Source organism: Miniopterus schreibersii (assembly GCF_964146895.1).
Source record: "Miniopterus schreibersii genome assembly, chromosome: 1".
In the NCBI taxonomy this organism is placed as follows: Eukaryota; Metazoa; Chordata; class Mammalia; order Chiroptera; family Miniopteridae; genus Miniopterus; species Miniopterus schreibersii.
The window spans coordinates 48428986-48717343 of record NC_138101.1 but is presented as its reverse complement, the minus strand read 5'-3'; the positions used below and the strand labels follow the sequence as shown (position 1 = coordinate 48717343).

The following is a 288358-nucleotide window of genomic DNA, read 5'->3' as shown; positions in this document are numbered from 1 at the left end:
CCTCAAATGATGTATTTCAGCTTTCCTCCAAGTCTGAAATGGCAGGTGGCAAAGCTCTGACCCCAAAAGAAAACAATTTGCACTGTTTGCGCTGGTGGGAGAATTCATGGAAGAATGGTTACTTTTGCGTCATGCTTCATAGGTACCATTAGAAATTACAGGGAACAGAAGCAAGGGAAAAGGAAAGTTGTTTGGTAGACAGCTCAGCATAGTGGAGCCTTGGGGACCTGAAGGCTGTGAATTCTAATTCTGACTTTGCTACTAATTTCCCATGAGACCTTGAAAGGATGCACTTAATATCGTAGAGCTTCTATTTCCTTCTCAGGAGAGGTGGGCCTGAACCTTTTCAATAAATTATTATGAAGTATGCATTTCATTCACACCCCAGAGCAGCCTATTACATGGGGTTATTCTCAAAAGGAGCAAATTAAAATTTTTCTAAGTATAATTAAGCTAAAAGACCAAAATATTAACATGATGGTAGATACATGTTTTACTTAAATCTAAACTTAAGAATGGCATTTTTTCCCAAAATAATCAAGCACCAAATGAGATGAAATGTCAAAGCTCTTTGAAGAAATATTAAGCACTATTCAAATATAAGGCTTTGTCATTATTATTACTAAGGGAAAAAAATTAATGTGTTCAATCCTGAAGGTGCATGTTATTCCCATCCTCCAACTAAGACTTTCATTTATTCCATATTTATTGATCAAGTACCTTTCTTGTGCTGGCATTAATTAGGCACTAAGAATGCAAAAGGGAACTGTAGCCAGATACAGAAGGACAAACACTGTATGATTCCACTTATAGAACTATCTAGAATAGGCAAATTCGTAGCAACAGAAAGTAGAAGAGAGGTTGCCAGAGGATGGGGGAGGAGGAGTTATTGCTTAATGGGTACAGAATTTTTGTTTCCAGTGACAAAAAGTTTTGGAAATGTATGGTGGTAATGGCTACACACACTGTGAATATACACAATGCCATTAAATTGTACATTTAAAATGATTAAAAAGGTAAACTCTATGTGATATAGATTTTACCACAATAAATTGAAACCAAAAGAAGAAGAGAACTGTACATGTTCTTTCTTCTTCCTAACAGTGAGAAAACTTCATGGACCTGGATCCTGTTGCTTTCTGCTCCCCAGGAAGTTTCCTCAAGTTCTTTATCGTTTTGCATTCTGACACTAAGAACCTACTTGATTCGGGGTTATTTCCAGAATATTGAGTATTATCAAACTTTCATTATCTTGGATGTTCACTGAAGCCCTCTTCTCACAGCTGAGTAAATATTCTTCCAACAGGAAGCCTGACAGATGAATTGTCTTGGCCCCAAGATGTATTTTCACGTCAGAACTCAGACAAGTGTGACAGTTTCTTCCTCCAAGCTCCTCTTTTGAATAGTTTAGCATGACTCAAACCTTTACCACCTTCCCTCACCTTCAGGATATTCTTTTCCAAGACAATTTGCCATTAATAAAGACTATCTCCTCACAAGAGAGGGAGTAGTGTGCTGGCCTGGAAAAGGGAGGTGGTTTAACTTGGAGAGCCAAGCAACACACTCAGGAAACCTGAATTCTGGTTCCAGCTCTATTCCTAATTTAACCATAAGACCAAAGCCTACCCTGCCAATTCCTCTCTATGGAAAAGAAGAGGTTATAACACCTCCTAAAAACCTCACTGTAATTTAACAAATCAACTCCCAAGGGAACATGTTATGAAAAAGATTTAAAGAGAGCAAAATTATTTTGGTACTTCAGGAATTAAATCACTTTGGTTGGGATCCAAAACTAATCCAATTTATACTATACTCTACTTAAAGTTATTAGTGTTAAAGTCAAGTTATTGAATTTAGGGTTTATTTAGCATAGTATTGACGGATGTGTTTGTCATGTCACTTTAAAAATATAATTTAGACATATTTTTATTTGTCAACCTCGTAATTTACCCTAAATCTCATCTTCACTTGCTCACCAAGTTCACTAATTTGCTGTTCTTTAAATTGATGCCTCACCCTAGGCCAGAGTTGTTCAACCTCCTCTCTAGTGACATTTTGAACAGGGTAATTGGAATAATTCTTTGTTGTGAGGACCTGTTCTATGTATAATAGGATGTTTAGCAGCATCCCTGGTCTTTACCCAAAAGCTGTGAAAACCAAAATGTCTCCAGACATTACCAAAAGTCCCCTGTGGGGCAATATTGCCAAAAACACGCTGCTGCCACCTCCCACCCCTCACCGCCAGCCCATGGAGAACCAGTCCTAGACCTTGTTTCTAGCAATATAACTAACATTAAATGACTACTTCTGACACCACCACGTTCAGCTCATTCATAACGCATTAATGGCCCCAGTCTTTCTCATCTGTCTTTCAGAACACCTCCTCTAGAGTAATTCCTGTTCAAAAGTCACATCTATATGTACAGCCCAAGCATGAGATATTCTGAACAGTATCTAAAAAAGATTCGGTACCTTAAAAGCCTCATTGTTCCTGAAAATGTTTATCTAGGAATGCCTAAAACAATTTTGGGGTAAGGCTTAGAGATGAGGCACAGATCAAATCAAAACTGACTAGAAACCTTACCAAAATCCTTTTAGAAAAAAAAAATACAAGTTGTGTAACCTTTTCAGAAACCATCACTCACTTCAAATTGTCTTAATCCAATTTCAGTGAGAATTAAAGAGCATGGAAATACTGCTTGTGTGTCAGGTCCTGTATCATAGCCCTCTTGAACTTTTCTAGCAAAAATGGATTCTTTTTATAAACCATTCTTGACTCTGTGTGGCAAACTTGTCTAATTTCAGTCTAACTAGAAATATTTTCCACATATTTTCTCCCTGACCCCAACACCAGCTTCGTAAATCTCTGATGGTCCTTGAGAGACTACAATGTGATTTAAAATATTGGAAAACTTGAGATTTCAGGAAACTGATGTAAGCTGTTTAATATTTACCCCTCTCTTTCAAATCTCCCAGACTGTCTAATGAGCTTTTCAGGGTGTTTCTTCCAATCGATTGCCAAGGTAAATATGGCCACATTTGAGGGAGGGAGAAAGACAGATATTTCTCTAATTCTGGGTGCTCTCCACCTCTGCCACCTGATTAGTCCTGCAAATGAGAGGAAACATCAATTTTGGGTGAAATAAGGTAACTCTCTTAGTTTTAAATACCATAACGATATGATCTGAGGAAGTACAATTTTTATTATACAAAAATAAATTATTTTGATGAAGTATCCATTGTGCTTTCCAAGGAAAGATGTAAGCAGACAAAAGTCTAGGAGCTAAAATTTCAATTCTTTGGTCTCAACTACCTATCACAAGGCATTAGCAAACAGGAGCTGGAACTGTGCTTAAGCCCAGACATGTATTGTTAAATGTGACATGCTCAATTTATCATTAGTTATGAAGTGCAAACGGATGAATACACATTCAATTTAGTTCAGCTGCTTTCTTCATTTATCACCCTCTTTCATCATCCATCATCTTCCCCCGCCCTTTTGATTTGAACAAATAACACACTTTCATAAATTTAATCTAATTAATCATAATTGTAAGGTAATGTTCCCTTAATGAACCATACATCTGATTTTATAAAGTTTGTTGCAATTTTAATAAAATGTGTTCCAGATAGAATCTAAAAATGTTCCCTTTGAAGCCCAACAACATAATCATTCCTCTGCCTAACTCATGTTTCTCAACTCTGTGCGGATGCATGGGCACGCACACACAACACTCACACGCAAGCACACTCTTCGTTCTGGGGTCGATGAAGACATAACAATACTGAGAGTCATTGGAGCGTGTTGGTCTTCTATGGAACAACTGTTTCAGTAAATTGGAAAGTGTTCGTTGTTTTACAAGATGAGATAGGAAGTTAAGAAAATTAATTACAGAGTAGAGAACAAAGTAATGAGGAATAAAAAGGATTCCTCTTCCATTATTATTATTATAAATATGAAGTCAGTCCTTGATGGTAACTACAAAGACCAGGACCAAAATATAAAGAAGGAATTGTCATTTGTGGGTAGTAAATTATGCTACAAATCCCAGAATCATCTCTTTCCAATATAACTTCAAAGAGAATCTCACAAGAGAGATGAGAGTCTAAAAACCGTTGTAATCACATAGTATTTCCCATATTTGTGCAGGTGGAATAAGATGAGCCTCCCAATTTGAATCTGCACAAGTTTTGGTTTAGGTGGCAAAGTGCCACAAGAACTCTTAAAGCCAGAAGAAACATTAAAACCATATTATTCAAATCCCCTGCTTTATAAATGAGTCAACTAAAGCCATAAGAGTTAAGAGACTTGCACAGGGTCACAGAAGTAGGTGGCAGTAGAATTAAGACTACAACACAAGCCCGTTGACTGGCATTCCTTCCACCAGTTCCTACTGGATCTTGCACTCCCTCCCATGGCACAGGAAATTCACAGGCCTCTTCCCTGTTTAATATCAGTTACTTTCTCTTTTGTATGAAGAACAAAAAGTGGGCACATTTTAAGAAGAAAAATAAAAAGCTCTTTAGAGCCCAGACCATAATGTTAATAGAAAGTAGCAATCTCATGGCCCTTTATAAGCCAAGTGTCACTCTGATGATGCTATCAGAGGGAAGAAAACCCTTCCATTGCATTTCTCATTGTCCTCTTGCAAAAGCTGAGTCACCTTTTTTCATGTGGGATTGTTGCCTCCAGCCACAGGGCTTTGATTTTCTGCTGGAGAAAAGCTTTTCTTGACTGACTAGCTACTCTTGACAGTCCTTCTCATGGGTACATGGTCTGCTTCTCCTCTGCAATCTCATTAAAGACCCTGGCACCACTGACCCTAGCTCTCTCCTTGTGTTCCGGACATTCTAGCCCAGAATATTTCTTAAATTCCCTTTCTCCACAGGACTGTGAGACGATGTCCAAACTGAAGAATTAATTAACACTAATATAAAGAATAAGGCCTACAGTCATCCCCTCACTTTATGGTTTAAGGGCAGAAACCATCTAATAGTCCTGACCTCCACCTTGGCAAAACGGTTCTCTGCCCTAACCCTAATTACAAATTTCACTCATTATCCACTTTGGAGCCGATCTCATTAGTGATCAATGCACAAGAAATCATCAGAAACTCACAAACAAAAACACTCGGACAAGCTAAGGTTAATTTCTTTTTAAATGAAAAAAAAAACACTGATAACAATCCTCTCATACATTGCTAGTAAACATTTAAACTGGCTGTCATCAGGCAGAGCAAAAGCAATGTAGTCATATTCACACAAGCTTTAAATTTTTGTAGACCCTTTGACAGAAAAACTCTAATTCCCATCATTTATTCTAACTAAATTTTCAATGTATCACTGTTTGAAAGTTTTGAACATCTTTAAAACAAAGTATTTGTGCCTATTTAAGATGGCATTGTAAAACAACGTTAAAAGACCTAAAGAGCCCGGCCAGTGTGGCTCAATGGTTGAGCCTCATCCCATGCACCAGGAGGTTGCTGGTTCAATTCCCAGTCAGGGCACATGCCTGGGTTGCAACTTGATACCCAGTAGGGGGCGTCCAGGAGGCAGCCGATCGATGTTTCTCTCATCAATGTTTCTATCTCTCTCCCCCCCCTTCTCTCTCAAATCAATAAAAATACTTTAAAAAAAAAAAAAACTAAAAAATATTCACAAAATATATTAGATAAAAAGGCTAATTAAAAGAACAATATTGCAGTACTATCTCATTTTTTAATTTTTTATGAATATTGCTTGTATAAATAGATTGGATAAGCATACACTGAAATGGCAGCTTTAACTATCTTCATGTGTAAGAATTGTGGAAATTATAATTCATTAACTGTGTGAGTTAAAATCACCTGTTTAATTTCCCCCTTCTCTGAAAGCAGGACTTGACCTATCTTATCTACTGTTATATTCCCAGTGCTTTGCATGCACCAAGAGAGTCATAATAGTTCAACAGCTATCTTTTGAGTGAATACAAGTGATTTTTATTTTCTTGTTTATGCTCATTTATATTATCTCAATTTTCTATAGTGAGAATGTATTCCTTTACAATGAGAAAACAAATAATTTGTACATTTTTATTGTTGTTGTTCCCAATGTCTGTTGCTATTCCCTTCAAAAGACTTAACTTTGGAATGCTTTCTTAGGAAGCAGTCATAATGAATGTCCCAAGGAAACTAGTGAAAACTTGGAAATCAATGGAAATTAGATGTAAAACTTACATATTTGCAAATCAGGTATCAGCACTGATAAGCATGCTTTAAAGTGTCTTTCTTTCAATCAATAGTTAATTGAACAGCTACTGTGTACTAATCATTCTAACGGTCCTCGGAATGGAGAGAGGAGATGAATACAGTGAAGAACAGAGTGAAAAACAACCTCCCGCCTCCAAGGAAATTACAAATTTTATTGAAAAAAAACCAAGCCTATAAGCATGTAATTCCATGTAAGACAGAATGAAATGTGATACAACAGAGCTATAAATTAAATGCCATGAAAGAAGAGAAAAGGGGGATTAAATGCAATTGTGTGGTGCGGAGGTCAGAGAAGGCTTCAAAGAGGGGCTGACACCCTTAAAAGATCCATAGTTAAATTTTGATAAATGGAGAAGGAGGAGGTCCTTTCTACATTTAACCTTGAATTAGAATAAAACTAATTCCCAATAGCCTGGCATTTAATCACTGTAGAATCAAAAGGCCAAGCGGACTCGCTAAACATTCAGGGACAGATTTTTTCTAACCCAGAGGGCATGCAGCAGCAACAACAAATTACAAACTTTGCCCCAGAGTTGGAAGCTTGTCCAGCACACACCTGCCCAGCCTGCAGTGGAGCAGCGACAGGTTCTGGGCATTCAATTTATTTTTTTCCAAAGCATTTATCATCACCTGATTAGCATATCTTTATGTGCTTGCTATCTGTCTCTCCTCACTAGAATGAAAGCTCCAAAAAGGCAGGGATTTTTATCTACTTTGCTCACCACTGTATCCCCAGCACCCAGAACAGTGTGTAGGACATGGCAGGCATTCATTAAATATTTGTTAAATCTGACTACCCTGTGGTGTGGTGTGGTGTGGCACATGCAAAGTATGCCACACTCTGGGGGAACACAATCAGGATCATCACTACCACACCCAGATGAAGGGCCAACTAAGATCCTAAATCTAAGATGTATGACCCCTGTGGATTTGGACTGTCAGATTCAGGACACTTCAGGGATGGAGTACTTTCAGAAGCTTCTAAGTTCACTGCCCTAGAAAAGACCTTGGAGAGTCTGGCTCATATCCCTCAGAAAACCCATAAAATTCATTCATTTCCTCCTTCATTCCTCCATGCTTTCATTTAAAAAGCACTTATTTTTTTTTTCCTGTATGAAGTATTATAATAAAGAATTTGTCTTTGTCCCAGGTTCCTGGGAGTTCCTACACTCTTGGAATCTCCCATGTGTCTTTCTTAGGTGAATCCCTGTACCACACCCGGGTTTATACTAAGGAAATTACTCAGGATGGGGCTGGTGGGGACAGAAAGACCAACCCTGTGCCTAAAAGGTTGGGGGGCTTTGAGCTAGGTGATATAAGCCCAACTTCCACAGAGGAAAGAAGGGTTAGAAACTGAGTTCAACTACATGGCTGATAAGTCAATCAATGGAACTCCAATAAAAACTCTGGATCCTAGCACTGGCCAGTGTGGCTCAGTTGGCTGAAGCATCATTCCATACACCAAAAGGCAGCAGGTTCCATTCCTGGTCAGGCCACATACCTAGATTGTGGGTTTGATCCCCGGTGGGAAACACGCAGAAGACAACTGATCGATGTTTCTGTTCCTTCCTCCCTCTCCCTCTCTCTCTCTTTCCCTCCCTCCCTCCATCCTTCCCTCTCTTTGAATATCAATTTTAAAATAATAAAAAATTAAAAATAAGCTCTTGTGTGAGCTTCCTGGTTGATGAACATATCAATGCACTAGAGGAATGATGCGTCCTGATTCCATGTGCCAAGGAACGAAAGCTCTGTTTGAAACCCTCCCAGACCTCGCCCTGTGTGTATCCTTTATAATCAAACTGTAATCATAAATACAGCACTTTCCTGAGTTCCGTGCGTTATTCCAGGGAATTATCAAAACTGAAGGGGTCATGAAACCCCCAAATTTATAGTCAATTGGTCAGAAGTGCAAGTGGCCTGGGGACCCCCAAACTTGTAGCTGCCATCTTAAGTGAGTGCAGTTTTGCTGGGTACTGTGCCCTTATCCTCTTACCTAACTCAGACCTAAAGAGTTTAAGGTACTCCCTCTTTATCGCCACTAAAAACCCAGGACAAAAGTAGAACATGGGCCCTCACTGGTGTGGCTCAGTTGGTTGAGCATTGTCCCATAAACAGAAAGGTCACCAGTTCAATTCTGGTCAGGATACATACCCAGGTCGCGAGTTTGATCCCTGGTCAGGGACAACCCACGTGCCTTAAATGATTGTTGTAAAGGAAGGAGAAGCTATTTGAAAAGTATGCTGTCAGATATGGGTTACTATACAGGGCTAGGCAAAAGTAGGTTTACAGTTGTTAGTACTGAAAAATGCATGCAGGTTATGATTATCGCAATAGCTTCACTTACTCAAAAGAATGTCACAATGGCACAGCAAATCTACTTTTGCCCACTCCTGTAATATACCCCAAGGAACTTGAGTGTGTTATTTTTTTTTAAGTTACTGCATATCTTATCCACTCATAAAGCCTTTTTCTACTACATGATCAAAATTTATAACATGTATTAAAGGTCAACAGATAAGACTGAAATTGCATTTTTCAGAAACCTTAGCAAAAATAAATTTGGAAGATTTAAGATGGAAACAATTGAGTGAGTCCTTGAGCACTTGTCTCCTTTGCTATAATATTTTGATAAAATTTTCAAGAAAAACTGGAAATGGGATTAATAACAAAGATATACTACATAATGAACAATTTAATATTAATCCTGTACACTTATATAATGCATCACTGTCGAGTTTCACACTGATTAATCTCTCTTCAACATTCTAACAATGCTAAGAGGCTTTTTAAATATGATGCCATAGACCCAGAAATTCTAATAATGTGCTCAATGTCACAGAGATAGCAAGTACCATCTGAAAACAGCTGACATTGGACAAAAATAGCTCTTATTTATGGAGTGTTTATTATGGGTCAGATACCACTCTATGCATTTCACACACTTAATTTGTCTAATGTTCCCCCAAACCCTATAAGGTAATACTGTTGCTTAACTATGGAACTTGAGAAAGAGAGGTTGGAAACTTCTTCATAGTCACACAGCTAATAAGTGATAGAACTAGGACTCAAAGTCAGAAATCCCTATGTCAACTATCCCCGAAAATGGAAACATCCATGAAGGAGTCCCTTGTTTCATTTCTAGGTCTTCAATAAGAGAAGAAAGGTTTCTGGACACATTTTTTTCCACATGTAATCATTATAATTCATGGTCATTAGTTACTCTTTGTTTTATACTTTAGTATAAAATATACTGTTCTATACATATAGTAGACTGCACCATATGAAGTTGCCGTTTTTATAGGGCAAAAAAAGGTAAAACATTAGCAATGTCATATGGTTCAGCCTAACACCATGTAGATTTTTGTGGTCTAGGCTACTGGCCATATATAGGGGGTCCCCAAAAATCTATTCACACACTTTGAATAATTGTAAAGGCAGCATTTATTAAAATACATTTCATTTTCAAAACTGAGCTATCAGCTGTTGAAGTATATACACATTTTTGGGGGGACACCCTGTATAATATTGTCTACATAGTTCTAAATACTAGCATACAAAATAATTTCTGACAAATATTTCTATATTAACTTCAAAGATGCTCCAGAGCAGCTATAGTGTCTTATTCATCTTTGTACCCCCGTACGGCACTTACCATAATACCTTCTACATTGAGCTTCTCAATGGGTGTTTATTAAATGGAAGGAGAATGTGGTTACTTATTTATTTCTATACCTTGTTCCTCAAAGGTTATAAGGTCTCAATTTGGAGACTAGGCCTCCCTCTAATAAGGATTTGTGATATCCAAAACTTGTACACAATAATTTTAAAAGAAATTTTTAAAAAAGAAAGATTGACATAGGACTAAACCACTTAGAAAGATTTGAGTCATAATCAGTTCAAAATTCCAAACTACCTTATCTACACAGAATGACCTGTCATTCTTTTTGTTTAACTAACTTCTATTTGCTTAAGTGTCCCAAGCTTCAGGATAACCAAATCAAGCTATCCCCTTGTCTATTCCTCTAGGGTTGGGGCCAACCTGGACTAGTCCCCAAGTCTGAGAAGTGGAAGACAAAGGTGGAAGGTATTGTTCACCCAGACTGAATTAACTCACAGAGAAGTTACAAAACATTGAAATATGGATGGTGGATTCAAGGATGCACAGGTAGATAAAAGGATGGGTGAATGAATGGATAGAGAAACAAATAGATGAATTATATTCTCAGTGAGGAGAAAGATGAAAAACAGGAAGACATGATGCCTGTCTCTAAAGTACCTATATTAAAGCATCCCTCCCTTAGCAAATTCCAATTCTGCTGAGCACATTCTCCTGCTAAGAAACAGGCTGAACCCTGATGATTACTAAATAAGAACATAATTAATTATTTCTTCAACTGAATAGTCCTGAATTCTACCACAAATCAATCAGTTCTTCTAGCCTAAGAAGCTCTGACTCTATTTTAGCTCAATGAAAACAAAATCAATGAAGGCCAATTATAGCCCATCTCGTTAGGGTATGCAAATGGTGTGCCATACAAATGTGCAGCCACTGCCCCTGGAGTCTCAGAGAAGGCTGGGGAGCGAACTATGAGCTGCTGCTGTCCCCTAGCTGTTCAGTCTGCACAGTACGACCACAGCTGGAGTCTGCAAGTGGGAGACCAAGGGTAGGCTTCCTTCATGCATTCCTTTAACAAATATGTATTCGGAGGCTCCTATACAGAAGGCACTGTGTTAGATCATCATTGTGCAGGGAGAAATTCTAGGCAGATACCTGATGTTCAAAGATATTGATCTACATTGTAGTGTAACAATATTCTGAATCTGAAAACTAGTTTCCTTATAATTCATAAGCTTGCAGCCTGAATGGGTAGTGCTCATAAATTTCTGAGCAAGGATAGCATATATGTCACAAAGGGCCAAGCAAGCCCTGTGTTGGGGACAGACACAAGGTTGATAAGCACACAACACTGAGGAGATGTAAAATCAAGTCACCTGCTCCCTAGGATTCCCTGACACCCACCACAATCCAGCCATGGGGCTGAAATTTCTACTATCACTCTTTGGGGCTAAGGGTGTGCATTTCTAGAGAGCTCTTAGTAAAATACAGAGACATCAGATGGAAAGAGTAGATCACCAAGCTACTGTTTCCTAAACTTCAGATATTTGGAAACCAAATCTCCACTTTTCCCATGTCATATTTACCATATGTCATTGAATCTAAAATGCTCTGATTGTTGATCCTTCTTGATTTGACTACAGGTGTCAACTGCAGGTTTACACCAACGTGAATGTACTGTCTGACCTAGCCCATGGGCATCTTAAGATGACACCAACTGCGTGATGCATGATTTCAGAGATGTTAAAATACTAGGGGTGGGGGGATTAAATCTTTAGAATCTTTGAAATAGAGTAATACTTTTCTCTTTAAATCAACTCACTTTTTATTTGCTTAATAAATTTCTCTTTAAAATAAAACTTCATCACTGCCTTAGAAAACCAGTATCACTGACATAAATAAAAAATCGCTCTGTACCTAAGTACAATGAAAACTGGAAAAATAATTTAAAATGCTAGCTAATATAATTAATCAAGGTATACCTTTTTATTTATGCCCCTTTCTAGTGTTATATATTTCAATACCAGAAAAGTCTAAGAAATAATTCTACCTCTCAAGTCTTTAAGCCTGAAGCCTATATTTGCTTTGTTAAAAAGGGAGATTAGCAATCGTTGAAGGATTAAAACCACACTAAGCACTAAAATGAAGCTTTCTACTTGTCTTAATTAGAAAGATTTGAGAAAAAATTGAAAAGGGAATCATTTTCACTTTTTATGATTCAATGTTATGAAATGCAGCATTTATATGCCAAATAAAATATTCTCCCTCATACACTAGTCAGTCCCACAGTGCCACTAGTTAAGAGACATTGAAAAACCACCATTAACCCCATGAGAAAGAGTTATCAGAATTAATAAACTGTCCATTTGGAAAGCCAAGTAAAGAATGCTAGATGATGGGACAGAGGAAAGGGGCATTGTAACAGGTATGCAGGAAGAAGCCAAAGACCATCACAAAGGAAACAGTCCAAGGGAAATATCAACATGAGGGAGGAGGAGGTACTAACTGCCAGGGAGGGGCCACATAAATGCCCTGGGCTTCTGGAAAAGAGATGCTCTGGGGGGGGGGGGGTGTCCATGGAAAAAGGAGACAATTAGAGTAATTAGCAATAGTAAGAAAAAACCTTGCCCATTTAGCAATTCCAGCATCGTACCAGAATTCCGAGTGAAATAGGCACCTGTTTATCATTGACTCCTATCCAAACATTGCTCCTCCACCGAATCAAGGAACAGAGAACTCTATGACAATAAAGGACAGCAAGTACAGTCAGCCCTTCACATCCTTGGATTCAACCAACCTCGGATTAAAAGTAGTATTTTCCATCCTCAGTTGGGAATCGGGGGTTGAAAAACCACATTTGGGCCCGATCAGGCGTGGCTCAGCAGTTGAGCATCGACCTAGGATCCAGGAGATCGCAGTTCGATTCCCGGTGAGGGCACATGCCGGGGTTGCGGGCTTGATCCCCAGTCGGGGGTTTGCAGGAGGCAGCCGATCAATGACTCTCTCATCACTGATGTTTCTATCTCTCTATCTGAAATCAATAAAGATATATTTTCAAAAAAAGAAAAAGAAAAACCACACTTGGTAAAGATACTGTTTTCATTCTTTGATTGGCTGAATCTGCAGATGAGAAACCCAAGACTCTACGCAGTTGACCCTTGACCAGCACAGGTTTGAACTATGCAGGTCCACTAATACCTAGAAATTTTTCATCCTATAAACAGAGGACATAAACTTACAGTATAGATAAAATATCAGAGTAATGTAAATGTATTTTCTCTTCCTTATGATTTTCTTAGTAACATTTTCTTTTTTCTAGCTTACTTTACTGTAAGAATACAGTATATAACATACAAAATATGTGTTAATTGACTGTTTATGTTATCAGAAAGGCTTCCAGTCAATGGCAGGTTATTAATAAGTTTTGGGAGAGTCAAAAGTTACATGTGGATTTTTGACTGTACGGGGGTCAATGCCCCTAATACCTGAGTTGTTAATGAGTCAACTATATATACTTAAGGACCCTGGATTATTACTAAGATTTTGTGGAACAATAAGCCTTTCATTCTGGTATTTAATCCCTATCAGTTTAGTTCTTTTTTGGTATAACTCTCTTAATAGGAATATATACCAACCCCCCAACCCTCTTATGCTCTTCTCTGGAAAACATGAAGAACAATTAGCCAGAAATGTTTTCAATAATCCTTCTTATACATTGGCTATTTTCTAAACAAAGCAACCCACTTCCTTTAGCCTAAAATATAACTACTGAGATACCAATCCCTTAAGATGCAAGGCCTGGGTGTTCCAAGTCAGTGTAACCTGAAGTTGGTATTCTTTTTTTTTTTTTTTTTAATATATCTTTATTGATTTCAGAGAGAGGAAGGGAGAGGGAGAGAGAGAGAAAAACATGATGAGAAAGTCATCATTGATCGGCGGCCTCCTGCGTGGGGATCCCCCAACGGGGGATCGGGCCCACAACCCGGGCATGTGCCCTGACTGGGAATCAAACTGCGATCTCCTGGATCCTACGTCAATGCTCAACAGCTGAGCCATGCCCAGGTGGGCTGTAAGTTGGTATTCTTAACCAAAATGACATAACCTTTTAACCTACCTTTAGTCTTTCTCACTTATTTTTTATTCCATTCATCATTTTGTGTTTCTTTCCTTAAACCTACTCATCTCTTTTAAATATAGTGATCAAAATTGGTAATTATATTCTAAATAATGGCTGATCAATGCAAGTGTATTCTTGCCCTTTTCATGTCATACTTCTGTTAATACAACTCTCAATCGTGTTCCCTTTTTTAAAATAATAGCATTACAAACTGCTGACTCATATTTAATTTATGGTCCACAATACCTCAGCCAATTATTTTAGTACCCTTGGATGTAAGTCACCAGGGCTTGCACATTTAGATACAAACCTCACTTATTTAAGCTGTCTTCCTCCAAGTCTTCTTTTCCCTTTTCATTCTCCTAGGGTATGTGTTACCTGTTTCCAGAGCCCCATTCATCTGACCACGCAGACAGGTTTTTTAAAAAGATATTAAATGCCCTGGCCTTTTGATGTCGTCACCAAGCCTCTTTCTTTCCTATCTAATTAAAGGACAACACTCTGCTTTAGTCTTTTCTTGCTCCTCATAGAGTAAAAAAAAAAATTTAAAAAAATAAAAAATGTTCTATTTCAACTGTGAAAGTTGCATCTCATTTCCTGCTTTAGTAATTCTGACCTTACTTTTATGAACCTTTCTATCGGTATTTGTCCTTGAAGCATCAACTTTCTCTGGAATTTTTTTTTTACTTCAGAAGCTCATGTGATTCCTTGATAAATCAGTTATATTTTTCCTGTCTTACCAACTCTTTTAGACATGTATGTGAACTCTCTTGCCCTTGACAAAGTTCTAATAATGCTCTTTAAGAAATCTAATCTCATGTTTAAGTAATTACTTGAAAAAGAGATGAAAGAAAGGAGCCCAGGTGAGCAGAAAGTTTCTTAAGAAAATACATCATGTATTACTGGAATTTCTTTTTTCCCAACACTGAGGAATATATGGTCACTTTTATTTGGAATATTTTCCTCCTTTAAGTCCTTAATACTTCCCTCTTCTAAAATATCCCAGAGGAAGATATTCCATATTATGTCCATCTACCCAATCCAAAATTTGTCCTTGCCACTCTTTATTCTGCATTTAAACTAAATTTTACTTGCCACCTGAGCCCATTTCCTCCTATCATGTCCTCAGCAGAGTAGGAATGAAAACTATAGTGTTACTATTCTTAATATAACCCCCAATTTTATTCAGTACAGTTCTGTGACTTCTCAGCATTCTCACTGCCAATAAATGTATTGGACTAATAAACCCATGCCACCTGGATAACTATAATAGCCCCAATTGTTGGCTTGCTGGCCTCTTTACCCCACCTACAACCTATTCTCCATACAATAGCAGAGTGATCTTTGGAAAATATCAATTACATCATATTGATCCTTTACTCTTAGTGTTGCTCTTAGTGTTCTGTTGGCTTCCCTTTAAACCCAAATTAAAATCCAAACTCTTTTTCATGGTCTACAAGGCCTTCCATCATCTGACCCCTGCCCACTCATCTTCCCGCTCATTTTGATACTTGAACCTTTGTACTTTGTCCCCTATCTGGAATACTCTTTCCCTTCACATCACTATCTGATTAAACATCAGTGCTCATTACATTCATCTTGACCTGCTTTATGTTTTTTCATTCCAATGCCCACAACCTGGCATCATACTTATTAAACTTATGTGCACTTGTTTAATATGTCCTCTTACTAGAAGATAGGTTCTGTGAAACCAGGGATTTTGCCTGTTCTGTATTTCCAGCAACTGAAACAGTGCCTGACATACAGCAAGTGCTCAAAAATAATTTTGGAATGGTTAAATGGTGAAATAATCCTTGATTTTTTTTACCTAGTAATTTATCACATTCCTCAGGGACACAAATTAAACATCATGATAAGACAAGAGTGCTTGGAACTCATGTCTTTGCTCCTATCAGAAGCCCCATCCGAATTAAAGAATCTGACTTTATAGTGATATTGCAGCTTGGAAATACCTGTGGTGGAACACTATTCTGAGTCTTTCACTGAAAGCTTACTGGGGGAAATAATTTCTAGGTTATCTACAGAAGAAAATCTTGCTTTGCCCCCTACTCTTTGCAAAGGTTAAAAAGGACAGCATTGATCAGGGTTCAGGAGGGGTAAGAAATTCTGAGTAAATAATCATTCTGGGTGGAATTATGAAACCTAGGAAAGCATGAGAGCATGCTAAATACTGAAAAGAAGGCTACAGAAAGGATGCTATTGGGAGAATGTGTTTCTTCTCTGTGTCCACAGCTACATTTTCCAGGGAATGAAAAACCCAAATTATAATCACAATGTGAATTTCATTTGAGATAGGGTCTAGTCTGGAATAAAAGCCTGACGGAGAAAAATTGTCTCTGATATCCATGGACTGTTTTGATAAACATTCTCATTTTAAAAGAAAAAAAAAAAGCTCAACTGTTAAGTCAAAAATATATTTTTCCAAATGTTTCACCACCATGAAAATTCAAAATGTGATAGCCCAGCCAGGTGTGGCTCAGCAGCTGAGCATCGACCTATAATCCAGAAGCTCAAAGTTCGATTCCCCATCAGGGCACATGCCCAGGTTGCGGGCTCAATCCCCAGTGGGGGGGGGGGGGGGTGCAGGAGGCAGCCGGTCAATGACTGTCTCATCATTGATGTTCCTATCTATCTCTCTCCCTCTCCCTTCCTCTCTCTGAAATCAATAAAGATTTTTTTTTTTAAATCAAGATGTGACCTATTTAGCAATTAATCATTCATGCATTCCATTATTCATTAAGAAATAGTCAACAAATAGTTGTTGCACTTACTTTGTCCTGGTACTGGAGAAACTGCATTCATGGCAGTGGGTGTAGGGGTAATGAGAGAGTTGAAAGGTGGTCCCTATCCTCATAGAGATTACAGGCTGTCCCATTGGTCTTTAGGTTTCAAACACTACTGCTCTCTCTCTAGTGCTCTTGTTAAAACAAGAGGTGATTATGACCCAAGCATCCACGAGTAGTCAAAAGGTCTAAAATAGAGAAACAATTTGGACATTTATTTGACCATGGCCAATGAAGAAGTGATAGTTTTCCAAGTGTATTACAAAATAAACAGTTCCATTAAATTCATTGTTAATACACATGCCTAATTATTTGGTCTCCAAATAATTCAGGTTCTGTTAGAGTTCACTGAAACTAGTCAAAGGACAACAATAAGCTGAATGTATGGTTATGCTTACAAATACACATTCTGTTCTTTCCATAAACATACAAAATCAAGCTTAACAGAGAAGAGAAAGCTGAAGCCTTCCCAATTTTCCACTGTGTAAACCACTGCAGTGGAAATAGATGGGTTAGCTCAAAATTCACTCTAACCTCTGCCTACCATACCTTCCTGCACTGCAGAAGCTGGAAAGATAAAAACATTTCCCTGGCTCCTTTGAAGTTGTGCTTGGGCAAGATCCAGATTCAAACCTGAGTTAAATGGGGAGAGACAAATTTGTTTTACTGGTATAGATATAGCAGGCAGATCATGGCTCAGAGCCTATGTTGGAGCCAGCTTCCAGATTTCTCAGTTTTGGCCCTCATAGTGTGTTTCTAAACCAAGAGTGGAAGCAGTGGCTTCCTGATCCCAGACTCACAGGTAAGGGAACGTGACCCTGGAACCAACAGCAAGCTCAGTGGCCTGATTCCCCAGCTTCCTGATTGTGCTGAAGTCACAGTTCCTTTGCCAGGCAGGTTTGGTTTCTCCTTTTGGTAGCAGTCCCTGGAGGGCCAGCTGGGGACTGCTCCTCCAATCCTTCCAACAATTTTATAAGCACACCTGTGTTAATACTCCTGCTTAAAATAACTTAAGTGGCTTCTCTTACATCCAGCAGAGCCATGAATGATAGAACCCTGAACCATAACTCTACCCATTTACTCTGGGGGTAAATCATTACAACCAGTAGCCTCTGCTTTTTTCTGTCTACAGAAAACATTCTCTGAGTCTTATCTAAACACTACTTTGCGTGGTATTTTAAGGGGTGTGGGGTTTTTTTACACTACTTTAATGACTCCTAAAAAAGAACATAAAATTCCTTTTATGTCTCCTTGTCCTCTCTCCTCCTCCATTTTTAGTCAGCGTCCATTTCCTGGGTCATGGTAAGCTCCTTGAAGTAGATCTGTTAATGCAAGGGTCATAAAAACAAGACGTGCCTTGAAAACATTGTGAGAGGGCTGGGTGGGGCAGGTGGGATTCAAAAAACTCCATTTTTCTCTTTACTAAAAATTATTTTGTTAGCCTGGCGGGGCATGGCTCAGTGGTTGAGAATCGACCTAGGATCCAGGATATCGGGGTTCGATTCCCCATCAGGGCACATGCCCAGGTTGCGGGGCTAGGCAGCTGATCAATGACTCTCTCATCATCGATGTTTCTCTCTCTCTCTCCCCCTCCTTTCCTCTCTCTGAAATCAATAATGATATGTTTTAAAAAAATAAAATAAAAATTATTATGTTAGAAAACTTTGCACCTGAGAAACCTCAAAATCTAGGGTTCTATACTTAGGGTTAAGACAGAACACTAACGATAACGTAATCAGGCCTTCCAATGCTGACTGAGAGAATGAGGCATTTAGTTCTTGGCAATTTTTAAATCAACCACCACCTTCCAGCATGTGCAGCAAAATCATCATGATCATCACAGCTCCTACCTGTTGAGAGCGTTGCTGTGGAAGACTATATGCTAGATCAACCAGCATTTCCAAACCTCAGTCACCCCTGAGACATCCTTTCCTTTCTATAAATGAAAAACCCGAGGCACAGAGAAAATTGTCCAGGCTTTTAACTCTGTCTATCTCTAAATACAATCATCCTTCCGGTCCATTCACTCACTCCATCATTTAGTAAAACTGTTCTGAGCACCCCCACGGGGCCCTGCTTCCCAGGGGCCAGGCCGCCCACGGGCGACCCGGGAGAGGAAGCGCGCACAGGTCAGACACAGCTGTAGGGCCCGCTCGCCTCCAAAACAGAAGAGGCCGCGCCGCCACTGGCCTGGCCTGGGGACCTGACAGCCATTTCTTCTCAAGAGCACCTTGCTTTGCTTCTGACCTTCGCGGTCTTGCTTTCTGTGCCTAAGTCTGCAACCCAGCACCGCCTCTTTCATGTAACTTCCAGTTCGTTATTGAAACTCTCTGAGCCGCAGTTCCCTGTTCCTTAAGATGAACACAATAAAACCACCTACCTCACGGGGGTTACCATAAGGATTAAACGCAAGATTGTACAGAGAACACTTAGGAAAGTGGTGGCAAACGCCCGAAGCAACCATTTGCTCCGAAGAGGCCCAAGAAGCGGGCTCGAGGGCTGAAGGGAGTCGAAGCTGCTCCGAGGGCGCCTCCCGGGATGCGCTCACCCGGAAGCGGAAGCGCCGGACAGCCGCGGCCAAGGGGCCGGTCGATGCCGGACCTGGAGCGGGCCGCATCCGGTCCAGGCCTGAGGTCCCGCGGAGTCTTCCCAGCCGGCCGCTTGCGCAGCCGCCTTCTAGCGGAGGTCGGGCGCTCCGCCGAAGGTGGGCCTCTCGGGCGCCCAGGAAAAGCTTTTGCGGAAAGATGCCGGGTTCAGATCAAAGGGAAGGAGCACGGTGCCGGAGAACGCCGGCAAGCAGCAAGGCAGGGCGCCCAGAAGCCCCGGCGGGTGGCTGAGGCCGGAGCAGCTCAGATTGACGCGGGGTTCCCCTGCCGCCTTCCTGAGCCCCCCAACTGGACGGTGCCCCCAAATCTGCAGCTCACGAAAACCAGGCGCCACAGCAAAAGGACATGACACCACCTCGCGCCCGTCGTGCCGGACGGAGAATCAGTGCCACCTGGCCAAGCGGACTTTACGCCGCCTGGGTGAAGATGGCGCCTGCAGCTGATGCTCACGCGGCCTGCCCAACCCTCGGGGTTTACCACTCACGGCTAATGTTGTTTTCTGGTAGGAGATGAGCGTAAATATTAGCCTTCTAAGCCGAGGATAACAAATTCAGCCCACTTTGTAGCAGGAATTTTAAAAGACGGAACAATTCCCAGTTCCCTTTGAATCCGAAAGAATCATCTTAGCGGCAGAACTCACCCGCGTGAGGATGAATTCGGGCCTGGGCAAGGTTTCCGATAAGGAGGGCATGGCATAAGTTGGCTTCCCCACCCAGGGCCGGTTCCACAGACGCGTCTCCCTCCTCCTTGAGCACAAGCCCCGCCGGAGCGGCGTCTGCGCGCTGCTCTCACCTCAGCCCGAGCCCCTGAGGAAGCTCAGCCCTCGACCCCAGGATGAGTCTCGCACATGCGGAAAGGCCGTGGAACTGCCACACAGAGAGGAGAAAAGCAGAACAGGTTGGGGTGGGGTTGTGTGGACAAGGGTGGTTTAGGTCGTGGCTGCGCCCTCGGTCAGTCTCTCACCGGCGCTGACGGCTGTCCCCGGTGTCGCGCTGCAGTGCCAGGCCCGGCCGCCTTCCGCCCGGGCCCCAGCGCGGGAGGGCAGGCCTCGGGTGGACTGTATTCCAGGGAACTCCAGGCTGTATCCGAGGAAGAAACTTACTATGTCTGAAGAAATCTTCCGTCAGAACTTTTTTAACATTGGTAGAATTTTAATTTAAAGGAATTTATCAAATGGATATTTTATGCTTTTAATAAATGTATTAGCTACAAATGGTTCTCATCATCATAGTACGTATCAATTAAAGGGATGGTTTTCGTTCAGGAGAAAAAGAAAATTGCACAAACTGATAAGAGGAAGAACTATCATGTGTTAATGTGTAATAAAAAATTAATTAAATGGCTATCCTGTTAATAATGATAACGGTCATAGCTACTATTTATTGAGTATTAACTAAATACCAGGAATTGTGTTAAATTGTTTACATTACCACACTTAATCCTAATAACTAAATTATAGTGAAGGAGTTGTGCTTAGTTTACAGATAAGAAAATAGAGGTTGCAGGGATTAAGTGGATTGCCCCAGTTTATAGAGCTAGAGGGAGTAGGAAAAGGGATTCCAGTAAAGGACTGTCTGTCTCTGCCCTTAACCTCACTCATTGACCATTGGTTGCTTTTCACACCTTTGTGACAGAAAACAAGATAGACACCCTGCACTCAACCATGCTTTCTCCTCTGTCAGTAACTGTAATCTGTGCCAGGCCTCCCTGTCCTGAGGCCCAAACTAGTGCACTACACGGCTCAATTCCCCAGGCCTCCTGTCTGAAGACCCTCACCCTACCAGCCTGGCCTCTCCACAGGTAGGACGCCTACTGGCCCAGTGCACAGTTCCTTTCCCTTGCATCCAAGGTTGCTTCAACCTGGACACACTTCTCAGATGTTACAGGGGTAACAATAATTTTCAATAAAGCCCGTTGCAGCTTTCAATAGAGCCAAGATTCATCTTAAATTGAGGACAAACTCTAAGGGGCTTCCTTGCATATTTTTATCTTAGATACACAGTAAACACTGAGTTATTTGCATAGCATTTCTGAACAACAACAGGTATGTTGCTTTCCAGTGGAAAAGGACTGTCTGAGCACGGATCACCTCCACTCAGAAGTGACCATTCCTTCCCTGTATCTCGTGGCCTGCGTGAGTGCTCCTCAGCTTGCAGCTGTGTGGAGACGACTCACCAGATCCCCCAGGTAGAAAGCTCATTGAGAACACATTTGTTTTGCTCATCTCCTGTCTTCTGAGAGACCCTCTTTACATAGGAAGTTCTCAAAAAAAAACAGTTGTGTTGAATTTTACCTTTCTCTCAGACAGAAACGAAGTCCAGAGAAAACCTGTCCTCTAGAGTAACCATCTCAGAGACATCCTGGGAACTCCCTCGGTTTGGGGCCACCCTCTTGTCTTCTCTAGCATATGTCCACCTACTTAAAGACCAGTCCTCCCCACCTGTCTGAGGGACTACTCCAGAGGAAAAACAAGATGATCGTACACAAACATTGGAACTGTTCCAAAACATAAAATGGAATCTAAAATGACAAGTGTAGAAACATAATTAGCTGCAAGATAAACTTAAAAAGATTTTTAGCCCTAAAGATACTTCTCTTCTACTTCCTTTTTTAAAGAACCTAATAGTTACATCATAACTATTGAAAGATACAATGGGAGGGGTGAAGTGATGGCAGAAAGAAGCGAGACCCTCAATGTGTACTGTAATCTCTTAGAACACCAATGTAATGTGAACTCAACTGCACCTGTATAATTTTAGCAGCATACTGTGCACATGTTTTAAAAAAATCAATTTTTCTTAAGAGCCAAAGGGTTAAGGAGAGGTCGCAGGCACAATTGGAGAGCCTAAAAGCCAGATATTATTTTTGAGAGACTATAATAGCCTGGTGATCAGTTCAAGAAAATCACAGTCATTCAAGATGATGTCTTACATGTACTAGCTTCTCTGTAAAATGAATTTACCTTTTCATTATTATTTACTGAGTGAGCCAGTATTTCATTTGTATGGATTTTATCCAGCAACTAGGGAGAAAAAAACACAGAGAATCTAATAAAAAGATGAAGCTGCTCTACAATATTTTGAGTCTGTATCCTGCCTTTTGAGGTCACGTTTCTGCCTTTTTTATGATGTTCATTTTAGAAAATGAAAAAAATTTGTACATATGGAGGTATGCATTTCATATATTCCAATTGACAGCAAATTCAACCTGACAAGTATGGAGACATACCTACCAGGAATGACAGCCACAAAATAAAAAATAAAATCACAACCTCACAGCAGGTTGGTCTCACTGGTTTATCATTTGAGTGATAATATGGAATCTTGTCTGCCTGGTTCAGACATTTCAGTTCTATCATTTCAGGATGGGTGGTGGGAACATAATACAGTTATATTTGACATGCTGTGCCATTTTTGATGTGGAAAGTTGAACCTTTAGAAGGCATGTTCCTAGCAAGTCTCCTCTTGAAAGAGACTTTCACTAAAACCCCCAACCTTTCCATTTCTCATCATTCACTGTTAAGTCCTAGGGTGTAGGGAGCTTCATGATTAAAAATCTTTATAATATCATTGCACTGTGCTGCCATCCAGGTTAGAGTTCATTAAAAAGTCTGTCTAAATTAAAATCTCTTATGCAATGATTTTACAACCTGTGCACCCCAAGTGGCTACAGAGTCACTACAAAGGGTCTGTGACTCTATTTTGGATTTTCCTAATTAACAGATATTTTAAAAATCTGGTTACTGAAAGCAATCCAAGTGTCTATCAGCAAATGAATAGATAAGCAACATGTAGTATACACACAATGGAATATTATTCTGTCTTTTAAAAGAAGGAAATTCTCCTGGCTGGGTGTGGCTCAGCGGTTGAGCATCGGCCTAGGATCCAGGCGATTGGGGTTCAATTCCTGGTCAGGGCACATGCCCGGGTTGCGGTCTCAATCCCCAGCTGATCAATGACTCTCTCATCATTGATGTTTCTATCTCTCTCTCTCCCTTTCCTTTCCTTTCTCTGAAATCGATAAAGATATATTTTTTTAAAAAAGAAGGAAATTCTGACACATGCTACAACATGATCAGACCTTGAAGATGTTATGCTAAGTGAAAGTGGAATAAACCACTCACAAAATATAAATACTATTATGATTCCACTTATTTGAGATAATTAGAGTACAGTAGTCAGATTCATAGAGACAAAAAGTAGAATGGTGATTGTCGAGGCCAGGAGCAGGGGAAATAAGGAGCTACTGTCTAATGGGTATAGAGTGTCAGTTCTACAGGATGAAAAGAGTTACGGAGCTAGATTGTGCTGATGGTTGCATTTATTATGACTTTATTTACTACCTGGACAGTACAATAAAAATGGCTAAGATAGTACCTCTTATGTCACGTGTATTTTACCACATTCAAAAATTGGAAAATATATATATAGCTACTATTGTATAAGGATTATTAAACTTTTTAACACAAAAACAGAGTCCTCATACTCAAAAGATTAGGAACCACCAGTCTAGTGGGGAAAGTATGGGTGGGAAGCACAGAACCTGAGTTTTTATCCTATCTCAGACACTACCTTTTGGAGCTTAAGCGAATCATTTGTCTTCTCTGTGCCTCAATCTCTGCATCGAATAAAGGAGGACAGGTGAAGAGAAGCTCATTGAGAATTTAAAAATAGCCTTCAAAGGAAATAGTTATGACTCACCCTACTTCCTGCCCCATTGCTACTAACCAGGGCTGAAGGTATCAACTTAACAATATTCATTTCTCGAGTAAATACCAAGTCCAACTGAAACCGTAATTATAAATCCCAGATTCATTGATTAGGGTTATTTATTTTAATCCTATCTCTGGTTGTCAATACTTGACCACACTGGGTTCCCTAACTCTTCTGCTTTGTGAGTGGTGGAAAGCTTACCTATCAAACGACATCGCTTACAGCATCCAAATACATGAAGCAGTCTTCCCTTTTAATCCATGAACCATCTAGGCGTCTGTACCACCCAGATCCAGAGCCATGGAGGCAGTCCCAAACCTTATAAGTCCATCAGGAGAGAGTCAACAATCATTCAGTACTCACAGCCTGCCTCAGTAGAGGTAAAACCTGGGCCATATGTCACCAGGTGGGGACATGGGAGAGTTGTTGGCTTCTTTTCCACACCAGCCATCACAAAATACCCAGGCTCATATACTTACTGCTGACTTCCCCTAATTTTGAGAAGTCAGGCTAAACCCTCACTCTTAGCTCGAGCAGAAAATAAAAGTTCAAGCTAAAATCAACAGTAAAACCTGCAGTAATTCTGAACAATAGCAGTCTTTGGAGCAACATAGCACCTGTCCACTTTAATTTAAAGATGAATTTCAGAAATTCAATACTAAAAACCTACTTGAAACCACAGCTCTGTGGCCCATCTTGATGGATATAAAATAGCATTATTGTTTGTATGAAATAACATTAAAGAGGAAAAATGGAATATAAAATGATATTTTTAGGACAAAGTGATTGATTGTAACTATGCAGAATGCTTATATGTACATTAGTAAAGATTGATTATTTTGAATAATAAAAATGGTTTAATATGTATTATTTCATTGCATTTTTTTAAGTTTGGAAGGACATTAGAATGGAAGAAATGGAGGCACAGAAAGATTCAATACAGCTTAAGTGGAAGCAGATTTAAACAAGTGACCTGGGGTAGTAGCCTGTAAAAATCTCCCGTAGAAACCTCTGACATCCTTGGGGCCGAAGGTTCATAGTTCAGTGGCCATCTCATTATCCGAATCCAGTGGGTGCCATCCTAGCCTCATGCTCCACCATCACCTTCATTGTCGTCTTTTTTTTTTCTCACTCTTTCCCAATCGCAAGCTGCAAGACGTTAGAGAAGTAATAGCAGAACCCTACTGGAAATGGGTAAAAAAAACCCAAAATGTCTGGACTGACAGTTTCCTCTCTTAGAGCTAGAGACACACAAAGCCCATCAGGAAGGAAGAGCCTCCGCTGTGCGTTAACGTTGACCTTCCTGGAGCAACGTGCTCTCTTTAGCTCCTACACATGTCTAATCACTAGGGAGTCATCTAGCTACACGAATTTTTCACATTTGTCAGCTAAATCAGCGCTCCAAATGCACAATGCAGCACTTAGAAACATTATGTGAATTTATTAAATTCTCTGGAGGACTTTGGGTCCATAAAGCAGTAAATTGATTACAGGGAACCGAGGCCATAATATTTTCATCAGCAACAAAAGCCGTCATGCTCCCATATTGTCCATGGCAAGTGAAGAGAAACTGTTCCTCACTTCACTTAAGCCAGCAGGCTGACAGTCACAAAGCAAGAGAGGAGAATGCTCTAGGATGCGCTAACACAATCCATCATTTAATCGGCTTCTTTTAGAATGCCAGCTTCCCAGTGCACCAGTTATAAGGAAAAACGTGAGAAATATAAATTTGCCTCTGAATGCTTCCAGAATTAGCCCTGAGATTATCTGCTCATCAGCTTTACCATGCAGTCGCCTCTTGATATTGCTATCAAAATGAGGAGCATCGGTAGCAAGCCAAGAGGAGATGGTGGGTTGATGGTGATGACATAATTTTGATACTAAACATCCTTATTTGTGATTTGTGACCATGTGACTGACTACCAACACCCCCTCCAAAGAGGGAAGGGACAAATGTAACATCTCCTAGGATGCCTAGGATGCCAGGAATTATTATAGGTGCTTTCCCATATGTTATCCAGTTTCAAGCGTTGCAACAACCTTATGAGCTAGGCATTATAATTCCTGTTTTTAAGTGAGAAAACCAAGGCTTAGGGGAGTTAAACAAATGGCCTCAAATCACAGAGATGATATGTGGTTCAGTTGGGATCTAAACCAACACTATATTTCCAAAGATATCTTTGCTCTATGACCCCACTTTGAAATATTTGCTGCTCATTTCTTCTAAAAAGTTTTGACTCTTGCAGAAGGTAATTGGGCATCTTTCTGCTGCTGCATGGGGCAACCTTCACCATCTTGAATCTTTCTGGACTATGAGGAGAAGGTAAATCTGGGGGTACTCTTGTTAGTGTCTTGGCACCAGAGGTGTCTTTTTTTTTTTTTTTAATATGTTTTTTATTGATTTCAGAGAGAGGAATGGAGAGGGGGAGAGAGAAAAAAACATTAACGATGAGAGAGAGTCATTGATCGGCTGCTTCCCACACGCCCCCTGCTGGGGATCGAGCCCGAAACCAGGGCAGAATGGATCCTTGATCTCCTGGATCATAGGTAGATGCTCAACCGCTGAGCCACGCAGGCCAGGCCAGAGGTGTTATTTTAGAGTCTTCGCCTCGATTATGACTTTGACCATTTCACTGGGTCTTTGAAACTTCTGTAGGCATCCTGGAAAAGGATCTGATTTTAAAATTCAGGTATGATGAGTGATAATATTTTCAAATCTATCACTAGATATAATAAACATCTAAAACGACCTTGGTTCTTCCCTCTGTAGTACAGGGACATAATCAGAGGGTCAGTAATTCTTACTCCTCCATAGCCTCCAGACTAGACAAGGTCTGTGAAGGAGGGAAGCAGGGACATTGTTGCAGAGAGAACCACAGATTTAGGGAGTGTTGACTCCCCTCCTCTCACCACAGCACTTGGACCAAGCCCCTTAGCCGTGATGGAGAAGTAACTGGGTCTTCATAAGGCCCCAAAACAGCTGGGCTAAAGGCTAACATGGAAGGGAGGGCTCTGTTTTATTCATTTGTGGATTCCCAGTGTTTGGCAGGCTGCCTGGTACACAGCAGACCCCCAATAAATGTTTATTAAATTCAAATGAAATATTAAGACAGCTCAGCAGTTTGTCAAGTTATATGAATCAAAGTATTAAGAGTTACTTTGTGAGCTGTTTTTAAATGTAGTAATTTGCAATCATAATTGTATTTCATCTGTGGTAATTCACAAAGCTAAGTCCAGCACTTCCCAGTTCATCTTAAAGCTATATATTCAAGCGACTCTTGATCCTGTAGCAAAAACTAACCATTATATCCATTTTTTTCCTAGCAGATGTGCCCATCCAGAATAGCCTTCCAAAACCAGGATTATCTAGGCCACACCAGGACATGTACTAAAAAAGGATTGTGTATTTCTTCTTCCCCATACTCTTGGCTGCAGTTGTCTGAATTGCAAAGACTTTATCTCCCTCTGACTTTTTTGCTTATGGAAGGGGGGGGTGGACCTATTGCTTCTCTGATGCTTAAAAAATCCTATCAATCCTTCAGAAACTAATCTAATCCATTTTGAGATTTATGTTGTGAACTCCATTTACACAGTCTAAACCCCCAAAGGCTCAGTTGCTACATGAAACAGCACCACCTACTGGCATAATTCCCACATTACACCCTCATACTCTCAGCCCTGAAATCCAATTAAAATTACCGAACTCTCTCCCTTTGGGAAACTTCGACAAGTAACGTCATAACAGAACCATTGAGAAAGACTTCAAACAATAAATGTCTTACTCTGTCCTATCCTCATAGAAACTACCGCCTGTTCACAATATTTATGTGTGTGTTTTTAAAAGGAGAATATCTGATCTCTACCTTTTTCTTGGACCACAAAATTGTAAAAGAAGTTTCCTTCAAGTGTTTCACCAATAGCAGATGGATTCTAAGCAAGCATCTCATGTCTTTGTGTTAGATGAGTTCACCAGTACTATTCTATGTGTATTACATTTATTTCTTACAAAACACCAAATCTAGCTTTAATAATAATTGTATATTTGGTTTTTTCATTGTAAACATTTACTTATTTCTTATCAGAACATTCATTCAACAAATTTTTTTTTTAAATATGTCTTTATTGATTTCAGAGAGAGGAAAGGAGAGGGAAAGAGAGAGCTAGAAACATCAATGATGAGAAAGTCTTTAATCGGCTGCAGCCCGCAACCCAGGCATGTGCCCTGACCGGGAATCGAACCCTGATGGCCTGGATCCTAGGTCGACGCTTACCCGCTGAGCCACGCCCAGCTGGGCACATTCAACAAATATTTACTGATTGCCTAGGCTTGGGGATACCACAGTGAACAACATGGATCTTGCCCCTTCCCACATAAAGATGATAACCGAGGGGAAAGAGTACACATCCCGCACAATGTCTTAAGTTTTATAACACAGGAAACTGAGGGTTGTAGGACCACAGAGCAAGGGTACTGACATAGTAAAGGGGATTCAAGGACAACCTTATAGCAGGTGTTGGTACCCTACCCATATCCCCTCAACCCACACTGAAAGTCACCTGTAGCTTCAATAGATAGTTCTAGTACACTGATGGTTTTCTACCTCAAGTACTGGTGTCTCCACAAAATGGGCCAGCTAAAAGTGCCAGGGAATTAACACCCCAAAGCAACCCTCAACCAGTGAGGGATAGGAGTTGGTAGATAAATACCCCAGCTTCCTTGCCCCACAATAGATCATTCTGAAGTGTATTCTACTCAGGTCCCCAGTGGAACATATGTAATTATTATGTTAATAGCACTGTTGGGATTTCAATAGTTTCAGTAAATAAATCCATAACTTTCCCACAAATGTTGTGAGATTATTAAGAAATAAGACCAGCCCAACTGGGAGTGGCTCAGGGGTTGAGCATCAACCTAGGATCCAGGAGATCTCGGTTCGATTCCTGATCAGGGCACATGCCCGGGTTGCGGGCCTGGTCCTAGGTCAGGGACAGGCAGGAGGCAGCCGATCAGTGACAACTCTCTCATCATTGATGTTTCTCTCTCTCTCTCTCCATCTCCTTTTGTCTCTCTGAAATCAATAAAGATTTAAAAAAAAAAAAAAGAAAGAAAGAAAGAAGACCAAAGACTAAGACTGAATATCACATTGTTAATATCGAAGAACATGGCTGTGTTTTCAGGCAAGTGGATTCCATTATGCTCAATCTAAGAATTAAACGATAGCAATCCTCCCCTGCCACCATTCAGTTTCACTTTCTGTGGTTTCAGTTACCAGGGTGAATTTCATCCTGAAAATGTCAAATGAAAAATTTCAGAAATAAACAATTCTTAAATTTTAAATTGCACAACATTCTGAGTAGTGTTATGCAATTTCACACAGTCCTGATCCCTCCCACCCGAGACATGAATCATGCCTCTGTCCAGTGTATCTACCCGGTATACCCACCCATGAGTCACTCAGTCACCCATGAGCCTTCTCAGTTAACAGATCAGTTATTAGAGATCGAATTCACATAACTTTTATTACACTATATTGTTATAACTGTTCTATTTTATTATTAGTTATAACTGTTCATCTCTTATAAATTAAACTTTATCATAGGTATGCGTGTTTAGGGAAAAACAGTGTATACAGGGTTTAGTACTATCCATGGTTTCCCGCATTCACTGGGGGTCTTGGAACATATCCCCCACAAATAAGGGGGGGACTACCATACTAACCTTCTAAGTCACAAGCACCTTTGGAAGGGGCAAGCCTCTGAGAGACAGGGCCTGTCCCTGGTGTCTTTACAGCAAAGAGTAGAGTAGAATGCAAGCTTCCCGAGGACAGCCCTGTTCCCAAGAAAAAAAAGGAGAGGCTGAACCATACAGTTCCTCCTTCCACATTCACCAGTCAAATAAGGGACTCTTCCTGCAGAAAGGAACCAAGAAAGGGGCAAAAAAGGCCCAAAGTATTATACTAAAGGAGCTCCCTTCACATAGAACAAAACATCCACAAAGGGAAAAAGTGTCCCCAACACCACCACCAGTGCTCCATCTCCTGTCACCAACACTTGAACATAGTTTAGCTGCTCAGTGACTCCCCCACAGCATCGCTCGATATAATAAATAAAAACAAAATGTTCTAATTTCCACAGTCTCAGTACTCTTTCCAAGTGATATTGGCCCCCAAATAAGGCCACTGTGATCAATTATATGAACAGACAATGATCATTAAATCAATGGTCTTTAAGAATTAATAAATGGATTTTAGTGAGGTGAGTACTGGTATTATCCTCACTCAGATCAGGAAACAGAGGCTTAGGTTAGAAAACTTGCAGAAGGTCACATAGATGTAAGAGTGGAGCTAGGGCCCGGCCGGGTGTAGCTCAGCGGTTGAGCGTCGACCTAGGATCCAGGCAATCGGGGTTCGATTCTGGGTCAGGGCACATGCCCGGGTTGTGGGCTCGATGCCTAGCATGGGGCATGCAGGAGGCAGCCGATCAATGACTTATCGTTGATGTTTCTATATCTCTCTCTCCCTCTCCCTCTCTCTGAAATTAATAAAGATATATTAAAAAAAAAAAAAAAAAGAGTGGAGCTAGGGTTCAAATCCTTGTCAATCTCATGCCAAAACCTACGCTCTTACGCACGACCCTATCGTTCTCCCATAATCATTAAGCTAACTGTATGTCTGGCACCAAGAGGGGAAAAACCAAACAGAAATGAGAAAGGAAGCAGGTCCTGGTGGCCCTGGGTCATGGATCTGGCTTCCGCAGCCTTGACTCTTACAGCAACTCCTTCAGTTCTGTGACAAAATCTCTTTTCTTGCTTAAGCTTCTCTGAAATAGGTTTTCTGTCACCTGAGGCCGAGAGAGAGACCTGTCGAATACACCAGGGCCTTGCCATAGCCAGATGATGGAACCTCCCCTTGTGGCATTGATTCTACGGGGAAGCATTTTCAAATCAAACAGCCTTACAGTCCTCATAAAGTTTTTAAACACAACCTTTCTGGCAAGTGGAAGAGGAGTTGAATTCAATACATTCATAATGCTGACCACAAGATGGCACCTAAAGCATTCTTTCAAAGACTTCTCAACTAGTCAGGATGATTACCAAATTCTAATGTCTTATTTATGCCCCATATAGATCCTACTTGGTTGCAAAATCCTTCCCTTCTAGTGATTCTGTATGTGTTCTGGTAGTTACGGAGTGCCTCAAGGAGCATCTCGCACTTAATGGTCTTCAGGGAAACCAAACTAAAATGTTGGACAGATGTTAAAAGGTGAGGTTTGGTCATTTCTTCTAGGATAACAGATCTATCTGCAATGTGTTCGGAAAGTTTAGTCATGCCCTGGAGTGTGGCGCACCGGAAGGTCAGAGGGTGGATTCCCCATCAGGGCACCTACCTAGGTTGCAGGTTCAATCTCCAGTCAGGGGGTGTAGGGGAGGCAACTGATTGATGTATCTCCCCCACATCAATGTTTCTCTATCTGTCTATCATCTATCTATCTATCTATCTATCTATCTAATCTACCTATCTATCATCTATCTATCTGTCATCTTACTCTCTCTCTAAAAATCAATTTTTAAAAGTATTAAAAAAAGAGAGAAAGTTTAGTCTTATCAGCATTCTGTACAACCACTGAGATCATCAAATCATGACATTAACCTGATTATCAGCCCTTTCTTTATGGCCAAACACAACTTTATATTATTTTTAAACTGTTTTCCTTGTTGACCACTTAGAGTCACAAGTTTATGTCCCCATCTTTAAACCAGATTTAGTGTCTACCAATTGGCCCAAGGAGTCTTCTTAAAACTTGCCTTCGGTTTTCAGTTACAACCTACTACACATAGGTGAACACAAAGACAGACTACATCTTACAGATTCTATCTTTGAATTGTGTTTTAATATGAGTTTATGAAAATGGAAGGACAACATCTCTTGAATAAAATACAAGGATTCTACCACCAGAATAAAAGTTTGTGAACCCTCCGTATCGGGAAAAGTCCTTCTTTGTTGCCCCTCCTTTGATAGTAAAACACCACCATCATGTGTTATACCCTGATCACAGCTCCTAATTTTCCTTTTTAACATTTGGCACAATGTGTAATTATACATTTCTATTTAACTATTTGCTTAATATTTTTCTCCCTCTATCTACAGTTACTATCTCCTGAGGGAGGAACCATACCACTATGTACTTAGCACCTATAAGAAAGACTAACACTGAATAAATACTTATTAAATGAATAAAAAAATGAGTGTCACGTTTCTAAGTCAATTTCCTGAATACAGAGAACTACTATAAAGCAGGTGCAATAGTTTATCAGATATGACTTATGTCCTGATAAACAATGGCAGGTACACAGAATAGTTCCAGAGTCCAATCCAGTCCCGGTTGGGAGAAAAGCCTTCCCCCGAGAGCCTGGGATCTGCACAGTCACCGGCATCCAACCCATTCCCAGCCCACACTCTGTTCTATCTAAGGAAGAGTCTAAGAAGTTTCGGGATCTACTCCCGTCCCAGCTAGAGTTCTCCCTAAACTCTTTTGGCCATGGATGGAACACACTTAACCTGGTCCCCAACCTGACATAGGACTCTTGGCCAGTTAACATCTTTCTAATCAATCTTTCTTTCCCACCTTTTCTCTCGGCACTCATTGTTTTCAGGGGACCTCAGTAAGATCTCCCACACTTTTATAACTGTTTAACCTGGCTCCAGATTAGCGTCCTCGCTGAAAAGGACTTTTTCTTTACAAATTCACATATGTACGAAAGTATTTCCATAGACTATGAAGACTGCCCACAACGAAAGGAATACCGAGAGGCCAGTGCTGCCGCTGTACCTGTTAGAGATATTTAGTTTTAGGCAATAAAAATTAACTCTGCCTTTCTCCCACATCCGTCTGATCTTCTGGAAACCTGTTCTCACTATCTCCCACACATTTCATGCTCTTCACTTCTCTAGGGCTCTGAACAGTCTCCTCTCCTCCGAGTGGCTGCTAACCTGTTTTCCACATCACAAGCAGCTACACATTCCTTACAACCCAGTTCACATCACCCCCTTACCTTGGGGCCACCCTCTGTTGTATTCCCCAAGCCACCTCGGCATAATGTAGCACCACACGTAACACATGGCACTCGTAGTAATCACGTCTGGCTCCCAGACTAAGCTGGAGTGTCTCCTGTCCTGGTACCTGCAGGAATGCTGTCTGCCAGCCTTGCTGAGCTGTTTCCTCTCGCGCTAGTTTTGTTGCTCACCCGGTTCGTCTTATCTTTCTTTGCTTCAAAGGCCTCTGCCCCCACCCCCCTGCATGCAGAAGTGTCTTGTGCGTCCCCCCTTCCCTTTGGCCACCATGCCCAGGCAGGTTCTCCTGGGTCCCCCTCACCCTCACTCCAAGGCCTCTCCGAGTTCCTAGTTGCCTCCGGTCTGTTCCAGGCCCCTGTTGGCGACTGTTCTGCGCAACTTCACGTGTGCACGTGGGTGAGCCGGGCAGATCCTGCGGGCACCGCCATGCCACCCCTTCTGCTCTCCTGCCCTGCACCACGTTAGCACGGGCGCGGGCGGGTCCTCTCTGCCCTGCAGCTCCCAAAGCTTATTGAAAGTGTCTCTCCTTCTCCATCTCCACCTCATGGCGCGGTGTAGGGGTCCCCTCTCGGGCACTCACTGGCATCAAAGCCTCGGTCATAGTCCTTCCCAGTCCTGGCTCCCCACCCAGCGCCTAGACTTTAATGCCTGTCAGACGGGAGCTGCTCCCACACCGTTACGCATCCTTTGCAGACTACAGGTAGAAAAGAACTCAGTGCTAAGGGCCCTTTTGCTCTCCCCAAAATCTGACTCTTCCAATAGGAATCTTGGTTTTCAATAAAATAATGAATGCTGCAATTTGTTTTTTTAAATCAATTCAGAATCTCACCTTTCACATTTTTCAAAGCCAGAACATTGAATGTTGCCAATAGGCAGGAGCTTAAGGGGCAACAAGAAAATTGCAAGGAAGAAAAGCATTTGCAATTTTGCCTTGCCACACTGGTCTGTGTGTTTCGTGAAGACTTGGAAATGGACAATAAAGGCAACTGGACTTGGTTTTCTGAAATCAAACAATGAGTTAAACTGGGCCAGCAGAAGTCTTGGGAACTAAATCTGGCAGCACTGAAGTTCAGTCAGAAAGACCTGGAGAGTTCACCTTTGTCTAACCCCTCACTACAAAGCTGAGGCACTGAAGCTTTGGGAAGGAGAAATGGGGAGATTAAATGGTTCACCTAAAACCACAGAAACCAACACTCTCTCTTTACTTTTAACTCAATCTATTCGATGCTTGCTCTATGCCAAGCACTGTGCCATCACTACATAGTTATTGTCTCATTTATTCCTCCAATACCACTGAGAACTGCTGTAATTAGGCTCATTTTATAAAGCAGTAACTGGGACTTACAGAGATGAATTGACTCACCCAACGTGATAGAGCTAGTAAATGGAAGGCCAGTTTTCAATCCCACGATATCTGATGCCAGAGCCCAGGCTGCTAACCAGGACCTACTGTATGTCAGACACCACGCTGAGAGCTCAGAATACATGAAAAACAAGATACCATACCTGACCCTGAGCTGCGGGATCTGCTGACAATACAAGCTACTCTGACTCTGCTGCTGTAGCCTGCAGTGAGGTTTCTGTCAAGTTAGGAACAAGGATTTCTCCTTTGAAATCTACTCAAGAGCAGCAACTCGCTCATAGGCAATGTCACTTAGTGCAAAGATCACAGGACTTACGGTCTGAAGACTCTGATTTTCATCTCAACTCTGCTACTACTTATGAATTAAGAGCCCTGGGTTGGCCTCTGTTCCCCATATGCAAAAGAATAAAATGCCCATCCTGATTACCTCACAGGACTATTGGGAATTTCAAAAATCATAGATTGAAAGCACTCAGCAAAAGGTCAAGAATTACTGCTAAGACTCATCTGAAGTCACATTGAATATTCTCCAACAAAAGTTTTCAAACATTTTCAGAAATGATTATAATCAGTTCATGGAAATTTAAGAAAATAAGGCACAATAGTGGTTAATAGTGGGAAGAGAAGATGGGGAAAAGAAAGGAACCACAGATAATGCCATAGCACTGGTCACATCCTGGCTCTTAAGTCGATCAGTAAGATTTCACAGGTGCTCAATTTATTAGTATGCTTTATATATTTATTGATTTATTGATTTATTGATTTCAGAGAGAGGAAGGGAGAGGGAGAGAAATAGAAACATCAATGATGATCGAGTCATTGATCGGCTGCCTCCTGCATGCCCCCTCCTAGGGACTGAGCCCAAAACCCAGGCATGTGCTCTGACCAGGAATCAAACCGTGATCTCCTAGATCATAAGTCAATGCTCAACCACTGAGCAATGCCTGCAGGCTATTAGTATGCTTTCTAACTTATATATGTAGTGCAGACATTCTTTTTTATGTGTTAAATATTGAATATTAACTGTTGGTACTTTTAACAAATAAAGTAAGGGATTACTGGGGGGGAAAGCTTTAAGGCAAGAGGTTAGAAATATGTAGACTCTCTGCAGGGGAACTTTTGTGTTTGGGGTTCTTTTATGGAGGGACCTTAAGGCCACACAGGTTTTTTTGGATGGAGAGGAGAAAAAACAACATATATAACCTACTAATTGCCTTAAACTTAGATCTCACCAGGTTTCAGGCTTAGAATAGTTTAGTGCTCACTTTCCCCTTTTGAATAGAAGACCATTTCTTCTTCCAAGGAAGAACTCTCATCTACTCTAGAGAGATATCATATTTGTCATAACTATAAATTTATTTGGAAGAACAACTGGGCTTTACACGGGCCATCTGGAGAAGTCAAATGTTTTATGTAAGCATGTGGGAAATTTCAGTGACAACATATGTAGCTAAATGAACTGTCTGCAGCACTGCCAAAAGGAGAAAACTCCATTACACATGAGGAAGGTATTTCAACAATCACCTCAGAATAAATACACGTTTATCTCTTAATTTAGCTAAAACATATGTAAGGGGTAGCTACGTTTCTTCTCAGTGTATTGACAACCAAATATACAGCCTCCGCAGAGAAATGCATTGGGCTCAACTCTGTGGGAACAACCTTGAAATTACTGCATTCATCCATCTAAGAAGTTTAAAGAAGTACATTTGCCTGCAACCTCCCTTGCTTTGCACCCCTTCCACTCCTCTTGTCGTGATTTCATGGAAGAGTATGAGACAGGAAATCAAAAGATCTAGTCCTACCTTTGTCACTAACTCACAGAGTGACCTCAGACAAGTCACCACTCTGTTTTAGTTTTATCCCCTCTCAAATGAAGAAATAATTTCTTCCCATTTATATCTTAGGGTTTTTGTGTGTGGGGGGAAACCATTAACACCTCATGATGGTATATTACAATTTAATAGGTGTTTCAAATAGATTGTTTCATTCAATCACAACAACTTTATCCCCATTTTATAGATAAGAATATGAATACTGTATTAGGGGAAAAGTAGAGCTACAAGAAATAAACCCCAAGAGTCAGGGGCTTGACACAATCATAATCCCCAATAATAATGCAGGTATTCCTGGTTCCCGAATAGCTTTCCTGCATGTGGTGATTAAAGAACCCATGCTCCTTCTGCCTGTGGCTTCACCAGGCCCTAGGACCTTAGCATCCTTTGCCCTCAGCTGGCAGACAGGCAAAAAGAGAGTGGAGAAGGGACACCGACTTCTTAGCAACCTCATCTTGGCAGTGACCCAAATAACTTCCATTTACATCTCATTGGTGAGAATCAGTTGATGGCTTTACCTAGATGCAAGGGGACACTGGGAAATGTAGCCCATGGCTGGCCAGCCACTTCTCAGTGATAATGTTATTCTGTGGAAGAGGGGGCATAACTCTATGGTGAATAGTTAATCATCTCTGCCATGACAGAGTGGTTCTGTAATTACCTCAGTGCTACACAGCTCATAGAAAAGTGTATTAGCTATCTATTTCTGAATAACATACCACAAACTCTTAAAGCAACACACATTTGTTTTCTCACAGTTAATCTGGGTCAGGAGTCTGGACGTGAGTTAGCTGGTCTCTGCTTCAGAGTCTCACAAAGCTGCAATTGAGGTGTTGACTGGGATGAGGTCTCATCTGAAGGGTCAACAAGGGAACGATCCACTTTACCACTTATATGGCTCATGGCAGCACTTGGTTCCTTGCAGCTGTAGGATTTATGGAGACTTCCTTCTTCAAAGCCAGCAATGGAGAGAAAAAGACTCTAGAAGGAGTAGGCTAACAAGAGAGAGTGAATAGACAATGTGATGTAAAACCTTTGCTATATTCTACTGGTTAGAAGCAAGTCATAGATCCACATATGCCCAAGGGGAAGGGATTACATGAAAATATAAATACCAAGAAAAGGATCACGGGGACACCTCCAAAGTTTGCCCATCACAATAAGAAACTCAAACCCAGATTTCCTGACTACAAATCCAGTGTTTCCTCCATTTAATCACTTTTCCAGCTATGGACTTCATAGTTCTTATCTGTAAAATGGGGATAATATTTGCATATAACATACTCAGTTGTTATATGAGAAACAGATGAAATAGTGGTTATGAATGCACTTTACAAGCTGTAAAGTACAATGTAAATTTAATGGGCAATTACTATTGTTGTTGTATCCCCTTGCTTCTGATATTTTTTTACTCTTCTTGCTCATCTAAATCCTACTCTTCTGCCAAGAACCATCTCATTGTTGCCTCCTCCATGAAGCATATGCATCAGTTGGGATTAGGTTCAGCTTTTTATAATAAGAAAATGAAACAATGGCTAAATAACATTGAAGGTAGAGCTGATAAGATAGATCCATAAAGTCACTGGGCCCCAGACTCCTTCCAGATCTCTGGTCTGCCTTGCCTAGAGTGTGGTCCTTGTCCTCAAGGTCCAAGACGGCGACTGGAGCTTCAGCCATCAAATCTCCAAACTAGGCATCTTCTGAGAAAAAATATTTTTATAGGTGATACTTCCCAGAAGTCTCACACAACACTTGGATTCATGTCCCTTTTATAAGAACCTAGTCCAATAGCTGTACCTGGTTCCAACAGAGCCTGGGGGATATACTTTTCAAATGGGTATGCTAATATCTTGAATAAAAGTGGGGTTTTGTTACTAAGAAGGTGGAAGAGAATAAATTTGGGGACCATAAAGTCTCTGCCATGGGATGTTTTGAAAACATTAAGAATACACATCTACCTAGAAGAAAAAGGGTAAGTAGGAATTTCAGTAGTTTGGAACCAGACTGTGGAAAGCCTAGAATTCCAGGCTAAGGAGTTGAACTTCATTTGGTATCTAATAAGAAACTATTCCATGATGAAGGTGGTATTCTCTGAAGCTCAATCGAATGGTGGCTTCAGACTTGGAGAATTTTAGTTCTAAGACTGTTGTAATCTAGCAAGAGGTTTAAAAATCTGGATGCTGCTTGACTGGTGATGACAGAGAAGAAGAAAATAAGAGAGATGATTTAAAGGAAGAATCCAATTATGTGTAGAAAGACCAACACTGGAAGATAAGCAGAGAACCACAGTCTCCCTCACCCCTATTTGAAATCAGAATTCTTAAAATGCCAACCACTGTAATGGCCAGCTACAAATCAGCCAACGTGGCAGGTTCCACATGCAGCCCCGGCATGAGGGGCACCATCATCCGGCCTCAGGAGCCTCAGGAGTCTCAGGAGCCTCAGGAGCCTCAGGAGCCTCAGGAGCCTCAGGAGCCTCAGGAGCCAGGGCTCACAAGCCTAACTCACGAAGCACGGTCCCTCTACCTCAAGAGGCTGTGGACATCCAGCTCAATATGAAAGAAAGATCTGCAGGCAACCTTAGGTCCTGCCCCGAGGTCACAACCTACAGACAACCAGAGGTTGCCCAAGATGGGAGATCAGCCAGGAGAGATACCCAAAGTGGGGGGAAAATTTGCTCCCACCCAATCAGAAGATTGTTAGAAAAGGTTCTATTTCAATGACCACTGAATGAATGAGTGAATGAATGAATGAATGAATGAACGTACATCCCTAAAGTTTTTGTTCAGAAAGTTGGGCTATAGAACAGGTGATTAATCTGTTCTAAGTATTTTGAACTGATGCCAGAAGACCCACTTGCTTAATTTTATCCATAAATATGACAATAGCAGAACAAAATCTCCTGAACTGGAATTTATTAAGAAGAGTAGAGAGAAGGAAGAAATTTAAACCCTGTGTCCACGTAGCAATTTCCCATTATTTAAAATAAAAAAATAAAAAAAAAGCTGCTAATATGACATTATTTACTTTCTTAGTAGAAGATGAAGTTGAACTTTTGGTCTCAGACTTTGGCTTATGTCTGTGAATTTTCTTCTAATGATGTAAGCAATTATTTGATGAGACCACTTTAGAAGGAAATGAGATCAGCACTAGGAAATAAATGGTTCTTACTACAAAGCAAATCTCATAAGAATTCACATATCCACTTAGAAATGCTTTTAAAAAACTGAACACTTAAAGAAAATTCTGATTTGGTCATCACTTCAATGATTACTATGCCTTTGTTAGCTGAATGGCTTGTGCTGCCGAGACACATGATTCTGATCCAAAACTACCTCAAGAACGTGTTAAAAATAGCAAACCAAAAATGAACTGAGCACAGGCAACCAAAGCCAGCCAAGTGCTGCAGGAGTCACACTATAAATAGAAGAAAAGAGAAGACTGAGAGAAAACAAGGTCAAAAAAACAACCAAAACATTTTCTTTAATACAAACTAAGATTCCCATGGCATGGTTAGAAAGTGGGCTACTCCTTACATTGTTTTACCGAGGCTGCCGTGGTTTACACGTTCCGAAACCTGAGAGCTGTTTTTCTGAAAAGCAGCATTCTCTCCTCACAGTGAGGGGGAGGGGGCTCACAGAAGAAATGCACTGCTACCTGCCATCTCCTGCTTCCCCAAAAAGTGGGGAACCTCTAATCCCCCTTTGAGAGTCTTTTGAAGTATCCCCTTGATGTTCAGCTGTCAGAATGGTGTGTCCTATGACAAAATTTACCACTCTGCAGCTTTAGACAAATTTGTGTATTTAGTCTTGAATATGGGGACTTCCGTCAGACTGCAGAGGGTAGAATCAAGTATAGATTAACAATGAGAGATATTCAGGGCTTCAAGTGCTTTTTTCTTCATCTCACTCCAAAACACGGGATGGAGACTTCTGGAATCTCTCCCACCGGTTCCCAAGAGTTTGCCTTAACTCTGCCCTGTCCCAAAGTGCCTGGCTGTCTGTCCTGGCTCTGACTGGAGATTTAGTGCTCTACAGCTGCTGAAAGAATTCATGTCTCCATGGACCCCATTGTCTGGGGCAACACCTCACATTGGCTTCTCTGCCTCAGACAGGAGTTCTGCACCAGGCAGGAAGCTACCAGAAGCTCCTGGGCACAGTTACCTGTCTCGGCTCGTCTCAGGTTTAATTACATTAATATTAATTAAGTTTAATGATTGATGCTATCCAAAAACCTACTCTGGGAGACATTTAGATTCTACCAATGTTCAGTACGCTCTGGTGTAGATATTTTGTGTTTAAACCATTAAAATTAGGTCTTACAATTGATAGAAGAGAAATTCCTTAAAATTGCATGTTCTTTGCTCTAAGGCTGTGCTTTAATTTTTGTCTTGCAGAGTCCTAGGATGTCATAGGTGCCCTAGGGAGTATCGGTAGAGGGAAAGGGAGATCAAGAGAATGGGGCTCTGACCTTTGCAACCCCATCCCTGATTCAATATTATGTTTTATGTATTACATTTTAAAGTTCTAAGCAAAATTTCATTTGGAAAAGAAAAAGAATTACTTAGGCCCTAACCAGGTAGCTCAGTTGATTAGAATGTCATCCCAACATCCCAATACATCAACGTTGTGGATTCAATCCCAGTAAGGGCCCTTATAAGAATCAGCCAATAAATACATAAATAAGTGGAACAACTAATCAATGTTTCTCTCCCTCTTTCTCTCATCAATAAATAGATAAAAAGAAGGGTTCTTAATAAATATTTTTTTTAAATCCCTCTGTCTACTCTAAAACACTGCATGATATTAGCTGTTTACTTCAAAAAAAGAAAAAGAAAAAGAAGAAAAAGAATTATTTGGCTAAAAAAGAAGTGCTTGTGTGAGAGTGTGGGTGGGTATGATGTATACATGTATGTGTATATAGAATGTACATACATATTTATACAACTATTTTTTTAGGACTGTTTCATTTGCAACACTATATAGCTGTAAACATAATTCACTCTAAATGCAAACCCATTTTAGCTTAAACGGGGAGAAAGGTTTTATCAACTGTTGTACCTGGACAGTCAAAGGTTTTCTGACTTCAGGCATGAATGAAAGGTGTAAAATTGTCATAAGCCCAGTTGGTTAGAGTCGTCCCGATACGCCAAGGTTGAGCGTTTGATCCCCAGTCAGGGAATCAAACCAGTGAATGCATAGATAAATAGAACAGCAAATCTATGTCTGTTTGTCTGTCTCTCTCTCTCAATCTCTCTCCTTTCCCCTCTCTCTCTAAAATCAATAAATTTTTTAAAAAGGATACTAAATCCAAACTATATCATAAGATGGGTCTCTCTTTTTCTCTCTGCTTCCTCTGTTCTTACTTCATTCTCAGGAGGTACTTTCCAGCAAAGATGACCCCCAGGATCTCTACAGTTCTTTCTATGTGCAATCTCATAAAAAATAAGAACCTATCTCTCTGCGACTCTATTGTTCTTTCAGAAAGGCTTCCTGACACTCTTGGGTCATATGTCCACCCTCGGACTAGAAGTCCTCTAACTGGCAAGCGTGTGGCAGAAGTCTCTTGTCCAATACTAGAACATGGCAATAAAAGGAAAAAATATGGGAATAAGAAAAGATAACATTTACCCACTGCATTATAGTAATGTCAGAACTTAATTTGTTTCATTATAGGTTTTTGTTGTGTTTTTTTTTTTTAATATATTTTTATTGATTTCAGAGAGGAAAGGAGAGGGAGAGAGAGAGATAGAAACATCAATGATGAGAGAGTCATTGATCGAGCCTGCAACCCAGGCACGTGCCCTGACCAGGAATCGAACCCCGATCGCCTGGATCCTAGGTCAACACTCAACTGCTGAGCCACGCCTGGCCGGGCATGTTTCATTATAATATCAGGCCTCAGTTCTCAAAATGAAACTTGAAAACATAGGCCTAAAACATTTAAATAGTCTTTGTTTATTAAAACTAAATTATAATTCATCCAGGAAAGTCACCTGGTTATTAAAATATTATATCTTTTTTTTTTTTTTAATATGTCTTTATTGATTTCAGAGAGAGGGAGGGAGAGGGAGAGAAATAGAAACATCAATGATGAGAGAGTCATTGATCGTCTGCTTCCTGCATACTCCCTGCTGGGGATTGAGTCCCCAAGCCAGGCATGTGGCCTGACCAGGAATTGAACCTCAATCTCCTGGATCATAGGTGGATGCTCAACTGCTGAGCCACACCAGCCAGGCTAAAAGGCTATATCTAAAATATGTATACAGTCATCCCTCAGTATCCTCAGGGGATTCTTTCTAGGACCGCCATGGATACCAAAATCCAAGGATGCTCATGTCCTTTAGTTGACCCTCTATACCCATGAGTTCTGCATCTGTGGATTTGACCAACCCCTAACCCAATGTATTTGGTTGGTTGAATCTGCAGATGGGGAACCTGCAGGTACAACAAAGGGCCAACCGTACTTATCTATGTGTAATATAAATGTAAAATTTAAAGTAAAGGTTTAAAAAAAGATACACTCTGCAACCACTAATCAAAAATAATAATAATAATAACTCTTCCCCTTCTTCTTCTCCTCCACCCTTCCTGAACAATTCAGTCCTAAAATCTAAGGTAGAGGGTTAGACATAGTAAGGAGGGCTTCCACACTGGTAGTGGGAAGTCCACAGTAGACCAGAACAGGTGTCAGAGCTTATGTAGGGTAAGGAGGATGTCCATGGAGGAAGGATGCCTGGTGCAGGGCATCAAAGCCCTAGTGGGATGAGATGACAGATCCTGTTCAAGATAATGAGGATATCTATATTGGGAGGGGACAGCCTGGTGTGGAGAGTCAGGCTTCACAGGGTGAAGGGGCATCCGTGTGAGGGAGTGGCCCCACTTGAGCAGGTTAAGAAAAGCATTGGTAGAAGGGGATGGTCCAGCATGAGCTGACAGAGACTGACTGGGAAGAGAAAACATTCATATGAGGGGGTAGTGACGAAGGCGATGAGAGATTGTTTCCAAATAAGTAAATATATCAAAGACAGGGTGCCAGATATCTGTCTGAGAAGGGACTTACAAATATAGAAAGGGAGGGGAGATTCAAGATGGCAGCAGATTGAGTGGAAGCTACACTGACGCTCTCCCAGGACCAAACTGGAATTACAAGTAAAATACAGGAAAACCACCCTGAATAATCAACTGTAACTGAAGACTAGCTGTAGAGCACCCTCATAACCAAGGAGGAAAAGTGTAGACTACAAAGAAACTGGTAGGAAGTGCGAAGGAACCAGAGGGCTGGCTGGGCTCCCACAGGCAGCAGCTGAAGATCTGGAGGGATACCTCAGCTGTTGGGGGTTCCCACTGAGAACTCTAGGGTCTAAACCCCAAGCTGTGCTCCCCAGCCTAGAGCATCAGGACTGAGAAAGGTACCCACATAACATCTGGATGTGAAAGCAGCAGGGTTTCTGTCTGCCAGGGAGAGACAGCTGGAAAGGCAGACACCCACTTAAAGAACCAATGCACAAAGTTTCATGTGCAGCCACTCACCTTGGGCTCTGGTGGAGGGAGGGCAGTGGATTAGAGCAGTGTGAGGAGAATCTGGGAGGCTGGCTGGGGGAATAGATCTCAGAGGGCACCCATATGGACCCCGGTGCTGAGTCATTCCTCCATATGGCAGAAGACATCTTTCTCAGGCAGACATTTGCCTTCCAAGGAGCTTTTGCCTGAGGGGGGAAGCAATTGCCCACCTGCTGGAAAACCTCTGGCCCCACCCTGTGGAGTTTCTACAGCCTGAGGCTCATTAAGAGAGACTGAATAACAGCCTCTGGGTGCTTTGAGTCTTTGCCTGATAGGCTTCTGAACCCAGGACATGGAAAAGCAGACTTTGTTGTACATCTTAGTCCTGTCCAATGCACCCAGCTTCAGCAGAGAAGACCTCAAGCTGAGGGTTGCTGATAGCACCAAACAGGGCACTCAGGGCCAGTCACAAACTGCATCTGACATTGGCCTGCACCAGACATCCTCCAAAAAGACTGAGAGTCCTAGAGGATCTACTTAATACATAGAAGCAAACCCAAACAGGCAGTCAAAATGGGAAGACAAAAAGACCCAAATGAAAGAACAAGAGAAGTCTCCAGAAGAAGAGCTAAATGAAATGGAGATAAGCAATCTCTCAGATATAGAGTTCAGAATACTGATTGTAAGAATGCTCAACAGCATGAAAAAAGATATGGAAACTATAAAGGAAATTAAGAATGACATAGCAGAAATAAAGAATACATTGGAAAGAATGAACAGCAGATTAGAGGAAGCTAAGGAACAGATCAGCGAATTAGAAGACAGGGTAGAAAAGAATTACTCAATCAAAAATCCAAAAAGAAGAAACAATTTAAAAACAGGAAGACAGTTTAAGGGAGCTGTGGAACAACATGAAATGTAACAATATTCGCATTATAAGAGTACCAGAGGAGGTCGAAAGTAAGCAAGGGTTAGAGAGCCTGTTTGAAGAAATAATGGCAGAAAACTTCCCTGACCTGTCAAGGAAAAAGTCACACAAATTCAGGGGACACAGAGAGTCCCAAGGAAGAAGAACCCAAAGAGGCCCATGCCCAGGCATAATTAAATTGCTAAAAATTCAAGACAAAAAGAGAATCTTAAAGGCAGCAAGAGAAAAGCAATCTGTTACCTACAAAGGAGCTCCCATAAGGCTGTCAGCTGATTTCTCATCAGAAACTCTACAGGCCAGAAGGGAATGGCATGAAGTATTCAAAATAATGCAAAACAAGGATCTGAAACCAAGAATACTCTATCCAGCAAGGTTATCATTCAAAATAGATGGTGAAATAAAGAGCTTTCCAGCCACACACACAAAAAAAGGCTAAACGAATTTATCACCACCAAACCAGTATAACAAGAAATGCTAAAGGGACTACTGTAATAAGTTGAGATAGAGAAAATAAGAAACATAGGCATAAAGAAATAAAATGGCAATAGATAAGCACCTATCAATGATAACCTTAAATATAAATGGATTAAATGTTCCAATCAAAACATAGGGTAACTGAGTGGATAAGAAAACAAGACCCAAATATATGTTGTCTACAAGAGACCCATCTCAGAACAAAAGACTCACACAGGCTAGAAAAACAAAAACATAAACTTCTGAAAGACTTTAAAGGAGAGATCAGCAGCAATACAGTCTTAGTAGGGGACTTTAACACCCCACTGACTTTACTGGATAGATCTTCCAAACAAAAAATCAACAAGGAAACAGTGACTCTAAATGATGCACTGGGTCAAATGGATTTAACGGACATTTTCAGAACATTCCACTCCAAAGCTGCAGAAAAGGCATTCTCCTCAAGTGTACATGGCACATTCTCAAAGATAAACCACATGTTAGGACACAAAACAAGTCTCTACAAGTTCCAGATGATTAAAATTATATCAAGTATCTTCTTGGACATTTACACAATGGAATACTATGCAGCTATAAAAACGAAGGATTCCTTACCCTTTGAGACAGCATGGTAGGACCTGGACAGTATCATGCTAAGAGAAATAAGCCAGTCAGAGAAAAGACAAGTGTTACATGATCTTACTCATATGTGGAATCTAATGAACAAAATAAACCTATGAACAAAAAAGATCCAGAGATATAGAAGAATGGAACAGACTGATGAATCTCAGAGGGAAGGTGGCGATGAGTGGGTGGGTGGGTGAGGAGAGATTAACATAAGAATTTATATGCATATATGCATAACCCATGGACACAGACAATACTGGGGTGAAGGACTCGGGGGAGGGGTCCAGGGTGGAGGGAATCAATGGGGGGAAAAGGGGGACATTTGTAATATTTTCAACAATAAAGATAAATTAAACATATATATATGTTTATATATATATATATATATATATATATATATATATATATCGAAAGGGAGGAAACTAAAGTTAATCTGTGGCATTGGACTGGAAATGGAGGTGGAGAGAATTCATTGTTTTTCAGATAGATAAGCAGATATAGTTGATGATGCTGCTATATAGAGACAAAAGTAAATATAGATGGTGTATGTGTGTATACATATATTCTCTAGCTCTGTCCATTAGGAAGGTCTGGGAGCAGCAACACCCCAGGAATAATATGCACACAGATCTTGGCTTCAAAATACCATTTTCCCCAGAAAGAAACCAGGGCTTCCTTAAGAAATGATTAATTTCAGGGCTGGGGAAGGGAAAGTAAAAATTGGGTCTGGGACATCTTGTGCCTATAAGCAATAACCTAAAATGATAGGTATATGTCAGAATGACATAGTAGTCAGCCAGAAGGGGTTCCCACAGACCAAATCTGGGGAAAATTCATGATCAAAATAAGTAAGGATGCTAATAGATTTTAATTCATTAAATGAAATAGGAAACCATAAGTCCATACTATTATAAATAATAAATAAATAAATAAATAAATAAATAAATAAATAAATAAATAAATAAAAGTATGAAGAGCAATGAGATACTTACAGTTTCAAAGTATCTCCCTCTAAATGACTCCTTATCCAGCAAAGGAAAAAAAGAGTAAGTTTACAGTGGAAAAGCCTGGCAGACACCATGTATTGTGGGCTGAACTGTGTCCTCTCAAAATTGAAGTCCAAACAGCCAGTACTTCAGAATCGAGCTGTACTTGGAGTTAGGGCCTTTAAAGAGGTGATTAAGGTAAAATAAAGTCATATGAGTGGGCTTTAACCCACTATGGCTGGTGTCCTTATAGGAACAGATCAGAACACAGAAAACTGACAGAGAGACAGGGATGTGAGGACACAGAAGATGGCCATCTGTAAGCCAAACAGAGAGGCCTCAGGAGAAACCAACCCTGCCGACACCTTTGTTTTGGACCCTAGCCTCCAGTGCTGTGAGAGAATAAAGTTCTGTAATTTAAGAGACCCAGTCTGTGGGATTTTGTTATAGCAGCCCTAATATAGCAACTAATATACCACCTTAAGTACCTAAAGATCCTCAGTAATGGGAGAAATAAAAGAATGTGCCACCTGGTAGGATGCAATGAAAGGAGCGCAGTATATCCCTTCTTATTCCTTCCAAAAATGTGTAACCTGGATCTAATCATGAAAAAACATCAGACCCATCCATATTAAAGGACATGCCCCAAATAACTGGCCTATAATTTTCAAAATTGTCAAGGTCATGAACATCAAGAAAGGATTGAGGAATGATTAAAAAACATTTACCCATTCATTTGGCAAATGTTTAGTGCAGCTTATGGTGTGGTGGGGAGTGCATAAAGCAAACAAGTATATAATGTTTGGAAACAAGTGCTAATGGGGGTGGGGAAGCAGGGTTAGGGGATAGGGAGTGGGGCTGCTACATTAGGTGGGCTGGGCAGGGAAATCTTCAAAGGAGAGGATATTTGAGCCAACAAATGAAACGGGAAGGGAGCCTCAGAAATACCTAGACCATCCTAAGCTCAAGTAACAAATGTCAAGACCCTGCAGCAGGAATTCTTGTTGGTTTCAAAAAAAGAACAAAAAGGCCAGAGTGTTAGGGGTGGTTGAGGGAGGGAAGAACGATAGAAATTAGGCTGAAGGGATGACCAGTGGCCAGGTCACAGCAAGGCCATGGGCATCGAGGTAAGGATTTGCTTTTCAGTGTGATGGAGTGATTGGTGAGTTTAAAGATGGAAGTGACATGATTCAATTGTGATTTAAAATAATCATATGAGCTGCTGTTTACTGAATAGACTATTTTAGAAACAAGAGCAGAGGCGGGGAAAACAGTTGGAAGATTCTTACGGTAGCCCATGTGAGAGGTGGTGGTGGCTTGGGCTCAGGTAGAAATGGTGGGGAGTAAATGGCTCTGAAAATAAGAACAGGAAATTTCAGAAGCAAGTAGTTCTGATAATAAACAACCCTCTCCTGTTGGGGTTTTTGTTGTTTTCTTTGATGGGGAAGGGGGAAGATGCCGGTGCAGGTACAAGGAATTCATTCACCTGCATTTTCCCTAACTTCACCAGAGATCACTTACTCGCCCTCCACAGCTCACTCACATGTCCCCCTTTCCACACACCCTTCCATCCCCAGCATTAAGCACTTCACCAGACTCCCACAGCACATTGATCCTGGGGGGGGGAGGCTTTGCCTCTTATTCTTGTGTTGAGTGGTGTTTGTCTCCGCTTCCAGATTCTAAGCTCCCCACCGTAAACGAAACTCTGGCTTTTCAGAACCTGCCTTACAAACAACCAGCACTGAACATTTTTCCCAGTTAGGAAATCTGAACTCTTTCCCTTGTGCCTGATTTAGCAACAACCAGATGTCAGGGCTGCCTGTATCAAAAGGTGGTTGCTATAATAAACAGGCCTAACCAAGGTCAAACGCTCGGTCGACTCAGCAACAAGCAATGTCAGGTGTGCATTCCATGGAGATTAGACTACTCCCTGCTCCCGGGCGCAGGCCCGATTCGGTTGATGCCAGCTGTAAAAGCAGCATGCTTTTCTGTCCTCTCCCTAAGGAGTGCTTAGGTATTTACTATCCCAGTCTTTATGAAAAAAATCAAAGGCCATTCGGAATCCCTTGCGATGGTTCTGTCCAAACATGTTTCTTGATGTTTTTCTCCACCTGCTTCGGAAGGTTTCCATAAACCCAGCTACTGTCATTGCTGTGTCTCCAGACCCAGAACAGTAATGGGCACATAGCAGGCACCAAATGTATAGGTTTTGCTTTGTAAACCTAGAAAAACAGTAATTTGAAAACTTACCCAACTCTAACCTGTGATTCCCAATTGGTTTTTATAATTGGCAAGGATGTGTCTTAATTATGTTAAAGGATACAATTTTCAAAGCTTCTTTACTTCAATACTTTTTTTTAATTCATATTATATTTCACCTTGAGAAGAGACTGACTCTTTGGTCCCACTCTTCTAGGCACCTCAGTCCCTAATTACAGCCTAAAGCTCAAAGGGATCTGAAACATTTTAGTTCACCAAGATAGAGCAAACATTCTATTTTCAAAGCTTTCCTGAGCATCTTATCCAGAAATAGAACCAAGAGACTATCAAGCAGTCAGAATTGCTATGTTTCCTACAGCTCCAAGAGGCACCTACCCATCACAGGCATTTTTTACCCTTATAGAGCACCATCAAAAGTATTTTTCATTGTTGTTAATCCTCACCTGAGGATATTTTTTCCATTGATTTTTAGAGAGAAGAAACATCAATGTGAGAGAAACACATCAATTGGTTGACTCCTGCATGCGCCCTGACCAGGGTTGGGGAGCAAACCTGCAACCCAGGTATGTGCCCTTGACCTGGAATTGAACCTGAGACCTTTCAGTGTGAAGACTGACACTGCAGAGCAGCACTGGCAGGGCTGTCAAAAGTCTTAATGGGCGTGGCCGGGCGTGGCTCAGTGGTTGAGCTTCAACCTAGGATCCAGGAGATCGTGGTTCAACTCTCGGAGAGGGCATATGCCCAGGTTGCAGGCTCGATCCCCAGTCAGGGATGTGCAGGAGGTGGCCAATCAATGACAACTCCCTCATCATTGATGTTTCTTTCTCTCTCCTTCTCCTTCCTCTCTCTGAAATCAATAAAGATTTTTTTTTTTTTAAACCTTTAGCAGGGTATTTAGTTTTCAAATTGTTATGATTCTAAAGGAGTTTTTGCTCTTTACATTAAAATGGCTCAGAGAAACTTTTTTAAATTTAGAGTTGTTGCTTTATAGAACTTTTTATTTCTACCAACATGTACCCACCCTCTTTCTAGATGGTTTTAAAAAATAATTTTGAATGTTTCCATTTACTAGCAAGAATGTTATGATTATTCAAACCAAAGACTGAGGGAAGCAAGGTTATCCTGGGGAGATAAGCAGAGCCGAGCAGAGGCCAGCTGCGGGCTTTCACCTTGAGGGCACTGGCTGAAGCAAACTTGAGCAGCGGTTTCCAGAACCTCAAAGGACAACTGACAAAGTTGAAGGCCTGGACCAAGGTGGGAAGTCTAACTAGACACTTTTCCATTGAAGGTGGAATCTAAAAGGGCAGCATCCTTTTAGAAGAAAGTAAAAATCATTCATCTCCCCACCCCACCCCCAAGATGCCAGCCAGGTAAATTGTCTGTGTCAAACCTTAAAACCTTAGTGCTAAGTGAAAGGGAAAAATAACTTTCCCCTAAGGACTTAAAACCACTTGGCAATTAAAATGCACAAATTACTTATGAACACAACGTAGATGAATTTCAAAAACATTATGCAGAGAATTCAAAATCACAAGATGGCCTTCATTGGGCTTTACAAGCTAAATTCTCACTATTTACACAGCTCAATAAATCTCAAGCCAATAATTTAAAGCCATCCCAGATTGATAGTGCCCTAGAGCAGAAGTAGGCAAACTATTCTGGGTGAAAGGTCAGAGTAAATATTTTAGACTTTGAGGGCATCCAGTCACTGTTACAAGTACTCAGCTCTGCTGTGGTGGTGTAAAACCAAACAGACCATGTGCTAACAAAGGCATGTGGCTGTCTTCCAACACAGTTTTATTTCCAAAAACAATCTGCTGATTCCTGCTCTAAAGGCCCGAATGAAGAGAAAATCCTTTGGATGACAGGTCATTATGAAAATTCTCTAAACACAAAGAAATAAGATTCCACCAATGAGAAGCCACAAGGGAAAAAAAGACTCAGACCCTCAAAAGGTGTAAGATTTTGGAATTGTTGGGAAAAATACAAACCCAATAAGCATAAGATGCTTCAAAGCTTACTTAAGAGTAAGCACATTTGTAAAAGGATCAAATATAATTCATATAAATGAGAAAAATAAAAACAAATTAAAAACTCAATGAAGAGATGTAACAGCAGATTAGATAGAGCTAAAGAGAGAATTCATGAAATGGTAAAACTGAAGATTTAAGTCTAGAGAAGCAAAGAATTGGAGGTGGGCAGTGGGGGGATTGAGCAACAAAGGGAAAAACTCATGGACACAGACAACAGAGTGGTGACTGCCAGGGGGAGGGGGGGTTGGGGGAAGTGGAGGAGGGTAGTGGGGGGTAAATGGTGATGGAAGGAGACTTGACTTGGGGTGTTGAACACACAATACAGTGTACAGATGATGTATTGTAGGATTGTGCACCTGAAACCTGTATAATTTTGTTAACCAGTGTCACCCCAATAAATTCAATACAAAGGAAAAAAAGATATCAACAGAATGACGAAAGCACAACATGTGCACTGAAGGGATAATGGCAAAGCACCAAGTTGAATATGCTTTGGCAAGTCTGCTTATGCAGGAAAACTTTCCTCTGGACTGTTCTTTGTACCAGACGGTGATCTAGGACTATTTCCCTGTTCTCTGAGTATATTTACTGTTTTATACGTGGCTGTTCATCTGATCTCAGAATGTGCCAGGATATTTCATAAGCCCTGGGAATTCCTAAAACCAGATATCGGTAAACAGCACCAGGACAAAGAATTGGAAAAGAAATAAAAAGGCAACCTCAAGGCTCAATAAATGAATCTGTGCAAAGGGTTAGATGAAAGGTCTTATCTAATGAGATTTTCTACCAAAGCCAGCCTACCTGTGATATCCCAGTACAGTTATAGAGGAACAGAAGACTCAGGAATACTAAACTCTAGGCACAATACTTCTAAAGTGGGTATAAAATATTAGGGAAGGAAAATACAAAAATAAAATTTCTAGGGAGCATAAGCTAAATCTGAACAGTATTTATTTACTAAAAACATGTTTTCAGTAACATGGCAATTCCTCACACTTGAAAGCTAGCTGTGTAAGTCAAAGACCTACAAAAGTTCTGGTTGAGATAGGATGAGATTTTTCCAGTGAATACATGATAGCATTATTGCTCTCACAGTGCTCTTGGAAAGATATATTTTATTGGCGTCCAAACAAAATAGACTTGCCAAAGCATATTCAACTTGCTTTGCCATTATCTCTTTAAGCTATATTGAATATAAAAAGTAATAAGAAAAAGGAACTCCTTCTGAGAAAAAATAAGACAGAGTTACCCCAACATATATATATTTGGATTTGCTGATTTTTAGTCAAGATCACCCTGGGTACAGTTTTGGGGGAAAAACTTAAAGCAAGAAGAAAGGAAAAGATGGGGGGTGGGAGGGTGGGAACAGCAGAGTAACTAACCAGGAAGGTAATCTGTTTGCAAATTTTCCTTTGGGATCAAATCCATCTAACTAGTTGAATCACCAAGTTGAATATGCTTTGGCAAGTCTGCTTACACAGGAAAACTGTCAGAATCTATACTGACAGTGCTGTGCCAGGCCAATCAAGAGATAGTTGCCTGAGTTCACCAGCAAAATAACTGAAGTCTGTGACTCTGCTGAAGACGGAGTCCACAGGGTCAGAGTCCAGATAACCAGGACAAAATAAAAGAAGAAAACAAGCTAAAACCAGCAGCTCATGCTCTCATTTCCCAGATGTTCCAGTTCAATGAAATCTAACTATGTCACTGAAATGAAAAACAATCATTGTAATGAGAAAGAATCTAACTTACTCAAAACCAAAAGATGGTAGGTGTGAGGGGGAAATAATGCAGAACACATTTAGAAATATAGAATTTATTTATATTCACCATAAGATAGTTTCACATTCTGTACATGGTTTCCAGAAAAGATATAATACTCTCAGAGTTTAAGATGGCATTATATTACTATCAAACATTGTTTATGCTGTGAGTCAAAAGCACTTATTTTCCACTTTAAAAAATTTAAGGCTCAGTTTCCAAAAGGTAATTTCACCACTTATTTTTCTGTTTAAGAAAAATTTTTCTGTTCTGAAATAAACTACAAAGTGGTGGAGGGTGAAGGGCAGTGCCACACACATCACTCATTCATACTCCCACAGAAAACACTAAATGTGATTTTTTTGTTGTAAAAGACTCCTATTTGAAATGTGTTTGGTTACAGTAGGTGGGACAGGCACTAGGTACAGATCTTTAGCATACAAACAAGGAAAACTAAACGTTATCACCAGTTGCTGGCTAAATGTATTTATTTGCAACTTACCTACATATAAATAAATGCACTCACACAGTAACTTGGACTCACCTCTCTTTGGTAAAGCTCACTAGATGGTATTTCTCTTCTAACACAGTAGTAAAAAAATATTAACATTTCCTTTTAGCTTTCAGATTAGATGGCCACAAAGTTGTCCTTTCTCCTAAATACTACCGTCCATTTTTCTTCTCAGCCTTGAAGGAGAACATAGCCATGATGGTAACCTCATCCCACTGTTTAAGAGGCTGACGGAAGTGTGAGGAAAGGGCATGAGAAAGCTAATCAGGAAAAAGAGTTTGGGGTATTTTATGAGAACTACCATATCAATGATTACAAACACAAAAGAGTTCCAAAAGTGTTTTCAAAGCATTTTTTCCTGTACAAATATTTCATTCAATCACCAATGACATAATCATCTTACAGAAGGCAGAATCTGTTTAAACTCAGTCATCTACCTTACAATCCAGGAGGCTAATGCTCTAACAACAAAAGTGCACCGATGGGTTCTGCCTCTGGCATAAGAGGTAGAGACAATCATCCTGTAGAAAAGATTAACAATAAAAAAAAAAAACAATAAAACAAAACAACACCCCCCCCAAACACACACACACACACACACACACACACGATCCCATTTCTAAGGGCTAGTTCTGGGAAGCCAAGCTTTATCTCCAGGGCCGCAATCAGTCTGACTGAGAGTTGAGAGATCCATTGCCAACGATCATCTTGCTGTAGTTCTTCTGTTGTTCTTCCCTGTAAGTGTCCTTCACTTTTGCTCTCTTCAGCCCACCATCCCTGGGAATAGAAAGGTGAATTAATAAGAGATACTCCGAACAATGGTTTGAAGGGTTACCTATCAATACATGCCGCATGGTTTGCCAGACGTATAAGCAGCTGGTCAGCAATGGGACAGAGAATCCTGGAATTTGGAAGCAGAATGACCCAGATTCCAGTCTCTGCTCTACCAACAACCAGAAATATGTCACTGTGAGGAAGAAACAATCGCTCTGAGTCATGGTTAAAATAAAGAGCAATGTCTCCGCTCAGTTTCTTCTTGAGGGCTGCTGAATTCAACACGGACACTACATTAAAACTAGAATTGTTTATCTATCTTTTTCCCCAAGGAGAGCAATATTTTTATTGTTGTTGTTTTTTCATCTAAGGGGCCTCTGTCTTACTAGAAAACCACAAAGACAAAATATACATATATAACAAATGGTGAGGTACTGAATATGTGTGAGTAATTTCCTTAAAGATAAATGAGTTAATCATTACTCAAACCTAATCCTATGTCTACCAACTTGTGTTTTCACTCACAGCACTATATTTCAAGTATTTACAAGAGACTCAGAATAAAACAAAAGAATAAGTTGCATTCAACTGGTAGGTAATGCCTATATAAGCAGCATTCCCTTAGCTCACAGCCTGTGAATCTTTGAACCCTCTCCAGGGTGGTGAGAGCACAGGCCTGCCTGCCGGGTTTAAGGACTCTGTGCGTGGCTTTCCTTCTTTGGAGGACACAAAGGAACAACAAATTGTAAGAGTTGGGAGGAGACTGGACTATCAGGGGCCACTCTCTCCCCCAATCAAATGTTTTTCATTTTAACCCCTGGGAGGGCGTCGACTGAGAACTTGCTTACTTTGTACTGTGCCTGTTTAATTTTAACCCAGTTAAGCACAAATGCTTACCAAATGCTCCCTGATAATGATGAATAAATCACAGGTTAGCCAGTGAACTCAGTGCCATGAAGACAGAACTTGACCTACAAACAGTGTTTAGGCACCAAGAGGCAATGTTCTAACCTCTAGAGGCAAACCTAAGACAGTAAGTACATCAGTGAGTCCTCAACTTAAAAATACACATTGGGCCACAAATCTTCCAGGGGGTCAGTTGTAGAAAATTTCCATGGAGGCTGTAAAGTGGCTTTAGGACCCCAAAATTGTCCACAAAAGCCTTTTATCCAAATGAGTCGCCTCAAACCACAGCATTTATGTGAAATCTGAATAGTAAAAACTAAGGGAGGGAGAGAGAGACAGAAGAAAGGCCATTCCTTCTTTCCTGAGGTCCAGGCCAAAAATGGCAAAATATCAAAGTTAGCAATGTTTGCCCTTGAGTATCCTGATGTTATTTTTATGCAATTCTCCTTCCCAAGCATCCAATAAACCTCACACTGCTCTAAGCAGCCCAGTTGTGACTTGCCACCCCCCTATAGACTTCAAAGTTGTACCCAGTTCCCCTTTGCAACGGCAGCAGATCTTAGTTCTTAAGGCAAGCAGCTGCCATATTTAAAAGCTAGTTTAAGATGATATAATTAAGTTTTCATTTAACCTAGGAGAAAACTGATCCAGACCTAATGGGTAAATGACAAATATATCTGGAAAGGTAGTGAGTCTATTTTCTTTTTAAAGAAGAGGCTAGGTAATTAAAAGTAACCTTTTATTATAAAATTGGCATATGGCCTGATAAAAGGAAATTGAAAAGTTCTGAGAATAATTTCTGACAGATTTCATTTAAGCCAATTTGACTGGGAGTTTGCCCTGTGGCTGACTCCCCTTGGCTGTTTTTGTCTCTCGAAGCTTTCTTTCCTTTCTGAGGCTACTGAGCCAAAGCTCCACACTTTTCCTAATTGCTTCAGGACAGAAGCAGGGCTGGGATGTCAACTATGAGGAAAGGAGTAAGTGTAGAGAACAATGAACTAGAAAGAAGAAACCAGTTCTACAATGACCATGGACCAGCAGGGCGTTTGTAAATCAAGGCATTGCAAACTAGGGCACTGGGAAGCCTGCCACTTCATGATGCTTCACAAATTCCAGCTTAGAGAGCATAATGAAAATGTTAGTCTTAACCTATCTTAACCCTAGGGCCAGTCAGTTGCCTTGAATCAAGAACTCATACTCTGGAACTGACACTCTGGGGTGGTCAGCCAGGAATTTAATCAGAAGCCACCAGAAGGCTTCGGCTGTCTTGATCTCCCATCAATCTCCCAAGCTTTGTTAATCAGCATAATGGGTTTTCACTACAGAAATTAGTGGCTTGTTAATTAGCATAATTAGTGGCATGTCCAACTTCTAATCCATGCTCTTAAAGACATGGATGTGTCCTTCTGGCTCTAATTCCTCCCTGCTAGCCATGTGCTAAACACACTGAGCAGAGCTGGGCAGCCGTCTTGGACCATAAAGTACAAGCCCATCGAGGACGGCAGAACAACACAAAATGAGCTACTGCACCAACCTGGACTGGCTGTGTTTACGGGAATGCGATAAACTTCTACCTTATTTAAGCCATTGTTACGCTGTATGAACCCCCATCACTGTCAGCTACACCTTCAGCGAATTAGCATATTAAATGACATTATTGAGTTTTTAATTAAAAAAAAGTGATAGTACTTCTGAAAATTTCTTACCAGGGAAGCTCAGTCAATCCTCCTTGTATAGCAATAGCAGACTTAACCCTGTTAGCAAACTGGACTGCATCTTCTCCTTCCTGGGGGGGGAAATCACAAATATATCCTGGGTAGGGAGTTTTCAATAATGCCATAAAAGGTCTCAAAATCATTCAGATTTATCTTAAAATATAAGATCTACATTTTAGCTCAAATACGTTTGAGTCTCAATCACAGCAAATATCATTTGTTCTATCAAGAAAATGCAGTGTTGTGTTGCTTCTTTTTTTTTTAACCAGGTGTACATTATTTATCATGCTTTTTACTGCTCTTATCCAAAATACAACATTCCATATCTATAGGTCCAATAAACTAACAGCAATTATAAAAGTTATTATGGAAAATAGTATCTGAATATAAAATGGCCTGATGTGAAGAGAACTAGTAGAAAGACTTTTGCAATTATTTTAATATTTTTATTGATTTTTAGAGACGAAGGGAGAGGGAGAGAAACATCTGTGTGATCAGAACATCCATTGGCTGCCTCCTACACACCCTCTGCCCCCAACCAAGGATTGAACCCACAACCTGGGCATGTGCCCTGACGGGGAATTGAACCCATAACCTTTCGGTGCACTGGAAGACATCCAACCAACTGAGTCACACAGGCCAGGGCAAAGAGAACTACATTTTTTTAAAAATTACTCATTGCTGAGAAAGTAGAAAGGAAGTCCAGCTCTAGCTGATGTGAGGAAGGGAGACACCCAGGTTTTCAGGTAAAGGTTTTCTCCCCTCTACCTGATTAAAACCCCAAAGACCAGCTATTGTTATCTATGGCCTACCTCTCTCGTCATGGGAGGCAAGTACCACACATCACAGACGATGGCCCAGCTGGTCATCATTCGAAGCAGGTAGCTCACCATGTTGTATTTACTACTGTTCCAAAAGGCATCACCAAACTGAGGGTTATACTGAGAAAAAGAAAAGAAAATATGTCACATTATGAATTAAGTGTTGGCTTCTCTTATCCAAGTCAATGTTTTCAAGGTGGCAGGCCAAACCTCTCTATTAGACCCCAAGAAAAAGAGAAGCTTTTTCCCTTGACAGAAATGATCAGAGGTAAACCAGTCCAGCAAACTCCTCAGACTACAGCCCAGAGCCCTGCATCAAGAGGCTGACTTACATGACTCCTTCTTATAAAATTTTGTAAGTTTATTTGAGCCAGACTGATGACATATGCTGGGTACATGACTCTCAGATGTCCATCACCCCACTTAACTGGAAGGTGGATGAGAGTGGGGACAATATCTGTGTTGCTTGTCGCTGACTGTGTCCCCAGTACTCGGGCTTTGGCCTGGCAGAAGTCCTCTGCTACATATCATGTACATATTAATAGGGAGGGAATGATCGAGTAAAAGGGGTGAAATGTAAACAGCTGCTGAATCTGAGTAAAGTATATTCAATCGCTCCTTATGCTCACCAATTTTTAATTTTAAAGTATATCAAAATAAAGTTACCAAGTAACTGCCCTTTTCTGGGGGAGGAAGAAGGAAATCTGTTTTACCTTAATTGCAACTGGATATATGGTTCCTCCAATTTCAAAGCTTCCCTTTTTAAACATCATGACTGAAGTATTGTTGATGCAAGTTCCTGCAGGGAAATGGGAGTTGGGGGAGGGGGGCATGAATATTTGTAAAAGCAACCATTTTTGAAACAAAATTTTTAAAGGAATTATTTTGATATAAAATAAATTACTCAAATCCTATCAAAATTACAGACATTTTACTACCATTTCACAAATCAATTTCTGCTTGAGTAGTAATTTGATAGTTCTAAACAGGTTTAATGACAAATTTTTGCTTTCTTACTGAATACTCTAGAGATACCACTTCTTCACAATAGGTAATAATTCTGCCACACTTAAAATAAGGACCTTGAACAAGTTATGGACAATACCTTTCTAAGTTCATTACCCAGAAATCACTTTTAAGATCTAAAAGGTACAACTTCCATCAGATCTCAAAAGCAAGCAGGGAATTATTGGTTCAGAGAAGGCCATCCCATTCCCCTAGGCCAGCAGATGGGGGCTAAGAATGCCAGTTCCAGAACAATCCAATTCCTCATACACTTCTGGTCCTTGTTATCAACTATAGCTTGGTAGGCAGTCTCCTTCTTACCTTCGGGAAAGATTAATATGGGTAATTTTTTCTTGTCAGCAATGTGTTCTTTTAGTCTGTAAAGAAAAATAAAGGGTCAAAATTCTACCTTTAAAGAGAGAGAGATGGGAACCCTCTTTCGTATTCTTTACACTCTACTAGCACAGACATAATGGTAAAGCAATATGAAGAAAAGAAATAAAACATAAGCAAAGGAAATAAACTCAAGTGGGTTCCTTTCTAAAAAAGTGTAAGGATAGCTGCACTATTTCAATTTCTCTCATCTCAAAGTAAGTGATTTTCAGTGCCTTCTGCCCACTCTTTAAAAAAAAAAGCTAGGAGCTCTGGAGACCCTGTGTCATGAGCTTTGAGCCCTTCCCCCTGTACCGTTACCACCCCATCTGAAAAATGGGAATATTGATTGCTAGACCTGTCTGCCTACGGCCAGTGAACATAGAAGACTCCTGAACTTTCCTAGGAAATATGCACCATAATAAAGCTGAGAAAAATGTAAAGTCTTCCAGGCTTGGTCCTGTCCTCCCTAGAGTCAGCCCTGTATTCCAACTGTTCACCAGAAGCCAGTGAGGCTGAGATATTAAGATTACAGTTGCCAGTGTTCAAGTACTTGGCTCACCTTCATGCCCATAGAAGCAATGACCAGAGTACCTTCAGTTAAAGGCCTCAGGCAGAAAGGTATTTCCCAAACAAAAGGTTTCTGGTAGCTTATCTCTGATCCTAAGTCCCAGAGGTTCCTTATCCCATTTCACAAAAAGATTAGCTGTGTGTGTCTCTGGATAGACTTAAGTGACAACAGTCTTTCAGCAAACAATCAACCTATTGATTGATTGATATAGTCTATTAATTCATTAAACAGTTACAAATTATTTAACTTTCTAGGTAGTAATTTTTAACTTTGAAAATTCAGTAACTGGACTATGCCTAAATCACCACAATACAAACTGATGGGCCTTCTAATCTCATCATATATCCCACTTTCCTACAGAATTAAATTTTTTAAAAATCTAGCTAAGACAGGTGGTACACCAGAAAGTCTACCAGAAATAGAGCTCCATATTTTAGCTTTAATCCTTAGCATTGCTCTGCCCTCTTTGGGGCAGAAAGGCAAGATTTATCAGATTTTATGATATGCCACTGGATACTGAGTAATGTAACTGCTTACCTCTTAGTAACCAGGTGTCGATCCTTCATTTCTGAGCGTTCAAACCAGACATGTGGACAAGCCTTGACCATAGCTCTCTGAATAACTCCCATCAACCCACCATGAACCTGGCCAACCTAGAAATGCCATCAGAAAAAGACAAAAATGTAAGTGTAAAGGCACAGCTGTCCAAAGAAAGTTTGTGTGTATTTAAGTAGGAGTAAGTTTCTATTCCCCACTCAGAGAAAAGATCTTCTACTTGACTAAGTTCTTAGTCTATACAAAGGACATGAATGGCCAGATATAAGCAAAAGGTATTCTTTAGTAACACCTTTGAATTTTAAGCTATGTTGCGAGAGTAGCTATTCTCTAGCTTTAAAAAGTAGAATAGTCAAGTTAAGAGAAATTCAAATTAAAACCACACTGAAATACTATTCCTCACCTATCAGATTGAAAAACATCCAAAAGCTTGACAACTTACTCTGAACCAGGGCTATGGGAAGTGGTCACTGTGGGACATTGCTTGCGATGGGAGACATTATCACACACTTGGAAGGAAATTTCGCAATATTTATCAAAACTGCATATACATTTATCCTTCAGCTCAATAATTCTACTTCTAGAAATATATCCTGAAAATAGACCATTTCACTCCAACAAAATGAAAATACATATGCACAAGGTTTTAATTGCAGCATTATTTATAATTGCTATATAGGAAACTAACTAAATGTCCAAACATAAGAAATTAGATTAATAAACTATGGTACATACACCCAATGGAGTATCATGCATCTGGTAAACGAACAAGGTTAAACTCTATTACTGATAAGAAATGATTTCCAGGAGACATTAAGTGAAAAGAAGCAACCTGTAAAGAGCAAATATAGTATAATACCTTTTGTATAAGACAGAAGGGGAAATATTCATATATATTTGTTTATCTCTACAAAAATAAAGAATAACCAAAAAGAATAAAGTTGGAATCCTACAAGGGTAGGAGAGAATGGGGTAGAATGGATGTTTCTATAAAAAGGGGGGAGAAAACAAAAAAAATTTATAGACAGTATTTGACCACACACCTTCCATTTTGGGTAAGGTAGTAAGGTGAACCACAAAATACCCTGAATTATTCTTACATTGTTTTTTATAGTAAAACAGGTGAAGCAATTCTGAAACAATTTTGGATGTACTATAGAATTGAGAAAATGAGTTGATATTGTTGGGAAACAGGATATTCACTGTGAAAAAAGGAAGACACAAATATAGATTGGGGAAAAGCAAGAAAAAAAACCTATGAATTGGATAAGTTTGTATAGACTCACATTTCCAATGTTACATCAACATTAGAAATAATATCAGAAATATTAAAGACAAATATGTTTAAAATAAATATTTTACATACATTTTTATAGAGACAGAGAGAAAGCCAGTATCTGAGAACACAAATAATAAAGCAAATGTTATCAATAGGTAAATGTGGATAAAGGGCATGTGGATGGTCTATGTAACACTCTCATTATTACAACTTCTTTTTAAGTTAGAAAATACTTCTAAATTTCGAAGGGAAAAAAAAAGTAGAGGTTTTTGTTTAGGAGGGGAAAAATTCTGAAAAGCCACTGAGATGGGATCTTGAACATCCTTAAGAGATATAGTTTATGTTTAGCCAAAAGAGGCCAAGTATGACCTCTGGAGGGTAGCAGTCCAGTTTCCTCCCACTTTTGCCCTCCTGCCTCTGAATTAAACCCAAATGCCTTTAGGTTTCTATCACTCAACTATGCTTTCAAAACCTTGGCTAATAAGATATTTGAAATGATACATGATCAAAAAGCATAGAAAATGCCAACAAAATTCTGAGGCCTTCAGTTGCAAGTGAGTTATGCTCCTCTTGTTGACCAGGACACTGAATGGATATGGCCTTGGAAACAAAGTCATGATTAGATAAGTCGGTTAAAATGCCCAAACCTCTGCTTTCTTATCTATAACAAAATCTCAGCCCTAATCTTACTGAATTAGGGAAGGTCACATATAATGGATATGAAAGTGCCTGTCCACATAAATGTAAGGAATTATTATAGGCACCCAGAGCTATGGTGGGGGCGTCTATCAAGGGTTGTTAACATGAGAGTCCCTGGAAGGGCTTTCTGGAGATCCATAAACATCTTGAAATTAGACACAGGATTTTATGTCTGTATAATGCACATGTATGTTGTAGTGGTTGTTTGTTTCCCTAAAAAAAAAAAAAAAAAGATATGTAACTATTAACTAATTCCTAAGCTAAAAAACATTAAGATGTACCAATTCCCAAAAGTCTTTGCAGAGAATTGGTTAGAGTTTTCTTAGATTCAAAAAGAGCCCAATAAGTTAGAGAAATTTAACAATGTATTACATATCTGAATTTATATTTTAGACAGAAGAAATAACTGGCAATAAGTTAGGAGTTTTGGGGGAGTTTTTTGTTAATCCTCGCCTGAGGACATTTTTTCCATTGCTTTTCAGAGAGAATGGAAGGGAGCGAAGGAGGGGGAGAGGGAGAGAAACATGGACCTGAGAGAGACACGTCCACTGGTTGCCTCCTGAAGGCGCCTCAACCTGGGCAGGGATGGAACTACAACCCAGGCACGTGCCCTCAACAAGGAATCAAACCCTAGACCCTCTGGTGCGCAGGCCGAAGCTCTAATCACTGAGCCCCACTGGCTAGGGCAAGTTAGGCGTTTTTACAAAGGCCTTCAAAACCCCCTCAGTGATTGTATAACCCGTGTATAGTCAAATACCCACACATGTGCCAGAACTCCCACTCTCCTACCCATAGCAGACACTTAATAATGGCTTCCTTCAAATGCCTCCCCAAGAAAGCACACCAACCGTGACTATCAGTCACTGGAGATGAGAAGTGGGAAGAAAAAAAAAATCCATCTGCTCTTCCTGAAACCCAAGCCACCACCAAGAGATATGAAAAGAAGATTCCCAGGACCCCTCTCCCACCATCACCAGCTTTGAGGCGTATCTTCCACCATGCAGGAAAGGACATAGTTAATTATCCTCCAAACTTCACCTGACACAGACATAAAGGAGATGGAGGAAATCTTGACAAGTTCTTAAGGACAACTGAATACACAGATTTGAAAAATGCCAGAAAGTGGTTCACCCCATGAACAAGTATTTGGAGGTGTTTGATTTCACTGTGGGCTTTGTGGTCTGTTGAAGGGTTTTCTTCTCTTTTCATTTTTCTTTTGTGGCTATAGACTGAGAAAGGCAATGTGGTATAAATATTTGCCTTTTTTGCTTAATCTTCATTAAAAGGATAGTTTGTTTTTTAAATTGCATATGACTCCCTGAAGGAAGACAGAACTAACTGGCTGGTAAGGGAGTCTCACAGCTCCAAGGAGAAAGACTTTAATCTCTGAAAATGTTACTAAACATCTCAGGGATTTTAGAAGCAAGAGGGAATCAACTTCATAAAGTCCTATCAAGCTCAAGTATGTCTGCATTTCAGTAAGTTAAATTTTTATTACCTTAAGTATGGTTATTTTTTTCTTTTTCTTGCACTATATATTCCTCATGCAAATATATTACATAACATATAGCTACAGTAGTATAACCCCGTCACTTTTTAATATAAAACTAACTTTCTAATTTGTGCGAAAATAAATTTAAAATTTGAGCAAGCCACAAAATATGCAACTACTTGAAATATCAATAAGCTGCTCTTACCATTGCATAGCATCCATCCGTTGTTAAAATCAAAACATCTATTGGGGAGGTATGGTTGGCAACACAAATGCCTCCCTTCTGGGGTCTGTACTGCCTGCAATTACAAACAATGGTAAATACTAAGCCTTGGAAAATGGCCACTATTTTGCAGAACAACATGTAGATTCATCCTATTTTGTTTTAAAAAGTCCATTAAAAAAATAGTTTGATGTATATGGGCCCACCTTAAACAGGTTGTCTCTAGGCTATAATGACTGGATTGGGAGTTAAGAGCATAGGAGAAGGGACCCCTGACTTTCCCTTTAGATATATTTATGTTATTTTTTGTAATAACCATATTTTCCTTTTATGATGAAAAAAATAATTTTAAAATATTAGACTGAATTACAAAGATTCCATAACTTGACCAAATTTTGTGATAAATTTCACTTATTTTATCATAAGCATTTTCCTATTATTTCAATCTTCATACACATCAATTTTAGAGGCTTCATGGTAATCCACAGAGTAAAATTACTGTAGTTTCCCTCTTCCCTCCTATCCCGCTACAACAGAAGTTGGCACACTTTTCCTATCTCAGGCCAGATAGTGAATGTTTGAAGCTTTGCAAGCCAGCCAATCCCTGTCAAAATTACAGGACTCTGCTGTTTTGGTACAAAGGCAGCCACAGATATGTAAATGAATGAGCACTGGCTGTGTTCCAATAAAACTTTATTTACAGAAAACAGATGGTAGGCCACATTTGGCCTGTGGGCCCATAGTTTAGTTTGCAGACCTCTGTCCTAGAGTTCAACCAGTATTGGACACTAATGAAGCAAAGCAGTTTTCTTTGAGTCTATAGAGAGAAGGAGACCAAATGCATAAATGTCTTCCTTAAAATAGGAAGCAATTCTATAAAAAAAATTATGAATTTCTCTCTATGTAATTAAAGCACTTTTTCTGTAGAAGGTAATTCCTCTGCTCACACTTCTTCCAAAGCATTTTCTTTTACTCCTCACCACAAAATTCATAGCCCAATCACAAAATCATATAATTTTAGAAACTGAAGGGGTCTTTTATGTTGGCAACACATGGGAAAGCCAAATATTAAAATGTTGCCCTTCCACAAATGAAGCAGAAGGACCCAGTCAGTAAAAACATTGGAGGCTTGTCCTGAACTTTTGAAACAATATTAAATGTAAGAGAGTTAACAGAAAAGTTAACAAAATTCCTCTTATTTAGCTAATAACTTTGCTTATCTACCTTTATCTTCTGTGACTAAGGATAAGGGAAGCAGAATGTCACACTCTATTTTAAGGCTTAGTTCTGGAATTTTAGAAGTGGCAGGACTGAGAATAGAGAGTAGGCCTCCAGATTCCAAATCTAGTCCCCCTTCAACCATACAACAGGCCTGTCATCTTCACCACTGTTTAAATCAGACAGACCCCATTCAAAATCTGACTGCCACTTACCCTGCAACCCTAGACAAACAACCCCAGAGCTTCCATTGCTTCACCTGTCAAACAGGATAACGGCTCCTTTCATAGGGCTGATCTCAAGAAGCACAGGCCCTGCCTACATACCACAAATGCCCAGTGATCAAGTGTCATTACATGTTAATTAGTATGTTCCTTCTGCAAACGGGTTGCTTTTGTGTATTCTGGTACCTGCAACACTCTAAGAAGTAGGGATGACCACAAAGGAAGTACTCCCATTTCACCTGTCAATCACACACTGAACTGACCTAGAGAAGGGCAGGCACAAAGCCAGCAGACACTCACCTGTTATGATAATGAATGGTCCCTGAGAGGGCTCGCACACAGATCCGGCAACAGGTCAGGTGGACCAGTTCACTCAGCCAGTTTTTGAAGCTGAAGGAAAGAAAAAACATTTTATTGTGCAGTTCTGGGCACTCCTAAGAAATAATACAATAAAAGCTTGAATGTGCTCCTTCACAGCAGCATCCTATGCTCTGAAACACAAGCACAGTTCAATTCTTATATTCTCATTAAGGTATTTAGGACAAAATGCTAAGGGAAAACAGCTTCCACCTGACTGGACTCTCATAAGCTCCTGATCAAGATAAGCTGAAGCCCAACCAGTGTGGCTCAGCAGTTGAGGGTCAACCCATGAACCTGGAGGTCACAGTTCGATTCCTGGTCAGGGCACATGCCCGGGTAGTAGGCTCAATCAATGATCCTCTCTCATCATTGATGTTTCTATCTCCCTTTCCCTTCCTCTCTCTGAAATCAATAAAAACTTATTTTTTAAAAAAGATAAGTTGAAGCTTTTTTTATCTCAATACTGTAACAATTTCCTACGGTGATGGAAAAAATAAAATAATAAAATAAAACAAATTACTCTCTTGCTGTCCTTGAGTTCCTCAGTCTTTTCTTTCTTTTCCCTTTGAAAAAAATCTTACGATTTATATGAAAGTATGATTGAAAATCAAATCAAGAATATTAATTAAGTAGGATTTTAACAAGTGTGCTGAGGGCATAAATTTGATGCATAGGAAATAAACAAATATTCTCTTTGTGGACATAGCTAAGAAAGGGACAATCCTATTTAGAGCTGGTGGAAGTAAACACGTCACCTGCTATCTGGAAGCTGCCCAACCAGTGTAGTTCCAATAACCAACAAACTGATCCCAATGAAAGCCAAGGTAACCCTGAAAAAGAAGAGAAAAACGTAATGCAAAAATTTAGTTGAATAGTAGGGGTAAAGGAAGATAACCTAACAGGTCACAAATAATAAAATTGTGAATAAGTTGTGGGGCATCCACACTATGGGATATGATGCAGCCATTAAAAGAATTGGATAAATCTACAGATTCTGACATGGAACAATGGTCCTTGGTACATTGAGAGCAAAAAAGCAAAGTTTCAAAATAATATATGGAAAATGATACCATTTTCAAAAAAAAAAATAGCAGGCACATGACTCATCTACAAATGCACAGAAAAGGCCTGGAAATCATTCATAAACTGTCAAGTTCAATCTACATAATCATCAGAGGGTTAAGTGGGCTAGTGAAAAGAATAAATTAAAAGTCTTGCCCTCCTGCTTTTCTGAATTATTTTAATTTTTAAATTATTCTGAATTATTTTAAATACATAGTAACTTCTATATGAAAAAAGTCTTATGTTGTATAAAGGAGTCATTTTAGGTTGAAAGTGGTAAGCGTGTTTTGTTCAGGATACTTTGGTGTAGTGTGATATGGACAGAAAATATCTTCCAAAGGTCTGAAAATCACTTGTTTTTCCTGTGGTTTTTTAGTGACAGGGAAGCAAATAGGTACAATTCAAATTTTTCTTAGAGGAATTTAAAATTTATTGCAAATGGCAAAAGAAGTTGTACTTGCAGGCTCCTTCATACTAAGAATTCCAAATTATATATTCCTCAATGCAAATCTAACTGTTGTTCCTTTGGATGATTCAAGATAACTTGGAAGTTAGCAAACAAGCCGACTGACAATACCTCCAATCTCCACATAGACACTTTCTCATTTTTGAAAAGTGCTTTTAATATACATTTCAATAACTTCAAAAAGAAATAGCCATTTTAGAAATGTAAATAGAATTACCCAAAGAGAAAAGGCTGAGGTTCATAATCTTTCAAAATAATTGGGGTTTCCTCATAAACACCGTATTACAATATTAAAGTCTTGGTTTAACACTTTTTGACACAGAAACTTGAAGGTCAAATTTAGCTTTCTTTAGTTGCCATATTTTCATGTCAGTGACTGATGCTGTAACTAAATCGCTGTTTTAATCTTAACCATCAATTACGCAAAAGTTTTAAAATATTTTGCCATCTTGCCCTAATGAGAATCACTTGTTCCTACATTAAATCAGCAGAAGTGATACTATTTTCAACATGTTTAATAATTGTGTTCAAAGCCATTGAAGGTTTTTGTCTGCTAGATTAACGGCCAGAAAATTCTGTTTTCCAGTTTAAGTGAACAGGAGAGTTCTCTTAGATGACACAAGATTTCAGTCACAATCTGTGTTGTTTTTTTAAGAGCTTTACGGAGCTACAATTCACATATCATAAAGTCCACCCATTTAAAATGTACAACCCAATGGCTTTCGGCATATTCACAGAGTTGTGTGACCACCACACAACCATTTTTTAGCACAATCTGTGTTTTTTAAATGCTCACTCTTTAGCAACTCCTTTCAAAAACCATTTACAAAGCAATTCTTTCATATGGAAGAGTATGTACTAAGAGTTGGAATCTTAATTCTGCTATTTCTTCTTCTTGGATGCTTACATTATAGGACTATTTTAAATCTGGTTTTATGTCACTTACCTATTTTGTGAGCATTACTTCACTTTCAACTAGGTAGTCAATCATAACACCATTTGCCGGACACCCACAGCAGGTGAAAGCTAACCAGAAAATGAGGGAATCAAGGACTCTGTGTTGTAAAATCCTCACTGTTCCCTCAGGTTGCCTTGGATATGGCGCCTGACCCAATGGACCAAGTGAAGATGGAAGAGCTTATCTATATATTCAGCTTTGCTGAGGTTTCATTTATTTTTAAGAATAAAAACAATAAATGGAAGCTCCAACTATAATAAACTAGAAATGTCTAACAAATAAAAGCTTGAATATTTCCTTCCTACATGCCAATAGGTAGTCTTGGACATCTCCAGAGTACATTAGTCCCACTTTTGTGAAGCCTGGCCGGAGTGGCTCTGTTGGGTGAGCATCGTCCTGTGCACCAAAAGGTTGCTGGTTCGATTCCCAGTCAGGGCACATGCCTGAATTTCAGATTTGATCCCTGGTTGGGGAACCTATGGAAGGCAACCGATCACTGTTTCTCACATCGATGTTTCTGTCTCTCCTATCCCCCCTCCATTCTTCTGCTCTAAGGGTGAGGATTTAAAAAAAGAAAAAGAGTATATGTGAAACCCTGAGTTTCACTTTGTTATCACAGCTGAAATGACTCCCAAAAGACGTACCATGCCCCCAATATCTAGTAACTGGCAACATGAGCACAAGGAAAGCAGAACAAGTTTCTTAGAAATGTACCTTTGCTTATACTTAAGCAATCTGTTCCCTTGTAATAAATCTGAATGAGGCAAGTACAGGCCACCCCTAGGGATGGTAAAGAGGTTTCGACTCCTGTACCAGCTCTGTCGGCTGGTAGCAACTGCCTGGAAAGCTCTGTTGAGAGGATGCCAAGGCCATTTCCAAAGGAAATGAAGCAAGACAATCAACAGTAATGTTGTGACTGGTACACGTGCTTCCTACCGGCCACCACCATGCTAAACAAACCTTGGTCGCTTGCCCTTCATCCCAATGCCCAGTTACTCTTCTACTCTTACACCCCATGCCATGGTTCCAGTCCACAGGGCTTGAGGATGCCTCCTCAACAGGTGGCACTCAAACTTAGAACTCGAAGAAGACCTAGGTGCAAACTTTTAGTATGATAAGTGAATGGTCATAAGTGGATAGGGGTGGAGCAAATTCACTCTCTGAATGGCTCTCCCCCATGCCATAACCGCGCTCAGGAACTTTCCCTCTCCTACGCAGCTGTGAGCCACTGCAGACGGGCAGAGAGCCAGTTACGGTCGGGTGGGCGTCCAGTGAATGTGAAACTGTGAATCTTCTTTTTTCTCACTTCCCCTTTCCATCCATCAAATTATCTGACTGAAAGAGTAACCTGGATCCAGACTAATATATATTGGATTCTGAACACACACCTTAATTTGGGAGGGGAAATGTGAAGGGAGAATACTTAGTACATTCCTGTGGAGGTCACATTTGGTGGTGTTTTCTTAAGGGGGAAGGAGTGAGATTAGCAACATGATACTCACACGTGGCCATTACACACATGATTTCAAAAGAAAACTGAACTAATTATCCCATCAAATTGCTGGGAGGGAGACATACCTCAGAGGCAGTAGGACACAGTAGCGTATTAGGACGCCCAGCACCCACACCATGGTGAGCCGCAGGCTGATGTACTGGAAATTTATATTGGTCCTTGTGAGGAGATTCCATGACACTAGCTCCTCAGACGAGAACCTCTGGGTCACTTCATCTTCCACAATGGCTTCCAATCCCTTCTTGGAGAAATAAAACGCGTCAGACAGCTCAAAGTCCCTTCCTCGAAGACCAGAGAGTCCTTTTTCCATGGGTGACTCATCTCTTTGGATAATACCTTAAAAGAAAGCATCAGGACATGAGAAAATGCCATAGGACATACAAACAAATGACCAAAAGGCCAACTGTGCACAAGATAAGTAAATTTAACAGGTAACATGACAGATTTCAGAAATAAAAGACAAGCAACTGCAGTGGGCGAAGAGGAGAAATCACTGAGTCTACGTGAAATAGCCTCTACCCAAGGCTTCAATTCACTGCAGAGGAATCCTAGTCCTCAACAGCCCTCTCGGGGCCCGGATACCGTGGCTCGGTAGTTGAGCGTCCACCTATGATCCAGATCAAGGTTTGATTCCTGGTCAGGGCACATGCCCGGGTTGCGGGCTTGATCCCCACTGGGGGGCGTGCAGGAGGCAGCCGATCAATGACTCATCATTGATGTTTCTATCTCTTCCTCTCCCTTCCTCTCTGAAATCAATGAAGATATATTTTTTAAAAATAAAGATATATATTTTTTAAAAAGCCCTCTTTCTTGCATTTCCCCCCTTCACAGAAAGACTTCACAGAAACCACCTCTCCCCAAGTATAGATCTTGACTATAAAAATAAAGACTTCTGTTTTTCCCTGATAAAAACCCTAAAGCCAAAAATCCAAGCAAAAGTAAAAGTTATTTACCACAATGGCAAACGGTTAGTGTTTTTAATATGCAAAAATTATTTTATAAGAAAAACACAGGCTCCTACAGAAAAGTAAGCAAAGTTCATAAACTGAATTTACAGAAACAACATAATAGTTAATAAGTATATATAAACCTTCTTATTAGTAATCAAAGAAATGTAGATTAGACAGTCTGGCCTATTTATATTATCAAGTCAGCAACATTTTTAGTGATAAATTTCAATGACGGAAATAATACAGGTACTCTCATACTCAATTTATATGACATGGAACTGGTAGCAACTTTGTCAAAATCTGTTTGGCATGAAGAGACTAAAAATAGTTTTGCTGATTATTCAATAATTCCAATTCTAAGAATCTGCCATAAAATAAATCAGAATTGTAGGTAAGAGTGTTCACTGTAGCCTTTCCTATTATAATCGATCCAGACAATGAGATATAATACATCCATTAACAAATACTCTAATGCTAAGTGAAAAAAGGCAGGATCTAAAACTATAATTTAACTCCATGAAATATATATATTGAAAAATGTTAAGAAGGACACATTAAGTAGTTATCTCTGGACAATAAGATTAGAGTTTTCCTCTTTATACTGTTATTGCATTTTCCATAAAGAAAATAATTCAAAGATTTTCCAAGTAGCAGAAATTTGTAAATTGAAAAATGACTACTGCCACCCAGTTCTAACTACTAAAAAAGAAAACTTGATGAGGTCTTTGAAGAATAAAGAGTAGTGTGTGTGTGCGTGTCAGTGATGTGACTACCCATTTGTCCCTCTGAGGTGTGTCACAAAGAAAGAAATGTATCTCCTACATTAGAAAAGTCTTTCTTTTCTTTTGAGGTGAACATTAAAGTGTTAAATTCCCTGAAAGAGACTCTCTTTGACTTCCTCCCTTCCCAGTTCCTAGGAAATCAATGAGGAACGTAGAGAGGACTATAATATCTATCCTCTGGAGAACTTGTATGTAGATCCACAGAGGGAGCTGTCATGTGTCAGCTTTTTGAAGATTGGCAGCATAATGCACTGGGGTAGGAAGCAATAAGGGCCTGAAGTCCAAAGTCAAGTGCTGTTTAGGACAATGACCAGCTATGACTGTGATCGATAGTCACCTAACTGGGGGTCTTCCTTTATAAAGTGGCGGGGGGGGGGGGAGATTTTTAGTTTCCTTACAGGGTTAAAGTTTTGTGATTTTACTTTTGAGTTTTTTGGGTGGTTTTGAGTTGTTTTTGCCCACATGTACAGTTAATACCATCCCCTTAAGAATTAGCACAATAAACTAAGTCCTTGAATGATTATTAGACTATCTTTTTCAGCCGTCAAACCTCAGCGGCTTAACCTTTCTCCACCATCTCTGAAAATTACTATTAGAGAATGAACCAAGAGAGTGTTGCTGCTGAATTAGCCTCTTGCTCTCAGGCACTGCAATACAAAGCAGGTTGCTCAATCCAACTACTGGCCAAAATTTAGCAGTGCAAGAGTTTCATTATTTAGCAATATATAGAACTGTTTTGAGTCTAGAAGAGGGGGGAAGAACAAGTTACTCAGCAAATCTCTGAATGAAACACACTAGCGACAGTGGACAGCCCTTCCAAAAATAACCTTTTCCTGAGGGACCAGAGAAAAGAAAGCAAGTTCAAGGTGGCTCAAATTATTCAGCTGAGCCAGGAGAGGAGATCTGTAAACAGGAGCCAGGCCCCTAGCCTCTACCCTTGATGTGCAATATTTTCTCTGCTCCCTCGCCTTCTTCATTCTGTGTAACTCAAATAAAATATAATTCAACTTTCTATTTTCATTAAGCCTCTTTCAAAAGTATGTGGGTAACTGTAATGTACCTAATTGACAAGGGGTCAATTTCCAAAATATATTAAAACAAACAACAAATTAATAAGAAAAAGTCAAAGAACTGGGTAAAAAAAAATAGCTAAAAATATGGCAAGTAAGCTACAAAAGAGCAAGCCCGAATGACTAAATATTTAAAAGATATTCAACTTCACTCTAATTAAAGAAATGCAAACTAAAAACCACAATTTCATGCCCATAGGACTGATAAAAATATTAAATTGAATAATATCAGGTGTTAGTAAAGACATGGGACAATGGGCATATAATTAGTACAACCACACTGAAAAATGATTTGGCACTGTGTGGTAAATTTAAAGATATTTATAGCCCAAGACCTAGCAATTACATTCCCAGGTATACTTCAGGAAGATTTCTGTTTAATAATTTCGAATATACAGAAGGTTGCAACAAATGCCCTAGCCTGTTTGGCTCAGCGGTTCGAGCATTGGCCTGCGGACTGAAGGGTCCCAGGTTTGATTCCGGCCAAGGGCACATACCTCGGTTGCAGGCTCAATTCCCGGCCCCGGGAGGCAACCGAGTGATGTGTCTCTGTCACATCGATGTTTTTCTCTCTCTCTCCCTTCCACTCTCTCTGAAAAGCAATGGAAAAAATATCCTCAGGTAAGGATTAAGAATTTTTTTAAAAGTTGCAACAATAGTTCACTTCACCCAGAATTACAAATTGGCAACATTCTGACACATTTGTCTTATTGGTCTATCTCTGTAAGTATAAAAAGATACCTTTTTCTGAACCATTTGAGAATTGTAGACATCATACCCTTTTACCCCCAAATATTTCAGGAGATTTCCTTTGGACAAGGAGTTTCTCTTATTTACCCACAATATACTTATCAAAATCAGGACAATGTCAGTAATTTACATTACTGCAACACTAGTAGTATCTGATTTACAGACCTTATTTAAATTTTGACAATGGGCCCAGTAATATCCCTCATAGGATTTTTATTTCTGGTCTAGGCTGCAACCCAGGATCATACACTATATTTGCAGGTCAAGTCTCTTTAGTCTCCTTTAATATGAAAAGGTTTCTCAGCCTTTCTTTGTTTTTCAAAGGTATTGACATTTTTTTAAGAGTACAAGACATATTTTGCAGAATCTCTCTTAATTCGGGTTAATCTGATGTCTCTTCATGATTAGAGGCAGGTTGTATACACTTTTGGCAGAAACGCTGTGAGAGTCATGCTGCATCCTTCTCAGTACATCATATGGGAGGCACCTTATAGTTAGTCCCGTATTGGTGATGTTTAACTTTGATCACTTGGCTTAAGGTAGTTAGTGCTTACCAGGTTTCTCCACTGTAAAGTTACCATTTTCTTCTTTTTGATTAATAAGTAAATATGTGTTATCTGTAACTATCTATAAAGGGAAGATACTTTAAGACTACAGAAGTATCCTACTCCTCAAACTCTTATCCAGTGGTACTAGCATCGATCGATGATTCTTGTCTGAATAAATTGGGACTATGTGCCTTTTAAAATACTATTGTCTCACTCTTCATATCCTCCACATTTGTTATTTGGCATTCCACCTTAAGGAAGAATTTTTTCCCTTTTACTCTTTTTTTGTTTTTTAAATCTTCACCCGAGGATATTTTTTCCATGTAAAAATAACAAATATCAAAATCAGAGTAGCAGTTTCAGGCGTTGGTGGGGTAATGAAATCAGGGAGGGACACACAAGAGAATTTGACTATTTCTATGAAGTTTTATTTCTTAAACTGTTAGATACACATGTGCTATAACAAAACCAAAAAAAAAGTTACGTGGAACCAACAGTTGTTCCTAAGATGAAGATCTGTGTTATAAGAGAGCAGGTACCAGCTTAGGGGCTCTTGAGTAAGGCATACAATATCTGAAAATTATAAAATTAGATGTCCAAAGAAGCACTACTGAATATATAATGTTATATCCATCCTAAAATATATTGACTATTGAGGGTCAAAATGACTAATTCAGTTCACACTAAGTATAAACTTCTGACAGGAAAAAAAAAATTCAATCAACATATAGTGGACCCTCACCATGTATCAGACATCAAAGCACAGGTTAGAAAGAAAGAGATGGAATACTTCTTCTGGCACCAAGAAATGTTCAGAAGTGGACCAACAGTCTTCAAAATACATATATAAATACATGTCAGATTTAACTAGCACAAACACAATTTTGATATTGGTTTTTACTATTATTTAGGAAACCCATTTATTATTAAGAAATTAACCCTGACCCTTCAGAGCAACCCATCGTCCTTAAATTGGTAAAACCTTGATTCTAGGAAATATTTCCTTTTGTTGCACAAGTCAGCTTTAAAAAAGTAAAGCCATAAACATTGAACTTTGTCCTTAAACCAAATGCTGTGGCCAAGGTCCATACTTCAATGGACATAAAATCAGAACAATTACCTCTATATAATGCAAGAGATTAATTGCACAAGCTGCCCTGTGGCCCTGTGCCTTCAGCAAGTCACTGGTACATAAATAATACCAGCTAGGAAAGGCCTGTTAGAAGAAATGGAGGCTGAAGTTAAAACCGTGTCAAACATAATTAACTCTAAATTAGCTGAGCGCACTCTTAGGATGGCTACCCATTTATAGATCATGCTACTTTTTCCAACCTCCGGTTGTATAGCATGCTTTCTAGGTTAGCAATTAGCAAAAATCAGGCCAAAAATGGATGTAATAGGATTATATACAGAAGGTTTTTTGGGTTTGTTGTTTATTTGTTTTTCCAATCCTCACCAGAGGATATTTTTTCCATTGCTTTTCAGAGAGACAGTGGAAGAGACAGAGACAGAGAGAGAGAAACATCAATGTGAGAAAAACACATCAACTGGTTGCCTCCCGCACACGCCCTGACGGGGCCGGGGATAGGGCCTGCAACTGAGGCATGTGCCTTTGGCCACAATTGAACCTGGGACCCATCAGTCCAAAGACCAACGCTCTAACCACTGAGCCAAACCAGCTAGGGCTCTGTACAGAAGTTGATCCTTAACTTACCAATGGGCTACATTTCAAAAGTCAGCAGCTCAGAGTTCAAAACACTCTCTCATGGAAACTATTTCAGTTAGTCTATCTGAGCTGGAATCCTACCCACTCATAAGTCTAACCAACCCCCCAAACATAGGTGATTAAATAGTAGTAGTACCGGGAACTAGAAAGCTCCTTTAGCACTGTTTCTATAAAGAATATGGAAGGTAAATCTAATCTGGAATTAACAAAAATGTTCTTCATCATCCTGCAGTGACTTAAACGAGGCATCAGGGAAACTTTCTGGGGTGCTGGTATGTTCTATTTCTTGATCTAGATGAGAGGTACATGAGTACTCTGGAAAATTCATCCAGGTGTACGTTTATAATTTTACACACTTGCCTATGTATGTTATGCTTCAATTTTTCAAGAGATTTACCTGAGATCTGCTGTACAATATTTCCCACAGTTAACAATACTGTCCTGCACACTTAAAAATTTAAGAAGATAAATCTCATGCTAAGTGGTCTTACCACAATTTAAAAAAAAAAAAAAAAAATTGAAGTAGGCACTATCCGTGAATCCTATTTTAGTGATTTGCTCATTTCAGGATTCAGTAAGTACTATTTCCCTCTTTAAAGAAAAGCTTATAGTCCCCTACCCAACTATTAAGCAACTGGTCACTGTGAATCCTTTGTGTTCCTGATTGCCATAGTTTTCCTTCCTAAATACTTTTTAAAAATCCATTTAAGACATTCATTTGAAAAGCTAATTTAGCTGGAAATCAGTTTCCTCATCTAAATCAAAAACTTTCAGTCAGTCACCAGGCCAGACACTAAAAAAAATATGAGGGGTGGGGGAGTTGAAAAACTCAGCAATTCTCAAGTATGGCTGCCTATCAGAATATCTTCAGAATCTGTAAAAATACAGATATCAGGACCCAACTATTAAACTAAAATATTATATATATGAAGGGGAAAATACATCAAAATATTAGGTTTTTTCTAGGTAATAAGATTTCTTTTTTTTCCTTGGTAATGAGATTTCATATGGGTGATTTTATTTTCTTTCTTATACTTCTGCCAAGTCTAATTTTTCAGTAAAGTATATGTATTATATTATAAAGTAAGAAAAAATACTTAAAATGCTATTTTTAAATCAAAATGAGATACTACCACATAACCACTGGAATGGCTAAAATTTAAAAAGCCAAAACACCAAGTGTTGACGAGGCTATGGAGCTACTGGATGGAACTCCCATACATTGCTATGAGAGTATACAACCATTTTAGAATATCATTGAGCAGTGTCTAATAAAGTTAAACATACACCTGCTTAACATATCACTTGGCAATTCCACTTCAAGGTATGTGCTCCAGAAAAACAAGTAAATAGGTTCACAAGAACCTGTTCAACAACAGTCACAGCAGCTTTACTCCTAATGGCTAAAAACTGAAAATAACCCAAATGTTGATCGACAAAATAATGGATAAACAAATTATGATGTGTCTATAAAAGGAATACTCCAGCCCGGCCAGGTGTGGCTCAGCAGTTGAGCATCGACCTGGGATCCAGGTGATCAGGGTTTGATTCCCGGTCAGGGCACATGCTCGGTTGTGGGCTTGATCAATGACTCTCTCATCATTGATGTTTCTGTCTCTCTCTTTCCTTCTCCTTTCCTCTCTCTGAAATCAATAAAGATATATTTAAAAAAAAAAAAAAAAAAAAAAGGAATACTCCAGAGCTACTTTTAAAAATCTATTGGATTTATTTAACAACACAGAGAAATCTCATAAGCATTATACTGAGTGGAAGAAGAAAAAAAAAGATACAAAAGAGCACATATTATATGATTCCATTTGTGTGGATTTCAAAGATAGGAAAAGCTAACTGCTGATGACAGAAATCAGACAAGAAGTTATAACAGGAACTTAGAGATGTGTGACATCCACTGGGCAGGGGCTTGAGAGAACTTTGAGATCATAGATTTTTTTTTTTAGCTGGATCTGGGTGGTAGTCACAGAGGTCTAAAAATATGCAAAAAATCATTTGGCTGAACATTTGATATTCATACATTTTAATGTATGTAAATTATGCCTCAATTTTTTTTAAATAAGAAAAATGTTATTTTTAGTCTCCCCAATTTCTAACTAAAATCTCAATCAGAGGCTCTAGTCTATCATACCTATCTTTCTACAAATATTTTTAAATCTTCCTTCCTGAACTAGGAGGTAGATGACATTTACTGAATGCTCCCTGATGCCAGACTGTGTGCTAAGCCTTTGACTCGTATACTTACGTAATCCCCATTATCTATATGGTATTATCTGTTACAGTGGTACCTCGGTTTTCAAATGTCTCCGTGGACGAACACGTGTTTACAAACGCCATAAACCTGGAAGGAAATGCTTCAGTTTTCGAACATTTCAGAACTTGACCGGTCTTCCAGAACGGAGTACATTGGAAAACCGAGGGACCACTGCATTCCATTTTACAGATAAGGAAACAGGCTCAGAGGCGGTAAGAAATTTGCCTGGGGCCACAAAGGGAATAAAGCACAGGGCCAGTATTTGAAACCAAGTCTGTCTGTGACTCCAAAACTAAATTCTTCCTCACATCCTAAGCCTCAAATTCCATGTCACTTCATCGAACACTTGCTGCCCTTTGACAAACGCCCAATATGAAACATCTTTCCCATCGATTACACATCAGCCCCCATTCTTTCTTGCCAAATAGAAAGCCCTGTGTAACAGTTCTTTCTTGTATTTCTCCCACCTTTGAAGGAGGAAATAGAACTTCACAATTAAAGTTCAGGAAAACCTATACATGGCCTCCATCTATCATTAATCTGGATAGGTACTTGCTACTAATTGAGTAAGACTTGATCACCCACCCCAGAAAACTGTAACTCAAGTCATTTTCTATACATATTTAAACTGGGGCAGGAATCTTTTTTTTTTTTCTTTTCAGTTTTACTGAGATAGAATTGCCATATAACACTATTAATTTTAGGTGTACAACATGAGTTGATATATGCATATATTGCCAAATGATTGACACAGTAAGTTAACATCCATCACCTCACACAGTTACAATGTTTTTTCTTATGTTAAGAACTTTTAAGATTTAACTCACTTAGCAACTTCCAAATATATAAAAGTATTGTTAACTGTAATCACTATGCTGTACATTACATCCCAGGACTTATTCATCTTATAACTGGAAGTGTGAACCTTTTGATCACCTTCGCCCATTTTTCCCACCCTTCATCGCCTGCCTCTGACAACCACTGATCTGTTCTGTTTCTATGAGCTCAGCATTTTTTAGATCCACATATGAGATCATATAATATTTGTCTTTCTCTGTCTGACTTATTCCACTTAGTATAACGTGGGGCAGGAATCTTTGATAGCCTGGAACACATCTGATTTCTGGGCGGTCTCATGATAAGCCCAACAAAACACAGCCCCTGGGCAGTGATCCACTTAATGCTCCCTCGGTTCTGTATCTCAGCCAAACTCGAGTTGTCCAAGGAGGATGTTCTGTCCAGTTTATGACTCTAAAACCTCAGTACACAGATGTCCTGGCAGTACCCTTACTCTTCAAGTCGTCTCCAAGGCACAAGCAGCTTCTCCATGCATCTTGCAGGTTAGTCAAGGTTTAGAAAGGATAATCATCTTAATGTTTTGTTTTAACTGCTGTGCAGATCTATCCTAAAACCTCTCTTCATTTTCTTTAACCTGGACGGCCAACCAGCCAAGGTTTGTAGTCAACGGCCTCTATCTCTTTTGGACCCAACAGCTGAATAACCCTGATACATCCACACCATGACTCTAGGTTTGAGTCCAAGATATCTGAGCCAAAGATAGACTGACAGTGAAGCCAAGGCTAAGCTTCAGTCTCCTGACCTGCACAGCTCCTCGCAAGGTCCCATACTAATTTTGTCTTCTTTTTCTTAAAGAGGGCCTCCAAACTGCATAAACTTCAGGCTCCCACAAAACCTGGATTTGCCCCCACTGAGATAGGCAGGCTACTCCCTGGGCTCAGCTGTCAGAAAGCCGAGACTTGCTTCCCTACTCCTTAGGACAAACAGCCAATCAGCAACTAGACCAAAAAATGCTGCTGTCCTCGGATTTAGTTCAGGGGTCTTAGGGTCTTTCCCTTCACTCAAGTATGCATGCTAGCAACAAAGACCATCCTTTTGGTGACCTTCCTTCACTTAAATGCTAAGAAACACATACCTGGATGGAGATTTAACACCCTAATGAGACATGCAACCCATGAAGAAGCATGTAATCACACTGCACAAGCACCCAAGAAACCCACCTCTACATATTTAGACATATTTAACTTTTCCTGCCTAAGCCTCTTCAAATCTTCTTCAGCCTTTGTTGGGGAAGCAGCCTGCTTCCTTTTCCTTTGCAACGCTTCTTTGTGCACAAGCTTAAATAAACCTTCTTTGTCTGTACTGGCTGTGGGTGATCTCTCTTGATTTCTATCCTGGGAAATCCCAAGAACCCAGGATCCAGTAACAACATCTCTGAATCATATTAATGTTTTGTTGCTACAAGCAACAGACCTATGTTAAACCATTCGCCTTACAAATTAAAATGATTTTGAAGGAGAAATACTTAGGATGAGAGAACCAAGTTATTAACAATAAATATTAGAACATTGAGAGTTCACAACTTTCTGATTAATTTCATCTGTTCTTAATAATACTTCATCTATTTGATGGCCCAATTAGCAATGTACTAGTAAGAGGGGCTGCTGGTGGTTAGATGATTTATTTGTTGTTGTTTTAAGGTTTGAAGTTTCTCTGTTCTTGGAAGTGGAGGAATTGGAGTGGATGAAACACAAAAAAATGTAAACACAATGCAGAATGAAAAAACTCACTATGTAAGTTTCATGAGTGTCCCTGTAGCAGCAAAACCGCGTTAGAAGAACTAGGTTTCTATATACCACATAACAGGTCCATAAAAAGAGAAGGGGGCAAAATCAGCACAATGATCACGACCTGTCATATACATTAAATGTGCTCAAAATAAATGCTGATTTAGCATCTCCCCTGGTTTCCCTAAGAGCCACTCAATCATGACTGCCCAGTTTTTAAAAAAGCACTAGAGTTATGAAACTACTCCTGCTCCCCACCCCACCAGCAATGTTTCCCCAGTTGGCACATTTTAAGAGTACAACTGACTTTTTTATTTTGTTTTGTTTTGTTTTTTTAAAGAAGAGAAAGGGTGAAGTTTATTTTTTCTTTTTAATATGTCTTTATTGATTTGAGAGAGAGGAAAGGAGAGGAGAGAGAGACTATTGAAACATCAATGATGAGAGAGTTGTCATTGATCGTCTGCCTCCTACACACCCCCGACTGGGGATCGAGCCCGGGCATGTGCCCTGACCGGGAATCGAACCACGATCTCCTGGATCCTAGGTCGATGCTCAACAGCTGAGCCAAGCTCAGCTGAGCAAGGTAAAGTTTACTTTAATCGCCTATACATCCCACTCTATAGTCAACCCTCCATGTCAGTGGATTCCTCACCTACAGATTCAACCTCAAATCAAAAACATTTGGGGAGCAAAATGCTACATTGCTGCTGATTAGGCCTACAGAGGTTCTTGTGCTGAATATGTACAGATGTTTTGCTTGCCATAATACCTAAACAACACAGTGTAACAACTATTTACACTGTGTTTACATTGTATTACGTATTATAAGTTTTCTAGAGAAGATTTAAAGTATATGGGAGGTTGTGCAAATACTACCCCATTTTATGTAAGGGACTTAAACATCCAAGGATTTTGGTATCTGAGGGGGTCCCTGAGCCTACCCCCTGTGGGCACTGAAAGATTACTTAATTCAATTAAGAAAAAACAAGGGTAGGGAGAAAGCCCACATATAATAAAAATAAGAATTTACAAAAAAAGAAATAACATAAATAGAAAATTACAAAACTCCTAAGAAACAAGTTTGCACAAAGTGTATGAAAAATAAATTTAATAAGGAATCTGGGGGAAACAGTTTTCTACTAAAATAACCTTACGAATACTGACACCAAGAGATGAATGCTCTAAAGAGATACATTTGCACAAATGAAATACTGTTATGGGGATTAAAAAAAAAAAACTTTACCCACTCCCAATAGGCACCAACCTTTAAATCTGAGAAGAAAAAAAGGGAAGGAGGGAAGAAAGTAGGCAGTCAGGTAATACACTAATCTCAAGGAAAAGAATCAGTTGGAAAAATCCTAACTCCAATTTTGGCAGACAGTTTCAGCACCATATTATGACCAGGCAATGTTTAGTCCATAAACGCAAAGATGGCTCAAATATTAAGCTATTAATATAATTTACCATAATATGCCTAAAAGGAAAATATATTCACCACCAAAGATGCTGAAAAAGCATGAAAAATTCAATATTCATTCTTGGTTTAAAATAACAAAACAAGCCCAGCCAGGCGTGGCTCAGCGGTTGAGTGTCGACCTAGGATCCAGGAGATCGGGGTTCGATTTCAGGTGAGGGCACATGCCCGGGTTGAGGGCTTGATCAATGACTCTCTCATCATTGATGTTTCTGTCTCTCTCTCTCCCCCTCCTTTCCTCTCTCTGAAATCAATAAAGATATGTTTAAAAAAATAAATAAATAAAATAACAAAACAAGAATCAACAATTATTTAACATAAGATGGGAGAGCAAGAGCAAAGCAAGCAGGATGCTTACTGGGAAGAGACTGAGGGCACTGCCATCTGTCCCAAATAGGAACTACAACCAGCATCGCTGTCACTCAACACTGCAGCGGCCAATACAATCAGACAAGAGAGAAAAATGAAGTACAAACTAGAAAACAAAATGCAAACGAAAGTTTAATAAGAAATGGTAAAACTACCACTATTTGAAATAAAATAATTGTACACATGAAAAAAAAGAACCAAGCCTATCTGAAAACCTACATACAGTATGAGAATTCTTACTTTTGTATCCTTCTACCTTACCAAATCAAAGGCTTTCCAGTATATGAACAGTCAGTCGGATGATGTGATGGAAGAAGACACTCCATTTATAATAACCAGAAATACAAACATAAGAGGAAATGTACAAAAACCTATCTGAGGAAAACTTTGAGACATCTCTAGAGGGCACAAAAGAACATCTAAACAAATGAAAAGACAGCATGTCCTTGGAAAGTAAGACTCAACATAGATAACGTCAAGCCTTCCTTAATAAATTTATAAATTTAATACAACTCCCATAAAAATAGATAGTTCCATTTCCTCTGGGTCATAAGTCTGCTGAATCTGAAGATCACATAGAAAAGTAGTCAAGCAACAATAAACAATGTTTATTGTTTTCCTTCACAATGCTCTGTAAAGGAAAAACAACAAGAACAACCATCCCTACTAGATATGAAAAAAATGTATTAAAATGCCAATAATTAAAACAAGAAACCAGTGCCTGAGAAGACAATTCAACACACAGAACAGAATAGAAACTTCAGAAACGAATCTAAACATACACTGGAATTCAGGAAGTTATTAAAGATGCATCGTAAAAAAGTCTGGTGGAGAGAGATACTTTAACAGAGTCTTGTGATAACTGGATGGCTGGACATACACACCAGAATAAGTGAACCAAAGACTTAAATATAAAAAAATAAAACCATAGAATTAATTAAAGGAAACACTGGAGAATTCTCTTAAAAACTGGAAGAGGGGAAATCTTTCTACTAAAAACTCAAAACCCAGAAGCAATAAAAAGAAAATATTGATAGATCTGGCAACATAAAAATGAAAGTTATCTACATAGTAAGAAGCATGAAAAGCAAAAGAAAAAATACAATCACAAACTGAAAGAAATATTTGTATCTCAGTACAGACTAAGGCTAATTAATTTAATATAGGAAAAGATCTTAGAAATCAAAGAAAAATAGAAAAATGGTCAAAAAGCATTGAGTAGGTAATTCTCAGAGGGGGGCAAAAAATACAAACGGCCTTAAACGTGAAATATGTACAAAGTCCCCATACTTTTTAAGAAGAACACAAATTAAGACTAAACTGAGTTTCCACTTCTCACCTCAGGCTGGGTTTCCACTTCTCACCTCACAAATCCAAAAGTTCTATACATATTTAAACCACTGGAGAAACTGCGGGAACTTGCATACACTCCAAAAGGCAGTACAAATAGTACAGCCATTAATGAAGGGCAATTTGGCAACATCAATCAAAATTACAAATGGTCTTTTGACAGAGTGATTCCAGGTTCATATTACATGTAACTCATATTATAGGTATACACATAGCAGCTTATTTTAATAGCAAAAGGTCAAGAAATAAAGTAAAAAGAACTGTTTGCATTCAGATAATAAAATTTCTTATTAGCTGTTAAAAGATAAGAAACTTTCTAAGTAATAAGTGAAAACCACATGGCTCAGAAGATATAAGTGAAAACCACATGGCTCAGAATAGTGATTAGTGTATGTCATCTCTGGAGTTAGCAAGTCAAGAAAATAAAACATCTGCCCGGCCAGCATGGCTCAGCGGTTGAATATCAGCCTATGATCCAGGAGATTGTGGTTCGATTCCCGGTCAGGACACATCCCCGGGTTTCGGACTCATTCCCCAGCAGGGGGTGTGCAGAAGGCAGTCGATCAATGACTCTCATTATTGATGTTTCTATCTCTCTCTCCCTCTCCCTTCCTCTTTCTCTGAAACCAATAAAAATTTTTTTTTTTTTAAAAAAGAGAAAACATTTGCATTATAATAGCATGTTTATAATAGAGAAACACTGGAAAGATCTATAAGAAACTAACATGATGTAGAGGTACACAGTAATAGGAGTGGAAGCTACACTTCTCAAAGCCTATGTTTTTGAATTGCTATAACTACTGAGTCATGTAAATGCATTACTTATCCAAAAAATATAAATATTTTTTAAAAGATGTGTAAACACAAATTTAAAATGTTTACACAGAAGTTTGCACACACATTACCTTTGTGTGTTCATCTGCTAGTTCTCCCAGAACCACATCAGTCTGATGGCTCAGTATGTCCTCAGAATTATAGATTAAACAAGGTAAGACTGTATTATGATCACATTCTACATAACCAGTGACACCCTTGCATTTCAGATCTTACCCAACAATATTTAATTTCTGGGTTATCTTTAGAAGTCCCTAATAATCCCTACTCATATGTATTGGGAAAGCACTATTTACAGATAAGACATTCAGTGTTTTCATTTCTAAAAAGGAGTTGATAGACAACATCTATTATTCTTGGGAGAAAAATATAGCACAAAAGAGTATCAGTGGGTAGAGGAATAAAGAGAAAGAAAGTATAAAGTTAGAACTTTCTCTTCTCTTAGTTTCCATTACCTCCGCTCTTACTCTCTTTCCTAGTTGATCTTTGCCTGGTTCATTTACCTCTTCCTGCCCCTTTTCTATGATGTCTTTTTGCTAGCCTTTGTAAATGTCTTTCACTTTCTGGGAGTTCACTAAACCCACCATCATTTCAACGTTCACCCTCTGCAAATAACTCCCAAATGTGCATCTATTGTCCTGAGTTCTTCCCCAAGGAAGGCACCTACCTCTCCACCAACTCCACTGCTCTGGTTCAAGACCCCATTACCTTCCAGAATGGCTTCCTATCTATCATCACTCCTTTCTCCACTGCTCCTACACCCCTTCTGTCTAATCCCACTTCCACAAAGCTACCAGATTTGTCTTCCCAGAACTTTTGAGATCCCTTTATCTTAGGAAGTAATGTGTTAGCCTGGCATTCAAGGCCTTTTAGGATCTGACATAAGACTAAATATCCAATCTCATCTCCTACCTCCAGCTGGGCTTCACTCATCCTAGCTCCAGCTACACTAAGTCAGTTCTTGGGTCCCTAATATCTCCTAGGCACTTCTGCCCTCCTTCTTTTGCTTACATTTTCTTCCATGTGATACCCCTTTTCCTAAAATCATTCAAAATTTTTCACATCAGCAGAGCTCCATGGTTTCTTCTTTTGTTTTCCTTGAGCCCATGAACCACCAACTCTATTCATTATATTACGAAAGGGTTGACTTAACAGATTATAAGCACAGACCAAAAAAAGACCAAGTTACATCAAACTTATGAAATTCTAAGTTACTCAAATTAAATCGGGCTTGAGTAAAGGGCACAATGGGTGACTTTCCTTTGGGGCAATGCCCTCCCCTCCTTTTTATCTCAGAAAGGAAAAAAGAGGGGAGTGGTATTCGTTCTTTTTGTTGATTACAAAATGATAGCTTTTCTCTCTCTTTCTTGAATACATACCCTTATACAAGTGCTTCATTGATTAGAAGTCTTGGGCACATGCTTACATATAGAATGCAGGATGAGCAGAGGCGGGACACTGTCACACACTGGGGTTTCACAATGTCTGTGGCATCACACACTTGGTATCTGCTGTGGAGGGGTGATGTGGGTTACCCACTGACTGGCAAGTACACTTCATCCGAACACATGAGTCATTGAAAATGAGGATGTTCATGTACATCTGTGCGCAGTCATGGCAGAAGCAGAAAGAGGAAGGCATGTGTATGCATGATATACTAACAGAACCCAATTTAAATGAAAAGCTTAAAACGCTTGGAAAAATGGACCACACACATACCCTCTGCAAAGACTGTAAGTACTTTACATGGTCTACAAAGCAGAAGAGTATTACTAATTACACAGAGTCAGAGGGATGGTCTCTGGAATTCATTATCAGTTTCCCTTATGCTTAACCTGAGAATGCCACTGATTGCAAAGGGGTATAGCTGCCCAGAAACCACTGTTTTCTAACTTGAGGGTTATTTGCCATGCACATGCACTGTCTCCAAAGTACTTCAACTTTTTGAAAAGACCTGGAGCAAATGTTTCTCCAAGTTGCTATCCTCTGCATACAGTAGACTTTCCCAGATATTCAAAGGTAAAAGGGTCAAATTATCTCACCCATCAAGTTTGTCTGTGGTGTTCTCTGAATCCCCTGGCTCCAGGGTCCAATCTTATTTCCCAGGTGAAATGAGCAGGTGCGGGCTGCCCAGCACTCAGCACCAGAGAGAGAAGCACTGAGGAGGGGCCCATCACCTCCAGAGAGAAACATCGAGGCCAGACAGGGTGAGGGCTCTGACAGAAAAGCAGGCCACAACCCATCCTTTCCTCTTGTTCACCAGGTGTTCCCCAGAAGTTGTAGGAGACAGGCGGGATCTGCTGGTTCTGTTCCCTGAGGAACCTTCAGCAAGTTGAATACGACTTCAGAGAATTCAAGTTCTTCCCTGGCCAGCCTACGCTTTGGGGAAAACGGGGCTTTGAGGAAGAGGCCAGGGAAACCAAGCCCTGACCCAGGAAAGTCAGTGTAGGGGGTACAGAGTAGAGCTTCCTTCACACTATCAGAGGTCAGCACACAAGCCTGGCTCTTCCATCCCATTTCAGAGCATCCTCCTTGAGAAAAGGATCTTGACTGTCATCTCTCTCTGGCTCTCTCTCTCTCTCATGGATCATTTATCAAAACCATCAAGATTGCTTTAAATTCTATTCCTATTTCCTAGGTTGTTTAAAACCCTACTAATTTAAGAGCATTCAATCAACTTTCAATTACATCAAAGCCATCAATACAATCTTGAGCAATAAAACCAAACCTATGCCAAACCCAATTACTCAACAGGTGTCCTTCCTTTCAGTAAGTGATGCTCTGGGGCAAAGTGTGAAAGCCCTAGTTATTCTCCAGATCAGGGGTGGTGACCAGGTTTCATCACGGAGGCCAACTCCAAATCAGTTTGTAGTGGGTAGCTATCCACAGCATTGTGTTAAGGAGAACTTTTAAAGCCACGTATCTGTTCAGTGACAAAGGCTTCATCACCTAGTGATGTCTGCCAGGGTCATGGAAGGGGTAACAGATAGAATGGATTTACTGACCCTGTTATTTGGAATTAGGAAGGAATCAAAAGCTTTACTGAAATGAAGATAACTATTTTCCAGTTTTCTACTACATGGTTTATATATCTGTAATAGAATTGCTTGCCCCTTTTTTATTCTGAATAATTTTCTGTTACTGTCTCTTTCAGTTTTCAAGACTAAAAATACTAAGCTAGAAGTACTGGAGATATACTTTTATTCTCCTGAGAAAGCAGATAAGAAAATCTACCTCCCTTTTCAAATCTCCTCCCTTAACGAATCTATTCCCCTTAGATCCCCAGAAACTTACAAAATAATCAGTGCTGGTTATAAAATGGGAAGATTTTAACCCCAAATATAAATACTAATCACAGAATTAACCATGTGTTTATTTTTACTTTGAACCGTAAGTGGGGTAGAAATGTGTCAGTCAACATTTTAGAGAAACCAACAGTCATTTAGAATAACAGGCAGTTTCATTTTAACAACTAACATTTTAACACCCCATTCAATATACTGTTGACCCGTATCTTGACTGACAGTCTACATTAACTTTGGTGATTTGGACATAACCAATTTGATTAAACAAGAAATCCCACAACACAGAAACATCCATAAAATTCCATCGTCAAATGAGCCATCAATTCAATTAAGATGTTAACCTTATGGTTTGACATTTATGTATAGTATTTTTTATTATAATGCCAAATGTTCTTACTAAATTCATTTATTCAAATATTTTGCTGGTGATTTGAGATGGAAATGTTATGTGTTTCCTAGTATGTGACAAAGCCAATACTTAACAGAGACAGGGTTCCATTTGTTGAAGAGTTACTTTAACCTTCAAGGGGGTATTAGAAAGCATTGACCAGAGGAGCTGGTAAGGAAGGCATGGCTTAGGGTAGGGAGGAGTGGCATGGGATTTTGAGTAGAAAGACAAACTGGGGTTCCTTTTCAGGCTACCTTTGACTAGCAAGATGATCTGAAGCAGGTTACTTGACCTTCTTCACCTGCCGTTTCCATATCAGTAGAATGAGAATTAACAAGACTTTCCTCATGTAAATAATTTTGCACAGTGGAGCCAGTGTTTAACAAATGGCGATGATGATTATTGATAGATTCTTGTCTATAAGGTAGTAACAAAATAAAGCAGCTTTGGAGTTTTGATTGGGGTTTTCTCTGGGGACAAGATGGCCAGAAGGGGTGTGTGGGTGGGTGGGGAGGTTGGTTGGGGAACACTTCTAAAATTATAAGATGGATTTTGAATTTGATGGATACCTGATGAGATGTCATCATCCTCCCAACAGTAAATAGAACTTCTCTAAATAAGTAGGAACTATATTCTTGAGTTGACTATCCTATTGTCTGCCTGATCTTATCTTCTCATGCTCAAAGAATCCTTGAGTCTTAGCTCTCACCCAGTTTTTTCAAACCTCCACAATTCTGAGATGCAGGTAGTCTTCTAAACTAAGAGCTAAATCACAAGATCACCAACAGCTAATTAGTGATGGAGAAAGAGTTAAGAGCTGCGGGGGGGTGGGGGGAACGTAGGCCGGCCGGGTGGAGGGGATCAATGGAGGGGGAGGGGGGACATCTGTAATACTTTCAACAATAAAGATTTTTTAAAAACACTAATTTCACACAAAATAGGGATAGGACACAGAGCATATCATCCACATTGTTACTGCTGCACAAAAAGAAAAACAATCTGAAATATAATAGAAACTACGTTTCATGAACTTCCTAACTGGTTTCTTAGGATGGGGGCCTTCTTTTCTGTGATTTGGGACTTAAATCACGCCCTTCCCACCCATCACTTCACAATGCAGTTAAGACCTTTAGTCTGCTCTGACCTACCTTCTCCTTCCCTGCCAGAACCTCTCCATCCTGCTTACTCATTGCTGGCCAGAATTAAATGCTCAGTCATCTCGTCTACTTTCAGAAGTCAGAGCACATAGTTATATGCAGGTCTCTAATCCACTTTAAAGTAAAGGTCCCTCCAAAACAGTATATTTCACTGGATTATGCAGTGAAATTTGAAGGAAGATGTCCTTGTCTCTCCTCTACCTTTCCTTAAGGAACACGCCTCCTCTCCCACCATCCAGGGTTCTATGCTAACCCTGCTGTTCACATGCCTTCCTTTGCATTCCATGTGTCTCCAAATCAGTCACCAAAAACTGTAGAAATCAAGTTCTGCTCTTTTAAGGGCCTATTTGTTAGAAAACTAAAATAAATTATGCTAATGATAGTGGATGCCAACCAATTAATGTGTAATTCTCCAAGGAGTGGTTCACAAAAGACTGGAAGGAGGGGAGGAGAAGGGGATCTTGCCCTTCCCACCACCACCAGGGGACATTTGGCAATGTCTGAAGACATTGTTGGTTGTCACATTAGTGGTGTGCTACTGTCATCTAGTAGGTAGAGGCCAGGGATAGTGCTAAACATCTTATAATGCATAGGGCTGCTCCCCATGATAAAGAATTATTCAGCACAAAACGTCAGTAACGCTAAGGTTAAGAAACTGGCTCTAAGAGGTAGTATATTTTGATTAGCATCTCCTTTGTTCCACAGGTTTAAGTTTAAATTCTAGGCACTGCTCAGGCTAAGTGGACATATGTTATAGAGCAAGCAACCATCAATTACACCCCCAAGACAGGAACCTATTTTCTATTCATCTAAAACTAGTTCCATTCATCACACTATAAAGACTCTAGCTAAATGATTATTTGGCTCCTTTTTAAAATTTATGTTTAAAATATAAGGTTAACAAAAAATGAGTTCAATAAAGACACTCATTTTCTTATTTGCTTCAGATATTTTTCAAAGATAAGAATTACAACCTGGCCGGGCGTGGCTCAGCAGTTGAGCGTCGACCTAGGATCCAGGCAATCGGGGTTCGTTCCCGGGCAGGGCACATGCCCAGGTTGTGGGCTCGATCAAAAAAATCTATCTCTCTCTCCCTCTCCTTTCCTCTCTCTGAAATCAATAAAGATATATTTAAAAAATAATAAGAAGAAGAATTACACAGTTAGTCTATGTTCCCCTCCCTGTTCTCCCCCCTAGAAGAACCACTATATAGCAGTATGTGTCATTTTCACATATATTTTATACTTATCTACATATATCCACATAGATATATAGTATCTGTTTATGGCACTAAATTTTAAATAAATGTAATTATACTATATATTTTCTTTTCTCTCAACGTTGTTTGAGATTTGTCTACTCTGTTCTCCTCACGTAAAACCCGTTAATTCATTTTGACAGCTGTATAATATAAATAAACCAGCTTACATATTAGCATTCCTCCTGATGAGTGACTGGGTTGTCCCCACACTTTCACTGCTTGTACACCCTTGTAACATGTCTCCTATATGCTGAGAGTCTAGGTAGGTTCAATGTCTTAGAACAGCACTTTTCCACCTTTTTCATCTCATGGCACACATAAACACTAATTACTAAAATTCTGCAGCACAACCAAAAAATGGATTTTGCCAATCTGATTTAAAAAATAGGTATAATTTTGATTCATTCACACCAGATGGCTATTGTCATGTTGGCCATTACCATTTTTATTTGACAATCTAAGGGAAAAGAGGTCAGTGTCCCTAACTAAAGTCAGGTACTGCATGTTTTAAAAATCACTAAAAATTGATTGAAAATCACTGTCTTAGACGAAGTGGAATTGTGGCATTATAATGTAATAGGTCTTCAACTTTGCTACGAATTGCCAAATTGTTCTCGAGAGTGGTTGAACCAAGTTTTCATGATATTGCACTTGGAAATACAGGTGACTGACCTTTGGCTTTCAAACCAACAAGCAAAATAATCAAATCTTTGTCTTCTACAGTTATATTAAGATGTGGGGATAAAAATGTACAGAATGCATGTAAATTCTTCCAGAATCACCTGCCTGCTATTAAGTAATTTTTGTTCCAAGAACAAAAACTGGATTCCATATGTCCAATGAAACAGTGTCGATAAATAAACATATTTGTGGACCATGAATGAATCTCGACTCAAACAAAGCAATTATAAACACTTTGAAACTGTTAGGAAAATGTATATATGGGCTGTGGATTAGATATTAAGAAATTTTGTTAAAGGGATAATAGCATTTTTATTATTTTTAAAGTCCTCTCTTAAAAATGCATGGAAAAACATGAAATCTTAGATGTGCATTTGAATATTTCAGCAAAAAATAAAGAGTGATAGATGAATCAAGTATGGCAAATCTTGACAAATGTTGGCTATATGAAGCTTATTATACTATTCTCTGTTTTTGTGTCTGAAAATTGTTGTCATCATATCATCACCATCATCAGACATAAGCCTTACTAATAGAGACAGACTACTAAAAGCAGGGGTAGACAATTGACCATGAAAAAGAAAATTTCAACCCATAACCCTTCCATATCTCGTAACCAGATTATCTTTCTCTCTACAAGTAGCTAGACAAGTTCCAGTATTTTAGAAGTGAGATAACCCTGTTAAATGCATTAGACCCCATATCCTTGAGGACAGCAGATACTGAGTTGTATTCAGAGATGATAGTACTAAATCAACTGAGCTGATTTAAACAGACTATCAAAAATGGCCTGCCCAAGACAAAATAAGTACAGAAAAAATGATATTGCTCAAATGTCTGTCACAAACTATTATCCCAGTTTTTTTTTAATCCAACAGATTTGATTAATGTTAATGTAACCACTGTTGTACAGGTATCAGTACTGTGAGTCAAGTCTTACAGAAAAAATTCCAAAAATAAAATTAGAGAGAAATGTCAGGCACCCAGTTTTCTTTCTGAATAGGTATGACATCAGAGGCTTCACCACAGCATTTTGTTCCTTTGTGTGTGTTTGGGTGGAGGGAAAGCAGGGACTTGGGGGCAAGTAGTACAGGGCAGAAGAGAAATTTAGCGCAGGGTCTTCATTAACAGTAGGTCACATGACCCAAAATCTTTAGGGTGTGGTGCCTACTAGAGTAGGGGAACCTGGAGGACCTGAGGAGGCGGCATGCATTTCTCACAGCCCTGCATTTCCCACTTCCCACAGAGCTGAGTAAGACCAGCAACACACTCCAGGGAACACTGCCAAAATGACTAAGCCACAGACTACATTTATTTGTATTGTTTGTGACTCACACAACCCCTGGCAAGGGCAAAGGGAGGCCTTGATTCCTGACTGTTGACTTTTGCTTGGTAATCATTCAAAATGTCCTAGGATCATAATGCAATTATAGTGGAATTAATCTTGAGCATGTAAATGACATAATTAATTACATTTATTACAAGTATAATCAAAATTACTAACTGATTCAACTTTGACAGCATAAGTCCTGGAAATCAGTCAGGTACCCAAAGAGTGAGGCTGGTGGCTCTTATAGTCAAATGGTCCCTGGCACTATTTAGAACAGAATAAAATAAAAGTCGCTAAAATCTCTGTCAGACCTTGACTCAGGGTCTGAGAAGATGCACTTGTTTGTAGTTGGAGTGGTGAAAGCTCAGCTGATGCAAGAAAGCAAAGGAAACTTCTCTTTGCTCGTGTTAGCCTTCTAGCACATCAGCTCTCTGGGAACAAAAACTAGGATAAAGGATAGCTCTATATTCCCTACCAAAGCTGAATGTTATTTGAAGGGGGTAAAAAGACTGATTTTCATCACTGTACTAGCAATGAGGAACTGTCCTAAACCCAGAAGAGGAAGATGTAATAACAGAGCTTCTTAGAGAGACCTTACTTAGGATCATATCTGAAGCTCAATAACTGAGAGAGTGTTGTAATAGAAGACACAGTAATATATGGCTAAAGACAAAAGAGAATAATTTAATCACAAAGATAATATTTCCCTAGGTTCACCTTTCAGTTGGCTTTTTCAATAAGAGCACAGACAAAATATAGTGCAAGATGGGGAGACTTAAAAAGTGTTTCCAAAAATGTGCTTCACCAAGTAAAAGGGCAGCAGAAGGAATTCGTTGGTGCAGAAAACAAATATAAGTATTTCCTTGTTTATATCATCTCTCCCTCTCAACTCCACAAACCTATCAAAGGCATTGTATCATTTAGACAGACATCTCAAAATCGCTCCCTCACTCCTGGGAACCTTGGCCCGCCTGTGACCCTGGCCTAAACTTTGACCAGCTCAGCTCAGCCTTGTGCAGTTGTTGGCTGCAGTACAGAGACATGATGCTCCGAAGGCAGAAGATTGCACCAGCCAGGCCAGTGCTGTGTGTTTCGTCACCCTCTGCCAGTCATCTAGGATTGAAATAATACCTCTCTGCTGACTCCAAACACCAGGATGCATGAACAGAACACACACCCTGGAACAGGGCTACCTAAGCAGGACATAAGTCAGGATGGGAGCGGACGTGCATACTACAAACAGCTGTGGGATTAACAGAGATGAAAGCTGCACATGTCAGAGCCTTAGTCAGATCTCACCATTGTCCTTTGCTGATGCACCTATTTTAGCATTTATCATAGTGGCCTGTTGGATGCCTCCCCCTCATAGGAACCAGGTCATAATTACCTTTAGATCCCCAATTAAACCTATAAGGATCCTCCTTATGGGTAGCAAGTGCTCAACAACTTCCACTGTTTCACTTCCACTTCCACTCTTTCCTGTAGGTACCATGGGAAAGACAACAACCAAAAATAGAGAAGAGCCCGGCCAGCGTGGCTCAGCAGCTGAGCATCGACCCATCATCTAGAACATTGTGGTTCGATTCCTGGTCAGGGCACATGCCCAGGTTGCTGGAGTGCAGGAGGCAGCCAATCAATGACTCATCATTGATGTTTCTCCCTCTCTCTCCCTTCCTGTCTCTGAAATCAATAAAGATATATTTTTTTAAAAAATAGATAAGACAGATAACATAACAAACAAACAAAAAACAAACAAAAAAAAACTAACGTGAAAATATTCACTTCCATATAGGCTAAAAAAACTAAACCAATGCTACTGGCCACCCTCACCTAGTAATTTTTTAATTCTCTTAACCTACCAAATTGGAACCCCTCATGCCCTTTTAAATTCATAACCCAAAACATGCACCACCACCACCCCAATCTATAGGGCCCCACAAATGGCCAGTCAAGATCAATGAAAGCCCAAATTCTCTCCAAGTACAGCAGAAAACCAGCAATAAAGTTTGTCTTTTTTTTAAAACTTAAGGACACATATGAAAAAAATGTACCCAACCCCAGAAAAACAAAAAATTACTAAATTTGCTATCTCTGAGAGAAAAGGTGTCTAGCAGTACAAAGTGGATATCTAATCTTGGTAGAAATATTTTCAGTGATAATACCTTGCTGTTTAAGTAGATACCATAAAACTCTACCAGTTGCTTCAATCATTTGAACATTATAAATTATATAAAAATGCACAAATGTTTTCACTCAAATTGGTTATTTTTAAAACACGCTAGAGTATAAAATTTCTACAATTCCACTTAGACAAACCTCCAAAAGATAAATTCCTTCTAGTAAACTGTTTAACATTTTGACCTTATTTAATCCCAAATTTGATGGGCACAAAATTGTTTCAACATTTTTGAAAAACGCATAAAGACTTAATCTTTTCATTAAATCTAGTGGTTCACTTCTTCCTAATGGTATAGACACTACTCCCATAGAAATCTACTCCCCTGTGAACCTGCTGTCTTAAACAATTCTTAAAATTCTTTTAAAAAGGAGTTTGGGGGATAAAAGCAAAGTGCACAAATAGCAGGGGCGGGTTAAATCAGCTGATTTGTTCATTCACTTCTAACAAAAATTAAACAAGTTTCTTTACTGCAGGACTTTTCTGAGCCTTTGTTACTGTTCAACATTACTCTCCAAAAGGAGGGTGTAGTATGTGGTGATTCCCAAGCTTATTTCATGGGGGAGTTATTTTACTTCATGTATTATCAATTAGCTTTTAGCAGGAAAGAGTATTCTGAGGAACATACTTTGAGAATCACAAATTAGAATAAAGTGTTCAAGTGTTAATAAAACCTCAAAAATAGGTTTAACTCCCAGGATGGTTCAATTACCTTTTTTTCTTTTTTAAGCCATTGACTACATCTTTAGAACCATGAACAACCACCTTTATTTTTTTTAATCCTCACCAGGGATATTTTTTCATTGCTTTCAGAAAGAGTTGAGACAGAGAGAGAGAGACATCAATGTGAGGGAGACACATCGACTGGTTGCCTCCTACACTCACCCTGACTAGAGCCAGGGATAGAGCCTGCAACCGATGAACATGCCCTTGGTCAGAATCGAACCCAGGACACTTTAGTCTGCAAGCCAAGGCTCTAACCACTGAGCCAAACTGGCTAGGGCAAACAACCACTTTTAAATGCACGCCTTTACAAACGCCCTGTAAGAACACATAGGTAAACGAGCAAACATTACCTCCTTTACAGTAATTCATTCAACACTCAAGCAGCTGCTATTTTGAAATGAATTATGAATAATCCAAGGCCTACAGAATGCACTACTTACTCTTTGCATATTTCAAGTTCAAATTGAGTAGATGTAAATGGGATATTTTATATCATCATATTTTGGATATTTTAACCATCATAATGAAAAGGAAGACTCACCAACAGAAGCTGAATTTTTAAGAACGGACTCCTTCGGGACTCCTTTTTCAATTCGTAACGTGGCCCACTGTTCAAAAACAAGAAGAATTAATTTAAACTGCTCCATAGACACAGTGTAGTATACTTAAACCGTGCTTATTTCTAAGTGAAATTAAACATTAAGCTCTGGTGCTGCTCCAATTAAAGAGATCCCCCAGTGAATGATGTAGCACTACTCCAAGTCCCAGATATACTCTTGTATTAGTTACTGATAATGCCCTAAAAATAGGAGGAAAAGATCATGTTTACCCCATATAAACCCCTCACACACACCTGGTACCCCAATAAATTACTCCTTGAAAAGGTCATGAAGCATGTTGGGCAAGAGCACAGATTATGGCATTTAAACTACCTGGGTTTCAAGTTACTTTTATAAAGTAAAGATAATAGTTCCTATCCCATAGGGTTTGCTATGAAGATTAAGTTAGATTAACATGTAAAAAAGCCCAGGGCCCAAAGAATAACTATTATTTTCATAGCAAATTAGGCATTCAAGGGTGAGACACACTCAAAGAGGCCTTATTGCCTGCATCAAAGATAAGCTTGAAAAAGGAGACAGTGAGACTTGGAAAGCTGGAAAGCAATCAACGAAGTTGGTAATTAATGAAATCATATGCCCAGATGGTCACTTACATTTTAAGATGCATAGGAAAAATTTTATAACTATGAGGAACCACAGGTTTGAGAGAAGTTAAAAGCAGGAAAAATCAACTCCCATTTTGTTTTGAATGTACATAGGAGTGTAAAGAAATATACCAAGATGTGACTTGTCATTTTCTTCTTTACACTTATTTTATGCATTTCCAAAATTATCTACCATTAACACCATATTTCAAAAACTACAAGTTGGCCCTGGCCAGTATGGCTCAGTTGGTTGGAGCATTGTCCCATACACCAAAAGGTGGTGAGTTCAATTCCCAGTCAGGGCACATACCCAGGTTGCAGGTTCTATTTCTGGTCTGGGAGTGTGTGGGAGGCAACTGACCAATCTTTCTTTCTCACATCAATGTTTCTCTCTCTCCCTTCTCTCTCAAATCAATAAAAATTGTTTAAATTATAAGTTAAAAAAAAAAACCTACAAGTTATCTTTGTAGACAGCATTCCAGAAAATCCCAATGGCTATTTTTCTAGTTTAAAAAAAGAACCATTAAAATATTATTTCGATTATTACAATTCCAGAAGCTAACACTGGCTAAATGGACTGATTTGGGGTGAGGGGCAAGGCAGGGAAAGAAAATGCATTGTAATAATTATAGTTAGAACTTAAGCATCCTTGAGAAACAAAAAGAATTTATTAAATATGTCAAGACAAATATCTCATTTATTGCTAGGCTCAGAGAGATGAAATAACAATTTCAAATAAATAAGAAAATAAACTGATAGAGAATAAATAACCTAAAAAATGTACATGAAGGTCGAAAAGTAAGGTGTGATCTGACCACACCAGGACCCCTGAACAACATTCCAAAGAGCCAAAGAGGGACATGCATTTGTGCTTAAAGAACAGCCTATAAATAGAAGCCTAATCTTCTAGGCTTCAAGTGTCAAATCACAAATAATAAGACTCAATCTTAATCTGGTTGCATCTTTTTCTCTTCCTTGCTAGACCTCCCATGTTTTCTCAACAGAGGTAAAGGTTTATTTCTACGGTTTTGTTTTTTTTTTTCCTTTTTTTAATTATTGATTTTAAGAGGGAGGGGGGGAAAGTGGGGGGATACCCAAAACATCAATTTGTTGTTTCACTAATTTATGCGTTCATTGATTGAATTTTGTATGTGCCCTGACCAGGGATCAAAACCTCAACCTTGGAGTATGGAGAAGGCACTAACCCACTGAGCTGCCTAGCCAGGGCTCTATAGTTTTTCAATTTAAAGCTTTGGCACCCATTATCATTTGTAAGTAGGCCAAAAATATGATTAAAATAAAATCTTGTTAACTATCAATCTTGATTAATCTTGAGACTCAGTTTATTATAGGAATTTGATTTTATATTTTATATAAATAGTAATTACCTTCAACTAGGACAACTATTTCATGCTCATATGATGAGAAACATTGATACTCTGTAGTTGTTATGGGCTGAATTAGGTGTGCTGCCCCCAACCCCATCCCAAATTCATATGAAGCCCTAACCCCCAATTCATCAGAATGTAACTGTATTTGAAGATATGACCTTTAAAAAGGTGGCTACATTAAAGTGAGGTCTTTAGGGTGGACCCTACTACAATCTACCCGGTATCCTTATAAGAAGAGGAAATTTGGCTGAACAAAAAGGTACCAGGGATGCACACACACAGAGAAAAGGACATGTAAGGACACAGCAAAAAGGCTGCAAGCCAAGGAGTCGGGCATCACAAGAAAGCAACCTGCCAACACCTTGATCTTGGGCTTCCAGCCTCCAGAACCATGAGGAAATAAATTTCTGTTGTTTAAGCCACCGAATCTGTGGTACTTTGTTATGGCAGCCCTAACAAATTAGCACAAGGGCACTGCTCAAACAGCATGATTTGCTACAAAAAACTCCCATGTTCTGTCACCAAACAAGTTTCAGAACACATAACCTCTCCTGAAATGGTAACTCTAAAGGTCTGTCCTACAAAATACAATTACAGTGTTCATAGCAAATTGTAAGTTTGGAGGAAAAGTCATTTAATGAAAAAGGAAATTTGTACTGGAAAATCATTTTCTCCTTTGGGCTTACTCTCCAGTGAAAGTGCAAATGTGCCTATACCCTGCAGCCAGACACACATGCATAGGAATGGCAGTTCTGCCACTTCCAAGATGTCATCTTCTTGGACAAAATATTCTAACCTCTTGGGGCCTGGATTGGAGGAGGAATTTTCATCATCTCTAAACCTGGGACAATTACCAAGTGTTGTTGTAAAGACTGAAGAAGATAATCTAAACATCCAGGGATGCAAGGCTGGTACAATATTCACAAATCAATAAACATGATACATCACATAAATAAAATCAAGGATAAAATCATGCCCAGCCCGGCATGGCTCAGTGGCTGAGCATCAACCTAGGATCCAGGAGATCACTGTTCGATTCACAATCAGGACACATGCCCAGGTTGTGGCCTCAGTCCCCGGTTGGGGACATGCAGGAGGCAGCCAATCAATGACTCTCTCATCACTGATGTTTCTATCTCTCTCCCTCTCCCTTCCTCTCTCTGAAATCAAGATATATTTTACACAAAAAAAAAATTAAAAATCACATGATCATATCAATTGATGCAGAAAAAGCATTTGATAAAATCGAACACCCATTTATGATAAAGACTCAGCAAAGTGGGAAGAGAGGGATCGTACCTCAACACAATAAAGGCCAAATATGACAAACCTATAGCCAACATCATACTCAATGGGCAAAAACTAAAAATGTTTCCCTTAAGATCAGGAACAAGACTGGGATGTTCACTTTCACCCTTCTTATTCAACATATTACTGGAAGTCCTAGCCACAGGGATCAGAGAAGAAGAAAAAATAACAGGCATCCAAATTGGAAAGGAGGAAGTAAAACTGTCATTATTCACAGATGACATCATGTCGTACATAGAAAACCCTAAAGACTTACCAAAGAACTGCTAGATTTAATAAATGAATTCAACAAAGTAGAAGGATACAAAATTAACATTCAGGAATTGATGGCATTTTGATACACTAATAATGAACTCTCAGAAAGAGAAACTAAAAAACAATCCCACTTACCACTGCAATGAAACAATTAAGATACATAGAAAGAAACTTAACCAAGAAGGTAAAAGATTTATACTCAGAAAACTACAGGACATTGAAAAAAGAAATAGAGGAAGATACAAACAACTGGAAGAATATACCATGTTCATGGATTAGAAGAATTAACATCATTAAAATGTCCATACTACCCAAAGCAATCTACAGATTCTATGCAATCCCTATAAAAATATCAATGGCATATTTCACAGATCTAGAAGAAATATTCCAAATATATGGAACCAAAAATTACTCAAATAGCCTCAATAATCTTGAGAAAGAAGAACAAAGTTGGAGGGTTCACAACGCCAGATATCAAGCTATACTATAAAGCCACTGTAATCAAAACATCCTAGTACAGGCACAAGGACAGGCATAAAGACCAATGTAACAGAACAGGGACCCTAATATTTGACAAAGGAGACAAGAGCATACAATGGAGTAAAGGCAGTCTCTTCAATAAATGGTGTTGGGGAAATTGGACAGGCACATGCAAAAAAATGAAACTTATACCATACCCAAGAATAAACTCAAAATGTATAAAAGACTTAAGTGTAAGTCATGGAACCATAAAAATCCTAGAAGAAAACATAGGCAGTAAAATCTCAGACATCTCACATAGCAGTATTTTTGCCAATACATCTCCTAGGTCAAAAGAAACAAAGGAAAAAATGGGATACAGCAAACTAAAAAGCTTCTGCACAACAAAAGAAACCATCAACAAAATGAAAAGGTAACCCACTGTATAGGAGAATAGATTTGTCTATGATACATCTGATAAGGGATTAATTTCCAAAAATATATAAAGAACTCATACAACTCAACAACAGGAAGACAATCCAGTTAAAAAATGGGCAAAGGACCTGAATAGACACTTCTCCAAAGAGAACATACAGACAGCCAATAGACATATGAAAAATGCTCAGCATCACTAATCATCAGAAAGATGCAAATTAAAACTACAATGAGCTATCACCTCACACCTGTCAGAATGGCTCCATCAATAAATCAACAAACAACAAGTGCTGGCGAGGGTGTGGACAAAAGGAAACCCTAGTACACTGCTGGTGGGAATGCAGACTGGTACAGCCACTATGGAAAACAGTGTGGAGGTTCCTCAAAAAATTAAAAAAGAAACTGCCATTTGACCCAGCAATCTTGCTTCTGGAAATATATCCTAAGAATCCTGAAACACTAATTAGAAAGAATATATGCACCCCTATGTTCATAGCAGTGTTATTTATAATAGCTAAGATCTGGAAACAGCCCAAGTGCCCATCAGTAGATGAGTGAATAAAAAAGCTGTGGTACATTTACACAATGGAATAGTATGCAGCTGTAAAAAATCTCTTACCCTTTGGATGGACCTGGAGATTATTATGCTAAGCAAAATAAAACAAAGAAAAGATCACATGATCTCCCTTATATGTGGAATCTAATAAACAAACTGACAAACAAAATAGGCCCAGAAGCATGGATAAATGGTGTTGGGGAAATTGGACAGGGAAAAGAATGACAGATCTCAGAGGGGATGGGGGTGGGGAAGACAGGAAGAGATTAACCAAAGAACATATATCCATATATGCATAACCCATGGACACAGACAATAGACCTGGGGTGGGGAGGGAGCTGGGTGGGTCAAATGGGGGGGAAATGGGGGACATCTGTAATACTGACAATTTTTTTAAAAAGATAATCTATCCAATAACCACCACACAATTGGCCACAAAGTAGAAAAATGTTAGCTTCTTCCTCTCTCCTCACATCCCACACTTCAGGTACTAGAATGATCAGTTTTTTCAGACCATCCACTGCATCTCAATAGCTCTCTCTCTTTTACCATGCCAGCTTCTCTAGCTGATCAGATAAGCTCAAATACAGAGGAAAATATCTCTTTAAAGGTTCTGAATCTCTTCCAGAGGTGTCTCAGAACACATCTGCCTCAAGGCACCACAAAAGGTGCAGCTCTGTCCTCAAGGTGGCCCTGAAGTACAGTAGTGGTGTCTAACCATCCACATAACTACTCCCCATCTCGCGCCTCCATACCAAGGAACGGTCACTTCACTTAATTTCAAAATCCTCTTGAGGGGGGGGAAAAAAATCACCAAAAAGAGGGGCTAAGTCTAACCTTTAAAGCTTAGACAAAAGCTTGCAAAAATGTGACATTGTCACATAGACAATTACAACTTCCAATATTTACACCAAAAAAAGATGTTTAAGGATTAAAGAGGAAAAATGCATAAAATTATATAAAAATTCAAAATATTAGGTTTACTAAAATAACAGCAGGTTATAATCTGTAGCATAATAAAACAGTTTCTTGGTAGAAGCCGTCATTTTAGCAGAGTAAGAACTCAGGCTTTAGATTCAAATTAAAATTCTGATTCTACCACTGATGACATTTATCTACCTTTGTTGACAAATTATCTCTCTGAAACTCCATTCCCCAATCCATCAATGGGTGTAATAATAAACCCTGTCAGAGAGTTGTTGTGGGATTAAGTTAAATGAAAATCATGTTGCTTTGGTAGCTTTTCTTTATTATTACTTTGTCATAAATAGCCATGACCTTCTAACATGTTTGTTTCATTTCCAATTTCAGGTATAATAACTGAATATTATAATAAGTGTCATAATCATCTGAGAATTATCGACATGACTTTTTAAAAAGATGGAAACTAATTGGTGGACAGAAAAGAGGGTAAAGGGAAAGAATAATAATTAAAATAAAAGTCAGGCCTGTTTGGCTCAGTAGAGTTAGCCCTCGGTCTGAAGGGTCCAGGGTTAGATTCTGGCCAAAGGCACATACCTGGATTGCAGGCTTGATCCCCAGCAACCAATCAATGTGTCTCTCACATCTTTCTTTCCTCCTTTCTTTCTTTTCTTTCTTTCCCCTCTCTCTCTCCCCCTCTCTCTCTCTCCCTTTTACTCTCTCTGAAAAGCAACGGAGTGCTGGCTTCAGCAGCACATATACTAAAATTGGAACAATACAGAGAAGATTAGAATGTTGTGCCAAGTGAAATAAGCCAGGCAGAGAAAGACAAACATCACACGATCTCCTTTATATGTGGAATCTAAAGAACTTAATAAACAGATGAACAGAATAGATTCAATGACATGGAGGCATGGATCAGACTGATGAATGTCAGAGGGATGGAGGAGGGTGGGTGGGTGGAGGGGGAGAGATTAACCAAAGAATTTATATGAATATATGCACAACCCAAAGACACGGACAATGGTGGGGGAGGGGGGAAACTGGGGAGGGGAATGGGACAGGGTGGAAAGGGCTGTTGGGGAGAAAAGGGACATCTGTAATATTTTAAACAAAAATAAAAATTAAATTAAAAAATTAAATTAAAAAATTAAATTAAAAAATAAAATAATAAAATAATAAATAAAATAAAATAATAATAAAATAAAATAAAATAAAATAAAATAAAATAAAATAAAATAAAATAAAATAAAATAAAATAAAATAAAAATGAGTCAAAAAAAAAAAAGTAATGGAAAAAATATCCTTGGTTGAGGTTTAAAAAAATTTTTAATAAAATAAAAGGCAGGAATTGTCTGCTCTGAGTATGTATGCTAATCCATCAAAGATCTGAAGATAGGTTAAATTTTAGTCATAAAGAAGGAAAAAAAAGACCAAAAAGTTTTTAAATTCAAACTCCAAGAGTTGAGCATCTACTGTGCATCAAGCACTTTTATTCACCTCTCCTTACTGAATCTGCACAATAACTCTAGGAGGCATATTCCTATATATATGTAGAAACTGAGGTTGAGATGGTAGATGACCTGCCCAAGGTTACAAGGCCAGAAATTTGAAAGAATTGCTCATTATTCCATCTTATTCCTCAAAAGTTGAGGGGAAAATTAGTCCATTAACATTTATTATCTAATTAGATAATTTAATTACATTCCCCTACCTTCTCCTTCTCCATTAATCCTATATTCTCTTCCCCTTCTATATTTCCCTCTAATCTTAGGCCAATGAATAGCAATCCTCAAACACCCTCAGCCCATCATTAACGTTACAATTAACTTTTATGGTTGACAACAGCATTTTTTAACCATTAATTCATGCTCCTCTCTGATAAACATAAAAATTTCACACACACCCTCCTAGAGATTCAGATACACTCCACCATCCAGATGGATCATTCTCTACACATCCCCTCAGCCAAAGTTTTTTTTTTCATAGTTTGTATTCCTAAAACAATTTTCCCAATTAATTATAATATTCCTTAGAAATTTTTATAACGTCCTTGAAAATCACTAGTTTAGAGAATCACTAAACTTATCCTAAGAATTCAAGCCTTGTCCTCAAGTGGCTTGCCATCAGTGGTTCATGCACCCATCTAGAGATATTCAACAATACAGAAAGCAGCATACAGTAGGTGCTCAATAAATAATTATTTCCTGAAATGATGAGCAGCTAAGAAGGAGCAAGAGAAGAGCAGATAGCTGGGTCAGTTACTTGCCAAAGAACAATTATCACAATCAGCTATTCAGGAGGCACCCCCACACACACATTTCAAATTTCAGATTTTGAGTTTATGGTCACGAAAAAGCCATCCATTGTCAATAAAACTTAGAAAAGTAAATACATAATGTACAAAACTAAGTGACCTTTCAAATGGTATGTAGGTTGTAACCAGGGAAACTTGAGAAATTTCAAATTCCAATCAGCCCATAGAATGTTCTTGGGACCGGAATGCAAAACAACCAAATCAGCTGGGAACATACTAAGGCGTAAGGAGTAACAGGAAGGGCTGGGCCTTGAATGGAGTCTACAAAAAGGAGGATATTATTGGTCCAGAATTTAAAATGTGCTGATACTAAACTCTAAACAACCAGGACAATTTTTAAGGGAACTATCCCTATAGTCAGGAAAAGCAATCCCCTATACTAATCCCTGCCTAACAGCAATGTCTTTGAAACACCTACTGCTGCTCTAGTGGAAGAATGGAAAGCCCTGGGCCGCCACTTTCCTCTCCTGTACCTAAAGCAAGTATCACTGTGGGATCACAACTCTTTCCTGATGAACCCAGCTTCTTCCAAACACAGACGCTCCAGGCAGCTACCACCACCAAGTCAGAGCTGGCTGGCTCACAATATGAATCCCCATCCTAATTCCATAAGTGCCAAGCATCTCTCTGACCTAACAACTTAGTCTTGGCAAAGTGGATGGTTCCTTACGCCACCACTACCTGGTTTCCAAGCTAAGTGATGTATCTCCCACTACAATTCAAAAATTGTTCTCGAGAGTTTGATTAACCAAGAGTACATCTCTGAAAGTCTCTTCCACTCTAGATGGACAGAAATGAAAACTTAAGGCCCTGCCAAACTGAAGGCCAGATCTTGGCCCGGAGATATCTCTTCAAAGTATAGTAGTTATTTGCCAGGCCGACAGCAACTGCTGTTCTCTCTCCTGGACATACCTTTAGCAGTACCTTGACTTACTAAAGCAGGAAATACAGGAGTTAGCACCTGGAAGCCAGTCTGTGAGATTTACCCTCGCTCCATCTTTACTTGGGGTATAAACTCCAAAGGACATTGCTGTATGGGAAAACAGTTCAAGCATTTCAGGCTTCTGAGAAAGAGAACACCAGCTGAAGAGGATCATGTGCTATGAGGTGAATACTCTGAAGAGCAGGCAGCTAAGACATTCACAGCCTAGGATGGCCAGGTTCAGAGTGTAAAGTCAGTGAGAAAGCTTCAAAACTGTGAAATATTGCCCTGGCAGTGTGGCTCGGTTGGTTGGAGCACAGTCCCCTACACCAAAGGTAGCAGGTTTGATTTCCTGGTCTGGACACATACTCAGGTTGCAGGTTTAGTCCCAGTCAGGGCACATGCAGAAGGCAACTGATTGATGTATGTTTCTTTCTCCCTCTCTCCCTCTCCCTTCCTCTCTCTGAAATCAATAAAGATGTATTTGTTTAAAAAAAAAAAAAAAAAAATAGACAGAAAAATAGCCCCCAAAAATATGTGGTAAAACAGGAGATTCTCAGCAGGTAGAAGAGATTTGCAGGAGATTAGTAGGTGGAAGATTAGCAGGCCATCTCCAGGTATGAGATTGGCAGGTTAGATCTATATATGGGAGCCAACCTGCCGGCCAGGAGAAACAGGTCTTGGGACAGACAGAAAATAAGGGCAGAAAAGTGAGGATGACATTAGAAGTTAGAGAAATGAGAGTGCTAGAGCCTAAATATTATTGTTATTATTGTTTTAATAGCAGCAAACACATAGCACCTAACATGAACCAGCACCCTAAGATGCTTGACATATTTTAACGTACTTAAAAACCCTATGGAAATAGGTTTTACTGTTCCTCCTGTTTGATAGATGAGAAAAATTAGGCACAAGAAGTAGGTGACTTCCCTAAGGTCACATATTAAGAAGCAGAGTTGGGATTTTGGTATCACCTCTAAGCAAATCTGTACCCAGACTCCCGGTATTCCTAACCACTAGGCAAACACACCCTCTCCTTAAAGCCTCTTCTTTCAAGCAAACTACCGAAACCCGAGTCTCGATTTCCTTATCTGTATCAAAGGGGAGTAATAAGTGCCCTCCCTGCCTCCCAAGGCTTTGGGGGGCAAATGATGAGAGAGTGAACAGGAGGAAAGTCTCTGTAACCTAGAAAAGCCCTGTGTAAGAGGAAGCTGCATCGTTCCCCACCAGGCCCACCTGCGCCTAGCACCTTCCTTTGCAGAATTTGGAAAAAGGAGTGTAGGGAGAGCTGAGGTCAAGGACACACTTTCAGTGACACTTCAAGTGCCATCGATTAGATAAAATTTCCATGACTTCATTAAAACATAATCAGATTTTTTTTTCTACCATTCAGCAACTAACTTATTATCTTGAGCATAAACATGATGCCTTAGTACAGGAAAGGACCTCTGAGACCAGGGGCTGTAAAAACTTCGGAGAGTGAAGTGCCAGCTGCACTGCGTGATGGATATAAAGAAATCCGGCGATATAAAAGGCGGCCTCGCTGTTCATCTAATCAGTAAAAATTTTAACAACGGAGCAGGGGGTGGGGTAGTTCTGCCTCCGAGAAGACGAGCAGTGGGGTGGCCGGTGGTCTCTGCAAGGCTCTCTCCAGCTCTGCAGAAGCCGTGGGCGCGCTAATGCGGAGGGCAAACCGGGGCGCGCACCGCGGCGGGCCGCTGACCTTCAGAGCTGGTCCCCTCCCACCTGGGCTCTACCCTGGCCCCCACCGCCCCGGGCTCCCCCTCCAGCCCTCTGAGGTGCTGGAGGCCGCGTCCCTGCAGGCGCTCACCTCTAAAGTTTTCACCAGGATCTTCATGTAGATTTCGGAGATGCCCAAAGACACCCCGAAGGCCGAAGGCAGGAGGATGAGGCCGAGCACCAACGTCAGCCAGGTGGAAAGGATCTTCCCGGCCAGCTCCAGGCCCTCCATGGCTCCACGCACCCTTCCCGAAGGGGTCCGCGAGGAGGTCCGAGTGCGACAGCTGTTCCCGGTCCCCGGGCGGCCGGGCGGCAGCTCCCAGGGCAGAGGCGCGCGGACCGGCTCGGGAGAACCCGCGCCCCGCCTCCCGGCGCTCACCTCTGCGGGGGGAGGAAAGAGAGGAAGGAAAAACTTTCAGAATGACTGCAATTTCCTTCCTTCCTTTTGGGGCTCCTCCTCGAGCCGCCGAATGACTCAGTCTCCGCAGGAGGCCCAAACCAGCGCCGAGCCGGTCGCACCAGGAGCTACGAGCTGCGCCCAGGAACGCGCCCCGCCCGGTGCCTAAATTTCCTCTAGGGTGCGAGCGCGACAACTCAGCGGGTGACTCACGGAAGGATCCCTGCGGGTGTCCGGCACTTCGCCACGCCAGCTGCAGGCGGAACTGGCGCCAGACCGAGGACTCCGCTGGTGGCTGACGGCGCTCGGTCACCGGGAGCCCTATTTCTGCGCGCCGCGCTCGCCCCACCTCCTCCGCCACCCAACCCCGAGCATCCGAGCTGGACTAGCTCCGGGCTGCAGCCTCCTGGGCGTCCGCGGCTCGGCCCCTCGCCCCGCCTCCCCCAGCACTCCCAGCAAGAGTCCCTAGGGGAGGATTTTCAGCTACAAAATGGTCGTATTTTCTGCGCGCCCCCCCTCCCAAAGGAACTGACATGCCCGAGACGCTTAGACGGTCTTGTTTGCGGGGGTGGAAAACTTCTTGCAAGGACTTTCAGAGAAAGGGAAAAGCTCAGCGCGCTGCCGAGCTGCCCTTTCCGCAGCTCCCGGCTCTCGCCCGTCTTCCCCGCCCCTCCCCTGCGGAGCTGAGCTTATTAGGGCGGGTGAAGAGCTCTCCCGGGGTCCCCAGCGCCGCTGAGCTGCCCTCTCCCCGCACAGAAATCTTTCGGCCGAGGGTCGCTCTCTTCCTGGGCTACGAATCCAACCACAGGTCCCCCTACCGTTCCGGCGCTCTGGCGCGCTGGCCGCTGCAGTCAAACGCCAGGCCCGCGCAGCCTTCCCAAGCTGACAGCGCCTCCTGGGTATTATCCGGGCACTGCCTCCTTGCTAGCACCGATTAGACGACAAAGGGCAAAAGCTTACGGGTATTTACTTCATTGCAGTTCACGCCTCTTAGAGACGTGACCTGGTTTTAAGAATGAGCATGAGAATTGGGATGTTGGGAATGCAGTAGAGAAGAAAGTCGGGCTGCCCGGGCTTTCCAAAATCTCATACAGGTCTCTCCAGGGTTATTTCACGCTGGAAAGACTGGGAGGGCCAGCAAACTGAATGGAAACTGTTGATAGCAAATACTGCAAAGAAAGTGGCCCCTGGCCAGCGTGTGGAGGAAGTGGGGAGCAGAAGGGAGGAGAGAAGCCCAACTGCAAAGAATACAACTGTTTGTCCTCTGAATGTAACTGTTACACCTCCTGCCAGTCAGGTATCACAAACCCCCTTTCCCACTGAGAGGGGGAAAATAACTTGGTTATAAAAACCAAATTATAAATAAAGAAGTTCAAGCGCTTGGTTTCTCAAAATTAAACCTTTGTATGGGCTGCCAGTTTACAAAAAACAAGGACAATACAATTGCCAAAATCTTTCAAAAGTTCTTACTGAAAACACAGATTTAGCACAAAACCTCAATGATTATACCATCTCGTTTAACACTATACGTTCAGGTCCTCCTTTTATTTCCTAAGGAATGATGAATGATTATACCAAAGTTTACCCAATAAAGTCCCAGTACCGGCAACTTCCTGTAAGGGTGGCCTCTCTCTGCCCATCCAGATACAGGTGCTAAGTGCCCACAATCTCCAATGATTATTGTTGCTCATGACCAAACTCCGTGAACTAGTTTTGGGTTTTTATTTGTTTTTGCTTTTTTACTATTATGAAGGAATTATTGTCTCACAGAATAGTGGGACAGTAATAATGTGGAATTTGAAATCTTAGATTGACTCCAGCACAGACACATAAATTTGAGCAATTCATTTAGTCCTTCTGTGATAGGCAGTTAGACAGACATGAGCAGAGCAAGGACAATGGGCCAGGCACAGAAGATCACCAGGGTGGAAAGCCCCAGGTGCCTAGCAACAGACTATTCTAGGGTGGAACCTCACCCCCAGGGTGGCCTTTCTTCCCCTAGCATTTCACTGGTACTGCGGTTTGGATCCCCTGACCTTTCCTCCCTAGAGATATCATCTAGGCCTCAGTAGTATTTCAGCTCCAGGCCAAGAAAAGCAACAAAATCAGCCAAGGCTGACCTCAGGACCAACTGCATTGGATAATGTCCACCCCTCCTACCCCCGCCCCTGGCGCCCAACCAATTAATCGGTGGACACCACAAGCCTGAAAGGACACAAGTGGAAAGCTGCTGAATATTATGAGATCTTCCCCTGGGATCTCCCCTAAAACCTCCACTCTTAAAACTACTAGAATGGGGGACCCAGCACACTCCTTCCTGGGAGCAAGCCCCTCTCCTTTCCCTTCCCCTTTCTCCCGGCCAGGCGCCTTAGCATTAGCGTTAGGATTAGCTTTCTCACACCCAAATTCCAAGAGCCCTTCCTTTGCCTCTATAACTTGTTTCCTAAGCCCATTTCTTCTACAAATTACTTCTTCCACCTCTGTGATTTTATAAATAAATGTTCTCTTACAGTTGGAGTCTTGGCTCTGAATTCTTTCCTAGCCAGAACCCAGTCACTGAGGTTACTGAACTTGTTCTGGTGTGACCCGCGACGGACGACCACCAGAGTTTGTGTTTGAATTTTGGAGCCTTTATTAGCTGGCCAGTGGCTACAGTTGCAGCGTCTCTCCCATGTAAGAGCCGAACTGCAGCCCTGACCCTCAGTTCTTCCCACATTTTATACTCAGTAACTACAAAGGCAACTACAGTAAAGGGGCTTCTAATAATTTGATAATTTGTTAGGTTGTCAACTTTTGTAACATGAAACAAGGCGGGGGTGGGGCCCTTAGTAACATAAAAGGGATGATTTAAACACAATGTCTTACAATGAGTAATGGGGTTATGCTTGACTGGAGTGTGACTGGTTTGTTTTGTTTTTCTACAGGACTTCAGGGGGAGCGGTAATTCTTGGGCTACCTTGTCAGGCCTTGTCCTGTACAATAGGGATCTTTTTCTACCTTTACTGTTAGTTCCTTAGGTGTTCTTCTGGCCATGGTGGCCAGAACAAACCCAAGTCCACTCTGACCCCACAGGTTCCACACCTGGTGCTGTTTCCACTGCCTACAATACTTCTGGGCTTCAACTTTCTCAGCAGTAAAATGGATTATTTTTAGAGTCAAATGGGATTGTGTTTTAAACTGCTTTGTGAACCACAAAGCTCCGTGCAGAGATCAGATGGCCGCCTGGTACGAGTGCTAAAGTTCTCCACCTTTTTCCTGCCTAAAACACAGGACAGCCAAGATAGGCTCACTTTCCAGCGATGAGGGAGGGAGAAGGAAGAGAAATGGCAGAGGTAACACTGCTCCCTTTCGCTCATTTTGAAACCAGACATCATTCTTGGCTGCCTGTCTCCACTTGAGCCAATTAAGTAGAGACAGGATTGAATCATACATGAGCATCTATTCCAGTATTGTCAGCAATATGGGAGAGCAGGGGATCATCCACGAATATCTGCTCTGCCATCCCCCACCCCACCCCCCACTAGCCAGCTGCTTATATTGTGTAGAAGGACAAAGATTACCTGGGGAAGTAGACAAAGGAACTACAGGCATGGGGAAGTGGGTAAAATGAATAAGAATGTGTATAATGGTTCAACAGGGGGCTGGGGGGTTGCAAAAGAGTAGAGCACCTCCACCTCTGGGAGAGGGGATGCGGGTTGGGGGTTGCAAAGGATGGGTGCCTCCCCGACTCCACATTTCAGGAACCAGGTTATTATCTTTCCATGAAAAAAGGAGAATGGACCTCACTCCAAAGTCAACACCTTTGTCCTGGAGCATACAACTCCCAGCCCCGTTAGAAAGTGATTTTTTTTTCTTTTTTTAATATATATATATTCAGAGAGAGGAAGGGAGAGAGAGATAGAAACATCAATGATCTCCTGGTTCATAGGTTGATGCTCAATCACTGAGCCATGCCAGACGGGCGATTTCTGTTGTTTTAATTCACTAAGTTTGTGGTAATTTGTTAAGGCAGCCCTAGGAAACAAATACAGTAAGTGAAGGGAGTTCTAACTGCAGGAAAGCAGGGATGATCCTGCCTAGGTTTAATGGAAAGGGGGGAGGTGAAATTGTCGGGGGCAGAAATATTAATCATGCTCTTTGACCATGATTGTTAGCTATAGTTAGAAAAAATATTGGTCATATTCTATTAACTATGATTGTTCTGTTCTAATTAGAAAAAGCCTGAGATACTGCATTTCAATGAGCTCCCAGGTGATGCTGATGTTGTTGGTCTACAGAAGACCACACCTTAAGAAGCCCAGCAGTTAGAGTAGGGATAAAGAGGGAAGTGTTAACATTTAACTGTTTTGCTTTGTTTTGTTTTGTTTTAAAATATATCTTTATTAATTTCAGAGAAAGGAAGGGAGAGGGGGAGAGAGAGAAACATCAATGATGAGAGAGTCATTGATCGGCTGCCTCCTGCACGCCCCCACTGAGGATGGAGCCCGCAACCCAGGCATGTGCCCTGACCGGGAATCAAACCGTGATAGCCTGGATCCTAGATGGATGCTCAGCCTTTGAGCCACGCCTGGCCAGGCAACATTTAACTGTTAACAAAAGGTTGTGGGGTCCTGATAAGTTTCTGGGAGGCCAAAATAAAAAAGAAGTGATTCCAAAGGGTTGGCCCTACCTAAGCACTCACATTATTTGCATCTTCCTCCTTCCCCTGCGTTGACAGCAATTGTGGGTCGGCAATGGGAACAGAGGAGTTTAGACTAAAAAGCCCTGGACAAATGTCAATACTCTCACGAATAGATGCCAATGGCAAATAAGATACCATAGTTGGAGCCAAATTACACATATTTAAGAGGTATGGTAGAAGAGAGAAATCTGGGGGTGAAGCAGATTGACAGAGCGTTTCTTGCTTCCATTCTCTGAGACAGCTCTTTCCTCTGATTTCACACCTGTCTTGGGTCTTCATCATATCCTACCTTGATTTGTGTAGTTGCTTCATCATCCCACTGTAAACTACTTAACATCAAGTGTTACAGCATAGTAAGAAGCTACAGGACAAGCAAATACGGAGACTAGGATAGTTCAACGGCAGTTTACAGCCAGCTAGTAAATCCTATCCTCCCTAAACCAAGGATATTTGAGAGTAAATGGTTTGCATTTCTCCTCCCCATCCAGAGGGTAAATAGCTTGAATCACTCTACACAGGGGGACAGGTAACAGAAATCCAATTAGTGCCATTTGCCAACTACACCCAGGGACAGACAAATTAAGAAAATAAATCTCATTTTGGTACATGAGCATAAAACTGATGAATATTCTATTGATCTGCCCCTAAGACCTCCCTTAAACACCCAGCCTTTAAAATCCCTGAGAATGGATGTCCCAATGCGCTCTCACTCCAGGGAGCATGCTGGTGCCATTCCCTTCCCCCACAGGCACGTATCCCCTAACCTCTAAAGGACCCCAAAGAGATTTGCAACCAGGAGAGCAATGGGCAGTGGCCGCTTGACCCGGGGCTAGCCCCCTGAGCCTGTCTCCAAGGCCCCCTTTTCTCTGGCTCCCCAGTGAGCCAAAGCAGCCCAGCCTAGGCTCTCCTGTTGCTTCTTCTATGCCCCTCCTTGTTTCCTTGTCCTAAGTATATATATTTTTCCTGTGATCAAAAGATTATGGCTTTCTTGTCTACATTTTACCTCTTGATTGAAATCTTTCCCTCAAGAAGAAAAGAACCGAGGTGCCCTCATCTCAATGGTAACATCAGGAACCTCATATTCATCTGTAACTCCCTGCCTGTATTCCACCCCTTCTCCACCTTCACAGAATTGTACTTCATGCCACACTATTGATCAACGCCAGCAGTGCCTCCCTAATGGTCACAAATTAAAGTTCAAATATCAGACATCCGAAGCTAGATCTTGAAGCTACTCCAAATTTAATTTCCTTGACATTCCAAAAAAACCCTTCTGCACGATTTCTTCTTCTCTGGTCTTTGATCACATCACAATGCCCTCCCTCAACCCCCGGTTCCTGTGCACCTCTCTCCTGATCTTTCATTGAAATATTACTCCACAGGTTAGGGATCCAACATGAGGATCCTGCCAGTTGCTAAGCATGTCTGTTCTAATTATGCTTTCCAGAACTGGGCAACTAACCACGGGATAGACTCAGGGACTCATTGTGCTCCCTGTTAGATGGACCTGAGCTAAAACTCCAATGTTTACCATTAGCTCCTATTTTCACTGGTAGAGCAGAGTGACGTTTTGGGTCTCTAGGAATTAGTGTCAATTTAGGAACAGTGTCCAGTATTCACTAAACAGTCTTGATTATTTCCCATCATTCAGAGTACAGTCACTCTGGTAAATGACCACTCATTCTGTGGCCAAAAATGGGGCCACACACTAAACCTGACTAGCTCAGGGGAGGCCTGCATGGCAACCTCACAAACCCAGAGACCTAAAGTAACCACGCAGGATGTTCTGAAAACTTAACTAAAAGGGAGTCATGGCATGTAGTCCTGCCCTAGGCCAGTATCTTCCTTGACAAAAGTCAACCTTTACCTTAACTGAGTCTGTCTATTGTCTTTTTGCATCAACCATTACAAACCATTGGAATGTCAGAACAATATACTTTTACAGACCCCTTAGGGCATTTCATGTAACCCCTCACATCTCCTCCTTTTATTATAAATGTATAAAATAAGGCACAAAACTGTTATTCTCTGGAGCGTTTTCTCAATCCGGTGAGATTTTGCTTCCTGGCAATTGTCATCAGTTTGGTTCAAATAAACTCATAAAAATTCTTACAGGTTTGGATGTTTCCTATGACAACAGTCCCTTTGAGGGAGACTGGACGACAGATCAACAATATAAAATTTTGGCAGTCCTCAGGGGGATCCAGTATCCCCTTCTTTCAAGCGGTTCTTGGTCTACAAACTGGCTCAAGTTTGGAAATTAACTGAGGGACTGTGACTCTCTGTTTTGTAATTCAAGTTAGAGCTCTATTGACTAAGCCTACACCTCTTCAACTTCTATAGAACAGAAGTGAGGTTTTAGTAGGCTGCCCATCTATTTCTTCTGATCACCTAGACAAAGCCCCCAGTTCCTTGAGTCAGGCTATTCTGATTACTACTTTGACTGCTGTCCATTAGTCATCATACTCACCTTGTCTTTGGCAAATTAGGTGCAGCCACTCGGCCCCTGCCTTCCTTGATCCCCATTATCCTCGATGCATGTAGGGATCTCAGATCATTGGTAGCAGTTGTCACGATAAATTCTGACCTACAAAGGGCAGCCACAGAGCTCTTCAAGGACACTGGGACTCGCCTCACCAATTTGTTTCTCACAATTGAGGTAAAAGGTATGTCTTTGGACCTTCCCGAGGTGAGCAAGCAGGTCTTACATGATACATAGTCCACTTTAACATTTCAGTCTCCCTAAGCCTTTGTCTGCTTTCCTCTATATGCCACCAAGGCAGTCCTGGCATTTCAACTTATTTACTGTAGACCACTCTGGGATCCATGTTTCAGACACCACCAAATCCAGAATTTCTGCTTAGTGGGCCCACTCAATAAATTTTACCTGATCCAACTTTATTATATTCCTTCCACCATGCTGCCATACCCTTAAATACTCAGAAACCTAAGCATATACGTTCTTTTTTACAGGCAAAAGGAAAGAAACCATTATTTGTACAGTTGATCCTGGAAAATATATGGAGTTTGTATGATGCTGTCTTTTAAATGCCATCTTTTAAAGGTTAATATCCATTCCCACACATATTCCCCAAATTTCTGCCTGTAGAAATTGGAAAAGTCATGCAGCTCTTCTGCAGCATAGTGTACCTCCTCATGGGTCCCACTTTGTACCTGACTTTTCAAAGCCTGCTGGGACTTGAACTTAATTACAGGTTTAGAAGCAAATAGTGGCCTGGCCTGTGTGGCTCAGCAGCTGAGCATCGACCTATGATCCAGGGGATCTGGGTTCGATTCCTGGTCAGGGCACATGCCCGGGTTGCTGGTTCAATCCCCAGCAGGGGGTGTGCAGGAGGCAGCCGATCAATGACTTTCATCATTGATGTTTCATCTCTCCCTCTCCCTTCCTCTCTCTCTGAAATCAATAATAAAATTAAAAAAAAGCAGCAAATAGTGGTAGAGGCAGGTCCTGAGGAGAATCAGCAGTGTCTTATAGGGTGAGTACCTGAAGATTCTTTAGGCAGAGGTAGAAAGCTGCTTCCCCTGGCAAAGAGGGCTCAGCAGAATTTAGGGGTTCAATGCTCTCAGCTTCATCAAGATCTGCCTATGTGTCCCCATGTCAACGTTCAGCATACTGTTCCTTCCAAGTCAATGCCCTCACTTTTGTGTTGCAGTTCAGCCACTCACAGGATAAGATCTAGTTTCTGTTTTCAGAAATCTTGGCCTCATGGCTACAGGAGATAAGGGTTTCTTCCCAGAGAAATACAGAAGCTTTCAGGTCATTTATATGGGCTGGACTTGAAACTTTGAAGGCCTGAGTTTGCACTTTCCCTTCCCTACTACTGGAGCACAATTTGGAACAACCAGCCAATCTCAATATATTCCTTAGTTTGACGAAAGTATTCTAAAATGGAAAATACATGGTCAACCAGAACCTTGCCTTCTACTGATACTGATTAGGAGTATCCAATGGCTGTATTTTGCAAATCTCTTACTTTATCATGACATGGACTAACAGTGCCCTCTTTACCACTGAATATAGAGTCACCAGTGCCTTCAAATCTAAGCAGATTAGAGTACCAGCTCCAGAAAACTCATCCTTAAGATTCTGTTCCTCTATAACAATTTTCACTAGCAAAATCTCTATCAGGGTTACACCAGAGAATCAGAAGAGTGGGGGAGATATATCTAGAGATTTACTGCAAAGAATCACTTGTGTGATCATGGGGGCTGGCGAGGCGTGTCTGAAATACTGCTATCAGAAAAGACTGGCTGAAACTCAGGAACAAGGAGCAGGTGGAATATCTTATACTTCTGAGAAGTCTCAGCTCTGCTTTTAAGGCTTTTGGACTGATTGACTCAGGATCACTCAGATTACCTAGGATAATTTCCCTTAAGGTCAACTGAGGATGGACTTGAATCTCATCTACAAAATAACTTCACAGCAACACCCAGATTAGTGTTTGATTAACTGAGGTCTGTAGCCTGCAGGGCCAGGTGCACACAACAGAAAGCTCATCAGTCACATGCATGAGAGAATAAGAGTGAAAAAACTAAGTAACATCTTAGTATTACTATAAAATTAGTTGAGACTTCATGTGTCCTCTGAAAGTGTCTTGGGACATCCAGGAGTCCCTGAGCTATACTTTGAGAACTACTGACCTATACAAAAGGTCTGCATAAAAATATTTCTCCCACAAAAAAAAAAATTGTGAATGGAGGCACATTATTTATAGTAGATTGCCTCATACCTCATGCCTCATGTAACTTATGTGAATTAAATTATGTGATTAGAAAATTAAAAGGAGAAATGAAATGGTGGTCATTCTACTCTTGTAGCATTTTGAGATGGGGAACACAGATCTGATTTTCCTTGAGACATCTCAGTTCTTGGGGGGGAAGGGGGGAGATCTCGCAAAATGTGAACATTTCCCCTACTGAGTGTGATGCTAGTGTTTAAAGCTAGAATGCATATGTTCAAACTGCTTACCCCTTAAAGTCAAGCAACTGCATCATCTGTGCCCAGTCCAATGAATCCATTCCAATACTGAAGGGAAAACTGACATGGTAAGAGGTAGCCTATTGGTCTCTATGATGGAGAGTTCCTAGAGAACTTTTTAAGAATGACTTTGACTTACTCAAGTTTTTCTTTGTAGATGGGTTTATTTCCTAACTCTTGGATCCAAGATGTGACCCCACAGATTCTAATCTGCAGTCTGTCATAGGACCTGATAGCTGAACCTACTCTATCAAAAGTAGTAGTGAGAACTAATGGTGAAAATTCTTCATCCCAGGGCAAACTGTTATGATATAGTGATATATTCATTTTTTAAATTGAATTGATTGGGATGACATTGGTTAATAAATTTATAAAGGTTTTAGGTATACAATTCTATATTATACTGTGTGTTCGCCACCCAAGTCAGGTCTCCTTCCATCACCATTTATCCCCCCTTTACCCTCTTCTACCTCCCCCAATATAGTGATATATTCAATGCACTCTCGCTGTATTGAACAGAATGTCCCAAAAGGCAAGAATGCATCTTCAAGAAGAGCATACACAGGGAAGGGAAGCCTCTGGACAGAAAGCCCAGGTTCTCCTCTTCCCAACCTATTTATTCACTGATTATATGTAAACCAGCAGTCAGAAATGAGAGGGCCTTCACTGGGGAGAAAAAAGGACACCTATAATATTTTAAACAATAAATTAATTAATTAATTAATTAATTAATTAATTAAATGCTTGCAACTAATAAAATAAAATAAAAAAGAGAGGGCCTTTACAAGGACCCATACAATGTTATTTAGAAAATTTGAACAGATTGCCCACATAGTAAAATATTCAAACTAAAATTAGAATTTCTGGATTCTCCTATCATTCAGGCCACACTAAGCTCACATTCCTATAAGACATAACCTCCTCAGTGTTCTCTGTATTTTCTCCATTCCTTTCATGGTCTTTTGTCATCATTGGCATATTTTTTATAGTAGAATAGAGTTGAGAGGAAAATGACATGTACTTTGTACTTAAGTACTTGACAAAATTTTTCTTAATCCCAGCCTACTTCTTCATCTTTACTACCTTCCCAGTCTCTTTCAGTGTATTTTAATTTGAATGTAGATAAACTTCAGCTAGCCCTGGTTCCTTAGAATTTCTTCTACCAGGAATTCTATCATCCCATGACTACCAAAGCTTTAGATTCTCAGTCTTCTGAAGAACTAGATTTTATGAAGAAGTAAGTTTTCTTTTCCTTTTCCTTCCTTCCTTCCTTCCTTCCTTCCTTCCTTCCTTCCTTCCTTCCTTCCCTCCTTCCCTCCCTCCCTCCCTTCCTTCCTTCCTTTTTTGTCAGAAAGATTAGAGAAGAACTTTAATGACCAAGTGCCTTATGTCCCCAGGACAACACTAAGGCAGAAGACCCTACCATAGGGTTTGGCACCTCTGGGGAAGGGGACAGAGATGACAAAAGGAGAATCAATTGGAGAATAATAAAATTGTTGGCAAAATGTTCATTAAAAAACCCCTCACTGAAGGAGGGTCTTCCTCGGGCACTTGTAATTACTTTATTCCCAATAATATTCATTTTTACATAATTTACCAGTCTTCCCAAAAAATTGCTCCAGTTTTGGAAGAATCTTTACATTATTGTAAAAACCATTAAGACCTCTAACAGATTGTTGAAACTGACTTTATATTTGAATTTTTTGGATAATACCAACATTTTGCTCTAATGCTGATACTGTATCTAGTCCTCTCAATTTAACTGAAAATGGGTAAAGTCTTCATCTCTCTTCTAAAAGTATTTCACTATATCTATACACACACGCACACACACAGGTCTTGGTGGTTTGGTGATTTCAGGCATGATTTCATGACTTATAATTCTCTAATGGTATAATCAATCACACACCAAAATTCATTCATGATTGGAAAACATGTCACAGAGATTGACTTTCTGCACTTAAAGTATTCACATTTCAAGGAAAATAAAAAACTTTTAAAAATAAAAAAATTTAAAGACCAAATGCAGGACAAACAAGATGGTGGCGTAGGGAACCGCTGCACCCACCCCCTCCCACAACCACATCACAATCACAACTAAAATACAGAACCACCGTCACTCAGAGCCTCCTGAGATCTGGCTGCACAGAAGCCCCACAACCAGGGAGCTGAAGGAGCATCGAGACTGGGAGGAGGGACGGAGACGCGGGAGGATCGGGGCTGAATCCCAGAAACTTGCCGCAGGCCCACACCCGGTGCCGCGGTTGAAACCGGGAGGGAATCTCGGACGCGGAGGTTTCCCAGAGGAGTGAGGGGTCCCAGCCCCACAGCAGGCCCCAGCCCAGGGCTCCAGGGTAGGGAAGAGTCATCCCCACAACTCCAGGCTGTGAACCCAGCGGGGACTGTCCCTGAGGGTCGCGGAGGCTGCGGGAGCCCCAGCAGCTCCTCCAAAGGGCCCAGCACGGACTCACTCGGACGCTCCCTCTGAGCCCAGCGCCGGCAGCAGCCTGAAAGGACCCGGGACACTCGGGAGGAACTAACCTGCCTGAGATCCGGGCGAGAGGCGGAGGGGCGGCTTCCTCCCGGGCAGAAGGGCTGGCGGAGGCCATGGCTCCTTGGCGAGTCCTCCCCGCACACAGCCGGCAGGCAGGCGCCATGTTTGAATCGCCAGCACCTGACTCGAACCTTTGGCCCCGCCCCGTGATTCCTGGAGGCCCCGCCCCTCCCCACCTGCAGCTCATCCAGGCCATTTCCAGGGGCTTTTCTGTGCAAGGGGCCTCTAGAGCCTCATGCTTAGGACTTTCCTAAAATCTCTCAAACAAGCAGCAGCGGGCCCCATATGGCTTGATAAGGGGCCCCAGGCCTGGCACTAGCAGCAGCTGCACTGGCTCATAGCTGGGCCTCTCCTGGGCTCCTCCAAGCCCAGCACAAGTAGCAGCCAACTACCGTTTGCTGTGTAGCTCATGCTGGGTGGCCCTGGGCAAGGCACTGGCACAGGCTGACTTTGCACCTCCCAGGAGGCCCCAGAGACAGTGCATCTGGTGGTCAGATGCCACCACGCTGGATTACAACCCTACCACATCCACGAGTGACACACTCAAGGGGTGCACTTGGTGAACACCAAAGCTCCACTGAAGTAAATCCTGCTCCATAGGGGTGTCTCCAGCACAGCAGCTCTTTGGCTGTAGTTGCAGCTGGTCCTCACAGCTGATTTCCCTGGGGTTCAATTCCTCCCAGTGATGCCAACAGCAACCAAGGCTCAACTACAACAGGACAGTGCACACAGCCCACACAGGGGAGCACCTAGAAGGCCCAGCTCAGGTGACTGGAGAGGCTGAGCCACTGGACCCGATAGGACACCTACTACACAAAGCCACTCTACAAATTCCAGGAGACATAGCAGATCTACCTAATATGTAGAAACAAACACCTGGAAGCAGCCAAAATGTGGAGGCAAAGAAACATGTCACAAAGGAAAGAACAGAAGAAATCTCTAGAAGAGGAACTAAATGAAATAGATCCAAGCAAGCTAACAGATACAGAGTTCAGAATTTTGTTTAGAAGGATGTTTAAGCAGACTATTAGGGAAATAACTGAGAAAATCAATAACATAATAAAGTACCAATTTGAAATGAAGGCTACATGAGCTGAAATGAAGAATAATTTACAGGGAATCAACAGTAGAGTAGAGGACACTGAGAATCAAATCAGCAATTTGGAACATGAGGAAACAAAAAGCACCCAACCAGAAGAGCAAAAAGAAAAAAGAATCCAGAAATATGAAGATAGTGTAAGCAGCCTCTGGGACAACTCCAAGAGGCCCAACATTTGTATTATTGAGGTGCCAGAAGGAGAGGAAAGACAGTAAGAAATTGAAAACCTATTTGAAAAAATAATGACAGATAGCTTCCCTTACCTGGGGAAAGAAGTAGACTTACATAAGTCCAGGAAGCACAGAGGGTCCCAAACAAGAGGAATCCAAAGAGGCCCACAGCAAGACACATCATAATTAAAATGCCAAAGCTTAAAGACAAAGAGAGAATCTTAAAAGCAGCAAGAGAAAAGCAGTTAGTTACCTACAAGGGAGCCCCCCTATGACTGTCAGCTGATTTCTTAACAGAAACCTTGCAGGCCAGAAGGGAGTGGCAAGAAATATTCAAAGTGATGAAAAACATGGAACTACAACCATGATTGCTCTACCCAGCAAAGCTATCATTTAGAATTGAAGGACAGATAAAGAGCTTCACAGATAAGAAAAAGCCAAAGGAGTTCATCACCACCAGACCAGCACTACAGGAAAAGTTGAAGGGTCTTCTTTAAGAAGAAGCTAGTGAACAAAGGAATCTGACAAACTAAATAGATACAGAGACATTGACACATGCAACAGATGGTCATATCTCAGAGGAAAGAGGGAAGGGGGGTGGAGGGTGGGAAGAGATTAACCAAAGAAGTTATATGCATATATGCATAACTCATGGACACAATCAATAATGGGGTGAAGGCCTTAGGAGGGGGTGGGAGCAAAGTGGAGGGGGTCAATTGTGGGGGGAAATGGGATACCTGTAATACTCTCAACAATAAAGATAAATTTAAAAATGAAAAATAAATTAATTAAAAAGAAAAAAAAAAGACCAAATGCAGCTCTGACATACATTAGGAGAAGTGGTAATAAGTGGAAACTTGGATTTTAAATATTATTTAGAGGCATACCTTCCCTTCACCAAAGCAGAATAAAAATCAGGAAGTAGGTTAATAGTTAAAGAGAACAGTCAGATTTATCCCGGGATTAGTCTTGGAGTCTTTCATTCTGCAAGTTCATAAATTAGAAACCTTTTCAAAGCATGAGAGCTGTTCTTAATTAATGGATTGCTGTCACCACCCTGTAATATATGGTGCTAAAGTTCACTTCTGCATTTTGAGCAGAGAGCAACTAGCTGACAACAATTAAAAAGAAAACCTGGTGACTAATCAGTAGCTTCAATGTACTCTGGCCTCTGTTGAAAACAAAATCTCTTCAGTACCATGATGACTGTTATAACACACTGCGATTATTTATATTGCTTCACCCATAACACTTATTTGTCCCCTGCTGGTGTCTTCTCCCTGGAGTCCTGAGGGAAAACACTCCCCTTATCAAACCAGAGTTTAGTTGAGCAAAGCTTGAAATGGGCAATGGTGTCAAACACTTCCTAAGCATCACTACCATGCTTCAGTTATTTCCACTATTTTTTTTTTAAACAAAGAAAAACTGTTTTGTTTTACTTACATTTAAATCCACCAGGTATTGTTTTCAGTAGAAGACTAACAACATTTTGGGCAGGGATTCAACATAAATGCAAAGAAAACTGGTAGCCCAACCATGTTCATGAGTAAAAAGCCAGGTGATGGCAATCTTCTCCCCAGTGCTTCTCAAATGGAGTCCCCACAACCATGGTGGACACAGACATATTTCCAGGTTCCATAAGTCCTCTGTGAGCAAGTAGTGGTCATCCACTCTTTATTTTTTTAATCTTTATTGTTGAAAGCATTACAGATGTCTCCCTTTTTTCCCCCATTGACCCCCTACCATCCACTCTTTAAAATCAATATTTCTTAAGTTAGGGTATAGAAACCTCTTCTTAGAGATCTGAGAATTCTCTGGGTTGAGCATCCCAGGAAGGTGGTGATATGGTTCTAAATATGATGAATTTAAGACTAAAGGAAGCATTCTTGGGAACCAGGAAAATCCCAGTCTGAGTCTATCACTAAAGACCTCACAAAGAAGATAAATCACCTACACATGTTCAGTGAATGAATTAAGAACATCAGCTTGCTTACTGTTGACTGAATTCTCAGACTCTTAGATTTTCCTATTGACTTGCCTTTACCAAAGTGTGTCTGGAGGGCATTTTCTCTGTGACTCCTACCTGGAAAATACGGTGGTGTTTTGTGTGGGGGTTTTTTTGGTTTTGTTTTTTTGCTGTTTTGTGTGTGTTTTTAATTCTCACCTGAGAACATGTTTTACTGATTTTAGAGAGAAGGGAAGGGAGAGGCAGAGAGAGAGATGTGAGAGACATCTACTGGTTGCCTCTCGGGGTCAAGCTGAAACCAAAGTATGTGCCGTTGACCGGAATCAAATCTGAGACCCTTCAGTCTGAGGGCCAATGCTCTAACCCCTGAGCAAGCTGACTGGGGTTACCTGGAAAATACTGTGACCCAGTCTCTGCAGCACACCTAAAGCCAAACTCATGCAAGTGACTCCACAGCAGAGATTCTGTGACATTGCCTAGGAATGAGCTACTCTGAGGAGGCATACTCCTGTAAAATTCCTATGGGCTTAGAAATGGTGAGATAGAATATAAAAAAGGGGGACCCTCTGTTGCAGGTGCGGGAAGGGCACCAGGTGTTAGACCAACAGGGTCAGACTGGACCTGAGTTCAAGCAACCTCAGTACTTGAGTTCTGGCTAGGAAAGAATGCAGAGTCAAGACCCAAGCTATAGGAGAACATTTATTTGGTAAATCACAGAGGTAGAAAATAGAATTCTTTAGAAGAAATGGGCTTAGGAAACAAGTTATAGAGGTAAAGGAAGGGCCTTGGAGCTTGGGAGTGAGGAAGGTATAAAGGTAAAGGAAGGGCCCTTGGAGCTCGGAAGTGAGGAAGGTAATGATAACGCGCCTGGTGCTGGGAGGGAGTAGGGGGAAGGTGAGAGTCCTCTGTCCTAAGAGTTCTAAGGGTAGAGATTTTAGGGGAGGTCCCAGGGAAAGATATTAATAGAATATTCAGCAGTTTTCCAGGTGTGTCCTTTCAGGGTCTAGGTCTCCACTGATGGATTGGTCAGCACTAGGGCCGGGGGTTATTATTCAATGCAGCTGGTCCTGAGGTCAGCTGTGGCTGGTTTTGTTGCTTTTCTGGGCCTGGAGCTGAAATACAACTGAGGCCTAGATGTTATCTCTAGGGAGGAAAGATCAGAGGTCCAAACTGCATGACTAGTGATATACTAGAGGAGCAGGGGTGAAGGTCACCCTGAGGACAAGGTCCCAGGCACCTGGGGGGCTTTCTGCCCTGGTGACCTTCTATACCTGGCCCATTGTCCTTGCTCTGCTCCTGTCTAAATGCCTAGCACACCTCCACTTCCTTAGTGTGATCATCTCCATTTGAGATAGCTAAAATGGCCCTTAGATTTAAAATTTTAAAACTTGATTTGGTCAAGCTTTTTTGGCCAGTTCACTCTAATCAAATTCACAGGAGACTGAGCTGTAAATCAGAATGCTAAGTGTCATGTGTAATATTGTATATATTTTTCTAGTGGCCAGAACATCTTCAACATATAGTTCCTCGCCCTGGCAGCGTGGCTCAGTGGTTGAGCGTCGACCTATAGACCTGGAGGTCACAGTTCAATTCCAGGTCAGGGCACATGCCTGGGTTTCCAGCTTGATCCCCAGTAGGAGGTGTGCAGGAGCAGCTGATCGAAGATTCTCTCTCTCATTGATGTTTCTCTCTCTCTTTTCCTCTCCCTTCCTCTCTCTGAAATCAATAAAAACATATATATACACACACATACATATACATATATATTTTTATATATACATATACATATACATATACATATACATATACATATACATATACATATACATATACATATACATAGTGCCTCCTCCTTCACTGTGTCAAAGGGATGGAAGGCCAAACTGACAATCAAAAGAAATGAGAGCAAAAGAGCTGTATAGTGTCCAGGGTTCTTTCTTTCTGGGCCAGGAGAAACCTGGAGCAGGATGACTGCTGTGTGGCTAAAGGATTACTGACTATCACCTGGCCTCTCCTAGTCAAGTTACATGATAACCACCCAAGAGAGCCTCTCTGGTTTCTCTCTCTTTCCTGATTTCACCTAGAATCCCTGCCTTTCTTCTTTAAACAGGTTTCTCCATAGTCAGCGAGGTCACAGGTTTTTTCATGTTAGTCATATTCTGATCATTCTTCTGGGAAATTTACTCTAGTCACCTTCATGGGCGTTCCTCACATCTCTTTGGTATGTACATTTACTAGACTTTTTCTGATTTTTTTTTCACTACAAATTACTCATTATGCAGTTTAATTCATCCCTTAAATCAGTTTTGGGAAAAGGGTGAGAATAAGTTATCAAGGGAAAAAATGATGAGCAAAGGAATAAATATATACATTATTTTCATTCTCAGAGGATGTTGTTATTTCCAAATTCTGGTGACTTAGGAATATCTTACTCTATACTCTATATAATGACTTTTTTTTTTAATCCTCACCTGAGGATATTTTTTCCATTGCTTTTTGGAGAGATTGGAAGGGAGAGAGAGAGAGAGAGAAACATTGATATGGGAGAGGCACATCGATTGGTGCCTCCCAAACAAGCCGTGACTGGGGCCAGGGATCGAGCCTACAACCGAGGTACGTGCCCTTGACTCTTGAGTCCCTCGAACCCAGGACTCTTCAGTCTGTAGGCCGACACTCTAGCCACTGAGCCAAACTGGCTAGGGCTATAATGACTTTTTAAAAATAATCTTTTAAAAAAATCTATTCGTTCAACAAGTACATATGGAGAGCATATTATGTATGCACCAGGTATTATAAAAAATATTGGGGATTTAAAGAAGAATGAAATGATCCAGTGCATGTGAAGAAATTAAAGTCTCTAAGTTCAGAATAACTTAGGATGAATCCACTTCTTCCCCTTCCAATCTTCTTTACACTCTGCTATTGGAGCAATCATTTTGAAAGCAGGAATCAGCATATTGTGGTTTATTCAGCCTTACAGTCATGTGTAAGATACCAACAATCCAGCACAGATTGGGTTGTGCCAAGCGCAGTCCATTCCTCATTATTGTTTTCTAGCAGAAGATGAAGACTTGGGTCCTTGACTCCGGGGCAGAAACTCTGGATCTCCTACACGTGATTCTTGAATGAGCCCACACCCACCTCCCCACGGGTAAGCCTCCTTTGCTATACCATGAACTTCAGTTATAAATAAAGCCAAGAAACATTTCTCACCACAGAAGCAAATGGATCTCAGTGTGCAGTAATGATTCAACTATATACAACTATTTAGAGTCCAAACATAGCACTAGTTAAGATTTATGTATAAAACATCTACATTCTTGTTTTTCTTTCAGTTTTCTCCTGAAAGCAAAGAATTACTTGCTTCACATTTTTATAATTAAAGGGTCTGTTCAGGAGATTTCTCACAACAAAGAACCACTTCACAGTTGACTCAAAATAAGATTCCAAAATGCATCTTCATTTTCTCTCTCAGCTCAGGTAACCGTTTTCCAAAGTTTTGGTCAGAGCTTCCACACATGATATTCCTTTGGCTGGGAACTCATTCTTTCCCCTTTTCCTCTCAAGCATTTAGGTCCCGGAGAAGACTTCCCCAGCACCAGAGGACGTGAGTATGTTAGTTATCCTTGCTTCCAGCTCTCTATATTTTACCTCCAAGGCATTGAATCAGAATGGTAATTGTGTCATCATATAAGAGATTATGTCTTTAATGTTTTTGTCTCCAACTAGATTGTAAATTCCACCAGGGCAGACACTGTATGTTTTGTCATTCAACGCACCTCCAGTAGCTAATATGGTACCTAACTCAATACTTGTGAATTCATGAATACAAGGAAAGTATGAAAAAAAATTCCAAGAAACACCTATGCCCAGCAGTCAATAACTAAGAACAAAAATTTAGCCCAGCCAGCGTGGCTCAGCGGTTGAGCACTGACCTATGATCCAGGAGATCACGGTTTGATTCCTGGTCAGGGCACATGCCCGGGTTGCCGGTTCAATCCCCAGCAGGGGGCATGCAGGGGGCAGCCGATCAATGACTCTCTCATCAATTATGTTTCTCTCTCCCTCTCCCTTCTTCTCTCTGAAATCAATAAAGGTATATTTATAAAAAAGGAGGAAAATTTATTCTTTCCACAAATAGTTACTGAATGTCAAGTTTGATCTAGGCACTATTCTAGGGATTGAAAATAAAGTGGAGGTTGGGGGACAGATACATACTCTATCCATCTCTATTCACACGAAGCTCACATTCTGGCAAAATGGTTAATATTGATTTTTTATAAAATTCTATAGGTGTGAAAAATAACTTTCTACAGCGGAGGGCTCAAGGAGAAGCAGGAGCTCTAATAGGTGGGGGTAGATTTGTAGAAAAAAGAGAGAAAACATGAAAGGGAATGCTATGGTCTGAATGTTTGTCCCTTTCCCCCAAATTTTATATTTTGAAATTCTAATCCCCAGGTGATGTTATTAAGAGGTGAGGCCTTATTGGGCCAATAAATTCATGAAAGGAGAGCCCTCAAGATTGGGATTAGCACCCTTATAAAAGAGACCCCAGAAAGCCAGCTCATCCCTTCTACAATGTCACGTTACAGTGAGAAGAAAGGCTCATCAAACACCAAATATACCAGTGTCATGATCTTGGACTTTCCAGCCTCCAGAACTGTTAGAAATAAATGTTTACTGTTAATAAGCCACCTTGTTTATGGTATTTTGGTTATAGAAGCCTAAGCAGACTAAAAAGGGGATATAGAAAAAATACAGTTTGGTGGAGAAAGAACATAATCTTGGTGGGAAGTGGAGAAAAGGCTGGTTTAGGGCAGTGGAAGATAAGGTAGATTAGACAATGAAGTTTTCAAGCAGTGAAGTAATCTGCTATTTTAGAAAATGTATTTTTTTAAATTTTATAATAGATTATTATCTCATTTTATCTTCTGAGAATTTGAGGAATGATATGGACAATGACATTTCTGATTCATAAAATTATCTTGCATAGTTCCTTAAGAATTTCACCTGTAAAAGGAGGGGTTTTTAAAAATAGAATATATTAAAGAAGTTCCTCAGGTTGGGAAAATAATATCCATACTTTTTAAAAGTAAGATTGAGAGCATGACAAAGAAAAGTTTCAATCTGACCATAAAATTTAGAAACTATTATTTAAACATATTCAAAGCTTTGAAATTTGGATAACTGAAGGAAATCTATTTGTAATGTTTTAAAATAGTTGTTTTTTTAAAATATATCTTTATTGATTTCAGAGAGAGGAAGGGAGAGGAGGAAGAGAGTTGAAACACAAATGATGAGTCGTCATTGGTCGGCTGCTTCCCACAAGCCTCTGACGAGGGATCGAGCTCACAACCTGGGCATGTGCCCTGACCAGGAATCGAACCGCAATCTCCTGAATCCTAGGTCAATGCTCAACCGCTGAGCCATGCCTGGCCGGGCTAAAACAGTTTTTGAGCCCGGCCAGGCATGGCTCAGCGGTTGAGCATTGACCTAGGATCCAGGAGATCAGGGTTCGATTCCTGGTCAGGGCACATGCCCGGGTTGTGGGCTCCATCAATGACTCTCTCATCATTGATGTTTCTATCTCTCTCTCTCTCTCTTTTCTTTCCTCTCTCTGAAATCAATAAAGATATATTTTTAAAAATAAATAAATAAATAAATAAATAAATAAATAAATAAATAAATAAATAAATAAAATAGTTGAGCTGGAGATTCCAGAGTTGCTCTATTTTTCAGGTTTTTCTGAGTAATCATATGCTAGTTATAGATGAGGCAAAGTAAAAACAGGTAAAACTGTTTTCACCAGTACTTCAGTATCATTTACACCAATTTATCCCTGCCCCTGTGGGTTATTCCTCGCAGCGTTCTGTTTCTTTAGTTTCCTTTCATCTAGAACAGGTCCTGAGTCTTTGTGTTTCACACCATTGCCATTTATGAAGAGTACAGGTCAGTTATTTTATAAAATGTCCTTCAATTTGAGTTTGTCTGATGTTTCCTCATGAGAAATTTCAACTTCTGCATTTTTAGCAAGAATGCTGCATAACTGATGTTGTGGTCTTCTCAGAACATCACATCAGGAGACGTCTGATGTGCGTTTGTCTCTTCACTGGTGATGTTAAAATTCATTTGTTCAAGGGGGTGTTTGAAAAGGTTTTTTTCCTCCTGTCATTCATAAATATCTTTGGGAGAGATACTTGGAAACTACATAGCCTGTTACTCAAACTTTACCCGCTAGTTTTAGCATCGGTTGCCTGTATCAATTATGATGATGATAGTTGCCAAAAGACATTTTCTAATTTCAAATGTCATGATTGCTTCTACACTTATTAGTTGGTATTCTACTGGAAACAAGAGCTTTTTTTAAAATTTTTTATTTCATTCATTCATTCATTTATTCATTCATATCAGTATGGACTCAAAAATTCCTATTCTATTCAATGGGCTATAATTCATTACTATCGTTATTTATTTTGAGACTTAGATTGCCTCAGATTTGATCAGTATCAGCCCCTTCCACCTGAGTCCTATGTCAGATTATGTTTACACATTCTTTGAACCCACCTAGTTCCTTAGTAAAGAAGGAAAAACTTATCTTTTTTTTTTTTTAATCCTTACCTGAGGATATTTTTTCCATTACTTTTCGAGAGAGTGGAAGGGGGAGGGAGGCAAAGAGAGAAAGAGAAAGAGAGAGAGAGAAGCATCAATGTGAGAGAGACACCCTGCATGTGCCCCAACCTGGGCCGGTGATCGAGCCTGCAACCAAGGTAGGTGCCCTTGGCTGGAATAGAACCCAGGACCCTTTAGTCCCCAGGCTAATGCTCTAACCACTGAGCAAAACCAGCCAGGGCGGAGCAAATTATCATTTTTAAAGAGTCTTCTTAAAACAATTCTATTGTTTCACCTGGCTGGGTGTGGCTCAGCGGTTGAGCATCGACCTAGGATCCAGGCGATCGGGGTTCGATTCCTGGCCAGGGCACATGCCTGGGTTGCTGGCTCGATCAATGACTCTCTTATCATTGATGTTTCTCTCTCTCTCTCTCCCTCTCCTTTCCTCTCTCTGAAATCAATAAAGATATATTTAAAAAAAGAAAAACAAAACAATTCTATTGTTTGTATGGGTCCAGTGTTCAGGCTTTTGCTAATTGAGCTTTGTTATGATTACATTCAGACAATGGCATTAGTACACTGATCTTTTCTCTTTTTTTAACTTTTTGTTGTTGTTATTTATTTTTATTGAATTTATTGGGGTGACATTGGTTAATAAAATTATACAGATTTTGGGTATACAATTCTACAATACATAACCTGTATATTGTATTGTGTGTTTACCACCCCAAGTCAAGTCACCTTCTATCACCATTTATCCCTGCTTTACTTTCTCCTACTTCCCCCTAGTCCACTGGTCTTAATTAGCATTTGCCTCCTATTCCAGAATAATGTCATATGCCTGCCAGATGTGGCTCAGCAGTTGAGCATCCACCTAGGACCCAGGAGATCACGGTTCAATTCCTGGTCAGGGCATATGCCCAGGTTGTGGGCTCAATCCCCAGTCGGGGGTGTGTAGGAGGCAGCCAATCAACGATGACTTATCATTGATGTTTCTATCTCTCCCTCTCCCTCTCCCTTCGTCTCTCTGAAATCAATAAAGATATACTAAAAAAAGAGAATAATGTCATAAGACAGGGAAGTCTTACTAAATATTATACCTTAGACAGAAAGATTAAGGGCATGAATAAAAGTTTAAACACAAAGTTTTAAAGCATCTGTATTGAAAATTAATTACCTTAAACACAATTAAAGTTAAAAACCATCTAGAAAAAAACCACTTTCAGTATTTGACAGACAAAAGGTTAATACTTTTAATATATAGATGCTGTTAAATCAGTAAGATATAAAGAGCAATAGAAAAGGGGCATATATATATGTGTGTGTGTATATGTATATACATATATAGAGAGAGAGAGGTAATTTGCAAGAGAACAAATACAAATGACCAAAAAACATGTCTCAGCTTCATGAGTGAGCAAAGTAGTACCAATTACATCAGTTGAAATTATCTAAGCGAAAATTTGTGACCCATAACATTAGCAGAGATTCCATTTAATGCCATTTCATTTTCTCAAGGCACTCATTTCTTATGGAATTGTAAATTAGAACAGCTTTACTATAGGACAATTGGATGATATAAATGAAAAGCTGTGGTAGGTTTTGGTTTTATGGTACTAGGTAGGGGAAGTGTTCCCAGTCAGATATAATATCTATTCCCATAAAGCATTCAGATAACGGAGACAAAACCTCCTCACATAAAGCCTGTTTAAACATTACAATTTTCATTCAAACTTTTAGCTTAATCCTATGGTCAGTAATAGGGTTATTATTATCATTATCAATAATCTTACACATTTCTATATTCATTCAATCTAATTGTAGCCCATATTAGGGCTTTACCAGATGGTGGCTGGTGCCACAATGCATGAGGCTCCTGTGTCAAGGAATGTCAGAAACTTCTCTTCTTCACTCCCTGACCGTTTTACTCACTGCTGTGCTAGGTTTTGGTCCCCAGCCACAAAACCCTGGCACTTTTGTCAGTCTTTATCTTTATTAATTTGACTGACTGGTGGCCTAGATGATTCCAGGTCAGGGTTTCACTGTATTCGTTATTTTCCAGTTTTTAAAATTCCTCCAAACTGGGGAAATAGAGCAGGACTTGTTTGGGACATTTAGTGTTGGGGGACCAGCAGGAGGTCCATTTGGCCCAAGCTTTGACACAGTGCTGTACTGGGACGTTTTTTAAATACTCATTTTATGCATCTGGTAGCTAGGCTAAGCTATGATGCTCCCACAGTTAGGTGTATTAAATAAATTTTCACTTTAGGATATTTCCGATTTACAATGGTTTTATCTGGACGTAACCCCATCGTTAAGTGGAGGAGCATGTGCAGTCTGACTATCTTGCTGTCTTACGACCATTTAAAAACCTCACCTTTGCATAGGACCTGTGGATAATTGTCAAGCCCTGGTCTTCCCACTCTCCTTGTCACTTATATCAAGCGCTCCGACATAGCACGGTTATACCTGCCATTAAACTGTCAGAACAATGTTTAAAAATCTATGCATTCGTTAAACTACCTGAATCCTTAATTTTCTAAAAGCAAGCACTCAAAGAAACCCAACTGGTCTCCCGCTCCCCACGACCCCTCGGATGGATCATCGCTGGAGGGTTCTAGAAGAGACAATTCCTGACCCCCGGATTAAAATTCAGTAGCTTCATTGGGTGAAGGGCAGCACCATGCAGTCTGAAAGCCACAGACGCGGCATATCCGCTGTGATATTACAATGTCACTAAGCCATGCTTCCATTCCGTCAGCAGTGTTCGTTTTTGATAGTTTTGCACTTATGCCACGGGTCCCTCAGGAGCCGCTAGTCACCGAAACGCGTTCTGTGCCCTCCCCTGAGGTGCCCAACACCAAGCGGCCTGCGGGGTTACGTCGTCAGCGAAGCCAAGGAGGGACCCAGAGCGCCAACCCGCGGAAGAGCGGGCGGCCGGGGCCCCCAACAGAGGGCGCCCGCGCTTCCCCAGCCCGCTCCCCAGGGGAGCGCGCCGCCGCCAGCGCGCCGGCGTCGGCCCCGCCTCCTCGCCCGGCCCCACCGCCCCGCCCCGCCCCGCCCCGCCTCCTCGCCCGGCCCCGCCTCCCGGCCTGGCCCCCGCCTCCTCGCCCGGCCCCGCCTCCCGGCCCGGCCCCCGCCTCCCTGCCAGCCCCCGCCTCCTCGCCCGGCCCCGCCTCCCGGCCTGGCCCCCGCCTCCTCGCCCGGCCCCGCCTCCCGGCCCGGCCCCCGCCTCCTCTCCCGGCCCCGCCTCCACTCCCGGCCCCGCCTCCCTCCTCGCCCCGCCCCGCCTCCCCGCCAGCCCCCGCCTCCCCGCCAGCCCCCGCCTCCCCGCCAGCCCCCGCCTCCCCGCCAGCCCCCGCCTCCCCGCCAGCCCCCGCCTCCCCGCCCCGCCCCGCCCCGCCCCGCCTCCTCGGCAGCCTCGCTTTGCCGCCTGGGGGCGTCGCGGAGCAGGATCCGGCCTGGCGCGTTGCGCCCCGCCCTCTTGTGTATCGCCGTGCGGCCGAGGCATGGAGGGCGAGAGTACCTCGGCGGTGCTCTCGGGCTTCGTGCTCGGCGCGTTGTCCTTCCAGCACCTCAATACGGACTCGGACTCGGTGAGCTGAGGGGCGGGGCGGGACCGGCGTCGCCTGGGAAGAGGCCCCACGCCCTCCGCGCTGCCCCCGTCCCCGCCTTCCGGCTGCCCCGCGCCGCCCCGGCGGCGGCCTCAGCCCTCCCGGCTCTGCCTCTTCCCGCTCCCGGGCGGCCCGAGAGGCGCCTCCGGCTCGGAGGTCTTCCCTGGGATTAGCCCTCCCTCTTCTGAGCCGTGTTTGTTTCCGTGCCGCGATCCCACGGACCCACACGCCCCCGTTTCTCGTTCAACGGTCCCCCTTTTCTCTGGTTCAACTGGTTAAAGAATAGAAAGTTCACAGCGCGTCTCCCGCTGCCGCTAAGGAGGTTGCGGGTTCACTTCCCGTTTCTCCTGACTACCGACGGTCGTTTTCAAAGACTAGTGAATTTCTTCATGCAAAGCAGCTACTGTGCATGTTTGTTGAGATGGTAGGGTAGTTCAGGGAATAAGGGATGTTGCATCCAGTGGCTCTTTGGGGGGAATCTAAGTGGATGAAAAAGCTTAATTTGGTGTCGGATCTCTGACTTTTGCATTAGGACTGAATTCTAAGGCCTCAGTGAGTTCCTTTTCTGATGCTTTGTTATGATTTAAATATTTATGCTCAAATATTTGATATTTAAATGCTTATTTCATACTAATTGCCTAGGTTCAAAACCTCTGGATGAAGTAGTGAAGTAGTTTTTTAAATACAGTACCTATTTTTTAAAACTTTTACAGTATTTTTATGAAATTAAACACTGTAAAACTTTGAGCCCAGAAAGTAGTGCCTTAGAGTAAGTGCTTAGTAACTTGCTCATAGTTTAGAAAATACCACAGTGAACAAACTCTAGTAATCTCTTAAACAACCCTGTAGATTAATACCTGGAAAAGAGCAAATATAACAATTTTAAATGTATGCATCTGTGGAAATTATTTGGGAATGTCTTAATGTAAATATAAAAGTGAGTCCATAAGTCCTCTAGCATAATTACCCCATGGAAAGTACCATAATATTAGGCCCCTGTTTCTTAGATCTTTTTCCTATAGTCTTTAAACAGTGATCTTCTAGGTAATTATACTTGCATTGTCCCTGCTTCCTTTCCCGGAATTTGTCTAGAGTACTAGAGTGTAGAATTCTGGATTGGTCCTCTTTTTGTCCAGTAGACACTCACATTGTGGAAACATTCCTTTTGTTTTCTTTAATGAACTGGGAAGGAAAAAAGCATTTTTTATTAAAAAGACGACAAAATCTTCAGTATCTGTCAAGCACAACGGGTCTTTATATGTGCCAAGAGAAATCATTGAATTCTCCAAAACTGAAAGAAATCACCACTATTGTGGCAAAAATGCATGTTGTGTGTTTTGTTTTTTTTAATATACCTTTATTGACTTCAGAGAGAGGAAGGGAGAGAGAGAGAAACATCAATGATGAGAGAGTCATTGATCAGCCGCCTCCTGCGCACCCCGGACTGGAGATCTAGCCCGCAACCCAGGCTTGTGCCCTGACCAGGAGTCAGCCGTGATCTCCTGATCCTAGGTCACTGCTCAACTGCTGAGCCACGCCCAGCCAGGCTGCATGTATTTTAAGAATCAGGGCTCTCAGCTCCCCTTTTAGAAAGCAGACTCTGGTATTGAATTTCAAATCTTCAATATTTTGCACGATTTCTAATCTAAAAGCATTGCTCATTGTGTCATTTCATAGCTCAGAAGCTTCCACTCGCTCTTAGAAGTACATGCCATTAATTCAGAGTCCTTGCAAGACATTTGGGATGTTCTTTTGTTGGGTTTCCCATCTATGATTTCCTTACAAATGGGAGCCTTCAGTTCCAAGACAAACTGCTCTGCTCCTCATTCCTCAGGCATTGTGTGCTCATTTCTGACTTTAAGACTTTTATTCTTCCAAGTGTGCTAAAATCACAGTGGCACTCTTACAATCTCTTCTACTCATTTTTATTTAACTGTTTATGCTTCCCAACTACACTGGAAGTGCACCTAGTCTTTGTTTTCTGTGCGCCCAAGCTGGAAGCACATACTGTATAAATAATTGAGATATTGGTTCTTTAAGTGAGTGAGTGGTAATTCTATCAGTATATTCCATATACTTACCACTTCTTATTTTTATCCATAGGAAGGTTTTCTCCTTGGGGAAGTGAAAGGTGAAGCCAAGAATAGCATTACAGATTCCCAAATGGATGATGTTGAAGTTATTTATACAATAGGTGAGTCACTTATTTCTGTGTATCTTATTTTTGATGGTTTATGCTGAAAGGAATTAACGTAAATTACTTTTTAAATTGATTTAAAAAAAAACAGGTACAAAATTTAAAAAGCATATTTAAAAGGACCTATTGCCCTCATTTCTCAATTAAAATTATGGCCATGGCCTAGTCTAAAGCTGCAAACAACATGGGACATAAGCAGATAAGATTACTGTGGGGAAGCAAGAATGAAATAGCTCCTGCATATATTGAAGTGGAAGGAAGAAAGCGTAGCAAAAGGAGATGGACCCAATAAGCAAAACCAAGAAAAAAGATATAAGTTTGGACAAAAATGTTAAATAGCACAGAAAGTTGGAAGATGAGAACTGAAAAAACTCAAATGACTACAGAATTTAAAAATCTTATGTGATTTCTAGAGTATAATGGGGGAAAGACCAGACTGCAAAGGTTTGAGGAGTGAGGAGTGAAGCAGCTGTAGCTGGTGGCAGCTGCTCTTTCAGGGGAAAAAAGGAAAAAGCAGAACTTTAAAATATATAGGACCCGGCTGGTGTGGCTCAGCGGTTGAGCATTTACCTAGGACCCAGGTGGTGTACTTTGTTAAAAATTTGGCATCATGACATCATATTGTGTCATGACCATTTCCCCAGGTTAAATTATCCTCTAAATATAACTTTTTGTAAATGCATTGTGTTTTCTATGGCCTTACTCTTGTGGCTTTATGTAATTTCAGTAGTCCTTTAAATAAGTAAGTTATAATCAGAGTTATTTCCAATTTTTTTAAAACTATGTTTTTATTGATTTTAGAGAGAAAGGAAGGGAGAGGGAGATAGAAGCATTAACCAGTTGCCTCCTGTACACACCCCGACACCTGAACCCACAACCTGGGTGTGTGCCCTGACCAGGAATCAAACCTGCAACCTTTTGGTGCATGGGACAGTGCTCAACCAACTGAGCCACACCTGCCAGGGTTCCCAGTTTTTTATCATTATAAGTTACACTACAGTGAACATCTTTGTATAGATATTTTCCTTGTTATAGATATTTTCCTAGGAATGTAATTATAATGTCAAAGGTTCTTGATCTGTACTGGAAAGCAAATTACTTTCCAGAAGGATATCAGTTTATATTCGCACTATCAGTGTTATTTTTTGTTTTAACTTTAAAAGGTTAAAAATGGAACAACATATATATAAACTTACACGCACATATAAATGTAGTATGTATGTGTAAAGTAAATACATAAATTTTAAATTTACTCTCATTAGTCTCCTCTGTGGCAGCCACTGTTGGTTTCATGAGTGCAATTTTTACTCATTAACAATAAACATAATACATATATGTGTGTGTGTGTTTTTATTTACACAAATGGGATCATTCTGTACATGGATAAATATCTCCAAGATGTCATTAGTGCAGAACAGTATCAGTGTGTATAGTTTGTCATCCTTTCTAATGGCTTCAGAGTTCCATTATATGGACATACCATAACTTATTTACTTTTTAAATATGTTTTTATTGATTTCAAAAAGAGGAAAGGAGAGGGAGAGAGAGAGAGAGAAACATCAATGATGAGAATCATTGATTAGCTGCCTCTTGCACGCCCCCTACTGGGGATCAAGCCCAAAACCTCAGCATGTGCCTTGCCTGGGAATTGAACCATGACCTCCTGATTCATGGGTTGAAGCACAACAACTGAGCCACGCCAGCTCGCCAACTTTCAATTTTTTTACATGCAAAACAATAAAATAGTAGACATTTTATTGTGCATATATCTTTGTGCCTTTAAATATATCTGAAAGTCAAATGCCTACAGGTAGACCACTGCCTTTTGGAAAAGTCATCCCATTTTAGACTCATTGCCTTTTGGAAAGTCATGCCATCTTATACTCCTCAATATGTTAAAGTTCCTGGGTCTCCATAGTCTTGCCACCACTAGTTATTATCAAGTCTTTTAATCTTTGCCAATTTGATAAGTAAAAACAAAAAAATAATTTTAATTTACATTTCTTAATTACAAATGAGGTTAAGGGTTTATGGATTTGACCTTTTTGGGGGGGCATTTTTCTTATCATTGGCATGCTGCCCAAAGTATCTAACATATTTTGAGGAGTTTAATTAAGCAGCCATTTATTGAGCAACTGCATTGTGCCGGGAACAGTGCTTTGCTTTAAGGTATCAGGCAAGTGCTATAGAAACACTTAAGTATTTGCTCAAATTATTTTATTTATTTTATTATTATTTTTTAATCCTCACCCAAGGATATTTTTTCCATTGCTTTTTCAGAGAGAGTGGAAGGTGGAGCAGGGGCAGGGCGGGGGGGAGAGAAAAACATCAATATGAGAGAGACGCATCCATTCCTTGCCTCCTGCACACACCCTGTATCCTCAGGTGAGGATTAAAAAAAACACACGATGTTTGTTTTTTTCTTGATAGTTTGTAGTTGGCATTAACAAATCCTTTGTGAAACAACTACTTGGAATAATAAAAGATAATCCCACCATTAACAGCTATTTTTATCAATTGAGTAAAATTAGAACATAACCCTTTTTAGAATTCAAAGAAAATATAGTAGCTTGAATTTATCTTTTGTGTTGTCATTACTAACATATTTAGAAGGAATATACCACTCTAGCTAGAAGTGAAGCTCTTTGTATGTTGGCCCTACCACTGTCTTGGGAGAGCCACTTAATCTCTCTGCTTGTTACCTCATCTTTAAAATGGAAGAAATGGTAACATCTGTCTTACAGGTTTGTTGTGAAGTTTAAGTGAGATAATGGTAAAGTACTTTCATGTGTTATTCAAATAACAATTAATGTAATCATAATTAAAAATTCTTTTTTCCAGACATTCAGAAATATATTCCATGTTATCAGCTTTTTAGGTGAGTAGCAAGAGCAAGTAAATGATCCACTGTGAAAATTACCCTCTGCAAGTGAAGTAATTTTTAAAACTAGCAAAGTGTTTCTGTTATACATGGTAGTACTGATTAAAATGAAAAGATTTTTTTTTTAAATACATGAAAATTCACTTGTTCATTTCAATCCTGTCTAGTAGTTCATTCTCTGTATTTATATGTTTGCTTTAGCCAGTCTCCACTGCCTGTCCCTGGTGGTACCTTGAGGATTGCTTTTCCGTTTCACACCTACTCTCCTTATTGTATTATTATAAATTCAGTGACACAGTCTCATACACCAACAGCAGCTTTTTTCCTACCCTTTTACTCTAGTTTATCGTGTTTCCTCACTTATAGTATTTTTTTAATGTTATCTTTTGTCAATTACCCAGTGAGGTCCTTTACCCTGCTTCCTTTTGCAGAATTTTTAGGATGAAAACTTGTGCTCTTAGTCCTACAGATAGTAGTAGTATTGTTAGCCCTAATATAGGCTGTGGTATTTTTAAAAACCTTTTATTGAGGTATTGCTACATACATATGGAAAAGTACACAAATGAATGAATTTTCATAAAGCAAACACTTATAACCACAACATGGTGAAGTTGTAACAAAACAGCTTTAAGATTTGTATAAACTGCCCATGAAAAATCAGCATTATTATCTTACAGTCTCACTTAGTGATTGTGTAAGAGTTGCAGTGGAGCATATGGTTAAGGTGAGAAAGACTTATGGTAGGGGATGATAGAAATAATAAGGCTTAGTATAATCTTAAACTGCTGTACCAAAGAGAGGTACAGCTCCTATAGTGCCTTATATACAATGGACATACAAAAATATTTGCTGAATGACTAAGGATTCTTGGTGGAGACTTATAAACAGTACTTTCTTAAGGGTCACTGGACCAGCAAAGTATTAAGAAGGGAGAATCAAAAGTGGTTTAATATCTTCTGGTGACTAACTTAAATAATTAGACAAACATAATAGTCTTGGAGCTGAGGAAACCATCTGATTCAGTGATGAGCAACCTATGCCTCATCCTTTTAGCTTTATAAGAGTAAGGGGTAGGGGTTGGGGAGGGCATAAGGAGAACCACCTGAATGGCTCTCATTCAAAAAAGTTTACTGCAAACTTCATTTTCCCTTAACAACAAAATAATAGGCCTAAAAAGTTCATGATGTAGCCAATTCCACAGAACTGGTTAATGGTAGGGCAAAAACTAGAAGTACCAGGATTTCTTGAGTTACAATCCAATATCATACCACACTGTTTCTTCCTTGTTCTAAATAATATAGGTGAACATGTTAAAAACAAGAGTCTTCTGATACCGTACTTCTTGAAGTCCAAACTGGATAAGCTTTAACACCCAGTTTTATGTTTTATTACATAAACAGTTTTATTACATAAACAGGGTAACAAAGTTACGGTCCCATGGCCTATTTTTATATGGCATGCTATGAATAGTTAATATATTAAGGGTTTAAAACACACACACACACACAAAACGGAGGAGTATGCAACAGAGACTGTGTGTCCAGCAAAGCCTAAAATATTTACTGTCTGGCCCTTTACAGAAAAAGTTTGCCAACCTTGCTCTAATACATTGCTTCTCACAGTTTTTCACTGAAATACACTGATTCATGTACCTCAGGAATCTGGGAGAAGTTCCTAGAAAAAAAGGGCATTGAAGCCTAAAACTTAGTCAAACTTTAAAAAAACAAAATTTAAGCAATTTAACATCAATTTGGGGGCAAATAATAATACAAGAAAAAACTTTCACACACTCACAGCATAAACCTACTTTTGCCCCACCGTGTATATCTATTTCTATTTAAAAATACCCCCCTTCCCAGAAACATCATATAAAAATCAGTGCTTGCACATACAGGATGTACACCATTATCCTATTGTTTCTTGTATACCGTGTATTGCCTTATGCCCCACTTTGAGAAACTCAGAAGTGGACTGTCCTAGAGAAATAAAGGAATAAACTACTGTATTTAGAGTTTTTGTGTTGGAATAATAAATAGTAAACTAGAGGGAGCTGTTTGATATATTGAATATCCCCCTTCGGTAGGTGGAACACTTTATTTTGTCTGTTTTCCCATTAAAAATTTTTAATACAAGTCTTTGTAAGTTAAAAAGAAAAACTACATTGCCCATTAGGATATATCATCAGTTCTGTGTAACTTAGTGTTTAGTGTACAGATCAGAATTGTACGCTATGTAATTGTACATAATGTAAAAGCCTATTACATTCACTATTATTTATAAAGGATTTTGCATAACAGGTATTGCACTATCATAGAAAAGAATATTGTTTATCTCAATGAATGTTAATAGGAGGAAAACATTACTTGCATTCCCTGTTATTGGAAGGGAAAGAAAGTTGGAAGTAAACTCTTTAGAATCATCTTTTAATTCTCCCTACTTTACAGCTACAGAACAAAGCTCACTCATTCCTGTACCTATTCCTTGCACCCCTTCAAAACCCCAAACCTACCAACTCCTGATGCAAGTATTGCCTTTGGAATTAGCAATGAGTAACTTGTCTTTTTGTTATTGTGCTTCAATATTCATTTTATACAGTTTTTGTATGTATCAGTATTTTAAGTTTTAGTAAGTAAATTATGAATGAATTTTGAACTGGCTGTGTGAATTTATAAATTTAATGAATAGTTTGTTTTGTTTTAAAAACATGTGATGCCCAAACATATATCTCGAAGTTTCTCCACTCTTTTCCTTTTTCATTGCTTCTGGACCTCATATTTCTACCACTTTAGGTCTATTAGTTTGAGAACTTCCTCTACTGTTTATTTTAAAACTTCATCTGACAGGTAGGTATATGGATTTGGGTTGAGTAGTTAGGTTAGGAGTAACTAAAATTTAAGGTGCTAATAAAATCATTCACATTTTTAGCTTATTTGAAATGCCTTTAATTTTGGCTTTTACAGCTTTTACAATTCTTCTGGTGAATTAAATGAGCAAGCACTGAAGAAAATACTATCAAATATCAAAAAGGTATTCCCTAATTTACCTTGTCTTTTTTATTATAAGTGTTATTTTCAGTTCCTAAAAACGTGTAATACTTTGACAGAACTTTTTTTTTTAATCCTCACTGAGGATATTTTCTCCATTGCTTTTCAGAGGGAGTGGAAGAGAGAGAGACATCAGTGTTAGAGACACATAGATTGGTTGCCTCCCGCACACACCCCAACTAGGGCCAGGGATCGAGCCTGCAATGTAGGGATGTGCCCTTGGCTGGAATAGAACCCCGGACCCAGCGGTCCGCAGGCTGGTGCTCTATCCACTGAGCCATACTGGCCAGGGCTTGACAGACCTTTTAAGCAGCATGCGTTTTCATGATGTCCTATAAAGCAGGTGAGGTAAGGCTTGTTCTTTCCAGAAGTTTAAAGGGGCGCTCTGAAAGCAAAACTAGTCATTAAAAGAATTAATATTGTTTTCATCCTTCCCTTGACTGTTCTAATGAACACTGATCTCTTCCTCTTTTACCTTCCCTCCATACCCCTTCCCAGTACCATTTATTCTAGGACTTAATCCATTGCAGTTTTTACATAGCCGCAGTTACTCGTTTTTATAGTTCAGGGATGATTTCCTATACAGCACCTGATTTGAATCCTCCACAGCACACTTGTGTGTTTAGTTAAAATTTATTGAATGATCAAAACAGATATTTTTTTCCAAGTACAAAATTTTCCTGGGTACTATTTCCCTCTTAAAACTTTGTGATCTCTGAGTTCAGAATAAAAGTAAATTCAGTAGAAGTTTCTTTCAAGAAAATCCTTTGTTGAAAATGCTTGGGCTTTCCCCCCAATTATATTTGGGTATTTTAAAAAATGTACCTGTAAAAATGTTTCAGTTTTAAAAAGAAGTAATCTTAATTTCCTCAACTTAAATGAGCAAATATAAAACTTAGTTGCTGAAACTTTCACAGACAGATCTCTAAGCAAAGTGGTTGACTTTCTTTTTTATAATTACTAAGTTTTCAGCAAATGAAATTTATTTTTCCAATTTAAAAAAAATAAAGGTTTAGTAATACTAACAACACATTTCTTTAGCATGCTAGTTTACAAAACCCTTTCACATGATCATATTCAGTCTTGAAACCAACTCCATGGGGTAGCTGATATCATTCCCCTATAAATTCAGTTTTAAAAGCTACTGGGTTCACCTTACTTATTTAACAAACCAAGTATACATATAGAAAATTAACTAGTTTCCACTGACATTTTCTTAATTTAAATTTTGACTGAAGATTAAGATTTTAAGATAGCAAATGCCTTAATAGAAATTAATCTTTTCTCTCTCTAATCTATATTGAATAAACTGTAGTCCCGAAAATGAATGGAGAGTAATTTAACTGCAAGACAGTTTGCATACTTTACAAAATGTAAAGTGTATATTTAAGTGTATGTTTTGTTTACATATGCCCAAAATCTTGCTAAATATTAAGAAAGCCATTTTTTAAGGTTGTCAATTTTATTGCTTAACTATAACAGTAAGATATATAATAATTGTAACCATTAAGGTATACACCTGATTTTTTTTCTATATTTTCTTTCAGGATGTAGTGGGTTGGTACAAATTCCGACGCCATTCAGACCAGATCATGACATTTAGAGAGAGATTACTTCACAAAAACTTACAGCAGCATCTTTCAAGCCGGGAACTTGTTTTTCTGCTATTAACACCGAGTATAATAACAGAAAGCTGCTCTACTCATCGGCTGGAGCATGCCTTATATAAACCTCAGAAAGGGTAAATGTTGGCCAGTCACTAGCTGTCCTCAGCTAATAGAAAAACGTACCCAATATTTTTATAGCACTTTTTGTACCTTACCAAGTATTTTCATACATTGTTGCATTAGTGTTATAGTTCTTTACAGATGGGAAAATGAAGGTCAGACAAGGAAATCAGAAGCCCAATATGGAATGTTGACTTATGTTTCTGGCACTGAGGGTTTGCTTTTATTTAACAAAAAGTGGAAAAAAATATGTGTGCTTTAGATACTGGTTTCTTTTTTTTTTTTTAAAATATATCTTTATTGATTTCAGAGAGAGGAAAGGAGAAGGAGAGAGAGAGATAGAAACATCAATGATAAGAGTCATTGATTGAGCCCACAACCCACGCATAGTGCCCTGACCGGGAATCGAACCCAGATCGCCTAGGATCCTAGGTCGATGCTCAATCGCTGAGCCACGCCCAGCCGGGCATAGATATTGGTTTCTAAAGGATATAATGTAGAACTTAAACCTGAGCAGCTTTTCTATAACCTCTGCAAGGAAGCAGTTTTTGTTTGTTTTTTAAATATGTCTTTATTGATTTCAGAGAGAGGAAGGGAGAAGGAGTTAGAAACATCAATGATGAGTCATTAATGGGCTGCCTCTGCCTCCTGCATGTCCCCTACTGGGGGTCAAGCCCCAAAACCCAGGCATTGTGCCCTGATGGGGAATCGAACCATGAATTCCTGGATCATAGGTCTGTGCTCAACTACTGAGTCATGCCAGCTGGGCGCAAAGTAGTTCTTGATGATCTACCAAAATGAGTTAACAGGGACTTCCCAAAGGTTTTCATGGAATATGAGAATTGAGTTAAAAGAGTACCGCCCAGCCGGGCGTGGCTCAGCGGTTGAGCGTCGGCCTAGGATCCAGGCGATCTGGGTTTGATTCCCGGTCAGGGCACATGCCCGGGTTGTGGGCTCGATCAATGACTCTCTCATCGTTGATGTTTCTATCTCTCTTTCTCCCTCTCCTTTCCTCTCTCTGAAATCAATAAAGATATATTTAAAAAAAAAAAAAAAAGAGAGTACCAACTAAGGTTAATTTTATTATTCATGGAAGATAGGATAAATCTCAGTAATACAGCCTTATTTATATGTGCTAATCAGTTAAAAGAGCCATAGAAGTATTTTTTTACATAATTATCTTATACTATGTATACTTCACACAACTTTTAAAAGCCATTTCCTTAAGTCTGTAAATTCTATCTTGGGTAAGTAGTAAGATGGGATTTTTTTTAAAATATATTTTTATTGATTTCAGAGAGAGGGAGAGGAGAGATAGAAACATCAATGATAAGTCATTGATCGGCTGCCTCCTGCACGCCCCATGCTAGGCATCAAGCCCACAACCCAGGCATGTGCCCTGACGGGGAATCTAACCTTGATCTCCTGGATCCTAGGTTGATGCTCGACTCCTGAGCCATGCCACCAGAGGAAAGGTAGTCTATACTAATAAGTAAATGCTTATCTTTTAAGTTTATATTTTAAAATTTTATTTCCTCAGACTTTTTCATAGGATACCTTTAGTGGTGGCCAACCTGGGCATGTCTGAACAACTAGGTTATAAAACTGTATCAGGTTCCTGTACGTCCATTGGTTTTAGCCGAGCAGTGAAAACACACAGGTGAGATTCCTTAATTGCTTCCCCACTAAACTTATTCCTATTCATTTACTGAAGTTAATTTTTTAATTACACAATAGCAGAATAAAAATAAAAGGAAAATTAACTAATGACCATATCACTCAAATAAACTAGACTGTTTTTACTTTTTTCATATTTCCGTCTAGCATTTGTTCATTTATAAAATAGAGGGGAATTGTTGCATATTTTAACATATTTTCTAGGAATAATTAGCTAGCTTTAAAATAATAATTTTCTAAGGCATCAGTTCAGATTAAAGACGTGAAATTAGACTGGATAATAAAGACCAAAAAAAAAAAGAGACTTTAGCCAAGACTTATGCATACTATAGGCGAAGTTATAACTTTTTTGTGGTCATTACAGGAATAATTGTCAGAAATAGCAATACTGGTATTACAAGATACTTCCTAGAGTATAAATTTTATGAGAAAAGGCACTAGATTTTATTTATTTTTGTGTTCCCACAGTGCTTAACAGTCTCTTACAGAAATTAAATACTACATTTCATTGATTCTAAGATGTACAGTTATAAATTTACCTCGAATTGGGATGTTTTACAGACCATGCCTTAGCAATTTTTTTCTTCATGGTATATAAAATAATGTTGCCTCTTTCAATCAATGATGTCTTAAAATTGGTAAAATATGATTGTGATTCTTTCGTAGCTCAACTACAAATAAGTTTTTCATCGTATCATTAAATGAATTCTGTAAACTTGCCTGAGGAAATGGTAATTTTTTACAGCCCTGAATTTTTTAAAGAAGATGGATCTTTAAAGGAAGTACACAAGATAAATGAAATGTATGCTTCTTTACAAGAGGAATTAAAGGTAAGTTAACTTGTCCAGCACTTAAAAGACCACTTCTAGAGTTCATATCAAATGATAACTGACATTTTTTAGGGATAACCTGACATTTGACTAGATTTATATTTGAGTTTCATTTAGCTTCAGTAACAAAGACCTCAACCTCAGTGGCCTACAAATACACAAGTTTAGTCTCACTCACATTATATCTTGGCTACAACTCTGCTCCAGTTCTAAGTATCTTCATTCTAGGACCCAAACTGAAGGAGCAGCCCTTTATGTGGGACATGCTTTTCTCATCACAAAGGGAAAAGAGCAGAAAGCTAGTGGAAATTTACAACAGTTCTTAAAACTGCTCAGTTAGCATGCCTCTTCCACTCATATTTCATTGGTCAGAGGACATCACATGACAGCAGGCAGGGGTATATAATCCTTTTATAGGATAAAAAGGAAAGCAAATATTTGGGAACAAAACAATCTACCACAGTACTTAGTTCTATCCTACTTTGGCAATTCAGGTCCTTTGAGAAGTAAACATCAAGGTGGGATTAGACAAGCAAGAGATTTATTGGGCCTGAGAAGGATAAAGGGGAGGGTGCGCCTGGGAAAGGAGATGCAGGCAGGGAAAGGAGATTGAGTAGGGAGAGCCTTACACTGCAGGACCAGAAGTTTCAGCCAGGCAACGCTGTCCCATAGGAATGGACTTTTAATAATACTCCCAGTGTGCTCAGTCTCAGTGACTGAGCACATTAGAGCAGCCTAGGGAAAGCCTGGCCTAAGCACAGACACAGTAGTGGACCCAAAAGTATGGTAGCTGGGCCGCCAGTCAACTATGCCTCCTCCAAATGGAGATGTGAGTAGTATATTTTCAGGGCCACCATACTCATCAATAGAGCACACTAAGAGAAACGGCGCTAATACGTTTTACACCCTACTCATGAACGGTAACACAGGAATTTTAGAAAATAGAGAAACATCCAGAAACCCACTGTTGTAATACAACTATTTTCACTTTGCAGTATTCTACAGTTTTTCCCTAATGTATACTTCTTTTATATAGTTGACAATGATGGGGGCAACATAAATGGGTGTCATGATTTTTATTTATTTGATATGTCATTAAACATTTTTCATGTTGCTACATATGCTTTTATTCTTTTTAATGGCTGTGTATTTCATAGAGTAGTACGTTAGAACTCATGTCAAAAGTACCAACTTGGGCTAAAACAGGGAGTGTAGACAGGTATGTTGTAGGAACTGTAGGCAGAAAGTGGTTGAGTTTCAGGAAGGAATTGGAACCAGGAGCTAGAGTGCCATCACAACTTTCTTTGTGTCTGCACATAGGTTTCCTTCATAGTATCTACAGGTCTTTGTGTTTATTCATCCACTGGTGGACCAGAGAGTGGCTAACCCACAGCTGCATTTAGATCTCTTCTATTCAAGAGATTAGGGTTTGCTGATTTGCTATGTAATGTCTCTGCTTGGGTAAGCTAGGGTGAAGTTGGTAAAGGGGTTATTGGTGAACTCATGTCAGGGTGAACAAGTTCATGATAACTAGGCTTAGCAGACATTTTAAAAATATCCACTAAAACTGGCTATAACCACCTTTTACCCTATAATTGGAAAGTAGTTACTTTTCATTTGATATTATGCTAAGAAACATCCTATATATGTTTTGTTATTAATATATGTTCCCAAAATGAAATCACTGAGTCAAAGGTATTAGTACTTCAAACTGATGACACATGAGGCTAGTCTGCTTTTCAAAAGTATTTCATTAGGGGGAGGAGAGGACCTTGGTGGAGGTGGGCAAAGGAGGGGGAAACGGGGGCCAGTAATAGTGTCAACAATTTTTTTAAAAAGTAGTTTCTTTGACAGGAGTTACGAAATTCCTGTATGAAAATTCTTTCATAACAGTAAAATGTAGTCACTTTTCTTTAATGTTAGATGTTTGCAGTAACTTTGTACCTCTCAAAACAGTACAGTATTTTTTGTTTCAAAGCGAGTTAAATATTTTTGTTTTTTATTCTAGTGTATTATTAAGGAAATAACTGGTATGATAAAACTATTGTATAAATGGGAAGTTAATGCATCTGGAAAACATCTGATACCTATAAAGCACCATACCAGTGCTTATTGTTGGGTTCCTCCAAAAAACAGCAAAATTAAAGTTTTCATAAAAGCAAATAATACTTGGTATTATGTACCATGAAGGATTTTATATTATTTGTGAACCCAGGCTGTAGTACGTAACTTGGAACTTTATCTATACTCTTACATTTTATTTTGCAGAGTATATGCAAACAAGTAGAACAGAGTGAGGAGGCAGTAGATAAACTACTAAAGGATGTAAATAGACTAAAACGAGAAATTAAAAAAAGAAAACAAGCACAGATTCAAGCAGCACGTAAGTAAAAAGTTCACACATCACTACTTTCTGTACCTAAAAAAAAATTCTGATTTGAATTGATGGAGCCAGCTGCACTGATGAATTTGTCCACCTTAAGATTAGAAGTAATTGTTTTATTAATACTCTTAAATCCCACTGAACAAAGAACATGGTACTATTATAGCTATACTCTATTGTTGATATAAAAGAATTTAATTATAATGTTCTCTTAAGAGTTGGAATTTGGGATCATGCAAATTATTTTTCTCAGGTTAGATCTAAAGTGTTTTTAACTCAACTTTACTAACAAATAGATAATTATAAAACCTTTGTAGAACAACTATTGTATGTTGAACTGTTATTTTATTTTGTTTAGGAGAGAAGAATGTCCAAAAAGACCCACAGGAGAACACTTTTCTTTGTCAAGCTTTACAGACCTTTTTTCCAGATTGTGAATTTCTTCATTCGTGTGTTATCTCCTTGAAAAATAGGCATATTTCTAAAAGTAGCTGTACTACCAACCACCAACTCAGTACGGTAGACAACCTGACCTTAATGGTAGAATACACTGACATTCCTGAATCTAGTCCAGCTAGTAGTGCACAGCAAATGATGAAACGTAAAGCTTTAGATACAGATGACAGATGGCAATTCAAGAAATCCCGGCTGTTAGAGATACAAAGCCAACCAACTAAAACAGATACTGACAGTAGTAACCAAGAAAAAACATCCACGAGTAGCCCAGAAACAGATGAGGAGATTGAGAAAATGAAGGATTCTGGTGACTATCCAAGGTCTCCTACATTTTGATCCCTTCAGGCCAAAATATTTTTGATTGGCTGAAGGGTAAAGCCAAATATTTCTATTGTTTTTGCTATGTTTGGCTATTTGCAGTAATACATAAAACTTGTACAGCATTCCTTACAACTGGGGAAAAGAGACTAGCTGTATTTTCACAGTAGAAAGAAGTCTAAAGTTAACATGAAAATTTAATTTTTCCTGTCATTACAATTCCTACTCAAGTTATGATAAATAGTACATTATGACTAGGGTTGAGAGAGAAAATGCTGGACACCATACAATACTAGGGACACACTTATATTTAAAAAGTATTCAGTTTATCTGAAATTCAAGTTTAATTGTATGTCCTGTATTTTTATTTGCTTAATCTAGCATTTCTAATTATGATACGACCATAATGCAGCACAAATAGTTTGGTTTCTTTAAAATGAAATACAAAACGCTACTAGGGTTTTTTTTTTCATTTCACAGCAACCTCTCATTCCCAGTCTTACTCAGTTGTCCTGACCACACCTAACTTGACAACTATTTTTTAAAGCTATTTTTATTATCCTTCCAAAAAATTTACTTAGTTTTTATTGCAACAGTAACTTTCTTTTTAATGCTTATTTTTCATCAATACAATGACAGATACAACTAACAGGTATGGGAAAAAAATACCTGACTCTTGGCAATGCAGAACTCAAAAGGTAGGAGAGTCATGGGGTAGGAGAGTCAGTACGATTTTTAGGAAGAATATTTAATCTAGTTTAACCCAATTTAATCTAGTGAGTTGGCTAAATGGGTGTTGGCTGAGAGAGTTTTTGCTATTTTTGTATGTGTCTTTTTCATAATTGTGAGAATTTTGCACGAAGTATAGTTATCACATGAAGCCTTCATGTTTCGTTCACTAAATGAAATGTTGAACACATACTTTGATCAATGCTTTTCCATATGTTACTTCCTAAGTAATAGAACAAATTCATAGCTAGCATAAAAAATTATCTTTATGTGTTAACATGCACTAGTTACCATGGGGTGCTTTTGAAGCCCACATAATACCAGGGATGATTTTGCAAATAATGAGTTTCTTCCAGGATTGTTTTACTGGTTACATAAGCAGTGCTGTGGTGTTTTGGAGAGCAGGAGGAGGGGAAATAGGTTGTCAGTCTGAACTCTATTTAAAAATAACCACTAATATCACCAGAGCATACAGAACATAGATACAGCCAACAAATGAACAAAACTAGATACATGGGCTAGACTAGGAACGGTGGAGGCAACAAGCAGCCAACATGTATGCAAGTGTCTTCTCTAGATAATAGCTTGATATTTTTCAAAAATCCTACATATTTACTCAGACTGAAGTCTAAACATGCCTTCATGGAAAGCAATTTGCTAAAATGCTATAGAGGTACAAAAGTATTTAGCACATACTGTTGCACAACGATCCATCTCCTTTGAAGAAAGCACTAATGAACTTTCGATCAGAGAAACTTGCTCAAGTCATTAATTAGTACACAGCTGAACTTCCACAGTTGCGTTTGATGACCCCACTTTCAATGTATTTAATGAAAAGGAGGAAAATAGTAAAAATTCCCCCAATTTTTCTCCATCTTTTGGCAATAAGATGACATAATATATTGCCTATGGAACAATTTATTTAAAGGACAGTACTAGTTTCAGGAGAGACTAGTCCAGGAGTAAATGTTAAGTCCTGTGACATCACCACTATCCATCCAACGTGTAACATATCTACAAAGGGAAGATCCACTGCCCTAGCCAAGTAAACCTGTATTTGCTAGTTAGAAAATCTGAGCAATTTCAGGTCCACACCCTGTCACAAGGGATTTGTACATTATACAAGCATTCCACTTACCTGCACCCACATCCCTAAAATCCCACTTACAAGACAGCATCTGGACCTAAAGTAAAATTCCAATACAAGTCATCTTTTCCATATTTAATATCCCATTATCAGCAGTCTATTATTGTATAAGCTATTTGTGGACCAGATATAAGTGACCATGCTACAGTACCAATTTTTTTTACTCATGTAAAAAAATGAGTAAAAATGTAAATGTAATGAGTATTAACATTTCAAATGCTCTGGTTTTATTTAATGAGCATTCACTGGTATGAATAGGTATGCCTTACTGTAGTCCTGCAACACTTTTTCATAAAATTTCATATTTTTAAGAGTTAAACAGTAATTTTTAGTTTGATAAGATTTATTTTAGTCTACTAATTTTCTCAAGGTTATTAAATCTTATAGTTTGAGTCAACAACCATTTATTTTAAAATAAGTTTATTGATGCAAACTTTATATAATTTACTCCCGATATTTGATGTTACAAACTTTAGGGTCTTTGAGATATGCAGGATCCTTGTATGTAACTGGCATAAACCCTGTAAAGAGACAATTAAAGTTCTTCACAAAAGATAACAGGCAAAATTTGGATAAGCCCAAGTCATTTTTTCAGGTGCTCTTACCCATTATTTGAGCTCTCTTAATTGCTTTTGTGATTTCTTTTTGTTTTTTCCCACAAAGACCTATAAAATAAAATGCTTTCTTAGTCATTAAAAATACCAATATTCAAAATGCATAACAACTGTCTAAGTCAAGAAAGGTTTGGAAAACCTGTAAAGAGCCAGATAGCAAATATCCTTGCTGACCGGCTATTTCAAGCCCAAACTCGCACCTGCGGCCGGCTAATGTAAGTGCAGACATGAGTCTCTCGTGACCAATCAGCAACATTAAGACACGGAAACACGTTTATACTCATGACCGGTCAGCAAGGTTGATAAGTTTTGCGGGCTATACAGTCTGTCATAACTTCTCAACTCTATTCTTTTCATACACAAAGCAGCCAGCTACAGACACTACGTAAACTAAGCTATTTACAAAAATAAGTGAAGATCCAGTTTAGCCTATGGGAAATAGGCTCCTGTTTAAATAATAGTCTAGGGGTGATTGTAGTATACTCCAAAATACCAACACAATTTTTTAAGCCCAAGTCTTCTACATGTTGTCAGTTTATAGTTACCTCTGAGTATGAGAAGACATGTAAAATAATAGCCCTTTTGGACTAAGGTGCTTTTCTTAAATACTAAGCTTTCTAAGAGTGATTTATAATACTATTTGAAAATAGAAAATTTGCCAGTTTTCATAAATAACAAAAGTAGATTTATAAGTTGCTATAAGAGAAAACAAAATACCTGTTATGTGCCTTCCATAAATACATCCAGTAAACGGAGAAATAAACTGGGACAAAAGCTGTTTGAGTTTTATTTAGAGAGGAAAAAATTTTATATTAGTACATTTGTTATTCAGCCTTGATTGTGTAAATTTCAAAACATATACTTCATATGTCACCTTCAAGTTATGTAAAGCTTTATTAATTTCAGACAAACTTTGTAAGATATGAAAAATACTGAACTATGCTTATTCTATTAACAGGTCATCTTTTTAAGTAACTAAAGCCATTATTAAAGTTAACATCTCTTACCCAGCTTGTTCAAAAAGTCTGTCTAACAGATTAATGAGCATATTCTTTCAGTGCTAAAGCTGTTTTCTTTTTATTAAATATGTTTTTATTGATTTTGGAGAGAGAGAAAAATCTATTTGAGAGCGAAACACCAATGGGCTGCCTCCTGCATGCCCCCTACTGGGGATCAAGCCTGCAACCTGGGCATGTACCCTGACCAGGAATTGAATCAGCGACCTTTTGGTGCATGGGATGACACTCAACCACTGAGCCACACTGCCAGGGCTAGAACTGTTTTCTTGACGTTTTTACAGATTCTTTTCTGAAATACTGCTGCTTACAACAAAGTACAAAAAATTCCATCTACTATGATAGGCTGTCATATAAAACCAGACTACAGTGAGGTCTTAAGAGGTACATGTACATCAGGCCATTTGTTATAATTATGTTTCATAAATTTAAATTCTTTAGCACTTTCCGGGTGCCAGGCAGTGTTCTTGGCACTATACATAATCCTCCTAATACACTGCATTTTAAAATTTCTTGGTTTTTCTCCCTATAAGCGGCTATCACTTTATACTGTTGCCAGTATACTTCACTCCAACATCATTCTCTATCCCAGATTTGCCACTTAACTTGTTGAGAGCTGTACAACAGATAAAATTACATTTGAAACAGTGATACTGGTGGTGAGGTAAAGAGATAACCTCACCAGAGGAGCTTTTTCCAAACTACTTACCTCCACCAACTGAGAATTAAACTATAGTGAGCTATTATGAGAATAAAATAGAGATGCCTAACACATAGAACTATAACCAGATAAGAAATTACAGTGTTGCTAAAAACTGCCCCTCCACAAAGCCTGTTATAAAACTGACTTGGTTCTCTTTCGTTAGGACTAATAAAGAAGCAAAATCCTAGAGTCAAGTATCACAGTGAAGTAAAACCAAATCTTACCTGCACATTCTTATAGTCTACACGTTTTCCACACAAGATACATTTTTTAAGGGGCTCCTTATAAGGATTTTCCATTGGAACAGGCTAGGATAAAGGGGGAAAAATATAACAAAGTTTAATGTCTTAATTTTGAATCTAAAAAAACTAAACCTTAAGGCTACCACATTTAAATTTATCCAAATTAGTTCTGCCTTTTTTACTGTGAAAAGGAATAAATACGACATTTTGACTTATAAAAGAAGAAAACAAGTACTTCTAAAAAGTGTTCACCATTATAAAGATTTCAGAATGCTTTTCCATATTTTGTACAAGTTCTTTATTTTGGTTTAGTTTGTCTAAGGAGGAATTAAGTCATGGAGGATTCTAGGATAAATACAATCTTTGGAGAAAAAGGGCTTTTGGGGGGGGGGGAAATCAAATCTGCACTAAGTGATTCCTCAAATATGTTGCCCAGGTTGTAGGTGACTAAATATTCTTAACTTAGATTTAAATTAAATCATATAGCATATGCAATGTTTAAGTTAGTATTCCTAAATCCATCCCCATATTTCTCTATCAGATGTTTTATCACTATTTTTGTTATAAAAAGACAATGCCCCATGGCTTACTACAATATAAGGTCCTTTGACTGCAACTTTAGGGCTCCCAGACTGCTTTATAAGTTTGTGTCAGACAGCCTTTGTTTTTTATTCACTGCCTCTAATGTTTCTCTCACAATGCCTCCCTCCTACAACTAATGTAGGCATCTCCAGTCCAGAGATTCTTAATCTAGAAGTGGCTTTGAAGTCCTTGAACTCCTGTAGTTATATGTAAAATTTCAAATGAGTGGGACTGTGTGCCTTTTTCTGAGAGATCCTATAGCTTTCATTAGCATTACAGTGGGCTTCATAACCTAAAAAGGACCTCAAGTAATTATTTGAAGTGTGGTGTGAATTGAATGACTAAGATAGACTCAGAAGGACTAGAGTTCTTTATTTTTTCCAACTCCTCAATCTTTCTTAATCCAATTTACATTCAGCTCATATGTAATGAATGACTGCCTATATCCCCTCCCTACACTGTACTAAGTGCTTTGCATGATCTCATTAGTGTCAAATTATCTTTGTAAGTAGCATGAAAACCTATACTGTCCAAGTCCAATCCTAGTACTTCAAATCCATAAAACTACATCCACAAAACAGAAGAAACTGTATTTAATGTCCTGGTATGAAACTTTAATTTTGATCCCTCATTTATTAAGACAGCCCCCCCACACACCCCCACACATAAGTGATGAATGGGACAAAGATAGAATTGAATTTGAAATGGGAAAGAGATCCAACCTATAAGTAAGCTTTGTACAATGCCTCTGTTGGATTATCTGCAATTATACCATCCACCCAAATGACCTTTTTTCATTCCCAAAGCACACATCCTTAAATTTAAGATCTAGGAAAAAAGATATGGTATTACATAAGCCATGCTTCTTTTTTTAAAATTTTGAAAAATACTTTCTATTAATTTTTAGAGAGGGGGAGAGAGAGAAACATCAATCAGTTGCCTCCCACATGGGCCCCAATTGGGAATCAAACCCAAAACCTTTTGGTGTACAGGATGCTGCTCCAACCAATTGTGCCACACTGGCCAGAGCAGAAGCCATGCTTCTTTCTAGGAGTCTAGGAATTTTCTTCAAAACTCAAGTGACTACTCATCAATGAATTATAATTTTCAAACTCAGACTAATGATCATTGATTGTTTTGTCCTTCTGAACTCTATTCAAATAGCTAAAATATAATAATTTGGTCATATTTGCAAATGCCTTGTAAAAAAGAAGAAAAACATCTTACCAGGTCCTCATTGCTGGTTACCTGTTTATACTGAGAACAACTTCTCCAGAGCACTGCAATTAAACAGAAACAGCAACAAACCAATTCTTTTCGTTAGCTGAGTAGCTAAAGACATTGTTTTTATGGAGGCAAGTTGAATCAAGGAACATAAAAGAGACACCTGAATATAAAAGGCAGGTTTTATATTCATTATACAGTACTCACGAATGGATAAAAACCTTTAGCTTTGAGGCAGAGAAGACAATATGAATGCGCCTTACAGGGCTTTGGAAAAAGGGCCTGTACACCCTTTCCCCAACCATACAATCTCTCACCTGCTCTCTTCTGATACTTATTTTCCCTCACTGGTTAGAAAGTTTTTTAATGCACACAGGAGAAGCAACAGAAAGGCACTGTCATACCAAAGGTAAAATGAGTAACTGACCCCCTACAGAGAATAGTTATTGATAGAGAAGATAGAAGTGCGGAAATGATGAGTTCGAGGGCCTACGTCACAGTTTCGCCCTGATTTGGGACCCGAGACATGGAATTTGCTGCTGGATGACTGGAAATGTCCCTTTCTTACCAAGTTTACCCGAAGATCTTGGGCAAGTCCCTGCCTCTTTTTAATAATCATCCCATTGCTCTCGTATGTGGGGAGAAAGAAGTGTACTGGGAAACATCTCACGCCCCCTTCAGCTTTAAAATACTAGTCATGGGCCATTTCAGATTCCCATCTATCCTGGAGAAACTCTTACATTGTCCGGAAACAGGCGTCGTTTCGCTAACAGTGGCGACTCCACCGACCTAACTAGCGCTAGGGTAACGGCTGCAATGCTACAACAGGGCCTAATATATGGAGGCTTTACCCGCTCGAGTTCCTGGATTTGGGAGGCTGGCAGCCGCCGCTACGAAGTGCGTCAACTTTTTCCTCCCCACACCGCGGCAAACAGCAACCACGGAAGCCATGGTCCTCTGTCCTTCGCTTCCCTTCCTCTTTCTAAATCCTCCGCACTGTTCCTTCCGGTGCTCTTCCGGGTTGGCCGGAGGCCTCGCATCAAAGGTTCCGCGCGCAAACGCCTGGGGCTGGAGGAGGGTGTTCACTGCGTTTGCGCAACACCTTCACGTTCCCGCGGGTCCGCGCCGCCAGCCCCGGACACTGAGTGGCCGAGAAGGTGCAATGCTGCGCTTATGCCTCCGCTGCAGCCCGAGAGCAATTAATTGGTGGTCTTTCCCGAAGGTGGTTGGAGAGGCCAGCGGCCGTGGCCTCTGAGCTGCCGCGGCTGAGTCCTCCACCCGCCCCTCCCCTGGGGTTTGGCGGCTGGGCCCCGGGGGACGCGGCTCGGGCGGCGCCTCGGCCCCCGCCATGGATGACGGTGTTTCCAGCATCCGCCGCCGAGTGTCCGTCCGCAAAAGGAACCGTCCGAGCCTAGAGACCCTTTTTGCCGCCCCCGCGGCGGCGGAGCTGCGGATGGGGGACGAGCAGGAGGAGGAGGAGGAGACGGTGGCTGGGAGCCCGCGGCGGAAAACTGTGGGCGCGCAGCCTGTCGAGGTACAGCCCCTCAGCGCCCAGGTTCCCCTGAGTTCCTCTCGCCATTGCCCACCTTGGGGCAGCGACACCGACCCCGGCTCCTCCTGCGCACACCCGCCGACGGGGGGCACGGCTGTAGGCGGCGGGGATGTGAAGCCAGGTTCTTGACGGCCTCCCTCTGAGGAGCAGCGGTTGACCGGTTGGTTGCCTGCTGGTCTTCCTGTGCTTACCTCAGTCGTGCTGTGGCTGTTTATTCTCGCCTGCGAGATATTGCCTTGTTATCCCCATTTTGTAAAAACTAGTTACATTGTCTAGATTTTACAACAGAAGTCAGGCCCTGAGAGCGAAGAGACTACACTCCTGACTCCAGGTCCTGTTTTTAATCACTGCACTATGTTGCTACCTGCGAGTGTGCATCTCTTGTCTTCAGTAGACCACGCTAAGCCAGGGTGCAGACCCCCTCTCAAGTCCACGTGCCGAGAGACAGCCTTGGAGTGTAGTGCAAGCATGATTTTGTTACAGGCCACTCTCTATTGGAGTCTGGGAGGGGAGGGGTCGTGCCGTTTCAGAACTTCTGTTCAGGTGACATTCCAATAGATGTCTATCAGCCTTGCTACCTGTCACTTAACGGATTTAGCATTGGCTTAAGAATTAGGATCCCAGCGTCATCTTGCACTAAGAGTGCAGCTTAGGCAAGTCACTTACCCGCTCTAGGCCTCCATTTTTTTCATCTGTAGAATGGGGTTGATAATAACTATTTCATAGGGTGGTTTACATTTAGGTCCGTGATCCATATGTGACCGTGTAATTATATACCTGGTATAGCCCTAGGCTGAAATTTTATTTTTACTGAAGCTAGAATTGACCATAAATATTTTTGTTTCCTTTCCAGAATAATGATAGTGAAGAGGACATGTTTGTCGACTATGATAGCTTTGCTGAAAATTCTTTTTTAGTTCAAGTTGATGACCTGGAACAAAAATACATGCAACTTCCTGAAAATAGGAAGCATAATACAGACCTTGCCACTGAAGATCTTTGTTCAGAAAACATCAGACATAACAGACTCACCATTACTACTGTAAGCAGCATTACTGAGTTAAAAACAGATGAGCACCCAAAGAACCAGAGAGGGCATGAAGATGTCCCTGTTGAACCTGGAGCTGATCTTTGGTGTGAATTGCCTTCTTCACAGGTTTTATACTTCGAAAATTTGCAGAATTATTCAAATGATTTGGGTAATAAGTCTACTAAAAAAAGGGATTGGAACTCATCGTCTCACAGGACTGTGAATGAGGAATTGCCCCCAAATAGCATAGAGCAACCCCAGCCAACTGATGACTCCTCTTCTAAAGTCAGAACTAGTTCAGATGTGAATAGGAGAAAAAGTCTTAAAGATCATCTAAAAAGTGCCATGACTGGAAATGCAAAGGCCCAAACACCAATATTTTCTAGGACTAAGCAGCTGAAAGAGACTCACCTGTCTGAAGAAATTAATGTTGCCAAGAAAACAATTGAGTCATCATCAGATGACCTTGGCCCTTTTTATTCATTACCCAGCAGAGTGAGGGACCTTTACGCACAGTTCAAGGGAATTGAAAAGTTATATGGTAATGCTTTTTGCTGGAATGAAATTGTTTTGTTTCATTATGAAATTACCATAATATTAGAGTAAGTCAGTAGAAAGCAGATCCTTCCATGGTCATGTATTGCATATTGTTTTTTATATAGGTTTGTTGTTAATCCTCACCTGAGGATATTTTTTTTTAGAGAGTGGAAGGAAAGGAGGGAAGGGGAGGGAGAGAGAGGGAGAAACATTGATGTGAGAGAGAGAGACATCGATTGTTTGCCTCCTGCATGTGCCCTGAGCAGGGCCAGGGATTGAACCTGCAATCCAGGTATATTCCCTTGACTGGGAATCGAACCCACGACTCTTCAGTGCACAGGTCAGCGCTCTAACCTTTGAGCCACATGGGCCAGGACCATGTATCACATCATAAAAACAAAATAAAGTGTCAGTCCTCTTTCAACCTATATCGGCCCTGCTACTACTGAACCTCTGTGCGGTCACACTTCTCAAACCTGTTATCCTTGCTCTCTCCCTTTCCTCACTTCAAATAATTCCCAACCCACTCCAACTCCAGGTTCTGTGTGCTCACTTAAGATATAATGGCTAGGGTGTCTAAACCCATTGATACCTTTAGTTCTTACCTTTCCTGACTTCTCAGTAGCTTCCCTGACAATTGACTAGACCCTTTTTAAAACTTTTTCTTTTTTTAAAATATATCTTTATTGATTTCAGAGAGAAGGGAGAGGGGGAGAGAGAGATAGAAACGTCAATGATGAGAGAGTCATTGATCAGCTACCTCCTGCACGGCCCCGACTGGGGATGGAGCCTGCAATCTGGGCATGTGCCCTGACTGGGAACCGAACCTCGATCTCCTGGATCCTAGGTCAACGCTCCACTGCTGAGCCATGCCCGGCTGGGCTTGAAACACTCTTTAAAAAAAAATATATATATATATATATATATATATATATATATATATATATATCTCTTTATTGATTTCAGAGGGAGGAAAGGAGAGGGGGAGAGAGAGATAGAAACATCAATGATGAGAGAGTCATTGATGAGCTGCCTTCCGCACTCACCCAACTGGGGATGGAGCCTGCAACCCGGGCATGTGCCCTGACCAGGAATCGAACCCCAATTGCCTGGATCCTAGGTCAATGCTCAACCGCTGAGCCACTCCCAGCCAGGCGAAATACTTCTTTTTTGATTTCTTGACATTCCACTCCTGGGCTTTTTCTTCATTGTCCAGCTACTTGTCAGTTTTCTTAGCTGGTGTTTCCTTGGCCGGCTCTGTCTTCTGTACCAAAACTCAGTTGTTGAAATTGACTACTGAGATGTCTTGAGTGAAAGAAGTCAGTATTAGTAATACCATTGCTTAAACATCTTTAAAGACAGCTGAAGTTAAGACTTAAGTGCAAAGAATATTAATAACAATGTATCAGGTAATGTTTTAAAAAAATCCTGGATTCTTGCCTGTATTTCAAATATGTATCATTTTAGACAAAGAAGGTACAGTTGCTGCCATTCTGGAAGATCAACCTATCAATCACTATCAGTATTTCTGAAACTATGTCAGTATCTTAACCATATGAAATCATAGGTTTTCCTCTCAAGGAGACGACAATTAGGTTTGAGAAATAGAACTATAGGAAAAAAAGTCTAAGACTCTACAAGAGTCTAATAAATTTTAAATTGAGATTTGTAGTTAAGAGTTAATGGTGTGTATTGCTCTTGAAGGAGATGTTAACTTTCCTTTTCTTTTCTCCTAGCCCTTGTTCTTTGTTTAATCTGCATCTCCCACCAGAATGAGTACCCTGAGGACAGGGCTCTATCTAATTCATCTTTTTCTTATGTAACTAGCACTGTATCTGGTATACCCTAGTAGGTTCTCAACTGCTGGAGTTGTCAGCCTACTTATTCTGGCTCTGTCACTTAAACATAAGTGTAGCACACTGAGTCTTAGTTTCTGATCTGTTAAAAAAGGATGATGATGATAATAAAAATAATTCTTTTGCAAGTTATATTCTGTGTGAAGGACATGCCAAATTAGATTTTGGTAATGACTATCAGTAATTATATTAGTAACTTTGAAGTTGAACTTTGGTAAATAAATCTTTTTACTTATAAATTTAGCTTAATAAAATGACCAATTTAAAACATAATTACATGTGCTAAAGCAGTGGTTCTCAACGTGCATTAGCATCACCTGGAAACTTGCTGAAATGTGCATTCAGGCCCCAGTTCAGACCTACTGAATCGTAACCTCTGGGGGTGGGACTGGCAATCTGCTTTAACAAGCCCTACAGGACATTCTGATAAGCCAGATGTTTGAGAACCACTGAGCTAGAAAACCTCAAATTTATACAGGGTTGGGCAAAAATAGGTTTACAGTTGCAATACAAATAAATAATACAATGATTAGTAAATGATAATACAAGAATAATCTGCTTTGTGTACTTACAACTGTAAACCTACTTTTGCCAATCTCTGTAGTGTGGTTGCTTTTTTATCATAGAATTACATGCTTAATGTGTTTTATATAAATGTTGAGAACTATGTTAATATAATTTACTTTAAAAATTTTTTAATTCTCACCTGAGGATATTTTTTTATTGATTTGAGAGAGAGGGGAAGGGAAAGAGAGAAGCATGGATGTGAAAGAGAAACATTGATTAGTTGCCTCCGTACATGCCCCGAGCAGGGATCGAACCTGTAACCTAGGTATGTGCCCTGACTGGAAATTGAACCCACATCTTTTTGGTGTACAAAATGATGCTCCAACCAACTGAGCCCACCAGGCCAGGACTATATTTTTTAATGTTTGAAGATAAATAATATTACTAGATATTTATTATTTTGGTCATTTTATACTTTAAAAGTCTGAGTTGGATAAAATACAGAAATGGTTAAGTTGAATTTTTGCACAAACATCTGCAGTTTGATAACTAATGGGTGATACCAGTATGAAGTTTTTTTTAATACTTAAGTATTAAATTTAAGTAAGGATTAAAAAGAAATTTTAATCTTTTTTCCTAAAATATTTTAAAGTAAAAAAAGCAGTATATAGTTGTTTGCAAGTATTTGAGAATCACCAAAAGTGCACAGTAAGTCACTTGTAATTGTCACTCATGTATAATTATTTTTAATAGCTTTGTAATATATTCTGCTAATCATTTTTTAAATTTAATTTTTGGGGAAAAATGCAAAGTATTCAAGCCCAACTTTTCTATGCACATATTGTTTTCTAATATCTATACATAATTGGGTTCATACTACCCAACACACATCGATAATCTGCTCTTTTCACTTACCTGTATATTGGGTATATATAAATCCGTCTATCCCCCATTTTCAAGCTGCAAAGAGGCACATCATGTGACTGCGCAAATGTTCATTCAGCCTTTGTCCCCCAGTGGTTTTTGTTACATGTAAACAGTGCCCTGGTGAACATCCCACAAATAATCTTTGTATGCCCCTTTGTTTCTGTGGGCGTAGAGTTCTGGAAGAATTACTAGTAGATCAAAAACAATATGCAGTGCCACTTTAGGTGCTGCCAAATTGCTTTCCAAAAAGATTGAAGCAGTTTATGCCCTCCTAAACCATTCACAAGATGCCTGTTTGTCTCCACTTTGGCCAGCCAGGCTTTATAATAGTGGGCCTTTATATATATATATATATATTTATTTATTTGTTCTTTATTTATTTTTGCCAACCCAAGAGGTAACAATTAAGCATCTCTCCATGTATTTATTAGTCATTTGCATTTCTCCCTACAGTGAAATGTCTTGAATATCTTTTCCCATTTTTTCTAGTGATAAAATACTTGTGCACACTTTGAAGATTTCTGACAATCTGCATTGTCAAATTATCCTACAAAGTAGTCCTACTAGTTCTCACACCATGTTTTGGATCTGACGTGATGCTTTTCATGAATTCCACCATGCAAAGTTGCGGAAAACCTGGATGTGCCAATTAATAATCCATCTCTTGTGGTTTAAACTGTCTTATCAGTTTAAAATGGTATTCAAGTCGTTCAAAGTTCAGCTTCCCATGAGAGCTTAATAGTCTTTCTTGGTTTGTACAAGACCTCATACATTTTTTCCCTTCTCCCCCTATTTCTCTAAGATGGCATTTGGGTGAATGAGACAGGGAAGTTTACTCAATCTCCTTGCAGAACATCAGAGGAAAGCCTTAGAATTCACACAGATCATGTACTGTCCTGTAGCTCCTCTGATGTCCCAGATGCTGCCTCTTGTCCCGCAGGCACTGCCTGCCCTGCTGGGATCTTAGACCTAGGTTTGCAGTTGGCAAGTAGGAGAGCTAGTTGCCCACCCCACTGACCAGGCCTGAATTAGAATTAGACTCACTGTGCACATCACACATTGGGGATTTTTGACATTTAGCATCGATGTATAATTATAGTTATGAGAAAGTTGCTACACAAGGTGGGATTTGATTTTTTCATCTTAGAAGGCTTTCTAAGATTGAGACTATATTAGGGGAAAATAATGCTTATTTTTTAATTCCACAGAATGGCAACATACTTGCTTGACATTAAATTCTGTGCAAGATAGAAAGAATTTAATATATTCCTTGCCAACTAGTGGTGGAAAAACCCTCGTGGCTGAGATTTTAATGCTACAAGAACTGCTTTGCCGGCGGAGAGATGTTTTAATGATCCTGCCATATGTGGCAATTGTCCAAGAAAAGGTGTGTTTTTTTAAAACAAGTATTTGCTAATGTTATTTTGACATTAAGATATAAAAACGACATAAATGTAACTTATTATTGACTGAAAAGTATTTCTATTAATGATGGAGAATTAATATTTTTAGAATGTGTTAAAAGCAGTATGGAGTACTTAATTGAAAATCTTTTCTGACCTAAACTGGTGGATTAAACTCCATCATAAACATTCTATTGATATTTGTCTTCCTTTCAATTATTTAATCAAAATAAATTCGTTATTCTGATTTTTTAACATCAGAGGAGACAGTTAAAGTTTATTTTCTCATTCAGTAGTTTAAAAGTTGTGTTCATTTTGCAAAGATCAACATTAATTGGGACTTTTTTTAAAAATATGGAACACTTCACTAATTTGCGTAATCTTCTCTGCATTGTTCCAATTTTAGTACGTGTGCTGCTGAAACGAGCACTAATTGTGACATTTCGTAGATGTTTGTGTATCTGTGACCTTGTTCCCACTGATTGGTATTAAACACAATTTTAGATTTTTTAAATCCCCCAGAGCACTTAATAATTAAGGTTCTTATTTACCTGTTTTGTTTGTTTATTTTAACTAATATTCTAGATTTCAGGTTTGTCAAGCTTTGGTATAGAACTGGGTTTCTTTGTTGAAGAATATGCCGGAAGCAAAGGAAAATTTCCTCCAATTAAAAGAAGGGAAAAGAAATCGCTGTACATTGCCACTATTGAAAAAGGACATAGTCTGGTCAACTCCTTGATTGAAACTGGAAGGATTAGCAATCTGGGTCTGGTGGTTGTAGATGAGGTGGGTTACTACTTTTGTAACTTAACATTTTTATTATATTAACAGTTATTACATGGACCTGCTTAGTACTTCTATGAGAATAGTTTATTTTAATATATAGACAATACAGATGAAAACATTTCACGCTTGATAATCTTAAATTCAGTGTTGTTTCAAGTGTTTCTTGAAAAGTGAATATATGTGTGTATATATTCAATTTTATAAGTCATTGTAAATTCCAGACGTGTTAAGATGTTGCCCCCAAGCCTCTCAGTGAAATAATGCATATATACTCTAATTGTTATACTCAAAATGCTTAAGAGTTATAAAGCAATGATCACTTTATTTCATACAGATATATGCATGTTTTATATAGGCATTACTTGCAGACTGACTTTTCTTCCTCCTTTTAAAAATCTCAAGTTGCATATGATTGCTAAAGGAAGCCGTGGTGCTGTACTGGAAATGACCCTGGCAAAAATCCTCTACACCAGCAGTAAGTATTTCTTCAAATGTGTTCACTAACTGATTTATGATCAAGAGATCTATAAAAGACGTATTTCTATCACTAGCTAGATTACATAACTTAGAGTAAGGTACTTAAGCTCTCTACTTTAGATTTTGATTTCTAAGGTAAGCGTATACATTTTTGGTGGAAGAATGGATGAAGGAGGAGGATTGTGAAGATAAATGAAAGTGACATGTGAGGACATCCCTGTCGTCATCCTTCACTTATTAGCCATGTTGTTTAAGCCGGTCACAACCTTTCTGTTTCTTCATCTGTAAGATGGGGATAATAATGGTACTGACCTGATGGGACTGTTGTAAGGATCTTATGAATTAGCACATGAGGCAATGAGCAATGACTAGCACAGAGCATTCGAGTTGCTGCTGTGGCCACCATCAGTGTCATCATACCAGTAACGCAGTATATTCAAGTAGTTGCTTTAAGGATCTATTTTGTAACCTCAGATAGTCTTTAAATGTACATAAAATATTTATTCTAAACGTCTTCTCTACTATATAATGATATGCTATTGCAATAATTTAGTTTCTTTATGCAAAATTATTAATTATAAAGGTCAAATCTTAAGAATTATTTTAAAAATTTTGATAGCAATGGTATTATAAACAAGAAAACATATGGTGTGTCAAATGGCGACCAGTTCTAAGGGAAAGTGTAAAGCAGAGAGAGGAGAGTGATCACCTGCTTGTCCAGTCTAGTGTACACTGACTGTCCTTGTCTCAGTTTTCCTTCAGCATTTGACTGTTTATCATTCTTTTTTCCTTTGGGTGCTGCCATCATTCTCATTCTCCCCTGGTTTTCCTGCTGTGTCTGTGTACATGGGATCATGTGCTGGCGTGGAAAGGTAGCATAGCATGGTGCTGAGGGCAGATTCTGGAACGAGGTTCAGATTCTGGCTCACTGTTAACTACATACGTGACCTTGGGCCAGTTATAGTCACTGTGCCTCTGTTTCCTTATGCCTCAAAAACAGATGATAGTAATAGACCCTTCTCCCTGAATTACTGTAAAGGTGGCACGAGTTAATCTTCGTAAAGCATCTAGGTAGCGCCTGCACGTAATGGACGTGTGTTTGCTATTGATACATGTTTGTCTTCCCATCACCAGTGCCTGGCACATCATAGATATTTAAATGAATTGAGCCTCTTAGTTGTTCCCTGTTCCCCTCTGTGACGCCTTGTCCTAAGCATGTTCATGATATGCGTTGGTGTTTCCATAGGTTCCTCTCAGGCTCTTCTGCTCCCTACTTCACACAGCTTCTGCTAATTCTCATCCACACTCATGGCTGCAGGTGCTTCCTTTGTGCTGATGGCTCCCGATCTGTATTTCCAGCTTATGGCTCTCTTCTGAGCAATACCACCTGTCAGCTGGACACTTCTACTTGAATATCCTGTGAGCAGCTCAGCTCCACCATGTCCAAGTCTAACTCGTTTCCCTCAAACCCATTCTTCAGTCTGAATTCCCTGCCACTGCGTGTCAGCCAGCCGGCCAGCCAGCCAGAATCTTACAGTCTTCACTCTTGCACATTGGCAGCAACCACATCCTCTCTGGTCTACCTCATAAATGTTTTTAAGTTCTCTCTCCTGTCCTTTACTACTAATCTTTAGCTCAACACCTTGTCCTTTCTTACCTAGATTACCACGGAAAGCTCATCTACCTTGATCTGAACAGTCTTGATCACTGCCTCTCCCTCACCAAATCCATCTTCTCTAGTGCAGTTAGAGTGGTATTCCCCAAATACAAATCCCATAGTTTATTTTACTATTTACAATCCTTTCATAGCTTCCCTTTGTTTCTGCATAAATCCCAAATTTCTTAGCGCAGCCTTTCCTGATTTGGGCACATGCTCACCTCTTCAGCTTCATCATCCGCCCTTCTGGAGTAGGAAGGGGCAACACATATGCCTGTTTCAGATAATATCTTGCAAGATAAAGTTCAGAACAAAACACAGCAGCAATTTGCTAAGAAGGCTTCTTTGTTTTTTGATTTAATAGCTGGTCTGTGGAAAGCAGTTTTGTACTGCCCAGGAAGTCATGCAGCTTCATAAGTTTCAGTCCACCTGTGTTTTAAAGTAAAGAAAAGTTAACCTGATAGCAACATTGCATAAAGGACTTTTCATGTGGCAAGAGTTCAGGACCCTGCATCCTACACTGTACATCCGCATATGGCCGAACCTGTACCGTGTCATGATTCTTCATAATGGTGGCCCAGATAGTCAGCAACAAGCATATTTATGCTCATTATTATTGTTTAGAAGCCTTAATAAAGATCCTCCTTCTTGCCCAAGTTTGAAATTTTATAAAACTCAAAATGATAACTTTTAGTATATGAGAAAAGTTTCATTCTTTGATTGCCAGATTAATACTCTGATAACATATTTGTATTTTTCTTACCACCCTCCTGTCCCTTTTCCAAATCACTCAGGAAAAATATAGAACCCAGAAAGGATGCTAAAATTACCATTGTAATATACTAAATAACACATTATTTTCAATACTTTGGAATTTTCTTTTAGAAACAACTCAAATTATTGGCATGAGTGCAACGTTGAACAATGTTGAAGACCTGCAAGAATTCCTTCAAGCAGAATATTATACCAGTCAGTTCAGACCAGTATGTACCTGAGGTTTGCACTGTAGTGATTTGTTATGTATCATCTTAGAAACAAAAGTAGCAAGTGTACCATATTAAAAAATTCTAAGGAGTAGTTAAGGGCCATAATTCCACTCACCATGGCTGTATGCTAATAAGAACATATAGACAATGTAAACTCTGTGGGGTCAAGAATCTTGGCTTGGGTTGCACTGTATCTGTAGCACCTGGAATAGTGGCTGGCTAAATATTCAAAGAATGACTATTTATTGAATGAAACTTTCCAGACCCATTCTGTTTGTCCACTTCTTATTCTCTAAGGTAAAAGTTTTCATTCAGTCAAAATTTAGTGATTTATATTTTGAATTATTAGCACATTAAAAAAGCTATCTTAAAAGTTAAAATATTTATGCTTGGTAGTTATAATGCTTTTAAAATAAATTTAGACTTCACATAGATTCAAATTTAAACTCCCCAATAATAGTATTCCCCAAATGCTTGGAAAAAGTAAATAAATATATCTGTTTGCAGTACTAGTGTGCATGTTCTGTCTCTGAGTGGGTTTTTAGGAAATGATTTTTAAGAATCACCAAATTTTATTTTGAAAGTTGATGTTTTTACATTTGCGTCACATATGAAACTTTTAAGGATATTGTATGACCTTAATTGTCAAGTTAGACACTATTCTTTTGAAAATGCAGTGAGCTATATTTGCAAACTTTGTGTGCAAATACTTAAAAATAATGTGGTAGCCCTGGCCGGTGTTGCTCAGTGGTAGAATGTCGGCCCTCAGACCAAAGGGTCTCAGATTCAGTCCCCTGGTCAAGGGCATTTACCTGGGTTGCAAGTTCATCCCCCACCCCCAATGATGTTTCTCTCCCCCCCCCCCAAAAAAAATTAATAAAGAATATGTCCTCGGGTAAAGATCAACACAAATAATAATACTAATAATATGGTAGGTAGAATAAAAACTGATGACTAATGAAACAAAGTTTTAGAACTTGAGAAGTAACACAAATAACTCCTTAATAAAAGATAAAGAGTGAACATTTAAATCATTTGTACTTCATGTGAAAAATAAGAAGGTGTTTGGTTTCTGTTTAGATATGTAGCTATTCAATTCAAAAGTATAACTTAAGGCCCCAGCTGGTTTGGCTCAGTGGTTAGAGTGTCGGCCTGCAGACTGAAGGGTCCCGGGTTCGACTCTGGCCAAGGGCACTCACCTCAGTTGCAGGCTTGATCCTCAGACTTGGTTGGGGCTCATTGGGAGGCAGCCAATCGATGTGTGTGTCTCTCTCTCTCCCTTCCACTCTCTCTGAACAGCAATGGAAAGAATATCCTCAGGTGAGGATTAAAAATTAAATTAAAAAAGTATAATTTAAGGATATTAGTCCCTATTTTTATTTAAAGGGGAAAAGAGACAAAAGAAATGGTAAAGAAAATACTTTTAAGTTAAAACATGTTTTATATACCTTAGAAAAGCTAAAATTTTTGTATAGGTTTCCTTTTTTACAACATATTTTAGAAAATTTATAACTGTGGAAAATGAACTTATATGTGTTATTAATTGCAATGTCCCTTTAATTCAAGGTTGAATTAAAAGAATATGTGAAAATAAATGATGCAATATATGAGGTTGATAGCAAAGCTGAGAATGGCATGACTTTTTCACGTCTCCTTAATTTTAAGGTAACGTTAATAACCCTTGAACCCGAGGTTCCCAGATTTTGTGCCCAGGTGCTCTGGGGCACCACAGAAGATTCACTTGGGTACCATGGAATATAAAATTTTAGATTTTTGAGAGAAATCTCTGATGTTTGAAATCTGTTGGACCCCATACAAACTCCTGGCTCAAGGTAGTTAGTTTCTATTTTCAACATTAGGTCACACTACATTCCTTTCTATGATATCATATCTTTGTGAAGTTGGGGTTTTTTTGCAGTTACTGTAAGCAAAAACCATGTGAAAATCAACATGGGATAAGAAATAAATGTAGCTACATTTCATCTAATTCCAAGGCTCGAAAGGCTGCAGTGCCCCGTTGTGCACACATCTCGTTGGTGAGCTGTGGTGGTTATTTAAGAATGACATAAACTTATTTTTTATTCAACTGATGTATATTATTTATGCAGACAGCTACTAAGTTGTGAGGAAATATATACTTATTAACTTGTTTAGACCTAACTCCTCAATAAATGAAACTGGTAGATAATTCTTTTAGCCTTGGCGCTCCATGAACCAAGAAAATTTGGAGATCTCTTCCTTAAGTGTTTATTCATTTATCAACAGCAAAAAGAAACATTTGTGGGCTATTTAATTCAGATATTGGTGTATGAAAATATTAATGTCTAGTATGTTAATGTTTTATGACATATAAAGGATATTAAAAAGGGGAGAAGGATTTTACAAGTTTTAGAATTCTGCAAATTCTAACTCATAATTAGTTTTCAGAAAGTCAAAGGAAGTGAGATTTTAAATAACTTTACATTTTTCATGTCCTTTGAGTCCCTTACATCTGCTTGATAAATATATTTTTTATTTCTGAAAATGCCCTGTAGTATGTTTTTTAAAACTAGTAGTAATAGTTAAAGATATATCTTATTTGTGCAGTCCTTTGACTATTAATAGGATCAACCTGTGTTTCTCTCTGTGGACTTCTTTGTACTGCTTTGATGAAGATGAGCATGCAGCGGAGTTATTAATAGCATAACTATTTTCACTTCTTTAATTTAAAACTAAGTATACCGCCCAGCCAGGTATGGCTCAGCGGTTGAGCATCAACCTAGGATGAAGGAGATCGTGGTTCGATTCCCGGTCAGGGCACATGCCCTGGTTGTGTGCTCGATCCCCAGTCGGAGGTGTGTAGAAGGCAGCCAACCAATGATGATTCTCTCATCATTGATGTTTCTATATCTCTCTCTCCCTTCCTCTCTCTGAAATCCATAAAGATATATTAAAATAAAAGCATAAAATAAATAAAACTAAATATACCTAACAAAATCCTAATCACCTAAGAGAAAAGTGAGACTTAACATTTTGATGTGTAATATAGGTTTCCTTTTTTTCTTTTAAATGATCAGACTTACTAAATCAGAAATTCAAATTTATGTATGATTTACTTACGTTTCAAAGCTTTTATGGTTGCTAACTACCTTGTTGCTATATCTTGTTATACAGTATTCTGATACTCTGAAGAAGATGGATCCTGATCACTTGGTAGCATTGGTGACAGAAGTTATTCCCAATAATTCCTGCTTAGTGTTTTGTCCAACTAAGAAGAACTGTGAAAACGTAGCAGAAATGATATGCACATTTTTAAGCAGGTAGGTTAATCTTTTAAAAATATTTTATTGTTTTATTTTTGTCACAATTTACATGCTCTGTATTCTGTTTATTCACAAGCACTAATTACTTCTTGTAGAACATTATGTTAAGTTGTTATACTAGATTCCAAAGGCCTTGACCTTGAAGAAAGTTTAACTATGAAATTCACATATGTGAAAGAGCCAGAGAAAAATTCTAAGACTACATGTAAGAGAATGCTAATGATTCTCAACCTTGGCTGCACAGTGAATTGGGGGCTTTTAAAAATGCCAGTGCCCAAGGTACATCCTAGACAAATCGGAGTCTCTGGGGGTGGGACCCTGGCATCATTCTGTGAAGCTCCCCAGGCAAATCCAACTTGCAGCAAAGGTGAACCACTAGCTTAGATGGCCAAAGGACTAATCACTGTAATTACTATGGGGATAAATCATATCTTCAGCTTAATTTTCTCTTTAGATACTGTTGCTTTTGTTTTTTTAGTAAGCTTCACACTTAAGTCGTGTGAACATTTAAATTGAATTTCCTAAGTAATTAAGAAATTTATTGGTTTGTAATTTTATAATATTTTAATATTGGCTCTGTTATACTCACAGAGATAAGTGTAATGTGATTTTAAATATGAACAGCAGTTTTTTGCACCTTTTTGTCCCATGTGTGGTTTTACTGTTTTTTCAGACTTCTCTTTGGCCCCTTAGCCAGTACTGTATCACTATTCGCAGACCATTACCCTGGATTCTAATTTAGTTATCCTTCCACTCCCTTCCCAGTCCTACTGTTGTGGATTGGTCTAAAATAGAGTTAAATTTATTTTTTTTTTTATATATTTTTGTTTTTAAATATATCTTTATTGATTTCAGAGAGAGGAAAGGAGAGGGAGAGAGAGATAGAAACATCAATGATGAGAGAGTCATTGATCAAGCCCACAACCCGGGCATGTGCCCGAACCGGGAATCGAACCCTGATCGCCTGGATCCCAGGTCGACGTTCAACCGCTGAGCCATGCCCGGCCGGGCGAGTTAAATTTATTGAATAGCACAAAGATACAGAGTTTCCCCTTTTGTAACTGATAGTGTGCCTTTACAATGATGATGTTAATTATGAAAGCCTAAGGGAAATTAAATTGCTCACTTTCTTAGAATAATTTAAGGTAACATAGCACTGGCTAAGTAACAGAAATTTAGAGACTAACAGTTTACTGGGGACAAAGTTATAAGTTATACCCTTGACTTATTTTACTTTCAGATGATAATGTTTATTTGGATCATAAATGTTTATGTTTAATATTGAAGCATTTAAAAATATGCTTCTCCAGAACCCTTAGTTAATGGATTGTAATGGACACTTGATAAGTTCCTAAAGAGATAGGAGTGAACACTTTCTTTCCAAAGGAAAATTTCCTCTGAGCTGTATTTTCCATATTACTTGCTGCTTGTGTAAACTGAATGTTCTGAGTATATGTTAGCCCCTTTTTGGTGGCTGTTGATTAAAATGTTGTCATGTTGAGAGAGTGCTTTTTTACATTCTGTAATTTAGATGTAGATGAAGTGAAATCTAGGGCTAAATGGGTTCTTATTTCAATAGTGGCTTTAAAACATGGTTTCTTGAGAGTCCTGGGATATCAGCTTGTATCTTAATTATTTGCCTCCTTATCATAAATTTTGTGGGAAGCAGATATAGTAACCCCCTCCCCCCTCCTCCACTCCACACCCCTGGGCAGTAGAATGCAGCTGTACATGTATTTAAATGCAAAGACTGAAGCAGATAATTCCTAGTGATTGTTTCAGTTTCAAGGAATATTATCATCTTTTTTGTAGCTGTTACTCCCTTTGACTTTTAGTCAAGAATGTCTTTTATTTTTTAAATATTTTTTAAATTTTTCAATTACAGCTGACATACAATATTATACTAATTTCAGATGTACTACCCAGTGATTAGACATTTATATAACTTGCTAAGTGATCACTCCGATAAATCCGGTGCCCCATCTGACACTATACAGTGTTATTAGAGTATTACTGACTATATTCCCTATGCTGTACTTTACATCCCATGACTATTCTGTAACTACCAATTTGTACTTCTTAATCCCTTCACCTTTTTCACCCATCTCCCCAAGCCCCTTCCCATCTGGCAACCTTCAAAATGTTCTCTGTATCTATGAGTCTGTTTCCAGGCTGCTTGTTCATTTATTTTGTTTTTTAGATTCACACATAAGTGAAATCTAAAGAATGTCTTTTATTTTTTTAAATATATTTTTATTGGTTTCAGAAAGAGAGGAAAGGAGAAGGAGAGGTAGAAACATCAATGAGGAGAGAGAGTCATTGATCGGCTGCCTCCTGCACGCCCTGTGCTGGGGATCGAGCCCACAACCTAAGTATGTGCCTTGACCAGGAATCGAATCTCAGTCTCCTGGATCATAGGTCAGTGCTCAACTGCTGAGCCACACCGGCTGGACAAGAATGTCTTTTAAACACTATTTCCTGAAACTGCCAAAGCTCTGGTCATATCACTTTCCCTAAAAAAATTTCCCTAAAAATGATACCTCAGTGCTTCTTAGCTTGGAATTCAGGCTAAGATCTAGTTCAGCTTACTTTTCCATCCTGTTTCTTTTACTCTTTATTCACGCTGCTAGTCATCCAACTGGACTGCTTCTCTTCTTTGTTTATGCTTTGAACTTCCCGTTTTCAGGCCTTCCATCACGCTTTACCCTTTGCCAAGAATGCACTTTCCTGCCCCTTCACTGCCGCCTCTCCAACACCTGTTCAAGACCCAGCTCAGATCTCAAGTTCTCCCACAGCCATTCTTCATACAGCCATATCTTATCTGGTCAGTTATAAGTAATGTCTCCCTTCTCTAAAGTTATATGCTGATTGTCCACACTCTCACTGCTTACGAGACTGAATTCCTTGAGAAGTGTTCATCCTATACATCCCTGTCAGGACCTTGCACACTGGCTGGAAAATAGCAACAAAAAGTCTGCTGCTCCCCTACTAAGCTGTCCCTCCTAATTCTTGCACTGAGGACTTTTGACCAGTTTCTTCCCAATTCTTTATTGTTCTTCTTTTGTCTCTTTGCCTCCCATTTCTCGACTTCTTATGAAATTACTGGAGTTCTTCAATGAACACCAGCCAGAGCTTTCTATTCTTTCCATGAAGCATGCCAAACAACACAGGGCTGCGTGTATTATATTTATATTTTGGATGATATGTGTTTGCTACTGGTATTTAAAAGTTGTTACTTTATAGTCAAATGGCAGTTATTTCTATGTAATCTTTCTTTCCTTTCTCTCTTCTTAATGGAATTTAAAATAATAGGTGCTTCTAGATACAGAGACATTGTAGGATATTATTGAGGTTTCTAAAATGCTAGTGTCCAGACCGTCAGTATTTTACATATACTACATATGATTTAATAATATGTTTCCATATTAAGAGAAGTAAATGTATGACTTAAAATAAATCATCTTTAATAAAGATATGTGATCTAGTGAAAACAATAATCATAGCATCTAGAGCAGGAGTCTAAACCTGGTATTCCATGGGTTCATAGGAAGTACAGGAATGAACTTCAGGAAGTCCATGAACCCTCTGAAATTAAATGCAAAGTGTGTTTATGTGAATATTCATGTGTATTTTTCTTAGCTTTAATCAAATTTTCACAGTGCTCTGTGATCCACAAAAAAGGTTGAAAGTGCCTAATAGTGAAATCAGAATCAAAATTCTAAGAGCATTTTATGTACTTATATCACTAAAATCAGTATTTTTTAAAAGGATATTTTCCTGCATCTACTAAAATTAAAATTATAGGCACTGTCACTATAAGATCAGGGTTCATATTTCTAACAGATCTTTTTTCCTAGGGAATATCTGAAACACAGGGAAAAAGAAAAACAGGAGGTGATTAAGAACTTGAAGAATATCAGCAACGGCAACTTGTGTCCGGTTTTAAAGCGCACTCTCCCGTTAGGAGTTGCTTATCACCATAGTGGTTTAACGAGTGATGAGAGGAAGCTCTTGGAGGAGGCCTATTCCGCTGGAGTTCTCTGCCTTTTAACGTGCACATCTACACTAGCGGCAGGTGTTAACCTGCCAGCTCGAAGGTGAGATATTAGTCACTGTTGCCCAGGCTCAAAACTTTTCCATTCCTCACTTGCCAGTTTTTAAATTTTTGTTATTTTTATTGGCAGTGGGTGAGAATTTATTGTGTGTTGGGTTGGGTTTTTTTTAGTATTTGCTGAGTTGATTGGTTTATTTCCTTTAATATTTTAATGAAAAAATAATATTAGTAGTTTTCTTGGTATTAAAATTTCTTCTTCCTTTTGTGCTCTCCCAATCTGGTTTTGATGTCAAGGTTTATTATCCTGCTTGGGTAGAAACAGCTGGAAAGCTTTCCACCATTTTTTATCATATGAAAGCTTTTATTTAACATAGGGATTTCCTTGAAACTTTAGAGAACTCATCCATAGAGACTTTTGAGTCCAGTATCTGTTTTTAGAGTAAATCCTTGATTACCTTTTCAGTTACTAAAGCTGTAGCCTGCATAGTTGATTTCTGTTCTTTAGAATTTGTGACTTTAAAATTTTGTGACTTTTTTCAGATAGTCAATTTTTAAAAACCATCCATGAGTGTTAAAAAAAAAATGTTTTCTGTTGAGTGTGCAGTTTTCTGTATCTCAGTGAGATCACAGTTATTTGTTTTTTTTAAAATATGCGTTTATTGATTTCAGAGAAAGGATGGAAGAGGGAGAGAGAGAGATAGAAACATCAGATGAGAAAGTCACTGATCGGCTGCCTTCTGCACGCCCCTCACTGGGAATCAAGCCCACAACCCGGGCAGGTGACTTGACCGGGAATCAAACTGACATCTCCTGGATCCTAGGTTGATGCTCAGCCGCTGAGCCGTGCCCAGCTGGGCGACATCACAGTTATTAATCATGTTACCGGCTCCTCTGTTTTCTTACTATTTGTGATCCTTTAATCCATCAATTTCAGAGAGATGTGTTAGTCTTCCCCTTTAATTGTGAAGTTGTCAATTTCTCCTTTTTGCATTTCTAGAAGTGTTTGTCTTTCAAAACTATTTAGGTATAAAAGGGTTTACTCCAAATATCTTATTGTTGAATTATACCTTGTATCAATATAATAGGTCCTTATTTTTCTAACTTAGTGATTTTGCTTTGAATACGAGGCCTACATATTTTTGCCAAGTGTATCTTTTCCCATTCTTTTATTTTAAACCTGTTATTGATTTAGTTTTCAAAAAAAATAGGAAGTTATATATCCTGTTTCTTTTATCCCAGCTGTTAAAAAAATTTTTTTTTAATCCTCACCCAAGGATATTTTTTCCATTGCTTTACAGAGGAAGTGGGGAGGGGAGAGAGAGAGAGAAAAACATCAGTGTGAGAGAGACCCATGGATTGGTTGCCTCCCACACTTGCCAACTGGGGGCTGGGGATTGAGCCTGCATCCGAGGTACTCACCCTTGACCGGAATCAAACCTTGGACCCTTCAGACTGAGGCCTGATGCTCTAACCGCTGAGCCAAACCAGCTAGAGCCAACTGTTAAAATTTTAACAGTGTAATCAAATATGTTTTTCTATCATTGTAGAATTAATAATTATATTCTCTTGAACATGAGTCTTACCATTTATATATCTTCTTACACTGCCTCGTCCATATATGTTGCAATTAACTAAAATTTTAGTTCCAGATTTTTAATTTTTTTTCATTTTATAATCGGTAACGATTTAAACTTACCTGTATATTATCCTTGATTTTTTGTTTTTTGGGTTTTTCTGAATTACCACTGCCTCTCGTATCCCACACCTCCCTTCTGTGATTCACTTTTTCTTTTGCCATCCTTGAGTAATTATTGTTTAAGTGTTATATTGGGATAAATTTTTTTGAGTCTTTGCATAGCTTACAATGTCTTTATTTTAGTCTCACACTTTAACACCTTGCTATAATTTAGGTTCAGTTTTTTTCCTTGGGGACTTTAGGATATTGTTTCTTATCTTTTAGGAGCCAGTGTTGTTCATTGTTCATTTTTGTTTTTGTGTAGGTTTGCTGTTTTTCCCTTTCCCTTTAGACTTGTCTCTTTAACGTTAAAATTTTGTTATAGTGTATAATAGTAATTGCAGCCATTACACTCCCTCCCTCATGTCATAGCTTTACATGCATTGACTTAATAGAGCCTCACAACAACTCTTTGAGGAAGGTCATGTTTTATTATCCATTTTATAGAAGGGAAAACTGAGATGCTGAACAATTAAAAAATTTGCCCAACTTCATGCCTAACAAATGAGTTTCAAAGCCAAGATTTGAACCTGGGAAACATTCTACAATCCCAACTATTCCATTGTAGCTACTTTTCATTCATAGGGCTTAGCACTGGGTATATGCTTTCAATTTAAAGTTTTATGCCTTTCATATCTTAATTTTTTTGTTATTTTATTATTTTTTTCCTTTTATTATCTCAGTTCTCTGCTTTTGTAACTTCATTTAGGCAGGGTTGGAACTTTCTAGATTGAGTTTTCTTATCTCTTTTCTTACACATTTTTTCAATCTATCTGAGTTATGTGATTTCTTTAACTTTACCTTCTATATAACAAAATCAGTTTTTAACTGTACGTCATTAACTATGTGTATTCATTCAGTTCTCCTATTGAATTTTTAAAATGAGCCCGGCCAGGCATGGCTCAGCGGTTGAGGATCCAGGCGATCGGGTTTCTATTCCCAGTCAGGGCACATGCCCAGGTTGTGGGCTCAATCCCCAATGACTCTCTCATCATTGATGTTTCTGTCTGTCTGTCTCTCTCTCCTTTCCTCTCTCTGAAATCAATAAAGATATATTTTTTAAAAATTAAAAAAAATAAAATAAAATGAATTTAACATTTTTCCTTAATTTCCAATAACTCTCTTCTTTTATTGCTCTTTCTTAATGAAGTCTGCTGTCATACTTTGAATACAATACCCTCAAGGATTTTCTATGGATACTTATTAGAATTTAAGTTCTTTTCTGTGTCCTGTGTTATCTGTTTCTGTTAGACATTTTTTCTTTATGTTCTTGTTGTTTTTCTGTTACGTCATTAGTTTTCTTCAGATGCTTGGTAATCTAGGCCGTTCATTGAGATTTATAAAGGAGTTGGTTGCTCAGTATAGGTAAATACCATAGATTTTTCTTTCACCCTTGAACAGGAAAGCTGGCTACAGTAGACATCTACATGCATGAGTAGAATCAAGTCACCCTGCTTTAGGTCAGAAACAGCTGAAATCTGCAATTTTACTTGGTTGACAATAATATAAATTCATAAATAAATATGCATATGTTGGTGGTACATGGTGAGAGTTTTCATTTATGGAGTATAAAATAAAAAATCTTTGCATCTGTTGCTATAGTGGATTGGTCATAAGCTTTGCAGCTAAGCAGACTTGAATTCAGTTATGTTTCGGGTAATTACTAATTCTCTGGATTGAGGTAAGCCAATTAGCCCCTTGTAAAAAAATGAAATAGAATATTATTACAAAGAGTTTTGTAAGAATTACAGATAATGTATATAAAGAACTTAGGACATTATAGATTTTTGGTAAATAGTAGTTATCTATTATTTTAAGTTAATATGTCATTAAATTTAATATCACATAGATATAATGAAATTAAAATTTAAAAAATAGGTGCTATTGCTATAGATGGAGTATAACTTTTAATTAATTTTATCAATTCCATAGAGTTATTTTGAGAGCCCCCTATGTTGCTAAGGAATTTTTAAAAAGAAATCAGTATAAACAGATGATTGGCAGAGCTGGCCGTGCTGGAATAGATTCTGCCGGGGAGAGTATCCTTATATTGCAAGAAAAAGACAAGCAACAGGTAACACTCCATTTGGCTGTTGGTTGGTTGTTTTGTCTTTTTTTGGGTTTTGTTCCTACCCTTTTATGAGATCATCTTTTAAAAATTAAATATTGCCTGACAGGTATGGCTCCATTGGTTGAGTGTTGGCCCGTGCACCAGGAGATTTCCAGTTCAGTTCCTGGTCAGGGCACATGCCCAGGTTGCAGGCTCGATCCCCAGTAGGGGATGTGCAGGAGGCAGCCGATCGATGTTTCTCTCTAATTGATGTTTCTGTCTCTCTCTCCTTTCCTCTCTCTGAAATCAATAAAAACATTTAAAAAATTAATATTTCTTTAAATAATGTTTCCTCTGTGATTAAGAATTAGAAAGAGTAGTTTGAATACTTTTTGTATTTTAGGCAAACAGTGAAAAGTATTTTTCCTATTTATCTTCTGTTTTCATGAGCATCAAATTCTTTTATTTTTTGTCTTTGTGGTTTTTTATCTTCCCCTGCCTCCACAATATATACGCAAAATATAACATTTTATATAGAACACCATTTATTCTTTATAATAACACAAAACATAATACAGGTACTGCTTTAACTTTTGTAGGTATTGGAGTTAATAAGCAGACCACTGGAAAACTGTTACAGCCATCTTGTTCAAGAATTCACCAAGGGAATCCAAACTCTGTTTCTCTCATTAATTGGTTTGAAGGTATCTTTTAATATTTTTAAATCTTATTACTGTTACCTGAGATAATAGAGGTTAAGGAGTTATGATAACTATAAAGTATGGAAAGTATTAACTTTAATTTGATGTGTAAAAGAACAGTCTGTGACATAAATCTGAATCTGGATTTATATGTGCATTTTTAATCTTCGAGTTGTAAAGAATATGAGATATCAACAAATCATAACTGGGCATCCTGCATCTCAGCCCTTATTAAGAGCGAGGTTCAATGATAATCCTATGACCATTCTAGTATATTTTAAACATTTGTGAGATAAGTATAGCTTTTATCAGGCAGAAAATTTAAAAGGGCACAACAGGAAAATACTCTTTTCCTAAGACTAGAAATTAGCTCTCCTTTTTAGGCTTACTCTTGAGTTAAATTTCTTTTTAGGATTATTATTTATTTATTTATTTATTTTAATTTTATTTTTGTTTAAAATATTACAGATGTCCCTTTTACTCCCCAATGACCCGTTCCACCCCATCCCATCCCTCACCCCAGTCCCTCTCCCCACCATTGTCCATGTTCTTGTGTTGTGCATATATGCATATAAATTCTTTGGTTACTCTCTCCCCCTCCACCTACCCACCCTCCTCCATCCCTCTGACATTCGTCAGTCTGATCCATGCTTTCATGTCATTAAATCTATTCTGTTCATCAGTTTATTAAATTCTTTAGATTCCACATATAAGCGAGATCATGTGATGTTTGTCTTTCTCTGCCTGGCTTATTTCACTTAGCATAATTTTCTCCAAGTCCATCCATACGTAGGATTATTCTTAAGTAAATTTCAACTTTGTGCCCAAGGTGACTCTGCCACAAAGTGGCAAAGCCAGAGTTTGAATTCAGCTTTGTCTGAACACAAAACCAGTGCTCTTAACCTTTCATGCAGTTTATGTTCACCCACAACTTTGTCTAGTTAACTCCCACCCAGCCTTCAGATTTTCACTTAACCATTGTTTTCTCAGGGAAGCCTCCCTGTGCCTCTGAATCTAGTCAGTCTATTGTATACTTTAAAGAATCACGACCATACCCCACTGGAATGTAAGTCCTGTGAAAGCAGGGTCCACATTTATTTTCATTTATCATTGAATCTCACACAGTGCCTGGCGTGTGGATGTAATTCAGTAAATGCTTGAATTAATGGATTGACTTGGGAGTTGGGCGTGATTGCACTTGCAGGTTGGGGCAGCAGTGGAGAATCCAGCTTTGAGAGGCTGTGGAGGCCAGAGGCAGAGGCTAGCCTAGTGGGTTTAAATCACTATGTCTAAAAGTTTTTCACATAGGGGTAGAAAGGTAACATCATGGTAGCTAGAAGGACCAGGTAAACTTTGTTGGTTTTTTATCCCCTAGTGTTAACTGTAATTAACCAAGTAGAAAACAATATAGAAACAAAGTACATTGATAAATTGAGTATCAGTTCTAGAATATCTTAAAGTGCAATTTTAGCCTAATTGAATACTATATTAAGAATGATTTTTATTAAAAGGAGAAGCAATAAGAAATGTCTGTGCTCCAAATTTTTTGTTATCCTTTATATTGGTTTATTATGAAATGACTACTTAAGTTGTCCAGTTGAAATATTATCAGAATTGTGAGAGAGAAATCTGCTTATTGATTGACTATGTTTTAGTATAATATGCTGACTTCATTGAAATTGCCTAATATGAAATTATTCTAATTCAGAGTCAACTCTACATCTCATTACCAAATGGAGGGTTAAGTATTACTAATGATTGCCATTGAAAGTTTTAAATAGTGAATAAGAGGAGGAGAGAGGAAAAGGCAGGAAAAGAAGATAGAAATGAGACAAAAAGAGGTAGAAAACTGCTATTTATTTTTAGGTAATATATCAGGGAAAGTATTGCCTGATTCTGTTTCGGTGGAGATTTTCAGTTGTGTTTTCCATGTGTTTCTTTATTTCTTTTTAATAAAATTTTTAGAGTGTTTTCATAGGTGGCTGTAAAGGGGCGATGGGAGGATTTCTGAAGGAGGTGGAGGGCAAATTAGTGATAATTGAGGAATAAACAGAGCACAGCTTTGGAGATACTGTGAAAAAATTATTCAAAAACCTAAGGAATTTGTGTGTGTGTGTGTATAGATGTTTTCATAACTAGTTTGAATATGGTAACTTTCTTCTCCCTTAAAATGTTTTGTCTTGTTAATTTTAAAATGCCATTATAAAATTACCTCTGTATATATGCAGTATGTAGATTTTATACTAATTTTTCATTTAAATACCTTTGAAGTATGGAAATGAATTATCATCGTAATGTATATTCAAAATGATGTCTTGAATTAAGGAAAATGCTCCAATGATGTCTTGAATTGTTTCAGATTGCAACAAATCTTGGTGACATATATCATTTTATGAGTGGTACATTTTTTGGTGTTCAGCAAAAGATTTTGTTGAAAGAAAAAACTCTCTGGGAAATAACTGTCGAATCACTTAGATACCTGACAGAAAAGGGACTCCTACAGAAAGACAACATTTTGACAGAAAAAGAACTCACACAAAAAGACGCTATTTATAAATCCGAAGAATGGTTCCAGTATAGTTTTCATATCACAAAGTTGGGACGAGCTTCTTTTAAAGGTAATAGATTACCTAAATTTTGTTTTACCTAAAATAAATTTTTAAAAAATCTTATTTTACCTAAATCTGAGGAAATGCATTGGAAAAAATAGAAATTAAAGTATTCTGTTACTTTAAATTGGATTTATAATTTCATATTAATAACATATTTTTTTCTTCTATTTTTGCTTGTTTGTTTTTGTTTGTTTTTCATCTTCACCTGAGAATTTTTTTTATTGCTTTTCAGAGAGAGTGGGGGGGGATATCTATGTGAGAGAGAGACAATGATTGGTTGCCTCCTGCACGGGCCCCTGCAGGGGCTGGAGATCAAGCCTGCAACCAAGGTACATGCTCTTGGCCAAAATCAAACGTGGGACCCTTCAGTCCACAGGCCAATGCTCTAACCACTGAGCAAAACCGGCTAGGGCAATAACATTAATTTTATGAACTTCAAAAAGTGGAAAAATGTTTTGAATTATAAGTAATTTAGAATATTGCAGAAGTATATAGAGAAAAGATGTTCATCACTTCACACTCCCCTGCCCCAGCAATCACACAAATCTTATATCCTACCAAGAATAACAATTTGGTGTATATCTTTCCAGACAGTTTCTGTATATTTCATTTCAATGCATAATACATAGATATATACAGGTTTAAGATTTTTTTTTAAGCATTTGTTTTTAAATAAGCAATCACCTGTATTGTTCTAGAACAGTATTATTCTGGAACAATATAGATGATTGCTTTTTTTGCTTAATATAATATCTTAGAGATTGTTGCATGACAGTGAATAGTTTCTTTTTTAATGGCTGCTTCCTAATTTACTTAATGAAAAATAATACATGTCTGTTGTTAAAAAATCTTTAGGAATCAGAATTATGTAAAGGAAAATCCCATACTCCTGTCCCATTTCCATTCTCCCAGGGACTACCACAGTTAACAATTACATATATATATGTGTGTATATATATATATCTCCTAACAAATTTTTTTATGTACAAGGCTACATAGGCATCTCTATTCATGCATTTTGGATATATGTGGAAATGTTCTAGATTAGATTCCCAAAAATAGAGTAGTTGGGTCAGAAGGTATGTACTTACTAAATGTTGATGGATACTATCAAAATGACCTCCAAAATAGCTATGCTAAATTACATAATAAGAGATTTTTATTACTGTTTGCTATATTTAGGTAACTTCTAAACAATACTTTCTTTAAAATCACCTCTTTCCAACCCTTTGGTAATTATGAAAGATGAAATACTTGTGTCTTTTAGGAACTATAGATTTGGCTTATTGTGACATTCTCTACAGAGATTTGAAACAAGGTCTTGAAGGCCTTGTGCTTGAAAGCCTTCTTCATCTAATTTACCTGACCACTCCCTATGATATGGCTTCTCAGTGTGACCCTGATTGGATGGTATACTTCAAACAGGTGAGCATGTAAGGTTCTTCAGTATACGCCACTTAGACTATTAATGATGATATGATTTTTATCAAGTGATTATTCACTTTTTCTATTAAAATATATTTGAAATTGGGCCTTTAATTCTTTCCATTTTTTAAGTAGTAATATGGCAATAGCATTTTTGGTTTAACTTAAATATTACTTTTCTGTTAAGTATAAACCTGTCATTATAAAAAAAAATAAAGGTGCAGAAAAAGAAAAAAGGATCATCCCTGTTTCCATTTCCCCAAAGATAGTTACCGCTCTAATATGGTGACCACTGCATTTTATAATGTCTAGGATCTAAAGGAAACCATGAAGGCTGTCTCTGATAATTGGGATTTTAATTATACCAAAGCTTTGTCAGGGCCAAGCACGATGATATACCAAACCCAATACTATTAATAACTAAGAAGGAATATCAGTTGTATCGCAAGGTGGAACTGTCCCTATATTACAAAAGCAAGTGGTATAGTCTATTATGATTTTACTGTGAACAGGATAGATGCATGAACACATATTAGGCAGAAGTAGTATGCAACTATTAATTGCAGGAAATTAACTTTCTTTTTAGTGTCATATTTTAAAATTATCCCTATAAGTTTTCTTAGCCAGTAATATATAATGCAGTTACTTTCAAAAGTTACTTTTCCTCTTCTCCCTGCCCCCTCCCCAAGACATCTTCCAATGTTACACAATACTTGTGACCATGACTTTAAGTAATTCCACTTAAAGTAATTCTACTTAAAGTATGTTATATTTTAACAACATTTTAAAATTTGCAATATTTGTAAATAGTGTTGTTTTTTCATATCCTTTAAAAACTTGAAAATGTGATATCATAGAAAATACTAGATTTCATTCAAATGGCATTTTTTAAAGTTACAATTAGATTTTTCTATATAGTTACTCTTTTTCTATGTAGTTTAACCAGCTCAGTCCAGCAGAACAAAATGTGGCTGCTCTCGTCGGAGTCTCTGAAAACTATATTGGGAAGAAGGCATCAGGTCAAGCTATCAAGAAGGTACCACAGTCTTTTCTTTCCTTCCTAAATAAGTTCATTTAACAAAATTAATGCTATTGTATCATCACCTTTGTTGACTTAATCTTTTTGTTTCACTTTTTTCTCTCTCTAAATTAAATTCCCATTTTACTATTTAAAACATCTAAGGACCAGATATTTAGGCATTTTTAAAAAACTGTTGGGGTATGATAGCCTTTTTTTGTACTTTTGTATTCTAAAATATTCTGTCATGTCCATGTAAGGCTTTTATCATAGGGAAAAGTAAACCTTACTAATCTACTTTTTCCTAGGCTACTTACCACTTACATTATAAAAATTGTAAAATGTTTATAAAATGTTTTTATGATATTAAGTAATCCTGAAATAAAGTCAATTCAAGGGAGAAAATTATATTTTCTAGAAACTTTTTATTAGGCATTCCACTTGGTATCAAAGATTCTAAGATAGGACAGCTCTCGGGTTTTTGTTTTGTTTATTTAACCCTCACCCGAGGATATTTTTTCCATTGTTTTTCAGAAAGAGTGGAAGGAAGAGAGAGAGATAAACATCGATGAGAGAGAGACATATCAATTGGTTGCCTCCTGCACTCACCCCAGCTGGGGCTGGGTATCGAGCCTGCAACCCAGGTACATGCCCTTGGCCAGAATCGAACCTGGACCACTGAGCCAAACCAGCCAGGGCAGGTTTAGGGTTTTTATTATTGGTGTTGACCTTTGTCCTCAAAGAACTTCCAATCTAGTATTTGACATACATAAAGCATTTTAGAAGGGTGAAGTGGATAAGCTAATACTCTTTTGTTTGATATTTTATATTTTGGGGTTTTAAAGTTCAATCAACAAGCATGACTCAAGTGTCTAATGCATATACTAACTTTAAGAGAAGTGGAAATAAGTCTTTGGGTAACATGCCTCCAAATTCCTTAAGTTAATATCATTTTCCACCTCATAATATACACTTTTTTTCATTTTTAATTTTCTTTGATAATCCAAACTTCATTGAAACCTAATTATCTACCTACTATTTTCTCCTATCTTTTAAATTTACATAGATATTACTGATTTTATTTTGAAAAACAGAAGGCGGTGTTACTTTCATTTGAATTGAATGGTGCAACTCTCCCATGTATTGCTGTATCAAAAAATTATAAATAGATGTTATAAATATACAGTACTTCAATATTCATGTTGTCACAATATTGAGATTGAGTCTTTCACCTTAGAAATAGCTATGTTGATTAGATCTTCAAAATGTTGACTAAAAATATTTCTTCAAGCTTTTTATAACCAACTCTATAATATAAAATAAAAACAAAATCATATTTTAAAAATCATGTTAATTTTCAACATATTACCAAATAATAAACATTCAGAAAATCTTATTGAAATAATAATTCTTCTTAAACTTGCATCAAAATTTATTTTTGTTACATTTTATGAATTACAGTCAATAAATGTTTATTCAATTGATGAAAGTATCATTATTTATAATTCTAGAGAACATATATTAAAAATAAATAAATAAATTGATTTCTCCATGTTGAAAAAGACTACTCCCCCTTTTCTTCAAACATTTCTTATAAAAGATCTTGAAATTGGCTTAAAGCATTTTATCTTGCCCTGTAATATAATTTTAACATTTTTCTTGATTTAGAAGATGCATGTTGAACAAAATCTACATTGACTCAATTTATGTTTAATAATGAAGGTGCATCAAAACTGGGAAATTAAAAAACGATCTTTTCCTACTTTTTATTCAATTATCATGTTCTTTAGCTTAATGCTTTTTTTTTCCCCATCTTTATTGATTTCAGACAGACAAAGGGAGAGGGAGAGAGAGATAGAAACATCAGTGATGAGAGTCATTGATTGGCTGCCTCCTGCACGCCCCCTACTGAGGATGGAGCCCGAAACCCGGGCATAGGCCCTGATCCGGAATCCCGCCACAGTCTCCTGGGTCATAGATTGATGCTCAACCGCTGAACCACACTAGCTGGGCAGCTTAATGCTTTTTAAATGGGTGATCCAGCATCAATATTCAGAATCTTAATTCATATATATACTTTAACATGCCAGCCTAAGTTCTTATCTCGAACATTCTATTCCTGCAGTAGAGGGTGTAATTTTAGATTCTATACCCACCTTTTCTCTTTCAAGTTCGTCCTTTTTCCCCCTGGTTTTACTGTACAGAAGAAGTAGTTATAGACACCACAGGCTGCAGCAGTTACACAGACCAGAAACTGTCAACTACAGAGAGGGTTTTTCTCTCTCAGTGTTTTAACTTTGGAAACATTACTTATCATGACCATGTAGAAACCATAGACCAATATTCACTCTTAGTTTACAATGTAGACAAGCTCATTAATACATTTATCTAAATAAATGCATTTGTCTACTTTATAATCACATTCACACATATATACAACCTTTAAATACCACAGGACATATAGAGTTCTCCCCAATGCCCTCGCTTCCTATATTCTTTTCCTACAGTGGCCACCACAACTTAGCACAAACTGGGTGTCTTTCTTTTTTAATTGAATTTATTGGGGTGGCATTGGCTAATACAATTACATAGGCTTCAGGTGTACAATTCTATAATACATCATCTGCATATTGTATTGTGTGTTCACTACCCAAAGTCAAACTGGGTGTCTTAGAACAACAGAAGCTTATTCTCCCACAGTTCAGGAGACCAGAAGACGGTAATTAAGGTGCTGGCAGGGTTGGTACTTCTGGAGGCTCTGAGGAAGAAACCATCTTGCCTGTCTCCTAGCTTTCAGTGGTTGCTGGCAATCCTTGGTTTTCCTTGGCTTGTGGACACATACCTCCAATGTCTGCCTCCATCTTTACATTGCCTCCTTGTCTGTGTCACTCTGTGTCCTCTCTTCTTATAAGGACAGTTGCTCTCTGTGTTGAACTTAAAAAATAACTACTGTAATTTACATTAAATAAAGAGCACTGAAGGACCTACTGTACATCCAGGATGATTTCCTCTCAAGATCCTTAACTAATTACATCTGCAAAGATCCTATTCCCAAGTAAGGTCACGTTCACAGGTACCAGGGTTAAGATCTGAGCATATCTTTTTTTGGTAGGACACAATTCAACCTACTACACTCTATGTAGAAAGAAACTTCATTAAATTTGAAACAATTTGGCATATTCCTTTATATTTGGAAAAACAATAATGCATTTAATTTAATCTAAGGTGCATATGTTAGAAATTAGTTTTATTTCTATGAATCATTCTACCCTTGCCCTCCTGTAGCACAATTTCATTCACTTTACCTTTTGCCCAATTTGAGTGTAATGTACATTTTTAGCAGGATCAGTACATAAATTTATTTGATTGTGTCTTTCTAGAAGGTGGACAAGGACATTGTGAACAGACTATACCTGTCTTTTGTTCTGTATACCTTGCTCAAAGAGACCAACATTTGGAGTGTGTCTGAAAAATTCAATATGCCTCGAGGATATATACAAAGTCTCCTCACTGCAGCTGCCACGTTCTCATCTTGTGTGCTACATTTCTGTGAGGTAATTCCATTAACAGATGACAGATGCTTTGTGCATCTTCTTATTTTAACTATTACTAAATTCATAAGCCAGTTAGTGTTTGGTCACCGTTGACTTATTCTGTTATTACAAAGCACTCAGAATTTATTTAAAATATATTTTTGTTTTTATTTGCTGACAAAAATACTATATACATACTTACGGTAAAGATACAAAAATGACAAAATCAACTAAAGTATGTAATGAACAAGTAGAGAGCACCTAGTTATCTCTATTCTTAGAACCAGCATTAATAGTTTCAAATGTTTGGAATCAGCTCTTAAAATGATGTTTCTCCACTGATATAGATTCTGTGTGAGTGTGCTTCTCATGAGTGATACTCCTGTGAAATGTTTGATTAGTATGTTATTAATATCTAACAGCTACTTTTAACTACTTAGTACCATGTTCCTTAGATTGCCTCAGTAATTTACCATTTTTGCTTCTATTGTCAGCCAGCTACTTTAGGTTTCTATAACAAATGTCCATTTTATATTTTATTTTTTGTTAATCTTCACCAAGGACATTTTTTTCTATTGATTTTTAGAGAGAGTGGAAGGAAGGGAGGGAGAGGGGGAGAGAGAGAAACACTGATGTATTGATGTGAAAGAGACACATTTATCAATCAGTTGCCTCCTGCACATGCCCTGATGGGGGGTGGGGAGTGTTGAACCTGCAACCCAGGTATGTGCCAGTGACTGGGAATCGAACCTGTGACCCTTCAGTCCTTGGGCCAGTGCTCTAACCACTGAGCCAAACCAGCCAGGGCAACAAATGTCTATTCAAATGTCTATTTTATAAAGTGATTCAAGGAGAAAACCTTATTTTGGCCATATGAATTTGGGATGGATTTAACTTTATTAAAAGAAGCTTTCAGAATTTCCTAGGGTAATGCAACAAAGCTTGCCAGACTTTTCTATTCAGATAATTATTTTGACAAATTTATAACATAAGTCATTTTGCTGCATTTAAATTTATTATTGGGTGGCATAATATCCTTTTCATATTGTTTCTGTACTCAATTTTTAAAAAATGTTTTCCCCCATGAGCTCTATTTTTAAACTTAAAATCAACTTCATTTTCCCTATCTCAAATCTCCACATTCTATATGTATATGGCAGTTAATTCTGTCGTATGTAGTGTGGAATAAATAATCTAAAATACTTGACTTTGAATTGAATGATAATTATTTTAGCACATATATCTTTCTAAATATCTTCTACTTAGTGCATTGACTACTTTCCTGCTGGTCCCAAAGTGCTAACTAATGCTGCTCCAAGCATCACACGCTCTCACAATGATAACAAAGGTTAGAAAGGGACTTTAAAAAGATAAACTGTTATAGAACATTTCAAGCATATATAAAAGAAGACAAAGTAATATAATGAATGCTTATTACCCATTCAGCTTTAACAGTTATTGACTCAATAACTGTTTCAATATTTTTACTGTATTAAATGTTGTTGCACTGAGCATCATCTTGCATTTGAATCCTTACACAATGAATACTTTGTCTTCAGCGGGAATTGTTTCCAATCGTTTGGTGAAGAAAAGCTATGCACTCACCTGCTGGATTTTGATAACAATAAATAGAACTCTTCTTACTGACTTATTTTCAGTTTCTTTCCTCATCCCAAAACCACTTCATCAGAGTCGACAGAGTCTCTGCCATGTTTCTTCATAATAATTTTGCTTGGAATTATTGTTCACTGCTGGCTTAACCCACATTCCAGAATGTAAGGGAGCATCCTCTCTGAGCCCCTACCATGCAAACTAAACTTGGAAATGACTGACTGGATTTAAATTCTGTGTATTTCTTTGTGTTCTGCAGGAACTTGAGGAGTTCTGGGTGTATAGAGCCCTTTTGGTAGAACTTACCAAGAAGCTGACTTACTGTGTAAAGGCAGAACTAATCCCTCTCATGGAAGTGACTGGAGTTTTAGAGGTTAGTAGCTTCCCAGTTTCCCAGTCGAGGTGATTTCAACTGAGTGTGAAGTCTTGTCACAGGGTAAGTGACAACAGCAGCCTCATGGCAGTCTTTTTTTTTTTTTTAAAATACATTGCTGCCATGGCCTCCTAGAAATCCCATTAATCTGGAAGCACAAATGTGAAAAAAAAATAACAGTAGGGATAAGATGACATTCCCCAAGTATATATGCTCATCCTTAGCATCTCTTCCTTCCTCCACTCCAGTGAAGAATTACCTTGTCTGTTTAGACTCCCTGCTTGTTTAAGGTACTGGTGATTCAATGGTAACAAGGCTTATTTACATTTTTGAAGAGAGTGAGAAAAAAGTATTCTCAGCTGGTTTTTCAGCTTTCTGTTTTGACCAACCCTTAATTTAAGTTTATTCTCTGTTACTCAGTTCTTGAATTAGAGGACCTCTTCTGCTTGGGAACACATACAGACACAGGCGCACACACACATACACCACACCACACACCCATAGTACCCTGAGTAGATAAGAACATTTTAAGGTTATTAGACTAGAACATTATGATTGGTGACTGAAATAATGCCCCCAGCCTAAGTGCCATAATGGATTTCTCATTGCTGATTGCAGCGCACATCAGTTGACTTAAGGACACAGAAACTATCTTGCAGTCATGTGGAACCACCCAAATACGTCTTTTAAAATTCCTCAGGATTCTGATGTATTCCTCTTCATTTTTATTTTATTATCTTAGTATATTTCTATCTTTTGCATGTGAATTTTTTCCTTTCAATAAGACATTTAATTATTTTTTCCAAATTCCAAATTCCGATCCTACTGACTTGTAATATTTTTCAGGGTCGAGCAAAACAGTTATACAATGCAGGTTATAAAAGTCTAGCGCACTTAGCTAATGCAGATCCTGAAGTGCTAATAAGGACAATTGATCACTTATCAAGACGCCAGGCCAAGCAAATTGTTTCATCAGCAAAGGTAAGCAAACCATTTTTTAACCTTTATGATATTTTGTGGTGTTATCTCCTTATGCCTTAGACATGAAAACAAAAACATTCAACGATAGACACAAAAGTATAAACTCACAATATGTGGATAAAAATAGTTCATTTGTTGTAATACAAGGCTTGCTATAGAGAGAAAAAGGGCCTCCTAAAAACAGACAATTTCAAGAGTTCATTGAAGTATAACAAAGTCTAGAACTCATTGAATTCTGCCTCCTTATAACCTTTTCACAGAAGTCCTTTCAATGCTCTCAACATCTGGTCTTCCCACCTTTGAATACCTTTATTGACAAGGAGCTTACAACCTCAAAAATTACATAGTTCTATTTTTGGATACTCTTGAGTATTACAAAAAGCATCTCATTATAATGAGGCTCAGTTTTGTCTTCTTAAAATGTTGACCATTACATTGTAATACTACCCTCTGGAACTATCTATTCCTTCATTCATATAGTAGTTCTTCACATATTTAAACACAGTTGTCACTGTCAACAAGGGTTTCTCTTTTCTTTTTCTTTCATTTGTATTAAATAATCTATTGCTGTCCTAGTTAGCCTTTGCTAGGTGCACTCCTGTGTGTCATTACCCTCCTGCTCAGTGTGGATAGAGCCATTACACAGCAGTTTGAGATTATTTCCCTCCTGATTTCAACTGTAGTTCCATTCTTGTAGCCTAAAATAGCTTTTTAAAAAAACTTCATTGTTACACTATGTTCATATACAGATCAGAATGAGCTAAAAAGTAAATTTCCATCTTACTCTTTTGAATGGTGCTCACATTGTTTATATTACCTTCACTGATCTTTTACAACAGTCCTATGAGGTGGGCAGAGTTGGTGTTACCTTCAATTTGATCACACTAAAACTGACCTTGTCCCATTAGATTAGAAGTTCTTGGGATTGGCAGGGATGAGGTTATAGTCATTTCCATTGCAATAGCAGCTAGCACAGTACTCAGCCTAGAGTAGGTGTTTAATATATATTTGAATAAATAAATGAGATTTAAAGAAATTAAGTGATTTATCCGGGGAAAGACCGTTAAGTAAGTAGTACAGCCAGGACTATGGAGTTATACCATGTTATTAGGGATACAAGTGGAGCTGCGGTAATAATGGCCAAAAGGAGTGACTACATTTTAAAAGTTTACTAGGCAAGTTCAAGCATAAGCAATTCACAGCTGATATGGGGAATCAGTGTTGTATCCAGAGAGCCTACTTCTGTCTCATTCTCAATACATGGCTTCCACCTTGTGGACTAAGAGACGTGCTCTGGTTCCACCATTCCAGAGAGTGAACATTTTGAGAAATCAAGGCAGAAAATGCAAGAAATCTTCTGAGCTAACTTTAGAAGTTATGTAGAGGGTCTTCTGCTGCATACTGTTGGTCTGTAGAATGCCATTAAGATGAGCCCACACTGAAAGGTAGGGGATCTACACCCCATCTCTCTATGACAGGAGTACCAAATAATTTTCAGGCATCTTTAATGTTTGGCCTTTGGTCACAAATTATTTACATTTCTCCCACATACAAAATAGATTTGTCCCTAAAAGATTTATTATGGAATCAGACTTGGGCTAGACCTTAAGGTCCAGTATTCATTCCTTCTCACTCAAGTCTAGGTGCAGGTGATGCTCCTTAAGTACAAAGGTGAAACAGAGAGAGGATAGCCACAGTATACTCCTGTTCAAAAACAGGAAAAACGGGTGGTACATAGAAGTGATTCTGAAATCCAGCCAGGCACATATGGCTAGTTCCTAGATTAGGACCCAGTTCTACCCCCTGAGAATGATTTTTCCTGGCTTTGGATTCCTTCATCTGAGTCATTCTTTCTTGTCCATAAGCAATGGCCCATGTCTGCAGCTAGGTAGCTTTCTCAGTCTGCTTCCTCTCTGTAGAAGTTTAAGGATTCAAAGTTTCTTTTTAATTTATTATCTCTGTCCCTTTTTATTCAATCTGGTATAATGCCTTTTAAAACTTTGTGGGTTTTATATTTATCTATTTTTAATCTCCACACAGCTTGGGTTTCTCACAGCATGGTTGCTGGTCTTTGAGAAGGGAGCATTCAAGAGATCTTGGAATGGTCTCATTTCAAGAAACCAAGACAGAAACTTGTAAGGCTTCTTTTTAACAGAGTCCTGGAAAACATGCAGCATAAGTTTCACTCTATTTTATTAGTTGCAAGTAGATCACCAAGGCCAACACAGGTTCAAGAGGAGAATTACATCCCATCTGCCAATAGAGGTTTCAGAGAATTTCCAATAATCTTTAATCCACCACACTAATCCTACACTGCAGGACTCATTGTAGTCTTCCCCTTCTCATATTTTTAGTTCCTTTCTCCAACAGTGAAAAACCTGACTCCTATTTTCATCAATATATTTGTCTATTTTATTGAATCCTAGAATGCATGGAAAATAACTTTAGAATTGCTAAAGCATACCACTGAGGGGGGAAACTTACTAACTAAAATTCAGTATTTATTTACAGCTCTTTTTGTCTTTAGCCTGAGAATATATAATTGAAATAATGTTGTCCAAGTGTTACTTTTTTTTAATGTTATTTTTTTATCTTTATTATTGAGAGTGTTACAGATGTCCCCCATTTTCCCCCTCCACCGGGTTCCCACCCCACTCCAAGCCTTCACTTCACTATTGTCTGTGTCCATAGATTATGCATATATGCATATAAGTTCTTCAGCGAATCTCTGCCCATCCTTCCTCCCCCCTTCCCTCTGAGCTCTGTCAGTCTGTGCATGCTTCCATGCCTTTGGACCTATCTTGTTCATTGGTTTATTTTGTTCAATAGATTCCTCAAGTGTTACTTTTTAAAAACTGTGGTTATGTTACTCATTTGAAGCACAAATTCTGTTTGTATTCCATTTTAGTTCCCCACCCCAATCCTTATGGGTTAAGTTTTTGTTTGTTTGTTTGTTTTAATATTTAAAACATGAACCTATTTAGCTTTAAATTCAAACAGTTTTACTAGGATATATCTTCATTTTATTTTATTTCTGGAAGTATCAGTAGGTTGTACTTTTAAATATTAGCTCTGATCCACTGATTTTTCTTTTTTATAGCAACTTCAATTATGTGTATGTTGGATTTTCTTTGCCCACCTTCCCCTTCAATTTATCTGACTCTTTTTGCTTCTTTCTTTATCTTCTTTTCATTATCTTGACTGTTCTCTGCTTCCAACCCGCCTCCCAATGACCCTAATTAGGTTTTCATTTAAATCTATTCTTCCTTGGACACCTTATTATGTAGTTTTTATTTTTGATATTATTTTACCTTTTTCTTCTATTTTTTTTCCTGAGCTTCAACTTTTGTTTTATTTTTTCCTGTTTTGGTCCATTTCTGTTTTTAGTTTTGGACTTCTTGTTCAGGATGTGTTTATTTGAGACTATTTAATTCTGTTTGGAATATTGTGTTACAGTTTTTCTGTGTCATGGTTTGCTTTCAGGGGAGGAAATATTTATGAGCGGAAGTGCTTTGATTATCATTTTCTCTTTTCTTTTTATAGAGTAGTCTTGTATAATGAGCGCTTCTTAGGCCTCTGCATTTCTTAGACGGGGTGGATTGCCATCCAGAGTGATTAATGAGAATCCTAGTTCAAGAGTCCCTCTTCTCTAATGTATAGTTTCTCTAATGGGAGACTTGGGGAGGGAGAGGACTGCAAGGAACAGTGGTGTTCTTTGATTTTTAAAATTTCCTTTATTTTATTATAGGCTCCTTGATTCTGCCCTCATTTTTCCCCCTCACTGCTCAGCTTCTAAAGGGCACCTGTCCCTTTTACTCACTCCCCTAGAGATAGCGCCTTTCCAAGGCTGCCTCCTATAGTTTTTAAATACTTTAAACCCCTTTTTATATACAGTGCTTTAATCTACTAAGATTCTTTTCTCAGTATTTTTGTACTTAAGGTAGTCTTTCTCTACCTGGAGTTCATTTTATTTAATCTGAGAACCTCTGTTTTTCCTGTTCTCCTTTTCATGTAGTTTTTTTTCAAACCCACCTTGGTCTCTGCCAACACTTTTGAGTGGGAGTTTGAGAAATGGCTGTGCTGGAAACTGGTGGATTTTTTAACTGTGAGGAATTTGAAGTTGATGGAGTTCTCTGTATTCTAGTAATGCTGACTCATGAGTTTTGTGTGGTTTGCTTGTTGATCTGTATAGTTTTTAGAGGATGTGTTAGGAGATTCATTTCACATGGTCAGCATTACCTCAGCTGCTGGAAAGCTTACCTAATTATATTTTAGTCTTTTTTATTTATAATGCTATGTTTTATATCAAATTGGTAGAGAGTGGGTTTGTCACTTTCACTTTGTGTGATATGATTTTTCCCCCCTCTGTGATTTTGCTAAACTTTTTGTTATAAAATTTTGTAACAGAAGTAGTACAGATTCATCATCACAATATACACAAAACCCAGCTACAACAAATACCTACATTTTATTTCTGGTTTCTAAAAAAAAGAGGAAAAATCATTATTCAGTCACTATTCATTACAGCTACTATATGCCATATTTAGATATACTTTCTTTGCTCATTATGTTGTTTTTTTAAATTAACCATGTTAATTTTAGGAATGAATAAAACTTTTTTTGAAAAAGTGATGGGTTTTTAAAAGATAGCATACTAAATCTTGAGGAATAATAAAATGCACATATAAAGGATAACATTTTCAAGCGCTAATTAAATTTTTGTAAGATCGTCTTAGATTTTATAGATTAAAAGTTAAATTTTAAGCGGCTGAGCCTTCAATAAAATGAATCTTGGAGCGTATTAGAGCTCCTTTATTTCTGGTGTACCCAGTGGAGCCATTGGCTAGAACGGCTTGAACTAAAGGCTTCAGTTTAGTTTATTTACTATCATAGCTTTTTTTAAAAAAAATATATCTTTATTGATTTCAGAGAGTGGAAAGGAGAGGGAGAGAAAGAGAGAAACATCAATGATGAGAGAGTTATTGATCAGCTGCCTCCTGCACACCCCCGACTGGGGATGGAGCCTGCAACCCAGGCACGTGCCCTGACCGGGAATCGAACCACGATCACCTGGATCCTAGGTCAACGCTCAACCTCTGAGCCACACCTGGCCAGGCATATCATCACTTTTTTTTAAGCAGCCATTTTCCACTCTCTTTATTAGTTTTATTTATTTATTTTATTTTTTATTTTTTTAATTTACTTATTTATTTTTTAATTTTAAATATATCTTTATTGATTTCAGAGAGAGGAAGGGAGAGGGAGAGAGAGAGAGAGAAACATCAATGATGAGAGAGTCATTGATCAAGCCTGCAACTGGGCATGTGCCCTGACCGGGAATCGAACCCTGATCGCCTGGATCCTAGGTGGACCCTCAACTGCTGAGTCACGCCCAGCCGGGCCTATTAGTTTTAATGTCCAGCCTGCTGGTGTGTACAGTTTCCCGTGGTAAAAACATCAGCATTTCTCTAGCAATGTATATTTTGGCTGCCTCGTGTTCTGGTGTTTTTATTGTAGATGCTGTTGCATGAAAAAGCAGAGGCTTTGCAAGAAGAAGTAGAAGAACTGTTGAGATTACCTTCTGATTTCCCTTCCGTGGAAAAGGCATGAAGTGTCTGATGAGCATTTTCAAATATGAATGTTGTCTTTTTTCTTGAATTAATTCCTCTATATATGTTTTATTAAAGATTCCTTATTATTTATAAATGAAAAAATACATTTTCATTATATGTTCAGAACTGTGGATGATGTTTGAATATATCTCTCACCCATAGTTACAGTAACCTCTCCAGTAATAATCCATCCTATTCAATACTCACACATTATTACTATGTTCAAAAATGAAATCCAACTTCAACATCGCTGCAGACTACCTTTGTAGCCAGCTTATTCTCTTACCCATTCCTTTCATCAAACTGGACTATTGAAATTCCAGAATTTTCCCTGCAGTTTCCAAATCCTTCATTACCTAGCTGCTTTTTTCGACTCCAGTGCATAGGAAACTATCTTTAAAATATATTGTATACTTCGAGTGCCCACTAAAAATGCTCAAATCCTGTCTCTTGTATGAAATTGTTCACGTTTATTCTCATTCCCACCCCATGCATGGGTTCTTCCCCTGTGTAAGTATTGTGAGCCCCTCATTTATGCCCATGTATTTTTTTTACACTTTTCCAACAAGTGTTTATTATTAGTTAAGCCATGATTCAGGATCCCAGGGTGGGATATACCGAGGTCCCCCTTCACTATCCTGGGCGAAGGATGGAGGGCAGAGAGGCAGGGTGGAGCCACTTTAGATCTTCCCAGGAAATGTGCCTTCTGCTCATTTTGTTTGTTTGTTTTAAGAGTTTCTTTGATTTTAATAGTTGGGAACAAAGTTATAAAATAAAATAGACTGCACAGAGCCTTGTGACTTACTGAGATTGGCAACAAACAAAGGGATAGAAAGGTAAACAGACAGAGCTGCCATCCAGGATGTGGACTATTTGCACAGAGACATCACCCCCTGTAGCGGCCATTGCCTTCTCACAGCGGTGGAAGCCCAGGTAGGTCTGCCAGCAGTTCCTGGCTCTGGTTGGGGAAGCAGCTGTCACAGGGGCAGTGGTAATTCTTGATTTTGGTCTTGATGTCTTCTGCCACATTGCTAACTCCTAAAAAAGCCTAAAGTAACTTGTATCTCAGTGTGACCCTCAGCAAAGGACCTGCCCATATCTTTTTTAAATGTGATTAGTTTCAAATCTCCTGGAAGGCTGAGACCTTTTTTATTATCTTTGTATGGCACACAGCACCTACCACAGTTCACAGGAGAAAGTAGGAACCTCTGTGAGGAATTAATACTACCCAAATGAACAATTTAATGGTTCTCTTCCAACACAACTTAAATATTGCCTCTCCCCACTCCCTTTTCAGATTTATAGCTGAAATGTAGATAACTGGTTATCTACAGAAAAAAGGATAACTAGCTGTTTATTAATACCAAATTGACTTAAAGTCTTACCTGTCTGAGACATCCATTGGAAGCTTTGCAAATAGATTCACAGCCCAAGTTCTTTGTGCCTTAACATCTTAGACCATTATAACGTAGCGGTTACTTACCTAGTAATTTCTTTGTGCCAGGTACTGTTATAAGTGTTTTATGTGACTAAATTTAATCCTCACAACAACACTATAAGGCAGGTACTATTATTATCCCCATTTAAAGTGAACTGAGACATAGAGTAATTAAAGTAACTTGCCCACGGTCATGTACTAGTTAGTTGCAGGGCAGGGATTCAGACCCAGGCAGTCCCAGCCTAAAGTCTGTGCACTTAACCACTATACAATATTATCTTGGATTTTCCTACTCTATCCCTTCTAAGTGTTCATTTCTTCTGGCCTTGATTTAATCCCTAGCATTACATCTCCTCACTCGCACCCCACCCCTTCATATGAATCAAAGTGTGGCATCCTAATGTCTTAGGAAAATCTTGGGCTTCACTGCAGATATTCCATTTTTCCAACTAAAATGACTTTAGCATAGTTCAGACTTCAGTTTTAAATCTAGAAACTCCGGTATTACCAGTTTGCTCAAGTAAATAAGGCTGTAAGTGAGCCCTGATTCTTGCTAACCAATTTATGAGACACTGATTAATAACCCCAATTTAATTTATTAATTTAAGATTAGAGATGGCAAGGTTAAGGATGGGGTAGATACCTTTACAGAGGCTAGAATACCTGTATCTGCAGTCCAGGACAATCTCCCATCACTCCAATCAGTGTTTCTCTAGGCCAACTTACCTGAAAGGCTGTGTCAGGTATAATGATGGGGAATTAGCCCTAAAAGATATTAAAATGTAAAGAAATTAAAACAGTTCAGCTCTAGAGAAGAAGCAGTAGATCAGTGGGAACAGTGGAGAATAAAACTATATTTAAATACATTTAAGAATTTAATATATAATAAACATGGTTTTTTAGTTTGAAGTGATACAAATCCAAGGATACCTGGCTTAAACAAAAAGGAGTGCTTCGTGGCCACATTCTTAAACCACAGCAGCAACAGAACTGATATGAAGGAACTGAAGGTACTAATGCTTCAGTGTCATCAGATGACACCACCAAAAATTTCACATTCAAATCTTTTCATTTACCTAAAATTTAATTTGACTTGAGATAAGTAGACATTCAGCTGAATATATTTCTAAAACGTGAGAATGCCATTTGTTCCAACTCCATTCATGATCACATGAAACTGGGGAAAAAACACAAGCAACAGACTTGAGCTATCCATCATTTCACTGTGACGAAGTGTTACCTGTACTAGGTACTGATTTCTCTGCCTACCATCTCTTCTCCTCGACTTCTGAAAAAAACTAAAACAAAACCACCGGAGTGGGCAAAGAACCTTCTCCCACAAGAGTCACTACAGCTTTTGAAGTTCATTCCATTATGACAGAGTAACACTGAGTATACGTAAGCATTACTAGACTTGGGTTTTGTTTGTTTTTTTAACAATTCCAGTAATTTATAATCATATTGAAAGTGTATATATTTTTGTTACTCTCAATGATAAGTAATAAGGATAACAATGAACTACCATTATCTATTGAGGAAATGAGTGGTTTTGCTCTGCCTGAACCATCTCTATTAGATGATGAAGCCTTCCCCAGATGAGATATATGCACAGAGACGGCAGTAGGAGCCTTGAGATGGAGAGATTATCCTGAATTATCTGGGTGAGCCCAATGTAATCACAAAGTCCTTATAAGGGAAAGAGGGAGACAGGCATGTCAGAGTCATGATATGATGTGAGAGACTCAACCAGCTATTGCTGGCTTTGAAGATGGAAGGGGGTCTCAAGCCAAGGAAAGCAGGCCTCCTCTAGAAACTGGAAAAGGCAAGGGAACAGATTCTCTCCTAGGGCCTCCATAAAGGAATTCAGTTTTGACAACTGTTGTTAGCCTGTAGAGAACCTTGCAAGACTTTTGACCTCCAGAACTATAAAGTAATAAATTTGTGTTGTTTTAAGCCACTAAGTTTGTGGTAATTTGTTATGGCAGCAATAAGAAACTAATACATTTGACAATAGCATGGAACTCAATTGGAAAATTAACATTCTGGTGGGTCCCTTCTGGATCTTAGCATATGAACAATCTAAGTTAAGTGTATTATGCCCATTGAAAGGATTATTTTGTATTCCTGAAAATACAAAATATTCTAAATGGGCATAAAGTATGTATCATAATAAAGAGATATACATAAAGCTATGAAAATGTAGGCTAACATCAATGTGAGTATAAAGAACTAGCTATTATAATGCTGTATACAAAATGATTTTCCTTTGTGGTAAAATATATTACTGTATGATCACACGAAATTGGGGAAAAAACACAGGCAACAGACTTCTCTGCACAATGTACAGTAACACTAACTTGATTCTGTATAAAATGTGTAAGCTCTTTGAGAGTTATAATAACACAATCTTAAAGATGATGAAGGAATTCAACATTTTGCTGAAATTTGTCAAAGGCTTTGGAAAGCTCAATGAAAATATGCAAATGTGTTTTACTGAATCGTTTTAATATACTAGGCTTGATGAAACAAAAGAGGTGAAATATTTAGGAGTAGTAAAGCATAAATACATGAACCGTGAGCCGTTGGTGGTAACAAAAGGAAGCGATGTATAGAAGCTAAATGCTTATTGGTACTAGAGAGAAAGTGGAAGTTGGATTCTTGAGAAAGAGCTGGTAGAAGACGAAGCCCATGAATTAGATGCTAAAAGGACAGCAGACAAAGAGGGAGAAGGGCGTTTGGGGGAGGGGATACCGTGAGGGATGTCATGGAGGATCTCTCCTAGCGGACAGATACAAAGTGAAGGCCATAGGCCACACCATCTCTATATTTGAGCTCTAAAAGCAGTAATGAGAAACCAAAAAAAGCAGCAGCAAATGGTTTATGCTGAGCCATCTCTACTTTCTCACCTGGTGTCCCTTGTGATCAATGAAAGGCACTTGTGAAACACCTGACAGAGGTGTACACACATGACATATGGACAGAGCCATATGGAGACCAAGTTCATAACCTTAGCCTTGTTAGCACTGAGATCTTCTTTCTAAACTAATTCTCCCCAGGGAAGATATAAAATGTAACTCTGACCTTTGTCAAAGATAAGTGGGCACTAGTTAAAGTGGTGAAGGTAGAGTTTACTCAGTAACAACCATTGCAGTGGGAAGAGGGTCCAGCATGAGCTGAGCTCAACTCTGACGAGTGCAGAGGTGATGGGCGTTTTGAAGGTGAAGGAACAAGCAAGGGCTCCAGTGGACACAGGGTTTCTTAATTGGTGCTCAGCTGGAGGAGAAACAAACTTATTGTCTCTTTGTGACAGAAGCTAATGGTGCAAGTTTGAGTGAGCTGCCCAGGACCTGAGAGGGGAGCAGGAAGCGTTTTCCTGAATGTTTTTGTATTTCAGAGAGAGTCTCTCAGTTTCCTGAGAAGGCAGTTCTGGATGGTGGAAGATCTGCATCTCAACCAGGGAGAAAGGACTTACAAACCAAGCTTTCTAAAGTAACAGCTCAGAGGGGTGGGGTTCAGGGGCCTATCAGTCTATTACCAGGTTTGGGTTGGAACAGGTAGTGATTCTCCTGGCACTTCTCTCAGGCAGACACTTTAAGGGGGCTGGGGTCATACTAGGGGTACAGCTTTGAGCTGTTAGAAACTGTGTTAGTGTTTATTCAAGTCTTTTAGTGGGGTGTGGGGGGCTGGGGGTCAAAGTAATTGGTGCTGAGAGTGCTGGTTTTATAAGCCAAAGTTAAGACCTGGTTAAAAAGAGGACTCGGGCGAGCCTGTCTGAAGTTTGGTCAAGAAGAGAATCTTTGTCACTTTCTAGTATTTGTTTAAAATGCACCACTTACCTCACTTTTTAAAATATGTTTTTATTGATCTCAGAGAGAGGAAGGAAGATGGAGAGAGAGAGAGAAACATCAATGTTGAGAGAGTCGTTGATCATCTGCCTCCTGCACGCCCCCTACTGGGGATCCAGCCCAAAACCCGGTCATGTGCCCTGACCAGGAATCAAACTGTGACCTCCTGGTTCATGAGTCAATGCTCAACCACTGAGTCATGCCAGCCTGGTCATTTATCTCACTATTTAAAATGCCATCACTAAGATTGATATTTGCTTTTCTTCTCTATATTATAAAACCTATGCCTTGGTCTTAAATTTCAGTTTTTGGTTCTTTTTTTCAGCGTGATCACAGGAGAGTAGGAAGAAGATTTTGCATAAGTTATTCCAGCCCTTCACATAGGTCTTAAGTTCATCTTGCAAGGCGCCTGCTGCAGGAGGAAGCCTTTAGAAACTGCAATGACTGTGAAAAGCTGCCTCGACCCATTGCTTGGGCCTGAGCCGGTACAGTTCAGAACAACCTCAAGGGGGCTTGAACCGTTATAGGCAACAGGCTGCGCTTTAGTTGATCCAGCCTGTGCAGACATACTAAATCTAAATTAAATGTTAATGATGGCGGTGTTTGTGCCACTCTTCTGGGGAAACTGAAATGCAGAGAAACGGGCTCTAACAGCTGTCAGTAACTGGGTCACTGCTCTCTTGTGCCCTGGCCTCCTAGGTTTATGCCAGCACTGCTATCATTAATGGCCTTGCTGCCAGAAAGGCTTGCCTTTGTCAAGATGTTGGGCTGGAGGAACATGTGTTCTTGCAGAAGCCGAAAGTCCCTGAGAGAAGCAAAAGAAGGCAGGCATGAGTCCCCAAGTAGAAAAAGGTTAGAGTAGTGGGATGCCTCCCTAGAAAGTACCACATGCCGAAGAGCAAGCTCTGCAACTGCTGCTTCAGGTGGAGGCTGACTTATGATATGGCCTTTTTTGTTATCTTTTCCTGCAAAATGAGCAGATTCTGGCAGATGCTGTTGAAACTACTTGTCAATTCAGCAGAGAATGAGTCTTTTCCATTATTTATTCCAAATGCATAGTTAGCCTGTTACTAATTTGTAATGTCTAGTAGTTTCCTTCAAAAATAGTGGTCGATTGGGTTCCTATGTCTGATACAGGCCACGAAGCTAAGACCAAAGAATCCATTCCAGATTTCTGCTCTTCATGGGGAACTGCAGTAAGAAGCTTGAACCCCTCTCTTGGTAGCAGGTGCTCTGGCTGGTCTCTGCTAGAAACCTAGGGAAATTGTTCTGGAGGTTACTCAAATTGCTTGGGACAAAAATAAGAATGTAGCCTTGGCCATTGTTTCTCAGTTTCTCAGTGGTTAGAGCATTCGCCCTTGAATCAAAGGGCCGTGGGTTCAGTTCCCTGTTGAGGGCATATACCTGCCTGGGTTGCAGGTTCAATCCTCAGCCCAGTCTGAGCCCATTCAGGAGGCAGTCAATAGATGTGTCTCTCTCATATCGATCTCTCTCTTTCTCTCCTTCCCTGCCTCCTTTCCACTCTCTCTAAAGCTCAATGGAAAAAAATATCCTCAGTGAGGATTAACAAAAACAAAAGAAAACAAAACAAAAAAAAGATGAAGTTCCCTTGCTGGATTTAGTCTTGAAGGTCATGTTGTTGGTGACATTCCTGGGGTCATTTCAAGGTTGTCAGAGTAGCCAATGTCTCTCTTTTGGCCTTATACAAAATCCAAAGAACGTAAGTTTTAATGATGCTAATATGGTAGTAAATTTTCATAAAATGTATATTTTATATTAAAATATATTTGAAAATAAATTTTTGAAAGGGATTAGCAAAAGAAAATAGAATTACATTATATTTTCCAATAATGTCTTTTTCACTGTCATGAAAAGAACACAAAAGACATAGAGAAGTTGTGCAAAGCACCATGCAGGGTTTTTATATAGTTTCTTGTCTGTGTTGATTGACCTCCAAAGTCAATTTCAAATAATGTGCTCTCAGCCTTTACATATGACTTTAGGGCTGAGTGAATGGTCAAGCACAGAGCTCATTCGTACTCCTCGACTGCTTACCAGTATTATACACTTTCTATTCCTATATATTAAGACATAGCCTTACATTACTAGTATTCCTAGATTTTTATAGTGTTTTAATTATGCACTTAACATGTATCAGAAGAGCTCTTCATTTTTTCCAGTGATCAATAGAAAAAATGTGCTAAAAATCAGTAAATGCCTTCATCTTTATGGGGTGACTTAGAAATTATTATAATGTTCTTCCATTTCTGAGAACATTATCATTTAGAGGATTAATGGTAATTAGTAAAAACCATAATTCAGTATATTTAATGAAAGATGTCATTGATATTATTCTATCTTTGTCTACTTTTGTGAATGAAACAAATGCTTTAAAATATTTGCCAATTTGAAGATATAGGTAAGTCTGGTGAGTAGACTGGGAGAACATTGTGGAATCTTTGGAGACGCTGATTCTCCTCTTCTCTGTACACGACTCCATACCCTCTGTTTGTGTCTCTTGCCCCTCTGAGCTGTCATACACCAGACAGTTCTCACTCTCTTCCTCTTCATTATAATCATAAAATTAAAATGCATCTTGCTGGTCATAAGTTTCAAATTCCTGCCCCCCCCCATTACCTTTCCCCAAAGATTTCCATGAACACCCAATGAGACTCTCATATCCATCTGCAGGCTCACAGCCAGGGCTCTAGGAGAGTTGGACCATGAACCAGAAAACCTGGACTTAAACCCCAGATTCACTATGTCCTTGTGTAAGCTCAAGGGTGTCACCTTGCCTCCCTGAACCTCAGCTTCCAAACCTGTAAAATGGGGATCTCCACCCTGCCCTGTGAGAAGATCACATGAGATTCTGCACAGGAAATCACTTTGTAAAAGAATAATTATTTTTTTATTGTGCTGAGAGCACAATAGTTTAGTTGGTGAAGGACATTGTTATGGACTGAATAGTATGCCCCTAAATTCATATGTTGAAGCCCTAACCCTCAGTACCTCAGAATGTGACTATATTTGGAAATAGAAAATTTAAGAGGTAATTCAGTTAAAATGGGGTCACTGAGATGGGCCCTAATTCAATATGGCTTATGTTCTTGTAAGAAGAGATTAGCCCAGCTGGCGTGGCTCAGCGGTTGAGCATGGACTTCTGATCCAGGAGATTGAAGTTCGATTCCCAGTCAGGGCACATGCCCGGGTTGCAGGCTCGATTCCCAGTAGGAGGTGTGCAAGAGGCAGCTGATCAATGACCCTCTCATTATTGATGTTTCTATCTCCCTCCCTCTCCTTTCCTCTCTCTGAGATCAATATAGATATATTTTTAAAATAATTTTTTAAAATAAATACTATAAAAAAGAAGAGATGATTAGGACATAGACACACAAAGGGAAGACCATCTGAAGACACCGGGAAAAAATGGCCATCTATAAGCCAAGGAGAGAGGCCACAAGAGAAACGGACACCTCCAACACCTTGAACCTGAACTTCTAGCCTCCAGAACTGTGAGGAAATAAATTTGTTTTTCAAGCCACCCAATCTCTGGTACTTTGCTATGACAACCCTAGCAATCTAATATAGACATGTACAGATTTTTTTTTTTTTTTTACAGAAAAGAACACAATTAATAAAAGTACTCAAATCCAGACAGGAAATCCTCACAAAAGAGTCACTTTTGAGCTTGGTCCTGAAAAATGAAGGGAATTATTAACCTCCAATGAGCTCATCACCAGTATTTGGAATTGGTTTGCATGTTTTTAAAGAAAAGTATTTCATATTTTACCAAAAATGAGTAAATATGAAACACAAAGCTTATGTTTATAATTCTGTTTCAACAAAATAAACACAGACAACAAACTAATTTAAGCTTGTTCAAATAGGAATGTGTGTCAGATACAATGGAGAAGTTGTCTGTTGCTTTAATAGGGCTTTGTGGTGAGCTAATCTTAGGGTAACAGGTGACAAGTAGATGAGGCACGTTCAGTCTATTTGCATTGAATCACTGTTGCTGGGGCATTTTTGCCATGGTAAGCCTGGATCTGTGACTGCTTGCTGGGATGGATATGCTAGACAGCCAGGCAGCCACCATCCTGACTTTCTTCTAGGGTGTCTTTGAAAGCTGCACAGGTGGGGAAACCGAAAACCATGCTTTGCTTCCCAGACTTTCTTGCAGTTAAGGTTCTAGACGTGAAACAGATGATGGCAATACTAGATCAGACGCCAAGGAAGGTGGTCTGTCTAGACCAGCTAGCTAATCCTAGTGATCATGCCCTATCTCCCCCCAAAGCCCCAACAGGAGAGAAAGGGGAAGAAGGGAATTTACATATATTGATTTCTTTATGTGCTGGGCACTCCTCTAGAGGCAAGAAGCCAATATTATTCATCTTGTATCCCCAATATTGGCACAATCTACTATAAGCTTATTAAATGTCTGTTAAAATATCTGAACTAAGTTGCTGAACAGGGTATATTACAGAATTCACAAATACCCACTGGAAAGTAAAAGTTTCTGAGGAAATCAAGGGAAAATGCTAGTGTGCTTATTTCTATGTATGTTCACTTTGATATTGCAGGTTGAACTTACCGTGCACTGTATTTGCTTTAAGCTGGGAATAGAAACTCTAACTCAGTAACACCTACTAAAACGGTTTATAGACTATGATCCTTCTTCCATTTAACATTGCATTACATTTTTTTCCTAAATAATTTAATTTTTTTAAATATGCCTTTATTGATTTCAGAGAGAGGAAGAGTGAGGGAGAGAGAGAGAAATATCAATGATGAGAGTCATCGATTGGCTGCCTCCTGCACTCCCCCGACTGGGGATCGAGCCCACAACCCAGGCATGTGCCCTGACCGGGAATTGAACTGCGATCTCCTGGACCTTACATAGGTCAATGCTCAACCTCTGAGCCACGGCCAGCCAGGCATCCTAAATAATTTAATTTTTTTAAGATCCAAATTCTCTGACTACGATTGAGTAAGTGGCCTCTATTTCTTTGTCAGAATTCTTTGGGTTTCAAGTAAGAGAAACCCAAGCAAAGTAACCTGGGCTGAATGGGAGGGTTTATTATAAAATGCTGGGTCACTTCACAGGCTCCAAGGGCAGGAGGTGCACTCAGTTCACAAGGAACTGAAAGCAGACAGTTATCGGAAGTCAGCTGCTTTGTCTCTCAACCGCTGCTCAGCCCTCATCTGCCTTTGCTTTGCTCCACACAGCTCCTCTCCCCCTCTCTCCCCCCCTCTCCCTCTCCTCCCCTCTCCCTCCCCCTCCCCCTCTCCCTCTCCCTCTCCCCTTCTCCCCCTCTCCCCTTCTCTCCCTCTCTCCCTCTCGGATGGGCTCCCTGAGTGAAGGTGCAGGATGGCTGCCCCACCACAGTAGCTTCAGAACCCTGTTCACACAGCTTCCATTTGCAAAGGACACGCTCCCAGATCACTAAGTCTCAGTTTCCCAAAAAGGAATGATCAAGTTTTGCCCTAACCAGTTTGGTTCAGTGGTTAGAACGTCAGCCCGCAGACTGAAGGGCCCGGGGGTCCAGGGTCCGATTCTGGCCAAGGGCACGTACCTCGGTTGCAGGCTCTATCCCTGGGCTTGGTCCGGTACATTCGGGAGGCAACCAATCATTGTGTCTCTCTCACATCGATATTTCTCTCTCCCTGTCTCTCCTTTCCACTCTCTGAAAAGCAATGGGAAAAATATCCTCTGGTGAGGGTTAAAAAAAAAAAAAAAGAATGACCAAATTTAGATTATATTCCCGTCCATGGTGACAAGAAAGAGTGGCCATCGTACAGGACAACTTCACTGTGCAGAATCAACCCTGTGGACGGTGGGAGGAGCAGTTCTTGCAGGCACGAAGAGTGGGCATACACACCGTAACGTGTGCACGACACTATCCCCGGAACAAAGACTCGGTAACTTTAATGCGAAGTTAATATACCTATTAAACTGCCTGTATGTAGGACTATCATGACCTTCACATTTAAAAACTGGTCCCCTGCCCGGCCGGGCGTGGCTCAGCGGTTGAGAATCGACCTAGGATCCAGGCGATGGAGGTTTGATTCCCCGTCAGGGCACATGCTCGCGTTGCGGGCTGCAGCTGATCAATGACTCTCTCATCATTGATGTTTCTCTCTCTCCCCCCCCTCCTTTCCTCTCTCTGAAATCAATAAAGATATATTTAAAATAATAATAATAATAAAAACTGGTCCTCTGCGTAAGAAAATGTGTTCTCATATAGCAACTGAAAATAACCCACATTAGTGCAGAGGCTCCAGAATTTCCTTTATCCAAGCAGTATGATACAGCTACTCTGAGAATAGTTATCAAAGTAACTAGAAAGCTAACTAATGAGATAAATAAAAATAGAATTCTAGATGTTGCTGGGTGGCTACATCATGCTCAGGATGCAAATTAGGCAATGTGAAGGAGGCATCCATTTATTTGGGTCACCAGGGCACCGTTGAAGGAATTATTGTTCTGGTAAATGAGAGTAAATGGGACCCTAGTGACTGAAAAACTTGAGGCTGCTTCCAAAAGCTCTAATTTGCACCCAGGGAGTACAAAGAAGAACCTGGGTGGAATAAATAGCCAGATAAATAAGGCAAAGGCAGAGAATCTGGGCCAAGGTGGAGGCCATGTTTGAGAGATTAGGTGCTGATGGAGAGATTTCAAGTGTGTTTTACAGGAAGGTGACCACAGATTGATTGACACAGGGCTTTGACATTGGGAATCAGTATTTAGGTCATATTCCATACTGATTCATAGGTACATGTTGAGCTTGGAACTGAGGCCCCAAAATGGCAAATATGAGGATTGGGTAAGAGGAGTAGGCTCCTATTATCATTTGGTTCCTGGTATCCCCGCTTTACACAATGTGTTCTCCTTACCACTTATCTAAAACAAGTGTCCTCATAGTGGTAATAAATATCATCCCAACACAATTTTTATAATGTCCTTATGGGTGGTTTTTATACACAGAATTTCATTTTTAAAATTAGTATTCAAACGATTCAAACCCTAATTATTTCTCAAATTTGTAAGAAGTCACTGTTTAAAAAACATATAAACCTCTCATAAATCTAGATAATTTTTAACACCTTAAAGAATTTTTAAAGTAAGTAGATTCCCTTAAATATTTTCAACCATATTTATACATTTGACTTATTTTCCTTTCAAGTACTGCTTAAATAAACAAACCTTCCCATGTTCTTAGATAAGTTAAAATCTAGAAAGTTAACTTATATTGCCTCAACTTAGAATCATGAGCTAAATCAATTCCTCAATTTTATATTTAATTGGAATTATAAAGCTAAAATATTACTCAAATTCTCTTAAACACTTAAAAATCTGCATTTCTGGCCCTCTTACCAGTCTCAATATGGCTTCTTCTTTGTATCCTTAGTTATAGGAATTCTGTTCAGCTAGATTTCATGTGGTTCTGAATGGCGGTGGTTCTGTAGTTTGGTTGTAATTTTGATGTGGTTATGGGAGGATTAGAAATACTGCATTTACCTATGTTGCAATTTTGACTGGAACCCTCCCATAGCACTTATTTCTTTAAAGAACTTAAAACTACCGGACACTTGGCCAAAAGTCAAAAACATGGTAGAGTCTAGCCTCCATCTAATAATAGGACAGGACACCTCCTCCCTGTCTCCCTGCCCCAACAATTTCCCTGTATCAAGTGCATTTTCTGCAACTCTCCCTTTTCTGTCCCATGTTTGTGTTGTTTACAGACCCTGGAGGGTAACAATTAAAATGCCTACTTAATTCACTTTAGTGTGTTTTCTTAACATAAGTATAAATTACTAGGGTCTTCCGGGGCCTTCATCATCCCAGAGATAGCTAATAATCCTTTAGCTTACACCAGCGATTTTCAACCTTTGTCATCTCATGGCACACATAAACTAATTACTAACATTCTGCGGCACACCAGAAAATATACATTTTTTGCCAATCTGACAAAAGATAGGTATAATTTTGATTCATTCACACCAGATGGCTATTGTTGTATTGGCTGTTGTCATTCTTTTTCTGACAATCTAAGGGAAAAGCGGTCAGTGCCCCTGGCCAAATAGCCAGGTATTGCATGTTTAAAAAATTCTTGCAGCACACTGGTTGAAAATCACTGGCTTACACCATAATAGCTATTATGTGTGACCCCTGGGACTTAAGAGTCTTATTCTAGGGACACTTCCTGCTTTCTCTGATGATCTCTGGCTCACTTACTGTCTCTAAGTATCCACTTTCCTACAGACACAGAGAAATATTACATATTTACAGAGTAAATATAGATATATACGCTTAAAAGAAGAAAATAATAAGTATCTCCTTAGCCTGTCTATATCGATAAAGAAATGAACATCCTTGTTCTATAAAGAGAGATCTACACGAGAGGAAACAGAACATCTCTAATTTGCCTTTTTAAGATATAAATCTGATCATGTCACATCCCCTACCCCAGGCTTGACCCCCTTTCAATGGCTTTGCATTGCTCCAAGGATACCTCCAGACCCTGCAATGTCAATCTCTATGTCCTTAGCTGCCCCTCATCTCTCCAGGCCAGCTGCCTGAGTCTTTTCTCAATATTCTTACTTCCTGAGCTCCCTCACCTTTACACATGCATCTCCTTAGCTTCTAATGACACCCCCCCCACCGCCCCCAGTTGTTTACTCATTTTTCAGATCTTGACTTAAGCATAACCTCCACAGGAACACCCCCTGCCCCACAGTCAAATCCTCCAACATACATGTATAAAGCACCATGATCATCTTTGGAGCACCTACCACACTTGGAATTTTACTTTTGTGTAATTACAAATATATCGTCTGCCTCTCTGGTAAGACTGGAAGCTCCAGAATTCAGGGACCATTCCTGCGTGCTGCTTACCACTGCCTAGTTCGGTATTTGGCAAATAGTAAGCACCCAATAAATATTGAATGACTAGATGCATAAGCGAAGATGTGAAAGCTCCTTGGAGAACAGCATACACTCAATACATGGTAACTCTGTCCTTTCCAGCCCCCAGCACATATTTACATTCCATGCCTCTTAAAAATACGTGTCTAATTGCCCTGGCTGCTGTGGCTCAGTTGGTTGGGCGTTGTGCCATGCACCCAGCGCATGCCTGGGTTGTAGGCTGATCCCCAGTGGTGGGTGTGCAAGAGGCTCAGATCGATGTTCCACTCTCACATAGATGTTTCCCTCTCTCTCCCTCTCCCTTCCTCCCTTTCTCTAAAATGTTAATAAAAATATATTTTTAAAATAGGTGCCTAATTATAAAGTATCTCTGAAATGACAATTTGTATTAATGTTATCGCATATTCCCCCCCCCCATGTGCCCATGTATTCCTCTTATCTAGCATAGTGGATCAAAGCCACTTAGATCCAGGAGATAGAAACTCATCTGATCTCAACCAACAGATCATCATGTGTGCAAGTCATTTTTCTTTGCTTCCTCTTTTATATTTTCCTAGTTTCCATATTAGTAACTTATATGTGTACTGCACTGGCCCACTTCTCAGAATATCAAAGGATTCATTATTTAGAAAACTCACAATGATCCAGTTTTCAAATCACCCATGTATTCCAAAGAAATCGGTGTGACTTTTGCCCCATGACAACAGGAGCATGGGGTGATGATGTAGGATCAATGCCATGACAAAGGCAGAAACGCCTCGGCAGCTGCTCTTCTACCTCCGTCTGTTGACATGATCTTTTGGTAGCTTGGGGTTTACTTATGAATTTATGTTCATATGTATAATTGTAAGACATGAACCTGATTCCGGTTGCAAAACAGTAACTGATACATACACACAAAATCTTCAAACTGTGACCTTCCTCAATTAACTAACTATACATTTAAGTTGCCGAAGAATAGACAGATCTATGCAAATTAGATATGAATTTCAAACAATTAATTTTTATTTATTGCTTTATTGGCGGTGCGATCTAAGCGGAACATTCTTAGGGTTTTGCTGTAATGTGCTTACTCAACATGGTAGATGCCTACTAAGTGCCAAGCAGGGAGCCATGAGCTTTTGCCAGTGCAGTAAACGAGACACACCTCACCTCTGCTTTCACAGAATTTATAATCTAGCCGATGAGGCCAAGGTGGAGCAACATTCACAAAACTAACAAATGTGTTAAGTTCTAGCAAGTTCAGGATGCTGTGAAAATGTGTCATAGGGGATGTCAGCTGCCTGGAGGTTCAGGCAAAGTTTCTCGGAGGAAGTTACATTTTTGCTGAAACAGACTGCCATCTGCCATCTGCAACTACTTTCACACCCCAGTTCTGACAGCTGGACATGTTACTGTCTCAGAGCCTGGGTCCTCCTGTGTAAAATGATAGTGGGCACCTGGCAGAGCTGTGGGACATGAGAGAGAGTGCAGGTAAAGCACCTCTGAGGGCATCAGGCGCACAGTCAGCCCGCAGCACATAGTGTTTGCTATATTTATACATCAGTGTAGGCCACAGCTAAAGAGGGGACATTTGGAAAGGGCTCCAAATTCAAGGGACAGTCACTTCTCCACACTTGTGCGGAGGTTTCATACCCTGATGTCCTGAGTTTCAGATGCGGAGGCACCTAATGTTTTAGGGCTGTGCTAACTCGGCTTCCAGGAGAAGTCGCTAAGGCATTTTTGGAAGTGATCTTCCCGGCTGTCGGTTAGCCAGTGCCCGGGGCAAACTTTCCGGGAAAATAAGAACCTGGGAAACAGCTTTCTGACCGCAGGACTCACGGGTCAGTCAGATTTTGGGTAGGCTCAAGGGACAAAGTTTTATAAACCAGGTGAAAGGGCAAACCCGAGGTTTCGGCGGAGGGTCAGGAGCCCGGGCGCCGCCTGGACGGGAAGAGGGAAACCCCGGGGTCCCCACGGGGCGCGCGGGGAAGCCGGCCGGCGCCCGGGCCCCTCCCGGTCGTTGCCGCCGCAGAGCCCGCACCCTTCAAACGGGCGTGGGCGGTTTCGGAAACGGGCGTGACCACCCGGGGGGGGGGGCGGCGGGGCCGGGGCGTGAGTGGGGGCGGGGCGGGGAGGAGAGGCGCGGTGGGCGGGCGCGGGAGGAAGGGAGAAAAGCCCCGGCGGCGGGGGCGGAAGGCCGAGCGCCGGGTCCGCGCCGCAGCTGCGCGGCCTCGGGCGGGCGGGACGGCCAGGTGCGCCCGCGATGCCGCGGCGCCGGAGCTCGGGGCCGCCGCCGCTGCTGCTGCTGCTCGTGGCGCCGCTCGGCGCCTTCTGCCCCCGCGTCCTGGCGGGACCCGCGCGGGCCGAGGACGCCGTGCGGCTGGACTTCTCCACCGAGCGGCCGGCGCGCCAGGTGAGCCCCGCCTTCCTGTCCTTCACCATCGACGCCAACCTGGCCACGAACCCGCGGTTCCTCGCCTTCCTGGGGTAAGCTCGGCCGCCGCCCGGCCCCCGCGCCCCTCCTCGCCTCTCTTTCGTCTCTTTCGACGCACGGAAATTCCCCGCCGTCTACCACCTGTCTCTGCCCTGTCTCTGTCTCTGCCCTGTCTCTGTCTCGTCTCTGTCTCTGCTCTGTCTCTGTCTCTGTCTCTGCCCTGTCTCTGTCTCTGCTCTGTCTCTGCTCTGTCTCTGTCTCTGTCTCTGCTCTGTCTCTGTCTCTGTCTCTGCCCTGTCTCTGTCTCTGCTCTGTCTCTGCTCTGTCTCTGTCTCTGTCTCTGTCTCTGTCTCTGTCTCTGTCTCTGTCTCTGTCTCTGTCTCTGCTCTGTCTCTGCTCTGTCTCTGTCTCTGTCTCACTGCGCAGCGACGCGCTTGAGGCGCGCCCGGGGCAAGCGCACCCAGAGGGCTGCGAGCGCTCCAATGTGCTGCGGCGTGAACCGGCGGCCGGGCGGGCTTCCGTCCGCTAACTCTGTTAGGAAGGGTTAAAAAAAAATCAGATGGAAAATACCTCAAAGGAGAATAAGCTTACTTACTCCATATATATACTTTAAAATTATACACATATAATATATTATGTATATTTTAAGTAAACTTTTAAAGTTCATAGCTAAATTAAGCACAAATTTCCCATATTACACTTTTTAAAAAAAGCCTATTCAATAAATGAGACGTGGGAAACCATTGCAGTGCCATACAGAGCCTTAATAGAAAGAGATCTCTTCAAGATGAGGCTGCAAAATGTGGCACTGCTTTCTCAGCTGTCGTTTTTTCCTCGTAGGAGAAAGACCAAACCTGGTGCAGGTTCCCTGGCCCCCCGCGTGCGGGCTGATCCCAACTCGGGGAGCTGCAGGGACCGTCGCAGGTCAACTAGGCCACTCATCTAGGTCATGAGAGCCTCCGGAGATGGCCACACCTCAGTCAGCCCCGCCGCTGGGTATCTTGCCACTCATTGCCAAACACCTACACGCTGGCCTTCCTGTGCCCACACTGTCAGCTGCCATTACTAATTTCAGTCATTTATTCTGCAAATAAAAGCAGAATAAATCACCTACTGGTTAAGAGATTGGCAGTCAGACCCACCCTCGCCTGATTCCCAGCTCTGCCAGAGTTGGGTGGCTTCATTTTTACTGGTTGCTTGGCAACTCCAGCCTCAGTTTCTTCACCTGTAAAATGGAATTTCTATAAAACTTTCTTGCAGGATCGTAATGAGGACTTGATGAGATAACCAATAAGTACTTAGCACAGTGTTTGATAGAGTGCTCACAATTTAAGTTAACTGCTTCTTCCTGGAAAATGGCAAGTATTTGATAGCCATTCACCAGTTCTCATATCTTTTGATTATAGTTAACCTCCATCTTTCCCTCTGTGGGAGAATTTCCTGGTGGGGAAGAGTCCCCACTTTTTACCTTTCCCCTTAAGGATAGGAAGGTGATACAGGCAGCAGCTGGTTGGGAGACAGAAAGATTACTCCGGAGAAACTCTAAGGGCTACATATTTGAGGACCCCAGGCCTCACTTGGGGAAGAGGAAGAGAGGGTGTGAGGTACTTAAGTGAAAACCGAGGGATTAAGTAAAGGACGACCTACTGAAATGTGAGAACTCAGGTTCTGTTCTGTTGCTGCAGCCAGCATCTGCCCCACCCCTCCCCAAGGAAGGGCCCTTGGGGATAACTTCCCAGAGAAACAGGTCCAAAAGGAAAAAACCTATAGTGTGACTTTTGGGGTCCAGGGCTGATCACCCTGCAGTTAAACTAACCAATTGGCTAGCACCCTCAGCCCCTATACACACAGAACTTCCAGTGCTCAATTTGGCGAGGATGATACCTTTCCTCTTCTTAAACCCATCTCTTAATATCCCATAGCACTCTTTCTTCCTCCCTGGCCCCCACCTTTTTGTTAAAGGCTAGAGGATAATGAAAACCAAAAAAGCCTTGCATGCAATAGATAAAACTGATTTTGCTTTATAAAACACAGTGTATTCCTGTTCATATGAGCATCTGTCTCTCCAGGGCTGGTTCCTGGCCACTCTGGATTCCTTCCTTAGCAGAGGTTGTCTTCGATGCCCACTCCCCAGAGGCATCTGCAATCACATCCACACTATTCCCAGCTGAGACCTAAAAGACTGCAGCTCAAAGAAGCAGGAGCTCCCTCTCTTTCTCCCCTAAGACCTAAGTTCTGAAATTGGGTCTGCGGGTCCAACTTCCCAGATGGTTAGCACAGTGCCCAGAGTGGCCTGGCCATCTCAGAGGACAAAACATTTAGCTTCCACCTCAAAAGACAGCACTGAGCTTAATATCTGTCCACAGGAGCAGAGGGTGAGATGGGCACTGTTGCATTACAGTTCCTCAAAAGTGAGGATGTCGGGTGAAGATGGCAAGAGCCCAGCAGATGAAAGCTGCAGTAATGAGAAGTTAATGAACATAGCTGACGCTAATTAAACCCCTGTCATATGCCAGGCCCTGTACTAAGCACCTCTTAGGTATTAATTCACTTAGTCCTTGCTACAGAACTCTGAGGTCAGTACTATTATTATCCCCATTATAAAAATGAAGAGATTGAGGCTTAGTGAGATTCAGTAACTTGCCCAGGGCCGCCAGCCAGCTGTTACTGGGAGGAGCAGAGTTTGAACCCAGATGCTAATTGCAGAGATAAGAGCACACAAAAAGGAAGCAAAACAGTTATATTTTTTTAAGGCAACAGGATAGGATATTAAAAAGGGGGGGGCGGTTGTTCAGAAATAAATTGAGAAGATTGATATAGAGGAAAAAAACCACTGACCTGAGAGTAGCAGAAGCAGGGTCTAACTCTAAGGTACTTCCAAAGAGGCCTAAGCAAATTTAATCAGATGACATGGTTCTGTTTCCCATGATGGCAAACGTGTGTGTTTTTCACATGTGCAGTTAGAGAACACAGAGTACACAGAATGTAAATGCCAATGGTAGAACAATCTAGAATTGGAAAGGACCATCTTTTCAATTTGCCTTTTTCCCAGAGGCATCTAATCAACAACCCAATCAAAAGCTTCCTAAGCCTTACTCTGCAGGGCCCCTTAGTGATGGGAGGGTTGAGACCAGCACTGCTCAGGAAAAATAGAATGTGAGCCTCACATGTAAGCTATATATATAGTTTTAAATTTTCTAGCCACCATGCTAGGGAAAAAAAGGTAAAAAGAAACAGGTGAAATTAATTTTAATATATTTATTTAACTTGAAATATTGTTTCAACATGTAATCAGTATAAAAATATTAATGAGATATTTCACATTCTTTTTGAACCAAGTCTTCAAAATCCGGTGTATATTTTATACCCACAGCACATCTCAGATTCAGACGAGCTGCTTCTCAAGTGCTCACGGCCACATGTGGCCAGTGGGTACCATGTCAGATGGTGCAGTCCCGTGTCAGTCAAGCAAGGCTCACTCACACAGGATAAAAAGATAGAGTGTTGAGCCAGTGATAGAGACCCTAGTATGACAGAGCAGTACTGTGGTGCTGAAATAACGCCGCTGTGCTTGCTCTCCATAGAGTTTGCTAATCTTTCTTCAGCAAAGTTCATCCCTTTTTGCCAACTTGATTAATATTTATTTGTAATAACTTTTGATAATCAGATTTCTGTATCTCCACTGACAAAGTTGCTTCTAATATTTGGAAAAGCACTTATTATCAATGTCAAGTGCAAGGTTCGATAACCGATGTTACAAAGAGCCATCGGCCCTCTATGTGCCTGTTGCTCACAGAAGTAACCAAAGAGAAACAGAACTGTGAGCAATCAAAGCCATGCGTAGACTCAGATGTTCTGACCTCTGAGGAGTGCTCCTCTGAACTGAGTGCTCCCTTGTGTTCCCTGGAGCCCTCTGCATGGCAACCCTGTTCTGTGCGCCTCACAGAATATTCCTGCCACCTCCTTGCCCTAGCAGAACTCTGAAGACCCAAGTAGAGAAGTAGATGTGATTCCTTCTCTGAAGTAGCTCTTTGGAGTAGAAGCTGAGCAGTCTCCATACCATAGCCCTTCTCCCCTTCCCCAGTGCAGCTTCCAGACAGCTGCCCACCAGTTTGGACTCCAGGTGGCTGTGGTGCAAATCCCTACTGACGGTACCTTGGGCAAATTCCTTAGCCTCCTTTTGTTCAGGTTCCCTGTTGGTAAAATGTGGATAATAGTGACACCACCTCACTGGGTTGTTTTGGGATTAAATGAAATAATCTATGCCAGATGCCCACAACACTCAGTTTAGACTAACTGGTTGCATGCTTGATGAGTGTCATGACTCCAGTGTGAGGTTCACTGTCCCCATGTCTGGCTCTCACCCTCTGCTCACTTTTTATTGATTGAAGACAGGCACTGATCTCACAGTTTTCCCTCCACTGTCACGCCCCACCATCATCCTACATGACTTCAAGTCCACTTAAGTAAACCACCTATTTCTTCACACCCACATTTTAAAATTTTCTTCACTCAGTGTGGCACTGCAACCAGCTTACAGCACCTCATGAAGTGTGTGCGTCTCTTTCTACCTCCACCAGTGACATCAACAGTGACAGCTTGAAATAAGCCCTGGTGAGGAAGTTTCATCATGGAGTTTGGCAAACCTAAACAATAGGGCACTTTTGACCTGGCCAGGTGGCTCGGTTGGAGTGTCATCCCATGCACCAAAAGGTTGTGGGTTCAATCCCCGTGGTCGGGGCAAGTATGGGAGGCAACCGATTGGTGTTTCTCTTTCATATCGCTCTCTCTCTGTTTCCCCCTTCCTCTCTCTCTCTCTCAAATCAATAAAAAACATATCCTTGGGTGAGGATTTAAAAAAAAGAATAGGGCACTTTTTTCTAGGGAGCCAGCTTACTAGCACACACTGCTTCACGGGCCTTGCCTTGACTCATCACCGTAAGGTAATATAAAGATACCCGCGGACCTTTCCCCTAACAAACTGCTCCAGAAATGGGATATCTGCAGCGGCTGTTATGTGTCCTTTTGTTATGTCCATGTCACTGAGGCAGTGGCAGATTTCCCCCCCATTTCTTTTTCCTGTATATGATGGAAATACCTTTGACCAGTTTTATTTTTATGACACGTTTTTCAGCTGTTTCCAACCTGGTTTTTGTCAAAGGGCATCAATATCATATCCCCAAAACAAGAAAATGTTCCATTGCAAAGGAAACAGACAAAAAGTCCTGAATACCGATACTCTGGAACATGTGACTTCCTTTACTTGGCAGGAACCATAGCACTGGGTTTTAATTTTGTTCAGAAAGCAGTCTTTGTCTGGCCCCACTTGCCCTTTCAGCAAGCTGCACTCAATTGTTCATTCACTTAACAAATACTTATTAAGCACCAGCTATGTGCCAGGGACTAATCTAGATGCTTCTCTAGGCACAGTGAAGATTCTGATGAGCCACACAGATAACATACCTGCTTTCATGGGGTTTACATCAGGGTTGGGGACTGGGTTAGGTAGTAAACTGAGGAAACAAATAAGGAAGCTAATTTCAGAGAGTGGTGAATGCTATGAAGGTAATAAAGGCGGGGTGACGTGATGGAGAGTGACCCAGGGTGGTAGAGTCACTACCACTGGGAACCAGGCTCTGGTACTCGTGCATCTGACCCCGGCCATGCACAGATGCACATCTAGTGATGCCACAGCGCCTTCTACCTGGTGCTAGCTTTCCCTCCACTTCCCAGGAAGCCCCACCATCTCCCCAGCCTCTCCCCAGTTTACAAATACCAGCTACACAGATTTAAATGAGCTTCCTCTGTCATCAAACACAATCAAAATGTCAAGGACTAGAATCAGTGCCTGGCTGAAGGCAGTGGAACAGGGTCAGCCTGGAGTGACTGAGGAAGCGCTTTGTATCAGTCTTAGGGCCATGTCTCCGCACCTGTGGGCTGGGGTTACTAGTCACTGACTCTTAGACTGAGGACGCTCCATCCTGTACCTCACCTGTGTGTCCTCTGAACTCCGGACACACATGGCCAAGGGCCTGGCGGAAACATGTTTCAGCCCTCTGAAAGGTTCGCGTTCCATTGGCATCTCAAATTCTACAAAACTGAGCCACCCTCCCCCTTCATCCCCAACTCCAGCCTGTCACCTATTCTTCATCTCAGCAAGTGGTATTACCTTCTTCCAAGGCTTCCCAAGGGGTAATCCTTGACTCTTCTCCAACTTCCAATTAAGCACCAAACCTTGTATTTCTACCTCCATGTGTATTTGAACTTAACACCTCTCCCCATCCCCCCTGCTGTTACCTTACCTCAGCCCATTACTTTCTGTCTTCGTTAACATGACTACAGTCTTGGTCCTTCTATTCAGTTATTCACACCGCAGCCTGAGACTCTTTTCTAAGATGAAAGTCTGGTGAGGTCCCTTCACTGCTTTAAATCCTTCCATGGCTCCCCATTGCTCTCATATAAAGTCACAACTGTTAGACATGGTGGCTTCCAGGCCTTCCATGCTACGGTGCTGCTTCCTCGCCAGTCAGCCTCTCCCAGCGACTCCCTGCCCCCAATCTCTAGGCTCTGGCCACAGCTGCCAGCTCTTCAGTGGTGCCATGTGTTCTTCTGCCTCTGGTTTTTGGACAGACTTTCCCCTACACCTGAAACACTTCCCTCAATCCCACTTCACTCCCTTTGATCTGAATAAGATTTATTCCTTTCCAGTGTCTAACAGTGAAGCCACTTCCCCCGGAAAACCTCTAACCACCCCTGCCTTACCCCCAGCCCAAAGTCTGGTTTGAGAGCCTCTTTGTATGTTCTCATAGCACTATTTTGGAACTGCCTGTTTTCTTGTTCATCTTTATCACTAGGCTATAAATTACACAAGAACAGCAGCAATTTCTGTCTGGTTTGCCATTGTACCCCCAACAATAGCACGATGCCTGGCATGGAGTGGGCCTGCAATGAAGATTTATTGACTAAATCAATGGATGGCTATAGCCCCTTTAAGTAAACCTTGGTTTCTTTATTCTTGAAAAACATTAAGACACACACACATACACACACACGCAAAACCACCCTGCATAAACTAAAATATCATGTGCTTATTGTGGAAAACTGGTAAAATACAGAAAAGCAATAGAAAAGAATCAATCATCCATCTCATCGCATAATAATACTCGTATCTCCTTCTATATATGGTATTTTCATTGTCGAAGTCACACTGTGTCTACAGTTGGTTTGTCATATTGAGGTAAAATATACCAAGCCTAAAATTTACCGTTTTAAAGTGTGTCGTTCAGTGGCACTAAGTACTTTCACATTGTTGGGCAGTCGTCACCACCACCCGTCCCAGAACTTCCATCTTCCCAAACAGGACTCAGTCATGCCCTAGTTCCCCTCCCTACAGTAAGTGGCCTGGCCTCCTTCTGCATCCTTCCCTAGTCCAGGTGAGCATTTCCACCTTTCCAGTGGTCTCGGGGATCCCGTGGCAGATGCCGTCCTTCCCAAAGTTCTGGTGCTGTCGGGTTTCTGTCATCGTGAATTCAGGTTAATGACATTTCTGAAGTCTCACTATGTACTGCATTTCCTTGTGCCAGGACCCACACACACACACACACACACACACACACACACACCAAATATATATATATATTTCTTACCAGAGGATACTTTTTTCCATTACTTTTCAGAGAGAGTGGAAGGGAGAGAGGGGGAGAGAGAGAGAAACATCAATGTTAGAGACACATCAGTTGGTTACCTCCCGCACGACTAGGGCCAGGGATTGAGCCTGCAACCAAGGTACATGCCCTTGTCCAGAATCACACTCGAGACCCTTCCAACCACAGGCCGACGCTCTAACCACTAAGCCAAACCAGCTGGGACCACGAAAAAGATTTTAAGTACTATTAAGATCCAGAGAAAATGAACTTTTAGGTCAAAGAAAATGTTTTAATATATAATATTAGCATATTTGTCTTTAAGTAAATAAATAGCATCATGAAATATAATTTAAAATGTTTTTTTATGGAGGAAGAGGCTTACGAAGGAAAAGCTGCCTAGATAATACAGTAAAAAACTTGCAAGTTACAAACAAACAAACAAAAAATGGTGAGGAGGAATCGCTGAAGTTTTTTAATGCAGGAGACTTATCCTTTGGTCAATTTCCACCTCTTAATTTCTCTTCCCTGAGCACAAGTAAAGAAATCTTTCAAAAATTTTACATACACTACGTATAGTTAAGCAGGAGCACATCTTAACATTTTTTATTTTAGGTTAGGTCTTTAATTCCTAGGATGTAAGAAGTATTGGCAATTAGATAGTTTCCTGGAGTGATTTTTTGACTTGAAATAAATCCAGATGTAAACTATAATCAGGCCAGTCCGAGAACAACACAGCTTTGATTTTATGTGTTTGAAGAGTATTCGAGGAAGCATTGTGGCCAGGAACACATGTGTGAGATTTCAGAAATGTAGGGCAGGGGCCCTGTCACCTGGGCCTTTTGTTTTCTTAGTTTTGTTCACTTAAATATTCATCACATCTTCATCTTTCTGAGGGAAAGGATTATGAATCATTCTAATTCCATTCTATAGCACTGGTACCATCCTGAACATGTACTAGGCACCTATCAGGAGCATTTTTGGCTTGATAAGATATGCATTTAGAATTGCTCAAATTAGGGGTCTCAATGACAGGAACTAGAATCTTATATAATTCTAAGTAATGTGACTTAAATTTAAAAGGATGATTTTCCTTGGGAAAGGGATGGTTAGAGAGAGGAGGAGGAATCCTGTCATTTATGAACTTCTGTGAGAACATAAATTTTTGAAGACAGTATATTTTTTAAAGGAACACAAAGTTGTCTTTTCTGTACTTCCATCTCTCACTTATTTGCCTCCAACAATCCTAAAAAGTTATGAATTTTTTGAAAGTACTGAACACTTTCCTGCTTGTCAAATTAAAATATAAGCTTTGGCCAGAGTTAGAGCTCCAAGCTCCCTCCAAGTGCCTAGAAGAGTAGCGTTGCCATTAGAAAGATTCCGATTGAGGTGATTCTCCCCATATAGTGACATGACTGCTCCCTCCAAAGCCTGTCCAGCTAGTTATGAAGAAATAGATCCACCGAGGCAGAGGGAGTAAACATGTTTGATCGATTGTCCTAGAAAAAATAATTTTAATCTCTGGCTTGTCTTCCTAACAACAGTTCTCCAAAGCTTCGTACTTTGGCCAGAGGTTTGTCTCCTGCATACCTGAGATTTGGTGGCACCAAGACGGACTTTCTCATTTTTGATCCCAAGAAGGAGCCAAGTTTTGAAGAGAGAAGCTACTGGCAATCTCAATTCAACCAGGGTGAGACTTTTTAAAGATTAGCCATAGTTTTCATTAACTTGCGTCAGTCATGGGCATTCATTAAGAGATTAAGGGCTCCCAACTGACCTGTGGAGGCATCTACACAAAAGAAGGAAGCAGTGGGCAGGTTTTCTCTTCCTGATGTTTTCATGAAACGTGAGACCTCCCAAAAAAGGTGTGCTGGGCATAACTGAGAGTTAATTGTGCGTAAATAGAACAATGACAGTAGCTGAAGGACAGAGCTGCTTGGAGGGAGCATGTAGGTAGAAATGCCTCAAAATGACGAGAGTATTTCCAGCTGTAGACACAGCGATGGATTGAAACCATTTTATGCTGGAAATACAGGTTGTCCAAAAGAATGTGGACACACTTTGAATGATTATAAAATCAGTGTTTATTAACGTACAGTTCATTTGCAAAATTTAAAAGAATCTACAGAAATGAATAATTTGGTCTGTGCCTGTTTTCAAACTGATGACCATTCTTGTCCAGGCGCTGCTGATAATGCAAAGCAATGGAATCTCAAACATTAAGAATTATTTCGTTCGCGCCTGGCCGGGCGTGGCTCAGTGGTTGAGCGTCGACCTAGGATCCAGGCGATCGGGGTTCGATTCCTGGTCAGGGCACATGCCCCAGTTGCGGGCTTGATCAATGACTCTGTCATCATTGATGTTTCTATCTCTCTCTCCCTCTCCTTTCCTCTCTCTGAAATCAATAAAGATATATTAAAAAAAAAAAAAGAATTATTTCGTTCGGTATTTGTGCACCTTCAACTTGTTGACTGTTGCCAGTTTTATACCATAAACTTTATCTTTTATGTATCCCCATAAAAAAATGTCTAGTGACACTTTAGGGTAAATTTTCTTTGTTCAAAGCTTAGTCTGGCTTCACGCATTATTTCAAATCAGTTAAAGCTGAAAAGGAGTGAAAATTGAGTTAGTAGCTGTAAAAGTGTGTATACATTTTGGGGGGACACCTGTAGAATGTGGTGAAAGGTATAGGAAGAGGGCATGAGATACACTCTGCTTCTAGAACAGATTTTAAGACTTGGCTTGTTGGGTGGTGGTTCTCAAACTTTGTTGAGTATACACCTGGAGTGACTTTGAATATTTGGATACCTGGGCTCTACTTCACTTCCAAGTTTAGCAAACTCCTCAGATAGTTCTGATATGGGGAGTCTGTGGGCTTCACCCAAGAAACCTGCCTTAGGCAGCCATGAGGATTTGCCCCGTGTCTTTCATAAATGCTGTACAGACATCACGTGTAAGTTAGATCTTATCTTAACAATTATTTTAAAAATATACACTATTGAATAATAATGTATGTATAATGTATATATTAATGAATAACATTTTATTTTTCATATATTACCTACTTTCCTTCTGTTTATTTTCTTCAGTTAGGAAGTATTTAGAAGTTGACCAGTAATTGGGCCCAAATTGATAGAACAGTAATTAGAAAAAATGCAAAAAGCAGGAGGGTTTGGGGAATAATGTGTTGGAATAGTTCATGTTTAGATTTGGCCCTTTCCCAGCAGTCAAATGCATTCAGAAGGTCTCATAAGTTCAGACCAGAAACTGCCCTTTGCTGGTCAATTTTCTTCTTCCTGTTTATGGGGGGGGGGGGTCACTGGAATTATCCAAGTGTTTCTGAAACATCCTTTGTGAGCACAGGGATGGATAAGCACTGGCTGCCAGAAAGCCAGAATGTGCAGCTTCCCAGAAAGGAAGTCGTTGGGGGTCAGCCAGCCCTGGCAGCGAGTGCCTGGGGGCCTGGTGTCTTGTGATGAAGAAGCACAGTCCACCTGAGAGGGTAGTGGGGGGTTTTCCAAGTGCACGTGTTGTGGTCTCAGAAGCTTTGAAGCTACCACATTTGAAGGAAAAAGTCAACGTTTCCTGTCTTCCCTTTATGGCAAGAGGAAATCGCACAAATCAGATATCGTCCCCATAAAACAAATTTCTATGTATTTTGAAGGTGAACCTTAAGAAAACTGAACTGTGTTTTCTTCAGAGGAGGTCTTTGATAATTTCTAGTTTCTGAGAGCTTTCTGAATTGTAAAATAACTTGAAGTTATGTCCAGCGTACCTGTGTCCAGTGTGTGGCCAATGTTTCATAGGAAACCTGCCCTTTGTTTGTTTGTGGTGACTGGTTAGCCAGCAAATTTGGTTTGTTGTCACAGAATATATTTTCTCTGATCACATACCTAATAACCAGAAGCGTAATTATCCTACTTCAGTCACATAAGTGTCTAACTAAATGAGTGTACGGGATTTACATATCACTGCAAAAATAGATCTCTAAATTATCTTCCATCTGCAGATATTTGCAAATCTGGATCCATCCCTTCTGACGTTGAGAAGAGGTTACAGTTGGAGTGGCCGTTCCAGGAGCAGTTGCTGCTCAGAGAACAGTATTATAAAAAGTTCAAGAACAGCACCTACTCAAGTAAGAAATGAATGGCACCCTGCCAGTGTCCTAGCCCCTAAAACATTTGGATAGCTTGAACTCAGGCGTGGATCTAATAAGCCCTACAGCAGTTGTGTGAAGCTGCATCATACTCACATGTTATCTAGAGTTAGTGGGAAATCTTGAACCCAGAACTTTTTCTGGGTTGTTTTTTTCCTTCACCTGACTTTGCCTACTAGCAACAGAGTAAAATGTAGAAATCATTCATTCATAAGCTAATAATAACCTTAACTTCTCTGAAGAACTAGAAAGTCAAGGAAGACATGGATACATTCGTTGTGTAAAAGTAAAATAGAAAAGTATAAAGTGTGGAAACACACCTTGTCATCCATTCTCTCTCCCTCCCAGAAGCAACCCCTCCTACGAGTTGGTGTGTGATTGGGCAGGGGATGCTGAGGTCACCCAGACGGCCTTGGCCTTCAGGCAGCTTCCTCTTTTCCTTTCCTCTGTGGCTTTGCGAACACAGGAGTAGCTCAACTAACCAGGAATTTATTTCCATTCACTGACACCACTTTACAGCCTTCAAAATGGAATGATGCCACATGGGGCTTTGAAGCAGCTGAAACAGGCAAGCCTTATTTAGCTACGAAATATATTTTTATCTGAAAGTTGCTGTTTTCTACCCTCCTAGGGGATAGTGTTGCCTCAGATCTCAGTTAAGGACATAACCTGCTCAGAGAGTCTGCAACTGTCATTTTTTGACTTTTGAAAAAGAAATTATCTTGAAGTTAATTTGGGTTAGTGGGCATTTCTAAAAGTACATTACTGAAAGTAAATTATCTTTGATAGACTGTGCACTGTCTAAATTATCTTTAATTTAGACTGTACACTATCTGGATTTCAGTGTATCGCATGGACTTTAAATTTTTATGGTTTTTTTAAATTTATAAGATACAGAAAAAAACCACAACACATAAGAAATCAGAAAATATGTTATATGCTAATAGATAATGTAGTTCCCTAAATTATTTTTTGCATCTTAAAGTGGGGGGGGGACAACTACTCTGACGCTTTAATAACATGATCTGTGGTTGAATGGGATTTGGCATAAGGCAGGGCCACCTCAGATCCCATTAAAGGAAGGACAGAAGTACAGAGAGACCCACAGCAGTAAGGTCTCATTTGCAATAACTCTTTATGATATCGGCCTGTTAAGAGAAGACCCTGCAGCATTAAGTAATCTGCGGAGTCCCACCTTTTTTTTTTTTTTATCATGTTTAACACTATACCAGTTTATCTTTAATTTTCCTAAAATAACAATAAAAAAGGTTTGCTCTCACATGATCTTTCTGGAACCAAAATGGTAGGTTTCCAACATCTTTTCCTGCCTGTGGGACTGGGACCTTCGTAGTTCCTACACCAGGGGAAAGTTCCTGTGCTAACTACTTAGTAACTGAGTCAGTATAACTGCAGGCACCCTCTTAGCAAGGTGAAAATATGTAACAAATACAGATCGTTTATTTTTATTTGGAAACATTCGACTTCTGGTTTGAAATTTTCTATTTTAGTCTGCACGTCTTGCAAACATCTACTGTGTTTATTATGGGCACCAATTCATTATCGTGATAAGTGTCTCAGAAACCAACAGGGGTTCCCACATGTAGTTCTGCATCCGTGGCTGAGGTGGGTAACTCCTGAGTAACTTGGGGTGGCTCGCACCATGGAAGAAATAGCAAAAGTCTATTGTAGCAAAGACACTTTGCTTAGTTAGTGGTTTATACCCTTAAAACAGGTGTCCTAGAAGATACAGGTAAGTTTTCTCATTCCAGGACCCATTGGATGGTGTGTTTCACTTAAGTAGAAGATGACAAAAACATTTGTCATGCAAATATAAAGCCACACTGTAAACCTGTTCGGGCAGGAAAGGAAGCAATGTTACAGGTATATTCTGGGTGTGACGGCAGAAAGGAGGGCTCTCTTATTAAAATAATCACAGTTAGTCAGTTAATTGCTCTTCTCCACCTCTCTTCCTCATTACCATACTTCTCCACCCCCACCACCCACTCCCTCGCTGGATGCTGGACGCACTAATGTAAATGTACATGGTGTGATGCCAGGGAAAGAGTCATTGCCGATTTTTCATGTCATTTAGATTACCTTTGTCCCAGGGATCTTTCCATCCTCTCAGACAGGAAAAAATAAAATATTGGATAATGACTGAGAGTTGGATAATCAGCTATGAGCTTTCTTTTTTTTTTTAATACTCATCCAAGGGCATGCTTGGAGGGGAGGGGAGGGGAGGGGAGGGGAGGGGAGGGGAGGGGAGGGGAGGGGAGGGGAGGGGAGGGGAGGGGAGGGGAGGGGAGGGGAGGGGAGGGGACCGAAGAGAGAGAGGGAGGGAGAGAGATGCCTTCCATACGTGCCCCAACTAGGGATGGGACCAGCAGCCTTTCCGTGCACAGCACGATGCTCAACCAACTGAGCCACTCTTCCCGGCAGCTGTGAGTTTTCTTATTCTTACTTTGAAGAGGGAGTAGCCTTTTTTTTTTTTGAAGAGTGGATTTAAATTCAGTAATATATAACCCTTATGCTAGGAGATGTTACTGTTATGTTATAGGGGACATATAATAGAATTTCAAGCTACATACATTCCAAGTGCATTTGGAAAAATGAAGAAATAGAGGAAGAGTAAAGTATGAGTTGAATAAATAAAATGCAAGCATTTCAGGTTTTTTGAAAATGCCATAATCTTTGTAAAGGAGCTAGGCAATAACAGTGTCTGTAGGAGATCTTTATGCCTTACAAAGGGTTTTCACATGTTTTGTTTCAGCCTTGGTTTTGTGAGATAGGTGGATGAAGGTATGAGTTCTAGGCTTGCAGATCCGTATCTGAGGCTCATGCAGGGTTGAGGGATCCCCCCGCCCCACCCCAGTCGTTCAGTCTGTAGGTGGGAGAGTGGAATCTGGAGCTCAGGACTTGTGATTCCTGATCAGGACACTTTCTGCAATATGAGGCTAAAATATAGCTGTGACTAAGGCAGTCCCAGGACTTTTATAACAGGCTCTAGTAATGGCACTGCCACCAAAAAGCTATGTGATATTGAGCAAAGCACTTCATTTCTTCGGGTGTCAGTTTCCTCATAGAAAAACAAGGGTGGAGGTTTGGGGAGGACTCAATAATCCCAAAGGCCTGTGCTGTCCTAAACTGCGGCTCTAAGATCCAGTGGGACACTGGGCCGCAGGACTCGGAGAGCTTTGCACACCTCAGTGTCTGTAACTCTTTAATGATAGACAGCCGTTTTGTGGACGTGGGTGACACAGCAAACTCAAAAACACCTAAAACAGCTTGCTTAGGGTCACTTCTGCCTCTCAGCCTTTATCAGCAATATTGAGTCTAGGGTTTCACGGCAGTGGTGATCCAAGGAATTTGGGCTGAAGACTTAGAAAAAACAAACAAAAACAAAGTGACTTTTGAGAAGAAAAGGTATAAATTTGCCAGATAGATAAAGATTTAGTTTTTAAACTAGGAGAGTTCAAGAGTAAGTTTCTATTTAACAAATTACTCTAAACATACATAAAAATCTCAAGAATATATTTATCATATAACTGATTTAAAGATAACACTAAAAATTACATTATTGCCACTCTCAAAAAGTGATTATAAACTAGCTAATAGTTAAAAAGCTGAGTTCAAAAGTTCTCAGATGTTTATGGCACTTTGGTGACTCAGTAATTTTTTTCACAGCTCCCTAGCACAAAAGAAGTACCTGAATTTGTTAATAAACTATTAGGTTCAAACACCCTAATTAGTAGTAATTCTCATCATGTCCAACAGATGCTAATGTGTTTCCCTTGCAAACTTGAAAGAGTCTGCAGCCTGGCCAGAGTGGCTCGGTTGGTTGGGCATCGTTCCGTGCACTCAAAATGTTGCCTGTTGGGTTCCCCATCAGGGCACATACCTGGGTTGCGGGTTTGATCCCCAGTTGGGATGGAAGGCAGTCGATAGGTGTTTTTCTCACATTGATGTTTTTCTCTCTCTCTCCCTTTTCTCTAAGCATGTCAAAAGAAATAAACAGGGGAAAAAGACTTTTCTTAACCCATTAAGTCCCAATCAGATTCCAATTTCCTCCTCAGTGGTAAATCTTAAATAAATAAGTAAATAAATAATCCTGCAGTGCCCCTGTGAGTAGGGTTGCCTGATTAAATTTGAATTTTAGATCAATTATAATTGTTTACTGCTTTTCTCAAGTATTGCATAGGACATACACTAAAAATTATTCATTTTCTATCTGAGTTCAAATTTAACCAGATACCCTGTTTTTAATTTTATTTATTTATTAAATTTAATGGATTGACATTGACTTATAAGATTATATAGGTTTCAAGTGTGCATTTCTATGATACTGGCCTGTATATTGCGTCCTCTGTCACCATATATTTGATCCCCTTTACCCTTTACTACCCCCAGCCTCCTCCCTCTGGTAATCATCGCACTATTGTCTGTGTCTGTGGATTTTTGTTTGTCTTTCATGCGTGTCGATTGGTTGCCTTCAGGTTTATATCCCACATACGACTGAAATCACATGGTTCTTAACTTTTCCTGTCTGACATATTTCGCTTAACATGATATTCTAAGGCCCATCCGTGTTGTCACAAATGATGGCCTGTATTTTTATTTGCTAGATTGGACAACCGCGCCAGCGAATTCACGGGGGCTCTCCAGGGTGCCTTGGCACATAGTTTGGAAAACAAGGCCCTATACCCCTAGGCCAGTTTTTTAAAGCAAAATTGTATTTATTTAAAATCAATAAATCATATTCATCAGTTTTTCAAAACATGTTGTAAATATAATTAGATTTCCAAAATATTTTGTGACATTTAGACTGTGACATTTAGCATAGGGCTTGTGTTGACTATGAAGGTCTGGCTTGTGCACATCGAGCCCTGAGCTGCTGCAGTATGTGTTTGTAACTCACCTGAGGCCACTTGAACAAAACCTGAGTGCCACACCAAAGCTTCTGGTGCCTTCCGTGGGACTTACTCAACAGCTACAGCAAATGAAGTTGCATTGATTGTTTTTCTAATTTGCCAATCCAGTCTTGTTGTCTCTTATGCATAATTAGAGTCACTCATTGGGACAGGAATTCCTTCAGTTTAATAACAGAAATAGTCATTCACTATGCAGAACAAATCTGGAGACCTTCATCGCTGTGGCACCAACCTAACTATTAAATTACATTTTTCTTTTAGGGAGCTCAGTGGATATACTGTATACTTTTGCAAGTTGCTCAGGACTGGACTTGATCTTTGGTCTAAATGCCTTACTACGAACAGCTGATTTGCAGTGGAACAGTTCTAATGCTCAGTTGCTCTTGGACTACTGTGCTTCCAAGAATTATAACATTTCTTGGGAACTAGGTAATGGTAAGTATCCCTGGGCACATTTCATTAATAGATTCCCCTCTGGCATTATTTGTTTCTATATATGACATTATTTTTAATGTTAGCAAATATACTTCTGGCTCGACATATTTGTGCAGTGCTCAGCAGCGCAACTTTTGGATTGCTTAAGGCAGAAAAAAAACCTTGTATATCCCAGAACCTACTGCTAATTCCAGTTTATGTTACATTTGAGCTGAGGACAACTCATTGAAACCAGCAACTTCCACAGCTCCCAGGTTCCCTTGAGATTTTCAGGGTCACTTAAGTCTATTATGTTTGACAGGCTAGACTCAACAAAACTGTAAAGCAGGCAGTTTGCTTTTACCCTTCCATTCCTTTCTCTGTTTCTTGACTTGTCAGTTAATCTCAGCAACCCCATTCCAACCCTCATGATATGCTCAAGCTAGAAGTCCCCAGGACAGAATCCTACACAGATCAAGCTCCTGATTCTTCCCTCACTCATTTTTACAAGGAATTTATAAATTTTAACTAAAATGTGAATGACTAGCCACATTCATTCATACATATTTATAGTGTTTTTTTCCACACATCAGGCAATGGAACTGAAGATAAAATGGCAAATGAGATTTAGTAATATGGTGAGCACTGTTCTGAGCATTTAATAAGTATTGATTTATTTTATCTTTTTAACCACCCTGAGGTGGATACAATTGTGACCTTCATTTCAAAGATGACAGAAGAGGCACAAAAAGGTTATAGCTAAATAGTTTTGTGATGCTGTGCAACTCTTAGAGGATTCTTAGAGAAGTTAGGATTTGAACCCAGGCAGTCTGGCTCCAGGACAAGGTCTCTGCTCTCTTGAGATTTCCATTCTAGAGGTAAGGAGCCAGACCAACAAGGAAACAAGCCAATCCCTAGCCAGTTTGGCTCAGTGGTTAGAGTGTTGGCCCTCACACTGAAGGGTCCCGGGTTCGATTCCGGCCAAGGGCACGTGCCTCAGTTGCAGGCTCAATCCTGCGTGCAGGAGTCTGCTGATCAATGTCTCTCGCTCTCTTTTCCCCTCCCCCTTCCATTCTCTCTGTAAAGTAATGGAAAAAATATATCCTCAGGTAAGGAATATATATATATCCCCCTGGGGGAGGATTAACAAAAACAAACAAAAGAAAACAAGCCAAGAAATGATACATGCCTATAGTGGTGTGTGTTATGGTAAAGTCTAAAAGCAGATTTTCTCTGATGGGATTGCTGAGGATAACTGGCAACTTGGAGCACAAAAAGAAAAACAGAATAGAAGGGTGGAGGCAACTGTATCTTAGCTAGTTGATGAACAGCTTTACCACAGCAACCATTTGAATAATAGGTCACCTGAACCCATCCTTACCTGTCTCCATACATCCCTCCTTCCCTACTTTTCTACCCTACACATCCCCAACTCCTCTGTTCTTCAGAGAGAGAGAAAAGAGTGGGGTCATTATGTTTCCCTCTTCTTTGGGCCCAAGTTTGTAAAGAAAAGGTCTGGCGTCCAGGGTGAAGGTATGTTTGAGAAATAGTTTGGACACTGTCTGTGCCTCCCTCCCATCTAGGCTTATTGCATATATAATTTGTGAGTAAACAGTCTTAATTCTTTTAATTGCATTGTAGAAACTGGTTTTGAAATGTCTTCCCCCAAAGTAATCTATTTTTAAAGCAAATTGAGTTATTAAATACTGGATATGAACTATCTTTCAACTATCGATTGGTTTACTATCCCCATTATTAATTTAAAACTATTTTAATACCTCTTCATACTTCAGTTATAAAATACAAAATTTTGTTTTTCTGCAACATCTTTATAACTGCAGGTTTTACTTTCCTTGACTTTAGAGTCCAAGTTTTTGTAATTTGAAAAATGCTTTGTTGCTTTTATGTGTTGCTGTTATGTTTGCTTTTAAATAAGGAATTTCTACATAAGTAAGTATTTTGAAAATTGCTCTTTCAGAACCCAACAGTTTCCAGAAGAAGGCTGGTATTTCCATCGATGGATTGCAGTTAGGAGAAGATTTTATTAAGTTGCATAAACTTCTAGGAAAATCTGCTTTCAAAAATGCAAAACTCTATGGTCCTGATGTTGGTCATCCTCGAGAAAAGACTGTTAAGCTGCTGAGAAAGTAAGAGCTCAAGGAAGCAGAATCACTTTCTTAAAAATAATATTTCTCTCTGGTGTAGAATCTTCAATAGTACACCTGTTACTAAACAGTTTTCTGCCTGGCTAGATGGTTGACCAATAGAGAAAACATTGACTGGCTCAGAACACCAAGGATTTGAGGCAAATGGTATCAATGATAAAATTTGTATCTGAGTTAGGAAGTTTGTGTTTGCCTGATCCTAAAGTAGTAACCAGCCTATTTGTTGTGCATATATTGTGTGTGTGTGTAGTGTATACAAGAATTTAGTAATAACATAATGGATATAATAGATTTTTTTTTCTAGTTTCCTGAAGACTGGGGGAGAAGTGATTGATTCAGTTACATGGCATCAGTAAGTATGTCTCCTGCTCTTTTTTTCTGTTGTTCTTTTTTATTGAATTTATTGGAGTGATATTGGTTGATAAACATATATAGGTTTCAGGTATCCATTCTATAACACATCATCTGTATATCATATTGTGTTCCCCACCCCAAGTCAAGCCTCCTTCCATCACCATTTATCCCCCCTTTACCCTCTTCTACCTCCCCCACCCCCTTTCCCTGTGGGAATCATACTGTCGTCTGTGACTATGAGGGATTTTTCTTGCTTAAGCTCTTCACCTTTTTTACCCAGCCCTGCTCCCGTCTGATAGCTGTCAGTCTGTTCTCTGTATCTATGAGTCTGTTTCTATTTTGTTAGTTTATTTTGTTCATCAGATTCCACATCTGAGTGAAATCATGTAATACTTGTGTTTCTCTGACTGGCTTATTTCACTTAGCATAATGTTCTCCAGGTCCATCCATGCTGTTGCAAAGGGTAAGATTTCCTCCCCCCCCTTTTTATGGCCCAGTAGTGTTCCATTGTATAAATGTACCACAGCTTTTTTATTCACTCATCTACTAACACTATGTCTACTGTTCTTAACACTAAGAAAGTACCGCTAGGTTTACTTACTATTTAGTTTTCAAAAAATAATTTCCATTTAACTGCTAATTCACTTTATAATTCAAGTAAGAATCATATGGTCTCAAATAGCACTATAGTAGAATTTTAATATTAACAACACAAAAGTTTAAACTTATTTTAAATGATGTGGTGGTTTCTATAAGACCAAGGGACACTATCCTTTAACTCATGGAACAGATAAGTAGCTAAAGCCAATATGCTTTGCAAAGAACGAGCAACCCACAAGTACCGGGTTTGCACTGGGGACTGTGTCTTCTCAAGACAGAATAACCAATCCCCTTCTATCATGTCTCTCCTCAGTAGAATTTCCTCCTTTTTTTATAACAGGGAGGTGGGAAGAGGTACTAAGAAGAGCAAGTTCAGCCAATTAACTTAAAAGCAGAGAGTAAAGGTTGTTATTTTTTTCTGAATATTTTCTAAATATTTTAGCTACTACTTGAATGGACGAACTGCTACCAAAGAAGATTTTCTAAACCCTGATGTGTTGGACAGTTTTATTTTACCTGTGCAAACAATTTTTCAGGTAATAGTCTTTTATTCTTTTTAATGTAAAGCCAGAGTCCTTATTCTGTGGTTTAGCTAGTGCTAAGTTCTATAGGTATGTAAATTTACGTGTTTTCTAATTTTAGAGAGTAGGCACTAGTCTTCTTCACCTTCAGTCTCCCTTAGCATCAGGCCTTATCCATGTACATTGATTAGAAATTAAAAATACTTCTAATAGCCTTTTGGTAGAATTAACTTTCATAGGCTATAAGAATGAGATTATTTACATTTCTTCTTCACCTGGTATTCCAATAAAAGTAAATTGGCCAAGACCTAAATGACTGTGAACATATTTTGTAACGATATTGGACAGATGGGTCTGGGAATACAGGGTTTTGAATGTCATTAATCTTCAGTGCCATAACTGGTCAGCTTGTTTGCAGTTACCATGGATACTTTCCTGTTCCATAGGTTGTTGAGACGACCACGCCCCACAAGAAGGTTTGGTTAGGAGAAACAAGCTCTGCATACGGAGGTGGAGCACCCTTGCTGTCTAACACCTTTGCGGCTGGTTTTATGTGAGTGAAGTAGCACTCGCCTCAGGGACCAGATTGCAGCATGTTCCTATTCCGTTCTGTTGAAATAGCTCATCAGATAAAAACCTGGTCAAAGATGGTTTCTGTGGCTGACCTCCAAAATTTGTGCCAGATTTTGCAAGAGAATGATTTACTAAAGCTTGTTGGACATATTTAAAGTACATTAAAAATTAATCATTGTATGAATGAATTGCTTTAGAAGTTTTGTTGCTTAATTATGGCCCGTGACTATGCCAGGGATTCCTCCTCTAAAGAACTACATTGTAAAAAATATATATTGTAAAGTAGTGTGTCAGAGCCCTGACTGTGAAGGATGTGTCGGGCATGCTACACAGCCATTACAGATTCCCAACAAGTTCAGAGCCTCAAGTATGCGGTCACACCAGAGGGCCTACCAGTGAATGTAAAGGTTGACTAAATCACCTCACATGCCAACCACCACAAACTTGACTGCTCTAAATAACTGGTTAACTTGCCTTTCACAACTCCAGTAACACGCTTACTCTACAGTTCCATCCCCTCACATGGAGACTTCCTCTTTCCTCTTACCTACATTCTTCTCAGCCTAGAATTAAGTACAGATCGCTTATGCTCACGGGAGCATGGTGAGTCTAGAAAAGAATGGAGATGTTTGTTTTGCCATTAACCAAAGATGAGGGGCAAGAGTATCTATAAAAGTTCCAGTGTGATTCTACTTATTTCACACTTTGCTACTACTGACTACATGCAACCTTGTAGTATTTAGACCTTACACAGGGGTGGGGGGAGGCACCCTGAAGGACAAGGGATAATAGTCTGTAGGGTGGGAATTTGTCTGTGGGGTTGGGAATTTGTCTACCCCGCTTTGTAAATGAAGTCTTACCCTGAAGGGGACTTCTGTGGCATATTAATGGTCCTCTAGGATTTGTAATCATGCAGAAGTATAAGAACTTGTGAAGGGAAGCATAATCTCCCTTTCATTTGAACAACTTATTTACAATTCACACCACTTTTCTGGTTTCCTGTCAATTCCACATAAATGAATACATTAGAATAATCTATAATTAGAATTACATTATTTTGTTTTCCAAACCTCACTCTGTTCCAAACCTCATTCTGTTCCAGGTGGCTGGATAAATTGGGCCTGTCGGCCAGGATGGGCATAGAAGTGGTGATGAGGCAAGCGTTTTTTGGAGCCGGGAACTACGAGTTAGTGGATGAAAACTTCGAACCTTTGCCTGTAAGTGACCATTATTCTATTTCTATGAGTAGTTTAGACTATACTGAGGACCCCTGTATTAACCTCCTATGAACTGTCAGTCCTCCCAGTAAATTCAGTGCTCTCAATAAGTAGCCTAACCATGGAAAGGTGAACTGGAAGAAACTTTAGAGATAATCCATTCTAACTTTCTTGGGTCTCAGGAGAAGAAATTGAGACCCAGGAATAATGTTTTTAATGTAAACCATTTTGGACATGGTATGGGATTTCTTAAAAAGGGGTCATTTGAAATTTAATGGCTCCAGTGTTACAAGATATAAAGCTTGGTTCAAAAAATGTTTTTACAAAGTAAATCAAAGTTAAAATTATCTACAGTATCCAAAGCTTTAAAACTTTTTATGTCATAAAATTTTAACTTATTTAACTTTAAGATAAGCTGGTAGTATCATGTATTTGTTCAAAAATCTCACCCTAAGAATTGGCTATTTTGTTAATAATCTTCAAGGTATTTATGAATTTTTAAAAAGTGTAATTTCCACCCTACCTCCATCTGCATCAGGTTCTAAATTAAGTAATGTAGCCTTTCTATCTAAAAAGCCACCTGGAATCTATATGTGTCTAAAAATTGAGTAGTATAGATATCTCCCTGAGAAGTATGACTATGATTTTTATTGTCTAAAATGACATTTGAGGATCTTTGTTTTCTAAGAATAATTCCTAAAGGAATTATTTGAATATTGTAGGAAAGCTAAGAAAGTTGCAAAAAGTACATGCCAAAATATAAGCTATACTTCTGTGGTTTTTAGCTAGATTTCTTAATAAAATTGCTTTTAATCTATAGTGAGTGATCCAAGCTCATGGAGCACACTGTTCATAACTTTTAGAATATTCTTAGGAAAATGACCTTGCGCAAAACAGAATCTCTCTTCCCCAAGTATATTATGAGCCATCTATAGAGTGAAACCAGACATCATAATTTCATTAGATAAATATCCAAAATCTATGGCTGGCCTTTTCTTAAATGGACCTTGAGCAAGAAAGGTAAATAGTTAAATAGAAATTAGCCAGCTTATCCTGTCACTCATTGTAAATAGTGCCAGTTATTTAGTATGTTATCTAAATCTTCTCAGTGCCCAAGCATAAATTTTTGGCTTCAGAACCCTTTTGTATGCACTAACTATACTTCTTCCTCAAGGTACAGAAACAGCTAGCAAAACTTGCAAGAATGAATGTGCCGTGTTACCATGAGTAGGGTACAAGGGAATTGGCCTTAAACCTACTGTGCATGTCTGTTTTCTTATTTTATTTGTATAGCAATCCCGGACATGGCTCGGCCAGTGCCTTAGATCCATTTTTCAGATGAGGAAGTTCTAACTGAGATGAAGTCACTCAAGGTCACACAGTTGTCCTGTGTTATTCTAAAGAGTCCCATACGAATCCTGCCCCAGGCCTGCATGCTTTCTACCCTCCCAGGAACTGAGCCATGCTAAAGTTTTATCTCCTGTGAAACATTTCATTGATTCTACTCTTGTCTCAAGAGAAGATTTGAATTTGAATTTAAGCAGAGAAACAAAAGCTGCCCTGATGAGTCTAGTTTCCCTCAGCTCAAGAAGGAAGGGTTGAGGTATATATTTCTGTGGGTTTTTAAAAACCAATAATTATGGAAAACTTCAAAGTAGAGAGAAAAGCATGTGAATCCCCAATCTTGTTTAATCTATAATTCTACCTACTCCTCACCTCCCACCTACTGTATTACTTTCAAGCAAATCTCAGATATATCACTTTATCCATAAATATTTCAGTATGTATCTCCTTGTAAAAACATAACAATATCATTATCATGCTTTAAAATATTAACAGTAATTCCTCAGGATCATCAAATATTAAGTCAGCCCTGGCCAGTGTGCTTAGTGGTTAGAGCATCGACCCATACACCGAAGGCCTGTGGGTTTGATTCCCAGTCAAGCGCATGTACCTGGGTTGCAGGTTCGCGCCCTCCCCCAGTCGGGGCACGTGCAGGAGGCAACCGGTTGATGTGTCTCTCAGATCGATGTTTCTCTCTCTGTCTCTCCCCCTCCCTACCTCCCTTCTAGTCCCTCTGTAAAGCAATGGAAAAAATGTCCTTAGGTGAAGATTAACAAACAAAAATATTAACTCACTGTTTCACATCATTCTTATCGTCGCAAATCTTTTAATAGTCTATTCAAACCACAAGGTTCACATATAGCATTTGGTGCTCATCAGTCTATCAGTTTTTAAGTTCGCCTTCCATCCCTTTTTTTTTTTGGTCCCCTAGAATTTATTAATTCAAGAAAGCAGGCCCTGACCTGACCGGTTTGGCTCCGTGGTTAGAGCATGGCCCGAGAACCAAAGGGCCGTGGGTTCGATTCCCAGTCATGGCCGGAGAACCAAAGGGCTGTGGGTTCAATTCCCAGTCATGGCCCGAGAACCAAAGGGCCATGGGTTCAATTCCCAGTCAAGGGCACGTGCCTGGGTTGTAGGTTTGATACCTGGCCCTGGTCGGGGCGCCTGTGGGAGGAAACCAATCAATGTGTCTCTCTCGCATCGGTCTCTCTCTTTTTCTCTTTCCCCTTCCACTCTCTCTAAAAATCAATGGAAAAAGTATCCTCAGGTGAGGGTTAACAAAAAAAAAAGCAAGCAGGTACTTTGTTCTATAGTGTTTCCCACGTTCTGGATTTTGCTAAAGTTATTCATTTAGCATGTTCCTCTGTCCCCTATATTTCCTCTAAACTGGTAGTTAGAGCTAGAGGCTTGAGCTTACTCAAGTTTTTTTGTTTTGCAAGAATTCTTCATAGGTGGTGATGTGTGCTTTTATCATCAGACACATAATGTCTGGTTGTCTTCCCTTTTTTGACCTTGATAGCTAGTGATGATCGTTGCCTAATCCATTATTTTATTGGGAGGTTATAAGGTTTTAAAGAAAATATTTTAATCTGTTAAACAGAAATTTTATTTTAAAAACTTGTCTGTGTGTGTGTGTGTGTGTGTGTGTGTGTGTGTGCGCGCGCCTAAAAGTTCTGCTTTGAGCTTTGCTTTCCATTCTTGGATGATAGACAGCAGAGAATATTTAAGCTGTCTCTGAGTCATGCATCGCAGTCTTGAGCTACATCTCCTGGCAGGTATGGCCCCCTGAATTGTGGAAGCATCATCCTCTAATGATAAAAAGCAGCAAACAAGATATTGCTCTTAGATTTGGGTAACACGAACCAAAACATGAACCCTATTTAATTACCTCTAGAATAACAGTCCCAGTCTTTGAAGGAAAACTACTTGCTTGACACAGTTTTCGTTAAAGAACTAAGTAAAGACCTATTTTCGTCCCTCCTCTCCCCAACCACCACAACTAGGATTATTGGCTCTCTCTTCTGTTCAAGAAACTAGTGGGCACCAGCGTGTTAAAGGCAAGTGTGGAGGGTCCAGCCAGAGGCCAGCTTCGCGTGTACCTTCATTGCACCAACGGCCGCCAGTAAGTACGCAGCGCGCTCTGCGCGGACCAGCGGGCTTCAGTTCGTCAGCACGTGACTTCTGCCCGGCCGCACTGCTGTCCTCTGTCTGTCCTGAGCGACCTAAGCTGCGTCATTGTTGTTTCCCTATTCATGGTGATACGGTGCCAGAGTCTAACTAAAACACAACAACAAAAATAGCTTAAATATTAGCAGTTGACTTTTTCAGTGACTTTGTCAAAATCCATAATAGAGATAGACCCTAAATTTGAATAAAGTACAAATGTATTTGTATATGAACAGTTGCTTTATTGAATGATGATGAGTGAATATAAACATAAATTCATATGAGTGAATAATTCTATGAATATAATTATCCCCTTGCATCATATCTGATCAATCTAATAAGGAAGAAGAATTAAAGAACAATAGCAATCTTGTTTTCAAAAGTTTCAACCCAATTTCTGGGCTGAGAGACCACAGAGATTTTTATAGTTTAGTACTCTGGCCTTAGTAGCAAAACCTGTCCCCAAATCTCAGAGATTTTTCTCTTCATAGTTTCAGTCTGTCCTTCCTGATAGGATGATAACTGAGATACTAATTCTAGCTAAAATAGCCACCCAGCATTTCCAATTTCTGGTGAGTGGGAACTCTGGATAGTGAGAGCCCCACTAGGAAGAAGTTGGGGAGTAGTTTGGATAGATTCTGAGAAGTGTCAACAGATTTAACTTTCTTGTTTGCTCCACTCTTTTCATAAGGCTAGAAAAAGCCCCTGTTTAAATGGCTTATAATTTGAATATACATGAACCCCCAAAATTCAGCTTTTACCATTTAACCTTCCTATGTTTGAAAATGAATAAGCAGACTGGCTGCCTAGTAACGCAGCCTGGGAAAGCAGCGAAGATCTCAGCGCGCTCTAGGCCAGAAAATGGTGCTGTGACGAGCACTGTTTATAATCGGTTTTCAAATAGGGCCACATTGATGGTCTTACATTATCATAAAAGGGGGGTAAAAAGAGGGCCCATCATCATTATAAATACTAATACTTAGGATCCATAATGATACTTGTAATCAAGCTTTTAATTGTTTAAATGAGACAAATATTTTTATTGAGTCAATCTATTTGCTTTTAGCCCAAGGTATAAAGAAGGAGATTTAACTCTGTATGCCTTAAACCTTCATAACGTCACCAAGCAGTTGCAGTTACCACATTATTTATTTGACAAAGAAGTGGACAGATACCTTGTAAAACCTTCAGGACCTGCTGGATTATTTTCCCAGTGAGTAGTTTTTCTTTTTCATTTAAGACTTTGACCAAATGTATCAGTGTTTATCAGAATAGTGTGTTGATGGGGAGAAAAAAAGTCAACTATTTCAAGTTTTGATGATTCAAAACAACTTAATGTATCAAGATCCGCTCAGTGCATTTAGATTATTTGCTCTAAAAAGACTTAAAATTCTTGGTAACACAGTCACAAAAAGAAAGCATACCTATATATAGTTGCTATTAAGGGCATGGAGGTTGCTGTGAACTATTATACTATGTGAGCTGAGCATGATTCTCTAACAGCATTAAAGTAATTTTTTTAGAGTAAGAAAAAAAGCCAGAAATGTACCTTTTAGGTGGATTATTTGAAGTTGGTTTAAATACATTTTGGTTTGAAAAGCCTGTCGTTGAATATGTCTTACAAAAGACCATATTTGCCCTGGTTGGGTGGCACAGTTGGTTGGAGCATCATCCAGTGCACTGAAAAGGTTGCGGGTTCGATTCCCAGTCAGGGCACATACCTAGGTTGAGGGTTCCATCCCCCATCAGGACGTGTATGGGAGGCAGCTGATCGATGTCTCCTTCTCACATCAGTGTTTCTCTCTCCCCCCCCCCCTTCCTCTCTAAAAATCAATAAAAACATATCCTCAGGTGAGGATTAAAAAAGACCATATTTAACCAAATATGCAAGAATGACTATGAATTTTGAAGAGTTAAGCACACAAACATTGTTAGAGTTCTGTACAGTGTGTGTTGGAAGGAGCTCTATTCATCATGGTTATGCTCATTTTGGAGCATAAAAAATTAAGAGTTTACACAATTCTCACCATCTCCTTCCATCTTTGCAAATGTTATATGAGTGGTGTTTTCAGTGACAATTAGCATCCTAACCTAAAGGACAGTAAGCATGCTTTCTCCAAAGTCCTATCGCCTGGCTGGGCGTCGCTCAGGGGTTGAGCGTCGACCTAGGATCCAGGCGATCAGGGTTCGATTCCCGGTCAGGGCACATGCCCGGGTTGCGGGCTCGATCCCCAGGTTGGGGCGTGCGGGAGGCAGCTGGTCAATGACTCTCATCATTGATGTTTCTATCTTTTTCTCTCCGCCTTCTTTCCTTTCTCTGAAATCAATAAAGATATATTTAAAAAAAGAAAAATCAGGAGAAACAAAACAAAGCAAAATAAAAAAAAACAAAAGAAAGTTCTATCCTCCACAGATAAGTATTAACACTGGGTATCATTCCTTTATTTTTCCCCCCTATGCTCTTTTTTACAACTGTAATCATACAGCCTCTACTGAGAAAAAGAGAGGAGGAACCCACAAGTTTTCCGTGTCTTTCCATGCGTAGCCTTTGTAGACATTTAAAAAAAATTTTATTGAATTTATTGGACTGACAGTGGTTAATGAAAGTATATTGGTTTCAGGTGTACAATTCTATAATCCATCATCTGTATGTGTATTGTATTGTTTGTTCACCACCCTGTAGACATTTTTAAAGGGTTGCATGTTTTATAAAATACCATGGCTTACTTACCCATTTTCCTACTCTTTAAACCTCTTTTTCCTGTTGTAAATAATGCATATTTGGGTAACAGATACTTTTCTCTCTTTGGGTTCTGACACTTTTTGAAGTGGCTCTTTTTAGCATGTTTGTGTCTGATGCTATGATAAGGGAAACACTTTTGTAAAGTAATTGAATAATAGTTGTGGAGTTGGAAGTGTCTTAAGAGACCATTTTAGTCCACCTTAGACCTGTACCTAAGGCCATTCATCTCTGTCTGATTCCTACTCCGATGAAGCTCGCAGCCTCTCCTGGTGACTGTCCTTTCTGGCGGGGACAAAGTGAGCCTCTTTGTGCCTTTTTTCTGCTCCTCTTACTTCTGTTTTCTAGAGCAGAGGTTGGAAATGACACCTCATGCCTGTGGGCAAGGGGGTTTAGAGGATTTTTTTTCTCTTTTCCTGGTAGGGGAGGTTCGCATGCACTCTGTTAACTCTTCATTTTTAATTAATTGTCAACATTTAACCATTGAAAACTACTAAAAAATATTTAAAAACGGATACTCTGGCCACTCGGGGCTTGTTCTCCCTATTAGATGTGGCCCATTATCTACTACATTTGCATATATAACTTCCTTGGCCCTTGTGGGCATTTGAGTTTGCTCCCCTTAGTCTGGAGCAGTGCCAAATATTTCATTTTCTCTAGAATAACTCTCAAATATTCGAAGAACAATTGATTTGTCTTCCAGCTCTATTTCATCTGAAACTTCACAAACATATCTTGTATTTCTTTGTCATCATGTTACTGACTTTAAAATATGAAACAAGATACTGCTCTCAAATAAAACCCTACCCACATTGTCCAGCCTGATGTGGAAATAATCAGCATGCTTTAAGCTTACACTCGTACACTGATAGTATCCTTTAGCTATATTTATAGCTGATTAAACAGTTTAGCCCAATGGAATTAGAATCTTGCCCGTTTCATCCACCTAACCCATAGCAGTATTAATTTACAATGATGAGAGTTATCTTTAAACTCTGTTTCCTATTCAGAAGTATTTCTGAAACATTTTGGTGTACCCTTGTAAATGGTCCTCAAGGTCGTGCAGAACAGATCTTACTGTCACGTAGAGATGTTTTCAAGACCTATTTTTGTTTGTGGTTTCCTGATAGTGGTCATAGCATTTCTTCCCAGAGCCCACTGAAAAACTGATGTCATAGAGGCGTGAAAACAAACCCCAGTGCATGTGTACCAAGCACAACCACAGTGCAGGCTCCTCAGCCTCCACCACAGTAGTGAGCTCCTTACTGACATGTCTCAAGGCACCGAGCCCCGCCTTGGGTCTCTAACCAAGGTGAAATGGAACATGGTTTTCCTGCTGATTCACAGTGCAGATAGAGGGTGAGAGATCTTTTAAAAGGAAATCTTCATAATAATACTAAATTGAAAACCACCAAATGTCTAACGTTAGATGATTAAGTAAATAAACTAGCGTTCTCACACAGTGGAATCCTGTGCAGCCTTTAAAATGATGTAGCAGGTGAATGTTTAATGGTGTCAACAGATGTTAAGATGTGTTCAGGGGAAAAGAAACAAGTGTTGTTTTTATTTTTTAAAATTATTTCTTCATTCAATTTTTGTCAATGACAGTTTACATTCAGTATTATTTTGTATCAGTTTCAGGTGTACAACATAGTGGTTAGATAACCATATACTTTACAAAGAGTTCCCCTAATAATTCCAGTACCCCCATGGCACCCCACATAGTTATTACAATATTAGTGACTATGTTCCCTGTGCTGCACTTCACATCCCTGTGACTGTTTTGTAACTACCAATTTGTACTTCTAAATTCCTTCACCTTTTCCGCCCAGTCCCTCGATAACCCTCCTCTCTGGCAACCAGCCATCTGTTCTCTGTATCTACAAGTCTGTTTCTATTTTGTTTGTCCATTTATTTTGTTCTTTAGGTTCCACATATAAGTGAAATCATATGGTATTTGTCTTTCTCTGTCTGACTTACTTCACTGAGCATATCACCCTCTAGGTTCATCCATGCTGTTGCAAATGGTAAGATTTCATTTTTTATGGCCAAGTAATAGTCCATTGTATATCTGTACCACTATTTTTTTATCCACTTGTCTATCAGTGGGCACTTGTGTTGCTTCCGTATCTTGGCTATTGTAAATAACACTGCAGTGTACAGAGGGGTGCATAGATTCTTTCGAATTAGTGTTTTGGGCTTCTTTGGGTATATACCCAGAAGTGGAATCACTGGGTGATAAGACAGTTCCATTTTTAATTTTTTGAGGACCTTTCATACTGTTTTCCACAGTGGCTGCACTAATCTGCATCCCCACCAACAGTACACAAGGGTTCCCTTTTCCCCACATCCTTGCCAACACATGTTTGCTGACTTATTGATGGGAGCCATTCTGATAGGAGTGAGGTGGTATCTCTTTGTGGTTTTAATTTGCATTCCTCTGATGATTATGACATTGAGCATCTTTCCATATGTCTACTGGCCATCTGTATGTCCTCTTTGGAAGAGTAAAGTTTTAAGAGACTGTGTACAATATACTCATTTTGTTTAAATGAAAATATGTATTATACATGCACAAAAAAGAGATGAAGGAATATACATCAAGATACTAACAATAGTTAGGATGATTTAACAGGTTACTTTTGTTATATTTATTTCTGAATAATGATGATGATAATACTTTTACAGCGCTTACTACATGCAATGCACTCTTTTAAGTGTTCTGCATACATTACATGTATTACATATATGACATACATATAACTCTGCCATTAACTAATCTTTTATATTTTCAACAATAATAAAGTGCTTTTTTCATTATATAAAAAGCATTTGAGAAAAAGATAATAGAGATACAAGCATCGTTTAGTAATTATTAGTAGAACTAAAAACAGACTACAGCTTCCTTCATAACCTCTTGTTTATATTGGATTTGTTACCGTGAACATGTATTCATTTGATTTAAATAATAATATGCATAAGAAATAACATTTGTGCTTAACAATTTTTTCCAGTTTTTGACTCAGTTTTGAATTTGAATTCCACAGTGAAATGCAAAGAAACCATAATTTTTTTGGACTCTGGTTTAGCCAAACAAAATCATTTTGTTTTACCCCAGCAAGTATACATTCTACCAAAATATCTTCACAGCTTAAAACAATGAATGCATACCTCCTGAGGAGAAGGGAGTTAGAAGGTTATAGGCATAGTTACCAGTGGGAAATTTTATTGACTGTCATTTTTTTATGTTAAATTTATGTCATTTACATTCCATTCAATATATCTCTTTGCTCTATATAAAAATGTTTTCCATCAAATAAAATTTCCACAAACCCAGAAGTTATGTCATGTGTATCCTTTTTATACTTCCATTATATGGCCTAATATAGATGATCTGTGTTCCATTTTCTGTAAAGGGCCACACAGTAAATATTTCAGGCTCTGTAGGCCGTATGGTCACTGTTATGACTACTCAATTATACCACTGTAGCTTGAAGATCATCTTGGTCAAATACCTAACTGAAAGAGTATTAAAATACAAATTATGTAATATAGACTATCACAAAAAAAATTTGTTTTGGTCTTTAGAAGATCTCACGACTTTTGTAGAGCAGGTGGAGCACACACCCCTTGGCTAACTGAGACTTATCTTTCCACTTTGCAGATCTGTCCAGCTCAATGATAAAGCTCTGAAGATGGTGGATGACCAAACCCTACCAGCTTTGACAGAAAAACCTCTCAGCCCGGGGAGTCCGTTAAGCTTGCCGGCTTTCTCATACGGGTTTTTTGTGATAAGAAATGCCAGGGCTGCTGCTTGCCTCTGAAAATGAATGGCATCCACTAGCCTTGAGATTGAATTTTTCAAGTGTATTGAGAAGAAAGCAAAACTCAAGCTAAAGGAAAGCGAGCAGATACATTACAAACCAACCAGTGGGAGCTTTAGCGACACGGGACACCCTCAGGCTAGACTTAACACAGTATTTTTCCCTTTACGTAAACCACTGCTAGTACTAATACCTTGTGCCAAACACTGTTCTTGTACTTTGCATTTCACATTTTTATTTAAGGTTATTAAAAATGTATATGAATGCTTCCAGTACAGCCAGGAGGCAAGTAAGGAAAGGACATATTATTAGTTCTAAGAAAGTGCTTAGTTGTTTTTATTTTCAAAAACAGTTGTTAGAAGATTGTCAGTCTTTCCTGCGTACGCTGTCTCCATGGGCTCCCATCAGAAAGAGTTTACAGCCATAACCTTCCAACTGCCCATAAAAGAGAGTCCATCTCTATGCACCTTAACGCAGAGCGAGGTTCAGTTGCTGCTGCTTTTCTTTATTCTTTGTCTTTGTCAGCAATACTATGTGAGAGGGCAGATGGTGGATAGTATAAGAAATGATTAATGACAATCATTTTGACAGAGAGATTATGTAAAATTCAAACAAAATAAAAAATAACTATAAGGGAAATTGATTTACCAGGAGGAGAAAATTTAGTTCAATACATTATAACCATCTGTCAGTGTTTACCTTTGTTCCACCTTTAGTTCTTGCTTTAGTTGGGGAGCTTTTGGCTGCAAGTAACAGAAAATCCTGATTCCAATGGCTTAATAAGGACATTTATAATCCCAAGTTACAAGAAGTGCAAACAGGGAGGGCTCCACAGCTCAGTAAGGACCCAGGCTCTTTCCATCTCTGCTCTGCTGCCTTTAGTATTGGCTTCATTCTCAGGCTGGTGGCATGATGGTTGTAGCTATTCCATGGGCCCGTGGAGACCTGGCAGGATCCAGAGAAAGAAGATGAGCAGTTTTTCTGTGTCTCCTTCAAAGGCTTGCAGAACCCGTGTCACAGAGGTTCTCCCAGCAAACCTCTCCTTGTTTCTCCTCATGTCTTATTATTGGTCAGGAGTGGATCGCAAGGCCATTCTTCCCGGTCACTGCCAACATCACTGAGATTCCTGCAGTTGTCTGTTAGTAACCTTTTGGAATGTAGTGGGTGTTGGGAAGTACATGGCACTGACCACTACCGTTCTGTGCTTTTATCAGTGACAGGATGTATTATTTTCTCCTGTATCTTAATTATAATTAAGAATATAAATATAATCATCTTCATGCTTATGCCAACTATGAATAAATATTACCTCAATTAAATTTAATTACATTTATGAGGAGCTAAAGCCGGAACTTAAATTTGGATGCTTAAATACCCTAAAATTTTTTATATATGAGGTTTTTATATTTTCACAGTTGAAATAAAGCAATTTTTATAATCTCAGTATTGCATAATTATATTAATAAAGCTTAAGCCTACAGATCCATACATTTGGAAGCCGTATTTTTCTCCACCGAGTTGTTTACACTTCCTATCTTCATTGATCCTTTCAGTCCCCCTAACACTGAAAGAGTTGACCTTGACGGGAAGAGATCAGGCACAATTTCCTCCCTCATCATGCAGATTCAGTCATGGTCAAATCTGTTTTTCTTTTCCCTGTCCCCTCTGCCACTTAATAAAGTCAAGGCCTAATTTTTCACTTGTATCATCATCATCATCATCTCCTAACTGTTCTCCCTGACTTTGGTTAAAATTCTTAAATGGTTCCCCATTTCTTATAGGCACACAAGGTCCTCCACAGCATGGTACCTACCTATTTCTTCAGCCTCAACTCTTGTCATTCTCCCACAAATTCTGTTCTCCGCCCACACACTGGTTTAGAAATCTGAACATACAGCCTCTGACCTTTTGCTCCTATACCTTGGGTGCTGCTCCTTCTGCTCCCCACCTGGACTATTCCAACACTCCTCCCTGTGTGGCAAACTTGCACGTTTATTAAGACCCAGCTCAAACATCAGTTTTAATACCTCCCCTATTGAATTCAAGTAGCTTTAGTCATATTTCTTTGCTCCTACAACAGTTTGGACATTATTATGACACGATGAGTCTCAATCGTATCCCTATGTATCTTTCTAACTTTAAGTTCATAAGAAAGAGGTACAACATCTTAATCCTCTTTGTATTCTCTATGCTTAGCATATTTTCTGGCACATAGTAGCCACTCAGATGTTTCCTTAATGACAGAAAAGAGCATTCAAAGTTGAAACTAGCTTAGGTATTTTGATTTTGAATATACGGAGAAGTTTAATGATGTTTCAAACCTGAAAAGATATTGTCTGCAACCTTTAAAAAGTCTTTAAAATTATCACTAGTGCCCTAGCCAGTTTGGCTCAGTGGTTAGACCATCAGCTCTCCGACTGAAGGGTCTCAGGTTCGATTTCAGTTAAGAGCATGTACCTCAATTGCTGGCTCAGCCCTGGCCCCAGTCACATGTGGGAGGCAACCAGTCAATGTGTCTCTCTCACATCGATATATCTCTCTCTCTCACCCTCTCTCTCTGAAAAGCAATGGAAAAAAATATCCTTGGGAGAGGGAGAGACAGAAACATCAATGATGAGAGAGAGTCACTGATCGGCTGCCTCCTGCACACCCCCTGCTGGGGATTGAGCCCGAAACCCAGGCATGTGCCCTGACTGGGAATCAAGTCTGCAACCTCCTGGTACATGGGATGACACTCAACCAACTGAGCCACACTGGCCAGGGCTGGAATGGAATATTTTGATTGATTTATCATTAAACAAATATTTATGGGATAAATCAATTTATGCACTGTCTACTAAGTAATAATACTTTGGCAGAGTTCTGCAGAAAAAGCCAATAGTATATATACATATATATATTTTCATTGATAACACTTCTAAAAGATCACTAAAGACATCTACAGTTGAAACTACTCATTCCACTACCATTTAGTTTTAGTTTAAAATATTCCTGCTATCATTTTGCATTGAATTGTCCAGCTTGGTGGCATATAGTTGTTTATAGTATTTTCTTACAATCCTTTGTAGTTCTGTTGGGTCAGTTGTTATTTCACCTCTTTCATTTCTGCTTTTGTTTATTTGGGTCCTCTCTCTCTGTTTCTTGATGAGTCTGGCTAAAGGTTCATCAATCTTGTTTATCTTTTCAAAGAACCAGCTCTTCCTTTCATTGATCTTTTGTATTTTTTTTTTTTTAGTCTCTATGTCACTTACTTCTTCTCTGATCTTTATTATTTCTTTCCTTCTATTTACTCTGGGCTTTTCTTGTTGTTCTAAGTTTTTAAGTTGTAGTGTTAGAGAGTCTATTAGAAGTTTTTCTTGTTTTTTGAGGTAGGCTTGTAGTGCTATGAACTTCTATCTCAGGACTGCTTTCATTGTGTCCCACAGATTTGGAGTTGTTGTGTGTTCATTTTCACTTGTTTCCAGGAAGTTTTTTATTTCTTCCTTGATCTCTTTGGTAACCCATTCATTGTTTAAAAACGTTTTTTAGCCTCCATGTGTTTGAATGTTTTTGAGTGTTATTGTGGTTGATTTCTAATATCATGCCACTGTGGTCCAAGAAGATCTTGATATGATTTCAGTCTTCTTGAACTTGTAGAGACTTGTTTTGTGTCCTAACATGTGGTCTATCTTTGAGAATGTACCATGTGCCCTTGAGAAGAATGTATATTCTGCAGCTTTGGGGTGGAATGTTCTGTAAATGTCAATTAAATCCATCTGATCTAGTGTGTCATTTGGGGTCACTGTTTCCTTGTTGATTTTTTGTCTGGAAGACCTATCCAGTGAAGTCAGTGGGGTGTTAAAGTCCCCTAGTATGACTGTCTTGCTGTCGATCTCTCCCTTAAAGTCCTCTAGAAGTTTTTTTATAATTTTAGGCTCTCCTATGTTGGGTGCGTATATGTTTATCAGGGTTATAGCCTCTTGTTGGATTGATCCCTTTAGTATTACGTAGTGACCTTTCTTGTCTCTCGTTATGGTCTTCATTTTGAAGTCTATTTTGTCTGATATGAGTATTGCTACCCCAGCCTTTTTTTCATTTCCATTTGTATGGAAAAATTTTTTCCATCCCTTCACTCTCATCCTGTGTGGGTCTCTTGTAGACAGTATGTATTTGGTCATGTTTTCTTATCCATTCAGCCACCCTATATCTTTCTATTGGGGCATTTAATACATTTACATTTAAGGTTATTATTGAAAGATACTTACCTATTGCCAGTTTATTTCTTTATGCCTATGTTTCTCTTTATTTCTACTTCTTACTACAGCAGTTCCTTTAACATTTCCTGTAATGCTGGTTTTGTAATGATAACTCCTTTAGCCTTTTTTTGGTCTGGGGAGCTCTTTATTTCACCACCTATCTTGATTGATAATCTTGCTGGATAGGGTCGTCTTGGTTTCAGATCCTTGTTTTGCATTTCCTTCAATACTTCATGCCATTCCCTTCTGGCCTGTAGAGTTTCTGATGAGAAGTCAGATGACAGCCTTATGGGGGCTCCTTTGTAGGTAACAGATTACTTTTCTCTTGCTTCCTTTAAGATTCTCTCTTCGTCTTGAATTCTTGGCATTTTAATTATGATGTGTCTGGGTTGGGCCTCTTTGGATTCTTCTTGCTTGGGACTCTCTGTGCCTCATGAACTTGCATCACTTTTTCCTTGACCAGGTTAGGGAAGTTTTCTGCTGTTATTTCTTCAAACAGGTTCTCTAACTCCTGCTTACTTTTGACCGCCTCTGGCACTCCTATAATATGAATATTGTTATGTTTCATGGTGTCCCACAGAGCCCTTAGACTGTCCTGTTTTTTAATTGTTTTTTGCTTTTGGGTCTCTGATTGATTTTTTTCTACCCTCTCTTCTAATTCACTGATCCAATCCTCAGCTTCCTCTAGTCTGCTGTTTATTCCTTCCAATGTATTCTTTATTTCTGCTATGTCATTCTTCATTTCTGACTGGTCATTTTTCATAGTTTCCATATATTTTTTCATGCTGTGGAGCATCCTTATAATCAGTATTCTGAACTCAGTATCTGAGAGATTGCTTATATCCATTTAATTTAGCTCTTTTTCTGGAGGCTTCTCTTGTTCTTTCTTTTGGGGCTTGTTTTTTGGTCTCCCCATTTTGACTACTTTTTTGGGTTTGTTTCTAAGTATTAGGTAGATCTGCTAGGACTCTCAGTCTTTTTGGAGGGTCTCTGGTAGAGGCCAATGTCAGACATAGTTTGTGACTGGCCCCGAGTACCCTGTTTGGAGCTGTCAACAACCCTAGGCTTCAGGTCTCCTCTCCTGGGGCTGGGTGCATTTGGACAGGACCAAGATGCACACACCAAAGTCTGCTTTTCTAAAGCCCGAGTTCGAAGCAGATCAGGCAAAGACTCAGAGCACCCTGAGGTCTGCCTCTGCCTGCAGATTGATTAATCTGATTCCCTTAATGAGCCTCAGGCTGTAGAAGCTCCACAGGGTGGGGTAGCTGGTTGTTATCAGTCTCTTAACAAGCCTCAGGCTGTAGAAACTCCTCTGGGCAGGGAAAGAGGCTTTCCAGCAGGGCAATTGCTTCCTCCCTCAGGCAAAAGTAGAAAATTGGCCACCTGAGAAAGATGTCCCCCACAGTCTGGGGGAATGACTCCACACAGGAATCCAGTGGGGGTCCCCTGATCTCACTCTCCAGAGCCCACAACCCCAGACTCGCCCCACACAGCTCCAGTCCACTCCGCGCCCCCTCTGCCAGAGTCCAAAGTGAGTGGCTACACTGGAAACTTTGTGTGTTGGCTCTTTAAGAGGGGCCTGCAGTTCCAGCCGCCTCTCCCTGGTAGACAGAAACCTGGCTGCTTTTCACAGCCAGATGTTATGTGGGCACCTTTCTCGGTGCTGGTGCTCTGGGCTGGGGAGCTCAGCCTGGGATTTAGACCTGAGAGTCCTCAATGGGACCCTCCACAGCTGAGATCTCCCTCTGGGCCTTCAGCTGCTACCTGTGGGAGCCCAGCCAGCCCTCTCATGTCCGCATTTCCTACCAGCCCCTGTGTGATCTCCACTTTTCCTCCTTGGTTTTGAGGGTGCTCTCCAGCTTGTCTTCAGTTGATTTTCAGGATGGTTTTTCTATGTTTTAGTTGTAAATCCATATTGGTCCGGGGAGAGTGTCAGTGTAGCTTCCACTCAGTCCCCTGCCATCTTGGATCTCAGTAACTTTTTTAAATGCAGAGTCCCTCCCCCCAGGGACTCACGATTCAGGGTGAGGAATTGGAGCCTTATAGGTCTTTTTAGAGATAATCTAGTCTCTTTTTTGGAAGAGTTTACAGCAGTTGAGTGGCTTCCCCAAGAGCATACAGTGCCTTGGCAATAGTGTCGGAAAATTGTTTAGGTTGAACCATCGTAAGTCAGGGACCATGATGATAACAGGGCCTTTTCTCCTTGATATGCCCTATGCTAAGCACAGTACTTTCATTAAGCAAGAATTCAATAAATATTTTGTTAAATTACTTATAGTCTCTGACTTTAAGGAGTTTACAATCAAAATGAGAAAAACATAAATTAGTATAATACAAAGGGAAATTATTTAAAACCCATAAAAGGGATAAAACACAGTTCTATCAGTGTTTCAGGAGAGTAAAACATCTTCTATAGTTGAAGGACTATGTCTACAATTCCAAATGCCATGGCAGTGCTAATGGGAAGATGCTGCTCTGTCATGTAAGTTTCAGTGAAGGTGAGTGGTTAAACAAAATAGCAAACTCAGAAACTCATCTTTCACCTTTATCCCCAGCTCCTCCAAAATTCAGCCCCAAGGCTCTTTCTCCTATAAAATATACACACAAAAACACTCTGATGACAAGACTAATCATTGCTCTCAAGTAATGAGCTGACCAAGGAAGCTAGAGGCCTAGTTCCAGATAAGGGAACTTCCATTCATGTAACAATTGCAGAACCAACTCTGGGTCTAGCACTTCTACATCAAGCTACAGGGCCACTCTGGAAGTTCCAGTTTTCTCTATCTCCCTGAGTTCTTTTCATCAAAGACAAGACAACATTAGCATTCTTACTCCAAATTTACATATCCTAAAAATGATGAAAAGGAAAGAAAAAGATGGACTCTTTCCCTCAAAGGTGAAATCTTTCCCCCCAAATCTATAGAAAAACACATCTGAGAGGCTCCCAAGAAGTATAATTAAGAATCACACCACATACATATTTTCCAAAGGTCAAAGCAATGTCTTCGTTGAGTTGAAGTTTGAGATGTCTTTGTTGAGTTGGAGAATCTAAATGAAAAAGACATGAAACTGTTAAAAGATAAACCGAGGCATGTAAAATTCTTCTAAGAGTTTATTTAAGCATGTATCCACTTGAATGGGGCCGTGTGAAACCGGAAGTGGTTAGGAGTGCTCTGCTGACAAGAGCTAGGGGAACAACTTAGATAGAGAAAGCACAGAAGCAGAGAAAGGAAATTATTTGATTGGCTATAGCTTAAAGCCTAGTTGGCTATTTGTAATTGGTTGTCCTTAGTGTTCTGATTTCATAACTTTGAGGCATTTACAGGTGTAGATTTTGGTCTGCTTATGTAGGCTGCCACGGCATTAGAGCCACAGCCTAATAAGCCTCCTTGTTTAATTAACTGAACAAAACACATGGGTGAAGATGACGAGATGGTCAGGAGGCCCCTCCAGGAATACAGGCCCTTGGCCTAAATATCTTACCTATGCTTCAACCACACGAGACACCCTATGGAGACCCAGATTCTCAAAGAGTTCTATTATCCCAGGGCCAGTGCAGCCTCTGAAGCACTCCATTATCTTCCAATAGGACAGGATTGCAAGAACTCTTGTCCCTCTGCAGCATATCCCATCCAGCAAACTTTTATAATGGGGAGGGTAGGTAGGAAAAGTCTACTCCAGATTATGGATCATCAAGGGCTATCATTTTAGAACTTTCCCCATCCACAGAAGTAGGCTTCCAAGTCATTAATTTAAATGTTTATCTGACACCGGTCTATTTATTGTGGCTGTAGAAGACTAGCAGTCTCTGGATTACTCCTCATCTATGCCCTCCAGTTATTTTTCCTTAAAAGTAAGCTCATCTGTTTTAGACTTCTGAAAGACTAAAACTGCATAGCCAGTTGAAACAAATAACCTTCAGGATGCAACTGCGCTATCTCCTCCTTGGAGCCCATCTTTTAAATGGGCTTAAGAAATATTCTAAGCTAAATCTAGTAGCCTGATTGCAAATATTTACCTGTTTGTCAGTTATTTTAAGGAAGGCAGGTGGAAGAGAGTTTATGTAGGTAGGGTTTCTGTTAGACTAGAATTTCTATACCTTTAAGTCCTCTACTGACTTCAACGTACATATTGTATATATATTTATATAATATATAATATCGTGGTATAAGGAATATATTTGGTCTTTGTCTCCTGTTCATGGCACAAAGTTCCTAAAACCCCTGGCATTCCTGAGTGATTAGAGTAGTTTTTTTTGTCATCTTTTTTTTTTTTTGGTAATCCTCACAGGAGGATATTTTTCCATTTAAAAAAAAAAAAATATATATATATATATATATATTTAATCCTCACCTGAGAATACTTTTTTTCCATTGCTTTTCAGAGAGAAGGAGGGAAGGAGAAACATCAATGTGAGAGAGACACATTGATTGGTTGCCTCCCAAACACACCCTGGCTAGGGGCCAGGAGTGAACCCACAAGTCAGGCATGTGCCCTTGATGGGAATCGAACCCTTGACCCTTTGATCCGAAGGTCGATGCTCTAACTACTGAGCCATGCCAGCCAGGGCCATAAGGAGCCCCTTTTGAGGGGACTTTTGGAAAGTCCTAAAGGATGGGAGCTGGTTGCCAGAGGAACCAACAATGTTATTAGAGGGTTGGAACTTTCACCCCCACCCCCACCCCCCCGACTTTCAGGAAAGGAAGAAGGACTAGAGATTGAGTTCAATCACCAATGGTCAGTGATTTAATCAGTCATGCCTATAATGAAGCCTCCATAGAACCCCAGAAGGATGGTGTTCAGAGAACTTCAGGGTTGGTGAACACATGGCTTATGCCTAGAGAGGGCATGGAAGTTCTGTGCCCTTTCCCACATACCTTGCCCTATGTATCTCTTTCATCTGGCTATTCCTGAGTTAGGTCCTTTTATGATAAACTGGTAATCTAGTAAGCAAAATGTTTCCTTAGTTCCCTGATCCACTCCAGCAAATTAATCAAACCTCAGAAAGAGATCTTGGGCTCCTCCCAGATACAGCTGATAAGTCAGAAGCACAGCCAACAACTTGGACTTTCCACCTGCTTCTGCAGTGCTCGGAGGGGCAGTCTTGTGGAACCGAGCCCTTATTCTGTGGGATCTGCTGCTATGTCCAGGTAGTGCCAGAACTGAGTTAAATCATAGGCCACCCAGGTGGTGTCACAATTGCTTCATATGTGGAAAACCCACATGTCTGGTGTCAGAAGTGGAGCAGTGTTGTAGTGGAATATTAAAAGTAGAGAAAACACATAGAGGAAGAAGTGTGTTATTTTCCTTTACCAATATACAGAGTGGGGCAAAAGTGGGTTTACAGTTGTTCATGTGGAAAATAATACAATAATTAATAAATAATATTACAAGAACAAACTCTGCGTTTCACATACAACTGTAAATCTACTTTTGCCCACCCTGTATAACACAATTTCCCAGTGCCTTGGTCCCTCTGTCTGCAACTGGTTAGCAAGTTGTGTGCCAGTTTCCTAGAATTATCAGGGACTGAGCCCTCGCCAACACCACTGGGGACTCAAGATACCACAGCATCCATCCCTGTTCGGGTTTTAAGGAAAGGAGCTTAAAGACTAACCTAATTCCCTAGAATACTAAAATCCAGACGAGCGACTTGCCCATGGTCACTCAGTAAGCGGTGAAATGAAATACGCGTGCAGAGCGCCTGCAGCGGTGCCCGGCGCACGGCGTCCGAGAGTCGGCTGTGCTTAGAACACCCTGCTGACCGGTCACACCGGAGAAGGAGCCCCACCGGCGAGGTCCGGGAGCCCCACCGGCGAGGTCCGGCTGGAAGAGCCGGTCGGCAAGGCTGGAGCGAGAGCCAACCGGCTGCTCCAGCTGCAGGCTCAGCTTCCCCACGCCTCAGGCCTCTCCGTTATACGACTCGTTTGAATTGACTGTTAAATGTAAGATTTTCACTGATGTAAGGAACGTCCCGTAACTCCGAGTACGGTTCTAACTTCCATTCTTGGATTTGGCTTCTAGGTGCCCTTTTAGCTTTAAAAAAGGAAACACCTGCCTTCAAATCAACCTTTGGGGTTCAGTAGGTTTTTTGCGTGTTTTGTGTGTTTTTTGTGCTACAACCTTTCCAAACGCGTGAACACGATCCTTCTTTACTGAGAAAGCTGATCGCAGGAATCCCGTCTACGCTGAGAGCCTAGGGGGCCCCGGTCCAGCGTAAACCGACCGAGATAAACCCCGCTTCACGTCACTCAGAAGTCTCCGCCCACCGCCGCGCCGGCCTCTCGCTGACGTCACCGCGCACAGCGACCCGGGACCGACGCCCGGGAACGACGTCAGGTCCGTGCGGGCCACGCTGCCCCACGCCATGCTGGGCGCCCGCGGCGCGGGGCTGGCGCGCGGCCTGCGGGCCGTGACGCGGGCGCGGCTGTGGGGCCCGCGCGGCGGCTCCGTGGCCCTGGCGCGCGCGGCGGGCGCGCCCCGCTCGGGAGACCGGCGGCCCTCGGCGGAGCGGGGACCGCGCTGGCGGCCGCTCAGCCTGTCGGCGGCCGCGGTCGTGGACTCGGCGCCCCGCCCCCTGCAGCCCTACCTGCGCCTCATGCGGTTGGACAGGCCCATTGGTGAGTCGGCCGGGGGCGGGTCGGGTTGTCCCTGCGCTGCGGGCGGAAAGGAAGTGAAGCGCTAAACCGGGACTTGGCCGCCAGGCGCCGGGTACCCTCGACCCACCGGACCCCGCGAGCTCCGAAGTGACCCGCCTGTCTTCGCGCGCCTCTGTATCCTGAGCGTCTGAGCCGGGCGAAAAAAAAGGCTCATTGCACAGCCCTTGTTTAAGTAGTGCATCCTGCGTTGCACAGATTTACAGTGTTTTAGCACTTTCACTTTTATTGTGTTTGCCCCTTCCCGTAATCCTGTAAGGCTCCCAAAGCAAGTAAGACCGACGCTGAAGAAACGTGGGCTCATAGGTGACCCTCGGGTTTCGAGGCTGGGCTCTATCTCTGTGCCCTGCACCACCCTTGCCACAAAGATTTAATTCATTTGAATGCAACACGTACAGCGCTTAGGGGCCGCCTATCAGCTCCCAGTCGCCCCTGAGGATTTCCCTGACCTTCCTCTTTAAAATACCGCCCGCTACCTCTGTTCCTCCCCCCCCCCCCGTTTTTTTTTTTTTCACAGCATTCTCCATTAACGAACCTTCGGCATTTATTGGTTGATTGACTTCTCCGATACAATATAAGCTCCACATAAATGGGATTGTTTTTAGTGCCTAGAACGGAGCCTGGCAGTAGTAGTGAATGAATTAATACATTCCTACAACATCGGTTAGCTTTAGAGATAGAAAGAGCTATGGAAACTCCCTGCTCTCAAGGAACGCTCAGTCTAGCTGAAAAAGCTGATGTAAGTGATACAGGTAGTAAATACAGCAGGAAAGACTAATTACTGTGGATCTTCACTGCTGGAAAAAGTCAAGGAGAAAGTATAACTCTGAGGACGGGTAAACTTTTCAGAGGAGGGTAGAGCTCTTGGTGGGGGAAATATTTTTGCAAAAACTGGAAGAGTGTTGTTGGAAAACTAAAAATATAAACTGATCTGGAACCCCACGTGGGTGTAGAAAATAGTGGGAGTACAGGCTGGTTAAGAGCTGGACTGAAGGATGAACAATGGGGAGGCAGGGAGGGGTTATGGCTGAACTTCAGGTAGTCTAGATGATGGAATTGCCATTGCAGTGCATGGAAATACATTCAAATGCACAGATATATTTTCTCCCTTGCCCAGCCAAGACCCCAAATTAGGCCTTGTTTTTGGTATTCTAGGTTTATGCACTACCTATTTGGGATCAGAGCACTCAGAGTTCATAGCAATGAGCAATTAAAGTATGCAAGCAAAATAAATGATAGGCACAGCCCTGCCATCATGACCCCTTGCACTTTGGGGCCAGGTACAAGTTGATAGGCATACATTTCCAAACCCAGTTCTAATCTGAAGCCTAACTAGATTTCTGTTCTTTGAGTCTGTGCCACAAAGCATCAGTGTAAGCTTACAGGCACCCAAGACAGAACAGTGGCTGCTGTTTTTCCCATTTCCAGAAACCTCTGGCTTCTATTTTATTAGCTAGACTGCCCCACCACATAATAAGAGATTATAAAGGGGTTATGCCTAAAGGTCTGGAGTCAGACCTCTTGGGTTTGAATCTTCACTTTGCCCATTTGAGGGACCTCAATTAAGTTACTTTACCTCTCTGTGCCTTCATTTCTCATCTATAAAGTGAAGGTACCGATAATATTGACTTTATAAGGTTGTCATGAAAACTCATTACTATATGTCAACTCTTTAGAGCAATGCCTGACATAATTAAGTGCTCAAGAATATTAGCTATTATTACTTGAGAAGTGGGAATTGGAGAAGATTGGGTAATAGTTGCTATGTATGTTGAAAAGAGACCAACCTGCGTGCTTTGGTTCTAAATACGGTGATGATTGCAGGATTTTTGAGATAACTTATTAGTACTTCTCTGTGTTACAGTTCATCCAACAAACATTTCTTGAGCCCCTATGTATGCTAGGAACAATAAGTTGACAGTAGTAGAATCCAGGTTTGATATTCCTTTATTGAAATTCTTTTGTGGTGAAATTTTATGTTCATTGTTTTACTTTGTTAATCTTCATAAGCCAAAATGTATTTTATTGTTTTTCAGAATGGATTAAAACTTCTTTCAATCGGGTCACAAACTGTATTATTTCAGGAAATTTCAGCAGGTGGCACTCTTTCATTAAATTGGTGGTGTAAATTTTTTTACTGGATTTACGGGTGGTTATGTTGTCTTAAAGATAAGGTGTAATTAGTGAATTACTCTTAGACTCCATTTACAAAGGCTCTTTTTTCTACCTATCACCTACCAAAATTTGCTCATTTACTCTCCCAAAGAGTTTTTCCTTTTACTACAGTAAACATTTTTTTTCCTGAAGCGTATCTGGGTATAATAAAAATAGTGCCTATCTCACAGCTTTGTTGTGAGCATCAAAAATGTTATATGACAGCACCTGGCACATAGTAAGTACTATATATTTTGTATTATTGTGTTTTCATCACCAATATCATCTCGTAACATCTCTGAAAGGTAGATATGTTTCCTCTAGCTTATAGATGACAGAGAATGAGCCTTAAAGTTTAATATACTTTAGTGTCTGGTGTTACTCCATTTACTAGTGGCAGACATCAAACAGGAGGTCTGACTTTCTCCTTCATTAGGAACCCCTCTCTTCTCTAGGGGCAACCTACAGATTCCTATTAGTAAGTGAATACATCACCTATAATACAGACTTAAGGCTAAGAAATTTTTCTTCTTGACACAAAATGCTTTAGGTGGTTACACATCTTTCTCTAGAATTATTTTCTAGATGGAATCTTCAGTTCTAATTGCACCAGGAAAATAATGCCTGTGAAGTGACGGTTTTTCTTTTCTATCGGGGCAGGATCAGCTAGCTACTCCTTTGTCCCTCGGAGTTACAAGGAAGTAGTTCAACCCATTGTTTTAACCTCTGCACATCTGTTGTGTAAAATAGGAATAATAATAGTGCCGATTTCTTAGGGATGTTTTTGAGGATTAAATGAATTTATACATATAAAGCATTTAGAACACTGCCTGGCATTTCATGAACATTCAGTAAATGTTAGTGGGGGATTCAGAATGAGTTGCCCCAAGATGTGCCTCTGTGGTATGGGGATTATTTTGAGCTGAAGGTAATCGAGACTTTGCAGGCTTAAGAGAAGCTTTTAACTATTAAATTTTGAATTGGGGCCTTGTCTGTAACAAGAGTTATTAACAAAAATAACTTTTTATAACCTATTTAGAGGGCAGGGCAAACATCTAACTACCGAACATCTGCTCTTATCAATTTGTGAATTAACCCCTTATAGAGAGCGCTTTTAGAAGCCTTAGAGGTCTCACCTCATTCCTCAGCTCAGGATGTCACGTATACTTCATTTTACCATCTATCTCTGAATCTCTAATGTATGTGGAGTTTAATTACACCTGTATGTAATTAAACTTGATTATTTTCTCTTGTTATACTGTCCTATGTCAATTTAATTATTAGACTAGCCAAAAGAACCTAGAAAGGTGGAGGAAACTTTCTTCCTCCCCCATGTTAGCTATGTTATTCAGGTCTGGACTGACCATTTCTCACTTTTAGCCTTTCCTTGCCTTTTCTTTGTAGGATCCTGTGCTTGCCCTGTTGTTGATCTATTTTATTATTTTTTGTTTAACTGTTTCTTCCTTTTAATTTATAAGCTGTAAAAAGGCAGAAACCACTCTCAGTCACCATTGTGTTCCCAATTCCTAGCACAGCTCTGGCACAAAATACGTGCTTTATAAATATTTGCAAATGAATAAAACTTAATGAAGCTTAAACGTGCTTATAAGGACTTTGTCATTTGACTGTTTTTGTACAGGATCTGATCTTTCTTTAGCCACATATCTTTTTTTCCCTTGTATTGCTAATTAGGGAAAGAATTAGGAATATATCTACAAAGTACCATAGCCTATTTGAAAGTAAGATACCCATTAAAATTCAAGTGTGAAATCTCTTATTCATACAATCTACATTACTACCCCTTTACCTGTGGTTTCACTTTTTGTAGTTTCAGTTAACAGTAGTCAACTGTGGCCTGAAAGTATTAAATAGAAATTTCCAGAAATAATTCTATAAACAATTCTGGCCCTAGCCGGTTTGGATCAGTGGTTAGAGCATCTTCCTGTGGACTGAAGGGTCCCAGGTTTGATTCCAGTCAAGGGCACATACCTGGATTGCCTGCCCCTGTTGGTTGGGACTCATACAGGAGGCAACCAATCGATGTGTCTCTCTCACATCGATGTTTCTCTCTCTCTCTCCCTTTCACTCTTTCTGAAAAGCAATGGGAAAAATATCCTCGGTGAGGATTAACATAAATAAGTAAAAATAAATTGCATACCATTCTGAATAGCATGATGCAGTCTTACGCCATCCCATTCTGTCTGCCCAGATGTGACTCATCCCCTTGTCCATTGTTTGCACACCGTGTACTCTACCCACCGATTACTTAGTAGCTGTTGCAGTATTGTAACGCTTGTGTTCAAGTAACCCTTATTTTACTTAATAATGGCCCCAAGGCCAAGAGTAGTGATGCTGACAATTCAGATATGCCAAAGAGAAGCTGTAAAGTGCTTCCTTTAAGTGAAAAGATGAAAGTTCTAAACTTAATAAGGAAAGAAAAGAAATTGTATGTTGAGGTTGCTAAGATCTACATTAAGAATAAATTTTCTCTCCATTAAATTTTAAAGAATGTGAAAGAAATTTGTGCTGGTTGGTTCCCTGGGAACTAACACCCATACTCAGGGGCTTTCCAAAAGTCACTTCATTAGTATAAACTCCTCTGTAGTTGACAGAGGCTGGTTACGAATAACAGGACAGCCCAGCTGGTGTTATACAAAATTCAGAAGGTACAAAAGTGTAGAGTGAAAACTAAGTCTCTCAGCCAACCAGTTCCCCTTCCCAGAGACAAGTTTCTAATATATCCTTCCAGACATGGTCTATGAGCATACTGACATTGAAATATATGTATGTGTTTTATATGAGTGTGTGTGTGTATACGCACAAACTTGTATTAAAAATTTTCAGGGGGAGAGGGCCTGGGGAGGGGGAAGGAATGGGGTGGAACGGGTCATTGGGGAGAAAAAGGGACATCTGTAATATTTTAAACAATAATAAAATTAAAAAATTTTTTTTTCAGGTTGTCCATAAGGGTGGACCATTTTGTAACCTCATTAGAGATACATGAAAGTGTCTGACTCTCCAGGGTGTGTTGTCAGACTTTGGGTTTTGCCAATCTGATAGGTGAAAAGTGTTACCTCAATGTAGTTTTAATATGTATTTCTCAAAGTTTATTATCTTTTCATATGTGTAAGAGCCATTTGTATTCCTTTCTGTGAACTTCTGTTATGTTTTTTGTCCCTTTTTCAGTTGGACTATCTATTGATCTCTCTTCAGTTTCTAGGAACCCTACATATTAGGGAGAATAGTCTTTTGTGATATGAGTTGCAAATTTATTGTCCCAGTTTTGTCATATGTTTTTGAATTTGTGTTTTTTACTTCTTTGGGACCGATGTTTAAACAAATGAAAACAGTTAACTAACTTGAATTGGTACCTTTTCTGTCTTTTTATTTTTGCATAGGAACCTGGCTGCTGTATCTGCCATGTACCTGGAGCATCAGTTTGGCAGCTGAACCAGGCTGTTTTCCAGACTGGTACATGTTATCCCTCTTTGGCACTGGAGCTGTTCTGATGCGTGGAGCAGGCTGTACTATTAATGACATGTGGGACCGGGATTACGATAAAAAGGTAGTTCGTCCTCAAAAGGAACAGAGAGGCTTCTCTAAATTCTGCAGAGAAACATGGTGGCATCATTTCTGAGTGCCACATAAAACTACTGGATCATTTAGTGTCCTTACTGAAATCAGCATAGGAAGTGCTGATACCAGTTGAATGAATAGCTGGTGTTGCAAAGTGCAGTGTACTTCTCTCAGCACAAGAGTGGCTATGGGGCCAAGGTGTGTATTTCATTTTTTACAGAGTGAATTAGGATTTAGAACGCTTGGATAAGGATGTTAGGAGTGAAGTGAAAAATCTATTGGAACCTTTGTCTAAAACAGGGGTGGAGGACTTTTTTTCTGCCAAAGGTCATTTGGATATTTATAACATCATTCACAGGCAGGCCATACAAAATTATCAACTTAAAAATTAGCTATGAAAAAAGCTCCTAGATTTATTGAATTTCGAGTCCCACCTGCGGTTGCCTTGGCAGGGCCAGACCAAATGATTTCGATGTTCCCCCACCCCTGGTCTAAAAGAACTATCATCCCTTCCTTTTTTAATTCATAAAACATTAATGAGTACTTGCTGTGTGTGAGACACAATGACAGGTTCTAGACTGCATGGTTGAAAGACCTCCCAGGCTACTAGTTATAATACAGCAGCACTATCATGAGAATGGTGTCCACAAGGGAACTTACTACCTTAGCCTAGGGGAGGAGGTCAGAGAGAACTTTCAGAGAGTGACCTTTGAACTGTGTCACAGTAAGATGGCAAAAAAGAAGGGTGGGCTGCAGGGTGAGGTCACTCTAGGCAGAGGGAACAGGGGATACAGAGGCATGGCTGTGAGATAAAGTATATTATGCTTGACAACTGCAATGATGGGGTTTGTGTGTGGCTGGAGGGTAGGATAGTGGCAGGAACTGCATAGTAAAGGCCACTCTATGCCCTGCAGACCCAGTTGGGATGCCTTGATCCCTGCCAGGAGATGCATTGGATTTGAGGGTTCACACATCCTGGTCAGTTTTTCATTCTGCATAACCATATGAATGAGGTGCCTGGCATATGTCACTTCAGAATAATTCTTGAACATGTTTAGAGCAGCTAATGTACAAATCATGGTTGTGATTTTTGAACTGTAAAGTTTTGTAAGATGTTATCCTTTGGGGAGCTTGATAAAGGGTACATGGGATCTTTATATTTTTTTAAAATACAGAGAATTAAAAAAAACCACACCCTGCATGTGAATCTACAGCTACCACAAAAGAAAAAGGTTAATTAAAAAAGTAATATATTCAAACCAACCAACTTTTTCTATTTTTTTTAATTAACAAAATATGACCATTTTTGTTCCCCCTTAAGTGATTTTTTCCTCCAAAGATAAAAGGGAACTGATTAGATTTCCTACATCTCCCCCATGCTATTTTCCTCTGATTAGGAGAATCCAGATTCGATTGTCTGGGTTATTGATGTATATAATCTGTTAGCCATTTGATAAACATTAAGTCAATAAACATTGAAATAATGTATCAATTTGGTTTTATAAACTGTGAACACTGGTTTCATAAAAACCATATTGAATATGTTTTGATTATCACATTACATAATTTTTAGTCTTTTCATTGAGTGCTTATTTTCAGCTTTCAAATGTAGGTAGGTAATTATAACTGTACTGAAGGGCCAGTGTAATCTTGTGGTTAGTGCGTCAGTGGTACTGGGCTGACTGTGCTACTGTGCTACCTGTGACTTTGGAAAGTTACTGAGCCTCTGCTTCAGTTTCCTAAAACTTACAAATGGCAAGACCTTGTGAGTGGCTAAAAGATAGGATTGTTTGTTTTTTTGTTTTGTTTTTTAAATATATCTTTATTGATTTCAGAGAGAGGACAGGAGGGGAGAGAGAGAGAGATAGAAACATCAATAATGAGAGAGTCACTGATCGAGCCTGCAACCTAGGCATGTGCCCTGACCGGGAATCGAACCCCGATTGCCTGGATCCTAGGTCGATGCTCAACCGCTGAGCCACACCCGGCTGGGCAAAAAGATAGGATTGTTAACGAGGATTCAATGATGTGATGCATAGGTAGCTCTTAGGATAGTGGCACATTGTCAATACTCAGATACTAGCTGGAAGAATCATAATATCCTGAAACAAAGAACATAAATATTATTTCCGACTAAACCCATAGGGACCAAAGCAAGGAAGGAAGGCCCAGTTCTGGTACTCTAACCAAGATTAGTCATTACAGCTTGACAGATTGTTTTATTGCAGAGTGAAGCATGCTATAAATTGGGTCTGCAAGTTTTTTCTGTCAAGAATAAGATGGTAGCCCTTCCCTCTGCTGCTGGCCCAGTTCTGTTTCCTGGTACGAAGCCCGGCCCCCTTCGCTTGTGTCTATCACTCCGTGCGGAATAGCCATCAGCTTGTCGGACAAACTGCCCTACAAAGTCGATAACATTAGCCTGGCCTCCTGGGGACACAAGGCCCTGGACATCAAGGAGAATGAGATGCCGGGCCTGATGTGCATGCGGGAGATGTACTCAGCTTCCAAGTGACTGAAGGCACCTGCATCGCTGCTGCCTGCACATGACCGTTGAGACAGCCGTCCTCATTGAGACGCTCGTTGCCTTGGGTGCTGAGGTGCAGTGGTCCAGCTGCAACATCTTCTCCACCCAGGACCACGCAGCAGCTGCCATTGCCAAGGCTGGCATTCCAGTGTATGCCTGGAAGGGTGGAACAGATGAGTACCTGTTGCATTGAGCAGACGCTGTACTTCAAGGATGGGCCTCTCAACATGATTCTGGACGACAGTGGTAACCTCACTAACCTCATCCACACCAAGTACCCACAGCTCTTGTTGGGCATCTGAGGCATCTCTGAGGAGACCACGACAGGGATCCACAACTTATACAAGGTGATGGTCATCGGGATCCTGAAGGTTCCTGCCATCAACGTCAATGACTCTGTCACAAAGGGCAAATTTGACAACTTCTATGGCTGCCAGGAGTCCCTCATAGATGGCATCAAGTGGGCCACAGACGTGATGATTGCAGGCAAGGTGGCGGTGGTAGTGGGATATGGCAACATGAGCAAGGGTTGTGCCCAGGCCCTGAAAGGTTTTGGGGCCTGAGTCATCATCACCGAGATTGACCCCATTGATGCACTGCAAGCCGCCATGGAGGGCTATGAGGTGACCACCATGGACAAGGCCTGTCAGGAGGGCAACATCTTTGTCACCACCACAGGCTGTGTTGACATCATCCTCGGCAGGCACTTTGAGCAGATGAAAGATGATGCCATCATGTGTAACATTGGACATTTTGACGTGGAGATTGATGTCAAGTGGCTGAACGAGAATGCTGTGGAGAAAGTGAACATCAAGCCCCAGGTGGACTGCTACCAGCTAAAGAATGGGCACCACATTATCCTGCCGGCCAAGGGCCGGTTGGTCAACCTGGGCTGCACGATGGGTCACCCCAGCTTCGTGATGAGCAACTCCTTCACCAACCAGGTGCTGGCGCAGCTTGACCTGTGGACCCATCAAGAAAAGTACTCCGTTGGGGTCCACTTCCTGCCCAAGAAGCTGGACGAAGCAGTAGCTGAAGCCCACCTGTGCAAGCAGAACATGAAGCTGACCAAGCTGACTGAGAAGCAGGCCCAGTACCTGGGCATGCCCCATGATGACCCCTTCAAGCCTTATCACTATCGCTACTGAGAACCAGGCCTGCCCTTTTTGCCTTCTAGCTGCCATCCTTGCCCAGGTCCCACCTCATCTCCCCAAGAGGAAATGGCTCCAACTTTGAGAATGGTTTGTGAATGTCCCCCATTGACTCCCTGTGGCTGGTCACTCAGTCTTTGGGCTCCACTACATCCCTCATACTGTTTCATGTGTGGCAGGGCAATTTGAGAAGGTAATTGAGCCCTTTCTCAAGCCCTGGTCACAGTGGAGGTACATGGGAGATACCCACAGGGAACCATGAGCTCAGGGGTTTTGGAAGTGGTGGGCACAACACCTGTGCACTTTACTATCTAAGCCCTCACCTGGCCTATGGATGTTGTACCCATGTTCTTGGTTTATAGGTTCACTGGTTCCTCAGCCATGACAAATGAGAAGGAGCTATATCAGTGGGCAGGGAGGAACTACTGGAGTTTGAATGCTCCTGAGAGCCTGGCTTAGTGCTGGGCATTCTCTTAAACCTCAGAACAATGAAGTTGGTACTTTCAGTCCCCTATTTTATAGGGGTTATAAAATATACTGTTATGGGACAGTGGAGAAAGGACAAGAGAAGTGCAGCCAGAGGTTGAGATGGGCCAGAGAATCTTAAAAGCAGGCATAGATCTGCCACCACTTTGTAATGGTTCCTATCAAAAAGATTGATTTGAACCCTGGATCAAAAAGATTAATTTGGTTTATAAAGTTTATATAATGCTTATAATGTTAGAGCAGGAAAGTAGGTAAATAAAAATTTTGGTACCTAAAAGAAAAAATAATAATAATATTAAGATGGTAACTATTTCGGCTTTGTGGGCCATGCTGTCTTTTTTGCAATTACTCTGTTGAAGCATAAAAGCAACCATACACAATATGTAAACAAATGGGTATGTCTCTTTCAGGAAAACTATTTGTGTGCATTGAAATTTGAATATCATGTTATTTTCATGTGGCAATACATTATTCTTTTTTTAAAATTTATTTTCAACCATCTAAAAAAGTAAAAGCCAGCCTTAGCTCACAGGCCATATAAAAACAGGCAGTAGGCTGGACTTGGCCCACTGGCCATAGTTTGCTAACCCTTGATATAAATCATATCAAATATATTACATTGCCCAGCTGGCGTGACTCAACGGTTGAGCATCGACCTATGATCCAGGAGATTGAGGTTTAGTTCCCAGTCAGGGCACATGCCCGGGTTGCAGGCTTGATCCCCAGTAGGGGGTGTGCAGAAGGCAGCTGAGCAATGATGACTCTCTCATCATTGATGTTTCCATCTCTCTCTTCTCCTCTCCCTTCCTCTCTCTGAAATCAATAAAAATATGTTTAAAAAAATATGTTATATTAATAATAGTTAACACTTATTGCATACTTATATGCTTCAAGCACTGCATTTACTCTGTGAGGCAGGTGCTATTATTACCTCTGTCCCTTCTCCCTCTCTTAGTTTTTCCTTTAACAGGTTGGTAACCTAAGCCCAAGAGAGATTAAGTGATTTCCCAAAATTCATACAGCCAATAAGTGATGGAATTAGATTCAAATGCTGGGCTCTCTGATGTCAGATCCTGAGTTCTTTTAGCAGTGTTGAAAATTTTGGTTATGTTTTTTGTTTGTGGTTCAATTTAGAATAATCACATTTTATGATCTCTTGGAAGGAAAAGAACAAGTTAATATATATTATTTGTTCACATAATTGCTCTTAATTTTCTCACAATGGGTTTGCCCTTTATATTTGAGTGCAGGTAAAATAAGATTACAGACCTATTCCTAAATAACCTGGCAAAAACACTCCAAATTTCTTTTTTTTTTAATCCTCTCCCGAGGATATTTTTTCCATTGCTTTTCAGAGGGGGGGGGGAAGAAGGAGAAAGGGAGAGAGGGGCGGAGGGAGGGAGAAAAACAAAAACATCGAAGTCTCATTGATTGGCAGCCTGCAACTGAGGTACTTGCCCTTGACAGGATAGAACCCCAGACTCTTCAGCCCACGGCCCCAGTGCTCTAACCACTGAGCCAAACTGGCTAGGGTAAAAAAAACCATTCCAACTTTCAAACCCAGATAATCTGTCTTCTTTCTTTACGTCTGATTTCTGACTGCAGTGCTTTCCGTACTCAAAACATTCATAAGATATTGGCCATATTTAACATGCACTTCAGTTTTCCTTTCCTGAGAATTCTCATTATTATTGTCCCTCTTTTCTCTATGGAAATTGAACATACACTTGCTAATTAAGCTAGGTGGCTAAGTAGCTAGATGAGGAAATGGCTTGGTTTTGTTTGTTTAGGGATGGGGATGGGAGATAGAAAAGGGAATGAGTGGTGGGAAATTTTAGTTCTTTTCAAAGCTACTTTAAAATACCAACTTTTGATTCTTGGCAGTATTTCCCATGTTGATTTCACCTTTTATTCATATTCCTGCCTTGTCGATTACCGTGGACCAGTCTCTTGATGAAATGTTTAAATAAATGATTGAGCTGAGGTATCTGTTTTTATGTTTTAAGGTTACAAGAACAGCAAACCGCCCAATAGCTGCTGGAGACATTTCAACTTTTCAGTCCTTCGTTTTTCTTGGGGGACAGCTGACCCTGGCACTGGGTGTTCTTCTGTGTCTGAATTACTACAGGTATAGTAAATGTGTTTTTCATAATCATCTGTAAAATCTCTCTCTTGAAATGGAGGAAATAGAAATAAAATAAAGCTGAAATATCTTCATCATAAAGTTGTTTATTTGCTACCTAATAAGCATATGTAAGTTAGCAAGTATAAATAAATCACCACACATTGTAAAATCAAGTATGTTTTCATCCAAAGGAATTAAGATAAAAGATCAGTATTTAATTTATCCTGAACCACCTTTGTACTTGCACTACATGTTCCTAAGGGACTCAAGGCACTTGATAGGCTTTCTAGGTGCATGCATGGGTGTGTGTGTGTACATGCTCCTTTATACAGGGATGAGCAAAAGTAGGTTTACAGTTGTTCACATGAGAAATAATACAATAATTAATAAATAATAATACATGCCCACCTCTGCCTTATCTTATTTATGTTTATAGTATCTCTGAAGTAGATAGAAGCAGAAGTGGTTATACTCATACAAAAAGAGGAACTGGTCTTTCCCATGATTATGTTCCTAATCCGTAATAGATGAGAAAAGTGGAAAGACTCATTTCTGTATCTTGAACAGACAAAATTAAACTTCTGTGCATTAGATGGCTGCTTACAAAGTGCTGCAGTAAGAGAAAAAAGAGGTCAACAAACAAGCATTACTTTATTTTTTTTCTGCTTGTTTCTAATATTATTTTTTTAAATTTTATTTTATTTTTGTTTAAAATATTACAGATGTCCCCTTTTCTCCCCAATGACCCTTTCCACTCCGTTCCACCCCGTCCCATCCCCCTCCCCAGTCCCTCTCCCCACCATTGTTCGTGTCCTTGGGTTGTGCATATATGCATATAAATTCTTTGGTTACTCTCTCCCCCTCCACCCACCTGCCCTCCTCCATCCCTCTGACATTCGTCAGTCTGATCTATGCTTCCATGTCATTGAATCTATTCTGTTCATCAGTTTATTAAGTTCTTTAGATTCCACATATAAGTGAAATCATGTGATGTTTTTCTTTCTCTGCCTTTGCTTATTTCACTTAGCATAATTTTCTCCAGGTCCATCCATACTGTCCCAAAGGGTACGAGATTCTTCTTCTTTACAGCTGCGTAGCATTCCATGGTGTAAATGTCCCACAGCTTTTTTATCCGCTCATCTACTGATGGGCACTTGGGCTGTTTCCAGATCTTAGCCATTGTAACCTGCGTTGAACAAGCATTACTTTATAAAGACTAGATTTCATTGTATACCTTGCCCTGCTAGCATCACCCGCGTGAAAACACTTTGGAAGGTTATTCCTGGAGAGGTGGTGTTAGGTGAGCTTTGAGGTCCCTAGGAATGTCTTATGTTATTATCCTTTCATAGAGGCTGTGTGACTGTACCCTCTTCTAGAGAAATAACACCTCGTTGTATGTATAGGGAGGAATATCTTGGCTCTGACTCTCTTAGGATGTCTAAGTTTCTAGTTGTCTTAATGTATGAATATAAAATTTAGAGAGACAGTAGCATATGGTAATAAGTTGGACTTTGGAGCCAACCTGTGTAAGGTTTGAATCCTAGCCCTGCTACTGACTTATTTAGTGATTTGTAAGAGATGGTGATGTTAATCTTTCTAATGGTTTCCTGATTTCAGTATAGCTCTTGGAGCAGCATCCCTACTTCTTGTTATCACCTACCCACTAATGAAAAGGATTACATACTGGCCTCAATTAGTCTTGGGTGAGTTGAATTAACTATATTTTCTGTGACACCCTCAAATTATACTTTTAGATATAATATCATACATACATATATATACATAATGTGGCAGAGATAAAATGTCAAGTCAGTCATGAAATTTTCCAAACCAAGAATAAATTTTTTTTTTATGAGAGCGAATAACGGAAAGAGAGAAACATTCATGTGAGAGAGATACAATGATCGGTTGCTTCCTGTACACACCCCAGCTGGGGATCAAACCCACAACCTAAGTATGCCCTGATCAGGAATCGAACCCGCAACCTTCTGGTGCAAAGGACAATGCTCCAGCCAACTGAGCCACACCGGTCAGGGCAGATTTTCATACTTTAAAGGAGGACAATTAGCCATTTCTATTGGCTAAAAAATCTTGCATATTATCACCATTATTATTTTCCTAAATGCTCTTTTAAAAATCTAGCCCAACTGGACGTGGCTCAGCGGTTGAGCATCGACCTAGGATCCAGGAGATCAGGGTTTGATTCCCAGTCAAGGCACATGCCCAGGTTGCGGGTTGCAGCCGATGAATGACTCTCTCATCATTGATGTTTCTATCTCTCTCTCTCCTTCTCCTTTCCCCTCTCTGAAGTAAATAAAGATATATTAAAAAAAAAAAAAATCTAAGTATGTCATGAAGAAATGCATTAGCTGCCTTGACCCTACCTCTCTCTTCAGGTGGTTGATCTAGCTGTCCTGAAGACTTTGGGGACTGGAGTGGAAAGCACTCTGAGCAGGAGAACAGGGGTTAAAGTATGTGTGATAGCTCAGCCACTTCTCAGGGCTCCGTTTCTGTGAAGCCATCCTTATACCTCCCAGGAAAAAGTTATAGCAATCTGGGCTCCCAGAGCACTCTGACGAGGCACTTACTTCAACAGCATTAATTCAGCAAGGAGATATTGAGAGCCTCGTCTGTCTCCCCAGTAACAAATGGTAAATGCCTAAAGGATAACACGTTCTTTACATTTGGGTGGCTCAGCATCTCACATAGCACTTCATACACTGCAGGAATTCAGTAAATGTTTATTAGTGGAAGGAGCTGAAGGTAGGTAGGTAGGTAAGTGAAAATCTCTTGCAAAAATATCTGCTAGTCTTTCCTAAGAACAATCTAGAGTGTTCCTAGAACTATTTTAGTTCTTTGAACTTTTTCCCCCTCCAGTAAATAAAAGAAAAACACAAACCTACTCAGAAATAGATGTAAACCTGACTGGAAAGTTGTGGTAGAATACGAATCTTTTTCTAAGATCTTCTCGTTCAGTGTTGTGGGGTTTTTTTATTAAAAAAATATATAGGTCATTATATTCTCAACTGACCTGGGAATCTTTTGGTAACAGGAGGATAAGCCTTCCTATCTATAAGATAATATTAAGGAAGCTGCTATATTTACTTCAGATATTTATTGAACCCCTGATTTTTAGTTCGTGCCAGCAATCACACCATGTACTAGGAAAATAAAAGTGACTAAAACACATTCACCTTCGTGACGGAACCAGAGAAGGAGACAGCAATGAACAGAGCATTGCAGTAAAATGTACTGGCATGTTTGAGGGCTGTGGAGCCACAGAGGAGATGCCCCTGTCAGCTGAGGAGAGAGTCTGAGTGGAAACAGGCAACGTGGGAGAAGAGGAGTTTCTGAGAAAAGACATTTGGGACCCACTGAGTTTGAGGTACCAGAGTGGCTTGCAGGTGGAGATGTCCGGCAGACAGTCCAGTGTCTAGTCTGAAGACTGAGCAGGCTTGCACAGAAAGATTTCAGGAGCTGTCAGCATGTAGGTGTTCATTTATAGTCCTCAGGGAGGATGGGCTTATGGGATAAATGAGAATTCCTGTCTGTATTCTTGTTTCTATACCTCTGGGGGCAGTAGAATGATAATGGAAAGATCATAGGATTTTGACTCAGGTTTAAGTTCAGACCCCAGCACCTATTATTTATTGACGATGCCAGGCACCATATTAGGTAGGATAAATGTTGTTCTCATGAAACCTATTTATCAGGGGGAGATTATTCTTTCTTTTAGCTATGTTATTTTAATTGTTAATTAACCTCTCTGAACTTGTGTTCTTTTTTATAAAATGTAGCTAATAACTACCGCAGAGAGCTGAGAGAATTTAAGGAAGAAACATATTAGAAAAAAGTCTACATAGAGGCTACTACACAGAAACAATAGTACATGCTGATGCCTCTCCTTCCCTTTGGGATTTGGAAGTATGTTTAGACTTTTCCTTTCTGTTTCACTCCATGTAGGGTTCACTTTTAATTGGGGAGCGTTACTTGGATGGTCTGCTGTCAAGGGCTCCTGTGATCCATCTGTTTGCCTACCTCTTTATTTTTCTGGAATTATGTGGACTCTAATATATGATACTATCTATGCCCATCAGGTAAAGAAACATCATCTTTTTTTCTTAACTTTAGCTGTTTTTTAAAAAACTTTAAGAACCAAACTAAAGGAAATTATTCACACTTCCATGGTACCAACAAAATATTTGTTTCATGTGCACATATATTTACCAAAGAAATCAGCTCATTTATTTTATTTATAATAACTTAAGTAGCACTTACCATATGCCAGGCAGTTTTCAGTACCTTGCAAACACTAATTTAACCCTCATAACAACCTGAGAGGAATGCACTTTTATTGTCCTCATTTTCCAGATGAGGAAATAGGCATGGAAAGTAATTTGTCCATGTCACACAGCTAGTGGATGGCAGAGCTGAGATTCAAACCCAGACAGTCTCCAGGGTCTGTGCTTTTAACCACTACCCTCTCCTGCCCTTCTGTTGAGGCCTCTAATCGTTGTATCAGGCAGCTTCTTTACCTAGTGTAGGTAATAAACATTTTCCCAGGTTTTTGCCTATTTTTTGTTATTATCACTTTAAGACTACATAATAGTCCATTGATTTAATGCACCATAATTTTTTTTTTAACAATTTGTCTATTTTGGCCATTTCAGTTGTTTCTGAGTTTCTGCAGTTATAAATAGTATTGTTTTAATTACTAATGTTTTTATGAGTTTTTTGGGTAAATTTTTAGGAGTGGTATTACTTAAAGGATATAAATATTTTTATAGTTTTTGTATTGCCTTTTCATAAATTTAATAAAACTTTTTTTTAACTTTTCTTGGTTTATGTTCTTAATTTTCCTTTTACATTTATGAACTGTGAAAAAGTTGCTTTCTCAATATTTTTCTGAAATATGACTGTATTCTCAATCATTTACTTAAAGAATATGTCATGATTTAATGAAGATTTTTTTCTAATATTTTAGTCTGGATTTCATCCTGCTTTCTTTCATTAACCCCTACCCCCACCCACATTTGTATTATCTTGTAAAAATTGCCAGATCTATAATCAGCCTGTTTCCTGAGGTGAAACTTAACTAACAGTTTAGAAGAGATTCCTGTACTTTTTGCAGTAAGGTCTGGAACCAGTGGTCAGGATAACTGTACTCAAATTAGATTAACTTCTTCAGTAAAACACTATATTCTTTGACACTTTTGTAGTACATATAATTAAAGACACAGTTTGCACCCTCAGGTGTTTGCAGTATGAGAGGAAAAACATATCCAAACCCCATACACATTATTATTTGTATTTGTATTTGGGACTCCAGAAGATAGCTGTCTGCCTGCGGTGGGTGCAGAGTTCAGCATACGGGCTCTGATGTTACAGGACCATAATTACAACAGCATATGGAGATGCTTGCAAATAAAGTTGCTGGAGGAGACCAGCCAGCTAGATGGGAGTGTATCATCAAAACCTGGCTCTGCTTAAACAAAAGGGATTTGATGGGAAAGGCGAAGAGTAAATTGAGTTAGAAGTGAAACGTGAATGGGTGGTGAACATTTGTAATTTTAACAAGATTGAAACTAAAATGTACAGGAAATTACTGAGATTTGAGAACTCTGCAATAAGGAGGAGCTATGTGAAGAATTTGAGTTGAATTTTACTTCTAATGTAGTAAAGGTGTAGTTAAAAATCAATAGGATTATAAGAAGTACAAAGACGTGTAGAAATAGAGCTGGAAGAAAAGTTTAGCAATAACATTTAACTTCGATTTGGCTGCATGTTACTGATTAACCCATGTTCTGAGTTACTCATCTTTCACAGCTCATGGTGTTATCTTTATGTTTATATATAAATATTCTTTAAAAAACAATGTCCTCGCCCGGCCGGGCGTGGCTCAGCAGTTGAGCGTGGACCTAGGATCCAGGCAATCGGGGTTCGATTCCCGGTCAGGGCACTTGCCCGGGTTGCGCGGGCTAGGCAGCTGATCAGTGACTCACATGATTGATGTTTCTATCTCTCTCTCTCCCTCTCCTTTCCTGTCTCTGAAATCAATAAAGATATATTTAAAAAACAACAACAACAAAAAAAATGTCCTCTGGAATTAGATAGTGATGATAGTTGCACAGCCTTGTGGATATACTAAAACCACTGAATTGTACACTTCAAAATGGCAAATTTTGTGGTATGTCTACAAAAAACAATTTCTTATTACTTTCTGATGTTAGGACAAGAGAGATGATGTGATGATTGGCGTTAAGTCTACGGCACTGAGGTTTCGTGAAAACACAAAGCAGTGGCTTAGTGGCTTCAGTTTAGCGATGCTGGGGGCGCTAAGCCTGGTGGGAGTGAACACTGGTCAGACCACACCCTACTACGCTGCTCTGGCTGCTGTTGCAGCCCATCTGACTCACCAGGTTTGACCACCTTCTGATTCTTTCCCCTCATTCTTCCTCGGTATAATTATAAATACTGTTTAAATGAAATGGTCTCTGTTTAACAGACAAGGCACTTCTTAAAACAAACACTTGGCTTGCACTGCCTTGAATCACCCCTTCCTCTCCCCAACTTGTCATATAAAAGAGCTAGCTATATTATTTTAGGGAAATAATCTAAAACTAAATGTAGATTTTTTCCCCCCTCTGATTTTTCTGGAATTACTTCTGATGTACGTCTGGAAGAATTTCAGCAATGTCTGAAGGTTGTGGGTTGAACTGAATTACTCTAAAAGCAACTGATCAACACAACTTTATTTTAAAATGTGGGCTTCTGGTAATGCTTAGCAAACCGATTATTCATAGGTTTAGATCCCACTGGCATAGAGACCAAGGTTGGATAAGTCATGAAATTATAACATGTCAGAGTTCTGCCTAGATAGTAGGAATCTGCCATTTCAGGATATGCACCCAGCACCCCAGCCCCTACAAGCTGATATTATGAATCTATATTATTGACTTGTGTAGAATGAATGAACTAAATCTAATTTTAATTAGATTGATGCAAAAATACAGTCCATTTACAACCAGTGTTACCCTTATTTTCTTTGAACAGAAGTTAGTGAACCTGTATTTAGATGATCTGTTTTATACAGATTATTGCAAGTTATCAGTGTAAGCAAAACTTATATAACATGGCGTTAAAGAATCTAAAATATGATATCTATAAAGTAAGCCCTATGCTGTATCACCTTCATTGTTTTCCTCACTAGAAAAGCTAAAAGATACCAATTGGTGATTCTCCAGGATTCTCGGATACTATCATTTTCCTCCTCAGAATTTCCCAGCATCCTCTTTTGGTCATAATTCAGCCCCATAGGATTGTCATCATCAGTTGATTGCCTGGTTGGGGTAATGGAGATTTAGCAATAATTAAGTACCTGGATATTAGTAGAGAAAGGCAAAAAATTATGAGGACAATCACAAATATTATAACAAATATTTGGAACCTACTTTATATTCTCAGTTGCATTTGTGGTCCTGTCTCCAGTCCTTGACACAATATTTTAGGATGGACATAGCCTTCCAGTATTTGAAAAGAAAGGAAATCATGACGATTTTAATTCTGCAGGCCACAATAAGAAGAGTTGGGAAAATGCAGGTGGATGCTGATGCTTAAGCCTAGAGAAGAGTAAGACAGGGACATGAGACTTGCTGATATAGTTGCAGGACTACCATGGAGAAACAGGAATATGTTTGTCCCAGTCACCAGCTGCAAATTTAGGTTGGTAGGATTCCCTTCTCTGTGGGGATAGGAAGGGAGATTTACACATGGAAGAGGGTATTTTTTATTATCGTAAGTAAACTGGGGAAGGCTCACTACAGGTATTTAGTGGGTGAGGACCAGGTATATTAAACATCTCTCAGTGCACTAGACAGTTCTGCACAATAGAGTTGTCCTGCCCAAAGGTGACTCGTTCTCCCTTTGAAAAACATTACTCCCAAGAACAGCTAGAACTGGAGGGTAGGAGCTGTAGAAAGCAGGTTTTAGCTCAGTCTGTGGAAGGAAGAGCTTTCTAAATAGAGCTGAAAATAGCGTGTGTTGTCTCTCAAAGCACTCACGCACCCCTCATGGTAAGTTTTCAGGATGCAGCTTAGATGATACCCAGTGATAGAAACGGTAGATTTGTGTACATTGGGGAACTGTTTGGGGCACATTAAGGGATTCCTATTACTTAAAAATTCTTTAACAGTGCTGATATCTTCTACAGTGGTGTGTTTGTGATGCCAAAAGTCCATACTAGTACTAATGCAACCTTGTGTTCTTTTTTCACAGATTTACACTCTAGACATCCACAGACCTGAGGATTGTTGGGATAAATTTGCCTCCAACCGAACAATAGGACTAATAGTTTTTTTAGGGATTGTCCTCGGGAACTTGTGGAAAGAAAAGAAGACAGATGAAACAAAGAAAAATATAGATAGTAGAATAGAAAAATAGCAAATTAAGTTTATCTAGGAATTTTTTTTTTTTTTTAAATATATCTTTATTGATTTCAGAGAGAGGAAAGGAGAGGGAGAGAGAGGCAGAAACATCAATGATGAGCGCGTCATTGATCGGCTGCAGCCCGCAACCCGGGCAGGTGCCCTGACCAGGAATCGAACCCTCATCACCTGGATCCTAGGTTGATGCTTAACCGCTGAGCCACGCCCGGCCAGGCTAGGGATTTTTTAATTAAACTTTTACAAAACACACTCAGTTCTTGTTACTACATAATTAGATTTGAAAAAGAGTCTTACACTATATTATGTTAAAGAATTAAGAATCAGAAGATGAAGACTTCGAGCATATTTGTCTGGATTTTAGTTCAACTATTTACCAGCAGAAGTTTTCCTCTGTCACAGAAATCTTCAGGATTTGAGATGACCTTGAATATTTAAGTTGATGAGTTCTTCCCTTCATTATAATTCTTATCTGTAGTTATGGGAATTGGATGACCTTTGGCACTTTAAAAGAAACCTGACATATCTAAATGAATGTCTAGGAAAAATGGACTCTCTTTTTAGGGAAAAATTCAAGCTGCCAGGGTAAGTTGGGGCTTATTGTTCTTTATTGTGACTTTTACTCACTGCCAAAAGCTGTAATTCAGAAAAACATTCTGATTTTTATATTTTAGGAGAATTTAAGTAAGTAAAAATTTATATCCATACATACTGCTGTTGTGAGCAACCCTAGTGTTTATTTGGGAGATCAGGTGTCTGTGTGCAGCCATAGTGACCAGAATGGGCAGAAAGGAAATCACCAGGGACAAGTTCAACTTCTGTTTGTTCGTTTTATCTGATTGTGCTTTATAGGATAGAGGCATATTGGTTAAGTCTACTTTGCCCCCTTCAGAATGTTCTCAACACAGCCACCAGAGTGATTTTCTTACAACCCGTGTAAAGTCACATTGTTTCTCTGCTCAGAATCCTCCAGGATCTTCATGGGACAATCAGTACAAAGTAAAAGTCCTTCTACCTGTTAGGCCTCCATGATCTGGCCTTGTCTGTGACTACTCTTCTCACACTCCTTTTCAGCCCCTCTGACCTCCTCACTGCCCCTCAACAGGCTGGGCAGACTCCTACCGCAGGGCCTTTACAGTTCCCTTTGCTGCAGTGCTCTGATTGAATTATGTCTTAGTCCTTCACTGCAGGTCTTTTCCTAAATATTACCTTCTCGAAGAGGCTATTCCTAGCCACTGTTTCTAAAATTTCATATACAAATAATACCTACATCTCCTATCTCCTTGCTCTTTACTGTTTTTTCTCTTTAGAACCCATCACTCTCAACCTAAAATGTCTTTTACTTACTCACATGGCTCTCAGGGACCGAGGCGTGTGTGAGGAGGCAGTCATTTGTGTATGTTAATTGTGGGCAGCAATAAAGATTACAGTTCATGATGATGATGATGCAGCTGACAGAGAGTACTCACCAGGCACTGGTAAATGGGCAGAGGGAAAGGTACGTAACTGTGTGTTCAGCAAATGCTGAGAGTGAGTGGCTAGCCGACAGCAGTGGGAGTGGCTGTCATTGTACTGTCCTATAGAGCAATGAGTCGAAGGGGAGAAGAAACAGAACCAAACCTTACCTTTAGGGAAATATGCTTGGCTTCTATTTTATCTAATTCTTACAAGCATGAGGATGGATAAGATATAAATCTCTGTTGTTTTCTATTACAAATATCCTATATATATTTTTTCCTTTGGGAAAGATTTGACAGAATTTACACAGTCCTTCTAGGAAATATAGTAATAAGAATAAAAATACAGAGTTTAGCCCTGGCGGGTGTGGTTCAGTTGGTTAGATTGTCTTCCCATACACCAAAAGGTGGCAGATTCAGTTTCTGGTCAGGGCACATATGGGAAGCAACCAATCGGTGTTTCTCACATCAGTGTTTTTCTCTCTCCCCCCCTTTCCTCCCTCCCTTCCTCTCTCTAAAAATCAATTAAAAAAAAAATACAGAGTTTAAACAGAGGGATACCTTCAACAAAAGAAGTGAGAATCAGGAAGAAAAAAAAATTGAGCTTAGAAAAGGGTTATACTAAGAGGTATGATATCTATACATAGATAAATGGTAAAGGAACCAGCCAAAGGGAATCTGGTTACACCAAGAGGCCTGCCGTGGCACCTCCTACCTTGCACCCTAGAGGAAGCCGTAAGGCAGAACCCCTTTTCCACTTGGGAAAACACTTCAGTGTCTAAAAGGGCAATGATCCTGTTGATGACTGGCTACAAAATTTGCCAGAACCTATGTAATCTATTCAGAATGGCTACATAAATTTTCAGATCACCCTCTATTTTAAAACGTTAACTCATTAGCACTGATTCCAATTAGAGGAGGTAAAATGGAATGTGTTTCCATTTTATTTCATTTTTCTATGTTAGTTGATGAAGGTTAATATGGAACAGATCTTAGGATCAACAAAACTCCCGTGGCCATTTGTGATAAATGGGGACAGGAGAATATATAGTTAAAAATGCATACATTTGCTTGCTGTCAAAAAGCTGCTTAGATTCCATGGAATTATTTTAGTTCCTTTTTATTTCTTCCAGGCAGAAAAGCTGAAAAAGTAAAATGAATGGGTAAGGGGCAGATGGTGGGGTGGAAGAGGGGAAATGAAGTACATTATTAGCCTCTAAAATCATGGAGTTAAAACAATTCAGGGTTGCAAAGAAGTGCAGATGTCATCAATCTAGTATCAGGGTTGTCTATCTCCACACAGTCGTGAGGGGTACTGTAACTGAAGATAGGTGGCACCAGTCTTCTCTTGGGAAATTGATTCAACGAAGAGAGCCCTTGCCCTAGTTTTCCACTGCAGAGTCATCGTGAGGTTTTAAAAGGGACAGTTAGCTAGTGTAAGTTTATGGTAGGGGTGGAGGTCAGCTAGGAGCCATGGAAGATCTGGGTGGAGTCAAAATTGTGACAGGTCCTGCCTCTCCCTCTTCCCGATTTTCTTTTTTTAAATCGCTCTATGACTCTCCATGATTGTAAAGGCCTCCAGAGTCAGGCTGCATCCTGCTATTTCCCACAAATCAACATGCACTTTTGCCCTTGGGCTGGTCCCTTCACTGTTCTTGGCCACGCTCATCTGCCTACCTCTGTCACCACAATTCCTGACAGCTGTTAGGCAGGATGGTGAGGGCCTGGCCTTTGGAGTGGACAGGCCTGTGTGTGCATTGTCCCTCTGGGAGACCTCAGGCAAGTGATAACCACCCTCAGTCACCACATTCTCATCTTCCAAACCTGGGCTGTGTGAGGACTGAACGCGGCTGATGTAAAGCCTGTTACGGGCTGAATTGTATTGCCCCCAAATTCATATATTGAAGTCATAGTCCCCCAGTAATTCAGAATGTAACTGTATTGGCAATAAGGTCTTTAAGGAGGTTATTGAGTTTAAATGAGGTCGTTATGGTGAGCCCTAATCCATTATAACTGGTATCCTTATAAGAGGAAATCTGGTTACACACAGACACTAGACACTTGCACACATGAAGAGAGGACTGAATGCACAGGGAGATCACCTGCAAGCCCAGGAGAGAGGCTGCAGGAAACCAGCCCTGCCAACGCCTTGCTCTCAGACTTCCAGCCTCCAGAACTGTGAGGAAATAAACTGTTATTTAAGCCACTCAGTCTGTGGTATTTTGTTATGGCAGCCCTAGCAGGCTTAATACAAAGCCCTAGTACTGCTTTTCTGAACCTGGCACAGAAAAGACTGCGAGTGGAGTATACTAGGAAGCTCTCACTTTTCCACACCAATCTTTTTTTGTCCTAAAGCAGCATAAGTTTTAGCCTTTACAGTGTCCACAACAGTAGCAGGCTGAAACAAACCCTCCAAAGATGCCCACATCCTAATCCCCTGAACCAATAAATATGTTACCTTACATGTTAAGAGGGCTTTGCAGATGTGATTGAGAGGGTCTTGAGGTAGGGAGAGCAGCCTGGTTTATCCAGGTGGGTGCAAAGGAATCACAAGGGTTTGTATAAGAGGGAGGCAAGAAGGTAAAAGTCACTAGTAGGAGATGTGACAATGGAAGCAGGAAGTTAGACTGATACAAGGAAGGGGTCATGAACCAAGGGATGCAGGTGGCCTTTAGAAGCTGAAAAGAACAGATGCATTTCCCCTTACAGCCTTGAGAGAGAACCAGCCCTGCTGGCATCTTGACTTTAGCCCTATGAAACTGAATTTGGACTTCTGACCTCCAGAATTTTAAGATCAGAAATTTGTGGTAACTTGTTATAGCAGCAACAAATAAACTAATACAACAACTACTGGGAGTTCTGATTGACCTGTCCCCTGAGTTGACGGAGTGCTTTGTTGGTACCAATGGAGGAGTTGGGAGTCCTGAAAACGGCTTGCCTGGGTTCATATTTCTAACACCTGCCACTTGGATGATCCTGGGCCAGTTACCTGATCTATGGTTCAGTTTCTCAAATGAGGCTAATAATAGTACCCTTCTCATGGATTTAAAAATCACATCTCCAGCTAATAAGATGAAGATTTCACGATAACTGGGACTTTGTCTAATTCATTAAGTAGCCGCTATATATCACACTGTAGGTACTCAATAAATATTTCTGATTATCATCATCCATGAGCTAACATTGCCAGACTGTGTGTTAGGTTTAATAATTAGAAATTATTGTCATTCAATAACATTAAAAAATTCTCAATGTGAGGCGCCATAATAAAAGTACAGATTTTTTTTCATGTACACATGATTAAAACTGTAAAAAATATATATAATAAAGACTAAAAAATGTCATGGGTTATAGGTTATTATAACACTGCTTTATAATAAAATTAAATGGGCATTGGTCCTAAATTTCATGTTTTAAGCTAATCTCTGCATGTAACCTTCACTTATTCCAGTATTTTTACTTTTTAATATTTACATTTTAAAAATAGACTTCAAGATAACCTGTTGTGTCCCCTACAAAAACAAAGAAAATATTATTATTTAATAATTTATTTCCAAAATAAAGGATTGAGTACTAAAGGGAGGCCTGTAACTGCAGCCCCAGACTTCCATGTCTTCCTTTAAGTGATAGTCCTTGTGCACATCTGAAAAAGAATTACAGTCCTAAGAAAGAAAGCCAACCCCAACGAGCATTGAAGTTGAGACATCCCTTGGCTACCAGTAAGTCACACTGTAAAACAGTCATATTTCCATCTTCCTATAAAACCAGCATAGTTTCTTAACCAATGATGTCCAAAAGCTTCTTGTTAGTTTCTTAACCAATGATGTCCAAAGCCCTCCGGTGACATTGAGCAAGGAGTTGACATACCTTGCTCAACAGAAACAGCCGGAATAGCAATGCCATCTTGCTTGTCCTCCGAAACAAATGATAAAGGGCATGAAATTAAAAGTTGCCCAGTTTTCTTCTGTCTTTTAAAAGTGATATTTACTGCATTTTTTTCCTAATGCAAAAGTAGCATATGTACATTGTGGGAAGTCTAGAAATACAGAAAAAAACAAAGGGGAAAATAAAATTCATTTTTAGCATCATTATCCAAAAAAATATGCACTATTAGCATGCTAATAATAGTCATCTAGACTTTTAATAGGCATATATAAACATTTTTTATAAAATTGGACCGACATTGTACTTCCTTTTCAAAATCTACTACTTTCACTTAATGTTTTCCCATGACATTAAATCTTTCAAAATATGAGTGTTTATTGGTTGCATTGGTTTTTAACCACATGTACTATTATTTAATTAATCTTATTGAATAAATAGGCTTTTACCTTTTTTTCCTTCCTCTCATACACTAGAGCTATGAATAGATTCATATCTTCCGATACACCTCTGATTATTTCTATAGGATAATAATCCTGAAAGCAGAATGTTTCCAGGGCTTGTAGGGTGGGGGTAAAGGGTTGGATGTGGTGATGTGCACATTTTTAAGGTTTGGATATATTTTCTCAAATTACCTCCAGAAAGTTCTATATTTTTACCTGCAGATTCTAGCCGACACTAAGACATCATTTTTTAATTCTTGCCAATTACACAGGCAAGAATAATACATCATTCTGCTTACATTTCTGTGGTTACTAGTGTAGACAAATATTTTCCAAAATGTTTATAAGACATTTGTATTTCTTCTATGTGAGTTGCCTGTATGTCTTGCCCATTTGGTTACTGCTATTAATACATGCTGCCTTGCCCGACCAGTGTGGCTCAGTGGTTGAGCATCAACCATGCACCAAGAGGTCACCGGTTTGATTCCTAGTCAGGGCACAGGCCTGGGTTGCAGGTTGCAGGCTCAATCCCCAGCAGGGGGCATGCAGGAAGCAGCCCATCAATCAATGTTTCTCATCAATGTTTCTCTCTCTCCCTTTCCTGTCTTCTCTCTCTAAAATCAGTTAGAACATATTTAAAAAATACATGCTGCTTTGTTGATCATATCACAAAATCTGATATTTGTCATATGTAGTCTGTGTTCTTATTTTACAAGATCATCATTTTATTAATAGTTAAGGGATTTTCAGTTTCATGCTTTAGACAGAACTACCTTTTCCATGGAGAAGGTAGCATGTTTAACATATTTTTAGTTCTCATTAATGTGTACTATTCAATCATCAAACATTTGTTGAGCATCTCTTATGTCCTGGATATGGGCTAGTTGCTGCAGACTCAGAGATGAATTAGATAAGCTCACAACCTGATACATAGAGCTGTGCTGTCCAATATGGCAGCCCATGGCCACATGAGGCGATTAAGCACTTGAAATGTGGCTTGTATGAATTTAGATGTTCTATAAGTGTAAAATACACACCAGATTCCAAAGACCTAGTATGAAAACATGCACAATATCTCAGTAATTTCTTCATTGATTTCAAGCTAAAACCATATTTTTTGTATATTGAGTTAAATACAATATATTATTAAAATTAATTTTACCTGTTTCTTTTTAAATGTGGCTACTAACAATTTTTAAATTACATTAGTGGCTAACATATTTCTGATATATAGCAATACACAGTATGAGATTATCGATATTCAAAAGGTTTAACCTACAAAAGTTACATATACTCAGAACATTAATTTCCTGATCTGCTAAACATAGGGAATAAAATTTAGCTTCATTTGGTTGGAGTGAGACAAAACAGATAAATCTTCTGGCACATGATTAAAAACTCAAAAAAAAAAAAAAGTTCCTTTATCCCCCTACTCCCTTGCTTGGAAAGGTAAGCAGCTATGGCACAAGAAAAGAAAAACATTGTAATAAACCACTATGTAAATTATTTTAAATTCTATGCTACCAACAGTATTATCTCTCTATCTGTGGATGTTCTTTCATGAATAAGTTGAAAAATAGATGATAAACAGGTGAATGGATTGATATTTGGATAGAGGAACAGAGAGATGGGTGAACAGTTTACAACCCCACCCACACTGCACAGTGCCCTTTTCTCCATGTCCTCACCAACACTTGTTATTTGTTGACTTTTTTGATAATAGCCATTCTGACAGGTGTGAGGTGATATCATATCATGGTTTTCATTTCCATTTCTCTGATGATTAGTGATGTTGAGCATCTTTTCATGTGTCTGTTGTCCATCTGTATATCCTCTTTGAAGAAATGCCTATTCATGTCCTCTGCCCACTTTTTAATCAGACATTTTGTAGTTTTTAATGTTGAGTTGTATGAGTTCTTTATGTGTTTTGAATATTAACATCTTATCAGAGGTATCATTTGCAAATACCTTCTCCATTTAGTAGGTTGCTTTGGGCAAGGGCAACAAAAGCAAAAATAAACAAACGAGACTACATCAAACTAACAAAATTAAAAAAAATTTTTTTTTTAATTTATCTTTATTGTTGAGAATATTACAGGTGTCCCAATTTCCCCCCCCTGATAGACCCCCACCACCTCGTTCCCACCTCCTCCCCAGGCCTTCACCCTGTCATTGTCTGTGTCCATGAGTTATGCATATATGCATATAACTTCTTTGGTTAATCTCTTCCCACCTTCCACCCACCCCCCTTCCCTCTTCCCTCTTCCCTCTGAAATATGATCATCTCTTGCATGCATCAATGTCTCTGGATCTATTTAGTTCATCAGATTCTTTTGTTCATTAGCTTCTTCTTAAAGAAGACCCTTCATCTTTTCCTGTAGTGCTGGTCTGGTGGTGATGAACTCCTTTAGCTTTTCCTTGTCTGACCTTTATCTGACCTTCAGTTCTAAATGATAGCTTCACTGGGTAGAGCAATCTTGGTTGTAGTTCCATGTTTTTCATCACTTTGAATATTTCTTGCCACTCCCTTGTCGCCTGCAAAGTTTCTGTTGAGAAATCAGCTGACAGTCCTATGGGTGCTCCCTTGTAGGTAACTAATTGCTTTTCTCTTGCTGCTTTTCAGATTCTCTCTTTGTCTTTAACCTTTGGCATTTTAATTATGATGTGTCTTGCTGTGGGCCTCTTTGGGTTCCTCTTGTTTGGGACCCACTGTGCTTCCTGGACTTGTAAGTCTATTTCTTTCCCCAGGTAGGGGAAGTTTTCTGTCATTATTTTTTCAAATAGGTTTCCAATTTCTTGCTGTCTTTCCTCTCCTTCTGGCACCCCAATAATACGAATGTTGGGCCTCTTGAAGTTGTCCCAGAGGCTCCTTATGCTATCTTCGTATTTCTGGATTCTTTTTTCTTTTTGCTCTTCTGGTTGGGTGCTTTTTGTTTCTTCATGTTCCAAATTGCTGATTTGATCCTCAGCGTCCTCTGCTCTACTGTTGATTCCCTGTAAATTATTCGTCATTTCAGTTCATGTAGCCTCATTTCAAATTGGTACTTTATTATGTCATCAATTTTCTGTTATTTTCATAATACTTTTACTAATATGGCTGAGCATCCTTCTAAACAAAATTCTGAACTCTGTATCTGTTAGCTTGCTTGGATCTATTTCATTTAGTTCCTCTTCTAGAGATTTCTTCTGTTCTTTCCTTTGTGATATGTTTCTTTCCCTCCACATTTTGGCTGCTTCCTGGTGTTTGTTTCTATGTATTAGTTAGAGCTGCTATGTCTCCTGGAATTTGTAGAGTGGCTTTGTGTAGTAGGTGTCCTGTAGGGTCCAGTGACTCAGCCTCCCCAGTCACCTGAGCTGGGCCTTCTAGGTGCTCCCCTGTGTGGGCTGTGTGCACTGTCCTGTTGTAGTTGAGCCTTGGTTGCTGTTGGCATCACTGGGAGGAATTGACCCCCAGGCCAATCAGCTCTGAGGAGCTGCAACTACAGCCAAAGAGCTGCTGTGCTGGAGACACCCCTATGGAGCAGGATTTACTTCAGTGGAGCTTTGGTGTTCACCAAGTGCACCCCTTGAGTGTGTCACTCGTGGATGTGGTAGGGTTGTAATCCAGCGTGGTCAAGTCTGACCATCAGGTGCACTGTCTCTGGGGCTTCCCAGGAGGTGCAAAGCCAGCCTGTGCCAGTGCCTTGCCCAGGGCCACCCAGCATGAGCTACACAGCAAACTGTAGTTGGCTGCTACTTGTGCTGGGCTTGGAGGTGCCCAGGAGAAGCCCAGCTATGAGCCAATGCAGCTGCCGCTAGTGCCAGGCCTGGGGCCACTTATCAAGCCGTATGGGGCCCACTGCTGCTTGTTTGAGAGATTTTAGGAAAGTCCTAAGCATGGGGCTCGAGAGGCCCCTTGTACAGAAAAGCCCCTGGAAATGGCCTGGATGAGCTGCAGGTGGGGAGGGGCAGGGCCTCCGGGAATCACGGGGCAGGGCCAAAGGTGAGAGTCAGGTGCTGGCGATTCAAGCATGGCGCCTGCCTGCCGGCTGTGTGAGGGGCGGACTCGCCACAGGAGCCATGGCCTCCGCCAGCCCTTCTGCCTGGGAGGAAGCCGCCCCTCCAGCTCTCGCCCGGATCTCAGGCAGGTTAGTTCCCCCCGAGTGTCCCGGGTCCTTTCAGGCTGCTGCCCGGCGCTGGGCTCAGAGGGAGCGTCCGAGTGAGTCCGCGCCGGGCCCTTTAGAGGAGCTGCTGGGGCTCCCGCAGCCTCCGCGACCCTCAGGGACAGTCCCCGCTGGGTTCACAGCCCGTAGTTGTGGGACTTCTCTTCCCGGTCATGGAGCTCTGGGCTGGGGCCTGCTGTGGGGCTGGGACCCCTCACTTCTCTGGGAAACCCCCACCGCCGAGATTCCCTCCCGGGTTTAACCCGCGACACCGGGTGTGGGCCCGCAGCGGAGTCTCCAGGATTCTGTCCCAATCTGCCCGCGTCTCCGCCCCTCCTACTGGTCTCAGTGCTGCCTCAGTTCCCTGGTTGTGGGGCTTCTGTTCAGCCAGATGTCAGGAGGCTCTGAGTGACGGTGGTTCTGGATTTTAGTTGTGATTCTGATGTGGTTGCGGGAGGCGGCGGGTACAGCTGCTACCTACGCCGCCATCTTGTTTCTCCCTAAAATTTATTAGAGAGATCAGTTTGTTTTTCCACTTATTTATGAATTCATTGGTTGATTCTTGTATGTGCCCTGACCGGAGATCCAACCAACAACCTTGGTTATTAGGACAAAGCTTTAACCAACTGAGCTACCCAGCCAGGGCCAAACTAAAAAACTTTTGCACTCGGAAGGAAACCATTAACAGAACAAAAGACATCCTAGTCTTGATTTTGTGAGAAATCTCCGCTTTGTTTTTCATAGTGGCTGCATCAGTTTACATTCCCACCAACAGTGCACAGGGCTCCCATTTCTCCACATCCTCTTTCAACACTTTATCTCTTGTCTTTTTGATAACAGCCATTCTTACAAGTGTGAGGTGGTCTGCAGTTGTCGTTTGATTTGCATCCCTGTTAACTAGTGATGCTGAACATCTTTTCATGTGCTTGTTAGCCATTTGTATGTCTTTTTGGGGAAAATGTCTACTTAGATCCTCTGTCCATTTAAAACTTGAGTTGTTTTGTTGTTGAGTTGTATGAGTACTTCATGTATTTTAGATATTGACCCCTTATTTGTTGGATATATGATTTGTAAATATCTTTTCCCATTGACTAGGTTGCCCTTTTGTTTTGTTGGTTTCCTTAGCTGCACAGAAGTTTTAGAGTTTGGTGTGTCCCCATTTGTTTATTTTTGCTTTTGTTTCCCTTGTCTTTCGAGTCAGGTCTAAAAAAAAAAAAAAAAATTGCTAAGACCAATGTCAAAGAGATTATATGTTGTTTTCTAGGAATTCTATTATTTCAGGTCTTGGATTCAAGTCTTTAATCCATTTTGAGTTAATTTTTCTGTATGGTGTAAGATATTGGTGTAGTTTCATTCTTTTGCATGTGACTGTCCAGTTTTCTCAGCACCATTTATTGAAGAGACTGTTCTTTCTCCATTGTATGTTCTTCTCTCTTTGTCATAAATTAATTGTCCATATATGCCTGGGTTTATGTTGGGTCTCTTTATTCTGTTCCACTAGTCTGTGTGTCTGCTTTTATGCCAATACTGTACTGTTTTGATTACTATAAATTTGTAGTATAGTTTGAAATCAGGGAGTGTGATTTGTTTTTCTTTTTTAAGATTGCTTTGGCTGTTGGGATCTTTTGTAGTTCCATACAAATTTTATAATAACTTGTTTTCTTTATTGTCTGTCCTCACTATCTAGAATCTAAGCTTCATGAGGTCACAGATGTTTTCTGTTTTGATCAATACTTTATCTCCAGTGTCTGAAATAGTGCTAGCACAGAGTAAGTGCTCAATAAATACTTGTTGAATGAATCATGTATGCAAAGCTTTTAACAGCACAGTTTGTGCTCATTAAATATTGTTTTTGCTTGCAGGAATTTTCAGCATTTTTTCCCTCTCCAAACTATTCATTCTTTCTAGAAGCCATCTAGGAAGAACTATGCACTTAGGAGATAGCTGATTCTAAGGTTCTGTTTTCAGAGAACAATTTTAACAGTTCCTAAGCTTGAGTTTCTTAATTGGTTATGATTTATTAGGGGTGAGGGAACGTGGGACAGAAAATAGAGAACTTGTTAAAATTATGAATTTTAAAGGGGATATCCCACCCACTAAAAAAGTATAAATTCAAGGTGAAAAATTGAAAGTAATTATGCAGATTCTAAGTAGATTTCTGTTTGTTTACTTGCCAGTTTAAAACTCCAAGAATCTTCTTTAAAAAATTAAAGTTATTCATTATTTTTTTCCTTAGGCAGCACTGAGCATTGTAACAAAAGTAAATTATCATCACTCTTACTTCCTTAACACTGAGGCAATAAAATACTGACATTATCTGTGAGACAATCACTGGCATTCAGGCCAGGTCCTGTTTCAGGAACTAACTCATAAACACAAATTGCTTTGTT

At 39.8% G+C, this 288358-nt stretch overlaps 6 protein-coding genes and 1 pseudogene across 13 annotated transcripts; 5 read left to right on the top strand and 2 right to left on the bottom strand.

The window, feature by feature from the left end:
• Nucleotides 1–52924: 52924 nt before the first annotated feature.
• Nucleotides 52925–108179, bottom strand: GPAT3 (glycerol-3-phosphate acyltransferase 3). 4 transcript variants are annotated; one of them, XM_081131687.1, is made up of 13 exons: nucleotides 108058–108179; nucleotides 106934–107223; nucleotides 95876–95942; nucleotides 69672–69942; nucleotides 66363–66437; nucleotides 65548–65637; nucleotides 63788–63881; nucleotides 60095–60210; nucleotides 58936–58991; nucleotides 58323–58408; nucleotides 57601–57729; nucleotides 56780–56859; nucleotides 52925–54170 (listed from the first exon to the last, which is right to left on the bottom strand). In XM_081131687.1, the coding sequence occupies exons 2-13, from the start codon at nucleotides 107072–107074 to the stop codon at nucleotides 54059–54061; spliced, it is 1317 nt and encodes a 438-aa protein (XP_080987813.1). In that variant the 5' UTR covers nucleotides 107075–107223; nucleotides 108058–108179; the 3' UTR covers nucleotides 52925–54058. The 4 variants fall into 4 exon arrangements, with proteins under 4 accessions (XP_080987813.1, XP_080987814.1, XP_080987815.1 ...); XM_081131688.1 differs by having other exon boundaries at nucleotides 107773–108092; XM_081131689.1 differs by lacking the exon at nucleotides 108058–108179 and adding an exon at nucleotides 107318–107597.
• Nucleotides 108180–132774: 24595 nt separating this feature from the next.
• ABRAXAS1 (abraxas 1, BRCA1 A complex subunit) lies at nucleotides 132775–150878 on the top strand. Of its 2 annotated transcripts, none has more exons than XM_081127799.1 (9): nucleotides 132775–132913; nucleotides 135035–135125; nucleotides 137970–138006; nucleotides 140970–141036; nucleotides 142601–142794; nucleotides 144321–144440; nucleotides 145203–145287; nucleotides 147556–147670; nucleotides 148029–150878. In XM_081127799.1, the coding sequence occupies exons 1-9, from the start codon at nucleotides 132827–132829 to the stop codon at nucleotides 148460–148462; spliced, it is 1230 nt and encodes a 409-aa protein (XP_080983925.1). In that variant the 5' UTR covers nucleotides 132775–132826; the 3' UTR covers nucleotides 148463–150878. The 2 variants fall into 2 exon arrangements, with proteins under 2 accessions (XP_080983925.1, XP_080983926.1); XM_081127800.1 differs by having other exon boundaries at nucleotides 132836–132913; nucleotides 135039–135125.
• MRPS18C (mitochondrial ribosomal protein S18C) lies at nucleotides 150752–155851 on the bottom strand (the record flags this gene model as incomplete). 2 transcript variants are annotated; one of them, XM_081127843.1, is made up of 6 exons in its annotated part: nucleotides 155553–155851; nucleotides 154705–154757; nucleotides 152878–152961; nucleotides 151652–151709; nucleotides 150926–150985; nucleotides 150752–150841 (listed from the first exon to the last, which is right to left on the bottom strand). In XM_081127843.1, exons 1-6 carry the CDS (start codon nucleotides 155650–155652, stop codon nucleotides 150765–150767), a joined length of 432 nt encoding a protein of 143 aa, XP_080983969.1. In that variant the 5' UTR covers nucleotides 155653–155851. The 2 variants fall into 2 exon arrangements, with proteins under 2 accessions (XP_080983969.1, XP_080983970.1); XM_081127844.1 differs by lacking the exons at nucleotides 150752–150841; nucleotides 151652–151709 and having other exon boundaries at nucleotides 150929–150985; nucleotides 155553–155696.
• HELQ (helicase, POLQ like) lies at nucleotides 155833–196216 on the top strand. Of its 2 annotated transcripts, XM_081127787.1 has the most exons (18): nucleotides 155833–156235; nucleotides 157107–157824; nucleotides 162319–162497; nucleotides 163099–163299; nucleotides 163702–163774; nucleotides 166319–166416; nucleotides 167986–168084; nucleotides 169573–169718; nucleotides 173579–173818; nucleotides 177443–177584; nucleotides 178160–178264; nucleotides 180621–180879; nucleotides 182141–182298; nucleotides 183236–183334; nucleotides 186697–186870; nucleotides 188720–188833; nucleotides 189680–189814; nucleotides 195332–196216. In XM_081127787.1, exons 1-18 carry the CDS (start codon nucleotides 156050–156052, stop codon nucleotides 195422–195424), a joined length of 3219 nt encoding a protein of 1072 aa, XP_080983913.1. In that variant the 5' UTR covers nucleotides 155833–156049; the 3' UTR covers nucleotides 195425–196216. The 2 variants fall into 2 exon arrangements, with proteins under 2 accessions (XP_080983913.1, XP_080983914.1); XM_081127788.1 differs by lacking the exons at nucleotides 173579–173818; nucleotides 177443–177584; nucleotides 178160–178264; ... (5 more) ...; nucleotides 189680–189814; nucleotides 195332–196216 and adding an exon at nucleotides 171988–172065.
• A 15606-nt stretch (nucleotides 196217–211822) lies between these two features.
• HPSE (heparanase) lies at nucleotides 211823–246183 on the top strand. Its single transcript, XM_081149380.1, has 12 exons — nucleotides 211823–212104; nucleotides 221239–221384; nucleotides 223704–223829; nucleotides 229040–229213; nucleotides 231171–231339; nucleotides 231662–231709; nucleotides 232754–232847; nucleotides 233279–233385; nucleotides 234508–234622; nucleotides 237970–238088; nucleotides 239199–239345; nucleotides 244537–246183. The coding sequence occupies exons 1-12, from the start codon at nucleotides 211881–211883 to the stop codon at nucleotides 244694–244696; spliced, it is 1629 nt and encodes a 542-aa protein (XP_081005506.1). The 5' UTR covers nucleotides 211823–211880; the 3' UTR covers nucleotides 244697–246183.
• A 9115-nt stretch (nucleotides 246184–255298) lies between these two features.
• On the top strand, nucleotides 255299–280351 carry COQ2 (coenzyme Q2, polyprenyltransferase; the record flags this gene model as incomplete). The annotated part of the gene is made up of 7 exons (XM_081134265.1): nucleotides 255299–255551; nucleotides 261140–261306; nucleotides 267485–267606; nucleotides 269221–269306; nucleotides 271567–271700; nucleotides 273834–274022; nucleotides 275878–280351. 7 exons carry the CDS (start codon nucleotides 255299–255301, stop codon nucleotides 276040–276042), a joined length of 1116 nt encoding a protein of 371 aa, XP_080990391.1. The 3' UTR covers nucleotides 276043–280351.
• On the top strand, nucleotides 263624–265366 carry LOC308559398 (adenosylhomocysteinase pseudogene; annotated as a pseudogene). The gene has a single exon. The product of its transcript is annotated as an adenosylhomocysteinase pseudogene (transcript).
• Nucleotides 280352–288358: the final 8007 nt, after the last annotated feature.

Excerpts from the sequence above, each read along its gene's own strand:
- HELQ (XM_081127787.1), top strand. The coding sequence starts at position 156,050 with ATGGATGACGGTGTTTCCAGCATCCGCCGCCGAGTGTCCGTCCGCAAA. Across the intron at positions 180,880-182,140 it reads GGGACGAGCTTCTTTTAAAG|GAACTATAGATTTGGCTTAT; the intron begins GTAATAGATTAC and ends TGTGTCTTTTAG. Across the intron at positions 186,871-188,719 it reads GTGTGCTACATTTCTGTGAG|GAACTTGAGGAGTTCTGGGT; the intron begins GTAATTCCATTA and ends TGTGTTCTGCAG.
- HPSE (XM_081149380.1), top strand. The coding sequence starts at position 211,881 with ATGCCGCGGCGCCGGAGCTCGGGGCCGCCGCCGCTGCTGCTGCTGCTC. Across the intron at positions 223,830-229,039 it reads CAAGAACAGCACCTACTCAA|GGAGCTCAGTGGATATACTG; the intron begins GTAAGAAATGAA and ends TTTTTCTTTTAG. Across the intron at positions 233,386-234,507 it reads ACCTTTGCGGCTGGTTTTAT|GTGGCTGGATAAATTGGGCC; the intron begins GTGAGTGAAGTA and ends ATTCTGTTCCAG.
- GPAT3 (XM_081131687.1), bottom strand. The coding sequence starts at position 107,074 with ATGGAGGGCCTGGAGCTGGCCGGGAAGATCCTTTCCACCTGGCTGACG. Across the intron at positions 95,943-106,933 it reads TCCTGGTGAAAACTTTAGAG|TGGGCCACGTTACGAATTGA; the intron begins GTGAGCGCCTGC and ends GTTTTTGAACAG. Across the intron at positions 56,860-57,600 it reads TGCCTCCCATGACGAGAGAG|GAAGGAGAAGATGCAGTCCA; the intron begins GTAGGCCATAGA and ends TTCCCCCCCCAG.
- ABRAXAS1 (XM_081127799.1), top strand. The coding sequence starts at position 132,827 with ATGGAGGGCGAGAGTACCTCGGCGGTGCTCTCGGGCTTCGTGCTCGGC. Across the intron at positions 138,007-140,969 it reads CCATGTTATCAGCTTTTTAG|CTTTTACAATTCTTCTGGTG; the intron begins GTGAGTAGCAAG and ends TGGCTTTTACAG. Across the intron at positions 147,671-148,028 it reads AGCACAGATTCAAGCAGCAC|GAGAGAAGAATGTCCAAAAA; the intron begins GTAAGTAAAAAG and ends TATTTTGTTTAG.